Genomic DNA, 288,358 nt, shown 5'->3' with positions numbered 1-288,358 from the left:
CTTACTGTTTCGAATCTAAATTCTTGTCCTTATTGCGTTAGTAGTTACTTCCTATTTTCTTGTTATTGGCATTTTTAGGAAAAACTGAAAAAATAAAAAAGCAAATACGCATTTATATACCAAGCAAATATAGATGCGTAAATACCCAGTAAACAATTTTTTCCGACTGCTCTGATTTTAGATTTTTTTCCGAAATTTCTGACGTTTTTTTCAGAAATTTCTGATAGAAATTGGTCCGATTTTTTAAACGTTTTTTTTTAGAATTTCTGCACATTTTCCTGTGTTTTTAAGCGAAAAAAAACTCGAAAAATGTACAAACGGAGAGAGTAGATTGTCTATTGCTCTCGCATATTCTCTTCCACATGTAAACGGATGGTGGTGGTTTGACACATTCTCTCCCATAGTAGTTGTTGTTGTGATCATTCATTTCAAGATCTCAACAACAACAAAGCGCAAAGCAAAAATGCTATTTGTTATTGTTATTGTGAACTGTTAGATTTTCCGTTGTAAAAATGTGCGTTTTGTTGTTGTTGTGAATCAGCCTCTTTCTCTTTCGTTCCCAAAAAAATATGATGGAAAAAAATTGCAAAAACAACTACATACATAATATTTATAATGTAAATGTATTATAGATGTAATATTTAAACTACATTTTTACGAAACTCGAAATAAATTGTTTGTTTTTTAAATAAATATGTGTTTTTTTTTTTTTCATTTTTAAGTGGTGTGACGATTTTTTCGATATTTCTTCCGAATTCTGAACGATTTCTTTCAGAAAATCGGAACTTTCTCCCGAATTCTGAGCGTTTTTTTTCAGAAAATCTGAATTTTATTCCGAATTTTCTTTCGAATTCTGACCGATTTCTTTTAGAAAATCTGAATATTCCGCCGAATTATTTGATTTTTAGATATTTAATTCGACCTTTATTATATATTTTTACAAATTCAAATTTAATAAAAAATGAGCTCGAGGTCTTTGTTGTTGTTTAATTATTTATTATTTTCGATATTTCGTCCTCCAACGGAAGACATCATCAGGAACAATACTGTTTAAACATATAACAAAATTTTACAAAATATCGCTGAGCTTCGACGCCGACCTTGTGTTGCTGCCATCTGTTTTGTCACTGCAGCATTCCCTTCTTATTGTATATCTTTGTTTATTTTTCTAATCAGATGTCTGTAACTGTTTGCTAGATTCTCTGTGTCTGTTTTGTAGTTTATTCGTTGTGATGTTGGAGTATTCATTATGTGTAGAGTTTCCAACATAAGTCGCTTTTGGTAGTTGTTCTCGCACTGTAGCACTCTCACTCTCTCTAATTCTGGATGATGTTGTTCGGTGGCACAGTGGGTAGAAAGTGCTGTTTTCTGTGTTGTGATTGATGACCTGTTTTTAATGTCTGATTTGTGTCCGGATAACCGTGTTTTTAATTTGTTTTTTGTTGTCCCGATGTAATATTTTTGACATTTATCATTTTCGTTCCCGTTGCATTTTATTTTGTATATTAAATTTGATTTGTCCATAGTGTCTATTTTTGGTTTTAATTGAGTAAATAGTTTTTGTAACGTATTGTAGGTTTTTGGCGCAATTGAGTAATTGTTGTCTTCATAACATTTGGAGTTTTTAAAGCGTTCGGAAAGTCCGGGTATATAAGTGACCGATTTATAGCATTTATTTTGTTTTTCCGTAGTTTGTCGCTTTTTATTATTTTTATAGTATTGATTTATTAAAATATTTATGGTTTTTAAAGGGAAACTATTTTTAGTCAATATTGAAGTTATTTTCTTTATGTTTTCTGTATGAAATTCTTTGTCGCTAATATTTAACACGCTATTTACTCAATTAAAACCAAAAATAGACACTATGGACAAATCAAATTTAATATACAAAATAAAATGCAACGGGAACGAAAATGATAAATGTCAAAAATATTACATCGGGACAACAAAAAACAAATTAAAAACACGGTTATCCGGACACAAATCCGCCGAATTTCCAGACGAATTCTGCCCGATTTCTTTCAGAAATTCGGAGTTGTCCTCCGAATCTTTTCCGAAAATCTAATTTTTTCTCCTATTTTTTCAAGAATTTTCACCGAATTCGGACCGAATTCGTCCAGAAAATCTAATATTTTTTCAGATTTTTTTCAGAAAATCTTTCCGAATTCGATGACCACGTCCATACAACTTTCGTACCGAAATCGGAAGGAATTCGGAATCAGAATCGGACATTTTTTCAGAGATTCTGACAGAAATCGGACCGAATTCGGCAAAAATTGTTTACTGGGTATGCACACACATCCATGTTGTTGTATTTGAATAGATATTGTTTATGATAGCAACTCAGCTCACAAATATGTTCGTTTGTTTGTTTTCTGATTTGTTTTTTCATAGTCTTAACTATGTGTAAATATTAAATTATTATAATATTATTTAAGCATAACACTACAAATTTATGTTTGTTTGTTTCACTAAAGTATTTTATTATTAAAGGCTTTTTGATCCGCCTGTCTTCCAACACGACAAAATAATTCAATTTTCTCTCTGGATTAGTTTTTGTTTTCTAACATGTGGCCATAATAGTTGAAGTAATTGTCAAAATACTGGTTAAGAGAAGAGAATCGAATATGAAAAATTGCTCGAAAGTAAGTGTCATACAAATTACAAGAGATATTGAATGAGGAATTTATGCACTTTGTTGGATCTAAAATTATTATTTTGATGAGTGAGATTTGGGTGCTTATTTCGCTTCCATGTGGGGGAGGTACCACAAGAAATAGTCCGATCTTTATTAAAATCTCGCGTTGATGGAAATATTGAGATGCACCAAGTCTGAGTGGAATCTGATGTTATTTTCAGGTTTTATGAGCTTCATGGAAGTTCAACATTTTGACCCTTTGTGGAAAGGTAAAATTTAAAATTTCGACATTTTTTTGGTGGATGTACCAGAAGGCGGGGACAGATATATTCCATCTTAACACCAGAAGTTGGGTTAATAAATGTATGAAATTCCGTATGTGTGAAATTTAAAGACAATCGGACTCTTACATCGCATATGATGTATCATAAGAGTTGTAATTATTCAAAATTTTGACCCTTTGTGGGGGAAGTACTTGATGGAGTGGACCGATATTGTACATTTTCGCACCTGGCTTAGCACTGATGCAAATATTAGGATACGCAAAGTTGGAGCAAAATCGGATAATTCTTTCTCTCTCTGTGCAGTAAATTATTTTCTTTGAAAATGTTGAAATTTTCTGGGGAGGTACCAGAAGGTGTGGACCGATATTGCCCTTCTCCGAACTCGATCTAAGTTTGACAATAATATTATAATGTACCCAGTTTGGATCAAATCGGATACTCCCTTCGAGAGTTATCGTGCTCACCAGCCTGACAGACAGACGGACGGGCGGACATCGCTAGATCGACTCCAAATGTCCTGAAACGGATTTGGTCCAAAAAGATCTAGGGTCTAAAACCGTTATTTCTTTGAGGCCCATTTTGGCCGTATCAAAAGATATTTGAGGGTATAATTAACATAGGAAGCTAAAATTGTTCTTCCTCCCCTAAGATATTTTGCCTTCAGGGGGAACTGCACTAAGGCAGGGGAATATATTCTCAAAAAAAATTAACATACGAGCAGCTTTAATTTCAAAAGTATCCCCTTTCAATGAACTATCTTCTGGCATTTCATCTAGCTGTTGATTATACATCAGTCTATCATTCATTCTTCTTCACCACAGCCCATGATAAAACATTGGGCGCCATTGTAATCAGTACTGATATTTCCACAAACCATCAGAAAAACAAAAATAATATTGAATAATGCCACAAATCTCAGTCAATAACTTAAATTACATTTGAAGAAATTCAATATTCTTGTTCTGGCTTTTATTGATGAGTGAATAAATCGTCAGATGAATTGCAAAAGGAAAACGAATGCCAGACTTGATGAATAAATTGCTTGGATGAACTGAGGGATGTTACTAAAGATTCTGGTGTTGATAGGTATTGAATTGGGGCAAATTAATATGAGTTGAATTGTAATTTTTTCGCACAGCTTCGGAGAATGCGTGTAAAGGGAAATCAAATAACAAAAAACAAAAATACACCCATCCACATAGACTCAGAAAACAAATAACACAAAGGGAATATGGGCCACAATTCAAATAAATATCAGGAATTTAATATTAAGCTCAAACTGAATGAGATATATGAGAGTGTAGGAAACATACAAAAACAAACAGTGTGGAGTGGAAAAAGCATATTACGTATAGGCTGCACTTAATAACAAAGCGAAACATTGTTTGGATATCATCTATAAAAAATAATATGCCTTAAAATATGCCTCAATTTTCGCCCGCAAAATACCCTGTTGCATTCATGACTCCTATTGTCTGTAAGCAATATTCTTGGAAACCCCACTTCAAACACAATCACCTCATCACCTACAGGATTCTACAACTAATCCGTGGAAAATGTGGCAAAAATATCGGGAGGTACCGTTACCGGTAGGTACCATTACCGGGCTATACGAAAACGTAGACATATACATACATTGTTTCGTCACACGAGTTAGAACCCATTATTTAAATAACCGAACACTGAGGGCTGACTGATACCTTTTATTTCGTTGATTTATTTATTTCTTTTTTATACCCTAAACCACATAGTGGTAAGGGCATTATGTCTTTGTGTATTTGTTTGTTACATGCAGAAGGAAGCGAGATAGACCCATAGTTACTTTTGAGGATCTCCATAGAATCACTTTCTGAGTTGATTTATGCATGTCAGTCCGTCTGTCTATGTATTCTTGTGAACAAAATGCAGGTCGCATTTATTATCCGATTGAGATGAAATTTTCAAAACAACATTTGGCAAAAGGACGAACCCTATTGAAATTGGATATAATCGGTAAAAAATTAGATATAGCTCCCATATATATCTTCATCCGATTTGCTTTTTATTGTGCACCAAACGTGTAATATCACCCCGAATAGTATGGAATTTTGCACATACAACCAAATTAGGCCAGAAAATAAGTATGCCAAATTTGATCGAAATCGGTTCAGATATAGCTATAGCTCCCATATATATTGTTCATCCGATTTATTATTTTTGTCCTCCGCAGCCGTAATATGCACTCTGTAACAACAATATTTGGGGAAATATATCAAATGCAGCTCAGAAATACCTTTGCTAAATTTTATAGAGATCGGTTCAGATTTGGATATAGCTCTCATATATAACTTCGTCCGATTTACCTTTTATTGTACACTAAACGTCTAGTATTTGGGATGAAATTCGGCACATGCTGCCGAATTGAGTCTAGAAGCTAGTATGTCAAATTTAGTGAAGATCGGTTCAGATATAGCTGTAGGTCCCATCTATATTGTTCATCCGATTTGTTGTATTTGTTACCCACAGCCGTAATATGCACTCCGTAACAACGATATTCAGGGAAATATATGAAATACAGCTCAGAAATATCTTTGCCAAATTTTATCGAGATTGGCTCAGATTTGGATATAGCTCCCATATATATATTTATCTGATATCAAATTAATTTTGCACCAAATGGGCAATACAAATCCGAATTTAAAAGATACAAATGCTTTGGCATATTTAGTCCTTTGAACTTTAAATTACAATTATAATCATAGCGCGTATGATTAAATTCTCCCATAAAATCTTTTAATTGTTATGTGGAGCTCTACTAAATTAGCAAAGTGGTGTAGGGTATCATAAAGTCGGCCCAGCCCGACTGTAGGACTTTCTTTACTGTTTTTTTTTTTTTTGTCCCGGGATTCAAATAACCGCCATTGCACTTCCCTCTTAGATCTTGGTAATGGTTATTTTATGGGGTTACCTCTTCTCAATTTTTTGGCAGTATGGAAATTGTGTTTTTTTGTTTGGGAACCTACAGAAAAATCCCAATAAAAACATCAACACAAATTTTCCCAGAACATACTTTAAATTCTTGCTCCGTTAACTTTTTAAATAAAAAAGGTAAAAAACTTTTTAAGTTAAAAGTATTTATGTTTAAGATAAATGTACCAAAACCCAAAAAATAATAAAAAATAGATACAGTCGTGGGAATGATAAACATATACATAGACTTGACTAATATAAAGCCGTGGGGCACGTCAATTCTCTACAATATGCATATGCAATTGAAGTGCCCCTATGGTTACTTTTGATGATCTTCATAGAATCACTTTCTGAGTCGATGTATACATTGTGAACAAAATGCGGGTCGCATTTATTATCCGATTGAGATGAAATTTTGAAAACAATATTTGTTTGGCCCTAGGACGAACCCTACTGAAATTGGTGATAATCGGATCAGATTTAGATATAGCTCCCATATATCTTCAAACGATTTCGGGTTAATTGCGCACCAAATAGCTAATATAATTCATGATATGTATTTTGGTACATCCCACCGCATTCAGTCAAGAATCCAGTAAATAAAAATCGGTTCAGATATAGTTATAGCTCCAATATATATGTTTTATCCGATTTGGGATTTTAAACCCCTCACATTTGGGGTTTTAAACCCCTCACACTCCAGACGAATGATATTTGTTACCCGACATCAAATTCTGCTAATATCAGCCCAAATTTACTGAATTTTGGCAATTGCGAAATTTGGAAATTTGGCAATTATCAAGATCGGTGCAAATTTGGATATAGCTCCCATATATCTCTTCAACCGATTTCGGGTTAATTGTCCTGAATTTTGGTACATCCGACCGAATACAGTCTAGAAGCAAGTACATCAAACTTGAAGAAAATCGGTTCAAGTATAGCTATCTGATGTGCAAAGAATGGCTAATATCAGCCCAAATGGAGTGAATTTCGGGACGTACGTTGTAGAACTAGGCTCCGATATACATATTTTAAATATAATCCTTCTCGAAGTAATATCCTACACTCCATAGCAATGTTATATGACATAAGATTAAAACGTCTCCGTCAAATTTAGTGAAAATCGATCCAGAATTGGATATGCCTCACCTATACTAGTTCCCTCTGAAACCAAACTATAACTGCTCTAAAGCCAAATGTTAATACATGCTATGATCTACTTCAAAAAAATTCTTTTTTTGCGGGAGCATAGTAGTGTAGGGTATCATATAGTTGGCCCCGCCCTACTTATGACTTTTCCTTGCTGGTTTCATATTACTTATGTAAGGGCCTAAAAATTGTTGAATAAAGAAAATTTAAAGCTTTGATTAATAGTGCAGGCTTACCGTATGCAATAATCGTAAAAGTCTAAAATTAGATTAAGATTGTTAAGCTTCTATGAAATTTATTTTCCTCAGATATTTATAAGCCTTTAAAATTCCTTTTGTCTTATTGCTTTTGCTGCACTTGTTGCGTACATCCTTGTTCTACTCTGTTCCTTTCCGGAACGTCATTTGCGCCACTTCGCCCACTAGTAACTTTCGCCAAAAGTTTTTGGTGAATTTCAGATTTTGTTAACAACTATTTTCCCTTAAAATAGGATATGATGTTACGCTTATTTTGTGCTTGTTTAACCTGCAATCGAATTCACAAACTTTTTTTGGAAATTCCAAAACCTTATCTATTTCTTTATAAGTTTATACAGGCATCACTATATCTGCCAGTGAATTCTTTACATTTTCCTCTTCGATAAACCAATCGTATGTATGTTTATTATTGGTGATAGAAAATTGTATGCTTATTATTTAATTCATTAAGTTTGGGTTTATGAAAAGGTTTGTTGGGTGGCGATTCAGGAACCGTTGTTACACAGACTTAACGCCCCAAAAATAGTAGACAAAATTGGTAACATGGCGACAAATAACCTCATCATTCCCACAGGGAAGTTAAAGAAATCAAAAATATAAATGATTTTTCCAAAGGACGTCAGTAGATGGAAAATTTTCGTAATGAAATTCTTAACAATTTAAACTTAAGCAACACCTCCAGTTTTCTTTTGCGTATTTCACTTTCTGTTCTCAGCATTAAATGTTTTTCTCCCACTCCTTATCTTCCGACAAACCAAAAACTCAATATCGAAAGGTATGTGTACGATGATAAAATAAAAGCATAACATTTGACAGACAGACAACCAGGCAGATGATAGGAAGCTTCTTCAAAAAATAAAGGACTTTCTGTTCATCACTTCATTTTCATATCTTTCTTTTCGAATTCTAGTCGAATCAAAGGTAAACAAAATCCATTGAAGAGGAAAATAATCTGTAAAAATGTATGTTTGTTCGTTTTATCGTATTTCCTATTTAAGGTATCTATTTTCACTGCTGATAGCTATATGAACTTTCAATGTAAAATACCTACAGTTAATAAAACCGATGTGAAAGTGAAAACCTGTCAAAATTTGTGCAGACAGTTAAGGAAACAAAACTTAAACTAATATTCAGACATACAACCTTATTGAATTGGAGCAAATCTACAAATTAATTCAAATACAAGGATGTTTGAAAATATTCATTATAGATTGATATCAGCAATACAAGTTCCTAAGATTTTAAGGTAATCAAATAGATTGGGTTAACAAAGATTCTGTTTCAACGTAGTATATTAAAAATGCAGGAATAAAGGATGGAATAACGCGCTAAATACAAGATGAATTTTTAAAAAAATAATAATATTCAATCCAATAATATAACTGTTCGACCGTTTTTTATGGTTTCTTTATATAATGGACAGCGCATTGAGCCCACAGCTCTTCAAGAGGTTCACTATTTTATTTAGTGAGTTCAGTTACAAAAATCACATTCAAAATTTATATTAAAACTGGATATTGTATGTTTACCTTTTTGACTGTTAATTAAACCCTACAACACTATGTGTTGGGGGTATTATAAGTTTGATTGGGCCAAAATTATGTAACACCTCGAAATATTGGTTTCCCACATAGGAATGAATATATGGATCTTCCTATCTCGCCTAGATGAGTCGATCTAGCTATGTATGTCCGTCCGTCCGTCTGTCCATGTTAATTTGTAATCAAGCTACAAGTCGCAATTATGAACCGATCCTAACGAAATTGAAAATAGAGGTGGAGTTATGGTCAGAATAGAACCCTACTGTTTTCGGAGATGATAGCACGATATTTAGGGGTTGAAATGCACCAAAAACAGAAACATTTCCTCATTTTGCAGTTGCTCTATAGGTCACAATTATGAACCAATCGACGCGAAAATTTATATGGAGTTAGAGTTTAGGAGTGGGCAGAAACCTACCAATTTGGGCGGCCATCGGACAATAATTAGCGGGTAAAATCGACCCTAACTTTTATGTAAGAAAATAGGAAAATTTCCACTAAACCGCTTATAAATCAAGAACCGCTGGGCCGATTTTCACAATTCTCATCAATTTAGAATGGTGTTTTGGCAGAAAAGCAGCAAAGCAAATCTAAGAAAATCGCGGAAAAATATACCAATAAAAAAGTGAATATTTTTTGTTCCATTTTTTTCAATTCTTGTCATATTTTTTATCGCATGCGATTTTTTCAATTTGACTTACAATTTTGAATTGTAAATTTTCTAAATGTTCACACCCTTCAACACTTCGTTTTGAGGGTATTATATACATGTCGCAATTATCGTCCGATCCTCACGAAATTTGGCATGGGAATAGAGTAGGGTCAGAATTAAAGCCTATTGTTCCTAAGATGTACATTTAGAGGTGCAAATAGACTACAAAAATTTAATTTTTTCTATTTTTGTAGTCGCTATATAGGCCACAATTGAAACTAATCGACTCGGAATTTCGCATCGGAAGAAAGTTAAGGACAGGGAAGAAGTCTAGCATTTTGGATTACATTCATCTGTAAAATGGAACACACCTATCACAACTTTTGCCAAATTCTCCGGGCCAAAAAACAAAGGATAACCTCTGGGCGGGGCTCTTTGACATTATTTCAAAAACGAAATCTTCCAAAATGGATTTGGATATAAGGGGACTTCGAACATATTGTAATGTTGTAGGGTATCGCATGGTCGGCCCCGCACGACTATAGCCTTTGCTTACTTGTTTTATACGTTTTTAATCTGAGTCGAAATCTCCCCTCCAATTTCATTATGAGTGTCAATTATTCAGTTCGATCATATATTCAAGTTAAAGTCGCACAATCGATTATGAATAGTAGATTAATCGGTTTTCACCACAGCCCATTGTCGACAACGACTTTCAGAACTTTGAGTACTAAAAGTCGCTTAAGATTAATCGAAAGTAGATTTTCCTATCCCTAGGTCATCAATCTACTACAACCTTATTTCTACTTAGCGTAAATCTTCTTCTAAGCTTTCATATATACTATATATTTAAACGGCATTCCACTATTTTAAAACTTCATTTATACTTATAATTACAACGTTTTCCTAAGACAAGATGTCTAAAACTTTGGAGTCCATTACATTTTATTTTTATACCCTCCACCTTGGAAATGAGGGTATATTAACTTTGTCATTCCGTTTGTAATATCCCTAAATATTCACCGTAGACCCCATAAAGTATATATATTCATAATCAGCATTAAATTCTTTTAATAGTCTCCATATTACGGTATCTCCAAATATTCGGTACTTTTATAATTTTTGCCACATTTTTTCACGGTTTTGTCCAAAAGTTGATATTTGTTGGGTATAATGGGTTATAGCTCGTGTGGCGAAACATTGTATGTATAGGTCCACGATTTTGTATAGCCCCCACACATGCCTCCAGATATTCAATATTTTAATTTGTGCCACATTTCCCCATGGATTTGTCTAAAAATTGGCATTTAAAGTGGGTTCTATCTCCGGTGGCAGAACATTGAAAATGTAGGTCCACGTTTTCCTATAGCGCACATATGACGATACCCACCGAAAACACTCCCGATATTCGGTATTTTGATGATTTGTGACACATTTTATATAAAATATTTTTATATAAAAAAGTTTTCTTTATCCGAGGATGGAGGGTTTTTAAAGCTCGGCCCAGCCGAATTTAATGTTTTTATTAACATTTAATGTTTTATTATCTTAGTCATTCAGTTTGTAACTCCTCGAAATACTCAGGTCAGACCCAACAAAGTATATATATTCTTGATCAGCATAAAATTCTTAGTCGATTAAGCGATGTCCGTCTGTATGTCTGTCCGTCTGTCTGTTCTAATCACGATATCTTTCGAACGAACTGAGATAGAAGGCTAAAATTTTGCACACATGTTTATTTTTCCAGTAGGCTGTAAGGTTGTTAAGGTTGTAAATGGGCCATGTAGGTCCACGTTTTCATATAGCCCCCACCTAACGGTACCTCCCGATATTCGGTATCTTTATGATTTTAGCGCCTTTATTCAACAGAATTGTTTCAAATTACGTATTTAGAGTTCGTAATGGGAACTACAGTCTGTGACAGAAAATTGTATATGCAGGTCCACGTCTTCGTTAGGCCCCATATATCAGTACCTCCCTATATTCCGTATTTTGACGATTTTAGATACAATACTCACCGAAATTGTTTTGAGATATCGTATTTGAAGTTCGTAATGGATCCTACAGCCTGTGACAGAAAATTGTCTATGCCGGCCCAGGTCTTCGCATAGCTCCGATATAACGGAAACTCCCTATATACGATATATTGATGATTTTAGCTGCATTATTGACCGTTAATTTCAAGTTTCGAATTTGAATATGATAATGGCTTATGACAAACAATGCCTATGTAGGTTCACGTCGTATACACCCCAATGTAACTACTATCTTCAGCATTTTTAAAATTGCAACAGAATTTTTTAAGGAAAATTTTTTTGAAAATTTCCAAATTCGTTCCAATGTGTGGAGGGTATTCAAAGTTCGGCCCGGCTTTTTAACTTGTTTTTACTTGCCCTTGAAAGTTATCGCTTCACATTTGTTTACGTTTGAGCGCATTTCCAAGTATGGAAGTATACGGGGAATTTCTTCAAATATTTGACTTCGAACAACACTGCAACACCTTTTTAAACTATGCTGGTGGTTAGACATTCCGAAGCCGCCTGTTTTCGTTTGCAGGAGTAATTTAGTTTTGCACAGCCGTTCGGCGCTAGGTAAATTCTATCGTAGCTTTGATGTTGTTATTAATCACTGTCACTAGGTACCAGTCTGTCCGTTAAATTAAACTACAATAATCCTTATATTCACCGTTTTATAATTACGAAGCCAGTTCGGAAACTTCTTAGCCTATCAATGAAAGAGAATTGTTAGTTTTTCAAAAATTGTTTTTCATTTTTCAATGCAATCTCCTGAAACTTCAATACACTTAGTCTAACAATTCTATCCCTTGATTAAAACAGTTTTCCTCAAGGTCTTCTTTTAGATTTGGGAACAAGTAAAAGTCACTGGGAGGTAAATCAGGAGAATAAGGTGGGTGGTCAAATAACTCGTACTTTAATTCGTTGATTTTAGCCATTGTTTAAACACTTTTGTGCGCTTGTGCGTTGTCTCGATGAAAGATTTTTTTGTGTTGTAAGCCAGGACGTTTTTCCTGAATTTGTAATAGGTAGTATTGTGAATTTATTGTTTTACGTTTTTTTTCGGATAGTCAATCAATAAAATACCTTTGAAGTGCCAAAAACCCGTTGCCATAACCTTACCAGCCGACTGAATTGTTCCTTCATTGTTTGGATTGTTCTCTTGTCTCTGGAGTATAGTGGTGGATTCATGTCTCATCAACAATTATGAAACGACGCTTAAAATTCATTTTATTTCGCCTAGAACGATCCAAAGTAGCTTGAGAAATGTTCATTCTTATGCGTTTTTAATCAACTGTTAACAAATGCGGCCATCTGGCAGAAGGCTTTGTATACCCTCCACCATACATAGTATGGAGGGTATATTAAGTTCGTCATTCCGTTTGTAACTCATTTAATCATTTTAGACCCTATAAAGTATATACATTCTTGATCAGCGTAAAATTCTAGGACGATTTAGCCCTGCCCATCCGTCTGTTGTAATCACGCTACAGTTAAAACGAATAAAGATAGAAAGCTAAAATTTTGCACAGATCAGTCTTTTGTCCGCAGGCAGGTCAAGTTCGAAGATGGGCTATATCGGTCCACGATATCGTATAGCCCCCATATTACCGTACCCCTGATATTCTGTATTTTGATGATTTAGCCACATTACCATATGAAATTTTGGGAAAATCCACACAAGGAGTTCTTTCTGAGTATTTTACCCTCTGGAAGAGAATTGTTTATATAGGTCCACGATATCGTATAGCCCCATACAACGGTACCCCCCCCCCCCCCCCCCCCATTATTCGATATTTTGATAATTTTAGCTACATTTTTAATGGAATTGTCTGAAAATTTACACAAGGAGTTTTTTCTGAGTATTTTACCCTCTGGAAGAGAAGTGTTTATATAGGTCCACGATACCGTATAGCCCCAATACAACGGTATCCCCCCGATATTCGGTATATTGATGATTTTAGCCACATTTTTCAATGGAATTATCTGAAAATTTACACACGGATTTTTTTCGGAGTATTTTACCCTTTGGAAGAAAATTAAATTTCTTAACTTTCTGTCTAATCTAAGAAGTTTTCGAACTCCCCTCGTAATACGTGTAGTTTATTAAATAATCATACATTGACTATTACAAGGGTATCACATAATTGGCCTCGTTCTCCTTTGAACATTTCCTTACAGGTTTTATATTTTATTTCCAGTCTTTTACTATTACTATCTAAATGTTATTATTGTTCATTGTAGAAGACATTAGAAATTCGTTCCGACCTTATATTTTACCTTCTTATTGTTTTTCGAAACATAACCAAAAAGCCCAAAATTTTACCTATTCAAACTATTTGTTTTGATTTCCACACCCTTTTCTTTCCAAGAACTTTTAACCTTTTTTTAAACCCCTAAATAAATACAAAATTCAACAAAGTGTTATTTTGCTAAAAAAAAATGCATATACATACAAACATTTAACAAATGACATTGTGGTCTTAATTTACATACACACAACAGTAGAGCATACATAGATGTATGTATCTTTATCTATGTGTTTTGAGTTTTGTTTTCTTTACGGTCTGAAAACATTTTGACAGGTTTTCTTTTTCGCATCGCTTTCAAGTTCATGGCAATCAACTGCGAACAAAGCTACCTTAAAAAACAAAAAGCCTAAAGCACACACTCACACAGTTATGCATTCTATTTTTACAGCTTGATTATATTACTGGCTGTTTTCCTCTTCAGTGAAATTTGTTTACTTTTGATTTACTAGAATTCGAAAAGGAATATATGAAAAAGGGGCAGAGAAGAAAAAATCCTTTTTTGAGGAGATTTCCTTTTATACGCCTGCAAGTTTGTCGGTTTTTCGATTGTTATGCTAACATTTTATCAACTTACATTTATCTTTGATTTTGGATCTTTTTTCTTGTCAGAAGAAAAGGAATCACACGAAAAAAAACTGGAACTTGTACTACAAAATCAACAAAAAGAAACCAAGGATGCTTAAGGTGTTGCTGATAGTAAAATTGGGCCATAACTTCATCAAGCAAATTTTCCATCAACTGTCATCCTTTGGAAAAAATCCGATATGTTCCTGATTTACCCTAACTTACCACAGCCAATAAGATCCCAAATTTAACACACATTCATGTGTAAACACAATGGCAACAACAGAGGCTCTTTTGTTGTATACAATTTGATGCATACTTTTAGGCAAAGTAAATTTTCCCCGCCATGACGGATATTCAATCAATGTTTCACGAAGGTATTAAGAGTTTGCAGACATTGTGATATATTTCTTTCACTCAACTCTGTATGTATATTTCCCACACACTCACTCGCATCACTCAATTGAAGCTGAATATGAAAATCTTGATGTTTATTTGAATTGTGGAGTGTTTTCCCTTTCTGCTATTTATTTTCTCAGTCTCTGTGGATGGGTGTTTTTTCGTTTTTTTTTTCGTTTCTATTCCCTTTTCTCAAGTATTGTCTTACGCTGTGGAGCAAAAATTTGCAGTTCAACTGATATTAATTTGCCCCAATTCAATACCAATCAGCACCAGAATCCTTAGCAACATCCCACAATTCATCCCAGTAATTTATTCGTCATGTCTGGCGCTCATTCCCCTTTTTTTCAAGCAATCTGACGATATATTCGCTCATCAATAAAAGCCAGAACAAGAATATTAAGTTTCTTCAAACGTAATTTAAGTTATTGACTGGGATTTGTGGCATTATTCAATATTATTTTTGTTTCTGCGAGGGGCTTGAAGAAGTATCAATAATGAATGCAATGGCGCCCAATGTTTTGCCAATGGCAAATTTAAAGAACACTGACTGCTTGACTTTAAAGTTGAGTGTACTTCCAGGGGAAATGGCAGAAGATAAAATATTGAAATATTACAATATTTAAAAATGTTTAGAGAGCCCAATTTTTGTAATCAAAAACCAGTAAGCAAAGCTCAAAAGTCGGGCGGGGCCGACTATATGATACCCTATACCACTATGCATATTTAGTAGAGCTCTCGTAAAAAGGTTTATACAGGGCATTTCAGAGCTCTATGAGATATTTGGTACGAAATCAAAATCTATCTAATTCTATTGTGCATTTTACGAACTATAGCAATCTCTGCACCGGGTTTTTCCAAATTTGACGTATTAGCTTCTAGACTGAATTCGGTCTTATGTACGAAAATTCATGCCATTTGTGCTGATATTGGCCATTTGATGCACAATTAACACGAAATCGGATGAAGATATATATGGGAGCTATAGCTATGTCTGAACCGATTTTTACTAAAATTGGTGTACTTGCTTCTAAGCTGGTTTCGGTCGGATTTGCCAAAATTGATGCTATTACGGCCATTTGGTGGTCAATCACCCGAAATCGGATGAAGATATATATGGGAGCTATATCCAAATCTGAACCGATTTCGGTAAAATTTAAAACAGCTATTCCTGTGCTCCATCTAATACCTGGTACCAAATATCACGGTTGTGGAGTGAATATTACGAATGTAAGGGACTAAAACACTAAATCGGATGAAACATATATATGGTTGCTATATCTATATCTGAACCGATTTTCACTAAATTTGATATACTTGCGTCTAGGCTGAATTTGGTCCGATGTACTAAAATTCAGTCCATTTGGACTTATATCGGCCATTTGGTGCACAATTAACCCGAAATCGGATGAAGATATATATGGGAGCTATATCCAAATCTGAAACGATTTCGATAAAATTACAAACAGCTATTTCTGGGCTGTATCTTTTATCTGGTACCAAATATCATTCTTGTGGAGTGCATATTACGAATGTGAGAGGCTTAAACACCAAATCGGATAAAACATATATATGGGAGCTATAGCTGTTTCTGAACCGATTTTCTGTATCCAAATTTGTTGTATTTGCTTTAAGGCTAATCTCGGTCACATGTGCCAAAATTCGGGCCATTTGGGCTGATATTGGCCATTTGGTGGCCAATATCAGCCGAAATCGGATGAAGATATATATGGAAGCTATATCCAAATCTGAACCGATTTCGATAAAATTTAAAACAGCTATTTCTGTGCTCCATCTAATACCTGGTACCAAATATCACGGTTGTGGAGTGCATAGTAGGAATGTGAGGGACTTAAAGATCAATATGGAAGCTATATCCAAATCTGAACCGATTTCGATAAAATGTAAAACAGCTATTTCTGTGCTCCATCTAATACCTGGTACCAAATATCACGGTTGTGGAGTGCATAGTAGGAATGTGAGGGACTTAAAGATCAAATCGGATGAAAGATATATATGGGAGCTATAGCTATATCTGAACCGATTTTCTCCAAATTTGATATACTTGCTTCTAGGCCGAACTCGGTTGGGTGTGCCAAAATTCAGGTAATTTGGACTGATAGTGGACATTTGGTGCACCCGAAATGGATGATGATATATATGGGAGCTATATCTAAATTTGATCCGATTCTCACCAATTTCAATAGGGTTCGTCCTTGGGCCAAAAAAATATTGTTTGGAAAATTTCATCTCAATCGGATAATAAATGCGACCTGCATTTCGTTCACAAGAATACATGGACAGACGGACGGACAGACGGACGGACAGACGGACGGACAGACGGACTGACATTCATAAATCAACTCAGAAAGTGATTCTATGAAGGTTCTCAAAAGTAACTATGGGTCTATCTCGTTTCTTTCTACATGTTACAAACAAATTCACAAAGACATAATACCCTTACCACTATGTGGTGTAGGTTATAAAAATTGTAATGAAAAAATTACATTATGGCGATAGAAGTCGCAGACTCATTTCCGTATCTGAACAACAAGAAGTTATTCTTTGTGCGACAAAATGTGAGTACAATGTTTTTCCATGAGCTTTATTATTAACGTTATAATAAAATCTGTCAAGTTACAATAGTAGTAGATACCTTTTATTGTATTTATGTAGATAAGTTATTTTAAGTACTAGAATATGCAACCCTTGTAACGACGAGTTTCCTTTGGTCGCTCGGACACACTCGCGGGGGTAGGGTCCGTCACAGAAAATTTATATTGAAGTGACTGAGAGTGAAACAGGTACTTTGTTCGTTTACAAATTCGGTATGTATCGCTGTATTTAAGAGCTATTAATTCATCAGTATTGTACTCATATTGATTGCGGCTATCGGCTGATAGGTCTTTCTGCTTCGGTGGTCGTTATACGAAGGCTGCTTCTTGGATGGAACTTGGGGCTAGGCTTTGGCAAGATTTAACATTTTAGGGGTTTAGATGGGAGGAAGTGTAAGGTCAGCTTCGGGTCCATGACGGCACTTTGATTAGGCTTCAATTTTCCTCACTGCTTATGACGAAGGTCCACGACAGTTCCGATTCTGATTTTAAGCTCTTCGTTTTTTGGTATCCAAGGCCCACGACAGCACTTGGATTACACTTAAATGCTGGTTTTACATCCTTTCAGTATCCAAGGCTCACGACTTTAAAAGACTTTCCTTAAAATTCGGGCTTTTTTCTCTTAATATCCAAAGCTGACGACGGCATTTGGATTATACTTTAAATTCGGGCTTTTATTTTTTAATATACAAGACCCGCGACGGTACTTGATTTTCACTTAAATTCCGGATTTCTTCTTTAAATATCCAAGGCCCACGACGGCACTTGGATTTTGTTTTTAATTCCGGCTTCTTATATTTAAGACCCGCGACTGTACTTGGTTTTCACTTAAATTCCAGGTTTCTTAATAAATTATATCCTAGCCCCACGATGACGCTTGGATTTCACTATAATTCAGGCTTATTTCTTTTTATTATTCAAGGTCCACGACGGCAGTTGGATCTCACTTTAACTCGACTTTTTTTTCTTTTTAATAGCTCATTTCATTTCACTTACCGCACTTGAATTTTCACTTAAATTCCGGGTTTCTTAATTAATTATATCCGAGGCCTACGACGGCACTTGGATCTTACTTGATTTCAAGTTTATTTCTTTTTAATATCCAAGGCACACGACGGCACTCTGAGTTCACTTAAAGTCAGATTTATTTTGAATATCCAAGGCCCATAACAGCACTTGAATTTCACTTCAATTCAGGATTATTTCTGTTGGGTATCGAAGGCCCACGACGGCACTTCAATTTCACGTAAATTCGGATTTATTGCCTTTTAATATCCGAAGCCCACGATGGCACTTAAATTTTAATTTAAGTTCTCGGTTTCTTAATTACTAATATTCGAGGCCCGGCACTTGGATTTCGACGGGAAATTCTCGTTTAATGTTTAAACGCTTTCCTTGGCTTGGATTTTTGTAACACCTCGAAATATACATTTTAGACCCCACAAAGTATATATATTCTTGATCAGCATAAAATTCTATGTCGATTTAGCGATGTCTGCGGAAATCACTCTAGCTTCGGAACGAATTGAAGTAGATTGATAAAATTTTACTCAAATGTATATTATGTCTGTAGAACTTTTGGTTTTGAAAATGGGACATGTAGGTCCACGTTTTAGTATAGCCGTCATAAAACGGTACCTCCCGATATTCTGTATGTTGATGATTTTAGCGACATTATTTACCGGAGTTATTTCAAATTTGGTATTTGAAGTTCGCAATGGATACTACAGTCTGTCCCGTACCCTTCGACCTTGTTTTCGTTCACCAGGAGTCAAAACAAATTACCTTTGCGTATTTTAGATAAAAACTAGTAAAGAAAGGCCAAAGGCGGGCTGGCCCGACTTTATGATATCCTACACCACTCTGCATAGATAGTAGAGCTACATATAACAAATAAACATTTTTATGGGAAATTTATAAGAATTAAATCGTCGAACTTTGACCGTTATTGAATGCTTATTATGGCTTTAAAGCAGTTATAATTTAAAGCCGAAAGGTGCTAATATATGGCAGGCTTCTGTCCTATTATATTTAATTTAACGGAGGCATTTGTGTCTCAATCGATATTCATCAAAATCCATTCCATTTGAGCTGATATTACACGTTTTAGGCACAATAAACGTGAAATCGGATGAAGAGCTATATCGAAATCTGAACCGATCTCTATATAATTTAGCAGAGGTGCTTCTATGCTATATGTGATAGTTGGCACCAAATATCGTAGTTGTGGAGATTATTTTACGGGTGTGAGAGAGTAAAATAGAAAATCGAATGAAACATATATATATGAGACCTGTAGCTATATCAAATTTGCCCTACTTTCTTCCAGGCGAAATTCGTTCGTATGTGCCGAAATCCCATCAAATCGGGCTTATATTAACCATATGGTTCACAATAAACTTGAAATCGAGTAAGGATACTCAAATCTGAACTGATCTCGATAAAAATCGGCAAAAGTATTTCTAAGCTGTATTTTATATATTTCTCAGAATATCGTTTTTAGGCAGTGTATATTACGGCTGTGGAGGAGAAATCTAACAAATTGGATGAAGAATATATATGGGAGATATATCTGAACCAATTTCTACGAAATTTGACACATTTGTTTCCAGGATGAATTTGGTTATATGTTCTAATATTACATATTTGGTGCGGAATATAAGGCAAATCGGGCGAAGATATACAAGGTGAGATGAAAAAATTGCAACCAACTCAGACTGCTGTGACATTAGAATAATTGCCGAATATTATCGCGGAAATATTCTGGAGGGTGTATTAAAACCTTGGGCACTCAAACATTTTGGCCGCAGACCTTGGACATTCCAACAGGAATCAGCACCATCGCACTCAGCACGCGCCACCCAAGAATGGTTACAAAATAAGGATCCTCACTTCATTTCCAGCGCACAAGGGTCACCAAAATCTCCGGATACCAATTCGTTGAACTATTGTGTCTGGTGTATTTTGTAAAGCAAGGTTGGCACTAAAACATACCGCAGAGCAACATTCGGGCAGTGTGTGACGGTTTCATTGACCGTTTGAAGGCCATAATTCGTACCAAAGACGACCAATTCGAACAAATCTAAACTTATTCTTAGATTTGATGCTATTTCCGACATTGTTTGCTTTTATTCAATACAAAATTATCTCGCCCTGCATATCTGATCTTTATTCAAATTTGATCCGATCTCGATAAAATTTGGGAAAAGTATTTCTGAGTTGTATTTTATTTATTTCTCCGAATATCGTTGTTAGGGAGTTCATATTACCGCTGTGGAGGAGAAATATAACAAATTGGATGAAGAATATATATGGGAGTTATATCTGAACCGATTTCCACGAAATTTGACACACTTGTTTCAAGGATGAATTTGGTTATATGTGCCATATTAATTCTAATATTACATATTCGGTGCGCAATATAAGGCAAATCGGGCGAAGATATATACGGGATCTATAGATAAATTTTGACAGATTATCTCCAATTTCAATAGGGTTCGTCCTTGGACCAAACGAATGTTTTGTACAAAGTTTCATCTTGATCGGAAAATAAATGCGACCTGTACTTTGTTTACAAAAATGGGTGGGAAGATGGACGGACATGCGTATATCGACTCAGAATGTGATTCTCTGCAGATGATCAAAAGCTCGCTTCCTTATCAAAATTGTCGATCATATGTTAGCACGAGATTGCCTTGTATAACTTTGCTATATTTTTTTATTAGAGTTTTTCGGTTTCTTTATGTATTTTGCAGTTTATTATTACCAAAGTATCATTCACAACTTATATATATGTAATAAATGTTTATCATTTCAGATTCGAGGGTTTCTACTGAGCCCTTACAACGACGTAGACCACATCTGTTTAATATATTTTTTGAAGAGAACATATGAGAGTATTTCTTTAAATATACCTTCTTTGGTCTATGCGTTTAATGGTAAAAGTATCAGATTCTTATACGTTATGATACATAAATACAGCTCCCATATTCATTCAATTTAAATTTAGAATTGTATTTGTGTAAAATGTTATTTTTATTAAATTCAAATCTCTCCTCACTGGTTTATTCTGTCCTTACATCTTATCGCCCTCTAAAATCGTTTATTGTTTATCCGGAAGACGTGTCATTGTTTAATGATGCCTTCCAAGGGCGAAGTGCATAAAATATACTATGATTTCGGATTCAGAAGATATGTGAAGGGAAAAATGTGTTCATAAAATATGAATAACATAATGCAAATATTTTACGCCTTAACATGTACAAATGATATCTTAAATCTAAAACAAGCTGGATTCCATTAGACTTATTTTATGTTCACATAACGCATTGCTTTAAATCCACAAGAATCTGCAATATAATTTTACGTCATATCATAAAATTTTCTGGTTTGGCTAATGCTTTTCGTTGTAGATGTTTGTTTTGTTGTTGTATTTTGATGTATACCTTTGTGGCTTTAAAGTAGAAGACAGTAAAAAATACATTTACAAAATTTAAAATAACAGTTAATATTTGGAAGAGAATAAATTCAGCATTTTCAGGGCAATTGGACAATTTTGGAATTTGCAATGTGAAAGGACTAATGGAAATGAGATGTTGTAAATATTGTACGTGTAGGATACAATACACTGAAGCTCTGAAAAATTATAATCCTCTCTGGAAATTTAAAAACGAAAGACCTCTCTAATGCGCACTTTTTGTTCGGAGTGCTCAATTAATTGTAGAGGCTATTGAAGTGATGTAATCATAAGTTACCATAAGATACTAAATCTGAAATAGATATTACTACAATACTTTGACTAAATGGGATTCAGGAGATGAAAGGCATGGGACAATTTCTCCTTTTGTAATCGTAAAAAATATATATTTCCTCTCTCTTGAGATAATTCTGAAACCCTATAGGAATCTAAGAAGGACTGACTGGCAAAGGATCGAAAGCCTTACGATATCCCGGTTACACATACCATATATAAGCACTCTCGACGATGTCATTATATCCGTTAGCAACCTAACCAGCTCTCTTCTTTAACTTGCGTTATTCTTATTCCTAATGTTGAGCCTTTGTGGGGGTTGTAAATTCGTCAAATTATTTCCAATTTTATGGCAATACTCGTAATTGTTAATAAATATATGTTGACCTTTTATGAGGAAGTACGGGAAGGCTCAGAGAACTATTTTGATATACCAAGTTTGAAAAGAATCATTGACTTGTTATAAGAAATATAAGTATTGAATATTGTGACCCTTTGTGCGGGACGCCCCAGAATTAGTGGTCCGAAATATTCCATCTTCACATCAGATCCTGCGTTTATAGGAATATTGCCGAGTTTAAGGAAATCGCATGCTTATTTCGCGTTTTATGAGCTTCATGGTTATTCAAAATTTTGACCCGTTGTGGGGGAGGTATCAAAAGGAGTGGTCCAACCTATTCAATCTTCATACCAGAAATTTTAAGACAATTGGACTCTTATTTCAAATTGTAGAAGTGTTGAGATTATTCAACATTTCGAACCTTTCTGAAGGAGGTACTAAAAGGAGTAAGTCTTTACTATCCATTTTCGCTCAGATACAAATATTATGATTTGAATAGTTTAAACAAATTCCGATAATTCTTTCATGTTCTAACAGTTAAATTATTTTCGGTGAAAATTTTGACATTTTGTAGTGGAGGTACCAGAAGGAGTGGACCAATCTAAGTTTGATCTAAGTTTGATAATAATATTACAATGTACCAAGTTTGGATCAAATCGGATACTCCCTTCGAGAGTTATCGAGCGCATCAGCCTGTCAGCCAGACGACAGACGGACGGACATCCCTAGATCGAATCCAAATATTTTGAAGCGGATTTGATCCAAAAACCATTATTTCGATGGGGTACGACTTGTCCGTATCAAATGATAAGTACCCACTACAACCATGTGGCTGAGGGTATAATAAATATAAGTTAATCGCCAATATGTTTCGACTAATGATGCATGTTTGCATGGATGATTCAAGAAAGAATCCAACAGATCCACTTCTAAAAATACACGATGCACAATAAAAGGCAAATCGGACAAAGATATATATGTGGGAGCTATATCCAAATCTGAACTTGAGCTGTATTTGATATATTTCCCCAAATATCGTTGTTGCAGAGTGCATATTACGGCTGCGGACCAATCGGATGACCAATATATATGGAAGGGTGAGATGAAAAAACTGCAACCAACCAACCACTCATCCGATAGCTGTTAAATTTATTTCAGTGACATTATATTATTTACAATCGTACAATGCATTTTGGTGATAGTTCCGTAAGTGGTGAACTGCCGAATTTGTTTTTTTTTCCGATGAGAAAACACTCGTTGTCCAGGAGTTTGTAAACAAACAAAATGATCGTGTTTACCTGCCAAAGAGGTCAGCTGAAAATGTGCACCCTCGGTTGGCCACCAGAACTCAATCGCCGGCCATGGTGATGGTGTGGGCCACCATAACAGCCGATGGTCGCTCTCCGATCGTATTAATCGACCATGGCATCAGAATAAATGCCGAATATTATCGCTTCCTCGCTTCATTTCCAGCTCACGTTGGTCACCAAAATCTCCAGATACCAGTCCGTTTTACTATTGTGTCTGGAGTATTTTGTAAAGCAAGGTTGGCACTAAAAAATACCAAAGTGTGGATCACCTCAAGCAAGCGCTTCGCCAGGAATGGGCCAAAATACCGTAGATTAACATTCGGGGAGCGTGTGATGGTTTCATTGGCCGTTTAAAGGCAATACTTCGTGCCAAACGTGACCAATTCGAAAAAATCTAAACTTATTCTAAGATTTGATGCTATTTCCGAAATTAAAAAAAAAATATGGCGCTTGACTTTGTTGCAGTTTTTATATCTCACCCTGTATATGGGAAATATAGCAATATCTGGGTCGATTTCAATCAAATTTGGTAAACTTATTTTCAGGCCTAATTTGGTCGTATGTGCAGAATTTTACACTATTTGTGCTGATATTACACGTTTGGTACACAATATGCGAGCTATATCTAATTTTTGGCCGATTATCTCCAATTTCTGTAGGGTTCGTCCTTGGGTCAAATATACGAACTGTGCAAAATTTCATCTGGATCGGGCAATAAATGCGACCTGTACTTTGTTTACAAAAATATATGGACAGACGGACGGACATGCATAAATCGACTCAGAATATAATTCTATGCAGATCAGCAAAATGAACTATTGGTCTATCTCGTTTTCTTTTACCTGTTACAAACAAATGCACAAAGACGTAATACCCTGACCACCATGTGGTGTAGGGTATACAAATGGGTATGCAGGTCCACATCTTCGTATAGCCCCCATATACCGATACCTCCTAATAATTTTGAGAACATAATTTAAATTTGTTTCAAATTTCGTTGTTAAGCTTGCAAAGGGTACTACAACCTATGACGGGAAATAGTTTATGTCTTCATGTAGCCCACATATAATGGCACCTTTCTATATTTGTTTATTTGATGATATTAGCGACATCATTCACCACTTTTCCACTTTTTCAAAAGTTATTCGTGGTGGAATTCAAGCTGGATAGTGTGATTTCTTTATATTTGGCTGGAAAACCACAAGTGGTTATCGTTAGAGCACTCCAACATTTAAATGTTAATAAATACCGTGATACTGGTAGCGTAGCCCAACGACAAGGAAGTGGACGGCAGAAAACAGCAACATCAGCAGCAATGGTTCGAAATGTAAGGAAGTGACTTGATCGAAACCCGTGTCGCAGTGGCCGAAAAATGGCTTGTGAGCTGAACATATCGCAATATTCCATTCGGCAAATATTGAAAAATGAGCTCGGGGTAAAACCATTGAAATTCCAAAAAGTGCAAGAACTTACACCGAAACAGAAAGAAAATAGACTCAAAAGAGCTAAAGAGTTGCATTGCTTGGTCGAAAGTGGTGAACTGCCGAATTTGGTATTCTCCGATGAGAAAACATTCGTTGTCCAGCAGTTTGTAAACAAACAAAATTATCGTGTTTACTTGCCAAAGAGGTCAGCTGAAAATGTGCACCTTTGGTTGGCCACCAAAACTCGAGCGCCGGCCATGGTGATGGTGTGGGCCACCATAACAGCCGATTGTCGCTCTCCGTTCGTATTAATCGACCGTGGCATCAGAATAAATGCCGAATATTATCGCGAAAATATTCTGGAGGGTGTATTCAAGCCTTGGGCCGCAAAATTTGGACATTCCAACAGGACTCAGCAGCATCGCACTCAGCGCGCCACCCAAAAATGATTACAAAATTAGGTTCCAAAATCTCCGGATACCAATCCGTTGGACTATGGTGTCTGGAGTATTTTGGAAAGCAAGGTTGGCACTAAAAATACCAATGTGTCGATCACCTCAAGCAAGCGATTCGCCGGGAATGGGCCAAAATACCGCAGAGCAACATTCGGGCAGCGTGTGACGGTTTCATTGGCCGTTTGAAGGCCATAATTCGTGCCAAAGATTACCAATTCGAACAAATCTAAACTAATTCTAAAATTTGATGCTATTTCCGACATTTATTGCTTTCATTCAATAAAATTTAAAAAAATATATATATAAAAATTATGGCCTTTGTCTTTTGCAGTTTTTTTATCTTACCCTGTATTTATCAGATTTACATTGCAATTGTTTATGTAATACTTCTAATTATTTCCACATAGATTTCTTCGTGTCTTCCTTAATCCCAAGTAATTCTTATCGGATTATCGAGCAACATCTGTTGAAATTTCTACACAATTTACAAATACATATACATGTATTCCTGCCAACTAGAATATCTTTTCCGTAATCCAATTACTATGCAACATTTATGCCATCTTTTTGTTCACAAAATTGTTAAGGCTTAAGAACGTATTACGTGAATTTCCCCATAAATTATTACATTGAAAATGAAAACTCTTTTTTTTTCACAAAAAAAATAAACTATGCACACACACACTCACACAGAGAAATTTATTTTTGCACATTCAACTCGAATATGTGAAGGTTTTTCCGACAACGGATATGAGCAATGGGGCGGGGGCATGCGCTTGCAATTGAATTGGTAACTTTTGATTGCAATCCAGATGATGTAACTTTATAACCCAATCTAAATGGGAGTTGTCACTTTGGCGAAAAAGGAGAAAAACTGAAAATCAGTTTTGCAGCCAATGCTTTAGTTGAGTTTTCGATGTTGCTCCTTCTCTTTATATTTCGCTTTACTCTGCAAAAGGTAATCTCACTAGGTTGTGTGACATAGCAACTGAAATGGAGCATACATATATCTTAACTTATATGCTAATAATTTTCTTTTTCGATTTTCCACCATATAAAACATTCTAACGTCAAACACAGGAAGGGTAAGTGTGAGAAAAAAGATTAAAGAGAGAGAGAATACTACATCATATGTGCGGAAATGGTTGGCGTTATCAAATTTAGCTTATTACTTTAATATTAAAAGTAGATGGATTTGGGAGTTTTTTTTTTTTTTCTTATTAACTTTATTTTGGCTTAAGGTCAGTTGAAAAACATCAGTGTTTTATTTTTATAATTTTGATTTTTATTTTCCGATATTTCGACTGTCTTCGACAGTCATCTTCAGGGAAAAAACTACAAAGCTACAAAACAATTAACATTTAGGATAACAATAATAACACACAATTTTACTTTTTATTGAGAAAAGCAACAGCCTTGTTTCACCGTCTATGCTAAACTAAATGTTTGTCTGTCTATGCTTTTGAACTAAGTTCCTATAAATGTGTGCACAGTGGTCAGTATCAGTTTTATAGTTCATTCTAACATCTGTTGGTATGTTTATAATATTTAACATTTCAAGAGTAAAACGTCTTTTATAATTATTTTCTTGTGCCAGTATTTTAACGTCTTTAAAATTTGGTTTATGGCCAGTCATGGTGCAATGTGACGCAAGCGCCGTCTTTTGTTCTAGTGGTTTGTCCGTTTTTTGATCTGACTTGTGTCCAGATAGTCTAGTCTTAAGTTTGTTTTTTGTTGTACCAACATATACCTTCTGGCATATGTTAGTTTCGTCCCCTGCACATTTTATCTTATATACTACATTGCACTTATCTTCTTTTTTTATTTTCGATTTTGTTTTGCTAAATAAAGAGTTGACGTTATTCTTAGATTTAAAGGCTAATTGATACTTGTCCTTATTATAAATGTTGGAGTTGCAGAATCGCTCCGAAAGTCCAGATATGTATGTAACTGGCTTGTATAATTTTTCCATTGTATCCCTCGTTTTGATTTTGTTATTGTTTTTTGCGCCTTTTATAAGATCGTCAATAGTGTTATTCGGGAAGTCGTTGTTTTGAAGGATATTACGCATTCGCTGTTCGTTTTTTTGTTGAAAACGTTCGTCGCTTTTTTTCTAAATGTCTGAAATGGAATAAAAAATAAAAACAAGTAAAAAAGCTGTAAGTTCGGCCGGGCCGAACTTTTAATACCCTCCACCATTTGGTACAAATTTGGCAATTCCCAAAAAAAAAAAATAATAATAAAATCCGTTAAGAATTCTGTTAAAACCTTAAAAATACCGAATGCTTATACGACGACGTGGACCTGCATAGGCAACTTTTTTCATAAGTTATAACAATATTTACATGCGAAACTTGAAGAAAAATCTGTTTATAATGTAGCAAAAATCGTCAAAATTCCGAATATGGGGGGTACCGTTATATGGGGGCTATACGTAGACGTGGACCTGCACAGACAATTTTCTAGTATGGGCTGAAATATCCATTACGAACTTCACATGCGAAATTTGAAACAATCCCGGTAAATAGTGTCGCTAAAATCATCAAAATGCCGAATATTGGGGGGTACGGTATATGGGGGCTATATGAAGACGTGGACCTACATGACCCATTTTCTGTTTTATGCTGCAGTATCTATTACGAACTTCAAATACCAAATTTTGAACAATTCCGCTAAATAATGTCGCTAAAATCATCAAAATACCGAATATCGGGGGATACCATTATATGGGTGCTACACGAAGACGTAGACCTGTACAGATAATTTTCTGTCTTACGCTGTAGTATCCCTTAAGAACTTCAAATGCCAAATTTGAAACAATTCCGGTGAATAATGTCGCTAAAATCATCAAAATACCGAATATCGGGAGGTACCGTTATATGGGGGCTATATGATAACTTGGACCTACATTGCCCATTTACGAACTTAACCTGCCTACTGGCAAAATATACATGTGTGCAAAATTTTAGCCTTCTATCTCAATTTGTTCGAAAGATAGCGTGATTACAACAGACAGACAGACAGACGGACAGACAGACAGACGGACATGGCTAAATCGTCTTAGAATTTTACGCTGATCAAGAATATATATACTTTGTTGGGTCTGACATGAGTATTTCGAGGAGTTACAAACGGAATGACAAAATTAATATACCCTCCATAGTATGGTGGAGGGTATAATAAATTATGGAAAAACCAGTAAGGAAAAGTCAAAAGTCGGGCGGGAGCGACTACATGATACCCTTCATCTCTGTGTATATTTAATAGAGCTCCGTAACAAGAGAATTTATTAGAAGTAGATCATACCACCTCTCAAAATTTGGCTTTAGAGCAGTTATATCTTGGTTTCAGAGGGAACTAATATGCAGGGTGAGATGAAAAAAACTGCAACCAACTTCAGACTGCTGTAATTTCTAAGCCACTCGTCCGACAAAAGCATTTTGGTGAGAATTCTCCAGAAAAAAGTTATTCGTGATGGAATTCAAGGGACATATTGTGATTTCTTTATATTTGGTTGGAAAACACCAAGTGGCTATCGTTAGAGCACTATAGCATTTAAGTGTAAATAAATCTTTTGTGTCTCGTACCATTGCTCGTTACCGTGATACTGATAGCGTAGCCCGACGTTAAGGAAGTGGACGGAAGAAATAGGAACATCCGCAGAAATGGTTCGAAAAGTAAAGAAGCGACTTGAACGAAACCCGCGTAGCAGTGGCCGACAAATGGATCATGAGCTGAACATTACCGCAAAATTCCATTCGGCAAATATTGAAAAATTGGGTAAAGCCATTGAAATTCCAAAAAGTGCAAAAACTTACAGCGCAACAGAAAGAAAATATACTCAAAAGCGCTCAAGAGTTGCTTCACTTGGCCGAAAGTGGTGAACTGCCGAATTTGGTTTTCTTCGATGAGAAAACATTCGTTGTCCAGCAGTTTGTAAACAAACAAAATGATCGTGTTTTCTTGCCAAAGAGGTCAACTGAAAATGTTCACTTTCGGTTGGCCACCAGAACTCAAGCGCCAGCCATGGTGATGGTGTGGCCACCATAACAGCCGATGGTCGCTCTCCGCTCATATTAATCGACCATGGCATCAGAATAAATGCCGAATATTATCGCGAAAATATTATAGATGATGTATTAAAGCCTTGGGCATGCAAAATTTTGGCCGCAGACCTTGGTCATTCCAACAGGACTCAGCACCATCACACTCAGCACGCGCCACCCAAGAATGGTTACAAAATGAGGTTCCTCGCTTCATTTCCAGCGTTTAATGGCCACCAAAATCTCCGGATACCAATCCGTTGGACTGTTCTGTTTGGAGTATTTTGGAAAACAAGGTTGGCACTAAAAATACCAAAGAGTCGATCAACTTAAGCAAGCGCTTCGCCGGGAATGGGCCAAAGTAACGCAGACAACATTCGGGCAGCGTGTGACGGTTTCATTGGCCGTTTGAAGGCCATAATTCGTGCCAAAGGTGACCAATTCGAACAAATCTAAACTTATTCTAAAATTTGATGCTATTTCCGACATTTTTGCTTTCGTTCAATAACATTTAAAAAATGTAAAAATTATAGCGATTGACTTCATTGGAGTTTTTTTATCTCACCGTGAATTTAAGAATTAAAATTACTAATTTTCTTTTTGGGAAGTCGCCAAGTACTGGCGAATGTGTGCATGTACGGTAACCCACACTGAATTTTCTATCCTCTAAATAGGAATATTAATGGGATTTGTCATAAATTTTATGACACATTTAGGCCGACCACACACAAATACCTTAAAAACGCCAACATCCCTTCATTACCAACGAGATTCAAAAGATTTATAACCGTTATAAGTATAAAAGAATACCTGCGGCATGATATCTCCTCTTTCATGTGGGGTTTATTTTGGGGTTAGTATTTGAGCTTTTTTTCTTTGTTACAAAAAATATATTTTAATGCGATTTTAAAAGTAATAAAATATTATCAATGCCTTTGGCGTTCAAAATCATTTTATGAGGCTTTGTCAACGATAATGATAACCCTTATAAAGAAAAACTCAGTTTACGACCAAAAAAAGGGGTTAGAAATTATTATTTATGAATTTAAGGTTATGGTTATGAAGGTCATAGGCATAAAAAGTACACATACGTATTTAAAGAAGTTAAGATAATATATTGATATTTTTTGGCTGGTAGCATTTCTGCATAATAGAACTCAAAATACCTAAATTTGGTGAAATTAAATAGAAAAAATGACTAAAACTTAAAAAATACTTGAAGCCTAGGCTAACCTTTATATGGTGGAATATATATCGAAAAAGTGAACCAAAATGATCCTTTTTTTAAAACTAATTTCGCCTGAAGTAATCCTATGTTCTCTATAAAATTGCAAAGCTCTATATTTTAATGATGTGATATATATTCGAAAATATTGGGGTCCCTCGATCTGTGGTCATGGTTATATTAAGTCTTTAAAACATTTGAGTCTTAGAAACCGAAATCCTTTTTGGGTTTTGAGTTACCGGGTATAAAAGGGTGGTCAATGGCATAATAGTGAGAGTGAGTGCAAGACCTTGAACGTGACAACACCAGCTACGGTAAGTGATATCCTTCCTTAAAGTACTTATACAGGTTTCTAATCCTGGAATCCCGGTAGTACCCTTGAATATCCTTGTAGTGCCTGAGTACATATTAAGGTCTCTTGCGACTGTATCTTGAATATCCTGTAGTGCTTGAGTACTTCTTAAGGTCTCTTGCAACCGTATCCTTAAATATCCTATAGTGCTTGAGTACTTATTTACGTCTCTTGCAACCGTATTCTAGATCCTTGTAGTTTGCTTATTAAGGTCTCTTGCAACCGTATCCTTTAATATTCTGTAGCGTTGAGTACTTCTTAAGGTCTCTCGCAACCGTATCCTAGATCCTTGTAGTCTGCTTGAGTACTTATTAAGGTCTCTTGCAACCGTATCCTTGAATATGCTGTAGCCTGCTTGAGTACTTATCCATGTCTCTCACACTGAATCAATCCCGAATCCTGAGCACCCCAGGTCTCGAGTTGAAGCACGACTTGCAATGCCGGACCGAAGACGATAAGGATCTTTTTTATTTGCAGTATAACATGGTATAAGTTTCTCTCTCGATAAAATCGTAATATCAAACTCAAACTACCGTCTTTCTCTTTCGGTCTCAACAAATAAAATTTCTGTACGAACTCCGGTACCCCGGCTAGCTATTGCAGCCCAAGGTGAGAAATCCTGTCGTTACACGATTGAGATGAAAATTTCCAAACAATATTTGTTTGACCCAAGGACGAACCCTATTGCAATTCGTGGTAATCGGATCAGATATCTTCAACCGATTTCAAATCAATTGTGCACCAAACGATCAATATCAGTCCACATGACCTGAATTTTGGCACATCCGACCAACTTCAGACTAGAAGCAAGTACATCGAATTCGGAAAAAATCAGTTCAGGTATAGCTATAGCTCCCATATATAAGTTTCATCCAAATTGGTGTTTAAGTCTCCCACTTTCGTAATATGCACCCCACAAGAATGATCTTTGGTACCAGATATCAGATACTGCTCGAAAATACCTCTGTTAAATTTTATCGAGATCGGATTAGATTAGGATATAGCTCCCATATATATCGTTGTCCGATATCAGGTTTATTGCCCATCAAATGTCTAATATATACCCAAATGGACTGAATTTTGGCAATTACGAATGAACTCGTCTTAGAAACCAGTACTTCAAATTTGCTGTAAATCGGATTAGATATAGCTATAGCTCCCATATAGTCACGAATTCCCCAAAACTCTTTGGATATACACTTTTGATGTCTTTTGCGAACTATGGTAGAATTTTATGGCAAATGATTTTGTTGAATATATTCACTTGACACGAACCCCTTTTAAATGGAGTTTTTAACCATTTTTTTTTTTTTTTTTGAAAAAAGGTCAAAAAAGCCCCTTTTGATGATTCAATAGAGAGTTCACATTGTCTACCGAAATAATCATTGTATTGCTATCAATGTTATTGCTGTATACCTAAAAAGAAGGGATTCCAAGACATATATACCTAAAAAAAGGGATTCCAATACATTTTAATTCCAATATTTAAAAAAAGTAAAAAAACTGAAAGTTCGGACGGGCCGAACTTTGAATACCCTCCACCATATGGAACGAATTTGGCAATTTTCAAAAAAAAAAAAAAAACCTTAAAAATTCTGTTAAAATCTTAAATAACTGAATTGAACGTGGACCTGCATAGGCAACTTTTGCAATAAACCATTACAATGTTCAAATGCGAAATGTAAAAAAATGTTCTGTCATAGGCTGTAGTATACATTACAAACTTCAAATACCAAACTTAAAACAATCCCGGTGAATAATGTTTCTAAAAAAATACCGAATATCGGGAGATACCGTTATATGGTGGCTATACGAAGACGTGAACCTGCACAGACATTTTTCCGTCTTAAGCTGTAAAATTCATTACGAAATTGAAATACCAGATTTGAAGAAATTCTGGTGTGTAATGTCACTAAAATCATCAAAATACCGAAAATAGGGAGGTACCAATATATGGAGACTAAACGAAGGCGTGGACCTGCACAGACAATTTTCTGTCTTAGGCTGTAGTATTCATTACGAACTTCAAATACCAAATTTGAAACAATTCCGGTGTATAATGTCGTTAAAAACATCAAAATACCGAATATCGGGAGGTACCGTTATATGGGGACTTTACGAAGGCGTGGACCTGCACAGACAATTTTCTGTCATAGACTATAATAACTATTACGAAGTTCAATTACCATATTTAAAAAATTCCGGTAAATAATGTCGCTAAAATCATCAAAATACCGAACATCGGGAGGTACCATTATATGGGGGGCTATACCAAAACGTGTACCTACATGTCCCATTTTCAATACCAACAGTTCTGCAGACATAATATACATTTAAGTAAAATTTTGTCAATCTACTTCATTTCGTTCGGAAGCTACAGTGATTTTCACAGTCGGACAGAAGGATAGACGGACGGACATCGCTAAATCGACATAGAATTTTATGCTTATTTTTGGGGTCTACAATGTATATTTCGAGGTGTTACAAATGGAATGACAAACTTAATATACCCTCCATACAATTTTGAAGAGGGGCGATCTTGCCCCATCTATGTAGGATATTTTCCACGTAAACTTTCAGGAACGCAGGAATTTTTCGTTTAATTATTGCAAAAATTGAATTTAGTCACATAAATACTTACTACACCCTTCGGTAAACAGAAAATGTAAAATTTCCTAAAGTGTATGGTTCTCAAATTTTATTAAAAGTTCAAAGCGCTTGAAACTTCATACAAATTTTATGAATGCATTCTCCGTATATACATACATACGTACGTGTAGAGTTTCCCAAAATCTCAAGTTAACAACAAGTAAAAACTTTCAACACTTGCTATTGTTTATTGTCGAGGACAACCACCTCCTCCTCCCACACACACACACAATCGTACCGCATATTATTAATGTTCCAACTTGTCCACCGACCGACATCTCAAGAAAGGAACCCCGACTGGAATGGCAACACTGCAAGGCCCAAAGAAACTTCATAGAAATCTTGATCCCATTCAAGTTGTTGTTCTCCCTAATGGGAATTGTCGAGGGAGGAGTAGGTATTGTGTTTCGTGAATTGTTTACCTCTTTAGAGAAACTTATTCAACGACGAAATACAATGATTTTGAAGTTTGAAAGTTTCCATTTGTCTGCCACAACCATTTGTCCTCGTCTGCGTCTTTTACGGAATTCGAAAGTTTAAGTGATGGTACTCAAGTACAATCTTCTATTATAAACAGGTATGCTTGGGTGAAGACCGATTTTGGGGGGGGGGAGTGTTGGGTGGGAATACACAATATCCTGACAATATCTTAACTGCAGCTCATATTTGCTTTTATAATCTGACTCAAGTCCTGTTAAATATATTGTGAGAATATTTTCAAAGAGAGAACTGTAAATTTGTCGCCTGAAGTGGATATGGAGTGGCATTTATTTTCTTGTGATTTAGTATATATACCTGCTTCCCTCTCTTCTCCACTGAGAGGGGGAAAACTAATTTAGAAAAGTGTCATTACTTAAATTAATTTTATCCAAATTTACCGATTAAGCTGAATAGATTATGATAAAAGAGCTACAAATAGAAGTCATATGCATCAGCATAGATCACAAGGTAACCTAAATAGAGGGGGACAATTTTCCCTCTTCCACATTTTTTTGACATTTTTGGATTAAGGTTCCTTACAATCCTTACATTTAAGCTATATATTGTCCTCCACAATACTACTGAAAAACTGATTATTTTGCTCGATAATTTTAACTCTCAAGCGAAGCACGAAATAAGTATTTTACTGCTTATTTCAAACTACTAAGCCACTCGTCCGACACCTGTTAAAATTATTCCAGTGACAGCTCATTATATTGTTTACAAGCGTACAAAAGCATTTTGGTGAGAATTTTCCAGAAAAAAAAAAATTATTCGTAATGGGATTCAAGCCTGATATTGTGATTTATTTATATTTGGCGGGAAAACCACAAGTGGATATCGTTAGAGGACTCCAGCATTTAAATGTGAATAAATCTTTAGTGTCTCGTACCACCGCTCGTTACCGTGATACTGGTAGTATAGCTCGTCGTCAAGACGGAAGAAAACAGCAACATCAGCAGAAATGTTAAAGAAGCGACTTGATCGAAACCCGCGTCGCAATGGTCGAAAAATGGCTCGTGAGCTTAACATATCGCAATATTCCATTAGGCAAATATTGAAAAATGAGCTCGGGGTAAAGCCATTGAAATTCCAAAAAGTGCAAGAACTTACACCGCAACAGAAAGCAAATAGACTCAAAAGAGCTAAAGAGTTGGTTCGCTTAGCAGAAAGTGAGAAAACATTCGTTGTCCAGCACAAAATGATCATGTTTACTTGCCAAAGAGGTTAGCTGAAAATGTGCACCTTCGGTTGGCCATCAGAACTCAAGCGCCTGCCATGTTGATGGTGTGGGCCGCCATAACAGCCGATGGTCGCTCTCCGCTTGTATTAATCTACCGTGGCATCAGATTAAATTCCGAATATTATCGCGAAAATATTCTGGAGGTTGTATTAAAGCCTTGGGCACGCAAACATTTTGGCCGCAGACCTTGCACATTCCAACAGGACTCAGCATCATCGCACTCAGCACGCGCCACCCAAGAATGGTTACAAAATTAGGTTGCTCGCTTCATTTCCAGTGCACAATGGCCACCAAAATCTCTGGATATTTGTGTCTGGAGCATTTTGAAAAGCAAGGTTGGCACTAAAAAATACCAAAGCAAGCGTTTCACCGGGAATGGGAAAAAAATACCGCAGAGCAACATTAGGGCAGCGTGTGAGGAATTCGTTGGCCGTTTGAAGGCCATAATTCGTGTGAAAGGTGACAAATTCGAACAAATCTAAGAATATTCTAAAATTTGATGCTATTTCCGACATAAAAAATAAATGAAATTAAAATAAAAATTAAAAAGTATGGCGTTTGATTTTGTTGCAGTTTCTTTATATCACCCTGTACAATAAGATCAACAATACAATTTCACATAGTGGCAAGGGTATAAGTCATGTGCATTTGGTGGTATTAGTCTTGTGCGTGGAGAAAGAAGCGAGATAGACCCATAGTTACTTTTGAGGATCTTCATAGAATCACTTTCTGAGTCGATTTATGCATGTGAACAAAATGCAGGTCGTATTTATTATCCGATTAAGATGAAATTTTCCAAACAACATTTTTTGCTCCAAGGACGAACTCTATTAAAATTGGTGATAATCGGATGAGATTTAGATATATCTTCAACCGATTTCGGCTTGATTGTGCACCAAGTGGCTAATATAAGTCCAAATGATCTGTACTTTTGTACATCCGACCGAATTCAGTCTAGAAGCAAGTACATCTAATTTGGTGAAAATCGGTTCATATATATGTTTTATCCGAACATTCGAAATATGTATTCGATGACAATGATATTTGGTACTAGATATCTTATAAAGCTCGGAAATACGTTTGCCAAACTTAATCGAGAACGGCTAAGATTTGGATATAGCTCCCTTATATATATTTCTTAATCCGATTTCAGGTTTATTGTGCAAATAATGGCTAATATCAGCCTAAATGGAGGGAATTTCGGGACGTACATTTCCATTTTGTGCAACTCGGCTCCGATATATATATTTTTTAATATAATTCTTCCCCAAGTGATATCATGCACTCTATAGCAAACTATAACTGATCTAAAGCCAAATGTTGATAGGTGGTATGATCTACTTGAACTAAATTCTTTTGTTACGGGAGCTCTACTAAAAATGTATAGTGGTGTAGGGTATCATATAGTCGGCCCCGCCCGACTTATGACTTTTCCTTACTAGTTACTTAAAACGAATTAAAACAAGTAAAAAAGCAGTAAGTTCGGCCGGGTTGAACTTTGAATACCCTCCACCATTTGGAACGAATTAGAAATTTTTCAAAAAAATAAAATCCATTAAAAACTCTTTTAAAATCTTTAAAATATCTAATACTAGCTGGCCCGGTCCGCGTTGCCGGCCCGTAGTTTTTGTCTATTATGCATATATTCCCAAGCATAATTATTCACAGATATGACTGATATAAGTGTTCACGTACATGTCGATTTAAAGTGTTTTAAAATACCTGTACCCATTTTTAACCAGTGGGCTTCAATATTTAAACCGTGGGCTTCAACTGTGTGGATGTGCTACAAATCTATTAAAAAGTATATATCAATCTTATCGCCATATAAGGGATCAAATTAATTTTTAATATGGTAAAAATTGTAGCAAAATCTTCCAGTCAAATGAGCAGTAATTTGGAATTTGCTGTATTTTGTATGCTACATAATTGAGGGCTGAATGATTTAAGAATAGCCAACGTTAATTACTTTTTTAAACCCATTAGCAACTTAGATTGTGCATTAGAGTCCTCATAAGTCCCCCTAACCATGTCAGTCTGTTTGTCCGCCAAAAGGTGGACTTGAGAGGGTATTATAACATGGATAAAAATTCTAAAATTTGTAGATATGTTGAAATTTTAGTGTAAGATTTTCACCCCCCTAATACGCATTATTAGACAAATTCTTTGAAATGTGGTTAAATTAGGAGGTACCTTCTTTATATGGGCACTACTCCGAAACATCGACCTACATTGAAAACTTTCTTCTACCCCTTATAATCCAAGATGACAAATAGAGGCCAAATCAAAAATATAGCAGAACAATATAGCATGTCATAGCATTTCGCGTGATTTAAATAAGTAAAAATAGTTTTATCCACCTCATAATTGCGGGCAGAATGATAAGATGGGAATTAATTTTATTTGCCATTTAAATTGTAAGTTGGAGACCCCTTAAAAGTACGTTTATATATATGAGGATTTGGATTTAAATTGTCATATCCATTACTTTTACTTCAAATAAATCCTCTCAAAGTAGGTTAACCCTACAAAAAGTTCTAACGTAAACATGGCATAAAGTCCATATTTTCATCATAGGATAATTCAATGATGATTAAACAAATATTCGGTCCCGTGCTACTTTCTTATATTTGTAATTTGTTCATGTTTCCACAATTTATTTCATATGGATGCGCATCCCAAATCTACGTTCCCAACCAATATTCTCTTGGGGGTTAAAAATTCAATAGAATACAAAATTTTCTTTTCTGACCACACATTAGATGTGAAAGTGGACTTGGGGATACTCCAATGTGGGGACTTTACTTAAATAAATTCCTATGTGGCAATTATCTGTATGATGGTTCCCTACCCCAGGGTGGCATAAATAAAATTTTTTAGCCAAATCAATTGATGAATGTGGTCAATACCAATATGGGCCCTACTCTGAAAATTTCAAATTTTATGCGAAGAGGTTATTTACCCCCTTAGAAACAAAAATGTCAAATAAGGGCCAAAAAATGAAAAAAGTGGCCGGCCAAGACCCCAAAAATAACTTAAATCATAGATGGTTATATAAATATGAAATCGGGTTGTTCCCTTATCCGTGAGTTATGATCGATATAAAGACCTGCAAAAGTGATTTTAGGTATTTTGAATGTTTGGGAAGAATTTCTGGAAGGATATAAAACCTTTTCTTACTAAAAGCCCCATTCGCTCTACTATTTTGCACCTTTTATTTCAATATTGGTATATTACTTATTATTCTCCCAAAGAATTTTGCATTTTGAGCTCTCATTGGACGGATCATTGTCACGCTTTGAAATGAGCCCCATTAAGCTTTTTCGGTCATTTTTGTTTGTTTAAATGTGTTCGCATCTTCCAGCTAACCCACGATGTAGGCCCTGGAGTTGAAAGGTAGATGTCAGTTAACATCCTATTTCGCACTTATTTAATTTTTTTAGTGAAAAATTATTCTTTACTAGCTGGCCCGGTCCGCGTTGCCGGCCAGTAGTTTTTGTCTATTATGCATATTTGTCAAAGCATAATTATTCACAGATATGACTGATATAAGTGTACCCGTACTGTTCAAATTAATTTTTAGTATGATAAAAATCGTAGCAAAATTTTCCAGTCAAATGAGCAGTAATTTGGAATTTGCTGTATTTTGTACACCTCATAATTGAGCGCTGAATGAATTAAGAACAGCCAAAGTTAAATAGAGACCAAATCAAAAAATTAAAAGAACAACATAGCATGTCAAACTGAAAAAAATTTCGAGTGATTTAAATGAGTAAAAATAGTTTTATCCACCATATTATCATATAGATGTATATCCCAAATCTACGTTTCCAACCAATATTCTCTTGAGAGTTACAAATTCAATAGAATACAAAATTTTCTTTTCTGACCACACATTATATGTGAAAGTGGACTTGGGGATACTCCAATGTGGGGACTTTACTTAAATAAATTCCTATGTGGCAATTATCTGTATGATGGTTCCCTAACCCCTTAGAGACAAAGATGCCAAATAAGGGCCAAGCAATGAAAAAAGTGGCCAAGACCCCAAAAATAGCTTAAATCATATGATGATTATATAAATATGAAATCGGGATGTACCCTTATCGTGAGTTATGATCGATATCATGACCTGCAAAAGTGATTTAAGGTATCTTGAATGTTTGTGAAGAATTTCTGGAAGAATAGAAATCCTTTTCTTACTAAGAGTCTCATTCGCTCTACTATTTTCCGTCCTTTATATTTGGTATTTTACTGATTGTACTCCCAAAGAATTTTGCATTTTGAGCTCTCATTGGACGGATTATTGTCACATGAAAGAAGTAGGTCCACGCTTTGAAATGAGCTCCATTAGGCTTTTTCTGTCATTTTTGGTTGTTTAAATGTGTTCGCATCTTCCATCTGAACCACGATGTCGGCCCTACAGTTGAAAGGTAGATGTCAGTTAACATCGTATTTCGCACTTATTTCAGTTTTTTGTTGAAAAATTGTATATAGTGAAAAATTATTCTTTATTTTGTTCACAAAAAAATCCACTGAATTCAATATGATAATACAAATTAAAAAAAAATGCAAAAGAAGAATAACAAATTGAAAAAATCTTCAACTTGTTCGCTGATTTATTACAGCAAATGTTTAAAGACCATTACTATTATTTTAAAATTCGATTCCACTGAAAATCTTTTCGATTTTTTCCCGATTTGAGAATTTTTGCAATGAGATCTCTTTTTCGTGATTTTTTAGCGAATTTGAAAAAGTAATTATCTTTTGATTAATAATTATCTTTCTTTTGGTGTGACCGCGTTAAATCATTTCGATATCATCTATTCCGTTTCGCCACCATATAATTCGGTATTACACTTCCATGTAACCCGCCATAAATTTCTCAAGAAATCAAGTCAATTAAATAAATTGGTTTTATTATTCGAATTCAAAAATAAAATATAAAAAACACTACAAATGTAAATTAGAAAAAAGCCAGTCAAAATAGAAAAAAATCATGCAAAATAAAACATTACTATTGTACATTTGAAAAGTCAAAATGAAAATGTTAATATATCACATTTTTACGCGATTTTTTTGGATATTATCCTTTTCGGAGAGGAGACAACTCCGAATTTGTGTGAATCGTTAAAATCAGTCCAGCGGTTCTTAAGTTATAAGCGTAGTAACTAACACAACTTACATTTATATATATAGATTTTGTTCACATAAAAATCCACTGAATTCAATATGATAATACAAATTGAAAAAAAAAAATTGACAAAAAAAAGAATAACAAATTGAAAAAGTCTTCAACTTTTTCGCTGATTTTTTACAGCAAATGTTTTAAGATTCTTCCTTACAAAGTTTGTCAATAGAATGTACTATTACTTTAAAATTCGATTCCATTGAAAATGTTTTTTTGATTTTTGCAATGAGATCTCTTTTTCATGATTTTTCAGCGATTTAGAAAAAGTAATTATCTTTTAACTTTGGTGTGACCGCGTTAAATTATTTCGATATCATCTATTCCGTTTCGCCACCACATAATTCGCTACTACACTTCCATGTAACCCGCCATCAATTTCAGTTCTCAAGAAATCAAGTCAATTAAATAAATTGGTATAAATATTCGAATACAAAAATCTATATATATAAATGTAAGTTGTGTTAGTTACTACGCTTATAACTTAAGAACCGCTGGATTATTTTTAACGATTCACACAAATTCGGAGTTGTCTACTCTCCGAAAAGGATAATATCCAAAAAAATCGCGTATAAATGTGATATATTAACATTTTCATTTTGACTTTTGAAATGTACAATAGTAATGTTTTATTTTGCATGATTTTTTTCCATTTTGACTTACTTTTTTCTAATGTACATTTGTAGTGTTTTTTATATTTTATTTTTGTATTCGAATATTTATACCAATTTATTTAATTGACTTGATTTCTTGAGAACTGAAATTGATGGCGGGTTACATGGAAGTGTAGTAGCGAATTATGTGGTGGCGAAACGGAATAGATGATATCGAAATAATTTAACGCGGTCACACCAAAGTTAAAAGATAATTACTTTTTCTAAATCGCTGAAAAATCATGAAAAAGAGATCTCATTGCAAAAATCAAAAAAACATTTTCAATGGAATCGAATTTTAAAGTAATAGTACATTCTATTGACAAACTTTGTAAGGAAGAATCTTAAAACATTTGCTGTAAAAAATCAGCGAAAAAGTTGAAGACTTTTTCAATTTGTTATTCTTTTTTTTGTCAATTTTTTTTTTCAATTTGTATTATCATATTGAATTCAGTGGATTTTTATGTGAACAAAATCTATATATATAAATGTAAGTTGTGTTAGTTACTACGCTTATAACTTAAGAACCGCTGGACTGATTTTAACGATTCACACAAATTCGGAGTTGTCTCCTCTCCGAAAAGGATAATATCCAAAAAAATCGCGTAAAAATGTGATATATTAACATTTTCATTTTGACTTTTCAAATGTACAATAGTAATGTTTTATTTTGCATGATTTTTTTCTATTTTGACTGGCTTTTTTCTAATTTACATTTGTAGTGTTTTTTATATTTTATTTTTGAATTCGAATAATAAAACCAATTTATTTAATTGACTTGATTTCTTGAGAAATTTATGGCGGGTTACATGGAAGTGTAATACCGAATTATATGGTGGCGAAACGGAATAGATGATATCGAAATGATTTAACGCGGTCACACCAAAAGAAAGATAATTATTAATCAAAAGATAATTACTTTTTCAAATTCGCTAAAAAATCACGAAAAAGAGATCTCATTGCAAAAATTCTCAAATCGGGAAAAAATCGAAAAGATTTTCAGTGGAATCGAATTTTAAAATAATAGTAATGGTCTTTAAACATTTGCTGTAATAAATCAGCGAACAAGTTGAAGATTTTTTCAATTTGTTATTCTTCTTTTGCATTTTTTTTTAATTTGTATTATCATATTGAATTCAGTGGATTTTTTTGTGAACAAAATAAAGAATAATTTTTCACTATATACAATTTTTCAACAAAAAACTGAAATAAGTGCGAAATACGATGTTAACTGACATCTACCTTTCAACTATAGGGCCGACATCGTGGTTCAGATGGAAGATGCGAACACATTTAAACAACCAAAAATGACAGAAAAAGCCTAATGGAGCTCATTTCAAAGCGTGGACCTACTTCTTTCATGTGACAATAATCCGTCCAATGAGAGCTCAAAATGCAAAATTCTTTGGGAGTACAATCAGTAAAATACCAAATATAAAGGACGGAAAATAGTAGAGCGAATGAGACTCTTAGTAAGAAAAGGATTTCTATTCTTCCAGAAATTCTTCACAAACATTCAAGATACCTTAAATCACTTTTGCAGGTCATGATATCGATCATAACTCACGATAAGGGTACATCCCGATTTCATATTTATATAATCATCATATGATTTAAGCTATTTTTGGGGTCTTGGCCACTTTTTTCATTGCTTGGCCCTTATTTGGCATCTTTGTCTCTAAGGGGTTAGGGAACCATCATACAGATAATTGCCACATAGGAATTTATTTAAGTAAAGTCCCCACATTGGAGTATCCCCAAGTCCACTTTCACATATAATGTGTGGTCAGAAAAGAAAATTTTGTATTCTATTGAATTTGTAACTCTCAAGAGAATATTGGTTGGAAACGTAGATTTGGGATATACATCTATATGATAATATGGTGGATAAAACTATTTTTACTCATTTAAATCACTCGAAATTTTTTTCAGTTTGACATGCTATGTTGTTCTTTTAATTTTTTGATTTGGTCTCTATTTAACTTTGGCTATTCTTAATTCATTCAGCGCTCAATTATGAGGTGTACAAAATACAGCAAATTCCAAATTACTGCTCATTTGACTGGAAAATTTTGCTACGATTTTTATCATACTAAAAATTAATTTGAACAGTACGGGTACACTTATATCAGTCATATCTGTGAATAATTATGCTTTGACAAATATGCATAATAGACAAAAACTACTGGCCGGCAACGCGGACCGGGCCAGCTAGTAAAATATAAAAAACACTACAAATGTACATTAGAAAAAAGTAAGTCAAAATGGAAAAAAATCATGCAAAATAAAACATTACTATTGTACATTTCAAAAGTCAAAATGAAAATGTTAATATATCACATTTATACGCGATTTTTTTGGATATTATCCTTTTCGGAGAGTAGACAACTCCGAATTTGTGTGAATCGTTAAAAATAATCCAGCGGTTCTTAAGTTATAAGCGTAGTAACTAACACAACTTACATTTATATATATAGATAGGAAGGTACCGATATATGGGGGGATATACGATATTGTTGACCTATAAAGACAAATCTATGTCTAGGTGTACAGTACTCACAAGGAACTAATTGTGTGGATTTTCAGATAACTCCATTGGAAAAAGTGGCTAAAATCATCAAAATACCGAATATAGGGGAGTACCGCTATATGGGGGATATACGATATTGTGGACCTATATAGACAATTCCGTTTCAGGGGTAAAGTGCTCACAAAGAACTCCGTGTGTGGATTTTCAGACAAATCGATTGGAAAATGTAGCTAAAATCATCAAAATACCGAATATCTAGGGGTACCGTTATATGGGAGCTATACGTTATCGTTAACCTATACCGAGAATTCTCTGTCGGGGGGTAAAGTGCTTACAAAGAACCCCTTATGTACAAAGAACCCCTTGTGACCATTCCGTTGAGGGATATACGATATCGTGGACCTATATAGATAATTCTCTACCGAGGTATAAAGTACCCACAAGGAACTCCTTGGGCTATACGATATCGTGGACCGATTTACCATCTTAGAACTTGACCTGCCTGCAGACAAAAGAGAGATCTGTGCAAAATTTTAGCTTCCTATCTTAATTCGTTTAGACTGTAGCGTGATTACAACAGACGGACGGACATGGCTAAACCGTCTTAGAATTTTACGCTGATCAAGAATATATATACTTTGTTGGGTCTAAAATGATTATTTCGATAAGTTACAAACGGAATGACGAACTTAATATACCCTCCATACTTTTTTTGGTGGAGGGTATAAAAATACCGAATATAATGCTCCAACACCCTTCATTAGGATGATAGATAATTTCGGGCTTCATATATACCCTTGACTTTTTCGCTTTACGAAATTTCATAATAGCAAAATGCTTCATTTATCTAAATTCGATTTTGAAACAGGTGTAACATAAACGTCTGTCGCAGGCATTGGTAGTTCGAACCATGGTACAATAATTACAAAGTAGGGCAGGATGATTCTGTTTGAAAAACACAACCCTGAAGCTAGAGACTTGTATATTCAAATATACCAATAACAAATGCAAGAAATTATTTTGACACTTTTTTCTCACAATATTATACTTTAAGAGAAAATCTCCAAAAATTAATGGAACAACGAGGATTTTTCACAATATCGTATTCCTAATACGATAACAATTGCATCCAAAAATGCCCTACCTTGTTTTCAGTGTATCATGGTTTGCAGGACCTTACTAACTTTTCAACTGTATAAGTTCTTAGCGTGCCCTTATTACAAATTTATAGTTTTTCTTACTTCACTCATGTTAAGGGAACTCCAAATGTGATAAATTATTAAATCCAAACGATTAACCTATAGCTTAAGCTATTCCAAATTTCTAAAATTCTAACAACTTCATCTAAGTAAGAATTATGTTAAGTATGGGCTTGAGAGCAATTGCCGCACACATAACTGCAGTAAATGTGGCTTCTGGTAATAGCAACACAAATCTACTTCGTCAAAACACATACACAGCCATAAGTATATAATCCACACACAATCGAATCACCATATCCTTCCGATTTTCGATTTACAAAATGATTGCCGCATTATGGTTTGACTTATGCGCTGTTCAATTGCTTTTGGTTGCAACTACACAAACACACTCACATATGTACTTGGTCGCCTTAAAGTACCCCTGTGTACGATGACTGCATATTAACGCTGCCCTAGCCCAACATGAGTTAAGCAGTTAGCTAAAGCTCTCTAGTTGTCTGTTAGTTACGTAATAGAACATTTCCAGTTTTGTGGTTAAATTCGCCGCTGCTGAGTATTACGTTCGAAGTGCACCTAGCAAGAGGTAATTATGTGGGAATTAAATTTCCTCAAACCAGGAGGTAGATTTTAAATGTGTATATGAAGTATTGGAATGTGGCGTTAAAAAGATCTTTGGGTTTCGAGTGAGACCACATAAAGCAAAATATAATTTTTCGAAATAAATGATTGGAAATGTATATCATTATGAAGATAAAGGAATATCATTGGTGTAAGAAAAAGACAAAAGCGGTCGGGGCTGATATCCTAACCACAATCCATGTTTAGCAGTTTTACCCGCAACTTGAACTCGTTTATATTGAAAATTTGTCTCTTGGAGCCTATAATGGCTTTTAAGCAGCTTAGAAGTCAAATGAGTTACAGTAATATTTAAACCGACTATTAAACAAATTTGGCACGCTTTCTTCCAATCTAAAATTCTGTCGTATTTTCCAAAATCCATCCTATATGACAAGATATTACACACTGTGAGCAATAAACTTGAAATCGGCAAAAGATGTATATGGGGGTTAACCCGAAATATGAACCGATTAATTAATTTCAATAGGTTTTGTTCAATTTTTTTATACCCTTCACCATAGTATGGAGGTATATTAAGTTTGTCATTCCGTTTGTAACACCTCGAAATATATATACACATATATAATGGTACCTCCCTTTTGCGGTATTTTGGTGATTTATGCACCGCAAATGTTTCAAATTTGGTATTTGAAGTTCGTAATGGGTACTACAGCCTATGACAGAAAATGGTCTGTGCAGGTCCACATCTTCATATGGCCCCACATAACGGTACCTCCCTATGTTCGGTATTTTGATGATTTCAGCATCATTTTTTAACGGAATTGATTCAAATATGGTATTTGAAGTTCGTAATGGATACTACAGCCTATGACAGAAAATTATCAGTGCAGCTCCTTCGTCGCCTTCGTATAGCCTCCATATAACGGCACCTCCCGATATTCGCTATTTTGATGATTTCAGCAACATTATTTAACGGAATTGATTCAAATATGGTATTTGAAGTTCGTAATGGATACTACATACTATGACAGAAAATTGTCTATGCTGTTTCACGTCTTCGCGTAGGCCCCATACAACGGTACCTCCCGATATTCGGTATTTTCATGATTTTAGCGACATTATTTACCGGATTTATTTCAAGTTTCGCATTTGAAGTACGTAATGGATACTAAATCCTATGACAGAAAATTGTCTGTGCGGGTCCACGTCTTCGTATAGCCCCCATCTAACAGTACCTCAAGATATTGGGTATTTTGATGATTTTAGCGACATTATTTACCGGAACTTTTTTAAATTTAGTATTTGAATTTCGTAATGAACACTACAGCCTATGACGGAAAATTGTCTTTGCAGGTCCACGTCTTCGTATAGCCCCCATCTAACAGTACCTCAAGATATTGGGTATTTTGATGATTTTAGCGACATTATTTACCGGAACTTTTTCAAATTTTGTATTTGAATTTCGTAATGAACACTACAGCCTATGACGGAAAATTGTCTTTGCAGGTCCACGTCTTCGTGGCAGATAATTGTCTGTGCAGGTTCACGATTTATAACCCCCACGGTACCTCCCTACATTCGGTATTTTGATGATTTTAGCTACACTATAAACAGAATTTTTTCAAGTTTCGCATTTGTATATTTTAATAGCTTGTGACATATGTTGCCTATGCAGGTCCACGCTGTCGTATAGACCCTAATATACGGCCACATTCGGCCTTCAAACGGCAATTATACCGTCACACGTTGCCCGAATGTTGCTCTACGGTATTTTGGCCCATTCCCGGCGAAGCGCTTGCTTGAGGTGATCGACACTTTGGTATTTTTTAGCGCCAGCCTTGCTTTCCCAAAATACTCCAGACACAATAGTCCAACGGATTGATATCCGGAGATTTTGGTGGCCATTGTGCATGGGAATTGAAGCGAGGAACCTCATTTTGTAACCATTCTTGGGTGGCGCGTGCTTAGTACGATGGTGCTGAGTCCTGTTGGAATGTCCAAGGTCTTTGGCCAAAATGTCTGATGCCTCGGTCGATTAATCCGAGCGGAGAGCGACCATCGGCTGTTATGGCGACCCATACCATCAAAATGGCCGGCACTTGAGTTCTGGTTGTCAACCGAATGTGCACATTTTCAGCTGACCTCTTTGGCAAGTAAACACGATCTTTTTTTATAAACTGCTGAACAACGAATGTTTTCTCATCGGAGAAAACCAACCAAAGTTCACCACTTTCCGCCAAGCCAAACAACTCTTTAGCTATTTTGAGTCTATTTTTTTTTCAGTTGTGGTGTAAGTCCTGGACTTCTGTGAATTTCAATGGCTTTACCCCGAGCTCATTTTTCAATATTTGTTCAATGGAATATTTCGATATGTTTAGCTCACGAGCTATTTTTCGGCCACTTCGACGCGGATTTCGAACCATTTCTGCTGATGTTGCTGTTTTCTACCATCTACTTCCTTGACGTCGAGCTACACTACCAGTATCACGGCAACTAGCGAAGGTACGAGACACAAAAGATTTATTCACATTGAAATGCTGGAGTGCTCTAACGATAGCTACTTGTGGTTTTCCAGCCAATTATAAAGAAATCACACTATCACGCTTGAATTCCATCACAAATTGTAAACAACATAATGAGATGTTACTGGAAGATATTTTAACAGCTGTCGGATGAGTGGCTTAAAAATGATACAAGTCTGAATGTTGGTTGCAGTTTTTTCATCTCACCATGTATATTCTACGATTGAATAAAAAAATTCCGTGATATCTTGTCACTCCATTTAAGCTATCTTGGCTCTCTGTGCTATCCTAGTGAAGGCATCAAATTATGCAAGGGCCATAACCTTTATTATCTTACACATTATCGTATGCGACCGTGTATACGAGAAACTGACAATTTTGGAATGTTATTTTTATTTTCTAAATATTCTACCATTTGTAAAGATTTGTTAAGGCTTCATATCCCATTTCTTCGTTAATCAAAAATAAACAAAGTTTTCTCACAATAACTTCTTTAAATTTTACTAACGCTCCCAAATTTGCAAAACCACTTACCAAGATATTTAAAAACTCCATAGGTATCCTTAAGATAGCCTATTACAAGTGCTTCATGAACTAAAGCAGATGGAAAATTCTCAAATGTTGTGATGTTTCGAGTGGAGTTATATAGTTTACTTTAACAATACTTTTCCAGAAAAAAAGAGGAAGTAAATAAAGTTTTCATCAACTTTTTATTGTGGTTAATTTAAAGGTTGATGCTGTGGCAAAACCTTGCAGTGCAATCTTCAGTTCTGGCCTGCCGAACTATTAATCGAGAATAGTTTTAAGACTTTCTCCCAGTATCCCACCATATCTTATTTCTCTTTCCCCTTATTCCAATTGTTTTGGCTTTAGTTTATGTTTTCCTACCAATAATAGATACGTACATACTTACGAACAGTTTGAGCAAGAAGTTGCCCAGGAATTAAGTTTTTGTTTTTGTGGAGAAAACTTTGAAATTTCGTAAAGTTTTAAGAAGATTTATTATTACCACCAAAACAAACTGGTTGAGGGAGAAGATGGCGTCAATTATCCAGAGTTTTAATCACTATGTAGGGTAGGTATTGCGGAGACTTAAATTTTTGCTCAACTTTAAAAAATGCATTTGCATTTTGAGAAAAAGATTCAAACTATTTTCCTCAAATTTTGCTATTTAAAAATAAAAAAAATAATGAAACTTAAAAATAGCTCTTTAGCCGATAAATCCAAAAAAAGTTTTTGGAAAATGTCAACTCTTTTATATAAATGCAGTAAAAACATTAAAATACAATACAAAACAAATTAAATAGTATCAGTCGGTTTTGCTGATAGATTTATACCCCCAGTCTTCAGTAATAATTATTGAAACTGTTAACCCTTTATGGGATATGCTGATAAAAATATTACAACGTGCCAGATTTGGACTATATCGACAACTTCCTATACTTTATATGAGATATGTGAAATTTTTTGGAAAATGTGGAAATATGCGTGAGGTAACAGACATAGTCGACCAAAGTATTCCATTTTTATACTTCATCTAATACAGATAAAAATATTGGTATATGCTAAATTTGAAGGGAATCGAGTATTAATGTCTAATTTGATGCAAAATCATAAATTTCGATAAACTACATATTCATATCAGATTTCTGGTTAAGAGAATTATTTAGATATAGAAATTGTAAATTGTGACCCTTTATGGGTGAGGTGACCTTTTGTCGGTGAGGGGTTGACCAGAAGGAGTGGACCGATTTATATCATCTTCACACCAGACCTTGGGATAATAAAAATATTATGATGTGTGTAATTTGAAGACAATCGGACTCTTAAATCACATTTTATAAGAATTGTAATTATTTAAAATTTTGACCCTTTGTGGGAGAGGTACTTGATGGAGTGGACCGATTCTGTCCATTTTCGCGCCTGACCTAGAACTAATGCAAATATTAGGATTCGCAAAATTTAAGCAAAATCGGATTATCCTTTATCTTTCTTTGCAATCAATTATTTTCTTTGAAAATATTGACATTTTGTGTGGAAGGCACCAGAAGAAGTAGACCGATATTTCCCATCTCCGAACTCAATCTAAGTTTGACTATAATATTATGATGTACCAAGTTTGGATCAAATCGGATACTCCCTTCGAGAGTTATCTTGCGCGCCAGTCAATCATACAGACGGACGGACATCGCTAGATCGATGTTCTGAAACGGATTTGGTCCAAAGAGACCTAGGATGATATATACCCTCTGTAGCCAAGGGGCTGAGGGTATAAAAAGAAAAGACGAGCCATAGAGTACGGAAAACATTTATTAAAGTGAGAATTTCGTGTCGAAATCCAAGAGCCGTTGTGGGTCTTGAATATTAAATGACATAAACATAAATTTATAAGCCCGAGTTAAAGTAAAATCCAAGTGCTGTAGTAGGTTTTGGGTATTTTAAAGGAAGAAACTCGGAATTTAAGTAAAAACCAAGTGCCGTAGTGGGTTTTTGATATTTTAAAGTCAAAACCAAGTGCCGTCGTGGGCCTTGGATATAAGCAACGGAAGGAGCTGAAGCCGAATCAAAGTGCCGTCGTGGGTCTTGGATATTAAGAATGAAGAAATCCTGAATGTATGTGGGTCTTGGATATGGTTTGATTGGATGGTAAATTAAAGAAGGCAAATTCATTTCAAACAAACATACCCATCTCTGCATTTTCTGCAATTTACCTTGTCAAATCTCACTTCAAAGAAAACAGATTCCCATTCCTGATTTGTGTGTATACAATGGATTTGTAAATATAAATTTTGACAATGAGATGTTGTCAAATGAATAATTTTGAAAAAAAAATTAATCATATCATTGCTTAGCTTTACCTCTTAATTCGACCATTCTAATTAAACTAAAAAACCTAAAGGTAAGGTCACATTGAGCAAATATTTGGCCCAAAACATGTTTTATCATATTTTCCCAAAAAATGTTGTTTTCATACAGAGTTGATTTTGTGTTCACATTGCTCACATTTATTTGACAAATTTTGTTTGTTCAAACACCCATCAAATAGCGGCAAATAAAACAATGACAAAACAGGTTTGACGTCCGGTCACATTTGAAAAATATATTTGAATTAAAAGCAGTTTGATCAAACTGTCAAAAAAACAAAAAATTGTTTGGTCGAAATATTTAAAAGAAGTTATGCAGCAGGAAGAGACGCTTTTTATTTTATGTTGTGGTGCAGCATCATGTATTGCCGTCAAAGAGGACGAATCCATGAAAAATAGAAAGAAAAGACCATGGGTTCGAGAATGGTTGCGTCAAAGAAAAGAGGAAGGATGTTGCGTAAAATTGCTGACTCAACTGCGGGCTGAAACACCATCGATCTATAAAAGATTTTGACAATTTGGTTCCTTCACTAGAGCAATGAGTTTAAAAATATCTTCCTCTGCCCACTCCTTTGCAACCTTTGGCTTTTATCTGCACAGCTGTTTTACATGTCAATGTCGTATATGAAATAAAAACGCTTTTAGCGACCAACGTCTCTTGGGATTTTAATATACAACTTTTCAGTTGTAAATCGAGTAATTTTGGTTTTAATTGGTAACATTCCATTTGTAATTTGAGAAATACATTTGTAATTCAAATTATTGCGTTTATAATTTGAATATGTCTAGTTGAATTGAATTTCAATCCAGTTGTAAATTGAGAATTCTATTTTTAATTCGAATAATTTCATTTGCAGTTCGAATAAAACTAAATAGAATTGCAATTGGAATTCTCAATTTAAAAAAGAAAATTATTTGAATTACAAACATATTTCTCAAATTACATATAAAATGTTACGAATTAAAACTAAAATAATTCCTTTACAACTGAAAAGGAACAAAAAGATATTTGTATGTTGTTATCTGCAATGCATTTGCGGTATTAATATAATAATATAATGTGTAAATATCAAATTGCTTGAGAAAAGTGATTTTTATATATAAAAAGCTGACAACAGTGATGCAACAGCTGTTATTTCTCACTGTTTTCTCATACAAAACCATTGTAAGGTCAAATAAATGTTTACTCTATATAGAGGAAAATATTTGATTACAGGTGTTCACATTGTGGCCACATTGATCAAAATTTTCTTTGCAGACAAATAACTTTGTTTTCTCGAAATCAGCTGTTTTTGTGTTTGCCCTACAAAAATATTTTGTGGTCAGATTGTGGCAAAGAAATATTTGAACTTTTTCGTCAAATATTTGCTCAATGTGACCTTACCTTAAGCCTAAAGGTGCAAGTACATAACAAGCTTGAAGTCATTAATATCATATTATAATGGAAAACGACGGCAGGATTTTAGTGCGGCTCTGTAATCCCTTTATGAAATGTCACAAAATATGCCTAGCCATGACTTCAAGCTTCTTATGTACTTAGACCCTAAGTCTTATTCAAAGAGCCATTGTGGGTCTTTGACTAACAAGTTTTTACAAATCGAATTGTGGAAAAGCCGTCATGGACCTGGAGCTGCACAAGCTTAACCACCACACCACATTCAACAAGTACCAGCTGTGAAGCAGTCTTCGTACAACTAACACATACAACTATCACCGGAACAACAAGCCGTATCAGCCGACAGCCGCAATCAATATAAGTACCATACTGAAATTTGAAATTTAATATAATAATGCGGTACATAGCAAATTTGTAAACGGACAAACTACCTGTTTCACTCTCAGTTACTTCAATATACATTTTCTGTGGGGGACCCTATTCCGTGAGCGTATCCCCGCGACCGGAGAAAACTCGTCGTTCCAAGATAAAGTTTCGCTAATTTTTGTTTAAATTCAAAATTGCATTTCCAAAAAATGGCAAGAATACGTTCAAGCTTGGCATACGTTCCGACGGCAGAACAATCCTCAGCGCAGTTGAGGAAAACTACACAACGTAAGACAGCCGACGCTCTTCTGCTGCAATGGATAGGCGATGGACCACACTGATGACTACAGCATATGATTATGCTAACGTATGGGAAGAAAGTTCGTCTCTTCATATAAATGATCCACTGGAATTATGAGGAGCAGTTTTCAAAAAGGCATTCTTGCAGATTTAAATACTAGAGCCGCATAGTCAACCTATCGTCTAATTAAAGGTCAACAAGGTATCCTTATACACGCCCTAAATAGTGCTGGCTATCGCCTTGAAAGATTTGTTCCCGCTTTTAATTTATCACAGAGAGCAATACCTTGCACGGACATGTTCTTTAATGTCACCCCAAGGATCTTGGGTTAATGGTCAGAATAAGGTGCCTCTCGTCCCACATATTCATCTGTATTCTCTTCCCCACAGACCATGTGGTAAAGGTTGTGACCGTTAATTTAGTTTCGCATATTTTAATGTCCCTCGCAATCTCAAAACCATTTGAAGGGCCCTGAATTCCAGAAAACTTACGATCCTCCTTGGAAATTTCCTATTTCACTCCACCGGGGTAGGACTTCTTGTTGCGGAGGTCCACGTACGACTAGCGTCCACACTTATAGTTGATTATATAACGTTTCAAACTCAGATGAAGGGTAGTATTCATAAGCTAATCAAACGATGTGGCGTGAATGACAATAAAAAAGGCCTTTCTGGCATCTTTGCCTGACTTCAGTGCATGTCAACCCTGCCCACTTTCCAGGCTTCGGGAATTATGAGGGTGTCTACCGACAGTTTGAAGACTTTAATAAGATACTCGAGTCCCGGTTTATCCAGTTGTTTCAGCATTACCATTGACATTCCGTCCGGGCCCAACCCTTTGGATAGCTTAGCATTTCGGATGACATTCGCGGAATAAGATCTTATAAGACGTGGTACTCTTCGTTTCACCCTATCACTCTCGGGGTGCTCGACAAATTTACGATTAAAGTATAACGTAAATATTTGGATCAGTCGCCCTTACGTCCTTAAACGTGACTGCGGTCCTTTCATCCTTTTCCCAGGGTTCGAGAGTGGTTTAATCGTTACCCACAGTTTACTCATTACGGTTTCGATTTTGCAACACTTCACATGGTGTAGCCACCCCTGCGAGCAATGTGTATTAGCAACCAGATGCAACTCTTCATTACAGTTGGTGGGAAAAAGCTTATATGCCGATTATCCCTTTGCAAGTCAGCGAATGTTTCAAAAATTTAAAATTTAATTAAATAATTTCAAAAATTTATTAAAAACAGCAATAGCTACAAAAACATTTTCTTTTATTGACATCCATTAGCTAAAATTGACACTCAATACTACGCATGACAGGCTCACGACGATAGTAGGATGAAAACTGGCGAGAACTGGCTTCGTCTTGAAGACTCTGTAAAATAAAACAAAAAATCAAAAAAATATATATATTAATTGAAAACTACCTCCAACTCACCAAAGCTTCCTTAAGACTTAAAAAACTCTCGAATCTCAAATGGCAATCCGACCTGATTTTGGCCTCCTCCAACCATTGACTCTTGAATTGAGCATCATCTTTACGAGGAGAGCCATATATATGGATATCCTTTAACCCAATCAATAATTGGGGCAATTTCTCCAACTGATCGTAGTTTAGCAAACGACAATAATGAAATTTCAAGCTGGCCAGATTGGAAAAATGTTCCAAAGTTTGTGAAATTTTTTCAAACACCTCCTCAGACCACTGCCATGCCTGGCCATTGATGCAAACATTCTCACGCATTATGGCATACTTTTCATCCGTCCATTGTTGCAGTGTTTCATCTTCAATATAATACCGATCATTTTCGAATTTCAGACGCGATAAACTCTGGGCTTTATCGGGATTTTGTGCAAGTTCCGTGAAGAAATTTTCCTCAAAATTCAATGGCATGAAATTAATCCAAAAGAATTGTAAACATTTGAGAGCTGGTAAATTTAGAATTGCTTTTAAAAATTTCGGATCCTGGGTAAAGGCGGTCAATCGCAATGTATGTAGATTTGTTAAATTCTTACAAAGATTTTGCATTTTAGGTATATCCTTCAAATGTTCACATTCCACAATATTTAACGATTTAAGGCGTCGCTTTTGTACCAATGCCAACAAATGATTTGGATCCAAATTACGGCAACATTTCAATTCCAAATTTTCAATATTTTCCAAATCAGCCAAATATTCACCCCACAGCCAACGATTATCACCATCCAAGAGACGTATGCTGTGCAACTCTTTACATCTTTTGGCCAACTCCATTATAGTTTGATCTTGTATGAATTTCCCCTGAACTTCCAACTCCTTGAGGGAGGGAAAATATTTGAGATTTTGTTTAAAATTGTCATTTATGAAAAATTTTAAATTTTCCATGGGATTACAACCCATCTTCCATTCGATATGTTTTAGCAAATCCATATTGAAATAGGTTGAGAACCTTAAACGTTCCACAGTTGAGCCACTCAAGTAACACAGTTCCGATATTTCTTGATCATTGAGATTTTGTGTGAATTTAAATGTTAAATAATTATAAATAAAATATCGATATCGTTGTTGTAATATTTGAGATATAACCTGACGAAATTGTCTACAAACTTTAGACAAACTTAATAAATCTTTCAGGTCACATATGTCGAATATTTTATAGAGTATTTCCAAGGGCAGTGAAGAAAATGTGTAGAATGAAAGAGTGTCTAGTGATGATGTTAGGTCCTCACATTCCGCTAAGTTTAATCTGCAACAAAATTAAATGAAAGTTATATTAATTTGAAATATGTAGTGTAGTTTTTCAGAAACGCTACAAAAGAAAGTGGATCGTCACAACAAACTGAACCATATTTCCACCATTCTATTGTCTTTTCTCTCCAGCAAGGTTTGCCATTTTATCATGCAAAGGTACAGTCATCATGCAAAGGTAAAGTTTATCATGCAAAGGTACAATTTTCTGTCACAGGCTGTAATATCCATTACGAACTTCAAATGCGAAATTTGAAACAATTCCGGTAAATAATGTCGCTAAAATCATCAAAATACCGAATATCAGGGGTTACCGTTATATGGGGCTAGACGTGGACCTCAATGGACAATTTTCTGTCATAGGCTGTAGTATTCATTACGAACTTCAAATACTAAATTTAAAATAGTTCCGGTAAATAATGTCACTAAAATCATCAAAATACCGAAAATCGGAAGGCACCGTTATATAGGGGCTGTACGAAGACGTGGACCTACATGGCTCACTTTCAATACCAAAAGTCCTGCAGACATAATACACATTTGAGTAAAATTTTATAAACCTACTTCATTTCGTTCGGAAGCTAGAGTGATTTCCACAGACAGATAGACGGACGGACATTGATAAACCGACATAGAATTTTATGCTGATCAAGAATATATATACTTTGTGGGGTCCAAAATGTATATTTCGAGGTGTTACAAACAGAATGAAAAAATTAATATACCCTCCATACTATGGTGGAGGGTATAAAAAATGATCGTGTTTATTTGACAAAGAGGTCAGCTGAAAATGTGCACCTTCGGTTGGCTGCCAGAACTCAAGCGCCGGCCATGGTGATGGTGTGGGCCGCTATAACAGCCGATGGTCGCTCTCCGCTCTGGTATTTATCGACCCTGGCATCAGAATGAATGCCGAATATTATCGCGAAAATATTCTGGAGGGTGTATTAAAGCCTTGGGCACGCAAAATACCACAGACCAACATTCGGGCAGCGTTTGACGGTTTCATTAGCCGTTTGAGGGCCATAATTCATGCCAAAGGTGACAAATTCGAACAAATCTAAACTTATTCTAAAATTTTATGCTATTTCCGACATTTTTTGCTTCATTCAATAAAATTTAAAAAAAAATAATGTAAAAATTATGGCGTTTGATTTTGTTGCAGTTTATCTCTTCTCATCATGTATTGCAACATTAATATGTCAATATCAGATTTCAACGGATTCGCGCTAAAGCCATTACCTCCCATGTGTAATTATTTAGGTAAATTTTCGTTATCTACTAATTGGAATATCAATAATTTCCCTTTTTATCGGAACGCAATTTCGCCGCATTGACAATTATAACCATTTCGAAATAACTACTTTTCTCAAATAACTCCCTCTATGGCAACCCTGTCTGCATTACAAAAGCACAATACGTTGTTATTTATACTCACTTTTCAATAGCCCACTCTTTAGCCATTGCCAGCTGATGTTTATTAAATGTTTCCATATGACATACAGCAACAACCACTGAATCACAAATTTGTTGCAGCAAAAACACTATTATTTTTATATTTCCTCAAAAATAACACATTCAATACGTTATTGTTTTTATTTATACATATTTTGTTTGTATTTTCGATATTTTTCGTATTTTTTTAACCACAACAAAATACTAAATAGTTTGCAGTGCTCGGCCAACGCACACAGATTTTCCACTCTACCCTTCCTCTTCCAACGAATGCAGGTAGCAAACTAAACAAACGAATGCCAAGCAACAGCTGTTTTCGACCAGTTTTTTAATGGCAAAGCATGGAGAGCAAATGAAAGAAAAACAACAACTATGTTCTCTCTGAAGAGCGAATGCACGCGTTGCAATTGTGACCAGTGTTGCCGTTTTGGGCGTTTCCGTCCAAATTTGGGCGGAAAAAAGATAAATTTTATGGTTTGGGCGGATTTTGGGCGGATATTTTCCATGTTGGGTACAAATTTATTTTTCATTGTTTATTTTTACGTAATTTAATTTTTTTTATTACTAACTGAATTTTATATTTTTTATTGAGATGAATCGTTATTTATTTTATAGATTTTTGTTAAGTTTTTTTTTTAATAATATATAATACATTAGGCTATAGTCGTGCGGGCCGACCATGTGATACTCTACAACACTGCAATATGTTAGAAGCCCCCTTATGTCCAAATCCATATTGGAAGATTTCGTTTTTGAAATTGGGATTTTGACTAGGGACATTTGCCCAAAATTTATGCACTCCGTCGTGCTGTTAGTTGTTGTGGCCCATTTTACAGCTAAATATAATCCAATGGTCATCCAAAATGCTAGAATTCTTCCCTGTCCTTAACTCTCTTCACAGGCGTGTCGATTGGCTTCAATTGTGTGACCGGAAAAACATTTCTGTTTTTGGTTAATTTGAACCCCTAAATATTTTGCAATCATCTCCATAAGCTAGAAGCTTCTCCTTACCTCCAAATTTAGACTCATCTATATGATTTGCTTGTCTCCGATATTTGGCTACATCGTCAACGAAATCAGCATAAAAAAGCCAGAAGTTCACTTTTGTGTATTTCAGATATCGCCTGTAAGTAATACTGGAATTTTTTCACACAAAATTAGTGGTCTATTGTACCCGCTTTCCTAAACTCTAACTTTATGCGAGATTTCGTGTCCTTTGGTTTCTATTTGTGACCTCCATAACGGCTGCAAAATCAGGAACATTTCAACCCCTAAATATATTGCGGACATCTTTGAAAACAATAGGCTAAACTCTTCTGAGCCTAACCCTACCTTTGTGAAAAATTTCGTGAGAATCGAACGATAATTGTAATCTGTATATAAATAATAACGCTAATCTGTGTTGTAAAGTGAAAAAATATTACAAAACAAATACTTCAATAGTATAATTCAATTTGAAAAAATCGCATGCGATAAAAAATATGAAAAAAAATTTCACAAAATATTACAAAATCTATATGAACATCATTATTGTTATCTTTTTATGCGATTTTTTTAGTATTTATACTTTAATGCCACAAGAGCATTCTAAATTGACAAAATTTGTCAAAATCGCTCCAGCCATTCTGAAGATATAAGCATTCTAGCTGACATCCCCTTCCTTTGTACATATACATTGTATATATTACTCTATATATATCCGATATATTTACTATCGACATCTACGTAACGGTCAGAATTGACCTGTTCGTCTATTTGTGATTTCGCCGGCAGTAAAAATATTCGCGGATTAATGGACAAATTGACTTTTATTTATCGCAAATGCTATGGTCTCCTAAACCACCAAATATTACCCGATGATCAAAATTGGAAGGCTTCTGCCCAGTTCAAAGCACTAGCCCCATGCTAAATTTCGCTTCGATTGGTCTATAATTGTGACCTGTAGAGCAACTGCAAAATCAAGAAATTTTTCAGTTTTTGGTCCATTTCAACCCCTAAATATTATGCGATCATCTCCAAAAGAAATATGGTTCTATTCTGACCTTAACCCCAGCTACATTCTAAATTTTGTGAAGATCGGGCCATAATTGCGACCTGTAGAGTGATTACAAATTAACATGGACAGTCGGACGGACGGACATACATAGCTAGATCGACTCAGCTCGGCGAGATAGGAAGATCCATACATTCTTTCCTATGTGGGAAACCAATATTTCGTGGTGTTACAAAATTTTTGGCCCAATCAAAGTTATAATACCCCCAACACATAGTGTTGTAGGGTATAAAAACCTGAATAATAGTAATGACTTTAATGTATTTAATACATTGAATTATTGTATTATGTTACTTTTTCAAATATTTATATAATATATATAAAAAACTTGAAGTAAAATAACATAAAATTTTTATTTGTATTTAATACATTGAATGTAAAAAACTTGAGTACCTTTTTTATGTATAGTGTAAATTTTTCAACAAAAATTTACTTGAATACAAACTACATATAAATTATTCAACTTTTTACAGTTTGGGCGGATATGGTCGATTTTGGGCGGTTTTTAGAAAAAATTTGGACTGAAATAAAAATTTCAAACGGCAACACTGATTGTGACGTATGTGAAAGAACGGCATGCCGTTTGGCGCTCTTTTTTACAGTTGCTGTAAACACAAATAAAAAACAACTCGTTGATGTGACAATGGCAGAAAAAGTTAGGAATTATAAAACTAACAGTGAAATAAATTAGCTAAAATGCCATTAATGTAACTGAAACTTGGAAGTAATATAGAGAAATAGTTTCTTAAACAATCAAAAGGATGACGATTTGCAATGTAGACAGAGGAAATTCATTTCCAATAAAACGACAAAGTGCACATTTCATTCAATGATTTCACAAAAGAAGCGACTTGATCGAAACCCGCGTCGCAGTGGCCGAAAAATGGCTCGTGAACTGAACATACCGCAATATTCCATTCGGCAAATATTGAAAAGTGAACTCGGGGTAAAGCCATTGACATTCCAAAGAGTGCAAGAACTAACACCGCAAGAGAAAGAAAATAGACTCACAAGAGCAAAAGAGTTGCTTCGCTTGGCCGAAAGTGGTGAACTGCCGATGTTGGTTTTCTCCGATGAGAAAACATTCGTTGTCCAGCAGTTTGTAAACAAACAAAATGATCGTGTTTACTTGCCAAAGAGCTCAACTGAAAATGGGCACCTTTGGTTGGCCACCATAACTCAAGCGCCAGCCATGGTGATAGTGATAGTGTGGGTCGCCATAACAGCCGATGGTCGCTCTCCGCTAGTAATAATCGACCGTGGCATCGAAATAAATGCCGAATATTATCGCGAAAATATTCTGGATGCTGTATCAAAACCTTGGGCACGCAAACATTTTGGCCGCATGTCTTGGACATTATACCATCGCACTAAGGACGCGCCACCCAAGACTGGTTACAAAATAAGGTTCCTCATTCATTCATTTCCCCCGCACAATGGCCACCAAAATCTCCGGATACCAATCCGTTGGACTATGGTGTCTGCAGTATTTTGGAGAGCAAAGTTGGTACTAAAAAATGCCAGTGTCGATTACCTCATGCAAGCGCTTCGTCGGGAATGTGCCAAAAAAGGACCGCAGAGCAACATTCGGGCAGCGTGTGACGGTTTCATTGGCCGTTTGAAGGCCATAATTCGTGCCAAAGGTGACCAATTCGAACAAATCTAAACTTATTCTTAAATTTGATGCTATTTTCGACCGATTTTTTGCTTTCATTTAATAAAATTTAAAAAAAAAATAAATGTAAAAATTATAGCGTTTGACTTTTTTGCAGTTTTTTTGTACAATATTTGTGATGAGTTAATATTCAAGGAAATGTTTGCAATGAGTTTTGTACTGTTCAGTTTTCATTATTGCGTCATCCGGCAGAATAGATTTCTCTTTGTTTCCACAAGTCCCGTTATCTTAATATTGGTTAATTTTCGATTCGTATTTCGAGAAAACACAGATTGAAACGATTGCAAATATTTTATTTTTATATTTTAATACTCTGTTTTGACTATAATCTGGCACAAAAATATTAGCTCCATCTACTGGTATTTTTTGGATACAAAATATTATTTCACTGAAAAACCAGGTGGCAGCTCTAATGCTATTGACTAGCAAATACATAAACCAGCAGTATATACCACATTAATGTGGCAACGCACAGTCGATTTTAGACAACAACACATTTATGGCCCATTCTTATGAGATTTCCATGAAAGAAGAATAGAACATTGATATGTCAAATTTTGATACCCTGCACCACATAGTAATAAGGGTATTATGTCTTTGTGTATTCGTTTTTAACATGGAGAAGGAAGCGAGATAGACCCATAGTTATTTTTGAGGATCTTCAAAGAATTACTTTTTAAGTCGATTTATGTATGTCAGTCCGTCCGTGCGTCCATGTATTCTTGTGAACAAATGCAGGTCGCATTTATTATTCGATTGAGATGACGAACCATGGTAGAAGAATATGGGTAGTCGCATCGACACAGCTGTTTGTACAGTGAACTGTCAAACTAATTTTGGAATTGAAAATATTGAATGAAAAAATATTGGAATTTGTAAAAATTGGTGAAATGCATGTAATAACAAACTCTGATTGTCGTCGTGTAAGAAAACATATAAAAATCTTCTTATGTTTGGAAAAACATTTAAAAATTTTTGACATATCAATGTTCCCAAGGGTTGATGCATCTACCTGTGTTCTTCTACCATGGGACGAACCCTATTGAAATTGGTGATAATCGGATCAGATAGATAGATAAAGCTCCAATATATCTTCAAACGATTTCGGTGCACCAAATGGCTAATATAAGTCCAAATGGACTGAATTTTGTCAATTACGACTGAATTCATCCTATAAACTAGTTCTTCAAATTTGGTGTAAATCGGTTAATACATAGCTTCGTATATACAGGATGAGGTAAAAAAACTGCAACAAAGTGAAACTGCATAATTTTAATTTATTTCCACATTTAGGTAACTTTAAGAAATAGCAGATTTTCTATGAATGATTAGCAACATTCTTCTTATTATTATTACTTTTTATGGTTAACCCTCTAAGAGGCGCATCCCACAGAAAGTCAAACGGCAAATGTGCAAATATTCAGTTCAGGTCAGATTGTCCAGGTGTTAAGTCGCATATTCTTTAAATTCGAAATATTGCAATAGATTCGAAAAAAGTACAACTTTCCCAATGAGCAGCATAAGCAATGTCGAAACGCTTTGCAGAGTGGTGAGTGTATGATAATGTCTCTCTGGCTTTCCTTTTCACTTTAAATTTCATATATTTAAGATCGTCTCTAAATTGAAATAATCAAGGAATAGGTTTTTTGTATATTAAATATTATTTGTCGCATGACTTTATACATTTTATAAAAACCAGTATGTATTTATAGTTACTTAAAATTGTAAATATATCAATTTGAATTTGTACAGCATACCAAGATGTGTGAACTCCCCTCATACCTAAACTTCTAACGTAATCGCTTTTATTTATCGATAACATGTAAACAAATGTCATCTCTTATTGGATTTTGATGCGTCTCTCTCTCACTTACTCATTGAGTGTGGAGAGAGAGCACTTCGATAACACTGTTTATGTCAGCACACTCAGTATCGGAGAGTCTGACAAATTCAATTCAAATTTTTTATTTGATGTGAGAACATCTTTCGTACGGCAGAAACGCGTTTCGTTACTACGGGCGTTTTTTTTACAATATTTCTTTTGGAAGAGAAAAAGAAAACAACAAGAATACAAAAAGTTGAAACTGGTAAAAATATTAACAAAATGGCAAAATTGTGTTGTTGAAACAAAAGAAATAAAATTTCTGTGCAAAATATTCGGTTTACGAGGTTTTAAAGCGTTCTGTTAAGTGTTTGTGCAGAGTGAAAAAGGTGAAGAAAAATAAGAAATAATTTTAATCACACACAACGCGAAGAAAATAAAAGCAGGAAAAAAATAAGTAAAATAAGAAACGTCATTAAAGTGTATTACAAAACGTAAGAAAAAAAACCAAGTGCTTAAACCAAAAAATGAAAAGGAAATATTGGTTAAATAATTGATTTGCAAAAATATGTATATATTGTTATTGGTTGTTGTGGCAATTGCATTTGTTGTTGTTTATTTAGAAGAAACAAAAACGTAGCATAAAACAATTCACTTTTTGTGTTGGTCAAATATTAAAGAAAATTATGTGTTTGTTGGATAGATTGCCAATGCGAGAGAGTGAGTGTGAGAGAGTTGCTGTTAACGAGTGTGGGTTTCTGCTAGAAGAAGAATATATGACAGCAAAAATTTGTTGTTTTCATATTACTTGTTTTGTTTTACATTCAAGAAAATATTAAAATTTCACCAAGTTTTATGGTTACCTTGGTTTAACAGAAGCATTCTCGTATTTAAATGTTATTTCCTGTTGGCATATTTCCCTTTCCCATTTGTCCAGCCATCATGTTTCGTGTTTTTCTTTCATTCATAATTTTTGTTCTATGCCTGTACTCCAGCTCGGATTATTATACTCTCTCTCTCACATACACTCAAAGCCTCTCTGTTACTCTTGACATCTTAATGTCGTTCGTTGTTTTTATCTTGACATTTCTCCTTGCCGTATGTCAATTGGTTTGTGTGCACGGCACTGAGAATGAGAGCGAGTGATGCCACCTCTTTGCCATGAGACAAAAACCAACAACCTTCTTCTTGTTGTCAACTACAATAAAGGGGAGTTTTATTTTGGAGAGGTTTTTTCGGATTTTTGGCAAAAAGATTGTATAAATTTTGCAATAATTCCATCATAAATCATTGTTTCATAAATTTCGAAATGTTTTAAGTGTTTTGTGTAGTTGTTGATTGTGAGTGTGCAAACAACAGCAAGAAAGTGAATGTGTTTTGTGGTGATTACATTTCCGTTGGCGGCTTGAAATTGTTGGTAGTCAGCTGTTGTTGGAGAATAATATATTAGAATCCTGAATACTATTTGGAGTTGATTTTCTTTGGATTACGTTGCGCAAAATATTAGAAAAGGTAAGTTTATATTTAATAAGCAATAGCAGAGAAATTAATACATCTTATTATAGGGTATGGACTGCGATCCAATAAGAAAATCTATTACAAAACATGAGCTTAGGGCAATCAAATTTATAAAACTGTCCCAGAGCGATAACTACTGAATGTTATTCAGTTATTTGTAGGATATGGGTAGAAAAGCCGAGACAAAGTTAATAAAATTGCATTGAGTATAAGTACCAGAATCGACGATTTAAACGTACCTCTTCAATGCCAAATGAAATTGGATCTGGTTATTCCCTGGCACTCCTGGCACTTTTAACGTACACTTGTGACAACATGAATCAAAAACAGATCAATAGAATTATATTATATTTTTATTTTTTGTAGTGGCACTTTAATGTACCCAAAGTTACGTCCCTTCAAATCTCTGAAAAAAGAAATGTAAAAGAACCGACAACCCATGCAATCCGTTGAAAAGCATTGAAATGTAATGACAATATCTATAACAAGAGGTAGCAAATCGGTTTATGCCAAAACGACTTAAAATAGTTCACATAACTGCATCGAAGTTGCCAGGCCCCTTCCGAAATGGTACATTTTTAAATATTTTTAAGGTATTTTGGTTGAAAGCCGTAATTTGCCAGTCATACAGCTTAGACATACATCTGCCAAGTTTAGTCAAAAGTAAGTTCAGTTTAATATCTACCACCCATATAAAATTCACTCCGACACAATAAGTTTGCCCAACTGAGATAAACCGTCCATCATGCCTTCAAGTTCCTCCTGGGATAAATAATACGAAATACCTTTCTCAGATTAATGCCTTTGTCAGATTAAATGGAAATCGATTCATTTGGAACGAAGGCCCCCGAAAAAATTGTAGGGTATGGTGTAGGGTATCTTATAGTCAGTATCAAACATCTCAGTTTGGTCTACAATTTAACCATGAGTATTCCAAAATTGAATTAAGAGAATGAACCATTTGAGGTTTAGTCGCGGTCAACTTTTGAAAGAAATATGCCTCAAATATTAAATGATATGGTCCGCACTACCCTACTTTGACAGAAAATTGCCGTAACAGCTCCACGATTTGGTATAGCCCTCATATGACTACACCTCCCGATATTCGGTATTTTCACGATTTCAGCCAAATTTCTCACCGGAGTTGTCAGATTAAATACCTTTGTCAGATTAAATGGAAATCGATTCATTTGGAACGAAGGCTCTCTGAAAAAATTGTAGGGTATGGTGTAGGGTATCTTATAGTCAGTGTCAAACATCTCAGTTTGGTCTACAATTTAACCATGAGTACGCCAAAATTGGACTAAGCAGATAAACCAGTCGTGGTCAACTTTTAAATGAAATATGCCACAAATATTAAATGATATGGTACAAATTGCCCTGCTTTGACAAAAAATTGCCTCAACAGCTCCACGATTTGGTATAGGCCTCATATGACTACACCTCCCGATATTCGGTATTTTCACAATTTTAGACAAATTTCTCACCGGATTTTTTTCTAAAATAATTGGGAGTACGCAGTGGACACTATTTACTATGACAGAAAATTACCTGTACAGATCCACAACTTCGTATATACACCACATAACATTTCCTTCCGATTTTCGATATTTTGATTATTTTAGCTGCACAAAATTACTCGTAATTTAGAATTTAGAGTTCGCACAGGGATTTGGCCTCACGTGGAAACCTTTCTCATAAAGAAATTAAAAATTGTTAAGGGATAGGAGAGAGATAGAATCGAGCAGGAGAAGACAAGATCTGCCTGGCCAGGGAATGCCTTTTTATTTTTGAGAATAACGTTAGTTTGTATCTCCCACCTGCGTCTTGCCTCTTGTTAAATAACGTGGAACATGTCCAAAATAGATGTTCAATTGTCTCTATTTCTTCCTCGTCTTCAGAAGTCAGGAGTATTGCTATCCCATCTTGGGGTTAGATATTTGATACTGCAGTGACCAGTCAGTATTCCCACAACGATTCTTAGATCAGACCTACTAAGTGATAGAAAGAAGCTTGTTCTTCTTGAGATTACCAGCAAGACGACCTAGATCAGCCTTTCTCACCATATCCTTCCAGCTACTTCGATAAACCCCTTTTGAAGCAGCTGGCATAATAGCTTATTGGGATTTAACAGTTTCATCAATTGATAGATCAGTCGACAAGCAACCGCCTCGGGCTACTTTATCAGCCACTTCATTATCCACTTTATTTCTTTGTCCCCGAACCCATGCTGCTTTTTTGCACTCAAGACTGGCTCTCGATTGAATACTTTTACCATTTCGGTTGCCTTCTTGACTGCAAGAATCTGCGCCTGAAAAACGCTGCAATTTGTCACTAAGCTTATATGAGTGTTTAATCATTGGGTTAGGGCAGCACCAATGCCTTCAACCATTTTGCCTGTATGACAGAAAGTGAGGTATGAGGGACCACGTCTTCGCATACCCCAAATATAATGATACCTCTCGATATTCGGTGTTTTTTTCAATCGAATTATCTAAAAGCTGGATTTTGGAGTTTGCAATAGCCCTTCTCTGTTAAGAAAGGCTGGTTAACTTGAAAGAAAGGCTCACGCTTTCCTATATCCCCATATAACTGAACTTACATTTTGCAAGTTCCTTCTAAAGGGCCCATTCGAATCTAGCTGTTTTTTTACCTGATATATCAGCGGCATTCGTCTAAATATTTTCAAGGATAGTCTATGTATTATTGTTAACAGTCAAACATTTTAATAAAATTTTCAGCAGATAAATCGCCGACAATATGTCTATATTGCTGTGCCGGACGATTTTATTTGTTTTCAAAAGCATTCTGTATAGATCCAGATTTGGGAATTCCGCATTATTCACACTTTTCAAGGTGTTTGCCTTTATAGCAGAATTTTTATTTCTGCAAGAAAATAAGATAATCTTCTTTGTAATACTCTATACTTCATTTTTAAATATACATAAACTCTCCTGTTACCAAAACAATTCTGGGTAGTCTTAACCCTCCCACCACTTACAAGCACCGAAATAAGCTCCATTTTGTCATTACATTGACAAACTCTTTAATTTTCCAATATTACTTTTGAGGAATTAATACCAAACACGTGCCGTAATCTGGTTCAGCGCTATGTTATTCCCAAGAATTGTTAACTGGAACAATTAGCTTAGAAAAACCATAACAACCCTTTAATGCCTCTCAATGGATGCATGCTTCTTCGCAATGGTCTGGTTCTGAAAAGAAGAAGGAAACCTAGGGAAAAATCACACCACTCGAACAACCAATCAGCAGCAACATATTTTATGTTTCCTTTTGCCACCACCACCAACGCTAGCAAGCGTAACACCTGCTTCTATTTTTATCCAAATACCTATTTTCCTATCCACTTTTGTTTTCTTACCATGGAATGGAATTTCTTTGGGGTGCTGGGAAGGCTGAAGAGAATTGGCTGCTGGTGGTGGTTGTTGATGTATTTTTACATACACTTACCATCTATTTTTGTTTTGTTAGTTTTTTTCTGTTTACAAATTTATGTTCTCTTCACATAAGACAGACCGCATTAGCGCCGCCGCTCTTTTTTTCCAATGAAGAACGCTCGCCCCCCGTGGATTTCGTTAATAACATTATAATGAGTTTATTAACATATTTATAGGTTATGTTAATATTTTTAGAAATATTGAAATTATTTGGATATTGTGCAGTTGGGGTGGGGGATATTGTTTTTCAGCAGGCATAAGGACATGCTGTTTTCAATTTCAAAATGCTAAGTGTTTCAAAATACAAAACTTATTGGAACAGAAAAAGAAGAGACAATAATTTGGTTTGTGTTCCAAGTTGCAGGAGGATGTAACTTATTTTGAGTGCGTCCAAAGATAAATGACTGGGCCGTGAATTTCCTTTGCTTATCAGGTGAAAGTGTAACCACTGACCACGGTCTTTTTCCTTATTGGTGATAGATTTGAACTTGGGTTGTTGTCAACTTTGTATGAATTTTTCGTTAACGAACAACTATGTCCTAAGGTCCCTTAATAAGAAATGCTGCTGGCCAGTTATTTAAGCACCTTTTACCTGTTTTCAACTCCCATATCCTGTATTATCCAACAAGATACATAGGCTATTTGACAGGTAGGAGATAGAAACTCGATAGTTCTTTTCAGTCATAGATCCCCCTAAGCTGACCATCCTAACTCCGTTTCATAGCCATGGAAATAATGTCAGGTCCAATTGCTTTCGCATTCCTTACCCAAACTAATAGTTTTTATCCGATTTTCTGCAACCTGAAATATTTAATCAAGGCCTCACTAATATGTATCCATGTAGTAGTAGTATCTACTACACATCCTTATTTTTGTCTGAAGTCTTACCCACGCCTACCTTTCTATACGAACTATTATCTACATCCTTATTTTTATCAAAAGTCTTATCCGATATCCAAAGTGGTATCTAAGTGCAATCCTCCATACGTTATCCATGTTTATATTTTTTATCCGAAGTGTTATCCGCGATATCCAAAGTGTTATTATTTTTTATTCAAAATTTTATCCAAAATTTTATATCCAGAGTGGTATTCAAGCACTACCAAATGTAATCCAAGTCTATATTTTCATCCGAAGTGTTATCCGCTATATACAGAGTGGTATCCGAGCCATACCAGTTGTTATCCGTGTCTGCATTTTTACCCCAACTATTATCCGTGTCTGCATTTTTACCCCAACTATTATCCACGTCTATATATTTTATCCGAAGCTATATCCACAATATCCAGAGTTGTATCCAAACCACCCCAAGTGTTATCCACGTCTATGTTTTTTATCCGAAGTGTTATCCACATACTTATTTGTTATACAAGTGTTATGTACGAGTGGTATCCGATACCTACAAGTTTTATCCATATCTATATTTTTATCCGAAGTGTTTTTCGCATCTATATTTGTTAGAAGTGTTATCCACATTCTTATTTTTTATCCGAAGTGTTATCCACGCCAATTTTTCTATGGGCGTTTATCCACGATATCCAGATTGATTTCCGAGCCATAGCAAGTGTTATCCACGCCTATATTTTTTATCCACATCTTTAATTTTTATCCGCGACATCCAGAATGGTTTCCGAGCCATACCAAGTGTTATCCACGTCTATATTTTTTATCCGAAGCGTTATCCACATCATTATTTTTAACCAAAGTCTTATCCGCGATATCCAGAGCAGTATCCGAGCTATACCAAGATTTATTCACGTGTATATTTTTATCTGAAGTGTTATTCCCGATATCCAGAGTCGTAAACAAGCGATACCAAGTTTTATCCAAGTCTAATTTTTTATCCCAAGTTTTATCCACGATATCTGGAGTGGTATCTAAGCCGTATCTAAGCCGTACGAAGGACTATGTTTCTTATCCGATGCATTGTCCATGCTTTACAAAGGGTTAATTCTCTATGCAAAGCAGTTCCTAGGCTTTACTAAGTGTTTCCTAAATCGTTATATTTTATCCAAAGTGTTATCCGTGACTATATTTTTTGTCCAAAGTATTAACCTCGAAATGTTATCTAGTTCTATATTTTTATCCGAAGTATTATCCATGTGTTTCAAAGTGTTATTCACGTTCATATTTTTTTATCCGTAAATTTCGTATCCAAAACGTTATCCACGTTGAAATATTATAGTTATACACACCGATATTTGTTATTAGAAATATTATCTCTGTCACTAAGGGTCATGCTACCCGATATATCTTAGCCAAAATGCTATCCAAGCTTATATTGTATATTCAAAATGTTATCCACGCCAATATCTGTTGTCGTAAGGGTCATGTACTCCAATACTTTTGTGCAAAGTATGAATATATGTTACTTCAAGTGTTATCCACAACCAATATTTTTATCCAAATCCTTTCTGGAGAGGCTTTTTTATTCAAAGTGTTGTCCAAGGCACTTTTCCTTATACCAAATTTAATCTACGGCAATATTTTTTATCTGAGGTAAAAGCAAAATTTAGTTGTCCGCACAAATATCCACTCCAATAATTGTCTATCTCTTATGTTCACCAAGCCATTACTTCTTTTCCGAAATTGTATTTCCTGTTCAGGGTAATACTTTTTTCGACAATTCCTACCCAAACTCTTTCCTATTAGCTCCCGTGTTATCCGAAGTATTATCCATTTGCATTTTCAATCTAAAGATTTACCTAACATAATTGTGTATAATCTCTGGGGTTATCTAAGTCCAGAATACCGTCCCATATCATATTCCACTATTCATATTGATTTTTCATATCAAAAGTGTTGTTTTATTTCCTTTTCTCACAAAATTTTTCAAATTAAAACCGTCTGTAATAAAAAATATGTAAATCTCATTTCCATGGCTCTTTACAAAAATTAAAAAGAGAGATTCAATAGATTTTGGGGATTATAAAGGATTCTTTGCGGGGAATAAAAAGGGAATATTCATTAAAATCGAATTTATTTGCCTCTTTTCTCCGCCGCACACCTCTTATGCCTTCCTTACAAAACAAATTTTTAAATAAAATACCTACATTGCCTTTCATATAATTCATATCTCGAGAAAGAGAGACAAAGACAGACAATAAATCTGAAATTATGCTTGTTGAATGCCGACAGACTGACATCTCATGATGCTTCTCATGTCGACGACGATGATGATGGGCAGTTGCTAAAGTAGGATGTATTCAATTAAATCAGAATTTTTCAATTTTATAACAAATTTCTCTTTGGCTCTTACCCCACTGCTCGCTCGTCTCTGGCCCATTGAAAGAACCTTTGGGTTGCTATTCCGTGTGCACCTCGTGTGGCCAGTTTGGCTCTCGAAAAAAATAATAAATTCAAGCGCCCAAGTGGGTTTGTTTTTTTTTTTTGTCCAATTCCCAGTAATCAAAGCTTCATTCCATAACATTAGTAAATTGTTTTTCATTTCATTTAAATGAACAAAAATGTGGGTGGATGTGAATGAATGAATGCTTGGCTGGCTGGCTGTCTGTCTCACTGTCTATTTGACTTGAATTCTTGCGTTTGTATTTTTTTCATCTATTTCTATTATTATTATTTAAATCACAAAATCTCTTTTCCAGCGTCTTTTTCACGTCTAATGGATTTTTTCTTTTTTTTCGTTTTGTGTGTGCATAATTTTTTCTGTTCATTGCCCCCCGCCAACTGGGGGCTTTGGATTTTAATAGAAACAAATAAGCCAGTAAAACAAACGCTAAGTCAAAATAAATTTAACAAAAACAAAAACCAAAACGAAATACAAGATTGCCCTCTACAAAGAGTCACGCGAGTGTTTTGAAATTAATTAATTTTGAAACAAAATTATAAAACGAAATTATTCAAAGAGTTTGCTATGGTGGAAAGGCAAAATGTGTTTTGGGGATTACAAGTTTCGAAACGAAGGTCTGTGTCCAAGCCGTGTGGGAACTGGCAAGAAGAGGTATATTTTGTTTTATACATTTATTTACATGATTTTATAATGAGAGTATAATTTCAGTTCTCACGGATTCATTTCTGGACCAGGCTTTGTGTCCAACGTTACAAGTCATTCTAGGACTCCGTTCGGACTTTTGTACAATCACTAAATGAAGTATATCGTTACAGCAAGAATCCATAATAGCGGTCAGATTACACCATTCCGTTGGACTCTTTACTATATCTAAGGCATTAACATTGCCGAAAAAGGCATACATTGCCACCTTCCTTCGTACATAGCGCCGTTTCTTTTCATAGAGGATGTGTAGTTAAAATTGAAATTGTTGTTGTTGTTGTAGCAGCTCTTACATCTGTGTTAGTTCGGTTTCCATTTTTCTGACTCCATTCAATCAGGTTCTGCCTCTAAGTCCAGTCTCAAAAAGGATGCAACCTGTATGGATTGTGTCCCTAACGAGTCTGGAGTTAGGTGAGTAGGCTTGGCTGGGCAGCAAAATAGGTGCAGCGTGTCATGTGGGCCTGTGCCACAAGCTGGGCAGATGTTCTGCACGTCGCTGTTAATCCGGGCCCAGTATGAATTTAGGCGGCTGCACCATACGGATCTTAATTGAGTCGAAACTACTCGGGTTTGTCGGGGCAGCTCTCGATTCGATTCAATCAATCCCACGGCGGCCGGTTCTATGTACCGGATTGACTCGGAGGTACAAATCTCCGACCAGGAGCCGCCAACCCAGCAAATACATGTTCGTGTTCGTCCATTGAAATTGTAATTTGCTTACTTAGAGACCTTTCGGCCCATTGTGATCATCCTACGTGAAAACGAGTAAAAAAGCTGTAAGTTCGGCCCGGCCGAATACCCTTCACCATTTAGAACGAATTTGGCAATTTTTAAAAAATAAAATTCCTTTAGAAATTCTGTTGAAATGTTAAAAATTCCGAATGTAGCGTTAAATTTGGGTCTTTACGACGACGTGGACCTGCACATACAATTTTCTGTCATAGGCTGTAGTTCTCATTAGGAACTTCAAATACCAAATTTGAAACAATTCCGGTGAATAATGTCGCTAAAATCATCAAAATACCGAATATCGGGAGGTACTATTATATGGAGGCTATAGCAAAACGTGGACCTGCACAGACAATTTTCTGTCATAGGCTGTAGTATACATTACAAACTTCAAATACCAAATTTGAAACAATTCCGGTGAATAATGTCACTAAAATCACCAAAATACCGAATATAGGGAGATACTGATATATGGGGCCTATACAAAGACTTGAACCTACACAGAAAAATTTCTGTCTTAGGCTGTAGTATCCATTACAAACTTCAAATACCAAATTTGAAACAATTCCGGTGAACAGTGTCGCTAAAATAGTCAAAATACCGAATATCGGAAGGTACCGCTATATGGGGGATATACGAAGACGTGGGCCTGCGCATACAATTTTCTGTCTTAGGCTGTATCATTCATTACGAACATTAAATACAAAATTTGAAACAATTCCCGTGAATAATGTCCCTAAAATCATCAAAATACCGAATATGGGGAGGAACCGTTATATGAGGGCTATAAGAAGACGTGGACAGACACTTTTCTGTCTTAGGCTGTATCATTCATTACGAACTTCAAATACCAAATTTGAAACAATTCCGGTGAATTGCGTCGCTAAAATCATCGAAATACCGAATATCGGGAGGTACCGCTGTATGGGGGTTATACGAAGACATAGACCTGCACAGACAATTTTCTGTCTTAAGCTGTAGTATCCATTAAGAACTTCAAATACCAAATTTGAAACAATTGCGGTGAATAACGTCGCTAAAATCATTAAAATACCCAATATGAGGAGGTACCGTTATATGGGGGCTATACCAAAACGTGGACCTACATGACCCATTTTCAATACCATCCTACAGACATAATATACATTGGAGTAAAATTTCATCAACCTACTCTTGAACTTTAGACCCACCTCTTTATCCCACCTAAGAACACAAAAGCTTTGAAGAACTTATCAAACAAAACAAAAAAACAAATTTTAAATGAAATGGAGTTAATTAAAGTAACCCACTTTTTGAAGTGTTTAATGTTGCCATTGTTTGGAGCAAAGAGTTTACCTTCCATCCTATCCCTTTGGAAACCACGACAGAAAAAACAAATTGAAGTTCCCACTGCTTCAGAAAGAAAAAACTCAGACTCATTAAACACCAGAAAAGTGGCCCCTTAAGCAAAAATCATATAAAACTCAATAATGATTTATCTCTGCCAGAGTTGCTTGGCTACAATGTTGGCCAGCAAATGAACCAAAATAGAAGTCCCCCTCCCCCCAATTTCAAAGCAAAGAAAAAAACACTTCAGAATTCTAGTCCCCCCCAAAGCTTTGTTGTGTCTATGTGAATGGCATTAGCCATTGTTTGTTTTGCTTTCTTTTCGCCGTCGCTGCCAAGAACATTGCTATGGAGACCAGCAGCAGCAGCATCACCATCGACTTCATCCTCAAATTTCCGTAACAAAAATCATTATCTCTCTTTTGTATTGAGCCTCGTGGACTGGTATTGGTGGCCGGCTTTTATTCATTTTTTTTTCTTCTCCTACCCTTGGTTCATTTGTTCGGGTTTTATGATATTTTTACAATTTTGGTTTTTTTGTTCCAAACAAAAAAACAAAACAACAACAACAATAGTAGAATTCAAAACAAAAACTTCTCCATACTCGTTTCGGTTTTGTATACCTCGACGACCACCTTAAAAAACCCAACAGAATGAAGCTCTTTGCCTGGCCAAAAAGTAAAACAAGTTTAACAAGATTTCTTTTTCGTTGATTTGTTGTGGTCTTTGTAGCTATTCCTTTTTTCTTTCCATGCTGTTCTTTTCAGAGACACCCAATACCGTCTGTCCATCATCAGCAACAAATTCAAGTTCAGTTCATTTTTTTTTTTTTGCAAAGACAACTGCGCACGCCAAAAAAGATCGTTTTGCATGCTTTCAAACGCGGCTGCTCATCCCCTTCAAACCTTCCAAAAAAAAAAAAAAATAAGAAACAAAACTCAAACAGGTCCGACAAGACACGACCCACCAACATACAAATCCATCAAAGACAGTGGTTCTATTGGATGAATTCGAAATTCGACAAACCAATCGCAAATTGTTGTTAGAAAAAAGTAATAAAAAATAGCAAAACAAAACACAAATCTTCTTCTCTCACTCTCCTCTTATCAAAATATCGGAAATTAAATTCTTTTATTTTTTTTTCTGTTGGTAATTTAATTTAATTACCACCAAGATTTATGGGCTTGGGAAATAGAACGATTAAGTAGATTAGAGAGTAGGGCAAGCAATTAAGGCAAATATTATCAAGAAATCCGGCCACTTTTGTACCTAATCCAATGAGTTAGCGGCGTGTCGAGTTTTTTTTTTTAAACTTCCCATAAATCCATTGGTGACAGTACTAAATGGGGGCCAACTTCACCCCGGACACTAAACCTTTTGTCGTAAATCCAATTACCATGCAGTAAGGATGTGTGATTTTCTCTCAATTAACCGCTCTACATTAGCCAATTGAAAGACCCTTCTTCAATGAGAACATGGTACAATAAGGAGGTAGGACAGCTTCGCAAATCTACAGAAATACAGCCCGCCTCCTGAAAATTAAATATAACAAGTTTTTTTCATATTTTTTTCTCACTTTTAAAATGAGTTAATCAGCGCGAAAAATTAATGTAATGCCTGGATATTTTCTCAAAAATATGATCCAAACTGCTCAATATTTCAATTTCATGGCTAAACTGGTTAATAGCTATAATGCGCGAGCCGCAATGTATGTGTCTTCCAATCATTGGTTTTGAAAATATTTTGTTTTCATTTTTCAAAACAAAAAATACATACAAAAAATTGGCAGAAGTCGGGCACACTTAGAAAAAAATTGTAATCAGCTGGTAGCTGTAACTTACCTTCTTATTTACCATCAATGAGAGGGACCTTCTGGGTCTATGAAAAATCAAATGAAATGTAGGTCTTTAATTTTTTTTTTCATTTCACATTAATTTTCTTTAAAAAGTTTTCGTTTCACATTTTCAGAGAACAATAATTGAGCAACAGGTTTTGAATTAATATATGTGAGTATATTGAGTATCCGGCACAATCAGATTTTGGAAAATGCTTTCAAAGGATCGCATATTCCTTGGGAACCTAAACCTAGAGACCTTGTGAACATTTTCCAAAATCCAGTTTTAACTTTTCAGCTACAATGTCCACCCATGATTGTCTGAGCTATTAGGAGCCTCTGTTTAGACAGGGTCGGATTATGGTTATCGGGTTTGTGACTAGCTCCCACCGCAGTCAATGATTACCTCTAATTCACAGCCAATATTTGAACTACGGAAGCAGAAGCTGCTGTGGAACAAAAAGTCAATGACTTCTGTGGAACAACGAGCCAAAGACTCCTGAGGAATAAGGAGCTAAAGACTCCTGTGTTTATGAATTACCGACCACTCAACTTAGTGAATGTCAGCAGGCAGGGGGCTTGCTATAAATACCTTTTTGAGCTGGCCCTCACCAAGTTGAGTGAAGGGAACAATGACCTGATACACCGATCCTTTCCAATCGTGACATTATTAATTCTTCTCAGGTAAAACTTTTAGTACAATTAAAGGCTTCATAAATTCTCACGGTTATAATAATAAAGAACTTTCGACCTTCTTGACAGCTATTTCACCAGAACTTCGTTCGGGAAACATTTCGACCGTTTTGATACTTCCATGATTTAAAACTCACTTCTTGGAGACTTTTCTTCTTGAAAGCTAATTCCCTTACATTTATTGGCGGCATTCCTATCGGCACTATCAATGACAAAGTTATTATACCCTCCACCTTGAAAAGGAGGGTATATTAAATTTGTCATTCGGCTTGTAACATACCTTAATATTCGTCGTAGACCCCATAAAGTAACGATGTCCGTCTGTCTATCTGTCCGTCCTTCTGTCTGTTTGATGAAATCACGAGCTTCAAAATTTCGCAGAACAATTTTGGGTTGGGTCTAGGATGGTTGGTATTGAAAACGCCATATAATTCTGGTATTTTTATTTTTGACACATTTTTTTCATGAGTTGGTCTAAAAATTGGTATTAGTAGGTCATAATGGGTTCGTGTGGCGAAACGTTGTAAGTATAGGTCCACGTTTTGGTATAGCCCAAATATAACGGTACCTCTCGATATTCGGTGTTTTGATGATTTTTGCTACATTTTTCCACGAATTTGTCCAAAATTGGTATTGGTAGTTCGTAATGGGTTCTAGCTCTTGTGGCGAAACATAGTATGTATAGGTCCACGTTTTCGTATAGCGCACATATAACGATACCCACCGATATTCGGTATTTTGATAATCTTAGTCACATTTACCCACGAAATTTTTTCAAATTTGGTATTTCAGAATATTTGGTAGATGAGAATCCTTGAATTATAAAATTGCCTAACGTTCATTTACTTCTGATTTTATTTTATAATTATTTTCTTTATGATTTTTCGAAAAGTTTAACAGCATTATCCAAACGGCCGTACGGGTATTTGCAGTTTAAAGTGTAACACGTTTGAATTCAGATACCTTTATATAAAATGTTTTCTGTACCCAATGATGGACGGTATTAAAAGTTCAGCTCGGACGAAAATAATGTTTGTTTACTTGCTTTTAACTTACTTATGGAAAACCTATCGATCATCTTGAGATCTTCTCGAGACTATCGGTAACCAAACTCCGTTTAACTCATTACTTTTGAGAGGCTTTACGGCCTTTTCAATGGCTAAATTATCTTTAGTATGCTTGCGAGAAACCTCTCAGTTCTCTCTGTAGTTAAATTCCCCATAACTCGCTTTGGGGACACAATTCTGTCCTCTCGATTTACCTTTCGCTCAACTTCATAGGTACATTACTTTATTCTTATTCATTCGAGACGTTCGGCCCACTTGGTAGCTCAATTCCTTTAAGCTGACTTCTGGACGCCCCTTCGTTTCTTAATAGCTAAATTATCTTCAAATTCAATCTTTCTCTCTCGATAGCTTTATTTTCTTCAAATCGCTCTCATAAAGATTTTTTGTCTCTCTCTATAAATAAATTACCGTATACTCGTTTACGAGAGAATTAAACTGACTTCAAAAGGGACTTTCGGTGCTATCGATAGCTAAATTGTCATAAAATCATTTATGATTTTACTTTCAAAATGCTCGCTCGAAAAAATGAAACTTGGGTAGGGTATATGGTGAAACTCGCTCGTACTCGAGAGGGATTACTCCTGCAATTAAAAAACAGAACTCAGACATTCTAAATTTTTCTATGGAATGAGAGCGATTCGTCCTTGGTCGTTTTTGAGTGGGGGTAATATTCGCTCGAAATCGAGCCATTCAATTTTACTCTTAGAGTAGACTTTAACTCTGTTTCGAATATTATTTTTAAAAACAGGAGTAAATCTCGAGCCTTCTTACAAAAGAACAAAAGAGTGGAGAGTAAACTTCGTGTAAAATACGTACCCTTGCAGCACTCCCACTCGCGAATAGAAAATTAAGCAAGTCTGAGCTCTGCTCTAGTGCAATTTATATGGCTAGGAGAAACGGACAAGAATAAATGCTCGTGAAGTTAAATTTTAAAATATAATAGCTAGGCACAAACCAATTGATTTTTTTATTGGCTCTTAAGAGGTTAATTGAAAAATAGTTATTTTTTCAATTTTATTGATTTTAACTATTTTTTGAACTCAGAAAATACTTCTTGAGACCTTTCAATTGATCTCAGCCTCAATAACGCAGCTAATATAGTTTTTTGTGCAATTCAGCATTTTCCATGCAGTTTCCCTACCGCCAACCCCACTTGGGTTAAAAAATCGGATGATTCGATATTCAGAAAGTACTGCTCGAGACCTTTCATTTGAGCCCCGCCTCAATAAAAAAGAGGGATTTGCACCAAAAGACTAAGCTTTGTTTTAGATTACCAGTTTTACAATGCTCCGCGATTCAGTACAAAATGACCTCCTACTCACTCGCATTTATAAATCCTTGTCCAAACATGAAGTTTTCGGGAATCAGATATTTCAGATTATTTGAATTTTCCAAGAAATGTCAACCGAGTCCATTCGTCTGAGCACATACATACACACACAAATGAAATAATCCATGTAAACAACAAAGTAAATCGATAATTATAAATACGAGTGAGTGAGAGAGTATAAAGCTAAGTCTGATGTATAAAGAAAGAAGAAAATGTTGAACAGGTAACAACGTTTACGAAATATTTTATTATCTTTTCAAGGAGGAGGTAATATCTTTTACCAAATAATGGATTTTGAATCAAGCCCCTTATTTTATTATGTTTATATGTTACCTATGTGCTTACAAAGAAGCACTTTCATACTATAACAATTCCAATACTGAAATAATTAATTGGTAATTTAATTAGAAGTTACGACTTCCTATTGTCGTCAATATTACGATTATTTGATGCAAAAATCATCATCAAATAATGAGTCTCTAAATCAAACCCTTTATTTGGTAATGATTTTTTCGCTGTTTCCCCCATACCTTTACAGACTGACCTCGAAAAGCTCTCCAATGTTGCCCATGGCAAGAACTTAAGTTGGCTATTCTTTCAGTTGAGTTTCACCTTTCCATTGTTAAGAGTTATTCTTGGCTGTTTTCCTCTTCTTCAAGCTGTTTGTATCCAACTGGCGAAGGTGATGCCATTGACGACGATGATGATGTTGATTACTATGGCATTGTCTTCCATTAAGTTCATGACTTAGTTGGTCTGTGTTGTTGTTATTATTACTATTCTTTTACATGTTTTTTGTTTTCTTTCTTCCTTTCGTTTTTCGGTGCAGGCTATGACCCATTGCTAAGTGTTATAATTCTGGGAAGAGATTCCCATAGTTCTAGTTTTTAGCCACTAATGATGGAGGTAGTTGTACCTAGCTAGCCGTGAGGCCTTAAGTAAAGTAGTTGAGCTTCTGGTATTCTGTCACTCAACCAGGCAGTCATTCACTTCCACACTCATTCGTTCATGCAGTCAGCAGGTCCGCCAGTCAGCCCAGTGAGTGAAAGAGTGTTAACTAAGGTCCCCCTCAGGGGAAATGGCAATGTGTTACAACGGCGGTTCATTGTCGGAAAAGTTCTTGTCTTTCACCGTCATGTTGTAATAGTTTAAACGGAAAGACAAAACATACAGTTAGAGAACTAACTGACTGGCTGACTGACGGAATCACAGACGAAAAAAGAGAATGTGTGTGTGTGAAAAATCCACCGGTTAGTTGATGTTTGAACAACTGTTTTTCCCCGATGCTGCTCGACTTGGAAAAACATTCAAACATTACTCTATCTGTGTTTCGTGTTTTTTTTTTTTTTTTTCAAAATGTTTAATCCCAACCCAAGGCGTTGTTGTTGTTATTACAACATCATTGTAAGCCTTGTATTTAGAACCGTTCGCAGTTGATTTTTTTTCGTTGGCGTTGAGAAATAATTGACAACGCAATCTTGTTGAACCGGTAACAACATTTACGAAGTATCTTTTAATCGTTGCTGTTTTTTTTTTATTAAAAAAAACTCAACACGAAACGTTTATCCAAAATTAAAAATTTTGGTAACAAGTTTAGTATTCATAGCATTGGAGAATTCAGTTAGAATATTGCGTAAATTAATTTTGTAATATTTAAATTTATAATAATGTTCAGGTTCAGGGGAAGAATTGAAGAGAAAAAATTTCAAAATTAACAATTAAAAAAAATAATAGTATTCGTATCGTAGACCCATTATCCACAGTACTTAAATAACCCAAAACCTTTATCCTTATCGTAAACCCATTATCCACAGTATTTGTATAACCTTAACCTTTATCCGTGTCACATAGATAATCTCTGAACCCTTATCTACAACAGCTGGATGTCCTGGAAATATTATCCACATTATCTGCATAAGCTAGAAATATTATCTATGACATCTGGATAAAGTGAAAACATTATGCATCTTTTGGGGATAACCCGAAATCTCTATCTTGTGATCTGGATAACCCGAAATCATCATCCACATCATCTGATTAACCTAAAAACACAATTCACGTCACTTGGATTAACAAAATACATTATCCGTTTCAAATAGATTTCCTTAGAACATTATCCACGCAATGTGGTTAGCATAAATTCAATGCGGATAAACTTCAAATACTATTCACGCTAAGGGGAAAATCAATGCGGATAAACTTAAAATACTATCCTCGTTACTTGTATAAACTATAAACTTTATCCAGGTATTGTGGTTTTCAGAAAAGCCTTATCCACTTTATCCACGTCGTCGGGATAAAGTAATAAAATTTCTTGCATCATCTAAATAACTTTAGAATATTATCTACGTTATGTGGATAAGTTAAAATCAATGTGGATAATCTTAAATATTATCCACGTTATGGGTGTAACCTTAAAACATTATCCATGTTATGTGGATATTAGAAAATTATCCGCATCATCTGGATAACCTTAAAATATTGTTCACGTTATGTGGGCAACATAAAGTCTATGTGGATAAACTTCAAATATTATTCACGTTACGTGTGCAATCCATAAATATTATCCGTCTTTTGTGGATAATATAAATATTTATCCAAATCAAGCAGATACATATTATCCACGTTATTTGAATGTTTCTAAGTTATGTGGATAATCCATGAATATTAATCACTTTATGTGGATAACATTAAAATATTATCCTCGCCATATAGATGGCCTAAAACCATTATACACGTTATCTGAAGAAATTTGAACCTTTATCCACTTTCTATTGATAACCTAGATAAACTTAAAATATTATTTACGTACTGGGGATAAATTAAATACAGCATCCCCATTATTATCCCCAACCTGAAAAAATATCCACGTCAGTTGGATAACCCAAATATATTATCCATGTCCTCCATGTCCACGTTCATGGGATGACATAATGTCTTCTGGATAACCTTAAAATATTATCCACTCCATCTGGATAACCTATAAGCATTATCCACGTCCTCTTTATAATCAAAAAAAAAAAAAACGTTGTACAATTCTTTGTATGATACAAACCCCTTATACGTGTCATCTGGATAACCTTAAAATTGTTTCCACGTCTCCAAAAACAATCTGAAACCCTTATCCTTGTCATTTGGATAATATAAAAATGTTATGCACGTCCTCATGATAACCTAAACACGTTACACACGTTGCCCTTGGATAATTTAGAAACAATATCCACGTCGCCAAAAACAACCTGAAACCATTATCAGCGTCATCTGGATAAAATATTATTATTAAAAATATTATTAGCCTCTTTTTGATTATCTAATCATCTGGATAAAAAATATACGTTATTATTACCATCTAGTGAACCTAAAACATTATTCGTGCCGTCTGGGTAACCTAAAATATTGTTCACGTCTTTTTCATATTCTTAAATCATTATCCGTGCCATTTGGATAACTTCGAACCGTTATACGTATCATCTAGATAGCCTAAAATCATTATCCGTGTTATCTGGATAACCTGAAAAAATTATTTATGTGATCTTGATAACCTTAAAACGTTATCCTCGTCATCTACATACAAAATTGACATTATCCGTTTCATCTAGATAACATAGAACCATTATCCGTGGCATCTTGAAAGCCTACACATTTTATCTGAGTCACTCAGATAACCTAATAAACGTATCCACGTCATCTGGATTACCTACAATTATTATCCGAGTTTTGTCTGTAACTTAAAAATATTATTCGCATCATCTAAGTGATGTAAAGAGATTATCCGTGACATCTGGATAACCTAAAAATACTATCCACTCCATCTGAATAATCAAGAAATTTTATCCGTGTCAACTGTATAGTCTTAACTTATTATCCGTGTCATCATTTTACCCTTGTCGCCTGGGTAAAAAATGAATATTATCCTAAAATAAATCTCCACGTCAACTAAATAACATTTAAACATTATCCGTGCTATCTGGGTAACCTAAAATGTTTATCCGAGTCACCCAGATAATGTAAAAGAATTATCCACATCATCTAGATCACCTTAAAACATTATCCCTGTCGTTTGGTTAACGTAAAAATTATTTTCTGCATCTTCTAATTAACCTATGAATATTATCCGTGTCAGCTGGATAACGTGAAAACGCTATCTGGATAAGAAAAAATATTATCACTATCAAAAAAATAAATATATATAATCACTATCCGCCTTATCCGAATAACCAAAATCGTTATCCACGTTATCCTTGCCGTGTCATTTGGATAATCTAAATATATTATCCACGTCCTCTTAAAAACTTAGAAACATTATCCGCTTCATATAGATGACCTATTATTATTATCCGTGTCATTTGGATAACTTGAACATATTATCCTCGTCCTCTTGATTATCTGCATCATTATAGCGACCTAAAAATATTATCCGCGACATCTGTATAATCAGAAAAAAAAGTTATCCCTTTCATCCGGATGAGAAAAAACATTATCTGTGAAGTCTCAAATATTATCAGCGTCATTACGATAACCAAAATCATTATCCTCGGTATCCCTGTCATCTGGATAATTTTGAAACGTTACCCGCTGTCATTTCGATAATATAAAAATATTATCATCGTCCTCCTAATAACTTAGAATCATTATCCGCTTGATATAGGTTACCTTAAACCATTATGCGTGTCATCTGGTTAATCTTAAGCTATTATCCGTGTCCTTTGGATAACCTACAATTTTTCTGGTTATCCTAAAAATGTTATCCGCATCATATATTATCCGTGTAATCTGTGAAGTCTCAAATCATTATCCGCGTTACCCGGGTAAACAACCTAAAAATATTTGGATAATCTAAAAATATTATCCTTTTCCTCTTAATAGCTTAGAAACATTATCCGCTTCATATAGGTGTCCTAAAACCATTATCCGTGTCATCTCGTTAATCTAAAACCATTATCCGTAGATAAATGAATTATTTACGTCAACTAGTTAAACCTAAAACTTTATCCGTATCATCTGGATGACATTAAATTATTATCCGCATCATCTATGACACCTATAAAGATAATCTATGTCATTTGGATAACATAAAAACGTTATCCGCTTCACCTGGATAAACAAAAACATTCACGTTATGTGTATAACACAAAAACTATCTCCAGACTTTGTGGAAAACATAAATTATGCACAATACCTTTATAACCTAGACCGAATAATTTCAGAAGCTTATCCGAATAATAAAAAAATTGTATTTTATTCAAAATAAATTTAGCTTTCGTCACAGAATTGTTGCTAATTTTCTTTCAAAACAGCAGCAGCAACAACAACAATGGCCAGTGAAGAATGATAACCCTTTATCGCTGAAATTCAACAGCTACCACCACCACCACCAGCTGAGAACTTAAATATTTACCCGAGAAATAGGATGTTTTCAATGTTGAAACGAAAACTTGGTAAAAAAAAGTTTTTAAGATATGGACGTTCAAACCGACCGGAATGATAGGGAAGAAGAACAAATGTGGAATAAGTTTTTGGTTTTTGTTATTTTTTTTTTTCGGGAATAGCAGATAAGAAATGAAAGCAACATGAAAACCATACACCACACACAGTTCCGGTAACAAGCTCAAAAAAAAAAAAAAAAAAACAATGAAAAAAATATAAAAATTTTTGTTGACAAAACACAAAAAAAAAAACTAAAACTGGAATATGAGAGGGAATTTGGTTTGATATTAAACCCACAAAAAACAACGAATTTGAAAAGAAAGAAGCTGATCAAATAAACACAAAATTCCATGACCTTGACTCAAATATTTGCTGCTGCTAATAGTGGACCGTGGTGGATACTGTTGTAATACCCGAATGGAATTGAGACGTTTTGGAAATTTTGGGATTGATTTCTTAATTGGGCTAAATATTTAATGGAGATATTATGTGGATTATAAAATATAATAAAGTGGAGAGAGACGGAAGGAATGGGAAATAAAATAAGACTGAAATCTATTCCAATTACTTTCTGCATCCATTAGTAGTTCCCCAAATAAAACTTTGATTATATTTGGCCATTGAGCTAAGTTTTATGCATTCGTCTGTGTCTGACTCCCTTTAATTGCTCCATGTTTTCCCCAATGGTGCAATAAAAACGCAAAGTAATCTCCAAGATAGAACACGACAGCAGCAAAAGCCTTGGCGGCGGGTTCACTTGAACTCACATTCATTAACTAAAGTTATGGTTTTAGGCAGTGGATTAAAAACCACCACCAACAACAACACCATTCGACAGCAGCAGCGGCAGAGACGCCGGCAGCAAAATTATTATCAAGCTACTGAACATAATATAGCTCCCCTGTCTCTCTGCTCCCCCAAACCCTCCTTTGAACTTCTTCACCCCGCTGTTTGAAAACAAAAAACCACATTTTATTCAAGTACCCAATGCCCACCTCCCCAAAAACAGAAATACAAATTCCAAAACTGATAGGAATTCCTAATGAATAGAGTCACTGAAAGACATCATCATCATCATCGCCAGCGTCTTCGATGTTATTTCATTTTATTGTCATTGTCGTCGTTGTCGTTAGAGCCGGCATTGGTGTTTGTCGTCATCGCTATGTCGAGTGTCGCTATGGTCGCCGCTGTCTTCGTCGTCGTCATCGTCATCATCATCATCATCGCCATCTTCATTATCATAGCCATGGATGGATGTGGTATGGCAACACAATTTGTGGGTCTGTTAGAGTTGTCTATACAACTGAATGGCTGGACAGACAAATTTTACGTGTCCCCCTCCATCCCTTTCCCCCCATATGCGATCAAGTAAATCGTATGTTATACATACATTTTGAAATTGCCGCTCTGCCGTTACGAGTAGCCAGCCGCCAGTCAGACAGACAAACTCAGAGACTTGAAATTGGTGTGGTCATAAATATGGATGAGAAAACCGAGAAGAGTTTTGTGTTTTTTTTTTTTTTTCTGCTACTCTTCTTCATGTCGTTATTTTGGATTGGGGCACTTCTGTTTCTGTCATTATTTGCTGCCGTTGTTGTCTTTCTCTGCTGCGCTGCAATGATGACACCAACCCCCAGTAGTGGTGACAGTTATAAACATAGCAATGACGAAATAGGCAGATGAAACAAAATACCAATGCAAAAAAGGTCGGTTGGTTGGATTGGTCGTTTGGTCAGCCAGTCAGTCAGTCATCATCATCATCATAACAATGCCAATGTAGAGGAATGCCTGCCATACCTAGCGCCCAAATGGCAATTACGTATACTCAAAGGATAAGTAAAAAGATGACAAAGGCAGATAAGAGCGAAGAGGGTTAAAGTGTTAATTTTAGAAGGTCCTGGCTTTGGAGAAGGTCGTAGAAAAGCGGTGTGGTTTTTGTGTTATTCGCATAAGGTGGATAATGTTTTTACATAACGTGGATAAGGTTTTTGTGTTATCCACATTTAGTGGATACGGTTTATATCTTATCCACATAAGTTGGATAAAGTTTTTATGTTATCCACATCTCGTGGATAATGTTTTTATGTTATCCGCATCTCATGGATGATGTTCTTATGTTTTCCAAATCTCGTGGATAACGTTTTTAACGATAATGTTTTTATGTTATCCGCATCTCATGGATGATGTTCTTATGTTTTCCAAATCTCGTGGATAACGTTTTTATGTTATCCACATCTCTTGGAAAATGTTATGTTATGCGCGTCTCGCGGATAATGTTCTTATGTTATCCACTTCTCGTGGATAATAATTTTGCGTTATCCACACATCGTGGATAATGTTTTTATGTTATCCACATGTGATGGATAATGTTTTTGGATCATTTAAATGAGGTGGATAGTGTTTTTATGTTATCCACATGTTTTGGATAAGGTTTGTGTTATTCACATCTCATGGATAAGGTTTCTATATTATCATATAGAATCCACATCTCGTTGATAATATTTTTGTGTTATCCACATATGTTGCACAAAGTTTTTGGGTTATTTACGTAACGTGGATTAGGTTTCTAAATTATCCGCATCACGTGGATAATGTTATTATGTTATCCACATCGCGTGCATGATGTTTTTATGTTATCCACATATGTTGGACAAAATGTTTGGTTTATTTACGTAGCGCGAATATGGTTTCTAAAATATCCACATCTCGTAGATAATGTTCTTATTTTATCCACATGGCGTGGATAATGTTTTTATATTATCCAAGTGTCGCGGATAATGTTTTTATGTTATACACATATGCTGGATAAAGTTTCTATGTTATCCACATGTTTTGGATAAGGTTCTTATGTTATCCACATCTCGTGGATAATGTTTTCATATTATCCACATGTGTTAGATGTAGTTTTTTGGTTATTTATATAACGTGGATAATACACTTCGGATAATTTAGGTTATTCCCATAACGTGGGGATGGTTTTTATATGATCCAAATATCTTGGATAAAGTTTTGAAGTTTTCCACACATTTTGGATAACTTTTTTAGGTTATCGGATAATAATTTAAGTCATCCGCATAACGTGGATAACATTTTTACGTTATAATGCTTTCAATTCATTCAGGTAACACGGATTATTGTTTGACGTTATCCAGATGACGAGAATCATGTTTTTATCAGCGTGGATAATATTTTATTTTAATATTGTGCGGAAGTTTTTATGTTATCCAGATAACAAATATTTATTTTATTTTATCCATATGAAAACAATACTGATTTTATGTTATCCAGAGGACATGGTTAATATTTTTAGACTATCACGATGGTGCGGATAATGGATTTCAGTTATCTGGATGGCTTGGATAATATTTTTAGGTTACATAGCTGACGCAGATGAAGATTTCAAGTTATCTACATTACGCGGATAGGCTATTTTAGTTTTTTCGATTGACACAGATACCAATTCTATGTTATCCAGACGACATGAATAATATTTAATATATAGCTGGATAACTAGGATAAGGATTATCAGTTATCCAAATGACGTGGAGAAATGTTTAATGTTTTCGAGACGAGGTGGATAACAAGCTTATATTATCCAAATAACGTAGATAACATTTTTAAGATCTAATTTCGTTTCAAGTTGTCAGGATTACACGGATATGGATTTGAAGTTATTCAGGACACGTGGATAATATTTTGAGGTAATAATATTATAATGTCATCCACGTTACATTGGTACTTTTTCAAATTATCCAGATAACGCGGATAATTATATCCATTTATCCATGTGACGTTTTATATGTTTTTGGGCTGTCAAGATGTCATGGATAATGATTTCAGGTTATTCAAATGACGTCGATAATGTATTTAGTTGATTGAACATATATAAGGGTTATTCTCTTGGCGCGAGGACAGTTTATAGGTTTTCTTTGGGATATAACCTCACTTCGAGGGCTTGTTTTATATATTCTACAGGATAAAATGCCTTTTTGAGTTGCTCTCTTGGATAAGAGACCTTTAGAAGGTTTTCTCTTGGGTTGGAAATCGTTCAGAGATCTACTCCAGATGGAAGAGCTTTGATAGATTATCTTTAGAATGAAATTTCTTTAAGAGGTCTTCTATAGATGGAGTACATTAAAGAGGTTTAAAAAAACATCTTCCAAAAAGCTTTTATGGACCTTCAAGGGTTACTTCTTTTATGGGACCATCAATAGATCATCCGTTAATATAAACAACTCGAAAGGACGAAAGATATATAGCAGATCTTCTATAGAAATAATTCGAACTAAAAATGGGTTTCTCGAATTACAAAATGTTACGAATTAAATAAAAAAAATAAATTCCTACTGAAAAAGGTGTAGTTTAGTAAAAATTTTCAGATTTTTTTAAGAGATAGGTACCCTTATCCATAGAGATGAAATTTCTTTTGGACGGATATAATTAAATCGAAATAGGAATTTTTATTAGCTTTCAAATGATACACATATTGTTTATATCGGTTTCATAGAGCCGGATCTGGCCCAGCTCTTGAACTCGTACTTTCGGTGAGAATATCTGTATTTCCGGCTCTGTCCCCAAGCAAAATACTATCCCGCAAACAGAATACAAATATTAACTCTGGAAAACAACTCGAAAAAAACCGAGAGTTTTTGCCAAACTAGAGTTAAGCCCTTAAGATGTACGCAGAAGACCTTGACAGGAAATGCCATTTGAAAGGACTTCAATAGCTAGAAATCCTTTAAATATACTCTGTACATAGGATGCCTATAAGCTTAATCGTGTAGATGGAAGTCATTAACAGGTCAAGTCATAGTCAAAAGTCTTCTTAGAGAGAAGGCAATTTGAGAGGTCTCTTTCAGATGTCTGATGACCTTCCACAGAATTTTTTACGATTCATTTTCGTTTCAATTATTATACCTTCTCTTTTTCTTCAAGAACTTTTAAACGTTTAACCGTTTCCATTGCATTCTTTGGTCGATGATAAATATTAAAACGACTTCCTATTTCCGTTCTGGAATTTAAACATTTATGTACGCCCTCTCCCGCCTTCTCACTTTCGTTGGTTAGTTCATTCTTTCATTCTTTTTTAACCTCTTTTGTGGAAAAGAAAGAAGAATACATTGAAAAAATCTCCAAAGTACTTGAAATCATCCACATTTGTTGGGTGTTTCGAAATGTATATATTTTTGTTGTTGTCGGTCATGCATAATGTATATTAGGGTGGGTACACAAATTTGGAAGTGGGTGAATTTGTGAGTGTGTGGGAACTAATGGAAATAGAATTTGGAGCAAAAAGATAATAGCACATATTGTAGCATTTTGGAAAGGTTATGGTGTCAACTATAATTTGACATATGTACTGCGGACTTCCATAATAAGGACATTTTCGAATTATGGGAGATTTTGTAAAAACTCTGTTCAAAAAATCGATAATTTTAATGTAACGCCCGACCAGTTCGAATAAACATCATGTAACCTCTTGTTATATAGGTACTTTCATTAACCTTCAAATGATACCTATATCGGTCTAGTAGATCCAGGTCTAAACCGGGATCCTGTCTATCGTGTCAAAAATATAGATATCTGAGCCCTATGGGAAAATTTTCAAAAAAATAATAATAAAAAAAAAAAACAATAGAAACTTTTTTCTAATCCTTCTATACTACGGAGGGTAAATTAAGTTTGTCATTCCAGAATATACATTTTAGACCCCACAAAGTATATATATTTTTGGTCAGCATAAAATTCTATGCCGATTTATCAATGTCCGTCCGTCTGTCCGTCTGTGGAAATCACTCTAGCTTCCGAACGAAATGAAGTAGCTTAATAAAATTTTACTCAAATGTGTATTATGTCTGCAGGACTTTTGGTATTGAAAACGGGTCATGTAGGTCCACGTTTTGGTATAGGCGCCATATAATGGTACCTCCCTATTTTCGGTATTTTGATGATTTAAGCGACATTATTCACCGAAATTGTTTGAAATTTCGTATTTGAAGTTCGTAATGGATACTACAGCCTATGACAGAAAATTGTCTATGCAGGTCCAGGTCTTCGTATAGCCCCCATATATAAGTACCTCCCGATATTCGGTATTTTGATGATTTTAGGTATAATATTCACCGAAAGTGTTTGAAATTTCGTATTTGAAGTTCCTAATAGGTAGTACAGCCTGTGACAGAAAATTGTCTATGCAGGTCCAGGTTGTCATATAGCCCCTATATATCAGTACCTCCCGATATTCGGTATATTGATGATTTTAGCGACATTATTCACCGGAGTTGTTTCAACTTTCGTATTTAGAATTCATAATGGGTACTACAGCCTTATGATTTTAGCGACATTATTCACCGAAAATGTTTTAAATTTGGTATTTAAAGTTCGTAATGGATACTACAGCCTCTGACAGAAAATTGTACGTGCAGGTCCACACCTTCGTATAGCCACCATATAACTGCATATCCCTGTTTTCGGTATTTTGGTAATTTTAGCGAGATTATTCACCGGAATCGTTTCAAATTTTGTGTTTAGAGTTTGTAATGGGAACTACAGTCTATGACAAGAAAATTGTCTGTGCAGGTCGACGTCTTCGTATAGCCCCCATATAACGGTACCTCCCGATATTCGGTATTTTGATGATTTTAGCGACATTCTTCACCGAAATTGTTTGATATTTCGTATTAAGAGTTCGAAATAGGTACCACAACCTATGACAAAAAATTGCGTATGCAGGCCCTCGACTTCGTATAGCCCCCATATAATAGTACTTCCCTATATTCGGCATTTTGCTGATTTTAGCTACGTTTTTCACCGGATTTTTTCCATGTTTCGTATTTAAATATTGTACTTGCATATGACAAAGGTTGCCTATGCAGGACCACGACTTCGTATAGACTCCACTTCAACGGCTATCGGCATTTTTAAGATTTTAACAAAATTTTTAACGGATTTTATTTTTTTGAAAATTTCCAAATTTGTTCCAAATGGTTGAGGGTATTCAAAATTCTGTTCGGCTGAACTTACTGCTTTTCTACTTGTTGTGTTTCGAATTTGACAATTTTTTTTTTTTTATTTTGAAATATTGATTCCAGGAGATTTTTTTCTTGATCTTCTGACCCCCATTAATGTATATCTGGCCACATATTTGTGTTTGATCGCCATTGGGTGCTACTCTTGCTCCTGGCATTGCTGCCGCCTCTGCCACCAACTGGAACCTGCAATGCAACTCATTAATATTCATGTTGCAACCATAATCAACATGCCACACATTTTTCATATTAACCTCCCTCTCCCATACCTCTCTGCCTTCTCGTTGCACAAAACAAAAGAAAATCATGTAAAGAACATAACTTTTTGTTGTAGCCATCGACATGGTTCTTATTGTTGTTGTTGTTATGATATGTAACATATTATTACACCCCCACTTGGTGTGCAACACGCACGCACACGTTCACTTCACACAGACACACTTTGGGTGGTGTGATTTTAATTTTTTTTTTTTTGTTTAAAGTGAGGTTATCGCCACAAATTTACTCTTTCATGTGGTTGTTGGTTTTTTTGTGGGGGTGAGCATATTTCGTTTACAATTTGGTTTGAGCTGAGTTCAATTGTGTCGGGCTCTCTCTCTTTCTCTCCATCCGACAATTTGTGTTGCTTGATAATTGTTCACTGGCATATTCAAGCATTTTTGTATTGATTTTTCAGCTCCCCTTTTGTCATTTGCCACCCTCCCATCTTTCTCCCATTCTGGGTTTCTGTTGCAACCATTGTTCTCCGACATGTCATCCCCCCACTCGGCATTGCAGCAGAGCAGCAGGCCATGGTTTTCCAGCATTTGATTGAGGGTCGTCGTTTATTTCTGTTGCTTCTTCAGTTGCTGGCGGCCACTGTTTGTCGTGCCTTGTGGCGGCCCACGGCAGCTTTGCCACTTTGGAAATGGGCGTTCAAACAATGTTGTAGCCGCGTCTACGGTTGTTTTTTTCTGATTTCAGAAAATGTGCAACAAATTCCAAACATCATTTTTTTCACCTCCATCGCTTTGTGTGCGACATTTAGTGGCCATATATATTTGCTTTGCTGCCCAATATTGCACTATTTGTCGATTGGTCGGACGGTCGGTTGGTCTGTCGTTCACAAACAACTTTCCATATACATCATCGTCATACCTAAAAACAGAAATAAACTCAACAACTGAACCACTGGCATGCTGGCTTGCATGCCAATGTGAGTTATCAACCTTGTAATGATCTCGGAAAAAGGGTTATTTTGAGAAGGGTTATTTTGTGGGGAAAATTGGTTTTGTCATGCAAGTCAGTGGGAATTTTCTGGGGAAATTTTTTCGAAGGCTAAACATGCCCACCATCGAATTAACCTTTGCCACAAAGGTCAAGTTCTGATTGGACATGATTTTAAGAGTTAACACTACTTTCCAAATGGAATGTGCGACGAACCTCTCTTCCAAAAGCTTTTTAAGTTCTACCTTAATTACACTGTGCGACAGCATTAATTTTTTTTAATTACCGGAAAATTTCAGATTATGTAAATAGAGCTACAAAATAGAAGTTAAAAAAAAGAAGTTAAATTACTTAAAAAGAAGGTTGCATGTTCCACCCACTTTTGGAAATTTTCGAATTAAAAATCGTTGCAATCCGTTGAATTATGGTATATAGTGTCTTTGGCAATATCACAAATAACAATATCACGATTATTTTGATCACAAATGTTAACCCACAAGCGAGTCAACAAATGTGTTTTTTTGGACCTATTTCCAGAGTTATGGTTAAAAACTCCCTTGGCTCATGTGGTCTTTGCATAGAAGGTCTTTCGTGGGGAGTTTTTATAGGAAAATAAACCAATGAGCCATTATTTGACATAGAATAGAATATAAAAGTTATTTTCACATAGAATGTCTTTAGATGGATCATCTCCACTAAAAACTCTCAGATTTTTATTTGATACCCAAATCCGGGAATGTACTTTTTGTGGGGTTCGGACAGGAAACCCGGATATTTGACCCAAAACATACATTTTCATTAGCTTTCAAATGATAACCATATTGTCTACATCTGTTTAGTAGATTTCGGTCTGACCCAGGTCTTGAACTCGTACTTTTGGTGCAAATGTGTGGGTTTCGGATCAGTCCGAAAAAGTCCGTCAAGAAAAAATACTTCCCGGAATCAGGGTACAAATACCTACCTACCTACGGTACAAATACCTACCTATACCTATCTTACTAAACTATAGTCAACCCTTTAAGATCAACTGTACACAGAAGACCGTTGAAACGAAAGGGCATTTGAAAGGACTTCTATAGTTAGAGATCCTTACAATATCCTCTGTATATAGAAGACCTTTAAGCTGTATTATGTAGTTGAAAGTCATTGAAAGGCTCTACAGGGTGAGATAAAAACTACAACAAAGTCAAACGCCATAATTTTTACATTTTTTTAATTTTATTGAATGAAAGCAAAAAATGTCGGTAATAGCATCAAATTTCAGAATAAGTTTAGATTTGTTTGAATTGGTCACCTTTTTTGCTGTCAGAATGGCCATAGTGCTGTTGGAAAACAGAATCAATGAACGGGATGGACCGGTGACTATATATGTCGATAGTCAAGCGGCCGTAAAAGCTCTAAATTCTGTTATAATCAAATCTATGGCTGTTCTGGAGTGCAAGACTGCCCTGGAAAAGGTAACGTCGTTTGTCAAGCTCTGTTGGGTTCCTGGACACTGCAACATATCTGGCAATGAATCTGCCGATGAATTGGCCAGACGAGGATCTGAGTCAGTAGATCTAGAGATTGAGACCTCAGTGAAGCCACCTTTATGCCACTTCTTTCAAGTACTTCATAATCACTATCTTGGGAGATTTCAACAGAACTGGCTATCTGGAAGGGGATGTAACATCTCCAAAAAGATTTGGCCAGTGAACTCAAAAAAAAAAAAGATCACGGTCACTCACATCCATGACGAAGTTGGACCTGATGCTTGTGGTGGGTCTAATTACAGGTCATTGCAACATAAAGGCCATGACTTCAAAATGGGGAGGTGACGACACTGAATACTGCAGGCTTTGCCAAGATGAGGAAGAAACAGAAACGGTGGAACACTTACTCTGTCACTGCCCTACCCTGATCGGAGTAAGACATAGGCTTCTAGGTAAGCAAATTCTGCCCGATTTGTCATGCCTGTCCGAAACCGAGCCAATAGTTATTCTTCAGTTAGCCAGAAGACTAAAATGGCTAAGGACGACACGCTGACTACACCGTGGATGCAAACCCACTAACTCTTTTATTTCCTATCTATTCTACTCTAAACTCCTAACCTTTTCACTTTCATTTTTCTAAATTAGGATGATCACAATGGGCCAATAGGTCTCCGAGTGGAGTGGTTGTTTTTACACAACCACACATCCTTTACCCTAACCTAACCTATTGGTTACCTTTGGCCTTCAAACGCCAACGAAACCGTCACACGCTGCCCGAATGTTGCTCTGCGGTATTTTTGAGCCGTTCCCGGCGAAGCGCTTGCTTGAGGTGATCGGCACTTTGGTATTTTTACTGCCAACCTTGCTTTCCAAACTACTCCAGAGAAAATGTGTCCAACGGATTGGTATCCGTACATTTTTGGTGGCCATTGTGCGCTTAAATGAAGCAAGGAACCTCATTTTGTAGACATTCTTGGGTGGCGCGTGCTGAGTGCGATGGTGCTGAGTCCTGTTGAAATGGCCAAGGTCTGCGGCCAAAATGTTTTTGTGCCCAAAGCTTTAATACACCCTCCAGAATATTTCAGCGATGCCACGGTCGATTAATACGAGCGGAGAGCGACCATCGGCTGTTATGGCGGCCCACACCATCACCATGGCCGGCACTTGAGTTCTGGTGGCCAACCGAAGGTTCACATTTTCAGCTGATCTCTTTGGCAAGTAAACACGATCATTTTGTTTGTCTGCAAACTTCTGGACAACGAATGTTTTCTCATCGGAGAAATGGTAATTCGGCAGTTCAACACTTTCAACACTTTCGGTGTAAGTTCTTACACTTTTTGGAATTTCAATGGCTTTACCCCGAGCTCATTTTTCAATATTTGCCGAATATTGAATATTGCGATTTTTCGGCCACTGGGACGCGGATTTCGATCAAGTCGTTTCGCTTACTTTTCGAACCTTTTCTTCTGATGTTGCTTTTTTCTTCCGACCACTTCCTTGACGTCGGGATACGCTACCAATATCACGGTAACAAGCGATGGTACGAGACAAAAAAGATTTATTCACATTTAAATGCTGGAGTGCTCTAACGATAGCCACTTGTGGTTTTCCAGCCAAATATAAAGAAATCTCACTATCACGCTTGAATTCCATCGCGAATAACTTTTTTTCTGAAAAATTCCCACCAAAATGGTTTTGTACACTTGTAAACAATATAATGAGCTGTCACTGGAATAATTTTAATAGCTGTCGGATGTGTTGCTTGGAAATGACAGCAGTCTAAAGTTAGCCGTTGAAAACTCATTTTTGGGTTAAATTCGTACTTTATGTGATTCTATGCAAATTACTCCAACAAGGCATTATTATAGATGGATGACTCTAAAGACAAAATTATTCTAAATCAAATTTCACTATAAGTCTCCAAAGAAAGGAAAATTCTATATCCATTATATATTAAGAAAATATTAGCATCAATATTGCCAAAAATTAACTCAAAAATATTTCATAATTTTTTTGATGAATTTTTCTTCGGTCTGAAAATAACACACAATTTAATTTTAGACAAAAATTGCCAGAAGAAGAAATATTCTAGACAAAATTTCATTATGAATTTCAGAATAAACATTGTGTCTAGGTTAAATAGTTTTTAAGAAAAATACATTCAAAATTTGAATATTACAAGTGAAAATTATGTGTTTACGTTTTTTTACTGTTAATTAAAGACGTTTCCATTTTGAGTCAAAATCTCCTTGAAGACTCAATGTTTTGGGAAAAGTGTTAGAGGGGGAAATACTCTAGATTAAATTTCATTATGAGTCTCTGAACAAAAGAAATTGGTATACTTAATATGTACCATAGAAACATTCCATCAATTTTAGCTTATCAAAAATACTTTTTTATTAACGGCAAATGCAGCACTTTTTCCGAATTCCTCGAAATCTTTCCTCTAATTTCGCTGTACAATAGCCACTCTAGACTTTGGAAAATGCCAAGCGGATTTGATAGCACTCGGTTTGTAATTCGAAACCCCCAAAAGAGTGTTCTTAATAAAAAGTTTTATAAGGCCTTGATCATATACAAAAGGGAGAGAATAACTGGTTATTATCTGTCACATCATCTCCTTTAAATAATGGGCTAGTAATACAATTTGTAATGAGTTCACTTTTTGATGGCTTTTGTGGTTTTGTATCTAAATTTCTTGATTTCTCTCTCTCTCTCTCTCTCTCTCTCTCTCGTGCTTCAGTTGACTCCAACTAAAAATAAAATTCAAACTTTATTTTCAATATAAAACCATAATGTTGAGGTTGATTTTCAAACCCAGCTGAAAAAAAAAATATGAAATAATATTATTAATAACCTTAACCGACAAAACTGACTGACTGGCGGGGCATGTCTATCTCTGAGCACCTTCGCAAAAGGGAAGGGGTAACAAATATGAATTCAAAAGTGACATAGACCCAACGTTGGCTTTGTTTGAGTTCATCATTAAAAACCGCAAAGCTTGTAGTGTATGGTGATGCAGTCGCCATAAACTCACCACAATGCTGCTGATAACCCACCTCAAGCTCGTCTTGCAGTTGAGTTTGGTTCTCGCCAAAGGATGGTTTGTTAGCTGCGATTTGGAATTGTGTTTACCATGTTACAAGGCCATCACTTATGGCTTATGGTTGGCTGGTTGGATGGTCGGTTGGTTAGTTGGTGGCTTATCAAAGATGGCATTGTTATGCGTGTGCCGGGCTTTCGATTCCTTTATGGCATGCTGGCAGCAGACCACCGCCACTAACATGTACTCTGGTTCCCTCTCTATTTAGAAAGGGAATGAAATATATCTTGGAATTATGCCACCCCTCCAAATGAGCGTAGGGGAGATGAACGAGCATTTGTTTGCTCCTCCGCACTCATGCTGCAAATGCATTTTGAGTAGATACAATTACATGGTCTTACAAAGCTCCTTCAATATATTGTTGCCTCTCCACAACATGCAACGCGCCATGTCTTGTAAAGTTGTGTTTTTGTTTTCTGGGCCTTTGGTTTTATGTTATCGGTAGGGCCCGCCACATAATGTGATTAAATTACACTTCTTCGGCAGGCGAACCCAGCCAACTAACCATGGCTTGAAATTAAAAGAGTCGTCGTCGTCTCATGGCACTTAACAAGACCCGCGTAATGGTGGTGCTGCCTGCTTGAATTCTTCTTCGTCTTTGGTTGAAGGTAAAATGGAAAAATTTGGTTTGAAAAAGAAGCAACAACTGGAGCAAATGCATCCTCATCATCGTGGTGTCAGCCAAAAAGTAAGCGGAAAAGATATTAAATGTTTGCCTGAATGTGTGCAACATTGTCTGACTTCTACTTCGAGGTCTTCTCGATGATTTTCCACGCACATGAACGTAACATGAACAGCAGCAACAGGTTTTTCGTTTTTTTTTTCTGCTGTTGAATTGTTTACCAACACAGAGCGTTAAATAAACGAAACTGGCTTTTAAGACGAATTATAAACGCTTCTTTGCCTTCTCTTTTTTTTCCTTCTTGGTCTTCTGTAATGCCAAACAGTCATTAGCAATGAGATTGGTTTCAACGTCCTTGAATTTAAGACCTGTGGGGAAGCGACATCTTAAATTTTATCTTTATGTCAGATGGGAATTTTGATAAATTTTCATGGAGATTTTGGAGACACGAAGGCTAGGGAAAGACACGACAAACTTCTCCTGTATACGGGGAAGATTTTCTTTATCGGAAGTTCTATGGCTTTTCTTTATAAAAAATTAAGTTTCTCACAAAATTTCCAATTGAAAAGTGGTCTATAGAGCTGGATATTCCAGTTACTCCTTATCGAAAGACTCCGACTAATAGGCCTATCTTTTTTAAAGGAAAATGGATTTCTATACAAAAATCCTAAGTTCTTCACAAAATTTCCAATCGAAAAGTGGTGAAAGAAGTGGAAGTTCCAGTTCCGCATAATTGAAAAACTACAGATAGAGGATCCTTCCTTCTATTCTTTTAAAAAGCTATGGTTTTCTCTACAGAAAACCGAGTTGCTCACAAAACGTCCCGTCGAAAATTGCCCGACGAAACCTGAAAACTAAAAGACCATTACCGAAAGACTTATTTTCCTCTCTTATTATCTTGAGAAAGCAATAGAAAGGTTACTGGAACGAAAAAGTCTGTGATAATTAATTAAATGTGTATTTATCCAGAAGATGCAATTCAAGTAATTGCCAAATGTCTATACAGGCTGAGATAAAAAAAACTTCAACAAAGTCAAACGCCATAATTTTTAATTCCTTTTTTAATTTTATAGAATAAAATCAAAAAATGTCGGAAATAGCATCCAATTTTAGAATAAGTTTAGATTTGTTCGAATTGGTCACCTTTGGCACGAATTATGGCCTTCAAACGGCCAATGAAACCGTCACACGCTACCCGAATGTTGCTCTGCGGTATTTTGGCCCATTTCCAGCGAAGCGCTTGCTTGAGGTGATCGACACTTGGGTATTTTTTAGTGCCAACCTTGCTTTCCAAAATACTTCAGAAACAATAGTCCAACGGATTGGTATCCGGAGATTTGGAGGAACCTCATTTTCTAACCATTCTTGGGTTGCGCATGCTGAGTGCGATGGTGCTGAGTCCTGTTGGAATGTCCAAGGTCTGCGGCCAAAATGTTTGTGTGCTCAAGGCTTTAATATACCCTCCAGAATATTTTCGCGATAATATTCGCCATTCATTCTTATGTCACGGACGATTAATTCGAGCAGAGAGCGACCATCGGCTGTTATGGCGGCCCACACCATCACCATGGCCGGCGCTGGAGTTCTGGTGGCCAACCGAAGGTGCACATCTTCAGCTGACCTCCTTGGCAAGTAAACACGATCATTTTGTTTGTTTACAAACTGCTGGAGGTGGACAACGAATGTTTTCTCATTGGAGAAAACCAAATTCGGCCATTCACCACTTTCGGCCAAGCGAAGCAACTCTTTAGCTCTTTTGAGTCTATTTTCTTTCTGTTGCGGTGTAAGTTCTTGCACTTTTTGGAATTTCAATGGTTGTACCCCGAGCTCATTTTTCAATATTTGCCGAATGGGATATTGCGATATGTTCAGCTCACGAAGCATTTTCTTCGTTTACTTCGGGCTACACTACCAGTATCACGGTAACGAGCGATAGTACAAAACAAAAAAGATTTATTCACATTTAAATGCTGGAGTACTCTAACGACAGTTACTAGGGGTTTTTTAGCCAAATATAAAGAAATCACAATATCACGCTTGAATTCCGTCACGAATTACTTTTTTTCTGGAAAATTCTCATCAAAATGCCTTTGTACGCTTGTAGACAATATAATGAGCTGTTATTGGAATAATTTTATCAGCTGTCGGACGAGTGGCTTAGAAATGGCAGCAGTCTGAAGTTGGTTGTAGTTTTTTCATCTCTCATCTCTTGTAATTTTTTTTATTAGCCTGCGGGTAATGAAGAGGGTATGTAATTGGACATTATTTTATGGTAATGCATAGGGTATATAGTTGGACATTATATTGTGACCTACTGGTCAAAAAGAAGCTATGTAGTTGGCATTATTTTTGGACTTACTGGTAATGCAGGGTGCGTGTAGTTATCACTATTTTTTGGCCTACTGGCAATACAGAGGGTATGTAGTTGCCATTATTTTTTGGGCCTGTTGTTAATGCAGTGGGTATATAGTTGTCATTATTTATTGGTCTACTTGTAATGTAGAGGGTATGTAGTTGTCTTTATCTGTTTGTCTACTGGTAATGCAGAGGGTATGTAGTTGCCATTTTTGCCCTACTACTAATGGGGTTCTCATTATTTTTCCGCCGACCCGGTAATAAATAGGGTGTGGAGTAGCCATTATATTTGTCCTAATGAAAATGCAGAGGATATATAGTTGTCATTATTTTTCGGCCTAATTGTAATGTAGGTGGTATGTAGTTGCCATTATTAGTTGCTGGTAATACTATTTGTACTGGTAATATGGAGGTTATATAGTTGTTAAATAATTTTTGGTCTACTGGTAATGCAGAAGGTATGTAGTTGTCATTAATTTTTCGCCCACTCGTAATAAAGAGGGTGTGGGGTAGGCATTATTTTTGGTCTACTAGTAATGCAGAGGATATATAGTTCTCCTTTTATTTTGGCTTACTAGTAATGCAGAGCGTATGTAGTTGTTATTATATTTTGGCCTACTGGAAATCCCAAGGGTAGTAGTAGTCAATATTTTTGGCCTACTGGTAATGTAGGAGGTATGCAGGTGCCATTATTTTTTGGCATACTGGTAGAGTAGATATGTTATATTTTTTAACAATTTAAACAATTTTTAGGATCTCCATTTTTTGTTAGAAAATCGTGCATTGCATTTTTATGTGACCCAAATGTTTTTATTTTTGTTTGTCACCACTCCACGACAATAAATTCCATGTTTGGGGGTGATGTTGTTATAGTTGGCTGGTGTTAGTTTGTGCCAAATTTAAATTGTAACCAAACGAAACATTGACCGAATAATAACAACAAAATCAAAATAAAAAAATCGGGCCAAAATGGCAAATCAAAATAACAATATAACCTAAAAAACGTTAACAATAAAACCAATGTATTTTAACACCAGCCACCCGAATAGCCAGACGAGTAGCAGAAAATCGCTCACTCATCATGTTTGGTTTTGGTTTGATGTAATGATGAAATTGTAAACCAAAAAAAAAAAAAAAATGAAAACAAAACGGCCAACCGCACGACCCACAGTAAAGCCGAAAACAAACAGTGGCAACATCTTTCAGTTACTGCTGCTTCTGCTGCTGCTGTTGTTTTGGACTGCTATTTTAAATCAAATCACGACCATAATGACGTTCGAGTCAACGGCACGATGGAAGAGGATAATCACAGTGATGACATTGCGGTGGTATAGTTACACGACTCAACGTTGACGCAACTAGAATATTTGATTTGGTTTCAGATTTAATAAAATATTCAATACTACTTTGAATAACCGAAGAAGCGCCCCTCTTGCCCTCGCCTGGCAGGCATTCCAATGCAATCCCCTCATCCCCCGTTAATTGTGACTCTGTGTGTGACCAGACCTTGTGCGTACCCTAGCCTTGAGTTTGGGTTCCTCCACTCACGCACACACTCGTCCCACCAAGAGGGGGGTTTGTTTGGCTGTTGCATCGAAACCGAATAGCAGAACTTCATTCATGGAAAAATGGAAAAACATTCTCCAACGTCAACGCAAGTAAACGAACTATGACAGCAACAAGTAGCTGTCACTTCTGTTTGTTATCGCCCCGTTTGTTAGATAGCTAGCTGAGTATGTTTTTGTTTTTCTCCCTTCAAATATCCACGGCGACAAACGCTTCCAAGAATTGTTTTTGTTTTGTTTTTGTAGCTGTTGTTTTGTTCTGGCCTTCCCCAATGCTCATATTTTTTGTATTTATGGTTTATGGCCAAGCAGCGTATAACTCAATAAATATTATGCGCATAAACAACAAATCCTTGAATGTGGCTAGGGATTATTTGTGTAGAATATCAATGGAAATAGGGAGAACGAAAGGAAATGGAAATGTTAGGAGGATTGTATGCAGAACGGCATGTTCAAAAAGTAGCGGCAATGCAGTCATAGAGAATTTTCTTGGGGAGATAGGGAACTGCTCTTAAAATTTAATGAGCAGCAGAGATTTAAAATCTTTAGATAAAATCTTGTGAAAAATAATCTATTATTTTCACCAAATAAAAATTATGCGCTTAGTCCCCTATGACTACAGGGGATGTATAATCTCGTTGAAAAACCTCGATTTTAGGTCCCACATCTCTTATGACATATATCGCTTCAGGCCATATAGAATCGATCAGCCATATCCGTCCGCATGACTGCCTGGTGTTCACACCCAGATATAATATGGTATTGCCGCATTTGGCATTACAAGTAAGAATTTTTTCATTATTCTCCGCATTACAAGGAAGCCAAAAAATAATGACAACTACATACCATATGCATTACCAGTAAGCTAAAACATAATGAGTTAAACCTGTAAAAATTGAAAAATAAAAAACTTGCTTTTTTACCTTACCAAGTAATGAGTAAATGCTGCACAGAGTCAGACGTCCGATGGTCCAACTCCCCAAAGCAAACAAAAGACGAAAATGAAACTTTAGTTTTCTAACAATAGAACGACTTCTTTTTATAATCTCCACCATAATATGCAGGGTACATTATTATTGTCATTTCGTTTGTAACACCCCGAAATTCAGACCCCACAATATTATATATATTCTTGATCAGCATAAAATTCTATGTCGATTCAGCGACGTCCGTCCGTCTGTGGAAATCAATCTAGCTTCTGAACAAAATGAAGTAGGTTGATAAAATTTTACTCAAATCTATAGTATGTTTGCAGGAATTTTGGTATTGGAAATGGGTCATGTAGGTCCACGTTTTGGTATAGCCCCCATATAACGGTACCTCCCAATATTCGGTATTTTGATGATTTTAGCGACATTATTCACCGGAATTGTTACAAATTTGGTATTTAAAGTTCGTACTGGATACTACAGCCTATGGCAGAAAATTGTCGGTGCAGGTCCACATCTTCGTGTAGCCCCCATATTATTGTACCTCCCAATTTTCGGTATTTTGGTGATTTCAGCTAAATTATATTTCACTGGAATTGTTTCAAATTTGGTATTTGAAGTTCGTAATGGATACTACAGCCTATGACAAAAAAAAAATACTTCTGCAGGTCCATGTCTTCGTATATCCTCCGTATAAAGGTATAACGGTATTTTATATATTTTTTTTTTAAATTTTCGAGTTTTTTCGAAATGGTTTAGGGTTTTAAAATTTCGGTCAGGTCAAACTTAGCTGCTTTTATACCCTACACCACAAGGTGGTCAGTGTATTATGTCTTTGTGCATTTGTTTGTAACAGGCAAAAGGAAATGAGATAGACCCATAATTCCTTTTGATGATCTGCATAGGATCATTTTCTGAGTTGATTTATGCATGTCAGTCCGTCTGTTTGTCCGTCCGCCTGTCCATGTATTCTTGTGAACAAAATACAGGTCGCATTTATTATCCGATTGAGGTGAAATTTTCCAAACAACATTTGTTTGGCCCAAGGACGAACCCTATTGAAATTGGAGATAATCGGTAAAAATTTAGATATAGCTCCTATATATATCTTCGTCCGATTTGCCATTTATTGTGCACCAAACGTGTAATATCAGCCCGAATAGTATGGAATTTTGCACATACAACTAAATTAGGCCTGAAAATAAGTATGCCAAATTTGATCGAAATCGGTTCCGATATAGCTATAGCTCCCATATATATTGTTCATCCGATTTGTTACTTTTGTAATCCGCAGCCGTAATATGCACTCTTTAACAACAATATTTGGGGAAATATATCAAATGCAGCTCAGATATACCTTTGCTAAATTTTATCGAAATCGGTTCAGATTTGGATATAGCTCCCATATATAACTTCGTCCGATTTCCTTTTATTGTGCACCAAACGTCTAATATTTGTCCAAATGGAATGGAATTTGGCACATACGAATGGAATTTGGCACATGAGTCTAGAAGGTAGTATGCCAAATCTGGTGAAGATCGGTTCAGATATAGCTATAGCTCCCATATATATTGTTCATCCGATTTGTTGTATTTGTTACCCACAGCCGTAATATGCACTCCGTAACAGCGATATTCAGGGAAATATATCAAATACAGCTTTGAAATATCTTTGCCAAATTTTATCGAGATCGGTTCAGATTTGGATATAGCTCCCATATATATCTTTATCTGTTTTCAAATTAATTTTGCACCAAATGGGCAATACAAGTCCGAATTTAAAAGATACAAATGCTTCGGCATATTTAGTCTTTTGCATTTAAAATTATTCTCCAATAAAATTAGCAAAGTGGTGTAGGGTATCATAAAATCGGCCCCGACCGACTTTAGGACTTTCTTTACTGGTTACTTGTAATTTTTTAAATTTTTGTGCGAGAGGTACGAGATCGATCTGAATACGCAAATATTTTAAAGTTTTTGGAGTTTGAAGAGCATTTGTGAATTATTTCTCCTTTAAAGAAGAAGCCATTTTTAATCCTGAATTTTTAAAATATTTTTTGATTAATTTCTTCTTGCATGGTGTCGTTATATCGGTACATATTTTGAAAGCCAACTATCGAAAATGTCGAATTTTGTACCGTCGATATTTTCCCGCCACATTTTAAGGACTAGAGTACAAAAAAGAAAAACACTTGTGGATTAGAGGATTTTTTTTATATCGAGTTTTTTAAAAGATTTCGATCAATCCAATTTTCCATTGAAAACTAACCAGTATTTTTTTTATTTTCCTTGAATATTCAGTGGGGGGAAGTATATTTTACAATACCCCGTTTCACGAACTTGGTTTTGTTTGTGTTTTTGTTTTTTCCTCTCTCTCTTTGTTTTTGTCGGAAGTTCATTACTTTTTTTTACACATTACGTGACTATCGGCAGTCACGTAAACCTAAAACAGCAGAATATTGTATTTTATTTTTTCTTCATATAGTTTTACAAAAGTATCAAATTATCCACACACTCTGTATTAAAAGAAGAAATAAAAAAAAAATAAATAAAAATAAACTGCCAAGTCAGGCATTCTGTTAGAAAATCGAAAAACAAAAAAGAAATACTTGAATGAATGAACGACGGATTTACTACCAGTAATGTTATATTTTTTGTATTTGTTTTTTTTTTTTTTTTATAAAAAAATATTGAATGAATGTCTCTAATATTTTTATTCCACATTTGTTTCTTTGTAGGTAAAACTTTTGGTTCCGTTTCCTTGGCCATTATCATGTTTGTGTTGTGTGTGCCATAAAACATTGCATTGGGGGTAAGTAGTACTTGTTTTGATCCAACTCAAACCACCTGTTGTGCCTCAACTTGACAAAGTCATAAAAATTATTGACAATTTTATTAATGACTCTCTGCTGCTGAAATAGAAATTTTGAGCTTGGCCTGGCCAGCCACTGTAATAAACTTGAGGATTTTATGAACGAGGAAGATTGTAAATTGGAATTAGAATTGAGTGATGTCTTTTCTACATCTTCTTCCTAGACGACATCATTTGATTTTGTGTTTTTTTCTAGATCCCCTAACACCTGTCTCGCCATCTTCAATATTTTGTGTGACCATTTTTTTTTTATTTTTTTTACACGGAAGTTTGTTTTTCTTTGCTATGTTTGTTTTTCTTTTATATTTTGTCTACATATTTGCTTTTGTAAAATAGAGAGAGGCAGGAGAATTGGGGTAGCCTATCCGCCATTTTTTTCTATTTATTTTCAATGGCATTCATGGCATATTTCTCGACATTTGTGTGTTACGCTAATATTATTGTTAATTTATTTTTAAAAACCCACAACGTCATCCACTAATTAAAAGCGTGCATTTTTCGATAATATTTTCATTTTAGGTGTAGGTAGGGGTACTAAAAATACTAAAAGGTACTAAAAACAAGTAAAATAGCATCAGTCGGTTTTGCCGACAGTTTTATAACCCCCAACCTTGAGTTATGATTATTCAAACTGTTGACCTCTTATGGGGGAGGCTCCGAATCAATTGGTCAATATTGATTCATTCGTGGCTGACCTACCTCCATACTTTATATGCGATACGAGCAAAATTTTTGGAAAATGTGGAGATATGCGTGAGGTAACAGATACAGCGGACCGAAATATTCCATTTTTATACCTCCACCATTCTATGGAGGGTATATTAACTTTGTCATTCTGTTTGTAACTCCTCGAAATATTCGTAATGGACCGTACAAAGTATATATATTCTGGATCAGGGTAAAATTCGAAGACGATCTAGATGCCCGTCTGCCTGTCCATCAGTGGGTTGTAATCACGCTATCTTTCGAACGAATTGAGATAGAAGGCTAACATTATGCATACATGCATAGTTTACCAGTAGGCAGGTTAAGTTCGTAAATTGGTCATGTCGGTCCAGGTTTTTGTATAGCCCCCACATAATGGTATCTCCCGATATTTGGTATTCTCATGATTTTGGCGACATTATTTACCGGAATTATTAAAAATTTCGTATTTGAATTTCGTAATGGGTACTACAACCTACGACAAAAAATGTGTATGTAGGTTCAGTTCTTCGTATAGCCCTCATAAACGGTACTTCCCTATATTCGGTATTTTGTTGCTTTCAGCAACATTATTCACCGGAATCGTTTCAAATTTCGTACTGGAAGATCCTAATGGGTACTACAACCTATTGCAAAAACATTTGTATGTACGTTCAGATCTTCGTATAGCCCTCATATAACGGTACCTCCCGATTGTCGGCTTTTTCATGATTTTAACGACATTATTTACCGGAATTATTTCAAATTTCGTATTTGGAGTTCGTAATGGGTAGTACAGCCTATGAAAAAAATTTTTGTATGCAGGTCCAAGTCTTCGTATAGCCCCCATATAACGGTACCTCCCGATATTCGGCATTTTGATGTCTTCAGCAACATTATTCACGGGAATCGTTTCAAATTTCGCATTGAAAGATCTTAATGGGTACTACAACTTATGGCAAAAAAATCGTATGCAGGTCCACGTCTTCATATAGCCTCCATATGTTGGTACCTCCCGATACTCCGTGTTTCCATGATTTTTGCGACATTATTTACCGGGTTTATTTCTAAATTTGTATTTATAGTTCTAATGAGAGAGAGAGAGTGAGTTGGATGCTTATTTCGCTTTCTTTGAGCGTTTGCTTTTTCAAAATGTTGGACCCTATGTGGGGGAGGTACCAAAAGAAATGGTTCGATCTGTACCATTTTTATAACAGATCTTGTGTTGATGAAAATATTGAAATGTACCAAGTCTGAATGGAATCGGATGTTAAGTTCGCGTTTTATGAGTTTCATGGTTAACCAAAATGTTGACCCTTTGTGGGGGACCCATAAGGAGTTGGCCGAAATATTCCATCTTCACACCAGACCTTGGCTTAATAAAAATATTGTGATGTGTGTAATTTGAAGAGAACTGGATGCTTATTTCGGATTTTATGATCGTTTTGGTTATTCAAAACCTTGACCCTTTGTGGGGGAGGTACCAGAAGGAATGGTCCGACCTCTACAATCTTTATAACAGATCTTGTGTTGATGGAAATATTGAGATGTACCAAGTCTGAATAGAATCGGATGTTAATTTCGTGTTTTATGAGCTTCATGCATACTCAAAATTTTTATCTATTGTGGGGGAGGTACCAGAAGGAGTGGACAGATATATTCCAATTTCACACCAGACCTTGGATTAATAAAAACATTGTGATATATGTAATTTGAAGCCGATCGGGCTCTTACATAACATTTTATAAGAGTTATAATAATTCAAAATTTTGACCCTTTGTAGGGGAGGAACTTTATGGAGTCGGATGTATATTGTCCATTTTCGCACCTGAGCTAGCACTGACGCAAATATTAAGACTTGCAAAGTTTGAGCAAAATCGGAATATTCTTTCTCTTCCTGTGCAGTAAATTATTTTCTTTGAAATTGTTGACATTTTGTGGGGGAGTTACCAGAAGGAATGGACCGATATTGTCTATTTCCGAAATCGCTTTAAGTTTGATAATAATATGACGATGTACCAAGTTTGGATCAAATAGAATATTCCCTTCGAAATTTATGGTGCACACCAACCCGACAGACGGACGGACATCGTCAAATCGATTCCAAATGTCCTGAAACAGATTTGCTACGAAGAGACGTAGACCGTTATTTCGATGAGGTACATTTTGACCGTTTCAAATTAATTAAAATTAATTAGTAAACAAGTAAAAATGCAGATAAGTTCGGTCAGGCCGAACTTTTAATACCCTCCACCATCTGGACATCGCTAGATCGTCTTAGAATTTTACGCTGATCCAGAATATATATACTTTGTAGGGTCTATTATAAATATTTCGAGGAGTTAAAAACGGAATGACAAAGTTAATATATATAGAATGGTGGATGGTATAAAAAGCATTTTCATTGGACGGCACTAGAGTATCCCTTCTCTGGCAGTTTTCTTAAATTCAAAATGTTCATAGAAAAAACCCAAAATTCCCTATTGGGTTGTAGGGTTTCCCAGTTTTGGAATGTCTTTTCACCTTGGGCGCCACATATATGTCCTTCCATATGTGTATTGTTAGAGTTACACTTCTCTGGTAGTCTGTAAAAAATTCAAAATTTCCATGGAAAACCCGGCCTTCCCCATCAAACATCCCAATTGGGTGACAGACTGCCACCAACTTTCAGCCGCACACACTTTCCCAATCATTTTTATTTTCTAAAACACTTTAAGGGTTTCAAATTTCAGATAATATTCGGTTATGGTCCACTAGTAGCAGCTGATAACATTTTCATTTGATTGAATTTCTTTCGAAGAAAGGAAAGCCAAAGAAGTGTCTCAGATATCCATCCCTCACAACATTGTCGTAGCTCTCATTACACTTTCCATTTTTGAAATTTTAATGTCGGATGGCTGATGAATGTGTCTTTGTCCGGCAGCAGTTGATTATTTTAGAACTGAACTGCTTTCTTTTCTTGTTTCTTTCGTCGTCTTTGTTGCTGTTGTTGTTTTTGTGTAGAGATATTAACCAAAAAGACAAAGAAACTAAATTAAAAATTTGCCACCTCCCCCCTCTCTCTCTTACTCTTTTAACGCATGATAAGCTCTAAGTGTTGTAGATTTAATCAGCTCTAGATTCGGTGTTAATGACACTCTTTTTTCTGCGTTTTTTTTTTTTGCTGTCAAAGAAAATAAATTAACAAAAGCGAAACTTTGTGTGGCGGACTGACTGAATGGATGGATGGCTCGCTGGATGGCTGGATAGCTGGTTGGTTGACTGAGTGCCTCTTGAAAAATGAAAATTGCCAATCTCTACCTTCCAATAAAATTTCGATGATGATGGCGTGGTCATAACCATGAATGGCAAAGCCGGGACGACCGGGACATACTTGCGAAACGGTCTGATTTATTTTGCCTTTGGCTTTCTAAACCGCATCATCGAAAAGGCAACAAAATCTGCTTTCCAGGTGTCATGTGCCACTTTTTTCTAGAAAAAAAAAAAAAAAAAAAAAAAAATCAGCGACGACAGACAACGCTCCATAAAACTTGTTCTTCAACAAGAAATTCCACCGGCAAGCAAGAATTCTGCCACAAAAGGGGTTATAAAACTTTTCTAATTTAAAATAACAACAACAAATAGACGTTAATGAAATTGAAATTCTTTTAAACGAGCTGCAGGGGACGAAGAGATTTCTTGTCATTTATTTTAATGATGGACGACAGAAATGCGAGAAATAACAATAGATTATTAAAAGAAAATTATTGGAGACTTGAAATTTTAGGGAATAAAAAGGGATAGTGAGGTTATTTTCGCAGGAAAAATGTTAATATTTTAAGAGGCAAGCTTCATAACTTGGATCTACAAGAATTTAAAAAAAATCTTAAAATCAAATAGATTTTCTAAGTAACTTCTTAAGACTCCTAAATATATTCGGAATAGAACAACCGTCATACTTCGTATTGGACTTGGAATAATTATAACAGGTTGCGACAAAATATTTTTTTTTTCTTTAATAAATTCAGGAAAAATCCTACAGATTATGGAAGTAGAGCTAGAAATAGAAGACACCTGTATCGGCGTTTTGAAAGTTTAGATCGCAAAGTAACCTAAATAGAGGGGGTAAGTTCACCCTTTATTCCACGCTTTTGAAAAATTTCGGATTAGCATTCCTCGAAATCTATTCATTTTGGGTATAAAGTGTCTTTGGCAATATTACAGATAACTATACGGGGATTATTTGGGCCAGAAAATTTTAACTGCAAGCGAGCCAACGAAGGGGTCGTTTTGGTCCTTTTTTTAAAATATGATTAAAAACTCCCTTTGAACGGGATTGTAGCATACCAAAATACTCTACCAACTTAATTTTCATACAATTCTACATTAGGTCCTAGAAGAATTCAAGAGTCTAAATCTTACCTAAATGCCAGAAATTCATATACCGGATGAGTTAAAAAAAACTGCAACAAAGTCAAAACGCCATAATTTTTACTATTTTTAAATTTTATTGAAAGAAAGCAAAAAATGTTGGAAATAGCATCAAATTTTAGAATAAATTTAGATTTGTTGGAATTGGTCACCTTTGGCAGAAATGATGGCCTTCAAACGGTCAATGAAACCGTTAAATGCTATCTGAATGTTGTTCTATGGTATTTTGGCACATTGCCGGCGAAGCGCTTGCTTGAGGTGATCGACACTTTGGTATTTTTTAGAGCCAACCTTGCTTTCCAAAATACTCCAGACACAATAGTCCAACGGACTGGTATCCGGAGATTTTGGTGGCCATTGTGCGCTGGAAATGAAGCGAGGAACCTCATTTTGTAATCATTCTTGGGTGGCGCGTGCTGAGTGCGATGGGTCCTGGAGTCCTCTTGGAATGTTCAAGGTCTGCGTCCAAAATGTTTGCGTGCCCAAGGCTTTAATACACCCACCAGAATATTTTCGCGACATTTATTCTGATGTCACGGTCGATTAATACGAGCGGGGAGCGACCACCGGCTGTGTTATATCGGCCCTCACCATCACCATGGCCGGCGCTTGAGTTCTGGTGGCCAACCGAATGTGCACATTTTCAGCTGACCTCTGGCTGGCCAGTAAACACGATAATTTTGTTTGTTTACAAACTGCTGGGCAACGAATGTTTTCTCATCGGAGAAAACCAAATTCGGCAGTTCACCACTTTCGGCCAAGCAAAGCAACCCTTTAGCTCTTTTGATACTATTTTCTTCCTGTTGTGGTGTAAGTTCTTGCACTTTTTGGAATTTCAATAGCTTTACCCCGAACTCCTTGTTTTTGAATATTTGCCGAAGGGAATGTTGCGATATGTTCAGCTCTCCAGCCATTTTTCGGCCACTGCGACGCGGGTTTCGATCAAGTCGCTTCTTTACTTTTCGAACCATTTCTGCTGTTGTTGCCGTTTTCTTCCGTCCACTTCCTTCGTCGGGTTACGCTACCAGTATCACGGTAACGAGTGATGGTACGAGACACAAAAGATTTATTCACATTTAAATGCTGGAGTGCTCTAACGATAGCCACTTGTGGTTTTCCAGCCAAATATAAAGAAATCACACTACTACGCCTGAATTCCATCACGAATAACTTTTTTTCTGGAATATTCTCATCAAAATGCTTTTGTACGCTTGTAAACAATATAATGATCTGTCATTGGAATAATTTTAATAGCTATCGGACGAGTGGCTTAGAAATGACAGCAGTCTGAAGTTGGTAGCAGTTTTTTCATCTCACCCTGTATATCCCTCTATATATTTATTTAGGTCCGATACGAAATGAACCTTCGTATAAATAATATATAAATATATTTAAATAATCGGTCATTGGCTGAGGGTATACATCTGTCGTCAAAACCGACCGATACTTTTTTAGTTGTTTTAAATCAACGTCCATATATAAACCACCCTTTACAAGAAGTGACCCTGATATCAAATTCCAAATCCGCAGCCTTTACCAAATTTCCGATTTCCAGATGTATACCTTCCTCAAATATCAAGTGTAATACCATATTGTATTTTTGGTACGTTTTTCAAAATCCACCTCCATATATCAATCCCACCTCACAAAGTGTCCCTAATACCAAATTTCCATCCAGCTCTATCCCTTTCTTCATTTTACCAATCTTGTATCATTTAGTACTTTTCGTACTTTTTTTAGTACATATTTCCAGAACCATCTTCAAATTTCAATAATCCACTACAACCATGACACAAATATCAATATTTTTAAAATTTTCAACTCTATCCATTCAAAATCCACCTCCATATATCAATCTCACCTCACAAAGTGTCCCTAACACTCCATCCAACTCTATCCCTTTTCATAAACAAAATTTAGTACCATTTAGTACATTTTACAATCATCTTAAAATTTCAACCCTGCACTCTACCCATGATCCAAATAACAATATTACAAATTTCCAACTCCCTCCGATCACCCACATCCAAATTGTACCAAATTTAGTACAACTTAGTAGAGTTCTTACCACGACCTCCCACCACCTTCCACCTTCTTAGGTCAAACCTAGTTCCCCCACTTATTTCTTATACCAAATTCACATTTTAGGTCTATCCCTTCACTATATAACATAAGGTACCACATATAGTGCCTTTAAAAAACCTGTATTACATTTATCCTACACCCCAGCTGCGACCTTCATCCCAAATTTCAGAATTCTACTTATAACCGTTTGAGTAGAATACAATGGACTTAGTGTTTAGTACCTTTTAGAACACTTATGGAATGAATGGTATACAGAATACAATAGATTTAATTTTTAGTACCTTTTAGTACTTTTTGTACACTTATGGAATAAATAGTATCCTAGGAGCGTCTCCTGACTCTACGCTGTTGCAGTTCCCCAAGGGAAATTTCCTCTGGGGAATTCAGTCACCTCAATGGCTTAGATGAAAGAAAGGTCATCATCTTAATACCCACTTGCATTTGGAGAAGTCATTACTAAAGAATGACGAAGAATTGACCTGTATCTTTCTTTCTGTCGACTCAATAAAAATATTTTCCATTCCTTACTATGCCAATACAAAATTCAATAATAATTACCCTCTCAGCACTCTACGCATTTTTCTTTCGCAACATTTCAAAGAGGAAGTCATCAAGTCAACAAAAAAAAAACAATAATCAGTTGAATGACCGACCTACTCTGCCACTTGAAGAGCTGGCCGAAATCGAATCACCTTCCCCTTAGGGTTTTATGAACTTTGGCTAAAATATTAACAAGATTGGAAATTGTTTATAAAGCATAATTGTTTAATGAATAATATTTTTTGCCTACACTTTTGCCATAAATCAATAAATTTCTGGGCCAATTTTTTAAGATCAAGAATTTCAGGAAATCATCAGCAAAAAAATTAAGATTTTATAAACAAACAAAGAACCAAGTAGGAAAAGAATTTGCATTATTGGCAGTGGTGTTGCTGGTATTTTCTTGGCAATCTGGTAATTTCTTTTGCCTTGTTAGCATTCTGGAATTTTTATTTAATTCTCGCATTTCTTTCGCCTTTCAATCAAATTTGCAATATTCTGTTTATTTTTGTTCTTCGATTAAAGTGAAAAATGTATAAATTTTTTTGCATTATTTTTCAAGATTTCTCCATTAATAAAATACAAAAAAATTGGCAGATGGTTTTCCTCAAATTGAACATTGATATTGACATTGCTTTTCAAATCAATTTTGAAAAATAACCTATTTTTTCATTGATCATAACCTTGGGATTCCTTAGAGTAAATATCAACGGTCAAAGACTTTTGCTTTACATAAAATATATGACCTCAACACTCAGCCATAATAAGACCGATTCAGAGAGAAGATGTGGAACTGGGGAAATTATATGAAATTTTATTATTTTCCGTGATAAGATTTCCTGTAACTATTGGAAATTCAATAGAAGAACTTTTGTATTTAATCTTTCGATGCAAAAGTTTACATTTCTACCTCAGAAGAGAGAAATATTGCCTTGCTATGCTTGTATGTAGCTTTAAACATTGCAAATGTTGTCTCAACATTGTGAAATGTTGCTGCAACATATAAAAATATTGCTTCAACTTGAAAAAAATCTTGCGAGAAGGCATTCATTGTTGAAATATGAGTTTATGTTCGAAATTCTCATATTTTGCTAAATTTAGTTAGAAATAGTCCGCAAAATATATGCAGTCTACCAAAATGTAATCTCCCTCATGTTGCTGCAACACTCTGATTCATTTCAATCCAGTTTTACTACACAAAAGCTGTAAAGTTGTTATCTCAGTACTGAGAAATATTGACTTGATATCCGTATATGTTGCTTTAAACTTTGAATATGATATCTCAACATTGTGAAATGTTGCTGCAACATATACAAATATTGATTTAGCTTGGAAAAATCTTGCTGAAATAAGAGTTCATGCCCAGATTTCTCATCTTTTATTGAATTTAGTTGGAAATAGTCCTCATTAGTCGCTCCGTACACGAAAATGTAACTCCAATATGGAAAAATGTTGCTGCAACACTCTGAAATGTTGCTACAAAACTTGATTTAAATATGGGCATTTGGCTTTAGTCTCAACACTACAAAATATCGACTTGACATCCGTCTTGTTACGGAGGCATTGTCAATGTCAAACAAAGGTCAATGTTCTAAATTTTCGTGTTTTATTGCATTTAGTAGTAAATAGTTCTCATTATTCATACAGTATACAAAAATGTAATTTCAAAATGGTAAAATGTTGCTGCAACACTCAGAAATGTTGCTACAAATCTTGTTTAAATATGAACATTTAGATTTAGTATCGACGCTCAGAAATAGTGACTTGATACCCGTATATTGTACTATTAACTTTGATAATGTTGTCTCAACATTGTAAAATGTTGCTTCAGCATAAAACTCAGAAATGTTGCTACAAATCTTGTTTTAAGTATGAACATTTAGTTTTAGTCTCGACACTGAGAAATACTGACTTGATAACCGAATATGTGCTATAAACTTTGAAAATGTTGTATCAGCATTGTGAAATGTTGCTTCAGCATATAAAAATATTGCCGCAACATTAAAAATAAAATGTTGCGGATGCATTCTATGTCAAAGGTTAATGTTCAAGATTTTCATGTTTAATAGAATTTAATTAGAAATAGTCCCAGTAATTTATTCAATATACGAAAATGAAGCATCAACTTGGAAAAAATGTTACTACAAATATTGTTGTAAATATTTTAATGTCACTGCAGTAATTTTATATCTCAACACTGAGAAAAATTTATTGGACACCCGTAGATTTAAACTTTGAAAATGTTATATCAACATTAACAAAATATCAACATTGCAAAAACTTGTTTGGTCAGAACTCTTACGTTCAATTGGATTTAGATAGAAATAGACCTCATATTTCAAAGATTGAAAATATTATCCCACCTTTTAGAAATGTTGCAGCAACATAGAAAATATAAAATGTTGGCCCAATACACTGAAATGTTGCTAAGATTAATATTCTGAAAACACCGAAAAACTTTAAACTCTGAAAATATTATCTCAACATTGACAAATGTTGCTGCAACAGGAGAAATTGTTGCTCCAAACAGACAGAGATGTTGCTAAGATGAATATTTATTTTTTTCTTTACCCCGAAGTTTCAATTTATTATTTCAATACTAAAAAATATTGACTTAATATTCCTCTATGTAGCTTTAGGCTTAAAAATATTATCTTAACATCAAAAATGTTGCTACAAATCCTGTTCTAAAGATAAAAACTCAAAGAACGTTTTACTTCCTCATAATTGTACCCTCATAAGGGTTCGATAATTTACCGTTAACGTAGCAACATGTTGCTGCAATTTTATGAAAGGTTGTTAAACAACTTCTATTCGACCGGTAAATCTTTCTCCAGAGGTGTTGGTCTAAGCCAAAGAACATTGAAAGTCTGAAAGCTATAAAATCGCCTTTACAAATGTTGCTGAAACATAAACATGTATCTCTACCATAGAAAATTTTGCCTCAAAATTCAGAATTGTTTTTTTTTTAAGATTGAGAAATAGGATAATCTCCATAATATACATATTTTGTTGGTCGAGGTAAAAAAAAAAATATTAAATCTCTTGCAATGACAAAAAAACTGCTAAACCTAACAACGCCATTAAAAATGTTGCTGAAACATTAACATGTATTCACAGAAAAGATAAAATTTCTGCATCATGCATCAAAAAACCTTCGATTGTAAGCTTTAAATATTTGTCTGATAAATAATATTGGAACGTCTGAATCTATAATCCCACCACTACGCCTAATGCAGCATTAAGCATTTTTCATTTTTTTTGGTATTCTTATAAAATAGATTGAACCCTTTGGTTTCGGCATTATAAAGAACTTCAGCAACACTAGAGGCCGCAACTACGGAAATGTAAATAAATTTTGGAAAATGTTGCTTCTACATTCCATAGTGTTTTAGGAAACACTAAACTTCAAACTTGGACAATGTTTATTGCGCCTTAAAATGTTGCTTTGGCATTAAATAATGTTGCTTCAACATTTGGAAATGTTGGCTCAACATTTGGCATTCAGTTTGTTTTTTAAACATCTTCAGTATTTCTTTGTCTTGTTATAAATTCAGATAAATACAAATCAATTGTTGCATCGGTATTCAATAATATTTCTTCAACTTTGTAACATACATAATCATTAGAGTTTTGAGGTTTAAATTTCCCAAAGCTTGAAATATTGCTTGGATGATAGGAATTATGCCATCCTTATATAAACTATATTAACTGTTTCTCATCTTACAGGTTACATGATATATTTCTTGTTGTGACAAAGCAAAGCAACATTTTCAAATGTTGTAGCAGCATTATTTAATGTTGTAGCAACATTATAGTGTTGACTAAATATAATATATAAAAAACTGAGTAATCATAAATCAATATTAAAGATCGAAAAATTATTTTCAATTGATGTTTTCACTTCGAATCTCTAGTCATTTGAAAGAGTTGGTTCGATATGTTGCTTCAACATTGAGTTTTTAAAAATTTCGAAATGTTGCTGAAATAATGTTCCATTATCTGAGGAGGCAAAGAATTTTCGTCAGCTTGTTGTTGTTTGATCATTTGAAGAAAGGTTGTTTTAAAATTTAAAAAAAAATATAATAGACGACTCTCGAAATGTTTCTTTGACATTTGAATATGTTGGCCCTACATTTTTTAATTTTGGTCAACACTTAAAGATGTTAATGTTGTTACATTAAATTTTTATTCAACTTGAAATATTATTGCTTTAACATTAAACATTATTGACTTATTTAAAAATATTGATTCTACATCAAACATTTCTTTAAAAAATGTTTCTCAGTTTGATCAATGTTGATTCGACATTAACTTATGTTGATTCAACATCGAGTAGCATTGATCCATTGATAATGTGGATTTAACGTAGATTACATTTTCTTTAATATATCGTATAGATTTTCTTCATAGTTTTGATTCAACACTAAAAAAAAATGTTGCTTCAATATATAATGATGTTGCTTCAACAAAAATTATGTTGATTCAACCTCAAATAATGTTGCTTCTATATCAAACTATATTGACTCAACATTGAAAATATTGAATTATGTTGCTTCAACATTTAAGAAAATGACTGCACCGACAGATGTTTTTTTTTCAGTGAATTCAAGATGTTGTTTCAACATTTAATTTTGTTTCAACTTTAACATTAAACATTAAATTATGTTGATTCATCATTAAGTTAAATTTATTCGATAAATGTATTCCGTATTAACTTAAGGATTTAACATTAAATAATATTGATTTAATCAAAATAGAATAAATTCAAAATATTGCTTCAATATTAAATGAGTTTGGTTCAATATTTAAATTTGAATCATGTTGCCTTAACATCAAATAATGTTGCTTCAACATCAAATAATTTTCCTCCACCGGCGTTCTATAAAAAAATATTTTTGCAGGACAATTTTTGGTCATTTGTATGAGGTCCATTTCGTAATCTATTGGAGGACCTTTTAATCCCTAAAAGAAGTTTTTTTCAGGCCTCTCATTTACCTTCTATAAAACATATTGGTTTTTTCAAAATAAAACTTGGTATAGCATTTATCTACACAAGAACTTCTGTCATTTTTGTTAAAAATTACATTTTTTTCTTTTTATTTCATTTTACTCTGCATTAAAATGGGAGAAGAGTGGTGGGGAAGGGTATTTTGTGTATTTTTGCGGTTGATATCATTTCTAAACTTTGTTTTACATTTTATTTTAAATTAATGAAACACATTGTGGGGCTGTTGGAATGTGAATGAATGCGTTTGCGATGATAATGCTGATGACATGCTGGGTGTTTGTTTCTTTTTTGCGGCGCTGGTGGTTCTCCACGCTATGTGGTTTGGGGGTTTTTCTGTTTATCTTTGGTGAATTAATTTATTTATTTCGCTATTTGCAATTGTTCGGGGGAGGTTAAAAAGTAAGCAAAAAATATATATACACAAAATTTTTCAAGTGCATTTTGCAATTCTATGTTTTTTTTATTTTATTAATGACTTTCATGAATATTTCCCAAAACGTATTTAGCAATTAATATTATTTGTGCCTGTTGTTTCAGGGAATCATAAATATTTATTTCAAAATTTCCATAAAATATTGCTTGGTAATTTATGGCAAACGTCTATTTTAAGTACAGACAACAACACCTTGATTTGATTATTTCCTAACAAGGTGGGTGGGCTGCTGCATTAATGAATTGTGTTGTCCCAAATTTGGTTCCTGATCATCATCATAACACCTACTATCTGAAAATTATTAATGTTCTAACGCTTTGCAACTGCATTTTGAAATTGTTTTTGCGGTGGCAAGCAAGTTGGAGTGGAGGGAAAAATCGAGAACAGCAAATTTCCATTGTTGTCTCCAATGACTTCGTCATCATCAACAGCATCATCCCACCCAATAGCCGGCCACGCAGTATTTTATGTTTTTTTTTTATTTTTTATTTCAAAGTCTGTTTTCCTTTCACTACTTCGCCACACATATCGCGCCAACAATAGTATCAGGTCTGAATGTACGTACATTTGCCAAGCACTTGGTTGTCTTATTGTTCTTATTTCTCCTTTGTTGTCTTTCATAAACAAAGAAGGAATTATGATTCCATTATTGAAAATAAAGTAAAGCAAAACATACCACAATAAATAGTCATAATAAATATGGATGCATAAGTCGGATATTTTTTGTTATTATTTTATGCCACATATCGGACGTGTTGACAGGTATTCAACATAGACGTCCAGACACCATGCCATTTAGGCGGAGAAATAAATAAAAATCGGATGATCTTTTGTGGTATAAACATTCTGGAATCAGAATTGTATTGAAATTATTGTATAAAAAAAGAATATGTCTATTAAAAAAAAAGAATATGCAATATTTTTAAATGATGAACAAGTTAGATGTTGAGCAACATTTTTAAATGTGTAACAAAAGATTCAGGTGTTGAGCAACATTTTTAGATGCGGAACAAGATATTAAGATGTTGAGCAACATTTTTAAATGTTGTACAACACTCGTTAAGTTTGAGGCAACATTTTACAATGTTGTACCAACATTATGCAATGTTGAAGCAACATTTTTTAAAGAACATTTCTCACTGCCTGGGTAATATTTGTCAATATTTAAAACAAGCGTTAACGAATTCAGAATTAGAACTCCGACACGAGTTTAACTTAAAAGAGCAAACTGAATTAAACTCGTGTCGGAGTTCTAGTTCTGGATTCGTTAACGCTTGTTTTAGATATTGACAAATATTACCCAGGCAATGAGAAATTTTGGTTCGACATTATCAATTAAATATCGGAAGTTTATAAGTTGCTTACAACTTTGTTTCTTCATTAATATCTTAAGGAGATTTCAACGCCGTAGAACTCGTTCTCAATATTTAACCAAATATTCAATATTGGCAATCTCAATTTATTATCTGATATCTTTTATAATGTTGCAGAAACCCTCTGTAATGTTGCAGTCACGTTACTAGTGTTGCAGAAAATTTTTGAAATGTTTCAGCTCCGTATTAGTACTGTAGTGACATTCTAAATTGTTGTAATAACTTATTACTTTTATTACTAGTGTTGCTGCAACATTTTTCAATGTTTCTGCAGTGCAAAGTATAAAAATACTTTGAAGTTATATTTAAGTATCCAATAGTGGCAATTCCGATTCAATATATAAAGCATGCATCTAATGTTGACGATCTGAATTCCATATCAGGCAGGAATTCAGAATACAGACAGACTTTTTTAGATCTAGATTTTTAAGGATGTGGTAACTTGTTACAATGTTGCTGCAATATCTTTAATGTTTCAGCTACATTTTATAACTTTTCAGACATATTATTTGTATTAAGCAACATTTTAGAATGTTGCAATAATATTACAAGTGTTGCTTCAACATTTCTCAATGTTTACACTTACAATGTTTTTAACACTTTGAAGTTATATCATGTGTCCAATATTAGCATTCACAATATCTGTTAAGAATTTTGGATGCAGACTGTCTCTGTAACAATTGCACGTTTTAGAGCTATAGTTAGAAGGTTGCGGAAACCTTTTATATACCTGCAGTAACATCTTCAATGTTTCAGCAACATTTTAATAATGATGCAACTGCATATTTGTGTTGCTGCAACATTTTAAAATGTTGCAATAATACTACTAGGGTTGATGCAACATTTTTCAAAGTTTCAGCTGCATTTAGTCGCTCTGTAACTACAGGGTGTGATAAAAAACTGCAACAAAGCCAAACCCATTAATTTTTAAATTTTTTTTACTTTGAAGGTTGCGGAAACTTTTTATATACCTGCAGTAACATCTTCAATGTTTCAGCAACATTTTAATAATGATGCAACTGCAAATTTGTGTTGCTGCAACATTTTTCAAAGTTTCAGCTGCATTTAGAGACTCTGTAACTACAGGACGAGATAAAAAAAAACTGCAACAAAGCCAAACCCCTTAATTTTTACATTTTTTTTTTAATTTTATTGAATGAAAGCAAAAGAATGTCGGAAATAGCATCAAATTTTAGAATAAGTTTAGATTTGTTCGAATTGGTTACCTTTGGCACGAATTATGGCCTTCAACCGGCCAATGAAATTATCACACGCGGCCCGAATGTTGCTCTGCGGTATTTTAGCCCATTTCCAGCGAAGCGCTTGCTTGAGGTGATCGACACTTTGGTATTTTTTAGTGCCAATCTTGCTTTCCAAAATACCCCAGACACAATAGTCCAACGAATTGGTATCCGGAGATTTTGGTGGCCATTATGCGCTGGAAATGAAGCGAGGAACCTCATTTTGTAACCATTCTTGGGTGGCGCGTGCTGAGTGCGATGGTGCTGAGTCCTGTTGGAATGTCCAAGGTCTGCTGCCAAAATGTTTGTGTGCCCAAGGCTTTAATACACCCACCAGAATATTTTCGCCGGCGCTTGAGTTCTGGTGGCCAACCGAAGGTGCACATTTTCAGCTGACCTCTTTGGCAAGTCCACACGATCATTTTGTTTGTTTACAAACTGCTGGACAACAAATGTATTCTCATAGGAGAAAACAAATTCGGCAGTTCACCACTTTCGGCCAAGAGAAGCAACTCTTAAGTCTATTTTCTTTCTGCTGCGGTGTAAGTTCTTCCACTTTTTGGAATTTCAATGGCTTTACCCCGAGCTCATTTTTCAATATTTGCCGAATGGAATATAGACACTGCGACGCGGGTTTCGATCAAGTCGCGTCTTTACTTTTCGAACCATTTCTGAACCATGTTGCTCCTTTCTTCCCTGGTGCTAGACACAAAAGATTTATTCACACTTAAATCAATCAATCCAGCCTTGATTATTGGCAATATCTTAAGAGCTATATTTTGAAGAATGCGGCAACCTTTTGTATACCTTTTGTATGCAGCAACATTTTGTAATTTTGCAGTACATTATTAGTGTTGCAGCGAAATGTTATAGTGTTGCAATAATAAAACTAGTGTTGCTGCAACATTTTTTCAAAGTTCCAGCAGCATTTTCAACCTCTAAGACGATATTCAATCAAAAATCCAATATTGGCAATCACAATGTCGTTTAGAAATCTGAATTCAGACAGTTTTCGTAACATTTACACTTAAGAGCTATATTTTGAAGTGTTGCAGGGGCACTCTACAATCTTGTAGTTACGTTATTTACGTTGCAGCAACATTATTCCCGTTGCAGCAATATTTTTCAATGTTTCAGGAGTATTTTCAAGGCTATATTTAAGCTTTTTAGAACTATATTATGATGGTTACGGCAATAATTAATAATGTTGCAGCAACATTGTTTGTGCTGCATGTTGCAGCTACATTATTTTTGTCTCAAAAAATTTTAAAATGTTGCAGCAACAATATTAGTGTTGACGAAGAATTTTTTAACATTTCAGTAAGGTTTTCACGCATTAAATTGGTATTTGTAATGTTGCAGCAAAATTCTAGATGTTTGTGTAACTTCTAACAACTGTGCCAGCATACACCGATGTTGAGTCTATATTTCCCATCATTTTAAAACATAAAATGATCGGATATCAGAGAAGAGTTATTGAAATTTAAATGTAATATGCATGCAATCTTGCTTTTGTTGCTCTGCCTACCCTCTTTTCATTATCGTTTCCTAGTACCTCCCCACACAAATATTAACATATCAGCATTTCCGAATGTTCCATTTTTCAAATGGAGTTCCGTAAATGACAAAAAATAACAGCTCATTAAAAGTCATCAGCGCTAATTATGCCAACTGTTATTTTTTTGCTAGAGGCAAATAAGCAATGCGGACATTCAAACTTTACCAATACTGTGATGACCTGAAAGCAAGACAAAAAATATACACAAATTAGTTCAAAATATTACAGTAACCCAAACGGACCAGCTATAGGTGATTAATTATAGAGCACCAATTTTGCTGACTCAATTGAAAATTTGGACTATGTTTTGCCTACTAGTCGTCATCAACGCCATCGCCATCATCTTCGACAAGCAATTCCAAACATTAAGACATAAAAATCATTTAACAAAAAAAACTCATAAAATAAACGTTATTTGTTGTTAGCCAATAAAGCAATTGGTCAAACTTTTGGCCAACAATTAGGTAAATAGTTACAGTGTGTGCGTATGTGTGTTTGAGGAACTCAACGTGGCTGTAATGACCGGGGTTTTGTTGGAATCATGTTCGAATGCGTTCGAAGACTACTTAAACCAAAACAAATACAAAATGTAACCCACAAAACATGAACGTCATTACTTGTTGTAATACATGGCATTTTTGTTTTTGTTGGCCAAACAACAAGAAATTACATCGAAAAACCTAACCAACCTGAACTCTTTATTTTGGCCAAAATTCAAACGAAAATTCAACGGCTTTCGAGGGGAAAGAAACTGGAGCGTAACTCAGTTAAAGGTGGCGTTTTTTGGTTTAGTTTTTTTACGCAATTCAAAAAAAAAACAACTTAACTGCAAAATCAAAACGCATTTCCAAATTATTGGCAATATTTAGTTTTGATTGAATGTTGATGAAATATACTGCAATTAAATTATCTATTAAAAAATATAAAAAGAGATATATATATATATATTTTTTTCGTTTTATTGGAGGTTTTTTTCCAAATTTTCTTTGTTTCTTCGGAAAAAAAGACATCTTAAGTAGGAATCTCTAAAGAAGACATTGCTGCGGGCACGAATTCAAATTTCAAAAATTCAAAAAAAAAAAAAACCGAAAGACACTTCTCTTTGGGAGAACCCTGTAATTTTAAAAGTCAATTTGCCCACGACTGTACTTTGCGACCAAATTCAATTTTTTAATAATTACGAGGAAATCCTCTAGATTATGAAAGAAGATCTAAAAAAGAATACATGTGTATTGGCATTTTAAAAGTTTACATCGCAAAGTAATCTGAATCTAATAGACGGCGGGCAAGCTCCGTCCGTTTTCTTAGGTATATAGTGTCTTTAGCAATATTACTGAATACAATATGAGGATTATTTTGGTCAAAGCCTCAAGTGAGTTAACAAATGGGTCTTTTTGGTCCTTTTTGCAAAATATGGTTAAAAAGTCAAAATATTCTACAAAATCGTTTTTCATAAAATTCTACTTCTAGAAGACGTCAAAAATCTAAATCTAATATATATATATATATATATATATATATATATATATATATATATACAGAAAGGGCCGGCAAGTTCCCCCCCCCTCTTCCACAAATTTTGGAAAATTTTCGGGTTAAGATTTCTCGGAAACCGAGCATTTAAGTATATAGTGTCTTTAGAAATATTACTTATTACAATATGAGGATTATTTTGGTCGAACATTTTAACCCTCAAGCGAGTCAAAATATGGTTAAAAACTCCCTTTAAACGCGATCATAGCAAGTCAAAATATTTGATAAAATTATTTGTCATAAAATTCTACTGTCAGTTCTAGAAGACGTCAGGAGTGTAAAAAAAAACTGCAACAAAGTCAAACGCCATAATTTTTACATTTTTTTAATTTTATTGAATCAAAGCAACAAATGTCGGAAATAGCATCAAACTTTAGAATAAGTTTAGATTTGTTCGAATTGGTCACCATTGGCACGAATTATGGCCTTCAAACGACCAATGAAACCATCATACGCTGCCCGAAAATTATTCTGCGGTATTTTGGCCCATTCCCGACGAATCGCTTGCTTTAGGGGATCGACACTTTGCTATTTTTTAGTGCCAACCTTGCTTTACAAAATACTCCAGACACAATAGTCCAATGGATTGGTATCCGGAGATTTTAGTTGCCATTGTGCGCTGGAAATGAAGCGAGGAACCTCATTTTGTAACCAATCTTGGGTGGCGCGTGCTGAGCGCAATGGTGCTGAGTCCTGTTGGAATGTCCAAGGTCTGCGGGTAAAATGTTTGCGTGCCCAAGGCTTTAATACACCTTCCAGAATATTTTCGCGATAATATACGGCATTTATTCTGATGCCATATACGATTAATACGAGCGGAGAGAGACCATCGGCTGTTAAGGGAGCCCTAACCATTACCATGGCCGGCACTTGAGTTCTGGTGGCCAACCGAAGGTGCACATTTTCAGCTGACATCTAAGGCAAGTAAACACGATCATTTTGTTTGTTTATAAACTGCTGGACAATGAATGTTTTCTCTCACCGAAACCAATTTTGGCAGTTCACCACTTTCGGCCAAGCGAAACAACTCTTTAGCTCTTTTGAGTCTATTTTCTTTCCGTTGCGGTGTAAGTTCTTGCACTTTTTGGAATTTCAATTGCTTTACCTCGAACTCATTTTGCAATATTTGCCAAATGGAATATTGCAATATGTTTAGACAACGTGCCCATTTTTCGGCCACAGCGACGCGGGTTCCGATCAAGTAGCTTCTTTATTTTTTGAACCATTTCTGCTGATGTTGCTGTTTTCTTCCGTCCACTTCCTTGACGTCAAGCTACGCTACCAGTATCACGGTAACAAGCGATGGTACGAGACGCAAAAGATTTATTCACATTTAAATGCTGGAGTGCATTAACGATAGCCACTTGTAGTTTTCCACCCAAATATAAATAAATCACGCTTGAATTCCATAACGAAAAACTTTTTTTCTGGAAAATTCTCACCAGAATTCTTTTGCACGCTTGTAAACAATACAATGACCTGTCACTGGAATAATTTTAACCAGTGTCGGACGAGTGGCTTAGAAATGTCAGCAGTCTGAAGTTGGTTGTAGTTTTTTCATCTCAACCTGCAGTTAATTCTGAGATTTACAGTGAAATATGTGCAGACTATTTCTTCTTTTAGGACCTTCCGCCTAAAATGAGACTGTATGTTACTTTCAGGCGTCAACTCGAAAAAGAGCCAAGGAAAAATTCGTCAAAAATTTAGGGTATATTTTCGGTTGTTTTTTTTTTTTTTTTTTCTGGAACATTGATGAAAATATTTTTTGGATATCCAATGGAAATAGAGATTTCTTTTCTTTGGTGACTTGCAGTGAAATTTAATGAAGAACATTATTGTCTTTGACGTCATCCTTCCAAAACGAAGCATTGTAGGAGATTTTTGCGCGAACTCATACAAGGTATGACTTTAACCCTAAAATGAGTTTTTATTACTTATTAATTCCTGGCGTTTGGGTAAGGTATAGACTTTTGAACATGGCTTATTTCTTTAGTTGTACTCTCATAGCCCGCTGGATTTTCCTCGTACCAATAAAAAATTAATTTTCAAGCACAGTGTAAACAAATTTCTCTTCTAAATTCCACTAGAATAACACTGAAAATCAAATGAATTATTTCAAAACTGCTCCATATTGCAAAAACGTTCCACGCCTGAATGCTATTAATACCAATTATTGTAATTATTCGGAATGACAACTGCACATATCCAGATTAGCTGGCAGAGGCCGTTCGCGAACCCAAGTTTATTTATCTGTCAATAAATAAATATTTCAATTAAAATATGACAACTAAATTGCCATCGAACCCCAGTCATCATCTCTGGAAATCGAAACCAAATGCAATACACAATGGAGAAAAAAAAATATTATATCAGAGAATTGTTATGACTGTTGTCATTACCATAAATGGGGGGAAAATAATATTTAGATTTGAGGAGGACGTTAGATATAAATAGTGTTTAGAATAAATCTCTGCGCCAAAATGGGGGAGACTAACACAAAACTTTCCTAATATGCAAAGATTTTAATGTAGATTGAAATTTTGGATTCTTGGAGCAATTTATTTTAATTTAAATTTAATTTAATTTTAAAAAAATATTTCTCCTTCTTATTTTAAGAAATTTTTAAGAGAATATTTCAATGTCACATTGGTGGATTTTTAGGGAATATTTAATGGCATAGAATCCTGAAATTTGAGGAGAACAGTCAAGGGGTCCCAAAAGTGTATTGGTTTGGAATTATTTGAAAGATCATAGTGCAAGGGGAGATCCCATGCGGAAAATATTTTTCCTTTTCATGGGATTTTATTTTAGGACTGAATGAGCCGAAGCAAGAATGATTCCTTTTTAAGGTTTGCTTGCTTATGTAACTTTAAGACTTCCAACATCTTAGCGAATGAAAGAGGGGATTAAGGACAAAGTATTTTCTTTTTACTTGCATTGCGCATAGCTGCATTGTGGCTGTTACTGACCAAAAACATTTTATGTAAAATATTTGGCAGAAAGTTTTGAGGGCCTCTAAATTTCATTAACAACAAGTTAAGAAGTAACAGTCGGTTTGTCCGACAGATGTATACCCTCTTGTATACCCCTTGACTTCTGTTATAATTATCAAATTGTTGACCCTCCGTGGAGTAAGTTCAGAAGGAATGGACATTTCGTATCGGACTTAAATAAATATGATATAAATATGATATTGAGTGCCAGGTTTCGACTACAATGGTTATGTGGGGGAGGCATCAGAAGGAATGGTCCGATCTTTACCATGTTCATAACAGGTCTTGTCTTGATAAAAATTTTAAGATGTGTCAAGTCTGAATGAAGTTGGATGTTAATTTCGCGTTTTATGAGCTTCATGGATATTCAAAATTTTAACCCTTTGTGGGTGAGGACCAGAAGAAGTGGACCGATTTATCCCATCTTCACTCCAGTCCTTGGTTATTCAAAAACGTTGACCCGGTGTTGGGTAATTACCAGAAGAAATCGTCCGAGCTGTGCCATCTTTAAAACAGATCTTGTGTTGATGGAAATATTGAGATGTGTCAAGTCTGAATGGAATCGGATGTTAATTTCACATTTGATGAGCTTCATTAATGTTCAAAATGTTTAACCTTCATGGGGTAGGTACCAGAAGGAGTGTGTCGATATATTCCATCTTCACAGCAGATTTTGTGTTAGTAAAAATAATGGGATGTGCGAAATATGAAGACAACCGGATGCTTATTTTGGTTTTTATAAACGTTTTGGTTTTTCTTAACTTTGACCCTTTGTGGGGGAGGTACCAGAAGGAATGGTCCGATATGTACCATCTTCATAGCATATCTTGTGTTGATGGAAATATTGAGATGTGTCAAGTTTGAATGGAATCGGATGTTCATTTCGCGTTTTATGAACTTCGTGGATATTCAAAATTTTGATTTTTTTTGGGAGGTACCAGAAGAGTGGACCGATATATCCCATCTTCAAAGAAGAACTTTTGTTTCTAAAAATAATGGGATGTGGGAAATGTGAAGGGAACTGGATGCTTATTTCGTATTTTATAATCTTTTTGGTTATCCAAAACTTTGACCCTTTGTGGGGGAGGTACCAGAAGTAATGGTCCGATTTCTACCATCTTTAAAACAGATCTTGTGGTGATGGAAATATTGAAATACATCAAGTCTGAATGGAATCGGATATTTATATCGCGTTTTATGAGCTTCGTCGATGTTCAAAATCTTTGTGGGGGAGGCACCAGAAGGAGTGGACCGATGTATTCCTTTTTCACACCAGACCTTGGGCTACAAAAAATATTTTGATGTGTTGAATAAAAATTATAATTATTCAAAATTTTGAACCTTTGTGTGGGGGAGTTGACCGATTGATGGGGTTGACCGATATTATTGTTCATTTTAGCTAATGCAAATATTAGAATTTGCAAAGTTGGAGCAAAATAAAGTTATTTTTTTCTCTTTCTGTGCAGTAAAATACTTCTTTGCAAATTTCGATCTTTTTTTGCCGAAGGTACAAGTTGTAGTGGACCCATTTTCCAACTCGATCTATGTTTGATAATAATATTACGATGTACCAAGTTTTGACTAAATCGGATACTACTTTCGAGAGTTATCCTGCGCAACAGGCAGTCAAATAGACAGACAGACGGACGGACATCGCTAGATCGTCTTCAAATGTCCTGCAACGGATTTGGTCCAAAGAGACCTACGGTCTAAAACCATTATTTCGATGAGGCACGTTTTGGCCGTATCAAATGATATATATATACCCTCTCTAGCCATTTGAACTAGGGTTTTTTTTTTGTAAACAAAATACAATCAACCTATATTTTAGCTCATCTCGTAAAACTATGACAATAATTGTACCAAACCAAACGTTAAGTGAGAAAAATATCAGGTTTTTCAGTTTTTTTTTCGGAAAAAGTCGTTACGTTAGCATTGCAATTTGAAAAAAAAAAATAATAACGCTAGGCAATTGAATGTTATTTAACCCAAGCTGAGTTGCGCTGCATGTGGCATTCTCACTCTCAAATATTGTTATTATTATTTTTTTTTATTATGTATTTCACCAATAAAAATATATCTTATGTCATTACGTATAGAATTTAATATATACGTATGTATATAATTTCGAGGAATAGTCCGAAACACACACATCAATCACTACTAAGTTATTGTAGAGCAAGAAGCAAATGTTTGTAGCGGGGTCTTGATAGCAAATTAATGGCATGGGACGAGCGACAAAAACAAGCTACAGCTTTTTTTCCTGGCTAAGTTTATTTTTTCGCGCGTCGGTCGGTCGGTGCTTGATAAGTTGTAAATAGTTGTTGCGGCAATTTGGTGAGCTAGAGAGAACATGTGTTGTTGCCAAGTTGATATGGCAATTGTTTTGTTGTTGGATTTTGTAACGGATATTTGAGATAATTTATAAGGGGGGTGGTGTTGTCTCTGTCTCAATAGAAATAAATGAACTGCAAAGCTAATAATTTTTGCGATGGGGGAATTGAGACTTTGGAGGATGACCTCAAGTTCCAATGTTTGTTTTTTGTTTTGAAAATAATTTATTTCAATCCCCCTCTAGTTTGGGAAATAATTTCATTCAAATGCGTCATTACCCAACTAATTAATCATTTCAATATTTATCTATATTATTCCGTTTCCCCCCGGTTTTTTCCTCGTTGTGCGTAATAAAATTCCGACTAACGTAAATACCTGTTTTGTTTATCATTTCATTATTCAAAATCTCTTGAGATTTGTTTATAAATTAGGGTGAAAAAATTGAAAATTTTTAAGAAAAATTCATTTTTGAATATTAAGACAGCAAAATCTGTCTTGTTGTCAGTCATATGTTTAATGGCAAGTTTGCTGGGGTTTAAAAGTTTAAAAAAAACACACACACACACAAACGGAAGATAAACAAACCGAAGTTTATTTAACAAAATTAGTTTTTTGGAACTGCCAACTTAACTGACACTTGGTTTTCGAAAAAAAACTTGTCATTTTTTGGGAAGGGGTGATAGGTTAACAGTTTTGTTTACCGAAAGAAAAAAAAATAGAAATTATTACAAAGTAAATATTATTTATTTCAATGTTAAACAGCAATGTTTCCTGCCGAAACACATGTTTCCGTTAACTGGCAATATGCTGTCAAGACCTAGCAGAAGCATAATCGTTTAACTCTAAATATCTTTTTTTCAATAACTACAGGGCTTACAGACTATAAAAGTAGAGCTAAAAAAGGAGGCACATGTATCGTTGTTTTAAAAGTTTACATCGCATGGTAACCTTAACAGAGGAGGAAAGTTTCTCCCCTCATCTAGGGTAAGTGTGCCTAAGTTCGGCATGTCCCAGTAGTCGGCACTTTTCATTTTTAAGCCGAAATATTTGAAACTATTGTAACTAAATGTATTTTATTTACTTCAAATATATTGTCAGCTATCTTTGTGCACAATTTCGCTAAGAAAAGATGAATTATTCTAATAAAAATTAAATGTTTGTCTGTGAAGGTCCTCGACAATTCATATTCTTAAGAAAAGTACAATAAAGACGTCGAATCAGTTTAACTAAACAAAGATATTATATTTTAATGAATTAATTTATTATTATTATTAATTATACTTACAAAAAAATTGGTATGCCGACTGTTGGAAAATGCCATACCGACAATTGGCAAGTGGTGCCGACTACTGGCAAAAAAACATTGCTTTAATAAAACAACAAATTTATGAAATTTAATAAAAAGTTATTAAAACTTTATTTATTATTGCAAAAACTATTCAACATTTCGAATCTGAATAAATTAACTTTGTAATAATTGAAATGTTCCACTCAGAATGGTGAGCGATTAAAAACGCGAAAATCCTAAAAGTGCCGACTACTGGTACACTTACCCTATATCCTTTTGAAATTTTCCGTTTAAGATTCCGTGCACTTCAGGTAACATTAGATATAACATTAGATATAACAACACAAGGATTACTTTGTTTTCATATTTTAACCCTCAAACGAGTCAACAAATTGGTCTTTTTGGTCCTTTTTTCAATATGTGAGTGAAACCCGCCCTTAAAGGGGATTCCAATAAGTCAAAATATTCTACAAAATTGATTGTCATAAAATTCTGCTATAGGTCCTTCAAGACATCGAATGACTATACCTTACCCAAACGACAGGAATTCATAAGTATTAAAAACTCATTTTAGGGTTAAAGCCGTAACTTGTATGAGTTTGAGCATACATCTCCTTCAAAGCTTCGTTTTGGAAGGATGACGTCAAACACAACAATATTCTTCATCAAATTTCACTGTAAGTCACCAAAGAAAGGAAATCTCTATTCCCATTGGATATCCAAAAAAAATATTTTCAACCGAAAATATACCCCAATTTTTTGACGAATTTTTCCTTGGCCCTTTTTCGAGTTGACGCCCAAAAGTAACATAAAATCTCATTTTAGGGCGAAGGTCCCGAAATAAGAAATAGTCTGCCCACATTTCAATATAAATCTCAAAATGAAGTACAGGGTGAGATGAAATAACTGCAACTGTTGAGAATTTTCCAGAAAAAAAGTTATTTGTGATGGAATTCAATGTAGTGTAGTGGTAGTGTGATTTCTTTATATTTGGCTGGAAAACTACAAGTGGCTATCGTTAGAGCACTTCAGCATGGCTCGTGAGCTGAATATATCGCAATATTCTATTCGGCAAATATTGAAAAATGAGGTCGGGGTAAAACCATTGAAATTCCAATAAGTGCAAGAACTTACACCGCAACAGAAAGAAAATAGACTCAAAAGAGCTAAAGAGTTGCTTCGCTTGGCCGAAAGTGGTGAACTGCCGATCTTGGTTTTATTCGATGAGAAAACATTCGTCCTCCAGCAGTTTGTAAACAACCAAAATGATCGTATTTACTTTCCAAAGAGATCAGCACCTTCGGTTGGCCACCAGAACTCAAGCGCCGGTCATGGTGATGGTGTGGGCCGCATCAGCCAAAGGTCGCTCTCCGCTCGTATTAATCGACCGTGGCATCGGAATAAATGTCGAATATTACCGCGAAAATATTTCACCGCAGACCTTTGACATTCCAACAGGACTCAGCGCACCATCGCACTCAGCACGCGCCACCCAAGAATGATTACAAAATGAGGTTCTTCGCTTTATTTCCAGCGCACGATGGCCACCAAAATCTCCGGATACCAATCCATTGGACTATTGAGTTGGGAGTATTTTGGAAAGCAAGTTTCGAACTAAAAAATATCAAAGTGTCGAGCACCTCAAGCAAGCGTTTCGCCGGGAATGGGCCAAAATACCGCAGAGTATCATTCGGGCAGCGTGTGACGGTTTCATTGACCATAATTCGTGCCAAAGGTTAAAAATTTCGACAAATCTAAACTTATTCTAAAGTTTGATGCTATTTCCGACATTTGTTGCTTTCATTCAACAACATTAAAAAAATATATACAAATTATGGCTTTTGACTTTGTTGAAGTTTTTTTTATCTCACCCTGTATGAAAATGGAATACTTCGGTCGAATGTATCCGAAAACCCAGACACGTTTTAACATTTTCTAAAATTTATTGCATATTTTATATAAAGTGAAGGAAGTAACCAATATTGTCCAAACCTGGCACGTCGCCATATTTGTATCATATCTCTTTAGATCCGATACGAAATGGATAATGTTGGTGCTTTCCTTCCGAACTTACTGCATAGAGGGTCAACAATTTGAATTATCATAACACAAGTCAAAATATATTTAAATAACCGAGTATTGGCTGACGGTATACATCTGACGGCTAAATCGGCTGACACTTTCTAACTTGTTCAGCTCTATTTTCATAATTTGCCGGACTTAATTATTGAAAAAAAAATTTGTCGCACGGTGTTATGAACTAGAATGAGAATACGCAAGTCCACCTTGTACCGATCGGCTTTTAGTTAGATTTTTATTTTTTAGAATTATTTTAATTCTTTGGAAATATCGTAAGCGATTCTAGATAATTTTTAAAGATATCTTCAAGGATATAAAGAGGCTTATACTCACGAGTTCTTAAAAAAAAATTAAGGCTCATATTCTGGAACTTTTTATAGAATTTTTACAGGGTACTATTAGAATTTTTTAGGGTGTATTTTTAAAGGGTATTTCTGATATATTTATATGGTATACTTCTGGATTCCTTAGGGTCTACTTCAAGGCCCTCAGTTGCGGATTTTTTTATTGAATAATTCAAGTTTCTCACTCGTTTTTTTTTCTATTTTTTCCAAATATCCATAAAAACCTTATGCATCAATATTTTGCATTTCAATGAAATAATTTCATTGCACATCGCACATCTCTTGGCATATTGCCAAACATCTGACCTGCTTATCGATTCACTTCCTTACATCAAGAAAAAAAAATGTATATAACATTAACATATCCAATGCACCAAAAACACACACACCTAAATCACCGTCAACGCCGATTCATGTCATTGATGATGCCCAACTGTCAAACCCATAGATATTGAATCTATGCCGATTTGTATCAAATCAGCTGTCGCAAAAAAACCGCCATTCAAAAGCAACACAATCATTTAAATTGTCACACAATCGAAATCAACAAACGACGCTTTTGTTTGTGTGTCTGTCTGTTTGTCTGTCAATCTAATCGTTGAGGAATTTAAATTTTGAATCGAATCAATGTTAATGATGCTGGCGCGGGAACAATATCACCACCACCACAACCCAGCAGCACAATGAATTGAGGCATAGACAATGGGTCCGTGATCTGATATTGCAAATTTGATCATAGATTTGAATTCAAAATAGATTTGGACAATTGGCAATTTTTTTCTTTAGAAATGAAAAACGGGTCAAGTTTTTTGTTTAGGATTAAAAAAAAAAAAAATACTTTTTTATTTATTTTAATAACAATATAATAATAACTATACCTGAAAACCAATTTAAAACCATAAAAAATTTAATAATAATTTTTTTTTATTTTCTGTTTACTTTTAGGTAAGGATTTTTGAAATACCCGCCACAATGAAAACAATTTTGTCAAACGTTTTCACAACTCTTCCTATGATTTTTTGTTAAGTAAGTAACCAACTTTGGGAAATTCATTTCAAAACCACATCTCGTACTTTTTTTTTCAAACTTCACCACAAATGACTTCCAAGCTTTTCCTCATATTTTTATGTAATATTAGGAAGGTTAAGGCTAAGGTCAATCAAGGCCGTTGATAATTGAATTTCATTATGCGCTTGTTTTTGCAACCCGTTGGTTTTTTGGTCATAACTCCAGTAATAATATATTTTCCTAAGAAATACCTTTGCTTGCCCATTGAGTTAGAGCGCCCCCCAACCGGCACGATGATGATAATAATAACAATATATTTTGTTTTCAATGAAATTACATTCGCCATTTGTTTATTTTCAGTTTAATATCTGCCAAAATGAGATACACGAATACAATTTCATTGAAGAGTGAGAGGGAGACAGAGGGGTGGTATTTGGCATTTCCTGGAAATACCGCAAAAATTTGTGTGTACACAAACCATCAAGTGATGTTTATGCGAAATCTTCAAACGAGGGTTGGGAAAATAAGGTGGTGAAAAATGTTTGGGGGATTTTTTTTCAAAAATATTTTGGAATCGTATATTGTTCAAAATATTTCTAAATTCCTATATATTTGTGAATATAAAAAAAAATATTTTTCAATAATTACAGGGAATCCCCAACAGATTATGAAGTAGAACTAGAACTACACACGTGCATCGGCGTGTGGCAAGTTTACAGCGCAAAGTAACCTAACCACCTTGAATATTAACTTTGTCATTCCGTTTGTAACATCCTTTAATATTCGCAGTAGACCCCACACGGTATATACAGAGTGGGATAAAAAAAACTGCAACAAAATTAAACAGCATAATTTTTACAATTTTTTTTTTTAATTTATTGAGTAAAAGCAACAAATGTCGAAAATAGCATCAACTTTTAGAATAAGTTTAGATTTGTTCGAATTGGTCACCTTTGGCACGAATTATGGCCTTCAAACGGTCAATGGAACCGTCACACGCTACCCGAATGTTGCTCTGCGGTCCTTGCCAAAGCGCAGCGCTTGTTTGAGGTGATCGACACTTTGGTGTTTTTTAGTGCCAACCTTGCTTTCCAAATTACTCCAGACACAATAGGCCAACGGATTGGTATCCGGAGATTTTGGTGGCCATTGTGCGATGGCAATGAAGCGAGGAATATTATTTTGTAACCATTCTTGGGTGGCGCGTGCTGAGTGCGATGGTGCGCTGAGTCCTCTTGGTATGTCCAAGGTCTGCGGCCAAAATGTTTGCGTGCCCAAGGCTTTAATACACCCTCCGGAGCGGAGAGCGACCATCGGCTGTTATGGCGAACATCGGCTGCTATAGCCAAATTCGGCAATTCACCACTTTCGGCCTAGCTAAGCAACTCTTTAGCTCTTTTGAGTCTATTTTCTTTCGGTGTAAGTTCTTGCACTTTTTAGAATTTCAATGGCTTTACCCCGAGCTTATTTTTCAATATTTGTCGAATGGAATATTGCGATATGTTAAGCTCACGAGCCATTTTTCGGCCACTGAGACGCGGGATTCGATCAAGTCGCTTCTTTACTTTTCGAACCATTTCCGCTGATGTTGCTTTTTTCTTCCGTCCACTTCCTTGACAGACCGAGCTACGCTACTAGCATCACGGTAACGTGCGATGGTAGGAGACACAAAAGATTTATTCACATTTAAATGCTGGAGTGCTCTAACGATAGCCACCTGTGGTTTTCCAGCCAAATAAAAAGAAATCACACCATCACGCTTGAATTCCATCAGGAATAACTTTTTTCTGGAAAATTCTCACCCAAATTCTTTTGTACGCTTGTAAACAATATAATGAGCTGTCAGTGGAATAATTTTGACAGCTGTCGGACGAGTGGCTTAGAAATGACAGTAGTCTGAAGTTGGTTGCTGTTTTTTCATCTCACCCTGTATTTGAATTACGTCCAGAATCATTGGTACAGAAAATGGGTCATTTCATTCTTTATTGTTTGTACTCTTCATCGCAATAAATGTAAATGTAGGTCCATGTTTCGGTGTAGCATTGATATATAGGATGACCCATATTGACCTATTTTTCACGATTCATTAAATCTCAAATTTCAGAAAAAAGTGTAACTTGTCCTCTTGTTTCAAATTAATGTCCGTGGAGTTTTATCATCAAGATTTCTATATTCTTGGGTAATATTTGAGGATGTCTTGAGAATTTAGTGTTACTCTCGAAATACCACTTTTTTACACAACCTCTAACACATTTTGTATTTTACATCCTCATTCTGCTGGAACCATCCTGATATACTTAGGTCTTTTCATTTTCCTGTTCCCTTAAAAACACGGAAATAAACCATTTTATCCCTGCTATACATAGATCCCATGTTTTCCTAAGATATTTATGAGTAGTTCATTTAAGCAATGAACTTCTGCATAAATATTTGTTCATAAGTTTTTCGAGATGAACTTAATGATCAGATATTTGCAGTGATAATTTTATGTACAAATTTGAATATTCCCTCTTAACCTGCTCAATAAAAAACAAGAATATTAAAATTACTTCTCTTTATATTCTCTTGACTCTTGAAAGACTACTTAGCCCCCTAAAGACCAACAAATCTCATGAGAGACCTCTATGGCATCTGGTTAGCCTCCTCCTTAGGTAGCCTCCTCAAAGACAATGTGGGTTTTTCAGGACCATTTTTTTCTCCTAAAAAACTGGGAGTTGTGAATCTTTAAATAAGTCCCATCAAACGATTGCCGATTATTGGTTTCATAAAAATCTGTAAAATAAGAAATAGTTCATTAAAGTTATGAATAATAAATGAATATGAAAAACATTGGTACCTCCCTGAAAACTAAAAGAAGAAAATTTTCAATAATAGGGATATTTTATAAATGCTTTGAATGTTATATACTTTGATTCTTCGTCAAACATTGCTGAAGAAAAGAAATAGAAATAACTAATACAAACTATGCACGAAAAAGTATATAAACCTGGATATTTTCTTGGATTTGGATTCAAAATATGTAAACAGTTCGAGAAGTTATGAACATAAACACAAAAATTATGAACTTTGGTGCTACTCTTTATATTTTGAGCAAAAAATATATTTAGAAAATTTCTGAACATAAAAATATCCTTAAAACAAGGAATTGTGTATAAATGCTATGAACTTATACTAAATATTATGAAGTCTGTTCTTTGTTATGAAGGCAGTTCATGGAAATAATGACCTTGTACATAAATATTGGAAACTATGGCATTACTTTTCACATTTTAAGAAAAACCCTGGAAACAGCGAGAATTTTATAAAAACAACGCTTTTATAGAAATTACCTAAAAAATATATATCCTTAAAACAAGGAATTGTGAATTAAAGCTATGAACTTGTACATAAATATTATGAACTCGGTTCATTTTCGTCCAGGAAAGGTTTAAATCGAACATTGTGAATTTGTGTTAATTTAATTTTATAGTTTTATTTCAAATTATGAAATTTTTAAAGCTTGATATTAAAAATTAAAACAAAAATAGCAGTGAAGACCGTTCCTAGGAATTATGAACACGAACATAAATACTATGGACTTTGAAAATTCTCTAAGTACTTTAAGAAATATTATTTAAAAAAGCAATAGTTTATAAAAGTTAAGAATTAATAGCATAATATTAAGAATATTTTTAATTTTCTGAATAAAGTATCCTTAAAACTAGGAATTGTTCATAAAAGCTATGCACTTGTTCACAAATATTATGTACTTTATTCATATTCGTCTAAAATAGCCTTTTTAAAAAAAAAAAAGTTTTGAACTTTTCCGTGATTTATAAATGATATAAATAGCAAATATGATTTCTAATTCTACAATAATTCCTTGATATTAAGAATTGCTCATAAAAGTTATGAACTTATTCACAAATATTATGAACTTTGTAAACTATCGTCTGATACGGTCAAAGTTTTAAAGTTTTCCAGGATTTATAAATTATATGAATATCAAATACGATTTCTATTTCTATACATAAATTCATTAGTATGAAAAACTGTTCATAAAAGACATGAACTTGTTCACAAATATTATGAACTTTTTTAATTATCGTCTGATACTGGCATTTTTTTTTAAAAATTTGAACTTTTCCTGGATTAATAGATGATATGAATATATCAATATGATTTATAGGTACACAATAATTTATTAATATTATGAATTGTTCATTAAAGCTATGAACTTGTTCATAAACATTATGGACTTTGTTCATTTTCGACTAAAAGAGACATTTTTTTAAAGTATTTAACTTTTCCGGTATTTATAAATGATATGAATAACAAATATGATTTCTAGGTATACAATAATTCATTATTATGAACAATTGTTCATAAAAGGTATGAACTTGTTCATAAATATTATCAACTTTGTCAATTATCGCCTAAAACAAGCATTTTTTAAAAACGTTTTGAACTTTTCCGGGATTTATGAATGATATGAATAGCAAATATGGTTTTTAAGTCTAAAATAATTCATTAGTATTAAGAATTGCTCATAGAAGCTATGAACTTCTTCATAAATATTATGAACTTTGTAAATTATCGTCTGATACAGTAATTTTTTAAAATAGTTTTAAACTTTTCCGGGATTTATAAATGATATGAATAGCAAATATGATTTCTAGGTCTACAATAATTCATTAGTATTAAGAATTGTTCATAAAATTTATGAACTTATTCATAAATATTATGTACTTTGTTCATTTTTGTTTTAAAAAAGACATTTTTTAAGAAGTTTTGAATTTTTAGAACAGTATTGGCTTTGTTTTTTCGGGATACTGAATTTTTCCAATATCTTTTCATTTGAGTGCCCCTTTCCACAAATTTCTCTGCTCTCACTCGCCCTCTCCTCGTTCTCAAGCCTTGGGGCTTTGAATTTCACATTAAAACGCTGTTTTCGAAATATAACTACCCAGCAAATTATCCACCGGCTATTTTAGTCCCATGCTCATCTCATTAATTATATTTTTAGTCAAAGGCGATTAAACAAAACAACAACTGAAAATTAACAGTTTTCAATGGTTTGTTCTTTGTGTTGATGTGGTTGTTTTTGTTGTTTCGGGAAAAAATTATAATATATCTGATAAACTCAGCTTCTCCGCCTCCATTGTGTTGGCTGCTCGTTTTTGCCATTTTTATCTGCCACAAAATATAATTAACAAATATTAAAAAGTAACGTTCATTTTTTTGTTGTATATCTGTTCTTGTCAAACAATAACGCGAAAAATAAAAAAAAAACATAAAAAATATAAAAACAAAGTTGTTGGCTGACTCATTCATTTCTCCAGCTGAGTACGAGCAGAGCTTCTTCAGTTTTATTTTTAAACAATTAAATGAGTAATTGTTGTTGACGACTTGACTACTACCGCCGCTGCTGCTAATTAAAAATTGTTAGAAAACAATTCAATTCGATTTTCCCTTTCGAACAGAATGTCTATGTAGTTTTTAGAATATTGATGGAAAGCGAGCAAGGGAGGAAGAGGCGAGAGAGGGGGCAATTGGAATTAAATTAAATAATTAGCTAATCAATTATTAGATAAACACTAAAACGTGAGGGCACCATGGGGAGAAATGATGTAATTTCCTCGATGGAGAGGAAGGCCTTGTAACTATTTTCTATGGAGGGAGGATTTAACCCCAGCTGGGGGATAGATGGATCTTCAATAGATATTACCTGGATTTTACATAGGTTTGATACCGTAGATAAGTGCTTCATAAAATTTAAAAATCTTGAATTATTTTAGGATTTCGTCGTCTTTATACAGGGTGAGTTAAAAAAAAACTGCAAAAAAAGTCAAACGCAAAAAATTTCAGAAATAGCATCAAAATTCAGAATAAGTTTAGATTTGTTCGAATTGGTCACATTTGGCACGAATTATGGCCTTCAAACGGCCAATGAAACCGTCACACGCTGCCCGAATGTTGCTCTTATCGTAACTTTGGTATTTGTTAGTGCCAACCTTGCTTACCACAATACTCCAGACACAATAGTCCAACGGATTGGTATCCGGAGATTTTGTTGGTCATTGTGCGCTGGAAATGAAGCGAGAAACCTCATTTTGTAACCATTCTTGGGTGAGGCTTGCTGAGTGCGACGGTGCTGAGTCCTGTTGAAATGTCCAATGTCTGCGGCCAAAATGTTGACGTGCCCAAGTCTTTAATACACCCTCCAGGATATTTTCGCGATAAAATTTGGCATTTATAATAATGCCACGGACGATTAATACGAGCGGAGAGCGACCATCGGCTGTTATGGCGGCCCACACCATCGCCATGGCCGGCGCTTGAGTTTTGGTGGCCAACCGAAGGTGCACATTCTCACCTGACCTCTTTGGCAGTTAAACACGATAATTTTGAATGTTTTCTCATCGGAGAAAACCAAATTCGGCATTTCACCACTTTCGGCCAAGCGAAGAAACTCTTTAGCTCTTTTAAGTCTATTTTCTTTTGGTTGCGTTGTAAGTTCTAGCACTTTTTGGAATTTCAATGGTTTTACCCCGAGCTCATTTTCCAATATTTGCCGAATGGAATATTGCGATATGCTATTTATCGGCCATTGCGGCGCGGGTTTCGATCAAGTAGCTTCTTTACTTTTCGAACCATTTCTGCTGATGTTGCTGTTTTCTTACGTCTACTTCCTTGAAGTCGGGCTACGCTACCAGTATCACGGTAACGAGAAATGGTACGAGACACAAAAGATTTATTCACATTTCAATGCTGGAGTGCTCTAACCATAGCCACTTGTGGTTTTCCAGCCAAATATAAAGAAATCACACTATCACGATTAAATTCCATCACGAATAATTTTTTTTCTGGAAAATTCTCACCAAAATGCTTTTGTACGCTTGTAAGCAATATAATGAGCTGTCACTGGAATAATTTTAACACCTGTCGGACGAGTGGCTTAGAAATGACAGCAGTCTGAAGTTGGTTGCAGTTTTTTCATCTTATCCTGTATATTACCTGGATTTTACATAGGTTGGGTACCAAAGATAAGTGCTTCAAAAAATTTGAAAATCTTGAGTTTTGTTAAGATGTTGTCCGACCCAGTATCTTTTACCATACCTCTGTCCCATATATAACATATGATTCTCCCCTCTTTTTAAGGCCATATTTGTCCACTCCCCAATATCTCTGGTCAATATCTTGCCAAACCTAACAATCTTTTACTTTGTTTACGCGAGATTATGGTTTCCAATGAAAAGAATGCGGAAAATATTTTCAATATTCTCGGGTGGGCAATTTAAAACAAAAAAAAAACATGCTTGGGCGAGAAATTAGCGCGTGCATGAATGAATGTGAATGCTGACAGAATTCATTTGATATAAATATTTTTGCACTTGTTACAAGAAGTCGAAGAAGAAGACGACGAAGATGGGGAGATGAGAACTACGACGTTAATGGATATGAGGCAGTATGTTTTTGGTAAAGACTGGGCAACAGAGGGTCATTAAATGAAAAACAAAAATATTGCATTGGCGTGGAATGTTGTAAACACAGGCCACCATCCAAAAAAAGGAAAGAGGGGGAGGGGGGTCCAGAATAAGCACAACAAATTTTGGAACATCTGGGAACATTTTTATACCCTCAGCCATATGGCTAGAGAGGGTAAAACGTGTCTCATCTAAAAAACGGTTTTAGACCCTAGGTCTCTTTAGACAGAATCCGTTTCAGGACATTTGGAGCCACTCTGTCTGTCTGGCTAGTGCGCACGATAACTCTCGTAGGGAGTATCCGATTTGGTCCAAACTTGGTACATCGTAATATTATTATCAAACTTAGTTCGAGTTCGATATTGCGGTCCACTCCTTCTTGTACCTCCCTCACAAAAGTTCGAAATTTTCAAAAAATATTTTACTGCAAACAAAGAGAAAGGATAACCCTAGTTTGCTCCAATTTCGCAAATCCTTCTATTTCTATTAGTTCTAGGCCAGGTGCGAAAATAGACAATATCGGTCCTCACCATTAAGTACCTCCCCCACAAAGGGTCAAAATTTTGAATAATTATAACTCTCATAAAATGTTATGTAAGAGTACGATTGTCTTCGCACTACACACATCACAAATATTTTCACTAGCCCAAGGTCTGGTGTAAAGATGGAAAATGTCGGTCCACTTCTTCCAGTACCTCCCCCACAAAAGGGTCAAAATTTTGAATATTCATGAAGCTCATTTAATACGAAATTAAAATCCCTTCCCATTCAGACTTGGCACATCTCAATATTCCTCTCAACACCAGATCTGTTAGAAAGTTGGTAGAGATCGGCCCATTCCTTCTGATACCTCCCCCACATAGGGTTAAAATTTTGAATATCTATGAAGCCAATAAAACATCCGATTCCATTCAGCCTTGCCACATCTCAATATTTCGATCAACACAAGATCGGCTATAAAGATGGTAGAGATCGGACCATTCCTTCTGGTACCTGCCCCACAAAGGGTCAAAGTTTTGGAGAACCAAAACGATTATAAATTCGGAAATAAGCATCCGGTTCTCTTCATATTTCATACATCCCATTATTTGTACTAAGACAAGATCTATTGTGAAGATGGAATGTATCGGTCCACTCCTTCTGGTACCTCCCCACAAAGGGTCAAATTTTTGAATATCCATGAAGCTCATAAAACGCGAAATTAACATCCGATTCCACTCAGACTTGGCAAATCTCAAAATTTCCATAACATATCTTTTCCATATAACATATCTTTATAAAGATGGTAGAGATCGGACCATTTCTTCTGGTGCCTCCCCCACCAAGGGTCAAAGTTTTGAATAACCAAAAAGATTATAAAGTCCGAAATAATCATCCGGTTCTCTTCATATTTAACACATGCCATTTTTTCTGCTAGCACAAGATCCGCTGTGAATATGGGAGATATCGATCCCTCCAAAAAAGGGATAAAAATTTTGAATATTCATGAAGCTCATAAAACGCGAAATTAACATCCGATTCCATTCAGACTCAATATTTTCATCTAAAGAAGATCTTTTATAAATATGGTATATTGAACATTGGCTTAGGGTATACACCTGTCGGAAAACCGACTGATACTTTTTAACTTGTTATTTCAACACCTTTGTGGATTTTTAATTTTGTGGCTGCCTCATTTTTTTGATGAAAACTTCTCCCCACATATTTCCAATATTGATGAGCAAATTTCAATTTACATTTCAAATATCCCACATCTCATTATCCCAGTAATTTGCTGGGTGTTTCCAATAAAATCCATTCCTTATCCCTTAATTCCAATTTATGCAGATGATATGGAAATCTTTTAAAGGCAAGCAATGAAGGCATGCCAGTAATATCCTGCCCAGATCCTTTTATACATTCTTCCTTCCCTCCTCTCGTCCTAATATGCGCATTGAGCTCCATAACATTCATTTGCCATGATGGCTCAATACAGGAATTCAAAATGAGTGGCCTTGAGCAGCTCACACACACCCACACACACATATGCAAATTTACTTCCATATCATTTTCAATAGCTATGCACACGCACACACGTGTAAGCACGTGCCAAATACCTTTATCAAGTTTATGTTTTTTTGCACTCTTTTTTTCCCGGGGAACATTAAAACAATCATCGCACCAAACGTGCACCTCTTCCCCCTCCCTCCACTTAAGTCACCAATTCGAACACACAAACCACGACCGCGACCACCATTTTCATTCACTTCATTTATAATTCATATTGGTTCTTTTCTTTTCTCTCTCCCTCTTCGGTATTTATTGTTTGTCTTTGGAATTGTTTAAATTATGAACAAACAAATTGAAATAAATATTTGCCGAACACTTGTTTTTGTTCAAACATTCATGTATTGTTTAATATTTGTATTGCAGAAATAAATTTTAATGTTGCACAGATATGAAATGAATTTAAATAAATAAATAAATGAATGAAGGAGGGTAATTTATTGATAAATAAATTCGATAAAAGAAAAATATTTAAACATTTTGTAGAAAGAAGGGGGGTTAAAATAAAAATTGGTCGACAAGTACGGAATTTATGAGGAAAATTTACCGAATTTTCTTGCGCAATAACTTATCGATACTTTTTCTAAAGAATAACTAATCGATAACCAGTTTTTCTACAGAATAAATGATCGATAATAAGTTTTTTGATAAATAACACAATATTCTTTAGAATAATGTGTCAATAACAATTTTCCTATTGAAAAACTTGTCGATAACGAATGTTTTCTATAGAATAACAAGTTTTTCAATTGAAAAACTTGTCGATAACAAGTTTTTCTATTGAAAAACTTGTCGATAACAAGTTTTTCTATTGAAAAACTTGTCGATAACAAATTTTTCTATAAAATTGCTTGTCGATAACAGGTTCTTCTATAGAATAACTTGTCGATAACAAGTTTTACTACAAAATGACTTGTCGATGACATGTTTTTCTCCAGAATAACTTTTCGATGACATGTTTTTCTATAGAATAACTTGTCGATAACAAGTTTTTCTATGAAATAACTAACCAATAACAAATTTTTCTATAGAATAACTAGTTGAAAACATGTTTTTCTATAGAATCACCTTACTATAACAAGCTTTTCTACGGAAATACTTATCCATAACAAGTTTTCTTATCGAAAAACTAATCGATAACACTATTTTTAAAGTATATGTTCTCGATAACAAGTGTTTTCTATAGAATACCCTGTCGATAACAAGTTTTTCTACGGATAAACTTATCGATAACAAGTTTTTCTACAGAATAACTGGTCGATTTTCTACGATATTTTATTATCGATAACAGGTATTACTACGCAAAAACTTATCGATAACAATTTTTTTATTAAAAAACTTGTCGATAAAAAGTTATTTCTATATATTAACTTGTCGATAACAAGTTTTTCCTATGTAATAACTAATCGATAACAAATTTTTCTATAGAAAAATTAACCGACAATAAGGTTTTCTATAGAAAAATGTACCGATGACAAGCCTAGAAAAACTAATAGAATTACTTGTCGATTACGAGCTTTTCTATAAAATAACTTGTCGATAACAAGATTAACTTATCATCAACTTCTTTTTCATAGAATAATTTGTCGATAACACGTTTTTCTATAGACTAACTTATCGATATTAGGTTTTTCTAAAGAATAACTAATCGAAACACGATTTTCTACAGAATAACTTGCCGACAACATGTTTTTCTATAGAATAACTTTTCGATAACAACTTTTTCGTTAGAACAGCTGATCCATAACAAGTTATGTTATGTTATGGAATAAGTTATCGACAAAAACATTTTCTGTAGAATATCTTGTCGATAAAAAATTTTGCATTGAACTAATTGTCGATAACTCTTTAATAAATGGGATATCTATAATTTTCATTGAATTCAATTTCAAAACACTGTACGTCTTTTCAATTGATCTTTATCAGAAACCACGACATCGCCAATATTAACGAAACGCAACGAATCGAATTGAAACGCTGCTGCCTTTGTTGTTGTTGTTGTTAATTCCAATTTGGGTTTGAAATGTATTTTTTGTTTTCTCAACCCCCTTATGGCTGCTCTCGTACTTTAGTTCCCCTAACCTCCGTCGTTCGTTATTTTCATTTAATTTGTTCAGCTGTTGTACGGATTTGTTTGTCAATTTCCGTTTGCCAGCCAGTCACAGCAACGAAACGGAATAAACATTAAAACCGTTAAAATTTTGAAAACTGCTGCACACTACCAACACTAATCATATTCAAGTGTGCTTTTTCTTCATGACAATCTTTTTTCGATATTTTATGTTTTGTTTATGGATCCAAGATTCCCCTTCCCCATGTGGCTCGCAGAGTGTGTTGTAATAGCACAAAAACAAAAAAAAAAGATGGATTCAATTCTTGGCGCTGCGATAAACATGCACATATGTACATACATATATTTAAGTGTAAGTGAGTGGGGGCAATTTACTCTTCAAAAATTTGGTTGTTGCCACCGTCTCCGTCATAGGCAAATATCCACCTCCACAAATGAGGTGAAGAAGAAACTCAAGTGAGAGGGTGGCGCTTTATTTTTATTTTTTACTTGTTTTTCTTCTTCTTCTTCTTCTTTTAATTTTAAAACGTGACTTGGAATTGAAACTGTATTATTAAATACCCAGGTTTTAAGTACAATTGCCCTGGCTTAGAAATGTAGAACCATTTTGACAATAAAAAGCAGCAACAGCAGCAACAACAACTATCTGCTTATGGCGGAATATCATCTCGTGGGAGCTGATTTGGAATGTGTCTTCTTTTGTGAAATATTATCAAATCAGTCATCTGTATGGAGATCACGTACCGCGAGGCGATAAAGTTTAAAATAATGCTTAAGATTTTTTTTCAACTCCCTTGGCAACACTAAATCAAAAGGGGAGAATGTGCAGATTTTTGTTTAATCTAAAAAACGTGTTATCGACAGGTTTTTCTCAAAAAAAAATTTTTACTAGCGGTTAGATATTCTATTGAAAAGCTTGTTGTCGATAGGTAATTCTATAGGATTTTTTTCGAATGGTTCATTTATAGGAATCCCTGCTATCGATAGTTTATTTTATTTAAAACAACTTGTTATCGTTATGATATTAACTAAAAAATCGTTTTATCGACAAGATATTAACTAAGAAAACTTGTTATCGAAGTTCTGCTTTTTATAAAAAAAACTATTTTCGACCATTTAATGTAAAGGAAAACTAGTTGTCGGCTATTTTATATCTGAGGAATCCTTGTTATCGACGTAATATTCCGAGGAAAAAAGCTAGCTTTCAACGACTCGGTTTGAAACTGGGTATGGACCAAATATTCTCCACAAAAAAAAGAAATATTTTAGTTTTATATTTCCCAGAAAAGCTTCTCATCGACTAGTGATTCTAAAACAGCACATTATAAACATATTAATATAAAGTAAAACTTGTTATCGAATAGTTTACACTTATTATCGACAAACATTTCTTCAAAAAACCTTTATCGAAATTGCTATCGACACAATATTCCCAAAATAAAGTCGCTTCCTACACGTAACTTAATGGAAAACTTGTTATCGAAATGGTATCGACTAAACTATGGTTGCTTTTCCTATGGATGCTTATTATCTCTTTACTGAAATTCTTTGGTGAAATTTGCTACGAAGAAATATTTTCTACAAAAAAGGGTTGTCTCTCAAAAAACTTGTCATCAATAAATCATTAGCAAGAAAATTTTGAAGAAAAAAAACTTGTTATCGTGATACTCCTGAAAAACTTTTTATCGACAAGAAAATTTATTTTTTAGAAAATCTTGTTATCGACATGTTATTACACAGCAAGACATGTTATCGACCAGTTGTTATAAAGGAAATATTGTTATCAGAAAATGTTTCTTTAAAAAACTGTTATCGAAATTGCTATCGACACATTGTTCCCAAGATATACTTGCTTCCTACATTGATCTCCATAGAAAACTTGTTATCGAAATGGTATCGACTAAACTATCGAAGCTTTTTCTAGCAGAAAACTTATCATCGTAAATTACTCTTTGGTAAAACTTTTTATCGAAAAAACATTCTATAAAAAAAAATAATAATAATAAATTAAAAACGATTTTCTTTAGTTAAAATTGTTACCAAAAAATTATTATCCAGAATATTTTGTAATCGATAAAAAAAATTCGATTGAAATACTTGTTTTTGTCAATCTTTTAATCGACAAGATATTCCCAAGAAAAACTTGCTTTCGACAAATAATTCTATAGAAAACATGTTATCGACTTGATATAAACTAGAAAGATTTGTTATCGATGATTAATGATTAAAGAAAATTTGTTATCGAAAAGTCATTCAATATAAAACTTGTTATAACAATGATATTAAATGGATAGACTTCATATCGATAAGTTATTTTCTACTAAAATATGTTATCGGTAATGTATTCTTAAGAAAAACGTATTTTTAACATTTTAGCTTACAAAAAAGAAATGTGCTCGACTATGTCTCAACAAAAAAAGTAGTTATCGACGTTTTATATAACATAAATATTTTTTATCGAAGTTGAAAAACTTGTTATCTACAAGAATTTCAATGAAAACGAGTGTCATCGATAAGCTATTTTGTAGAAAAAAAACTGGTTATCGGGGCATTACTCTTTAGAATAGGGTGTTATCGAACAGCTATTCCCAAGAAAGGCTCGTTTTTGACATTCTATTTTATAGATAAACTTTTTGTTTGGGCATTCCATAAATTAAGTTATAAATTAAATAAGTTAAGTTAAATTAAGTTATTATTACCGACAAACTTATTATCGATAATTGATTCTAGTGAAAAACTTGTTATCGACAATTTTTTTAATAAAAAACGTGTTACCTTCCTTATTTCTATAGAAATACTAGTTATCGATTAGTTATATTATCGAATATTTTTTTATATAGAAAAACTAGTTTTAGATAAGTTATGTTATCGAAAAAATTTTTATCGATAATTGATTCTACTAAAAATCTTGTTATCTACAATTTTTTATAGAAAAGCTTGTTAATCATCGTTCCTTCTATAAAAAATCTTTTTGATTTGTTATCGATTAAAACACACACTTTTTTCCCAAAACAATTTTTATATTTTCTATACATTTCAATCTCTAAATCTCTTTATAAGGTCATTCAAACCCAGACCCTACTTTTTTTGACCAAATAATTTATAAACAAATTTTATCGACTAGTAATTTTATATGAATGTTTGTTACCGATGAGTTATTCTTTACAATAACATATTATCAACAAGGTATTAACCAAAAAGAACTTGTTATCTAAAAATTATACCTTGGTAAAGCGTGTTATCTACAATATCTATCTATCTTTATTATTCAAATATCTGCTATCGATAATGTATATTCACGAAAGTATATTATCGGATTGCTATTAACCACAAACATTGTGTTATCGACAAGTTCTTTTTTTTTAGAATACTTGTCATCAATAAGTTCGCATATATAAAAACATGCTCGACTTGTTATCGAAATATAATATCTCAGAAAAAATTGTTATCGACGAGATATTTACTAGTAAAATTTATGAGAGTTATTTTATCTTTTTGAAAAAAGTGTCATCTATGAGTCATTCTCTGAAAATACCTATTATCGACAAATTATTTATTTTAGAATACCCCTTTACATGTATTTTATCTAATGGCAGAAGTTGTTATGAATATATTGAGAAGTTTTTAGGTGGAATTAAGTTATTAGATAAAATAAATTGTTGATGATAAATTATCTTTGAAAACAACCTATTATCGATAAGTTAGGTTTCGTATGTAATTTATTAAATAGATCCAAAATAAAATGGTTGAATATATCTTCTAATCATTGTTTTTTATTTAATTTCAGGTATATAATTTAATGCAACTTGGCAGAATTAAATTGCTGATGAATTCTTGGCATATCTGGTAGTGTATATTCGTCCATATCATGTTGTAGAAAATTTCCATTTAATTTAAGCATTTGTTTTTCTAAACTTTCATATAAACATTTTTCAAATTACCCATATTCCTGGAAAAATTCCTTGCATAAACCAACACATACATGCACACATTCACACACATATGATCCCACCATGTAAAGCTAACAAATCATTAAACATTTAGCAAATACTAACAACCCATCCAGCAGCCCCCCGGGGACATGGAAAATAGCCGGCCAACAAGTTAACAACATTGGCATTGGCATGACAAGTGTTTTCATTTGATTAATATTTAATGAAGTTCCGAGGACCAATGGCAAACGGAAAATGAAATCCCAAAAAAAGACAAAAAAAAATGGACAGCAAAAACCTTCGCACAGTTAGAAGAGAGAGTGGAAGCGAAGGCTATGTAGGACGACCTTGATGAAAATGAAATGGAAAACATTAAATAAATATTAGGATTCGACAAATGCAACAGCATACCCAGGAGAACAGACCATTTTTTAAATGTTCTAGGAATTTTTTAACTCCCACCTCTGCTCCCCGAATTTGATTCTCAGCAATGCCATTAAAAGCTACACTCGAGAAAAAAACTTGTGTTGTACGGCATTAAATTCTCAAGGATTGGAATGTTTATGACATTGGCTATTAATTGTATCCGAGTTAAATGTGTTAAACTTATTTAATTGCCTTTCACACTGCTAATTGCCACACTTGAATGGAAGCGCTACTAATGACGGGTAATTAAACTTAAGTCATATTATTTTTAATGACAGACAGACAACCGCCCTGACTGACTGACGAGGCATAAATAGGCTTTAATGCTGCTGCGCGTGAGAAGATGCTAATTCAGGTAATTAGTTGAAAGAAGAGACAACCAAAAAAAATTCATAGAGAGGGGGAAATTTTTCCCACAAATTTTAGGAGGAAATGTTTGTTATCGAAGGGAATTCCATCTAGCGATAAGTTATACAAAAGAAAACATTATTATCGATAAGTTATACAGAAACTGTTTTAACGACAAGTTATTCTTTAGAAAAACTTGTTATCGGTAATTATTCTATAGAAAAATTTGTTATCAAGGAGTTATTCTATAGAAAACCTTGTCATCGATAAGTTAATCTATAGAAAAACTTGTTATCGACAAGTATTTCCATAGAAAAACATAGACAGGTATTTCTATAGAAAAACTTGTTATCGACAAGTATTTCTATAGAAAAACTTATTATCGACAAGTATTTCTATAGAAAAACTTATTATCGACAAATATTTCTATAGAATAACTTGTCATCGAAATGTGTTTCTATAAAAAAACTTGTTATCGACAAGGATTTCTGTAGAAAAACTTGTAATCGACAAGTATTTCTCTGGAAAAACTTGTTATCGACAAGTTTTTTTTGTAGAAAAACTTGTTATCGACAAGTATTTCTATAGAAAAACTTGTTATCGACAAGTGTCTCTATAGAAAAACTTGTTATCGACAAGTATTTCTATAGAAAAACTTGTTATCGACAAATATTTCTACAGAAAAACTTGTTATCGACAAGTTATTCTATAGAAAAACTTGTTATCGACAAGTTATTCTATAGAAAAACTTGTTATCGACAAGTATTTCTATAGAAAAATTTGTTATCGACAAGTATTTCTATAGAAAAATTTGTTATCGACAAGTATTTCTATAGAAAAACTTGTTATCGACAAGTATTTCTATAGAAAAAATTGTTATCGACAAGTATTTCTATAGAAAAACTTGTTATCGACAAGTATTTCTATAGAAAAACTTGTTGTCGGTAAGTATTTCTATAGAAAAACTTGTTGTCGGTAAGTATTTCTATAGAAAAACTTGTTGTCGGTAAGTATTTCTTTAGAAAAACTTGTTGTCGGTAAGTATTTCTATAGAAAAACTTGTTGTCGGTAAGTATTTCTATAGAAAAACTTGTTATCGACAAGTATTTCTCTGGAAAAGCTTGTTATCGACAAGTTTTTTTTTTTGTAGAAAAACTTGTTATCGACAAGTTGTTCTATAGAAAAACTTGTTATCGACAAGTGTCTCTATAGAAAAACTTGTTATCGACAAGTATTTCTATAGAAAAACTTGTTATCGACAAGTTATTCTATAGAAGAACTTGTTATCGACAAGTATTTATGTAGAAAAGCTTGTTATCGACAAGTTATTCTATAGAAAAACTTGTTATCGACAAGTAGTTCTATGGTTGAAACTTGTCATAGTTAAACTATTCCCATATTTCCGACTCCATTTCAATTCCTAAATCTCAATATTAAGTTATCCAACAAAACCAACCGTTTCCCTTTCACCTTCTGAAAAGCTCACTTGGCCCTTGTTGGTCCTAATATCCTTGTCAACATAAATAATTTGATTTAACAAATCTTTCTATATAAATGAGATTTTCAGTGGGCATGTGTGTGTGTGTTTATGTTCTCCTTTACAACGCCTAAAGATATGCCATAATTTGTTTTCTCCATTCATTTTCTTCTTGTGCTTTGGCTTTTATGGCCAAAACCACACACACAGACAACAGGCAAACCTGAATGAATTGTAAACGAGGTCACGTTTTGTGAGTGGGTGATGATGATGCCGCCACAATCTTGAGAAGGATGGTGATGCAGGCGATGACGATGTTGTAGGTGTAGTGGTGACATGTAAACGATATTTGGGATTTTATGGTATTTTTAATATGGTATGGTATTCTGCTATGGAAGATCCTCTCCCCCCCATGTGTAGACCTTTTTAATGAACAGCGTTTGAATGCTTTTTCCGTATTAGGATTTGCGTATTGTTTTCCATTTTAGCCTAAAAGTATGCAATGTTTTTTTTTTAATTTAATTGAGAACTATTCAATTATTTCCTTACAAATGCTTTTTGACTTCCTGAAAGTATGCTTTACATTTCAACATTTTTTCTTCTCTTCTTTACGACACGCCAAACAAAATTTCTTTACAGCTGTTGCATTACTTTTTAATGGGGTCACACCATTGCACCCTATATTCCCCAGAAACATTTCGACATATATTTCTCTTCATTTTTATGTATTGTTTATGTTCTCCATCCACCTCGTTTATATGTTCGCTCTACATTAAATAACGACTCCCTGTTGTATGTTATGAAAAATAAATTTTATATATTTCATTTTATTTTTCTTGTTTGCTTTCCAACTATCCTGAAAAACTTTCAAAATGGGCTTACATCATGTTGAACTTGGTTTTGTAGAATTTTCCAGAGCTAACAAAAAATAAACACACACACACAAACAACGAGAAACGTCAGCATATTTTTCAAATTATGATGTCGTCTCAACCTCTTTGCTGCTGCCGTAATACATTTATAGCATACTTTAAGGAGTGGTGTAATGCCATGAACATTTGTTAAGCTGGTCAGTGATTTACATTTTGTGCCACATCAGAGAGTTATAATTTGCTCTATTTTCTTTCGTTTTTGGAAAATATACGACTTGCTTTGTAGAGGCATGGAGTGGGAGAGAGGGTACCTTAAAGGAACTTGTTAGTCTGGCATATCCTGCACACAAAGCCCACACACACACACACTCAACGAGAATTTGTCTTGTTAACAATACCCAAAGGATACCAAGAGAAATATTTCTTATTCCTCTCTTTTGTTTGATGATAGTAAATGTGGGAATTCCTCTGAGGGGTCTAGGGAGGTAGTTGTGTGAGTTTGGTACCCTCCCCCGCCGTCCATTATTTAAACGAATTGCACATATTTTCCTCCACGTAGGCGTTTTTCTTTTCTTTCCCTGTGACTAAGGCGCGTTTTTAATGTGCGGCATACTTACCGGGGATTTATGTGGCCATGTCATGTGCATGGCATTCACATACATACATCGCTTGTTTGGTGGATACCCAGCGAAGTGTAGGCGGCGTATTAGTCAGGTAATGGTGTTCACCCACTCACATAATGGGCTTGGTTGGGAATCATTGCATAGCAGCATAACCTACCTTGGTTATGGAAACTATATTATTTTTCTTTGCATAACTTGGTGAATATGAACAATTCAAATTTCAACCTAAAAGTATGCAATGATATGTAAACTACATTTTGCTACAAAAATTCAATTTTTTCAAAAAAAAAAAAAAAAAAATTCTGGGAAACTCCAGTAGATAATGAAAGTAGAACTAAAAATAGAAGACACGTGTATCGGGGTTTTGAAAGTTTACATCAAAAAGTAACCTAAAGAGAGGAGTAAGGATCCGCCCTCTTCCTTAGTTTTGGAAGTACTCGGATGAAGATTCCTTGGAATCCGTACATTTTAGGTATATGGTGTCTTCGGCAATATTACTCATAACAATACGGGGTTATTTTTGGTGGAACATTTTAACCCTCAAGTGAGTCATAAAAGGATCTTTTTGGCACTTTTCTGAAAATATGATTAGCAATTTAACCTTTAACGAGATCGAAGCAGGTCAAAATATTCTGGAAAATTATTTATCAATAAATTCTACTATAGTTCCTAGAAGAAGTCAAAAAGCTATAGCTCGCCCAAACGCCAGGAATTTATATTGCTGCCGGGTGAGATGAAATAACTGCAACCAACTTCAGTCATTTCTAAGCCAATTGTCCGACATCTGTTAAAATTATTCCAGTGACAGCTCATTATATTGTTTACAAGCGTACGAAAGCATTTTGGTGAGAATTTTCCTAATAAAAATTATTCGTGAGGGAATTCAAGCGTGATAGTGCGATTTTCTTATATTTGGTTGGAAAACCACAAGTGGCTATCGTTAGAGCACTCCAGCATTTAAATGTGAATAAATCTTTTGTGTCTCGTACCATCTCCCGTTACCGTGATACTGGTAGCGTAGCCCGACGTCAAGGAAGTGGACGAAAGAAAACAGCAACATCAGCGGAAATGGTTCGAAAAGTAAAGAAGAAGCGACTTGACTGAAACCCGTGTTGCAGTGGCCGAAAAATGGCTCGTGATCGGAACATATTACAATATTCCATTCAGCAAATATTGAAAAATTACCTCGGGGGCCATTGAAATTCCAAAAATTGCAAGAACTTACACCGCAACAGAAAGAAAATAGACTCAAAAGAGCTAAAGAGTTGCTTCGCTTGGCCGAAAGCGGTGAACTGCCGAATTTAGTTTTCTCCGATGAGAAAACATTCGTTGTCCAGCAGTTTGTGAACAAACAAAATGACCGTGTTTACTTGCCAAAGAGGTCAGCTGAAAATGTGCAACTACGGTTGGCCACCAGAACTTAAGCGCCGGCCATGGTGATGGTGTGGGCCGCCATAACAGCCGATGGTCGCTCTCCGCTTGTATTAATCGACCGTGGCATCGGAATAAATGTCAAATATTATCGCGAAAATATTCTGGATGTTTTATTAAAGCCTTGGGCACGCAAAAATTTTGGTCGCAGACCTTGGGCATTCTATCAGGACTTATCTTATCTTATCTCCATATACCAATTCGTTGGACTATTGTGTCTGGAAAATACCAAAGTGTCGATCACCTCAAACAAGCGCTTCGCCGGGAATAGGCCAAAATACCGCAGAGCAACATTCGGGCAGCCTGTGACGGTTTCATTGCTCTTTGAAGGCCATAATTCGTGCCAAAGGTGATCAATTCGATATTTTTTCTTTCATTCAATAAAATTTAAAAAAAGAAATGTAAAAATTATGGCGTTTGACTCTCTTGCAGTTTTTTTATCTCACCCTGTACCCATAACAATACGGAAATTATTTTAGTAGAACATTTTAACCCTCTAGCGTGTCACCAGAAGGGTCTTTTTGGTACTTTTTTGTAAATATAATTAAAAACTCCCTTTAAACGGGATCAAAAAATGTCGAAATATTTTAGAAAATTATTATTTATTATTTATTATTATTTGTAATAAAATGCTACTATGGGTCCTAGAAGATGGCAAAAGTCTTAATGTTAAATAAAAAAAGGAATTCATAAATGTTAAAAATACATTTTAGGGCAAAAGTCGCACTTAATGTGAGTTTATGAAAAAATCTCCAACAAAGCATCACTTGAGAAGGATATGCTAGGATTTATAATAATTACATTTCAAATTGTAATATTAAAAGTGAAAATTATATGTTTACTTTTTTTTACTTAACACGTTTCCAATCTAATCCAAAATCTTCCATTATTATTTAGTTTTCGGAAAAGGTTTTAAAGGAAGAACTACTCTAGATCAAATTACATTGTGAGTCTAAGAGAGAGACTTTAAAAAAATTAAATATCTACGTTTCTGGACAAAATTTACAAAAGTATATTGTAAAAAATCGACAAAAAAAATCGAAAGATGTGATTTTTTTTTAAGTTTATTGTTTTTCTATAAAATTAAAATTATTTAAAACAAAATCCAATACTAATAAAAATATTATATCTTGCACAAACAACCCCTAATTTCTCCACAATCATTTTGTCCTTCGGAAATTAAAACCCCTTTGCAATATTTGTCCTTGCTGCCGTCATAATTTGATAAAAAGTCATTAAACAAAACTTTTTTGTTCGGGGTAATAATTTTAAAATCTCTTTGCCATAATTTCACGGCAATAACCATAAAACAGATACATTATAAAAAGGAAAATCGTAAATTGTTGGGGTATACTTTTAGGTGGCAACCACAAATGGGAGGAAATATCACACTGATTTAATGTGTTGTACAAGATTTGATTTAAGAAACATTATGTATTCAGCTTCAAGATATGGATAGTGGCTAGTTGGAAGAAATTACAATCAATTTTTAAGGCATACTTTTAGGCACGATGCAATGTAGCTCTGAAGAAAGAAAATGGAAAATTTTACAAATATATTGCATACAATTTTTCATATCGGTTGCAAAAAATGTTGGACAAAGGATACACGATGATTATACGATATGGATTTGGGCTAGTTGTACGAAAAATCAATTAATTTTCAAGGCATACTTTTGGGCATTAAATGTTGCAATATTGCTATGAAGAAATAATTACAAAAAAACTAATTTGTATTTTATGCCATTTCTTTATTATTTATATACACATTACTAGAAGGGCATTATAAAAAAGTGACATTATAAAACGAAAATCTTAAATTGTTGGGGTATACTTTTATGCGATCACAAATAGGAAAATGTACTAATATGTTTCAGACAATTTTATTCATATTTGTTTGCACGAAAAATTGGCTCATTCTGCCTCACGATGTTGAATTTGACTGGTTGCACAAAAAAATCAATGAATTTTTGAGGCATACTTTTAGGCTGTGAATGAAGGAGAAAATATTGATGATTTAAGTTTTAATTTCAAAAATCAAAACAAAAATAATTGGAATAAGTTAATTTCGAACATCAAACGACCTGATCCTGAATTTTTAGTCTGTGTGATCCTTTGAGTCTATATCATTTTCATACCCTACTCCACATTGTGTTATAGGGTATTATGAGTATGTGCATTTGTTTGTAACTTGGAGAAGATAACGAGGTAGACCCATAGTACCTTTTGATGATCACCCTAGAATAACATTCTGAGTCGATTTATGCCTGTCCGTCCGCTTGTCCGTCAGTCCAAGAATTTTTGTAAACAAAGTACATTTCGTACTTATTGCCCGATTACGATGAAATTTTCCATAAATCATTTGTTTGATATTAGATCTTATGTTAGATTGCTTATTTCCGATTTTATAATCGTTTTGGATATTCAAAACTTTGACCCGTTGCGGGGGATGTACCAGAAGGAATGGTCCGATCTCTACCATCCTTATAACAGATCTTTTGTTGTTAGAAATATTGAGATGTGCAAGTCCGAATGGAATCGAATGTTAATTTCCCGTTTATGGGGAAGGTACTTGATGGAGTGGACCAATATATTCCATTTTCGCACCAGACCTGTTGCAAATATTAGGATTTGCAAAGTTCGAGCAAAATCGGATTATGTTTTCTTTTTCTGTACCAGAAGGAGTAGACCGATATTGCCCATAACCGAACTCGATTTAAGTTTAATAATAATATTGCGCTGTACCAAGTTCGGACCAAATCGGATACTCCCTACGAGAGTTATGTGTGCACCAGCCAGACAGGCAGACATACAGACGGGCAGACAGACATCGCTAGATGGACACCAAGTGTCCTGAAACGGATTTGCTCAAAAGAGACCTAGGGTCTAAAACCGTTATTTCGATGAGGCAATTCTTTGCCGCATCATATGATTTATACCCTCTGTAGCCATATGGCTGAGGGTATTAAAAACGCTCCAGATAAGGCTATAGATCCCAAATATTTCTATATATCTTTATCCGATTTGGGGTTAACGTACGTCATATTTCTTATATGCCCTCTACAACAATGATATTTGGTACCAGATATCAGATACAGTTCAGAAATTGTATCGAGATCGATAACTACGGTAAAACCACATTATTCAACGGAATTGTTTCAAATTTGTTATTTGAAGCTCGTAATGGATACTACAGCTTATGACAGAAAATTGTCTGTGCAGGTCCACGTTTTGGTATAGCCCCCATATAATGGTACCTCCCTATATTTGCATTTGAATATTTTAATTAATTTTAATAATTTTAATATTATAATTTATTTAAATTAATTTTAATGACTTATTACAAAAGTTGCCTATGCAGGTCCACGTCGTCGTATAAACCCTAATATAACGGCTACACTCGGTGTGTTTAAGATTTTAACGGATTTTATTTTTTGAAAATTTCCAAATTCATTCCAAATATTCGGCCCGGCCGAACTTACAGCTTTTTCACTTGTTTGAAATTAAAAATATATTTTTTTCTTTTGTAACAGTTTCCTATGGAACAAGAATTCAGAGTCTGATATTTGTTTTCCGGATATCTAAACTTAAAATGAAATCAGTTGGCCATTTTTGAGTCTGGACTTTGGCTGTCCAACAGAATTTATATTTCTGCTGAAATAATTAATTTCATATTTTTTGCAAAAATCCTAATAAAATCTTATCTCTTTGACCAGCTAAACAGAGCTTTTATGACTTGGGTGTTTTCACATTTTTATAACCAACCAACCAAGCACCCATCAACCACCCACCCACCTCTGACAGTATTCAAAACACTTCATCATAAGTGATTAGATGACAGAAAAAAATTAAATAATAAATTGTATCACCTTTTAGTTAAAAACGTTTTCCCCCATCCCTGGTGGCACTACTTTACTCTATTCGGTGCTTTCGCTCGCTCAATCTTATTCAAACATAATCTGATGAACCTTTTTGGCCCTGATAATGAAACGACCAGCAAAAAAAAAAAAAAAACACGCTAATCACAGAACATTAACAACAAAATCTGCTGCTGCTGTTGGCCAAAGAGACTTAAATGAACGCTGAACCTTAGACGATAGACAAAGGAAGTGACTGACTGACTGCCAGCTAGCCAACCAAGCCAGCAAGTCAGTCACCCATACCCACAAGCTTATCTCTCTACTGATGATGGCAGAGGGCAGCTGCCGGCGGCGTCTCGTTTTGAGGGCAAAAATGTCAGTCAATTGTTTAACGTGAAAAACCTACAACAAATAATTGATGTTAATAAACTTGAACTTAACCGATATTGTTTGTTGTGTTGGGATGTCGTTCGTTCGTTGCTGGTTAACCGCACATACACCCCGCGCAACTACCACAACCTCCACCATTATCAATAACAATGACAACTATTGCCATTAGCGGCCGGGCAATGCCAGGGTCGGGCCTTAGGATTTGATAAGAAATGCCACACTTTTGTTATTGTTGCTATGTTTCTCATTTACAACACCTACTAAAATGTAATGACAAGAATGAATCCAAATAAAAATTTACTGCCAACCTTTTGTTGGTGGCCGTATTATCAGTAAAATCGATTTTTTCCAACTAAATGTTGTTGTTAGACCACACACCAAAATTGTGTGTTTTATATTTGTCATTAATATTTATTTGTTGATAAAGAAAAATTAAAAAAAAATAATATTTGGTCTTTATTAGAAGTCCATTTTTTGTGCGAAATTTAATGCATTTAATTGTTACACTCCCTGTCCCCTCCTAGAATTTTAGTAGGTATTTGTTACAAAAAGTGTTATCATTTTTTAATTGTTTTTCCTTTTTTTGCACTCAAAAAATATTGTCTTTTCAACGAAATACTTGTGGGAGATTAATTTCATACACCAATTCCGATAAATGTTTATGATAACGACCCAAATTATTTTGGAAAACATAGGGCCTTTCCATTGTTTACTTATCTAAGGTGGTATTTTATTTTATATTTTTTTTTTTTGTTCTCCGGTGAAGTGGCACTTTTAATAATGGGACAGCTATCGGTGGTATCACTCAAGTCCCCTCCCCACAGCTATCAATAATTTATTATTGATTATTGTTTAAAAAGTAATTTCTAAGAACAACATTTTTGTGGTTTACATTTTGGCAATTAAATGACGTTTTTAGGGAAACCTAAAAGTATGCCCTCCCTGATCCTTAAAGTATGCTATTTTTATTTCTTAATTTTTTTTGTCAGACTTTCACTTTTCGCGTGGATTTTTAAGAAATATTTTTACAAATCCCTTCCCAAACTTGGATTTTTTAAAAATATTTTTAAAGTCCTTCTACGAACGTAGACTTTTTAAAAATATTTTTTAGGGTTCTTCCACAAACGTGAGTTTTTTATAAAATATTTCTTAAGGTTTATTTACAAACGTGGATTTTTTAAAAATATTTTTCTAAAGTCCTTCCACAGACGGGTATTATTTAAAAATATTTCTTTAAACTCCTTCCACAAACGTGGATATTTAAAAAAAAAATTTCAAAGTTTTTTCAAAAACGTGTATTTTTTTTTAAATATTTTTTTTAACTCTTTCCACAAACGTGGATTTTTTTAAAAATATTTTTTTTAACTCTTTCCACAAACGTGGATTTTTTAAAGACCTTCCACGAACGTGGATATTTAAAAAAAATTTCAAAGTTTTTTCACAAACGAGAATTTTTTAAAAAATATTTTTCAAATTCCTTCGAAATATATTTAAAAAAAAATCAAAGTTTTTTCACAATCGTGAATTTTTGTAAAAATATTTTTTTACATCTTTCCGCAAACGTGGATTTTTTTAAAAATATTTTTTTAACTCTTTCAACAAACGTGGATTTTTTAAAGTCCTTCCACGAACGTGTATATTTAAAAAAAATTTCAAAGTTTTTTTTCACAAACGAGGATTTTTTAAAAAATATTTTTCAAATTCCTTTTAAAAATATTTTTTCATAGTCTTTCGAAATACAGGGTAAGAAAAAAACTGCAACAAAGTCAAACGACATAATTTTTAAATTGTTTCTTTAAATTTTATTGAATGCGAGCAAAAAATATCGGAAATTGCATAACATTTTAGAATAAGTTTAGATTTGTTCGAATTGGTCACCTTTGGCATGAATTATGGCGAAGCGCCTGCTTGGCATTTTTTATTGCCAACCTTGCTTTCCAAAATACTCCAGACACAAAAATCCAACGGATCGGTATCCGGACATATTAGTGGCCATAGTGCGCTGGAAATGAAGTGGGGAACCTCATTTTGTAACCATTCTTGGGTGGCGCGTGCTGAGTGCGATGGTTCAGAGTCCTCTTGGAATGTCCAAGGTCTGCGGCCAAAATGTTTGCATGCCCAAGGCTTTAATTCACCCTCCAGAATAATTTCGCGATAATATTCGGCATTTATTTTGATGCCACTGTCGATTAATATGAGCGTAGAGCGATCATCGGCTGTTATGACGGCCCCCACCATCACCATGGCTTGAGTTGGAAGGTGCACATTTTCAGCTGACCTCTTTGGCAAGTAAACACGATCATTTTATTTGTTAACAAACTGCTAGACAACGAATGTTTTCTCAACGGAGAAAACCAAATTCTGCAGTTCACCACTTTCGGCCAAGTTGTTGCGGTGTATGTTCTTCAATTTTTTGGAATTTCAAGGGCCTTACCCCGAGCTCATTTTTTAATATTTGCCGAATGGAATATTGCGATAAGTTCAGCTCAGGAGTCATTTTTAGGCCACTGCGACGCGGGTTTCGATCAAGTCGCTTCTTTAGTTTTCGAACCATTTCTGCTGTTGTTGCTGTTTTCTTCCGTCCACTTCCTTGACGTCGGGCTACGCTACCAGGATCACGGCAACGAGCGATGGTACGAGACACTAAAGATTTATTCACATTTAAATGCTGGAGTGATCTAACGATAGCCACTTGTGGTTTTCCAGCCAATATATAAATAAATCACACTATCACGCTTGAATTCCATCACGAATAACTTCATTTCTGGAAAATTCTCACCAAAATGCTTTGGTACGCTTGTAAACAATATAATGAGCTGTTACTGGAATAGTTTTAAAAGCTGTCGGACGAGTGGCTTAGAAATAACAGCAGTCTGAAGTTGGTTTGCAGTTTTTTCATCTCACCCTGTATTTATCTCAAACTCATGTCAAAAATTTACAATATTGGGCCACTTCTCCGAAACCTCCCTCCCAAGCAAGTCGAACATATTTAAATCAGCGAACCTCTGTCGACAAAACTGACCAATATGTTTTAACTTGTTTAGCTATATTTAAGGTCATTCCCTTGAATGTATGAATCACCGTTGAGGGGACTTTTGCTTGCGTTACTTATACCGTTCCAAGGCTTTGCAAATTAGGTTCATTAAACTTCCGAAAGACATTGCAATTTATTGTTATTTTCCCTACCACAACCCAGAAAACAAAACAAAAAAGTACCTCATTTGCCAAAATAATTGTCTGAAATGATCGACGTGGAAAGGTACAAAATTTATAAAACTGTGTCACTGCCATTCATTTCCACACAAGAAAACAATAAAAAGTATGACCACAAAAAACTGAAACAAATATTTGCCAAATTGAAAATTAATATCCTTTCAACATTTTCTTCGTTCCGCAGAAAATTCCCATTTCTAAAATACGCAAAATAAATTTTTAAAGAAATATTTTGTTTATGTTCGGTGTTGCTGTTCTTGTTGTCGGAAAAAGAAAAATATTTCTTTGTGATTTTTGCGAATAAGAATTTTTGCTGCTGTTGTTGTTGTTTTCCTATCGTTGGTATTCCAACTAGCTAGGGGTATCATTATAACATTTGGCTTTTAGCCAGGTGACATAGAGACCAATATTGTAGCCAAGAAACCGAAAAACAATAATCAAAACAGATACACAAATAAAGTTCAGGAAGAAGAAACGAAGAACAACAACAAAAATATTGTCACATTTCGCATTTCAGTGCAAACAACAAAAACAAAGAATGACATTAACAAAGAAATTCAGAAAAATAATAAGAATTTTATTTCTAGCCGGTTTGCCATCATTTGTCGTCATCATCACACCTCCTCTTTAGCTTCTTTTATTCTCCCCCTACCCCACCAATCCCCTCATCCATTTAAAGCTAATTTTTTACGTCATTATTTCTCTGATTAAGATCTGGCAAAAGTTCTTCGTCTCTCCTTCTCTTTTTCACACCTACTCTTTTGGCAATAGCTCTTTGTGTGTGAATAAAGATATTAAAAATAGAATTGAATTTTAATTATTATATTTGCTTGCTAAATGATTAAACGCTAATTTATGCCATCATCGGGGTTTATGAGTACAAAAGAAAAATGAAACAAAAGCAAATCAAATGATAACTGTGAATTGCTGAAGGGGGTTTCACCCGATACGGCCGGTACATACGAACTTGTATTTATCTCGATGAAAATGTTGTTTTTAATCTTTCTCAAGCAGTTTTTTATCTGTAAAAAGCAGAATTGGTCTCAATCCGACTAAAATAAATAAAAAACAATGGGTCAATCTCAAACTACACGGGCTATATACAAGGTCAAAACTGAATAAAGGACTCAGCAAAATTTGACCTAAGAACCCGAAACTCTTTTGGGATTTTGATCTACAAACGAGTATTGTCAAATCCACTTGGAATTTTTCAAATCCCAGACTTGCTGTTCAGCAGTGAAATTATAATAAAATTTGAGACGAATTGGAAAATAGGTGCTAAATGTTCAAAAAATAAACAGGGTTTTTTATTAACAAAAATTGATGATATTTTTTCATGGTACATATAAAATATACAGATTTCTTTCGTTCAGAGACTCCCAATGAAATTGAATCTAGAATAATTCTTACTTTGACACTATCCCTGAAAAATAAATTATAAAGGGAGATTTTGACACTGATTGGATACGTATTAAATTAGCAATAAAAAAGTAAGCACATACATTTCACTTGTAATGTAACAATTTCAAAATTAATTTTCTTAAAAACTATTGCACCTAGACATATGATTTATTCTGAGATTTATAGTGAAATTTTATGCAGAATATTTCTTTAATTGTCACTTTTTGCTTAAAACGAAATTTTATGTCAATCAGTCAGTCGTCAAATTGAAAAAAGTCCGAGGAATAGTTGATCAAAAAATTAGGGAATATTATGTTTTTTTTTTTTATTTTTATTTATTTATTTTTTTTTTTTTTTTTTTTGTGGGGGAGTTTTGATCTTTACCATCTTTATAACAGATCTTGTGTTAATGGAATGTTGAACGGATGTTAATTTCGTGTTTTTTGAGCTTCACGTGAGGGAGGTACCAGAAGGAGTGGCTAGATATATCACATCTTCACTGCAGATCTTGTTTTAGTAGAAATAATGGGATGTGTGTAATATGAAGAAAACACGATTCTTATTTAGGATTTCGGGTGATGCAAATATTAGGATTTCCAAAGTTGGAGTAAAATCGGATTATCATTTCTCTGTTTCTGTGCAGTAACATATTTTTTGAAAATTTCGTCCTTTTGTTCCCGAACTCGAACTCGATCTATGTTTGATAATAATATTATGATGTACCAAATGTGGAGCAAATCTGATTCTCCCTTCGAGAGTTATCGTGAACACCAGCCAGCCAGACAGACAGAAAGTTCTGAAAGTCTTTGAAAAAATCATAATAAATCCAAAAACTAAAAAAAAAATACATGAGAAAGGAAGGTCCTAAAAAGCCATGAGAAATCCTAAAAATCAAGGCTCGAATCTCTGATAATCCCTGGAAAGATCAAAGTATGACAAAAACCTGAAAAAAAATAAAACAAATTCAGAGCTATTTTAAAATAAACAAGTAAAAAATCTGTAAGTTCGGCGGGCCGAACTTTTAATACCCTCCCCAATTTGGTACAAATTTGGCAATTTTCAAAAAAAAAAAAATCTTAAAAATACCGATTGTAGCCGTCTATTAGGGGTATACGAGGGGCGACGTGGATCTGCGTAGACAACTTATGTCATAATTATATACAATATTCAAATGCGAAACTTGAAAAAAAAATCTGTTTAGAATGTAGCTCATCAAAATACCGAATGTAGGGAAGTACCATGGGGGTTATAAAACGTGGACCTGCACAGACAATTTTCTGGCAGAGGCTGTGGTATTCATTACGAACTTCAAATGCCAAATTTGGAATAGTTCCGGTAAATAATGTCGCTAAAATCATCAAACTACCGAATATCGGGGGGTACCGATATATTGGGGCTATTCGAAAACGTGGACCTGCACAGACAATTTTCTGTCATAGACTGTAGTATTCATTACCAACATCAAATACCAAATTTGAAATAGTTCCGGTAAATAATGTATCTAAAATCATCAAAATACCAAATATCGGTTATATGGGGGCTATACGAAGACGTAGTAGTATCCTGTAGTATCCATTGCGAACTTCAAATAACAAATTTGAAACAATTCCCGTAAATAATGTTGCTTAAATCATCGAAATACCGAATATCGGGGGGTACAGTTATATGGGGGCTATACGAAGACGTGGACGTACATGACCCATTTTCAATACCAAAAGGCCTGCATACATAACACACATTTGAGTAAAATTGTATCAACCTACTTCTTTTCGTTCGGAAGCTAGAGTGATTTCCACAGACGGACGGACATTGCTAAATCGACATAGAATTTTATGCTGATCAAGAATTTTGTGGGTTCTAAAATGTATATTTCGATGTGTTACAAACGGAATGACAAACTTAATATACCCTCCAAATTATGGTGGATGCTATAAAAACGTCCAAAAAGAAGGACCTTATGAAAATCAGAATTGTACCTACAATGTCCTTTAAATTGTGTCAAAGTTTAAATAGGACCTCCGCCAGTCCCTGACAAAAAAAGAAATATATTAAAAATCCAAATTTATAGTCCTCAGAGTCCATGAAAAGATTAAAAAAAGATAAAAATCGAAATTGTAGATCCCACAAAGCAAAATATGGTATTCAAAAAATCCTTGAAAAAATCTCTAAGAATTAAATATTGAAGTTCGTCTTTAGAATCGTAGTAAAAATCCTTAAAAATACAAGATGTAGAAGTGTTAAGTTCCCCCATCTTCCCCACTTTTGGAATTTTCCTGATTAAGATTCCTTCGAATCCATTGACTTTTGGTATAAAGTGTCTTCGACAATATTACTGATGACAATAGGAGAATTATCTGGTAAAACATTTTAACCCTTTTCAAAACATGCTTAAAATCTTACTTTAAACGGGATCGTAGCAAGTCAAAATATTCTACAAAATTGTTTGTCATAAAATTCTGAGACTTACCTAAACGCCAGGAATTCATATATAATAAAAACACATTTTAGGAATAAAGCCGTACTTTATGTGAATTTATGCAAAAATCTCCTAAAACAAAATAGGGCCTTGACAACATTTGGCCTGAGAGCTCGAAACGCCTTAGGGATTTTTATCTACCAACCTAGTATTATAGAAGTCTTATTTTCAGATTTCAGGATTCCAAATCTACCGGTACACTCAAAATTAAAATTGTGCCAAAATTTAGTAACATTTAGTATTTTTCGTGCACCTAAGTACAAATTTCGAAAACCTCCTCTATATCCTATATAATCTTTCACTCTTCCAGTAATGTTAATTTCACATTTCAGAATTCCCGCTCCATCCGTTCCTGCAAATTCAACTTGTACTAAATCTAGTACCGTTTAGTACTTTTCGTATACATGAGTACACATTTCCAAAACTACCTACTTACATCGATTCTACTCTTCAACTTTGATTCCCATTCCAAATTTCAAGTTTTTAGCTCTAACCGTTCACATAATACAAACTGGTACCAAATGTTGTACGTATTAGTACTTTTCGTACACTTATAGTGCGAATTTCAAAAAACCCTGTGGTACTTCTACCATACACTCCATCATTGACGCTCAATTTAAGAGTTCTAGCTCTACTGCTTCTTCAAATACAAAGGGCATCATATTTAGTACCCTTTAATACTTTACGTACTGTTCTAGTACGAATATCCAAAACCCAGCCATATGTGACCCATTCGGACCAAGAGTAACCCTCACCCAAATTTCAAGATTCTATCTTTATCCGTTACGTCTGGGCGTTGATGAATTTTTAAGTCGGTCTGTGTTGATGGGGAGCTTGCCCCTCCCTACATTGTCCCAGTATTTTTTTCTTCTGCTGCACAGTGGAATCCATGGTTATATATATATATTTTTTTAAATCCACGTTTGTGGAAAATCTTAAAAATTTTTTTTTTTTTAAAAATCCATATTTAAAAGGTTTGAATATTTCTTGCTTTTACTATTTCTGTACTATTTTTTCTCCGGAAAAGTTGATAAAAATCGAACAATAAACAACAATCGATGACAACACAAGTATACAATTAAATAATTTATTTACAGATGTAAAGAACAGAAAATAAAAGTCAGGGAAATGCCCATCCTTCTCCGCCTCGTTTCGAGCCATGTCATAACCATATTTTTAGAATTATATTTCTTGGCAATAAATTATGGATCTCGCAACTAGGGCGGCATAACTTCAACTCGTGTTGAAGATTGTGTTTTGCTTTTTGTTTTTATCGCTAACATCATGTTTTGTTAATATTTTGAATTTTGTACGGGATGGTGAGGCGGGAAAAGAAAACATAAATGGCTCCAACGAGGAGAAACATTTTTTTATTTATATTTTTTTATTTTTTTTTTTAATTCTTTTGTCTTCTTGGAAATTGTCATTTCACATGTCGTCTATCTGCCTGCCTGCCTGTCACTCTATGATGGGAGTAGGCTATGCTTCATTTCATTTCAATTTTTTTTTTCATTTTTTTATCACCCTCCCTCCCTTCCTCTGGAGTGTGTCGTATCATTAGATGAGCATAGGCCAGTGCTGCTGAACTTCTTCACAGAGAAATATGGCTTTTTAATCACTTAAAATATTGGGGTCTGGGTTAAAAAGCAATAACAATTTTTATGAGACACTTTCGAATATTCATTCATTCAAGTTCCGTATAGAATTTGGGTTAATTACTGAAATTAAAAAAAAAATAACAAAATCTCTGTTTTGAAAAGTGAAAATCTCGCAGAAAAATTAGGTGATTTGGTGACTATATTGAAGAAGATCCCACTCACATTTTGGGGGATCTTCTTCATTATAGTCACGAAATCACCTAATTTTTCTGCGAGATCTTAACTTTTCAAAACAGAGATTTTTTTTATTCCAGTAATTAACCCAAATTCAATTCTGTAATCCATTAAAGAATGAAGACATTTGGTGACATAGTTGAAGAAGATCGAAGTAATGTAGGTGGTAATCAGTTCTCATTTTTCTGTAAGCCATTAGGTAATGGCTTGTGGTGTTTGAGCCTTTGCAAATTTGATATATTTCTATCATTTTTTCAATAACAATATACTTTCTTTTTTTTTTGCTTCATGTCAAACCCTATGTTATTTGCATGTTTTCCTTTGTTTATCACTTATTTTCCCCATCATATCTAACAAATTGAGGAAATTTGTAACAGAAGCAACAACAACATGGGCATTATTAATGAAGCTCTCATCTTTTTCTCATTTATTTTCAGGCGCGTGGCGGACGCAAAAAATTGGCTGTTTAGTAACACATAAAATGGTAAGTTCGAAAGTGTGGGGTATGTTTTTAAAGCCCACATATTTTTTATTTGAATGATAACCGAGTTTTTTAAGCTATCGAGGCGTGGGAAGAAGACAGGAGCACGATGAGAATTAGGTAGTCAAAATGGCAATACCAAATATTATAAATTTTAAGAATTTTATGAGACAGGCGTGTTGAGAATTATATAATAATATTCAGACATAATCCTGCAAGCCTAAAAAATTTTTATCGTGAATTACTTTTTAACCTTGATTTTTCTTAAACTAGCCACAAAACATGATTTTTTAGAAAAAAAAAAAAACAATTATCCTCAAACATGGATTTTTAAAAAATATTTTCAGAGACTTTAAAAAAAATTTGAATTTTTATACTCTCATCCATATGCCCGTGAAGATAAATTTTAAAATATAAATGCAGAGACACAAGTCACATGTATTTTGTGTTGGTGCGCAAGGGGTTAATTGAAAAATAGTTTTTTTTTAATATTAATGATTTTTACCATTTTTTTTTTTGGATAAATCAACGTATTTTTAAATTAATTTAAATTAAATTAATTTAACAGCTGAATTGCACAAAAACTATGCTAGCTGCGTCATTGAGGCGGGTCTTTAATGAAAGGTCTCGAGGAGTACTTTCTGGCTATATATGCCATATATTCCCAACAGATTTCAGATAATCGATTTTTTTTACGATGTAATGTATTTTTGCAAAAATTGAAAATAGCCAAATTTGTTTCTTCATTTTTTTAACCAATCAATTTCACCAAATTAACTCCTTCAACGGCCTATGTGCGACTTCACAAACTAAAATTTGAGTGATGTGTTTCTCTTCAAAAAAAAAACAATGAAACGTTATTCGTAATAGTGGGATTTCTTTATATTTGGCTGGAAAACCAGAAGTGGCTATCGTTAGAGCACTCCAGCATTTAAATGTGAATAAATCTTTTGTGTCTCGTACCATCACTTGTTACCGTCATACTGGTAGCGTATCCCGACGTGAAGGAAGTGGACGGAAGAAAACAGCAACATCAGCAAAAATGGTTCGAAAAGTAAAAAAGCGGCTTGATCGAAACCCGCGTAGCTGTGGCCGAAAAATGGCTCGTGAGCTGAAAATATAGCCATATTCCATTCGGCAAATATTGAAAAATGAACTCGGGGTAAAGCAATTGAAATTTCAAAAAGCTCAAGAACTTACACCGCAACAGAAAGAAAATAGGCTCAAAAGAGCTAAAGAGTTGCTTCGCTTAGCCGAAAGTGGTGAACTGCCGAATTTGGTTTTCTTCGATGAGAAAACATTCGTTGTCCAGCAGTTTGTAAACAAACAAAATGATCGTGTTTACTTGCCAAAGAGGCCAGCTGAAAATGTGCACCTTCGGTTGGCCACCAGAACTCAAGCGCCGGCCATAACAGCTAATGGTCGCTCTCCGCTTGTATTAATCAGAATTAATATTCGGCATTAATATACTGGAGAAAATATTCTGGAGGGAGTATTAGAGCCTTGGACACCCAAACATTTTGGCTGCAGACCTTGGACATTCCAACAGGACTTAGCACCATCGCACTCAGCACGCGCCACCCAAGAATGGTTACAAAATGAGCTTTTGTTCTAAAATTAAATGCTATTTCCGATAATTTTTGTTTTCATTCAATACTATTTAAAAAAAATTCAAAATTATGGCGTTTTACTATGTTGCCGTTTTTTATCTCACCCTGTACTTCCAGGAATTTCTAACAGTAAAGCGGGCTGGGAGAGTATCCAGAGAGATGTGTAAAGAAATGACTTGAAAAAGCTGTCTACGGTATGGACTGTGCGAACGTAGTGCCAAAGGAGAGTTGTAGCGAAAATCTTCAGTTTAGAAGAGCTTTTTCCCTACGGTCCGAGCCAAGCTAAAGTAGGCTCAAAGGGCAGTTTTAGGCCACATTTTTGGTCCAAGAACACATCTCTCTTGGTCCGTATTAAGGGAATGTAGGCTCTCTGGATCATTTGGCAATATTCAATTCTAACTTAAACAATGCCTTATAGAAATAATAGTTTTAGACCCAAGGACACTTCCAACCAAATCCATTTCAGGACATTTGGTCAATCTAGCGATTCCCGTCCGTCTGTCCAGCTAGGTGGTGTGCACAATAAATCTCGAACGGACTATGCGACGTGGCCCAAAATTGGGCCATCGTAGTATTATTATCACCTCTCGATCGATTAAGAAGATGGGTAATATCGGTCCACTCCTTCTGGTACCTCTCCCACAAAAGGTCAACATTTTCAAAGAAAAAATTTGAACGGCACAGAAAGAGAAAGGATAATTCATTTATTCGCAAACTTTGCAAATCCTAATATTTGTACCAGTGCTAGGTCAGGTGCGAAAATGAACAAAATCGGTCCACCCTATGAAGTACCTCCCCCACAAATTATCAACATTTTGAATAATTATAACACTTTTAAAATGTGATGTAAAGTCTGATCGTCTTCAAAGCTCGCACATCTCAATATTTCTATTGACACAGGGTCTGGTATGAAGAACTGATAGAAGAGACCCATCCTTCTGGTACCTCCCCCACAATGTGGTCCAAACTTTGAATAAACATGAAAAAACTGACAAACCGATTCCTTTCATACTCGACATATCCCAATATTTCTAACAACACAAGATTAGATGCGAAGATGAAATATATCGGACCTCTCCTTCTGGTACCTCCCCTCAAATGGGTCAAAATTTTGAATAGCCAAAATTCGAAATAAACATCTGATACTCATTCAAATATTTCTATCAACACAAGATCGGTCGTGAAGATGGTATATATCGGCCCAATCCTTCTGGTACCTCCCCCACAAAGGGTCTTCGAAGTTGTCACATCTCAAAATGTCTACCCACACAAGATCTGGTGTGAAGAACGAACGGATAGAAAGGCACCACTCCTTCTGGTACCTCCCCCACATAGGGGTCAAAATTTTGAATAACCATGAAGCTCATAATACGTGAAATTAGCATCCGTTTCTTTCCGAGTTTCACACATGTCAATATTTCTAATAACACAAGATCTGGTGTGAAGATGGAATATATCGGACTACACCTTCTAGTACCTCCTCCACAACGGGTCAAAATTTTAAATAATTGCATCTCTCATAAAATGCGAAATTAACATCCGATTCTCTACAGTTTTCACACGTCCTTATATTTCTACTTAAATAACAATAGGAATGAAGATAGAACATATCGGATAATTTCTTCTGGGGCCTCATTCACAAGGGCGTTAAAATCTCGAATAACCATGAAGCTCATAAGACGCGAAATAAGCATTTAATTACTTTCATATTTCCCCATATTTCTATCAACACAAGATCTGGTGTGAAGATGATAGATATCGGTTCATTCTTTCTGGTACCTCCCCCACAAAAAAAACTTCAGTATAAAGAAAAATAAGTTTTCAATATTTCTTCCAACAAACGATAAGGTTTGAAAATGGGCAATTCCGGACCCCTCCTTCTGATACTTGATTCACGAAGGGGTCAAAATTTTGAATAACTAAAACGCTCACAAAATGCAGAGTAAGCATCCAATTCATACTAAGCTTCGAAGGTTCCAATATTTCTACTAAGACTAGATCTGCCCACTTCTTTTGGCACCTCCCCCACAAAGGGTTACAATTTTCAAAATTATATTTCTCAAAGCTTGCGACACTAGTCTGTGATTTTATTTTTACAATTGGTATATCTAAATATTTCTCTTAACCCGATATCTGATGTGAGTGTGGAATTTATCTTCCATTTCCTTCCCCCAAAGTTTTGTAACAAATACTCCCAAAACCGCTTAGCTTGTGTTTAATTTTTGAGGTCAAAAAAAAAAATTTTCCCACAGAATAAAATGAATTTTGAAAAAAAGGAGAACACATGTTGGCCATATGTTGATTGTTTTCGTTTGAACAATTTTTAACCCAGCTTTATTGAGTCTATTTTATATTTTTTGCAATTTGATACACCACACAAGTTAAACTTTGGAAAATTATATTCACCCCTTTGAATGGCTCCCTTCGTCGACCCATGTGTTTCGGAAATTGAGTCAAGTGTTTGGATATGACAATCCATTTACATACATTCACACACAAAAAAAAAAACATGAAAACTGATATCTGGCCAGCAACAAATAAAAAAATGAAGAAAAAAATGTATTCTGGAAATTATCATCCTCAATATACGACAATAGCAATAACAACAACATAAACACCAGTAAACATGTGGAGAATAAATCGACCCTCGTTCCAATATTGATTTACTGTCTAAAACATATGAGGCGAACATTTTTGTGGAACTCAGTGGTCGTCGACGTTGCCATCGTATGCAGACGATTAATGGGAATTTATAATGAAATGTGTACCCAAAAATAACAGCAACAACAACACCAACAAAGTGGAGAACATATGCTAAATTTATTGCACTTACGTACCAAGCTGGGGGAAGCTTTATTTCCTCCCACTTCAGCCTTGCCCCTCAACCACCACCCAATAACCCCAATATTGGGTTAATGGAGCTCTCGCATATGCCGCCGCAAATGAAGTGCAAACAACAAAAATGTAATTGCCATTGAGGCAGATAATAATGAAAGATACATATTTGTTGTCTCTCCATATGGCAAACATACATCCATACATTCCAGCCATCCATGGAAAAGCTATATATATGAACTTCTCGCATCATGGAACTTCAGATTTCAGCTGCCATTTGAGAATAAGAAAATCTATTTACCAGCACTAACTTGAGGTATAATTAGCCAAGATCAAAGGGAGAAGCAGGAGCAGAAGATGAGGCAGAGAACGATAAGAACCGAAACCAAATATTAATGTCATTAAGCATAAAATATAAAATTTAATGGCCTCCAAGATAACTTTTACCAAGCAAAGGAAGGAAGCTGATATAAATGGGAATATGAATTAAAACATAAGCCAAGAAAATCTCATGCAGGGATTATGAAAATACAAAAATTTCAAATTTTGTTGCCTAGTTTTAGGCAAATTTGTGGAAAATCTTTAGTAACAAACCACATGTGTGCGAAGGAAGCTCGATAGAAATCGGAGCAATGTTTTAATTAAACAACAACACTAGTAAAGGAAGTCTTTAAGTCGAATACCCTACTATATAATACCCTACACCACTTTGCATATTTAGTAGGCCTTCACGTAACAAATAAAAGTTTGTATAGGGAACTAATATAAGAGAGGAATATCCTCCTCTGAATCGATTTCTACTAAATTTGCCGAGACATTTGTGCCTTTTCATTTCGGGCTTGTATTACCCATTTGGTGCACAATTATCTTGAAATCGGATAAAGATGTATATGGGAACTATATCCAAATCTGAACCGATCATGATAAAATATGGCAATGGTATTTCTGAGCTGTATTTTATATATCTCCCCTAATAACGTTGTTACGGAGTGCATATTACGACTGCGGACGACAAAAATAACAAATCGGATGAACAATAAATATGGGAGCTATGGCTATATCTGAACCTATCTTCATCAATTTGATGATATACTTGTTTCTAGACTCAATTTGGCCATAAGTGCCAAATTCCATCTCACGAGCCATTTTTCGGCCACTGCGACGCGGGTTTCGATCAAGTCGATTCTTTACTTTTCGAACCATTCCTGCTGATGTTGCTGTTTTCTTCTGTCCACTTCTTTAACATCGGACTACGCTACCAGTATCACGGTAACGAGCGATGGTACGAGACACAAATAGATGTATTCACATTTAAATAATGGAGTGCTCTAACGACAGCCACCAGTGGTTTTCCAGCCAAATATAAAGAAATCACACTATTAAGCTTGAATTCTATCACGAATAACTTTTTTTCTGAAAAATTATCACCAAAATGCTTTTGTACGCTTGTAAACAATACAACGAGCTGTCAATGGAATAATTGTAACCGCTGTCGGACGAATGGCTTAGATATGACAGCAGTCTGAATTTGGTTGCAGTTTTTTCATCTCAACCTGTATACCTAAGATTTAAAACTTCCAAGGAATCTTGATCCGTAAATTTAAAAAAAAAAAGTAAAAAAGCAGCTAAGTTCATCCGGGCCGAACTTCTTATACCCTCCTGCAATTGAAAGAAGTTTGAAAAATTTAAAAAAAAGTTGTCGAAAAATACCGCTCAAATGAAAACCGTTATATGGGGTCTATACGAAGACGTGGTCCTGCATACGAAATACATAGGAATAGGTTGTAGTACCCATTACGAACTTCGAATACGAAATATTGATACAATTCCGGTGAATAATGTCGCTAATCGGCAGGTATTATTTGAAGGAACTCCGTGTGTAAAATTTCAAACAATTCCATTGAAAAATGTAGCTTCAATCATCAAAATACCGAATATGGAGGCTGTACGATGTCGTGTACCGATATTGCCCATCTTTGAACTTCACCTGCCTTCAGACAAAAGACTGATCTGAGCAAAATTATTGTTTCCTGTCTTAATTCGGTTTGACTTTAGATGTTATAGCTCTTCTTTCATAATCTGCTGCATTTTTTTTTTGTTGCACAGTGTTATTTTCATTTTACAATCCAACTTTACATTGACGCAAAAACACATTTTAATTTGTATTCTTTTAAAATAAAGCTTTTCATTTCATATTGTCATTCAAAAACTTTATAAAATAAAATTAAAAAATTAAGCAAAGCAATATCCTTAAATTTCTGTCAAATAACCTTCTTCTGTTCATGATTTTCAACCATTTTTAAATACAAGTGTCTACTTTAAGGCGCTAAATGAAAGATTTCTCTCCTTTACACTTAACTTCACTGCAATTCATCTAATTATTCATTTAAATTTTAATTTGAAAAATTATATTTCACAGCCTACTTCTAGGCCCAGCCTTGAAATGTAAATCAGCTGATTATTTACATTTAACAATCCAACTTTGCATTCACGCAAAAAAACACTTAATTTATTTTTTATTTTGGTACAAAACTTTTCATTTCACATTTTCATTTAATAATTGAGTTGGAAAAATAGCAAAAAAAGCAAAACAGAAATTAAACAAAACAATAACCCAAATTGTGAAATGCATGAAGGAAAATGAAAGTGTTTCATTACCACCATCACACAGACCACCTCCCTCCTCCTCATCCTCCCACATTTGCCTCCTTCATGACAAGACAAACACAGAATAGCTAAAATAAAACGCCCCAACTGCAGACACAAAGACACGTGAATCATATCGCCCAACAAGGAGGGGTTCTCTGGCTGGTGGGTGGGCGGATTGGATTGAAATTTGAAGACCTTTGAAATAATAACACGGCTGGTTGTTGCTGTTTTGGCATTCAAGTGTGGGAGAGTTATTGCCATGACGGTACCACACCGATGATGACTGGCTGGCGGGCTGGCTGCTGCATTTCGCAAAGTAACACAAAAATCTTGCTGAGCTCAGCAGCAAATTGCTGCAATTGCATGTGAATGCATGCGAACGAATCTTTTTAAGTGTCTGAGAACGAACGACAAATTTGACGTAAAAAAGAAGAAGACGAAGAAACAAAAACACAAAACGCTTTAGGATTTCTATGCTGTTAAGTTCCTCGCCTTCTTCGTCGTCGTCTTCTTTTCGTTTTCCCCAGCTAACCAACTGTAATAATGAGTAACAATGCCAAGCGATTATTTGTTGTCTTTGGCCCTGGGCATGATGTAATTCTCCACTTCTGCTGGAATTGTTTTATTTCGTATTCTTATTCTTCAGCTCGAAGAATTCATAATTGAAAATTTGAAATTATGTATAATGTTTATATTAAGAGTTCTGAAAAGGATTGTTAATTTTAATATTTATGGAATTTGTTTTAATTAAAATGAGCTGGGATTAAGCACAGTATATAGTAGAGATAAACATATATAGGCGCGCAAGCCTAAAAGTAGGCAATATATACCAAAAGTAATTGCTTTAAGAATATTCTTATACCCTCCACCATAGTATGAAGGGTATAATACTAAGTTTGTCATTGCGATTGTAACAACTCGAAATATACATTTTAGACCCCAAAAAGTACATATATTCTTGATTAGCATAAAATTCTATGTCGATTTAGCGATGCCCGTCCGTCTGTCCGTCTGTGGAAATCACTCTAGCTTCCGAACGAAATAAAGTAGATTGATAAAATTTTACTAATTTAATTATGTCGGCAGGACTTTTGGTATTGAAAATGGACCATGTGGGTCCACGTTTTGGTATAGCCCCTAAATAACGGTACCTCTCGATATTTGACATTTTAATGATTTTAGCGACATTATTCAACGGAATTGTTTCAAATTTGGTATTTGGTGTTCGTAATGGATGCTACAGCCTATGACAGGAGATTGTCTGTGCAGGTCTACGTCTTCGTATAGCCCCCATATAACGGTAACTCCCGATATTTGGTATTTTGGTGATTTAAGCGACATTATTCACCGGAATTGTTTCAAATTTGGTATTTGAAGTTTGTAACGAATTTTACAGCCTATGACAGAAAATTGTCTTTGCAGGTCTACGTCTTCGTAGAGCCCCCTTATAACGGTACCCCCCGATATTCGGTATTTTGATGATTTTAGCGACATTTTTCACCGGAATTGTTTCATATTTGGTATTTAGAGTTCGTAATGGGAACTACAGTCTATGACAGAAAATTGTCTGTGCAGGTCTACGTCTTCGTATAGCCCCTATATAACGGTACCACCCAATATTCGGCATTTTGATGATTTTAGCGACATTATTCACCGGAATTGTTTCATATTTGGTATTTGAAGTTCGTTATGGATACTACATTCCAAGACAGAAAATTGTCTGTGCAGGTCTACGTCTTCGTATAGCCCCCACATAACGGTTACTCCCGATATTCGGTATTTTGATGATTTTAGCGACATTTTTCACCGGAATTGTTTCTAGTTTGGTATTTGAAGTTGCCTATGCAAGTCCACGTCTTCATTTGGAATTCAATATAACGGCTATATTCGGTATTTTTAGGGTTTTAACAGAATTTTTAACAGATTTTATTTTATTTTTATTTATTTACTTATTTTTAATTTTTTACTTTTTTTGAAAATTTCCAATACTGGTTGAAATGGTTGAAACTTCCCTTTAAACGGGATCGTAGCAAATCAAAATATTCTACAAAATTATTTGTCATACAATTCTACCATAGGTCATAGAAGACGTTAGGAGTCTAAATCATACCTAAATGCCAGGAATTCATCTTTATTAAAGAGACAATTTTAGGTCAAAGCCATACTTTGTGTGAGTTTGTACAAAAATCTCCTACAAAACATAATTTTAGAAGGTTGCTGTTGAAGCCAAAAGTATTCCTCATAAAATTTTACTATAAGTCACAGAAGAAAAGGAATCTTTATTGTCACTACATATCAAAAAATATTAGCTTTAAAGTGCCAAAAAATCGAAAATATACAGTAATTTTTTGATCAATTTTTACTCTGACTTTTTTCGAGTTGACGCCTGGAAATAACATGAAAATTAATTTTAAACGGAAAGTGTCAAAAGTAGAAATATTCTACACAAAATTTCACAATAGATCTCGCAATAAACCATACATCTTGGTACAATAGATTTTTTTTTTGAAATTACATTCATTACATGTATATTATGTTAAAATTATGTCTTTGCTTTTTTACTGTTAATTTAAAACGTTTCCAGTACGAGTCAAAATCTCTCTTTACACTTGATTTTTTGGGATATTTCTTCCTTTAACACCTTCCATCTAAAGCGAAATTTTATGTTACTTTTAGGCGTCAAATCAAAACAAGACCGAAGAACAAATAAAATAAAAACATGTCTTTCCTTTAGGAAATATATTTTTAAATAATTCCCAATAAAGACACATTACTAAATAATGGGTATATCATGCAGGTTTGAGAGTCTCACTACTTACTATTGCATTACTTTTCCCCTAATTTCCTTTTTTTCAGTTTTTTTTTTAAATATTGAAAAAATCATATCTACAAAAATAACTCCCTTAAAACAGTAGTTTTCCGCAAAATAAAAATAACTCATTACCAAATAATGGGACTCTCACGCAATTTTTAGCAGTCATAAATACTTAAAAATCACTTAAGTAATGTATTACATTTTCTGTGACATGTGACCTTTGTGGGGTCTAAAATTTATATTTCGGGGTGTTACAAACGGAATGACAAACTTAATATACCCTAAATACTATGGTGAAGAGTATAAAAAATTATAACGGCATATTTCCTACATTACCAGTAGGCGTAAATGTAAGGAGTATTTGAAATAAACAGATTTCAACAAGTCCTTCTCAGTCGAAATTAGTTATTATTCCTTGGCCACAAATTAGCAGTCGACAAATTACTCTGTGTCGTAGCCAACCAAAAATAACCTCTTACCTCGAAGTACTTATATAAACGTTTACCGGAATCATAAATTACCAACTATTTTACCAATCCACAGTCGACTTAACCTGACCAAAAGTTTGCCAGCTACATGTAGTGCAGACGGCATTTCCTCTGTATTACCAGTAGGCCAAAAAATAATGACAGCGGCCTATCTTTTACATTACCAGTAGATCTATATGTAATGAGAGTTCAAATAATGCATTACTAACTTCGTATTTTACGAAATGAGTAAGTATTCCTTGGCCGCAAATTAGCAGTCGATATATAAGTGGTTACACCAAGTAGTAGCCAAGCAAAAATAACCTCTTTCCACTATGTAACCGCTTACCAGTACAATAAATCACCAACTATTTTGCCAACCCACAGTCGACTTTACCTGACAGGAAGTTTGCCAACTACATGAGCCACATTCCGCGTTACAAGTAGTGCCGACGGCATGTCCTATGTATTACCAGTAAGCCAAAAAATAATTACAAGGGCATATCTTCTACATTACCAGTAGGCGCAAATGTAATTACTATTCGAAAAAAACTCATTAGTTTTTTTTATTTGAATAGATACCGATGAATAGAAACCTTATCATTTTGTCGCTTTTTCCTACAATATTGTGGGAGGGAGAGTTAAAACATCACCCTAAAAGTATGCAACATAATAACTTAGTTTCTCCCCCATAAACTTCTACTAAAACATTTTTCACTTTTTGTCAATTGTGTTTATATTTTCTTCTTACACAAAAAGTTTCATCTCATATGTGAAAAGTTTTTCGTATACTTATCATGAACTTGTTCAGCATGAACTTAAAATGAAAGTGACAATGTGAGGATTCTCCCCCTCGTGTAAAGAAGAAATTAAATATAAATTCTTATTTGTCTCCCCTTTTTATTTTTTCTTTTCTTCATCAACTTTGCACTACTTAAGGCTAGTAAACTTAACTGACTCTGAAGTCATGTACTAGACAAGGTCGTAAACATGTTAAGCCACACCTTTTGGATGTTTAAGCAAAAAAATTTAGCTGCAATGGGGGTCAGTGGCATACACACAGTTCGGCATTAGGTGGTGTAGAACATATTATAGGTCACAAGGCCACCGGGAATATGGTTTATTGTTAAATCACGTAAATCGGTTGCTTATTTTTCTTTTCTCTCAATTCAAAGGTAGGTGTATGATGGGGATGCAAGAATGTAATTTGGTGTGGGACTTTGCTGAGTCGCTGTTTCATTTTTGAGGCAACAGATGGCGCTTGTCTTACAATCCACATGGTTTTCATCTCATCTCATATGTGAAAATTGTTTCTTATATTTATCATGAACTTAAAATGAAAGTGACAATGTGAGGATTCTCCCCCTCGTGTAAAGAAGATATTAAATATAAATTCTTATTTGTCTCCCCTTTTTTCTTTCAACTTTGCTCTACTTAAAGCCATTAAACTTAACTGACTCTGAAGTCATGTACTAAATAAGGTCGTAAACATGTAAAGCCACACCTTTTGGATGTTTAAGCAAAAAATCTTGCCCCAAAAGGGGGTAAGCGACATACACACAGTTCGGCATTGGGTGGTGTAGGATATATTATGGGTCACAAGGCCACAGGGAATATGGTTTATTGCTAAATCACGTAAAATTGTTGTGTTTTTCTATTACCTCAATGTATAGGTAGGTGTATAATCGGGATGCAAAAATGTAATTTGGTGTGTGTCTTTGCTGAAGCGCTGTCTCATTTTTGAGGCAACAGATGGCGCTTGTCCTACAATCTACATGGTTTTTGGCTGCAGGTGTTATTTTTTCTCAGCAGAAATTTTTATTAGAATATTTATCTGATCATAAATAAGTATAGGATCCAGTTATAGAAATTGTTAAATGTATAATTTATTTCACACCAATAGATGGCGCTCATTCTACTTTTCATGTATGCTTGTGAATGCATTACACGAAACATTTTTTAATCCAAAAGGAACCCCATAAGCTCTTACCTAAGAAAAAATCTTTTCTTTTCGTTTGCCCAGTTAGGGAAATTCAAGTTTCATTGTGACTTATTGTTTCATTCAATGTCATGATAGATGTATAATGGGGGTGCAAGTATATTGGTGTATGTCTTTGATAAATCTAATTTCGTTTTTCGGCATGCAGATGGCGCTAATCTACAATCTGCATGATGTTGGTTTTGGTAATAAATTTTCACTGCAGGAATTTATATTAAAATAGTATCTTATCATAAATGAGTTTCATGCATGCCTTTGGATGTATTATACGAAACCAATTTTTATGCGCCCAGCCATATGGCTAGAGAGGGTATGTATATCATTTGATACGGCCAAAACGTGACTTATCGAAATAAATAACTCAAGGTATGATGTGAAAATGGACTATATCGCTCCACTCCTTCTGTTACCTCCCCCATATAGGGCCAAAATTTTGAATATTCATGAAGCTCATGAAATACGAAATTAACATCCGATTCCATTCAGACTTGATGCATCTAAATATTTCCATCAAAACAAGATCTTTTATAAATCGGACTATTTCTTCTGGTACCTCCCCCACAAAGGGTCAACGTTTTGAATATCCAAAACAACCACAATATCCGAAAAAAGCATCTGGTTCTCTTCAAAATACACACATCACAGTATTTTTTACTAACCCAAGATCTGGTATGAATATGGGATATATCGGTCCAGTCCTTCTGGTACCTCCCGATACCATTCAGACTTGGCACATCTCAATACTTACATCAACACAAGATCTATTAAAAATATGCAAGAGATCGGACCATTTATTCTGGTACCTCTCCCTCATAGGGTTCAAGATTTTGAAAAACGAAACCCTCAAAGAAAGCGTAATGTGCATCCCCCTCTCTTTTCAAATTTCACACATCCAAAAATGTTTTCTAAGACAAGATCTCTTTTGAAAATGATAGATATCTACAAACCCCTTCTAATACCTCACCCACAAAGGGTCACAGTTTCCAATACTTATATCTGTCGTAACTTACGAATCAAGTTAGCTATTCTTTACAATTTATTATATCTAAATATTTCTCTCAACCAGAAACCTGAGATTAATATGGAATTTATGATTTCACACAAAAATTGAATATAAATGTTCGATTTTCTTGTAATTTTGTCCATACCAATATTTTTATCAGTATTAGATGAAGTATGAAAATGAAATTCTTCGGTCCGCTATATCTGGCACCTTTAGGCAAATTTCAATATTTTCCAAAAATTATCAGATATCTTATACAAAGTTAAGGAAGTAGCCTATATAGTCCAAAGTTGACACGTCACAATATTTATACCATATTTATGTCCGATGCGTAATGGTTCTTTCGGGACCAACTCCATAGAGAGTGAACAATTTGAATATTCAAACAGAAGTCAAAATATATATGGCTAAGGGTATAAATCTGTCGGCACAACCGACTGATATATATTAAGTTGTTTACCCAAATTTATCCCGCCGCCCCTTATTTTTTTATCGAAAAAGAAAAAAATATTTTTTCAAGTTGTTTTGCAATAGTTGTTGTTTCACAAAATATGTTTGTGTTTCTTGTGGATATAGATATATGATGGGGGTACAAATATATTTTTGTGTGTGTCTATGCTAAATCTCAAGTTTTTTTCTTTTTGGGCGACAGATGGCGCTCACCTTACAATCCACATGGTGTTGACTTTTTGGGTTACTTTTTTATTATTTTTTTATAAAAGTTTATTAATATATTACCTAATAATAATAGAGTAATATATGTAGTCGGAGTCATTGCCAAATAAAATATAAGTTCCCACCAATAGATGGCGTCTTTTCTAATTTCCATGTATATTTTTGGGATACAGTAGACTTCCATCAATTTTATGTTCAATCGTCCATTTTTTTTATCCAAAACTTACCCAGCCTCCTATTCGGTTTTTTTTCTTTTCTAAGAAAAATATTTCTTTTGTCAAGGTAAAGGTCAAGTTGTTTTGACATAACATAAAGTTTCGCCACATTTGTTTGTGTGTCTTGTGTGTGTTTCATTCATTTCATTTATCTAACCCCGGCAATCCTCTTCACCTGCTGCTTAGCAGCTAGCCATTAAATAAAGTCTTGGGGTACTTGGAATTTATTTTACGATTATCAACACTTACATTGCAGTTTTTATCTACAACATGGTCTCGTATCTTTTTCAAGCAACACTTCTCACCTCTCCCTCCGCTCCAACCAAGTTTGCCGTTCGCCTGACTGACGTGTTGTATATATTTTTTTCGTTTGTTTCTTGCTTTGTTTCTTCAATGGAAATAATTTATCTTCTGGGGCATAACATCATCAACATCATCAGCTGATGTTATTGCCTCTAACCGACCGACCGACCTGCTGTCTGTCTGTCTGTCTGTCTGTCGATCTAACGTTCATTGTACCCCACCTAACAGACATTTCAGTAATTTAATTTTGAAGTACAAAAAACAAAACAAAAACATGGACAAGAAATTCCATCGCCGATGTTGATGTTGATGATGAGTTCATTTGCCGCTTGATGATGATGAGGGATTAGGACAGATCTTGGGCCGAAATAATTGAACGAACTATTTATTGATGGAGTGCTTGTAGTTTGTGTTTTTTTTTTTTTGTTTTTTTTTTTTTTTTTTTTGCTGGCTGTCAATATCTTTGTAAAAACGCATTTAACACGTCAATTATGTAGAATATCTCATCGGCATCTTTTTGAAGGGAATTTTTATAAAAAAACTTAATACGAAATTAACAAACTTGTATTGAGAGAGCTAAGTTCATGGGAGGTCACAGCGCCAAGACAGGCGGAAAACAGGAAATTGAAAATTAATTAGGAAGAAAAATGTATCATTGTTTAAGGTTTTGAAATGTTTTTTGAACATTCCACGGCTTAAAATCGACCATAGACAAGTGAATATTTGTTCTCTATCATAGAGGAGACGAGCCTTTACAGAGTCTTTGTACCCTTAAAGAATCATAGAGCGAAAACCTTGTGAAGCTTCTTCTTGCACCATAGGGGAAAAGCCCGTGCTTTTAGCACCGAGAAAAGGAAGTCTTAAGGCGTATTCTGTAGCATGGAGAAGAGGACCCATTAAGGCCTCTTCGGTACCATAGAGGAGAGGACTTGTAAGGCGCCTTCGGTACCATATAGGAGAACACCTCTTAAGGTATCTTCTGTGCCATACAAGAGAGTGCTATCTTAGAACGTCTTCTGCACTTCCATAGAGCAGGAAACCTCATAAAGCCTTTTCTGTACCAGGAAACCTCATGAAGACTCTTCTGTACAATAGTGGATAGACCCGTCTTTTGTAGCACCGAGAAAAGGAAGTCTTAAGACGTATTCTGTAGCATGGAGAAGAGGACCCCTTAAGGCCTCTTCGGCACCATAGAGGAGATGACTTTTAAGGCGCCTTCGATACCATAGAAGAGAAACCCCCTTAAGACCTCTTCTGTATCGCAGAGAAGAGGAAGTCTTAAGGCGTTTTCTTTACCATATAAATGGGAAGAGGAGAACATCACTTAAGCCCTCTTCTGTACCATAGAGGAGAGGCCGTGATATGTGCTGTACAACTAGAGCGGGGGACCCCTTAAGACGTCTTCTGTACCATACAAGTGAGTGCTCCCTTAGAACGTCTTCTGCACTTTCATAGAGCAGGAAACCTCATGAAGCCTCTTCTGAACATAGAGGTGATGAATATCTTTTGTAGAGCCGGAAAAGGAAGTCTTAAGGCGTATTATCTAGCATAGATAAGGGGAGTAGAGAACACCCCTTAAGGCCTCTTCTTTACCATAGAGAAGAAGGACCGAAGTTCTGTACTGTACAACAGAGAAGAGGTAGTCTTTAGCAGACCCCCCTTCTAATTTGTACAAAGAGTGAAACTCACTCGATTTAGAGAGAGTGCGCTCCTAGGAGCGGAATCGATCGAACTCAATTTTTCGATGTCGCTCGAATATATTTTTCTAGTTTTTGAGTGGGAAAAAAATTTGTAAAATTCCTTCATCGAGGAGAAGGCTTTTAAGGCCCCTTCGGTAACATAAAAGAGAATACCCTTTAAGGTATCTTCTGTATCGCAGAGAAAAGGAAGTGTTAAGGCGTCTTCTGTGCCATAAAGGAGTAGAAAACACCCATTAAGGTCTATTCTATACCATAGAGAAGAGGACCGTATTCTGTGCAATAGAGAAGACGGAGTCTTAAGTAAACCTCCGAAAAACTCGCTCAAATTCATAAAAAAAATGAAACTCACTCAAATTCGAGCAAGTGCGCTCTTGGGGCGGAAGAAAAAATAGAGCAAACTTAATTTCGATGTCGCAAAATTCGTTCGAAATCGAGCAGATTCTACTTTTGCCGAGCACTCTTTTAGGTTTTGTCATACAATTCTTTTTCACTCTTAGAGCAAACTCTTACTCTATTTTGAGTAATTCTGCTTCCACTCTAATTTTTCGAACGACAAAAAACGAAAGAGTGAAGAGTAGACGTCGCAAAAAATTCACACTTTATGAGCAATCCTGTTCGCGAGCTACTATCGGGAGATATAAGAGATACTTCTGATTCGGCTCGAAATTTGAAAAAAAAAATCAAAATCCATTTAGAAATATAACTATTACAAGTCCGGGAGTTTGTCTCCACAATCCTTCAAAAATATTTTTAAAAATTTCCTCCCTAGCAACTCTGAATTGATTCTACAATTGTAGCTCTGATAATTCTTTAAACTATTTTGTTTAAAAATTTAAACGGAGGTCCTTAAAACATTTTTTAAAAGCATTATTAAAATTTAAATATTTCTTTTAAACCATCCTCAAGAATATAACTCCGACTATAAGTCTTTAATATAAATAAACTTTTTTTAAAAATCCGTGATTGCGGCTCTAAAAGTCCTTCAAAACTTTTTTTTTTAAATATCCAAGACTTTGGCTCTGAAAATCCTTCAAAAAACATTATCGCTCAAATTTATAAAAAATCCTCGCAAATACCTATAACATTGGCAACTTTTCCATTCCTTAAAAATGCATTGCTTTCAACGCCAGACATCGCTTCAACATTTGTCACTACTGACAATCAGCTGATTTGCGGGCATTGCAAACTTTTTTGCCTCCATTCTCAACACCCAGCCCAGGCAATGTCGTCTACAATGTGCATTTTTTTTGTGCGGCCTGTAATTGCTTGAAAATTTGTTGTATTGCCATTTTTATTTTTAAAATATTTTTTTTTCATACATTGGGAAAAATAAATATAAAATAAATGCAAATTTACTTATTGTGTCGCCATTTGTTTGCTGTTGTGATGACGTTTTTGTTGTTACTTTATTTGTAATAATAATTTTGTTGTGTTGAGGAAAAAAATGATTGTCAAGTTTACACATTTCAGTGTGGCAGACAAAAAGATATGTAGATGTGTAAGAAAAACAAAAATCCCCAAAAGACATTTGCGGTGAGGACTGTTTGACTGGCAGGGTGGCTGGTTGGTTGCTTGGTTGGCTGACTGTCAACTTTTTGCATTGTTGCCAAGTTGTGTGTCATAAATTTTTTACCACAAGAAAAATAATCCAAACCGAAGAGTGAAGAATCTTTAGATTGTAAATAAAATTTCTTTAAGAGTGTTGTTTATGTCTCGCATTACACTCAATTGGTTGGGCGCCATCTATTAAAGACTGAGAATAACGCTATTTATTGATAATGGTTAGTGTCTATACTAAGCTATTTTCCCCATTATTTACCTACCTATCTACATGGTTTATAATACACAATACAACACATTATACATCTTAGTCAAGCGTAGAAGACATTGGTAAATTTCAAAATTGAAGGAAATCGAGAGACCCAGAATAATATTTAGGCCATTGAAAGTCCTTTTTTGTTTAGAGTGCTAAGGATCTATGTTAAGTGATTTTCCCCATTATGTACCTATCTATGTGCGTCACAATACATAATAAAATATAATAAAACTTAGTCATGCAAGGAAGACGTTGGAAAAATTTCTTTACCGAAACCGATGGAAAACGACGAGACTCTAAAGAATATTCAGTTGATTATAAATACAAAAATCTCACACTGCTCCACATCGGTTGGGCGCCATCTATGGAAGCATGAAAACAACGTTACTTATTGCTAGTTCTTTTATCGAAACTGAAGAAAATCGAGAGACCCTGAATAATATTTAGACTGTGAAACCCCTTGTTTTGTAGTACTAAGGATCTATGCTAAGCGATTTTTCCCATTACCCATCTATATACTTCTTAACACATGATATAACACATAATACATCTTAATCATGCAGGGAAGACATTGGTACTATTCTTTACTGAATCTGAAGGAAATGGAGAAACTCTAAAGAATATTTACTTGATAATGAATACAAAATCTTACACTACACTTAATCGTTTGAACGCCATCTTTGCTAGACTGATAATAACGCAATTTATAACTAGTGGTTAGGTTCTATGCTAAGCGATTTTTCCCATTCCCATCCTATGTCCTTCATGATACATAATATACAACACATAACACATCTTGGCCATGCGGAGCTGATTTTGATAAATTTATTTACCGAAACTGTAGGAAATCATGAGACCCTGAAAAACATTCAGTTGATTATAAATACAAATACACTAAATCGATAGGGCGCCATCTATGGTAGTCTGAGAATAACGTGTTTTATTGGTAGTGGTTAGGATCCGTGATAAGTGATTTTCCTCGTTATTTATCTATCTATACGCTTAATAATGCATTATTTATGTTATGCGTTATTAAGCCTATAGATAGATTTGGTCATCCATAAAAGAGAGTCCCTTCTCAGCTCGTGGAAAAACAGACTTCAATCTCAGCTCGTTTAAAGATAAAATTTCTTCTAAGCTCCTCCTTGGCTTATCTAAAAAATAAAACAGCTTGCCTTTAAAAAATAAACTCTCATCTCAAAAAAGTCCCATTTCAACTCGCCAAAATTAGTCTCGCTACACAGTTTGTTTAAAAATTATAATCCCCTCTAAACTAATCCTTAACTCGTTCATAAAATAGAGTTCCAGCTCATCTCACCGAGAAACACACTTTATACTCAGCTTGTCTAAAAACTAAACCAACCTCAGCTCGTCGAAAAACAGACGTTAAAATCAGCTTGTCTAAAAAAACTTCCTTCGAAGCTACTGTACAAACTAGACTCTCTGCTTAGCTCGTCGAAATTCCTCTCATATATAAAAAAATATACTCCCATTTCTAAGAAAGATATACTTCCATCTGAGCTCGTCTAAAACATAATCTCCTATCACAGTCTGCGTAATCTATTCCAAGCTCGTTTAAAAATTATACATTTTCCTTAATTGGTCTAAAGAAATTTACTACCTTCTCAGTTCGTCTAAAAATGGCAGCAGTGCATTTGTTTTATAATTGATTGATGACTCGACATGTTCCATTGATTCAATATCAAAAGCTTTTAGTCTGATTTGCTGTTTAGCTTAGATATTGTTGTTGTTATCGTTTTTGTTGTTCCATCTAATATTTGTGTAAAGGTCATTTCGTTTCTTACTTGGTTTAACATTCAAACTGGCTATTTGATATAATTCCCTTTTTTGTAATAAAAAAATGCTACTAGTTTTTTTGTTTTGTTTTATGGGCACACAAACATACATACATACAGGCATGAACATACATTTATAAATAACTTATTTTTTTGAAAATTTGTTCATGGCATTGAACTTTGCATTGGTGTTTCGTGTGCTGTTAATAAATTGCATGTTTGTGTGTCTGGTTTAACAGCAGCACACGTCAATAATTAACTAATTAAATATTTTGAATATACAACTCCAAGGGGTAGGGGGGAGGTTTGTAGGGAGTTGCATTTTTTATTAATGCTAATTAAGGCGGAGATGGATTACTCAAATTTTATAAAAGGATGGAGGTTAAAATCCTTGGCCGTAAAAAAATTGATTTTTTAATGTAACTAGATGAAGAATTCCAAATATATACAGGGTTAGATGAAAAAACTGCAAGCAAATTCAGACTGCTGTCATTTCTAAGCCACTCTACCGACAGCTGTTAAAATTTTTCCAGTGACTGCTCATTATATTGTTTACAAGCGTACAAAAGCATTCTGGTGAGAATTTTCCAGAAAAAAAGTTATTCGTTATGGAATTCAATCGTGATAGTTTAATTTCTTTATATTTGGCTGGAAAACCACAAGTGGCTATCGTTAGAGCACTCCAGCATTTAAATGTAAATAAATCTTTTGTGTCTCGTACCATCGCTCGTTACCGTGATACTGGTAGCGTATCCCGACGTCAAGGAAGTGGACGGAAGAAAACAGCAACATCAGCAGAAATGGTTCGAAAAGTAAAGAAGCGACTTGATCGAAACCCGCGTCGCAGTGGCTGAAAAATGGCTTGTTCAGCTCACGAGCCATTTTTCGCAATATTCCATTCGGCAAATATTGAACAATGAGCTAGGGGTAAAACCATTGAAATTCCAAAAAGTGCAAAAATTTACACCGCAACAGAAAGAAAATAGACTCAAAAGACCTAAATAGTTGCTTCGCATGGCCAAAAGTGGTGAACTGCCAAATTTGGTTTTCTCCGATGTCCTGCAGTTTACAAACAAACAAAATAATCGTGTTTACTTGCCAAAGAGGTCAGCTGAAAATGTGCACCTTCGGTTGGCCACCAGAACTCAAGCGCCAGCCGTGGTGATGGTGTGGGCTGCCATAACAGCCGATGGTCGCTCTCCGCTCGTATTAATCGACCGTGGCATCAGAATAAATTCCGAATATTACCGCGAAAATATTCTGGGCACGCAAACATTTTGACCGCAGACCTTGGACCTTCCAACAGGACTCAGCACGCGCCACCCAAGAATGTTTACAAAATGAGGTTCCTCGCTTCATTTCCAGCGCACAATGGCCACCAAAATCTCCCAATACCAATCCGTTGGACTATTGTGTCTGGAGTATTTTGGAAGGAAATGTTGGCACTAAAAAATACCAAAGTGTCGATCACCTCAAGCAAGCGCTTCGCCGGGAATGGTCCAAAATACCGCAGAGTAACATTCGACTGTTTTTATTGACTGTTTGAAGGCCATAATTCGTGCCAAAGGTAACCAATTCGAACAAATCTAAACTTATTCTAAAATTTGATGCTATTTCCGACATTTTTTGCTTTCATTCGATAAAATTAAACAAAAATGTTAAAATTATGGCGTTTGACTTTGTTGCAGTTTTTTTATCTGACCTTCTTTTTCGTGGTTTTTAATTTGTTTTTTGTACTTAAATATTAAAACTTTATAAATTGCAAATTCCCAACCCTGGCTTATAAGAAATTTCCCATTAAAATTCATATTGAAATCCACAACTTCTTAGGACTTCTAGAAATGGACTCCTAAATGTCAATGACGAGAACAACTTCCCAACCCTGGCACAAAAGAAATTCACCATTGAGACGTTTATTTATATCTACAAATTCTTAGGTCTTCTAGAAATGGACTCAAAAATGTCAATGTCAAGAGAAACCGTCAATCATTAACCACGTACCCTTCCCTCCCCTCCTCCTCTTCACCATCAACCACAAATCAAAATACCTTGCATTGTTTCATTTGTTTGTAATTGAAATTAATTGAATAATTTTTGTTTTCATGTTTTTATTCTTCAAAATTTGACCATGAAAATTCATTGAAAATAACTGCTGTTGAAATGGTTATTGTTTCTGGTTGGTTGGTAATTTACAGTTTAAATTGTCATAAAACTGTCATTGTGATTATCCAGCAGCACCCCATTGCACCAAGTCAATCGTTCACCCAGTAGGGGGGTGTGCTGGGTGATCGTCGCCACTTAATAAACATGGGATAGTTGGTCTTGATTACAAAGCTAATCGTTGACAGTCATCGTAAAATAAAAAAGCTGTTATGTGTGTCTACTTGACAGCAACAGCAATAGCAACAACAATAATAACTGTTATACTGAACTTGCCTGGATTATGAAATAGTTGGACCAAAAAAAAAATACTGCACCGTGGTTTTTTTTTATTGTCTCATCATCACCGCCGCTTGTCATCACCGCGTTTCTTCTGACATTTTATTGTCGTTGACATTCATTCTTAAGTAAACTATACTCCAGTTATTGGCTTTAGATAATGGGTTATCAATATCGAGATAATTTTTATAGGGGAATTTTTAGGGGACGTCCCATAGTCACAATGGGAAAAAGAGCAATTATATCAACCAATAGTAAGTGATGGCAGTATGTCAGAAGATCAAAGTTTCGAGTGTTTCAGACACACTCGGACCTTGAAATTTTAGATGAGGATCACAAAAATAGTTGGTTCTTTTCAGGAATCTGCTCCTGGAAACAAAGAAATTTTAAGACGAATCCTTGTAATACATATTACGTTGGGCGCCATCTATTGATTTTGGGCAATAACAAATGGAGAAAAACTTCAATTGATTGGGATACTTCTAGGAAGAAAAGAGGTATGATGAGCAATTTATATGGACGTATAAACCAGTGATTGAGACAGAATATCAAAACCCTCGATGTATATCTGAATTTTGGCTCTTACGACTTTCGCACCTGACCTAGCACGGATTCAAATATTAGGATTTGCAAAGTTGGAGCAAAATCGGATTATTCTTTATCTTTCTGTGCAGTAAAATATTTTTTTTTTTTTAATTTCAAACTTTTTGGGGGGAGGTACCAGAGGGAATGGACCGATATTGCCAATTTGCGAACTCACTCAAAGTTTGATAATAATATTACGATGTACCGAGTTTGGTTCAAATCGAATACTACCTTCGAGAGTTATCGTGCGCACCAGCCAGACGGACGGGCGTACTGAGGGATAGACGGACATCGCTAGATCGACGCCAAATGTACTGAAACAGATTTGGTCCAAAAAAGGCCAAGGGTCTAAAACTGTTATTTCGATGCGGCACGTTTTGGCCGCATCAAATGATATATACCCTCTCTAGCCAGACGGCTGAGGGTTTAAAAACACTAGAAGTGATAATCTATGCTGCGGGGAACAGGCTCCGCTGCCTACGTCCCTGTTTGTCGTTCAATTTTACAGTAGTATTTGTAGTACGTGTCTCCTACTTCATTTTCTGCCTCTTTCCTAGGAAACTATGGTCTGGTCAGTTTTACCCCTCACGTCCTGAGGTGAAATCAAGGTCAACTGTTCTGGGACCGTACTCTGCCTAAAGGTTTGCCTAAAGTTTAACCTATATAGCAGAGCGAGAGAGAGAGAGAGTGTTTATTTGTTTTTCTACCAGAGCTGGGCTTTCAACTACCAAAAAAGTAACCATTTCGAAGAGCACGTGTTACAAGGCCCCTGTGTAGTTCTCTGCCTTTCATCCATTTGAAAAATGATCTTGTTAGTATTGTTCCTTTCCCACATCGACTACGTCTTACAGAAGAAGTGATGGCCTATCGGTTTTTTCTTTCATGTTCTAAGGTCGAGAGGTCGAGATCAAGAATTTCTCTGGGTCCAGGATCCGCCTAGAGAGGGTAATTCTCTTCTGACGATCACTGGGTCTAGCTTCCGCCTAGAGAGGGTGATTCTCTTGCCCTGGCCCAAATCTGGGCTCTCGACTACCAAACATTTAATTTTGCGAAGGGAACGTGCCCCATTTTGTCTCTCATCCATATAAGCAATGGTGTTCTGATTAATGTTCCTTTTCTACATCGAGTTCCTCTTGACGAAAAAGCGATAATCTCTCAGGTTTTCTCTCACGTCTTAAGGTGAGGTCCAGGGCAAAAATTCCTCGTACCCAAAGGCCCCTTAATATTGGTCTTTTCGAACATGGACTACATCTTACCGAAGAAGTGATGGTGTATCGATTTTCTCTATCATGTCCTAAGGTGAGGTGGAGATCAAGCAATTCCTCTGACGATCTCTGGGTCCAAGCTCCTCCTAGAGAGAGTGATTCTCTTGCTCTGGCCCAAAACTGTGCTTTCAACTACCAACAATTTAATTTTACGGAGGGACCGTACCCAATTTCGTCTCACATTCATTTTAGCAACGGCCGTGTTATTGGCCCTTTTCTATATCGAAGAGGCGATGATCTCTCAGGTTTTCTCTCACATCTCCAGGGCGACAATTCCTCTCATGACCTCTGGGAACAGAGTTCCACAAACTGAAGAGACTGAAATCACAGTACTGCCCAGGATATAGCCATCGTTGGAAAAAAATAGGAGAGATTTATCAGATAGGTCAGAGGTGCCATTTCTCTCGGTCTGCCTCATAGCCCAGCTCTCAACTACCAAAATATAAATATTCCATGTAAGATGAAGGAGGGTTGTACCCCTTGTCCATCTGTATACACCTCTCGCTGTTATCCATTTCAACAATAGTCTTGTAATTATTGAGCATCTTCTCCATCAAGTACGTCTTACTAAAAAACCGATGGTCTAGGTGATATCTGGTTCCCAATACTTTCCAGGATATTGTGAACACCTGACAAAGACAGATGATCCTGTATATATCCTATAGAGACGTTTCTCAGGGGTCTCTCTCAAACATGTACTCTCTCGAATCGTGTTTTAATGAACTCAATTATCTCTCGGGTTTCTCTCTCTCTCTCACGTCCTCAGGTGATGTCCCAGGACAACAATTCCTTTGACGACCTCTGGGAACGGGGTTCCACAAACTGAAGGGACTTGAATCACTGTACTGCCCAGGATATCGTTATGAAGTGGGTCAGAGATGCCATTTCTTTTGGTCTGTCTTAAATCTCAGTCTCAGTCTAAACATTTCATATAAAACTACTTTGGGGAGGCTTGTGCCCCTTGCTCCAACTGCATACACTTCTCACTGTAATCAATTTCAACAGTGGTCTTATCATTTGATTCTCTTCTCCATCAAGTACCTCTAACCGAAAAAACGATGGTCTATTGGTTTCACGCTACACGTCATGACTCCACGTCCGCTACTTTCCTGGACAGCGTGAACATCTGTCAAAGGCAGTTAATCCTATAAATCAGAGAGAACGTTTCTCAGGGTCAGTCTCCAACATGTACTCTCTCAGATGGTGTTTTTACTGAACTCCGTCTCGGAATATCGTTCCCTGGCCACACTAATAATGTGTGACTTAGATAATCTCCCATAAAAATTATAATCCATGGGATAAATCACATGCTTTAAATCAACCGTTCAACCAACCATGACTCAGCTCCATCGAAAAAATCCATTTCTGAATTTTAATAATTTTTATGCAAATAAACTAAAATAAATTAATTAAATACATTTTTTTTATTTTTGCATTCAACCACAAAATAAATATAACAAAAAAATTGTTGTTTTATCATTGACATTGAAAGTGAATGTCTCCGAGTACGCGCAGCGATGGCGATGACGTGTGAGTGCGTCGTGCTGTCGGTGAGTTCATTTGTGTGTATGTGTATTTTTTTACCGTAACGATGATATGTTAATGTCAACAGCAACAATTTAATATTCATAAATTATTATTAAGAGCAAACAAATTACATAGAGACCACCTCCCTACATGGTCCCCTTCCTGTGGCCCCTTCCTCTACATTGCCCCCAAAAACATTTTTGTGACAATCAACATTGCGTTCATAATTTTATGTGGTGACATACGTACGCACTGTCAAATGTGTGCCAAAATAAAGTACAACATATGAATTTTATATATATTTTTGTTAGATGTATCTCTCTCCCTCTCTCTCTCTCTCTCTCTCTCTCCCACTCTCTCCCTCTCTCTCTCTCTCTGTATCAAAGCAATGTCTCCGTGCGTCCAATGTGTGTAGTGTTGCTTTGTTCTTGAACTTGAACTAACATTTTGCTGTGAGTGTCGATCGAATGGCAAAAGAAACGACGACCTTTCTGCCAAAAACGCTTTGTAAATCATTTATATGTAAATTTCTTTGCTGCCTCTCATCGTCTCAGATTCTTTTGAAGATTTCACGTTTTCGGTAATGAAAAGGAAAAACCAAAAACAAGAAATTGGACAAGTGTTTTCAATGCTCTTCCTTTCCCCCTTTTGGAACTTGAACAATAAGTGAGGGTCTTTGTGTGTATGTCGATTTTTCTGTGTGTGTGTGTCTAGTCAATTAATTGAAAATTTCATCATTAATTAAATTCAATTTAGCATTTGTGTAGATTTTTTTGGTGCAATTGTGAGCTATGTTGGGCGATTTTTTTCTGTCTGTGTGTGTTCTGTTCTTCACGGATTGATAATATGAAGATGGATGAAAATTGACAAATAAATTGAAAATAATATTTGTTTTAATTTCATTTTTGCACATGTGTAGCACCTTTTTTTGTGTGGATGACCTCATTTGCTGGAAAATTTGAGGGAACTGTCCATAAAAAATAATACTTGGAATTTCAGTTGCTTGTCACTCCCAATTAAGGTGTTTAGAGAAAGCATTATTTCCATTCTAATAGAGGTCTTTTTAATAAAACAGATTGATTTTTGGAGAAATGGGTGCGTATAAGTTTTATAATATTAAGACTTGGGTGCGTATGAGTTTCATTAACTATTTTAGACTCTAGAGCGTATGAGCATTATTAATAATATTTCATATATGGGTGCGTATGAGTGTTGAAATTTTTTTGAAAGTTAAAGAAGGCTAATTTATCGCAATTCAAAATCACATTCTAAATCAAACACGAAATTAAAGACATAATTTATTTAAATTAAATTATGACTTATTTGTGTCTGAGTGTCTAATAATTCCAATACTAATAGAGAATTAAGGGTTATGATTTTGTTGGTATAAAAATGTTATAACCATCTTTCAGCTTTTATTAAATAATTAAAAATTGTTCATAAACCTTGACATTTCACCCCATTTTTCAGAAACTTTTCTTGGTGATAATTTAAAAATTAATAATACAAATAGTCATACGCCTAAATAAAGCAGCCTATTTTTTGAAGAAATAACTGCGCATAAGTTTTATAATTTTAAGACTTGGGTGCGTATGAGTTTCATTAATTATTATAGACCCGAGTGCGTATGAGCATTACTAATAATATTTCAGGTATGTGTGCGTATGAGTGTTGGAAATTATTTTAAAAGGAAGGGATACTTCATATTGCTATTTAAAATTCCATTCAAAACGAAATTGAAAGACAACAATTATTGAAATAAAATTATAATTTATTTTTTTCGGAAATTGTCTCATAATCCCAGTTCTAAGAGAGACTTAGGGGTCACTACTTTTCTTTGGTTATAATTTATCAATTACTTCTCAGAATAATTATACGCCCTGAGGTTCACATAGTATTTATACCCTCAGCCATATGGCTACGGAAGGTATACAGGGTGAAATAAAAAAAACTGCAACGAAGTCAATTTTTACATTTGTTTTTTAATTTTATTGAATGAAAGCAAAAAAATGTCGGAAATAGCATCAACATTTAGAATAAGTTTAGATTTGTTCGAATTTGCCACCTTTGGCACGAATTATGGCCTTCAAACGGCCAATGAAACCGTCACACGGTGCCCGAATGTTGCTCTGCGGTATTTTGACCTATTCCCGGCGAAGCGCTTGCTTGATGTGATCGAAACTTTGGTATTTTTTAGTGCCATCCTTGCTTGCCAATTTGGTCCGACGGATTGGTATCCGGATATTTTGGTGACCATTGTGCCTTGGAAATGAAGTGAGGAACCTCATTTTTTAACCACTCATGTGTGGTGGGTGGCGTGCTGAGTGCGATGGTGCTGAGTCCTGTTGGAATGTCCAAGGTCTGTGGGCAAAATGTTTGTGTGCCCAAGGCTTTAATACATCTTCCAGATTATTTTCGCGACCGTCCATAAGTCCGCCCGTCTTCGGCTAACCTTGCTTTCCAAATTACTCCAGATACAATAGTCCAACGGATCGGTCATTTTGCGTTAGAAATGGAGCGAGAAACCAAATTTTGTAACCATTCTTGGTTACATATTTTCGAATATTTTCGCGATAATATTCGGCATTTATTCTGACACCACGGTCGATTAATACCAGCGGAAAGCGACAAATCCGTTTCGGGACATTGGAGTTGATCTAGTGATGTTCGTCCGTCCGCCCGTCTTTCTGTTAGGCTGGTGCGCACGAGAACTTCCGAATAGAGTTTTCGATTTGGTACATCGTAATATTGTTGTCAAACTTAGATCGAGTTCGGAGATGGGCAATATCGGTTCACTCCTTCGGGTACCTCCCACACAAAAGTCAAAATTTTCAAAGAAAATAATTTATTGCACTGAAAGAGAAGGGATAATCCGGCTTTGCTCCAATTTTGCTCATCCTAATATTTGCATCAGTGCTGGTCAGATGCGAAAATGGACAATATCGGCCCACTCCATCAAGTATCTCCCCCACAAAGGGTCAACATTTTGAATTATTATAACTCTTATAAAATGTGATATAAGAATCCGATTGTCTTCAAATTACACACATCACAATATTTTTATTAACACAAGGACTCGGGTGAAAATGAAATATATAGGAACATTTCTTCTAGTACCTCCCTGACAAAGCCTCAACATTTTGAATATTTATGAAGCTCATAAAACGCGAAATTATCATCTGATTCCATTCAGACTTGGTACATATCAATATTTCCATCAACACAAGATCTGTTATAAAGGTGGTAGGGATCGAACCACTCCTTCTGGTACCTCCCCCACAAAGCGTCACAGTTTTGAATAACCAAATCGATAATAAAATCCGAAATAAGCATCCGGTTCTCTTCATATTTCATATGTGAGAATGGAATTTATCGGTCCACTCCTTCTGGTACCTCCCCCACAATGGGTCAAAATTTTGAATAATTATAACTCTTATAAAATGTGATGTAAGAGTCCGATTTTCTTCAAAATAAAAACATCCCAATATTTTTATTAACTGAAGGTTGGCTGTGAAGATGAGATGTATCGGTCCACTCCTTCACACAAAATTCGATAGAAATGTTCGATTTTCTTGTAATTTTTTCCACACCAATACTTTTATCTGTATTAGATTAAGTATGAAAATGGAATACTTCGGTCGACTACATCTGCTACCTCATCCACATTTTAATATTTTCTAACAATTTATCACATATGTATGTCATTTAAAGTGAAGGTAGTAGCTTATATAATCCGAACCTGGCACGTTGCAATATTTATATCAGATTTAATAAGGTCCGATACGAAATTGGAAACATTGGTTCATTCCTTTGGAACCTACCACATAGAGGGTCAACAGTTTGATGACATTTTTGACATTTAGCCCCATTTTGTAGAATTTTTTTTTTGGTTATAACTTTGTAATTACTAATGAAAAATAATCATACGCCCTGATGTTCCCATAGTATTTTTATTTATTATTAATCATACGCTCCAATGTTCGCCAGGCTTTGTATCTTTCGATTATCCTGTCATTCAGTGCCCGTCATAAATGCAATTAATTTTCAAAGTTACTTTATTACAAATGATACGTTTATTTACAATAATTGTCGATTTATTATTTTGGCTGGTACGACATGAACATGGCCCAACATTTTTTACTTAAATGCCCTCCCAAAAAATTATTAATAATCTCTGTCTGGTTACCCTTTTTTGAGACTTATACTGCATTAAACATTTTTCCCGTTTATTTTTATGATATGAACAAATTTTCCATTAAATATAATTACAATATTATTTTTATATGTAATTTATTGTTTATTTTCACAGGCAAGTCAGTCTGTGTTGAATATTCGAGATAAAAAAGTACACCACCCACTACGATTAGTTAGTAGAAAACAGAAATAAAACATTTCGTGACAATATTTCTCTTTTTTAGCTTTTATCAAACCTAGACCAACCGAAAAACAAATTATGGAAATTAATATGAAATGGGGGAGAGATGTATTTTATATTCATTTCCATTAAACCCCTCATCAGAGATTTGAATGTAAATGACAAATTGTCATTTTGCTTGTGTTTTCATTTATTGGAAATGTTCTTTTTATCGGTTTGGGAATATGGCGTATGCTTTAGCTAGCTGGCAGTCTGGGGAAATCCAAATAATGTGAATGTTTTTATATATAATTTTTGTAAAAATAAATGTATAACCTAAATATGCGCTGAGGAAATGGTTGTGTCTTGTTTGCTTCATTTTATATCCCATGACTGATATTTAGGTGGTATGTGTTGGAATGAAAAAATTCTGTGTTAAAAATAAAACATAATACAATTTTTTCCAGAATTTTATCTCCAAAAATGTGGAAGTTATGACATCTTTTATAAAATTTCAAATAATTAATAATAGTCATACGCACCCCGGTACGCAATAAACTATTTGAGATAGAAGGTTGTCTAAAGGAAACTAAGCGTTCTTTTTTGAAGAATCTTAAAAATCCAAAGAAATCTGAACGACTATAACGTGTGTTTCGTTATTCGGTAAAATGTTCCTGTCTATATAGGTCCACGATATATCCCCGATATAACCTTAACTCCCTATATTCGATATTTTCATGATTTTAGCTACATTTTTCAATAGAATTGTCTAAAAATCCATACCAGAAGATCTTTCTTAGCACTTTATCCCCTGAAAGAGAAACGTCTATACAGGGTGTGATGAAAAAACTGCAATCAACTTCAGACTGCTGTCATTTCTAAGCCACTCGTCCTACAACTGTTAAAATTATTCCAGTGACAGCTCATTATATTGTTTACAAGCGTACAAAAGCAGTTTGATGAGAATTTTCCAGAAAAAAAGTTATTCGTGATGGAATTCAAGCGCGATAGTATGATTTCCTTATATTTGGCTGGAAAACCATATCGTTAGAACACTCAAGCATTTAAATGTGAATAAATTGCTTGTGTCTCGTACCATCACTCGTTACCGTGATACTGGTAGCGTAGCCCACCGTCAAGGGAGTGGACGAAAGAAAACAGCAACATCAGCAGAATTGATTTGAAAAGTAAAGAAACGACTTGATCGAAACCCGCGTCGCAGTAGCCGAAAAAATGGCTCGTGAGCTGAACATATCGCAACATTCCATTCGGCAAATATTGAAAAATGAGCTCGGAGTAAAGGCATTGAAATTCCAAAAAGTTCAAGAACTTACACCGCAACAGAAAGAAAATAGACTCAAAAGAGCTAAAGAGTTGCTTCGCTTGGCCGAAAGTGGTGAACTGCCAAATTTGGTTTTCTCCGATAAGAAAACATTCGCTTTCCAGCATTTTGTGAACAAACAAAATGATCGTGTTCACTTGCCAAAGAGGTCAGCTGAAAATGTGCACCTTCGGTTGGCCACCAGAACTCAAGCGCCGGCCATGGTGGTGACTAGCCGATGGTCGCTCTCCGCTCGTATTAATTGACCGTGGCATCAAAATAAATGCCGAATATTATCGCAAAAATATTCTGGAGGGAGTATTAAAGACTTGGGCACACAAACATTTTGGCTGCAGACCTTGGACATTCCTACAGGACTCAGCACTACCGCCGTCAGCACGCGCTACCCAAGAATGGTTACAAAATTAGGTTCCTCGCTTCATTTCCAGCGCACAATGGCCACCAAAATCTCCGGATTTTGGAAAGCAAGGTTGGCACTAAAAATACCAAAGTGTCGATCACCTCAAACAAGCGCTTCGCCAGGAATGGGTCAAAAAAAAATAAAGAGCAACATTCGGGCAGCGTGTGACGGTTTCATTGGCCCTTTGAATGCCATAATTCATGCCAAAGATACCCAATTCGAACGAATCCAAACTTATTCTAAAATTTGATGGTATTTCCGACATTTTTTGTTTTCATTCAAAAAAATTGAAAAAAAAAAATGTTAAAATTGTGGGTTTTGACTTTGTTGCAGTTTTCTTTAACTCATCCTGTATAGGTCGGTTAGCCCACATGTAACGGTACCGCCGATATTCGATATTTTGTCGATATCAAAGACATCATTCACCGGAGTTGTTTCAAGTTTCGTATTTAGAGTTCGTAATGGGAACTACAGTCTATGACGGAAAATTGTCTATGCAGATGGTCCAGGTCTTCGTATAGGTCCCATATATGAGTACCTCCTTATATTCGTTATTTTGACGATTTTAGGTACAATTTGAAATGTTTGTATTTGAAGTTCCTAATTGGTACTACAACCTGTGACAGAAAATTGTCTATGCAGGTCTAGGTCTTCGTATAGGCCCGATATAACGGTACCTTCCTATATTCGGTATTTTGATGATTTTAGCTAAATTATTCACCGGATTTTGTTTAAGTTTCGTGTTTAAATATTTTAGAGTTTTATGACAAAAGTTGCCTATGTATGTCCACTTCTTTGTATACACCCCAATATAAAGGCTATATCCGATATTTTTTAAGATTTGAACAGAATTTTTAATGGATTTTATTATTATTATTATTATTTTTTTTTTTTGAAAATTTCCAAATTCATTCCGAATGGTGTAGGGTATTCAAAGTTCGGCCTCTGTTTTTTTATATGTTTTAAATTCTTTTTAAACCGGATCCTAGCAGGTCAAAGTCAAGACTCTTAACCTTAAATAAACATATTTTAAGAATATTTTTAAAGATCTTCAATCCCTCCAAAATATGTCCTTTTTAACGTCTTAAAGACAACTTCCTTATCTGTCCTTTAAAGTCTATAAATTAAATTCCTTTTACATTTCTTTGGTCATTTCCTTTTTTCCACTGAAGAAAAAAGAAAGGAAACCTGACCCAAATACAAACTTTATTTCTGTGCTCTCCCTACCCAGAAAAAAACGCCCGTCTTTGTCTAGCTAGACTACGAAACGAAGTTGAAACTACGTCAACCAAAATATGGTTGACGTTTCTTTTTAGCTTGTGCTTGTCTTTTTTTTCTGTTAAAAATCTAACATGTCTAGTCAAAATTTATTAACATTGTTATTTTTAGCGCAACATTTCCGCCATTATCTCTTCACACAAATCAGGACAAACGTTGGACGTAGCTTTTCGTTTTCAACTTTATTTCTTCCATTGAAATTAGAGGTGTTCACCGTTTTCCCATTTGTGTGTGCGTTGCCTTTTATCCTTTCGTTTTAATCATTCCATTTCCATTGACGTTGATTAATGTGCGTCCTTGTTTAGACCAAAGGGGGTTGACATTTTTTATTCGCTATCCGGCTTTTAGGTTAAGTATATATTTACTTAATTATTTTCCAAGGGAATATACTGTCATCATCATCACAATCGTGTTCAATATCATCAAAGGCAGTAGCGCTCCCATTTAGTTGGAAAAGTTTCTTTGTTTTGTTTTTAATTCAAATTCGTAGTAGACCGGTAAATGGATTATTAAGAACGGAAAAATATGAATTCACACAACAAAAGTTACTCCCATTTTGTGATACTTTGTAAGACAAAAAGAAATGAAAAACAACGAAACGCCTAAATATATGCCACATGCTTGTGTGGTTTATAGTTAACGCCTAAAAGCATACTTTGAATACTGTAATGTGGTTTATTATGGAAATAAGGTCTTTCATTCATAAAATACTTAGCTAACAAAGTAAATATTTACACTAGGTACACATGAACTTTTAGCTACAGTTTTTCACCTTTGTGCCACCAAACAGATATGAGACATTGCAGGCCAAATAACTTGAGAAGAAGAATTTTAATTTTTTTTAAATAAGCGAAATCTGTTTACTTTGGTTTGTTTTCTTGTAAAAATAATTTATTTGGTGGTTTTATCTCAAGTCGTTTAGAAGATATAGGTATTTTATGGAAATATCACATGAATTAATGTAAATCATACGCACTATTGTACGAAATTCAAAATTGTGGAAATCGTTGATATTCAAAGGATTTTCGAAAGAAATTTGAGATAAGCCATTGAAATTCCAAAAATTGCAAGAACTTACACCGCAACAGAAAGAAAATAGACTCAAAAGAGCTAAAGAGTTGCTCCGCTTGGCCAAAAGTGGTGAACTGCCGAATTTGGTTTTCTCCGATGAGAAAACATTCTTTGTCCTGCAGTTCCTAAACAAACAAAATGATCGTGTTTACTTGCCAAAGAGGTCAGCTGAAAATGTGCATCTTCGGTTGGCCACCAGAACTCAAGCACCGGCCATGGTGTTGGTGTGGTCCATAACAGCCAATGGTCGCTCTCCGCTCGTATAAATCGACCGTGGTCTCAGAATAAATGCCGAATATTGTCGCGAATATATTCTGGAAGGTGTATTAAAGCCATGTGCCGCAGACCTTGGACATTCCAACAGGACTCAGCACCATCGCACTCAGCACGCGACACCCAGAATGGTTGCAAAATGAGGTTCCTCGCTTCATTTCCAGGGCACAATGGCTTTTTTTGTGGAAAAATATTTAAAAAAACACGTCTTGGGATTGCAAAAGGAAAATATTAAAAAAAATCCGCGTTTGTTGATGACCTAAGGAAAATATGAAAAAAATCCGCCTTTAGGGACGCCCTTAGGAGAAATATTTTTGAAAAATCCACGTTTGGGTGTGACCTTAAGACAAATATTTTTAAAAAATCCGCGTTTGGGTATGATCTTAGGATCCACGTTTATGGAAATATTTAATTTTTTTTAATCTTCAAAAATCCACGTTATGGAAATCTTAATTTTTTTTTAATTTTCAAAAATCCACTTTTATGAAAATCCTTAAAAAATATTTTAAGAAAATCCAGGTTCATAAAAATTTTTGAAAAATATTTTTTTAAAAAATCCAGGTCTAACAAATAAAAAAAAAATTAAAAAATCCACGTTTATGGAAATCTTTGAGAAAATTATTTTTAAAAAATCCAAGTTTATGGAATTTAAAAAAAAAATTAAAAAAATCAACTTTTATGGAATTTAATTTTTTTTTAATCCACGTATATGAAATTATTTTATTTTTTTTTAATCCACGTATATGGAATTATTTTAATTTTTTAAATCCACGTTTATAGAAATCTTTGAAAAAAAAATATTTTTAAAAATTCACGTTAATGAAAATCTTTGAAAAAAAATATTTTTAAAATTTCACGTTAATGAAAATCTTTGAAAAAAAATATTTTTAAAATTTCACGTTAATGAAAATCTTTGAAAAAAAAATATTTTTAAAAATTCACGTTAATGAAAATCTTTGAAAAAAAATATTTTTTAAATTTCACGTTAATGAAAATCTTTGAAAAAAAAAAATATTTTTAAAAATTCACGTTAATGAAAATCATTGAAAAAATATTTTTAAAAATCCACGTTAATGGAAATCTTTGAAAAAATTATTTTTAAAAATTCACGTTAATGGAAATCTTTGAAAAAAAATATCTTTAAAAATTCACGTTTATATGGAAATCTTTGAAAAAAATATTTTTAAAAATTAACGTTTATGGAAATCATTGAAAAAAATATTTTTAAAAATCCACGTTTATGGAAATCTTTGAAAAAAATATTTTTAAAAATCCACGTTTATGGAAATCTTTGAAAAAAATATTTTTAAAAATCCACGTTTATGGAAATCTTTGAGAAAAAAATGTTTTTTTAAAAATTCACGTTTGTGGAAATCTTTGAAAAAAAATATTTTTAAATATCCACGTTTTTGGAAATCTTTGAAAAAAAAATATTTTTAAAAATCCACGTTTATGGAAATCTTTGAAAAGAAATATTTTTAAAAATCCACTTTTATGGAAATCTTTGAAAAAAATATTTTTAAAAATTCACGTTTATAGAAATCTTTGAAAAAAATTTTTTAAAAATCCATGTTTATGGAAATCTTTGAAAAAACAATACTATTCAAAATCCACGTTTCTAAAAATCCTAAAAAAATATTTTAAAAATATCCTCGTACTTAAAGCCAATGGTATGTCTCATACATCTATCTTTAAGCTCTTTTTCTATATGTATCAAAAAGCATGGCGTAAATTTTTAAGTGTTAACCACACGCAAAGGTTAACTGGGCTATTGAAATAAAAATAAAAAACAAAAAAATAATATAATATGTCTCACATACACAACGACAACACCCAACCAACAAGTCTGTCGGTTTCGTTATCCATCACATTAGAGCGCCTAAAGCTATGCAATATATAGTAGACGTGAAAAACAAAAGCATTTGACACAGCCATATAAATTGTTTATGCCTGTATCTTGATTTTATATTTCCCTCTTTTTTGTTTCTGTTTTTGTTAGTTAAACAAAGAATTTATGGTGGATCAAATAAAAGGGGATTATTTTAGTTATTTATTTATGCATACTTTTAGGCGCCGCATTAAATGGATTTTACTGCCACGCTTTTTTTTCTGGTGTTCAATTGGATGGAATATGAAATTATAAATGATTTCATTTCTATTCCTTAACCTTAATTAAACTGCTTTCCGGAGGAGACCGAAACAGTTATCCTTCAACCTGCCATTTGACCCCATTGCGTGTCCATCAAAGCCCTGTATTTCACTGGAAATCCCCTGCCATAGAAGATTTTCGTCTTTTCTCTACAGACATTCATTAAAAACTTCAACACTCTTAATGAGTTTTTGTTTTAAACAAAACCCATAAAAAAGCACTGATTACTTCTTTGCCAAACCAAGCAGGCAGCTAGGTAGTGGTAGGAGAAATTTCCCTTTCCTGACATGGCTCCTCAAGGCAAATAAATATTTATTGATAAGGGTGCGGTTGTTTTTCCTCCATTCCAAAAAGCATTTACCAAACTACTTCAAACGGAAGTTCTCGGATGATGGAATTTTGTGCAAAACAAAGTTTGTTTTTTTACCCAGAAATTGCGGTTTAACTCATTTGAAATGTTTGACAAGTCAGCAGGCTGGCAAATGGGTGGATGGGCTGGCATGGAAGGTCTACGAATTATGGTAATGAACTGTAGACTCTTTTTCTAAATTGGAATACAGAAAGGAGAAGAACTAAAAACACCAACAACAACGTCATGAAGAGAGTTTTATGGAAATGAAAATTCAGGGGAATTCATATGTGAATAAAACCATTAGCTAGGAAAAAACGAGTTGAGCAGGCAATTTAAAAATATTTCAAGTAAATGGCCAAGGGACTCTTTTTTGATAAAAAAAAATGTTTAAAAAATTGACAGTTTTTAAGGACATGATTTTAAGAAGATCGCTACTTATAGTTTTGAATGTCCTTTGAAAAATTCTCAAACCTCCTTAGGAAATTGACTATGGCTCTGAAAGCACTTTAGGACAAAATTCAATTTTTTTCAATAATTGTGGGGGAAGTCTAGCAGATTATGAAAGTATAGCTAAAAATCGGTGTTTCTAGAAAAAAATATGTTTAAAAATTCCACGCCTATGGCTTTGAAAGTCCTTGAAAGAATATGTTTAAATACAGAGTGAGATAAAAAACAGCCGCAAAGTCAAACGCCATAATTTTTACATTTTTTTTTTTAAATTTTATTGAATAAAAGCAAAGAATATCGGAAATAGCATCAAATTTTAGAATAAGTTTAGATCTGTTCGAATTGGTCACCTTTGGCACGAATTATGGCCTTCAAACTGCCAATGAAACCGTCACACGCTACCCGAATGTTGCCCTGCGGTATTTCGGCCCATTCCCGGCGAAGCGCTTGCTTGAGGTGATCAACACTTTGGTATACACTATTTATCTTTAGTGCCAACCTTGTTTCCAAAAAACTCCAGACACAATTTGGTCCTAATATATAATATTCGGCATTTATTCTGATGTCACGGTCGATTAATACGAGTGGAGAGCGACCATCGGCTGTTATGGCGGCCCACACCATCACCATGGCGGGCGCTTGAGTTCTTCTGGTAACCAACTGAAGGTGCACATTTTCAGCTGACCTCTTTGGCAAGTGAACACGATCATTTTGTTTGTTTACAAACTGTTGGGCAACGAATGTTTTCTCATCGGAGAAAACTAAATTCGGCAGTTCACACTCTCGGCCAAGCGAAGCAATTCTTTAGCTCTTTTGAGTTTTTTTCTTTCTGTTGCGGTGTAAGTTCTTGTACTTTTTGGAATTTCAATGGCTTTACCCCAAGCTCATTTTTCAATATGTGCCGAATGGAATCTTGCGATATGTTCAGCTCACGAGCAATTTTTCGGCCACTGCGACGCGGGTTTCGATCAAGTCGTTTCGAACCGTTTACTTTTCGAACTATTTCTGCTGATGTTGCTGTTTTCTTGCGTCCATTTCCTTGACGTCGGGCTACGCTACCAGTATCACGGTAACGAGCGATGGTATGAGACACAAGAGATTTATTACATTTAAATGCTGGAGTGCTCTAACGATAGCCACTTTCGGTTTTCCAGCGAAATATAAAGAAATCACACTATCACGCTTGAATTCCATCACGAATATCTTTTTTCTGGAAAATTCTCACCAAATTGCTTTTGTACGCTTGTTAACAATATAATGAGCTGTCACTGGAATAATTTTCACAGCTGTCGGACGATTGGCTTAGAAATGACAGCAGTCTGAATTTGGTTGCAGTTTTTTCATCTCACCCTGTATGTTTAAAAAATCCACGTTTCTAGCTCTGATAGTCCTTCAGAGAATATGTTTAAAAAATCCACGTTTCTAGCTCTGATAGTCCTTCAGAGAATATGTTTAAAAAATCCACGTTTCTAGCTCTGATAGTCCTTCAGAGAATATGTTTAAAAAATCCACGTTTCTAGCTCTGATAGTCCTTCAGAGAATATGTTTAAAAAATCCACGTTTCTAGCTTTGATAGTCCTTCAGAGAATATGTTTAAAAAATCCACGTTTCTAGCTCTGATAGTCCTTCAGAGAATATGTTTAAAAAATCCACGTTTCTAGCTCTGATAGTCCTTGAGAAAAAAATGTTTAAAATATCTACGTTTCTAGCTCTGATAGTCCTTGAGAAAATATGTTTAAAAAATCCACGTTTCTAGCTCTGCCCATCCTTGAAAAAATATGTTTAAAAAATCCACGTTTCTAGCTCTGATAGTCCTTGAGAAAATATGTTTAAGAAATCCACGTTTCTAACTCCGATAGTCTATGAGAAAATATATTTAAGAAATCTACGTTTCTAGCTCTTATAGCCCTTGAGAAAATATGTTTATAAAATCCACGTTCCAGAAAATATATTTAAAAAAATCAACGTTTGTAGCTCCGATAGTTCTTGAGAAAATATGTTTAAAAATCTAGGCCTATGGATCTTAAAAAATCCCCGTTTCCAGCTCTAATAGTCCTTGAGAAAATATGTTTAAAAATCCAGGCCTACGTATTTGCTAGTCCAATCCACGCCTATAACTCTGATAGTCCTTTAAAAATGTGTTTCAAAAGTCTACGCCTACGCCTCTGATAGTTTTCGAAAATATGTTTAAAAATCACGTTTCTAGCTCTGATAGTCCTTGAGACTAAAAATCACGTTTCTAGCACTGGTAGTCCTTAGGAAAATCGTTTTTAAAATCCACGCCAATAGCTGGCTCAGATTTTCACAACCAATACAATTTTTATTTTTTAAGGTTTAAATTAAAAGGATATCCAAAAGGACTTGACTCCGTTGATTCAATTAAAACTCCTTATTTGATAACATTTCTGTGTCCTCGTCCTCCTTTTTCTATTGAATTTTAATTAACACTCTTGTCTTTTTCTCCTTCTCTTCCTTTTTTCAATAGATTTAATGCCACATAGTGTCATGTGAAAGACATGTCCTGTCTGCCAACCACAAGGATATAGGAAAAACATCAAGTGAAGGAAAATCCAATTCAATGACCATCAATGCTCCATGACAACAACAACAACGAAACATCGTATAATGGCAACAATGTTGTGGTGGTGTCTGCCAACATAATATCCAAGGATAAGCCAGCAGAAAAAGAAACTTCATACAACTCCTTGTCATTCAATTGGAAGATCGCCTAACACTCGTCTATCCTTTTCACAATAACAACAACGACAACGAACAACAAAATTCATATCATCCAACCCATTCAAGTTTTCCAAAGCGTTGTGCAAACTTATCCTCGAAGTTTTTTTTTTCCTTTTAACAAAAACGACAGCAACAAAATTGTTTTTAAACAAAAATATTCAATTAATTTTTTAATGTTTTTTCATTTAAGTGAACATTTTTTTAAAAAACAAAACAACAACGATTTTAATTAGTGGAAGAAGAATTTTAAAATAAAATTATTATCAGATCCCCCGTCTCTTCCCCAACCCAAAAACCAAGCACCAACCAAAAGTGTTGGCATCTCTTTTTAACCCAGTGTTTTTAACAAATTTAATCTATCAACAACAAGTCTACGTCAAGCAAGTTTCTTTTGTGTGGAAGGGCCTAAGTGCCCTCGGCTATGGCCTTTATGATGAAAAAGAAAAAGTATCGTTTCAATGTCGAAGTACAATTACAAGAACTAGAAAATGTAACGCTTGTCAATGAGGTGCTATTTGCCAAAATCCGTTTGCTGGATGGTGGTTCATTTCAAGAATACAGTAGCAGGTAAGTTCCTGAAAATACTCCCTTTGAAACTGAATTTTCTTATCCTTTCATACCTGTTCTTGTTTACAGGGAGGAAGTACGCAACCATCGCGTAGAATGGAATCGCAGTTTCGAATTTCCCTGCAAAATGTCAGCAAATGCCTCAACGGGGGTCCTCGACCCCTGTTATCTGCGCATTTCCATACGCAAAGAGATGAAGGGTGGCCGTAGTTATTATAAGTTAGGTTTTATTGATTTAAATCTTGCCGAATATGCTGGCGCTGGTTTAACCTCGCGACGATTTCTACTCGAAGGTTACGATTCGAGGCATCGTTTAGATAATTCCATGTTAACTGTATCCATAAAAATGTTAATGTTAAGTGGTGACATATTATTTAAGGCGTGAGTATCAAATACTTTTTCTAAATTCCTAAAAAATATATTTTCCTTATCGTTTTTTGTTTTTGATTCCAGTCCTACACCAAATTTAAAAAATAAACAAAAAACACCCACAGATGATTTGGTCACCGGATCGACGGGTGTTGGTCTGCAATCGCCCACATGTTTAACACCCACATTACCCATTGGGGTAACAACACGTCCTGTATCTGGTATAAGAGATGATGGTAAGTAGAATAATAAAACTAGTACTAGAATATAAAAAAGTAAAACGCATTAAGTTCGACCCTCCACCATAAGGAAAAGAAACCCTTTAAAAATAAAGTTATCGATATTGAATCTTCGTTCCATTTCTGCCCGTGAATTCGGTTGGTAAGATGTCTTCAAAATACCGTAAAGTGGATGATAGCGGGTTTCTGCTGAGTTAAATACCAAATTTGCAAAAAAAAAAAAATAATAAAGACACCTGAATACCAAATATTCGGATGTATCGCCTTATGGGTAATTAAAGAAACTCTACTACCGAATCGTAAACGATTTCCCTGGCTAGAATCATCAATGACGTTCCAATACCGAATGTCGGGAAATATTTTATAATAATACGTGAACCATATGCATGAGATAAAGAAACTGCAACAACGTCAAAAACCATAATTTTTACATTTTTTTTAATTTTATTTAATGAAAGCAGAAAATGTCTGCAATAGCATCAAATTTGAAAACAAGTTTAGATTTGTTCGAATTGGTCACTTTTGGCACGAATTATGGCCTTCAAACGGCCAATGAAACCGTCACACGCTGCCCGAAAGTTGCTCTGCTGTATTTTGGCCTATTCCCGGCGAAGCGCCTGCTTGAGGTGATTGACACATTGGTATTTTTAGTGCCAACCTTGCTTTCCAAAACACTCCGGAGATTTTGATGGCCATTGTGCGCTGGAAATGAAGCGAGGAACCTCATTTTGCACCCATTCTTGGGTGGGCCACGTTTTCATATAGCCCCCATATATAGGTACCTCCCGATATTCGGTATTTTGATGATTTTAGCGACATTATTCACCGGAATTGTTTCAACTTTGCTATTTGAAGTTCGAAATGGATACTACAGTCTATGACAGAAAATTATCTGTGCAGGTCCACGTCTTCGTATAGCCCCCATACAACGGTACCTCCCGATATTCGGTATTTTGATAATTTTAGCGACATTATTCACCGGAATTTTTTCAAATTTGGTATTTGAAGTATGAATAGGATACTACAGCCTATGACCAAAAATTTTCTGTGCAGGTCCACGTCTTCGTATAGCCCCATATGACGGTACCTCCCAAAATTCGGTATTTTGATGATTTTAGCGTCATTATTTACGGATTTGGTTCAAATTACGTATTTAGAGTTCGTAATGGAAACTACAGTCTGTGATAGAAAATTGTCTATGTAGGTACAGGTCTTCGTATAGGCCCCATATATCAGTACCTCCCTATATTCGGTAGGTACAATACCAACCAAAATTTTTTGAGATGTCGTATTTGACGTTCGTAATGGATGCTATAGCCTGTCACAGAAAATTGTCTATGCTGGTCCAGGTCTTCGCACAGCTCCGATATTTTGCTGTTCCTATATACGATATTTTGATGATTTTAGCTACATTATTCACCGTCTATTTTAAGTTTCGAATTTCAATATGGTAATGGCTTATGACAAACAAGGTCTATGTAGGTCCATGCCGTATAGACCCCAATATAACGGCTATATTCGATATTTTTAAAATTTTAACAGAATTTTTTAAGGACTTTATTTTTTGAAAATTTCCAAATTCCTTCCAAATGGTGGGGGGTATTCAAAGTTCGGCCGGGCTTTTTAACTTGTTTCTTTTTGTGTAAGTTCTGGCACTTTTGGGAATTTCAATGGCTTTATTTTTCAATATTTCCCGAATGGAATATTGCGATATGTTCAGCTCACGAGCCATTTTTCGGCCACTGCGACGCGGGTTTCGATCAAGTCGCTTCTTTACTTTTCGAACCATTTCTGCTGATGTTGCTGTTTTCTTCCGTTCACTTTCTTGACGTCGGGCTACGCTACCAGTATCACGGTAACGAGCGATGTTACGAGACACAAAAGATTTATTCACATTTAAATGCTGGAGTCCTCTAACGATAGCCACTTGTGGTTTTCCAGCCAAATATAAAAAAATCACAATATCACGCTTGAATTCCATCACGAATAAATTTTTTTCTGGAAAATTCTCACTTTTTTCTGGAAAATCCTCAATTCTGTACGCTTGTAAATAATATAATGAGCTGTCACTGGAATAATTTTAACAGCTGTCGGACGAGTGGCTTAGAATTGACAGCAGTCTGAAGTTTTTTCATCTCACCCTGTACTTCTTTTCGATTTATGAATAGATTCAACTTACCCATTTTGAAAGCTTCTTCCCTATATAGCGGCTAGTTTGAAGTTTTGATATTACTCTGTGTAAAATCTTAAACTTCATATATTTTTCCTTTCCAGAGGCCTGTTGGGCGTTTCTGACCAAATTACACTATTAGACCTAATTAATATCCTAGCATTTTGATTAGGGGAAAATAAATAATACTCGTCAACTCACCATAGACCAAAAATATACAACCAATTATGGGTGTAGACCTCAGCTTCTATTTCCACAATAGTTTTCGTTGATGAATAAAGGATGATGCAAATTTTTATAGCAGCTCCTAGAAGTAGGCCTCACAAATTTTAAAAATTGTTATTTTTGAATAGATTAACAAAATTGTTTGCATAAGGCCCATTTCCACATCATGGTGGAGTCATATGTAAAGTGATTTTTTCACATTTGTAGCAGACTTGAAATTTAATCGACATTATATTTTATATGTATATTACACCTATACAACGGATATTTAAATATTTTATACACTACAAAGCATCTCCTTTAGGATAATACATTGGTGAAGCGCCTAAAAGTATGTTCCAAAAATGCCTTTATATATGACTAAAAGTGACTTTATATATGACTAACATTATGTGTATAATTGCCTTTATTTTCCCTTACATTTCCATCCATTTTGATCTTCTTTCTTTTCTTACAGATTCAGATCCCCAACATGTAATAGCTTCCATTGTTACCGATTCTGGACATTCTGAATCATCAGAATCTGCCATTACACTAACATCCGATGCGTTATTCATGCAACAGCAGCAATTACAACAGCAGCAGCAGCAGTTGCAACTGCAGCAACAACAACAGTCGCAGCAGCAGCAACAACAAAACAATCAACAGCATTTGCCATCATCTTCCTACCCACCACCACCATCATCATCATCATCTGTTGCAACTCTAGTTCCAGGTGTTTCACTAACGAATGCACAACAAACCTATGGTGGCATTGGTGGTACGGGTGGCAGTGGTGGTGGTGGTGGCGGCGTTGGTAGTGGTGGTGGTCTTTCGGGCAGTATTGGTGGTGGTGGCAGCATTGGTGTTGGTATTATTGGCAGCAATAATTGTGGCACCACCACAACAACATCATCGATTGGCGGGGTAGGAGGTTTAACGACATCGGGTGCCACAGTTCCAGGCCTAGAAATGGGTCATTCAAGAAATTCCAGTAATACTAGTCAAGTAAGTTGGTCAAAGGATATTTACGAACGTTTTAGTATGAATCAAAGGGTTTGGAGGGAGTTCTAACCTACTTCTTCTAAGCAATGGTTTGGTAGTAAGTCCCAATTTACACGTTGAAAGTTTATCACAATTAAAAGTGTGTGTTGCTGGAAAAAGGTAAATATCTGGTCTGTTCCAAAACTGCAAGAATTTAAAAGTTTTCACTACGATAACCGATTTTCCCTTTATGATATCGAGAAAAAATGAAAAACTAGTAGATGGTTAGGTTAGGTTAAAGGATGCGCGATTGTATAAACCATTACTCAGATCCGCGTCTGGCCAAATCATCAGCCGGTTCATGCCCACCAACAGAGTTTGACAAACGATTTAACCTTTTCCAGAGCATTCCTGCATTCCAGAACTGCCATAGATTTAATTGTAAATGAATTTAGAGCCTTCAGGGCCGCTTGACTATTGACATATATAGTCACCAGTTCATTGATTCTATTTGCCTGCAGCTTTATGGCCTTCCTGACAGCAAAAATTTCTGCCTGAAAAACGCTACAGTCGTTGTTTAGTTTGAAGGATCGTTGGATACTTTCACTGTAGACTCCAGCTCCCGTTCCACTTTCCATCTTTGACTGATCAGTATAGACAGCTATACCGTTAAAAGGTGGAGTGTCGCGGGTCCAGATGTCTCTGTTGGGTATATGGATATCAAGTAATTCAAAGCTGTGCCTAGGTGATATATAATCGCTAGCTATAGCATAATTTCCTATGCTTTCCACATACTTGAGAATGACGTAGTGTCCAAAGGGCTGACTCCGCCATTGTCGCAGGGCACACCCAGCAGCTTGTTCCTCTACAAATAAACCTAACGGTTTGAGATGTTGTAGGGTGTCTAGTGCGGATTGGGGTGTGCTCCTAAACGCGCCTGTAATTAGTAGCGATGCAACTCTTTGGACTTTATCAATGCTTTTACTGAAGATTGTGTTCCCTAAGGAGTGCCACCAAACAAGCCTCCCATGGGTTAGAATTGGTCGGACAGTCGTTCTCATATAACCATTTGATTATGTGAAGCTTGAGTCCCCAGCTTTTTCCTATGGAGTTTTTTCAGGAATAAAGTGCAATAAAGCCCTTCTTCGCTCGCTCCTCGATGTTCCTCTTCCAGCTCAGTTTCTGGTCTATGATGGTACCGAGATATTTGGCTTCCGAAACTTAGTCTTAGCATAACACCATCAAGTCTGGAATTTCCACTTCCTTGTAAAGAGTACGAGCTCAGTTTTTGATGGGTTCACGCCAGTCCATTGCAGCGTGCCCATCTGGAGAGTTTAACTAGAGCTCCCTGCATAAGATCTGAAACAGTTAGCGGGAATTTCCCAGCAATCAGCAAGACGACATCATCGGCGAAACCACGACCTTTGTTCCACCGTGTTCCAGTTCGATTAGAAAGTCATTTATCACCAAAAGCCAGAGTAGTGGTTACAGAACCCCTCCTTGCGGGGTGCCCCTAGTGACCGTTTTCCTAACAGAACACTCCCCGATGCTTGAGTTGATGATTCTGCTGCTGAGCATAACATCAATCCAGTCAACTAGGAGTAGTGAAAAAAACTACTAAATTTTTGCAGGTTCTGGAACCGACCAATAACTTTTCCTTTTTTATACGATCCACCATACTATATTAACTTTGTGGTTCCGTTTATAACTCTTCGAAATACTTATACCAGACCCAACAAATTGTATATATTCTTGATCAGCGTAAAATTCTAAGTCGATTTAGCGATGTTCGTCTGCCTGTCTCTTGTAATTATACTATCTTTCGAACGGATTGAGATAGAAGGCTAAAATTTTGCACACGTATTTATTTTGCCAGCAGGCAGGTTAAATTCGTAAATGGGCCATGTAGTAGTCCCCATATAACAGACAGAAAATTGTCTGTGCAGATCCACGTCTTTATATAGGCCCCATATAACGGTACCTCCCAATATTCGGTATTTTGACGATTTTAGCGTCATTATTCACCGGAGTAGTTTCAAGTTACGTATATAGAGTTCGTAATGGATACTACAGCCTATGATAGAAAATTGTCTGTGCAGATCCACGTCTTCATATAACCCCCACATAACGGTACCTCCCAATATTCGGTATTTTGACGTCATTATGCACCGGAGTAGTTTCAAATTGCATATTTAGAGTTCATAATGGAAACTACAGTCTGTGACAGATAATTGAGTATACAGGTCGACGTCTTCGTATAGGACCCATATATCAGTACCTACCTATATTCGGTATTTTCACGATTTTAGGTACAATACTCACCGAAATTGTTTGAGATGTCGTATTTGAAGTTCGTAATGGATGCTACAGCCTATGACAGAAAATTGTCCGTACAGGTCCCCGTTTTGGTATAGCCCCCATATAACGGTACCTCCCTATATTCGGTATTTGGATAATTTTAACTACATTACCACCGTTTATTTCAAGTTTCGAATTTGAATATGGTAATGGCTTATGACAAACAAAACCTATGTAGGTTCACGTCGTAGAAACCCCAATATAACGGCTATATTCGGTATTTTTAAGATTTTAACAGAATTTTTACCTTTTTTATTTTTTTTTTTAATTTCCAAAGTCGGTCCAAATAGTGGAGGGTATTCGAAGTTCGGCCCGGTCGAACTTACTGCTTATTAATTTGTCCTTTTTCCTCTTTTTCCAAGACTCAATTTTCTCTAATCCAAATTTTCTTTGTGTAAATTTTGGCTAACACACAAATAGTTTTCATTTTGGAATGTTTTAAAGTCGTTTTAATATTCTTAGTCCTGCCTTTTTAATAAACATTTCTAATTCTTTTTTTCTCCCACCCATTATAGATGTCAAAAGGTTCCGGTTACAGTAGTTTTTCGCACAGTCAGCATTCTCGTCAAAGTTCTGAGGGTGACTCAGGGCATGCAAGGTAAGCATTGGAAGTTCCATTCCATTATAGCTAAAAAAAAACTATTCCCCACTTAAGTTATATGATTTATTTTTGAAACAAATAGATTATTTAGTATTTTATGTTTCTTTATAGTCATATTTTTCTTTAGTTTTCTGTAGACTATTTTCTTATATAGACAAAACGTTTTACTTTCTTTCCAATTTTTTTTTGCTATGCTTTGGAAGCAAAAAAGCAATAAAAAAAAGAAAACTACAAATCCAAAGAAAGCTAAAAGGGAAACAGGCTCTGTTTCCCCCAACCAAATAAATTTTGTTTAGTTTCTATTTTCTTTTTTCTGTTTCTTCTACTTAAATTCGAAAATCATTCGCAAAACAATAATACAAAACAGCCGACTCTTTACCCCACACTTTTGTACATAAATTACAAAACAGAAACCTAACAGCATAAACAGGAATGTACTAAAACCAAATATTAACCTGATGTGTACTAAAAAGACAACAACTACACAGTCATAAGTTTCTAGACTTTTTGGACACAAGACACACTGCCTTCTAAACATTTTACTAACGAGAATTTTTAAACTCTATCATCAACAACATCAACATATGTCTTCTCTTAATGCCTCTTTTTAACAAAAACTTAAACAAATTAGTTGCCGTAAATAAACATTGAATGTTTATTAAAAAAATATATATTTATATATGTGAATTTTTTGTAAAAGTAAATTAACTTGTTGTAAGACTACTATTTTTTGCTCTAGGTTATATAAATATATTCCTATATTTTAGTAGAAATCCTTAAACAAATTAACAAAATGTTTTAAAAAACTGTTTCTTTGTGCAAGGTTCGTGTTTTTACATTTAGAATTGAAAATTTTTGCTAAATTAAATTTTTGGTTGTAACGAAATTTTTAAAAAGTTAATAAATGATGGATATTTTTGTTATTTTTAGAAGTTTTCTCCAGAAGAACATTAAGGATTGTTTAAAAAGTTTTACACTGCCACCTATTTGTGATGGGTTTAAAGAAAGCGAAATAAGTCTCTCTCCAATACTTAGTATTTACTTTTGAAAGAATTTCTGTATTTTCATAAAATGATTTCAGAAATTTGTATCTAGATCCTGTTAAATATCGACCAAAACAAGGGTTCTTTTAAAATGGAATTTTAAAATAATTCCCTCTCTAATGCTTAACTGTAGAAGGCTTCTTCTTTGGATTGGAAAGAAATGTCTGTATTTTAACGCAATGGTATCACAAATCTGTGCCTAGGCCCTGTTAAATACCGACCTAACGATAAAAAATCCAGTTGTGTCTACTTGTAATGGGTTGTTTTAAAATGGAATTTCAAAATAATTCCCTCTCCAATGTTTAAATTTTCTTTGTGACACCAAATCATGTCTAATAGAACCGGCATTGGCATTTCCCTTGCATTTCTCTAGAAGAAATAAAATTCTAAGCTAAAGGTCGTGGTTGTTTTAGCAACCAGAATTCCACATTCCTTTCGATTTGCCAAGACCTCTCCACATGTTTTCTCCTTTTCCCATTTTGTATCACTGTTGGGTGTTACTGACCAAATTTCACTTTTAGACCTATGATCAATAGGATCAATGGGTGTGTATGTGGGTTTGGCATATTTGCAAAAAACCTGACTCTACAAGGTGTCTGTTCAACTCATTTTGGAATTCTGTATCTATAACAGAGGGCATTGTCTCTCCCTCTTGTAAATGGACTGCTTAACTGTGATTATTAATTTGATTCTGCTTTTTATTCAAAACGGTCAAAAACGATATTCTGTTGCCCCTCAGGGCGCGGTCTCTAAGGATTGACCGTGCGCTGGGCAGACGTTCCGCACACCATCTTGAGCGTAGTTGAGCCAAAAATACCCTGGTTCGTCTAGACAGACGAGGTCCTTCGGCTGCAATGATTTGGGGGTGAGGATGACATTCATACTGAAATGGTAACTACATCTTCGAATGCATCAGTATGAATGCTACTCAGACCTGCCTGGTAGTCTTCATGATCTAAAGTCTCCCTCTTGTATCGTTAGCACGCCTGACTGTCCACCATTTGTGGTTAGGGTGACTCACACATCTTAATCTTGAGGGTACTTTATGATTATTGATGCCCCTCAACCTGGACATTCTCTTTATCCCGCGTGTGCTAAGGATCAATTGCCACGATATGGTGATGGATATTTTTCTCCAGGGATTATATAACGTTTTAAACGTGACCAGAGCGTAGTTTTCTCTACATCCTCAAATGTCAAACGTTGGACTTACAAAAGTATAGAATTTAGAAGACTTTGGTTTCGGTTAGCCGGTTTGGGACATACCCAGAGGAGAAAATCTCAAGCCTCGGTCGAGGGCCGCCTACTCACAAAAAGTATCAAATTTAGAAAACTTTGGTTCGCGTTAGCCGTTGTGGGACACATCGAGAGAAGAAAATCTCAAGACCCGGCCGGAGGCCGTCTTCTTACGAAAAGTGTAAAAATTTAGAAAACTTTGGTTCGCATTAGCCGTTGTACCCCTCGTACCCAGAGGAGAAAATCTCAAGACCCGGCCGAAGGCCTGCTACTTGTTAAACAACAAACAATTGTTAAATTTAGAAAAACTTTAGTTTGTGCAGCCGATTGAACATACACAGAGGAGAATATGTCTGGACCCGAAAAAGGTATTAGCACAAATTGTAGCATTTTGGAAAGGTAAGAGTGCCAGCTATAATTTGGCATAAACTTTGTTGACTCCCATAATGGGCCCTTTTTCGACTTTCTGGGGGTTTCCCAAAAAATCGATAATTTGGCTATAACTTCCGGACGGCTTAAAAGAATCCCATGATGTGACCACTTGCTGGATAGGTATTTTCATAAGCTTTCAAGTGATATTGTATGGGGTAAGTTGGTCCGGGTCCTGAGCCCGGACTCTCGGATCAAAAATCTTGGATCAGGGGTCCCAGGTCCGTCCCCCAAGAAAAAATAGTTTCCCGGAATCCGGGTAAAAATACCTACCTCTGGAAAATTTTTCGAAAAAATCTGAGAGCTTTTACTAAACTGGGGTTGTTCCAAAATCGATATCGACTTTGATTTTAAAGACCAGAATCGAATTCCATTTTTAACAGATTGACTATAAGACTTGCCCAAAAGAGCGACCGTCAGAATTTCTATAATCAAATAATCTATTTATGGAGACAATTTTAGAAAAAAGGTTTTTATGCAAGAGAAATGGCGGGTTTCCAAGTAGTGTCATTTACCACAACTGGTGACAATATAAAAAATATCCATAATTTATTATTAATTAATATTTTTATTTATATTGGCTTTTTTGAATAATTGTTATTTTTTATTGGCTAGATTCTTGTTTTTTTATTGGCTAAAATTCTTTCTTCTATATTCAAACTATTCCGTCTTTTCCTAGTTTTTTCATTTCCGAAAGTTTAAGGTCGCATATTTGCTCCAATTATTATTATTTTTTTCCGAAGCTTCTGCTTGTAATCTGATAATGATGATATTGTAATACGTTGCAGTTTTTCTCAAATTCACTTGATTTTCTGTATTATGCTTTGGCAACCAGTCAAAAATGTAAATTACAAAGTATTTGATGGTGTTCGATTCAATAAGAATGCTGCCTTCCTTTTCTCGCGTCTTTTCCCCCTTTCGTCGTCTTGTTGCCGATAGAAAATGTTGTAAAAGAAAATGTAAATTCTGCGGGTTATTAAAATTTGTTTATGTGCCCCAGTATTTTGTGCTTTGCTTATTATGCGTTTTCTCTAGCACAAGTTTACAGAATCGAATAGAAACGAAAATCCACAAAAATGTTTTTTGAATAATGTGAAAAATATTCAGCAAATTGGCGCCCGAAATTTCTTGGTCTCGGTCTAAGTAAATTCAAAACAAAAAAATAAAATAATAAGATATTGATGATGGTTATGGTTATGGTTTTCATATGTTTAGCAGATTATGATTTATTTTTGTTTGAAAACAAAATTTCAATTGATAGCCAACCATACATTCTTTAAAAAAAAGACAGGAAGAGTGGGTAAGGGGGGAAAACAAATATTCTGACAAAACAACTCAAAATGCTGAAACAAGTGAAATTTTTCTTTTGAAAACAATCATTAACCTCGAATGATGCTCTCACTTGTTTCACACAGCAAATTTATTATTTTAATTTTCAAATATCTTTATCTCCTTACAGGGATTCAAAAACAAAATAAATAAAAGAAGACCTGTTCTTTATAATCTTGAGATTAAATATTAATAAGGTTTTCCTTTTTAGGTTCTTTTTTTAAATTTATTCAAAGAAAATAAAATAATATTTGTGACCTTGAACCAAAACACTCTTTTGCTGGAGGTCTTTGTCAGTATCTTTATTTTTCATATTCTTAATTGAATTCAATCCTAATTGAATAATAAAAACGACCTTGAACCACATGTATTTGCATATTTTCAATGAACAAGCAGTGGAAAGTTTCGTAGGTTTTAGATGTTTTAAAAAGAAATGAGAAAAATTGAAGTTAAGGAATTTGACTACTTGACCCCAAACCTGTAGACGAGCAGAAAAATTGGGGGTTTTCACAAATTGCTTTCAAGGCAGTCATCATCTCAAGTAATAAAGGGTGTCTTTTTAAAAACATAGACTACACCTTCATAGACTATGTTTTATAAAGGACAATTTTCTAAAAAAGATGAAGGTAGTCCTCTTTTATATAAAACATAGTCTTTGAAATCTTTAAATGAATAGATATCAAGGTCGATCAAATTAAATTTTACTAAAATGCCTCTATGGTAACCTTTTCGACTCCGAGTAGGTCTTCATAAAAAATTGTCTCTATGTCCGGATATCTTCAGAATATTGCTTTAAGGCTGTCCTTCTCCTACAGAATTAGATTTAGTCCTTTTTTTTCTAGAAAAGGTTGTGAAATTATATTTAATCCCAACAACTGTTAAGTTGCCAAAGACTAAACTCTAAAATAGTTAAAGACAACTATATACAGCAGAAAGGTCATATTCTTTGGTAAAATGATTTTCCTCCCTTTAATTGGAGTCCCTTCTCTTGGAAGGAACCTGGGTTTTTCTCAAAGAAGTTCGTGCTATCTTCGTAAAAAAGTTTTCTTATTGAAGGGCTGTAGGTGTTCTCAGAGAAGATTTGTAGGACTTCTCATTTAAGAGCTGCAGGTCTTCTCAAAGAAGAGTTGTTGGTCTTCCCATTTAAAATCTGTAGGACTTCTCAGGGAAGAGTTATACGTCTTCTCAGAGAAGAGTTGTAGGTCTTCTCAGAAAAGAGCTGTAGGTCTTCTCAGAGAAGAGTTATAGGTCTTCTCAGAAAAGAGCTATAGGTCTTCTCATAGAAGAATTGTAGGTCTTCTCAGAAAAGAGTTAAACGTTTTCTCAGAAAAGAGATGTAGGCCATCTCAGAAAAGAGCTGTAAGGCTTCTCAGGGAAGAGCTAGCGATCTTCTCAGGGATGAGCTGGAGATCTTCTCAGAGAAGATCAGGAGATCTTCATATTTTTTTCATCAAATGATTTGCCTCCCTTTCATTGAAGTGCTCTTGATCTTCTCACAGAATTGCTGTAGGTCTTCTCTTGGAAGAAACCTGGGTTTCTTCTTATAGAAGTTCGTGCGGTCTTAAAAAGTTTTCTCAGAGAAGGCCTTCTCAGAGAAGAGCTGTAGGTCTTCCCAGAAAAGAGTTGTAGGTCTTCTCATTTAAGAGTTGTAGGTCCTCTCATTTAAGAGCTGAAGTTCGTCTCAGAGAAGAGTTGAAGGTCTTTTCAGAAAAGAAGAGCTGGAGATCCTCTTAGAGAAGAGCTGTAGATCTTCTCAGAGAAGAGTTGTAGATCTTCTCAGAGAAGAGTTGTAGGTCTTCTCAGAGAAGAGTTGTAGGTCTTCTCAGAAAAGAGTTGTAGGTCTTCTAAGAGAAGAACTGGAGCAAGAGCAAGATCTTCTCAAAGAAGAGCCTGAGATCTTTTCAGAGAAGAGCTGGAGATCTTCTCAAAGAAGAGCCTGAGATCTTCTCAGAGAAGAGCTGGAGATTTTCTCAGAGAAAAGCTAAAGATCTCCTCAGAGAAAAGCTATAGATCTTCTCAGAGAAGAGCTGGAGATCTGGATGATTTCTCGCAGAAGACTTGGAGCTCGTCTTCTAAAGGAAGACTTGGTCGTAGCCTTTTAATACAAAACTTCAAGGCTTCGAATCAAGTAGATGACCCCGATTGTTCTCTGCTCTACAGTAAATTAGCTCGAATATGACATTCTCACTACAGATAACCTCAGTTGGCCTCTACTGTAGAGTCTATCTACTGTAAAGTTGATGACCGCTGGTGACATCTACTGTAGAGTATATGACCTCCGAGGACATCTACTGTAAAGTTGATGACCTGCAGTAGATTAGATGACCTCCGTTGACATCTACTGTAGATTAGATGACCTCCGTTGACATCTACTGTAGAGTAGATGATCTCCGGTGACATCTACTGTAGAATAGATGGCCACAGGAGACATCTACTGTAGAATAGATGACCACAGGAGACATCTACTGTAGAGTAGTTGACTTCCGGTGACATCTACTGTAGAGCAGGTGTCCACCGGTGACATCTATTGTAGAGTAGATGACCTCCGGTGACAAATACTGTAGAGTAGATGACCACCGGTGACACCTACTGTAGAGTAGATGATCACCGGTGACACCTACTGTAGAGTAGATGACCTCCGGTGACCTCCACTTAAGAGTATATGGCCTCAGCTGGCATCTACTGTAGAATAGATGATCTCAGGTGACATCTTACTGTCCTCGAATATCAACTTCTCTATAGTAGTTGTCAGCAGATATCATTCACTCTATAATAAAAGATTTGGAGTGACCTCGACTAAACGATGTAATCTTTTAAGAACCTGACATTCTTTATGTACAACTTTTATGGATTTCTCTCATAAACATTTTCTTGAAAATTGAGACGAGGCTACCTCGTACCCTACATAAATCAATTATTTTTTATATGGTGGTAGTGTGAATATTTTTTAATTGTTTTTTAAATAATTTTTAACCTTTTCCCCTTCTCTTGTATTGTTTATATATCTCCCCTCTTGGTGGTTTTTTGGATAGCTGAACAAAAAACTTTTTTATATAGTAATCCTTTGTTTATAGTGTTTATATTTTCCTTTTAATTTTTATTATTTCTTAGATTTTAATTTAATTGTTTTATATATTTTTTATTTTATTTTTATTTTTTTACAAATTATTTGTGTTAACAAATAAAAAAACAAAAACAACACCCAAAAAATCCAAACCTTCACTGCACCCAAAAAAAAAAAACAAATAAAAAAATGGTAAATGGTACAAAATCCTCCTTTCCCATATCAAAATCAAACCAAACCATCAATATTCTCTGAACAAATCCGAACAACAACACACTTAGATTCAGCAAATCCGTTTCTCTTCTGAATAGACTTAATCAGAGAGCTATGAATGCTATGCGCTTGCATATATCCACTTTAAAATATCACAATGCCCCGCCAACTATATTGGACACTGGAAGTGGTGGATTGACAACTACGGGTGTTGGAACTGCTGGCGGTGGTGGTTTAATGGGCATTGCTGTGATAAATATCGACGAAAACGATGAATTGGCCTTCCAGACACCCAACTGTTCCGGACGCGAAGATTTCGGAGTGGAAGATTTCCGAACACCTTTGAATGAAATGCCCTCACCACCACCCTTATCGGCCAATTCGGTGTATAGTATGAACTATTTAAACACACCCTCGCCCACATATCGTAGCGTTAATAGCAATAGCCAATATGGCTCACGCGATTCAGATCTCAATCAACGTGGAACCGGTGACAGTGAAAGTGAAACTGCCGATGATTCGGGATTGGATGAGAATTTCCATACACCTCGGGTGGCAAAAATCAAGTCAATGGAGAATCTTTCCATTTTGGAAATGGAATTCCACAAGGCTTCCCAGGAATTGGATCGTAATTCACCGCGACGTCTGAAGCTGCTGGCCGAGAGGGAACGCATGCAAATGCCAAAGATGAAGTCGCTGAACAATCTCTGTTTCGATGATTACTCGGAGGAACAAGTGAGGGCTGAATTCCAGCAGATACGGGAACAACGGTTGGAAGAGAAATATCGCTTCAATTTACAACATCGCAAGAGTTCGACGTCGTCGACAAATTCCGGCAAACTGTTTGTCAAACATACCAAAGTGGGCAATGCCAAGTTCATTGGCAACGAGTACGACTCACCCCAACCGCAACCCCAACCTCCCCCAACCATTGTACATTTTCCCATACAGAAAATGCGCTCAATGGGCACGATACCGGATGTGGTAACGGAACGCATTGAACCGGATCCATTTTTAACACCAACCTCCGGCCGGAGACCGAATTTCCCCCTGGAGACCCAATCGGCCGAGAAAGCTGCTGTGCCAACCTATGCCATGACTCGTCTACTCAACTATGATTGTGTAGATGGAGCCCATACACCACAAAATCATCAATCGCATAGCTCTCTCAATGAGCTATGTCCGCAGGATCGTATGGGTAAATTTATGCTAACCCAACCGGCGGCGGATGCTTCGTTTATGTCACGCACCCCCTTCGAACGGGCCTATCGCCGCACTCTCATGAAAAGTTCAACACCCTTTCGCCAGTCGTTTGGTTTGGCCCAATACAACAGTGAGCTGGTCGGCGCCGAAAATTGTGTTGCAGCGACCAGACATTCCAATCACAATGCCGGCGTTTATGAGTTAATGAGGTTCGTAAATGCTAGAAAAGTCCATACGTTTTTATCCGTATTCTTCTTCATGGTAGTGTTTCAAAACGTTTTGCCTCACGAAAAATTGATTTTTCTTGAAAAATAGATTTTTACGAGTAGTATCAAAATAAGAGAGAGACACGACAGCACACACATTTTCAAATACTCTTAATAATAACACTTAGTTTTATGTATCTCTTTAAGACAAACTTTTGTCATTCTCTTGAACAAATTAGATCAGTGTTTGTTTTTGGGAGAGAGAGAGAGAGAGAGAGAGAGAGAGAGAGAAAGAGAAAGAGAGAGAGAGGGAATTCTTGGTGGCTTTGAATGAAAAGAAAGGCATCACTCAATTAAAAATGAATGATAGCGTGAAGAGAATAAAGAGCTCCATCAGCACCGTTCACAGAGAAAATGGTAAAGGGGGAGAGAAAAAGCCATAGATGGTCAAATTTGCACGCTAGCGTTTGTGTCTCTTTTTCTCTGTTGCAATTGAAACATCAATAAACAGACATAATCGCATTTCCAATAATTGTTTGAAAATCATTAAAAAAGTTAAAATTCGGCACCGGAAAATAATTTTAAAATTCTCTTAGAATTTCGCCCATCTATGATAAAGGATATGCGTTAATTTTAGGTACTTATTTCTGAGCTGGTACCAAAGATCATTGTTGTGGAGTGTATACTACGCATATGAGGGACTTAAAAGCCAAATCGGATAAAACATATATATGAGGGATATAGCTATTCCGATTTTCACAAAATTCGAAGTACTTGTTTCCAGTCGGAATTGTCAAGCCTCAGTTCATTTGGGCTTATACTATATATTTGGTGAACAATAAACCCGATATCGGATATATATGGGAGCTATATCGAAATCTGACCCGATCTCGATAAAATTTGGTAGAGGTATTTTTGATCTAATGCCCGGTATCTAATATCATTTTGTGGAGTGCATATTTCGCATGTGAGAGACTTAAAACCCCAAATCGGATGAAAAATATATATTATATATAATCTGTACTGATTTTCACCAAATTATCTCTGAACCGATTTTCACCAAAGTTGATGAACTTACTTCTAGACAGAATCCGGTGCATTTGGTGCACAGTTAACCCGAAATCGGTTGAAGATTTATGGGAGCTATATCTAAATTTGAATCGATTTTCATCAATGTCAATAGGGTTCGACCGTGGGCCAAACAAATAGTGTTCGGAAATTTTCATCTCAATCGGATAATAATTGCGACCTGCATTTTGTTCCCAAAAATACATGGACAGACGGACGGACCGACGGACAGTGATTCTGTGAAGATCCTCAAAAGTAACTATGGGTCTATCTCGCTTCCTTCTCCATATTACAAACAAATGCACAAAGACATAATACCCTTACTGAAGCTGCTGGCCGAAAGGGAACGCATGCAAATGCCAAAGATGAAGTCGCTGAACAATCTCTTTTTCGATGAAGCGATATTTCTTTTACCACTATGCTGTGTAGGGTATAAAAAGAAGTTTCTCTCATGGAAATTTTATGTAAAGTTATACACTCCCGCAAAAGCACCCCTCTATTGTCAATATATGTCAATGAATTCCAAATGATTTCAAAATGCACCCCTTATTCTCTTAAATCATTTCAATTTCAAACGAATTCAAGATCTCTCCCACTTTTCTTTGAAACACTGTTAAAGATTTCTTTCATTATAAAAGTGTTATAAGCGCCCTCCCTCTTTCTCCCTCTCTCTTTTCTTCTTTTTCATAATATCGTAGATAATAACTAAATTGGCTTATATGGTGTTGGGAGCTTTCGCAATTGTTCTCTCTCTTTGTCTCCTCCTTACTTTCATGTAATTTTAAGGCTTGTATTGGTTAGAAAATATTGTAGCATACTTTTAGGCTAAATATAATACCTAGAAGTCTAATTAATATCCTTGGCTTAGTAACAGCACCTACTAGAACATTCTTTATGGATACAGCACTGACATATATCAATTTACTAACACTGTTTTGAAAGTTGAGTTGTGTTCTTACATCGTTTTTTGATTAACACAGAAAAACGGGTCCTTAAGGTGTTCCACATTTTTTGACCATTGGAGATGATATGATGGTTTAAGTAAAAAATCATTAATGGATTTCCAAATATCTCACTCCTAGAATATTGGCAGAAGTTTTGAAATACGCTAAAAATTACTTCACTTTGTAATGATATCTGAAAAGGCGCCATCTATTTGTATGATAAACAATCATAAGAATTTTGAGGTTTTTATTAAATTTTTGATTAGGGCCCCTATTGAAACAAAGACTTAAGATGTAATGAGACATTTTTAAACCCGTAGCCATATGGCTAAAGACGGTAAATATAATTTGATGTGGCTAAAACGTGCCTCATCTAAATAAAGGTTTTAGACCCTAGGTCTCTTTGGACGATGTCCGTCCGTCTGTCTGGCTGATGTGCACGATAACTCTTGAAGAGAGTATTTGATTTCATCCGAACTTGTTACATCGTAATATTATTGTCAAACTTATATCAAGCTCGAAGATGGGCAATATCGGTTCACTTCTTTTGATACCTCCCCCCAAAAATATCAAGATTTTCGAAGACAATAATTAACTGCACAGTAAGATGAAGGATAGTCCGATTTTGCTCCAACTTTGCAAATCCTAATATTTGCATCAGTACTAGGTCATGTGGAGAATATCGATCCACTCGATCAAGTACCTCTCCCACAAAAGGCCAAAATTTTGAATAATTATAACTCTCATGAAATGTGATGTAAGTGTCCCCCACAAAGGGTCAAAATTTTGAAAATCCGTGAACTCATAAAACACGATCTTAACATACGATTCCATTCAGACATCTCAATATGTCTATCAACACAAGATATGTTATAAAGATGGTAGATATCGGAACATTCCTTCTGGTATCTCCCCCACAAAGGGTTGAAATTTTGAATAAACAAAATGATCATAAAATCCGTAATAAGCATCTGGTTCTCTTCAAATTACCCACATCACAATATTTTTATTAACCCAAGGTCTGGTGTAAAGATGGAATATATCGGATCACTCCTTCTGGTACCTCCCCCACAAAGGGTCAAAATGTTGAGAATCCATGAAGCTCATAAAACGCGAAATTAACATCCGATTCCATTCAGTCTTGGTACATCTCAATATTAGTTAAGATGGTACAGATCGGGCTATTTTTTCTGGTACCTCCCCCACATAGCGTTCAAGTTTTTTAAAAACAAAACGCTGAAAAAAGCGACATTAACATCCCACTCTCTCTAAATTTCACACATCCAAAAATGTTTGCTAAAGCAAGATCTGTTGTGAAGGTGATATATATCTGCCAACCCCTTCTGGTACCTCACGCACAAAGGGTCACAACTTCCAATACTTATATCTGTCATAGCTTGCGAAAGAAATCGGTGATTCTTTACATTGCTATATATAAATACTTCTATCAACCAGAAACCTGAGATGAATATGGAATTCATGATTTCGCATAAAATTGGAAATAAATGTTAGATTTTCTTGTAATTTTACCCATACTAATATTTTTATCTCACGCAAATTTTAACATTATCTAAAAATTATCACATATTTCATCTAAAGTGAAGCAAGTAACCAATACAGTCCAAACCTGGCACGTCGCCAAATTTATTTAGTTCCGATACGAAATGGACAATATTGGTCCATTTCTTCGGAACCTAATCCATAGAAGGTCAACAATTTAAATAATCATAACAGAAGTCAAAATATAATTGAACATTGGCAGAGGGTCGGAAAAAACCGACTGACACTTTTTAACTTGTTTGTTGAAGAAATAAACTAAGCTTATGTTGAAAATTATACGTTGGTACAAGGTACTAATTCCCAAATATTGAATAGGAAAAAAATGGCGTCATCTCTTGAGCAAATATTAAAAGGTACATTAAGATTGGCATACTTGTAGGAAGCTATTAAAATTTTTGGATTGGGTTCACTACTGGAGGAAAGAAGAAACACGTAGTAAGGATATGGAATTTTTTTTTTTTTTTTTTTTTTGAAAAGCACCATATATGAGGAGTTATAAAAATATAAATTAATTGTTTGCTGATTACACAAAATCAATGGACCGAAAAATTGATTTTTTATTATGGGATACATTTCAAAACTATGCTACGTGTATCGGTCGATTTTTAAAATCCACCTCTCCATTTTAAAATACTAAAAAATGTCTTCAGTTTTTTATTCACATTGTTTGTTTTGTCTTGAGTTATAAATTGTTATTTTTGTTATTGTTGAAATTAAAATTTACTTTAATTCTTTGTTGGGTTCATGGTTATTTGTTTATTTTTATTAATTTCTAAAAATAGAAACTCACCACTCAGCTATTGGCTTTTTTATTATTTTATTTCTTTTTTCATTGTTTGATTTTTTTTCACCCCTTAACCAGTATTCTCTATGCCTTTAAACCAGATTTTTGTTCCTGTATTTTCCATTTCGTACCTTGACACACTGCACCATACTCACTATAACAACACCATCTATCGTTCATTGTTCACCAACGAGTGTCCTTCTAATGTCACACTGTATATTGTTTAAAAATATCGAATACCTTGACAATAGTATCTGTCAGCTGTATCTGGTTTTTTGCGTTTATCTGGCAATGGCTGGAGGAAAAAATTGAATTTTTTGGGTTGGGATTTCTTAAAGGATGTTGCAAATAAAAAAAAAACGGAATGGAATGGCTTCATTAAATCATTTTACAGACAAAACATGTGTTGAAAATTATCCTCTGGGAAAGCATAACTGATATACTAAATGAAGAAGTGCAATTTTAAAGGATATTTTCAAAAAGGGGAAATAATTCCAATGATATTACAGAGGCAGAAGCAGAAAATTACCATTTCTGTATTTTTTTTTAATATTTTTCCTAAAGGATAATAAAATATTGTGGACTTTTCTCAGACCTTTGTTGCGCAATCTGCATAAGGATATTTTGAAATACGCTTAAGAAAGAAATATTCCTCTTGACCTCTTTGGATACTCAATTGCTGACATAATCGTATATTTACCTTCATATCGATATTTTTCATATCGATATTTTTAACACCAACTATGGAAATTACCGAGGCGGAAAGCATGAGAGTCTCTCTAAAAGAAAAACTACATGAACCTAAATGTGAGAACACATAGAACAAGTTTTTTTACTAGCTTAAGTCGTCGACTGGCCTCTTTGTAAAAGAACAAAGGAGCTTAGGTAGAACAAGTATAAATTATGGACCGAAATTGAACTATGTCATCTTAAAACTTTTTATACCTTCAGCCATATGGCTACAGAGGGTATATATCATTTGATTTGGCCAAAACGTGCCTCATCGAAATAAGGGTTTTAGACCCTAGGTCTCTTTGGACCAAATCCGTTTCAGGACATTTGGAATCTGGATGGTGCGCACGATAACTCTCGAAGGGAGTATTCGATTTGATCCAAACTTGATGCATCGTAATATTATTGTTAAACTTAGATCGAGTTCAGAGATGGGCAATATCGGTACACTCCTTCTGGTACCTCCGTCACAAAAGATCGAAATTTTCAAACAAAAAAAATATATTTTATTGCACAGAAGGAGAAACGATAATCCGATTTTGCTTCAAGTTTGCAAATCCTAATATTTGCATCAGTTCCAGGTCAGGTGCGAAAATGGACGATGTCGATGTACTACATTAAATACCTTCCCCACTCTTATAAAATGTGATGTGAGAGTCCGATTGTCTTCAAATTAAACACATCACAATATTTTTATTAGTGAGGCGTGAGGATGGACAATATCGGTTCACTTCTTCTGGTACCTCCCCACAAAGGGTCAATATTTTAAATAGCCATGAAGCTCCTAAAAAGATAAATTAACATCCGATTCCATTCAGACTTGGCAAATCTCAATATTTGTATCAACTCAAGATCTGTTATGAAGATGATAGAGATCGGACCATTTCTTTTGGTACCTCCCCCACAGAGGGTCAAAAGTTTGAATAGCCATGAAGTTTTTAAAACGCGAAATTAACACCCGATTACATTCAGACTTGATACATCTCAGTATTTCCATCAGCACAAAATCTGTTATAGATATGGTAGAGATCACACCATTTCTTCTGGTACCTCCCCCACAAGGGGTCAATTTTTTTGAATAGCCATGAAGCTCATAAAACGCGAAATTAACATTCGATTCCCTTCAAATTTCACACATCCCAATATTTTTATAAATCCAAGATCTGGCGCTAAAATAGAATATATCGGTCCACTCCTTCTGTTACCTCCCCCTACAAAGGGTCAAAATTTTAAATAATCATGAAGCTCGTAAAACACGTAATTAACATTCGATTCCCTTCAAATTTCACACATCCCAATATTTTTATAAATCCAAGATCTGGCGCTAAAATAGAATATATCGGTCCACTCCTTCTGTTACCTCCCCCTACAAAGGGTCAAAATTTTAAATAATCATGAAGCTCGTAAAACACGTAATTAACATCCGATTCCATTCAGACTTGGCACATCTCAATATTTCTATCAACACAAGATCTGTTATAAATATGGTAGAGATCGGACCATTTCTTCTGGTACCTCCCACACAAAGGGTCAACATTTTGAACAACCAAAACGATCATAAAATCCGAAAAAAACATCTGGGTCTCTCTAAATTACACGTGTCACAATATTTTTATTAACCCAAGGTCTGTTGTGAAATGGGATATATCGGCGCACTCCTTCTGGTCCCTCCCCCACAAAGGGTTCAAAATTATGAAATACAAAACGCTCATAAAACTCGAAATAAACATCCAACTGTCTTCAAATTTCACACAACCTGTTGTGAAGAAGATATATATCTCGAACCCTTTCTGATACCTCACTTTATAAAGGGTCAGCAGTTTAAATAATCATAACTCAAAGCTAGGGGTATATATCTGACGGCAAAACCGACTGATACTATTTAACTTGTTTTAAATCTCAGTAAAAATATTTCGAAAAATATTTCGAAAAATATTTCGAGAAATAAACCCTTCACATTATATTAAAGAAAATGAAAAAATATCCAAACATATTTGGGTCAAAGTAAATTTTTTCACAGCCAATAACGATGCAAGAAAATTACTTTGTTGCTTCTTCAAAATCGACCCCCTACCACCCCTTGAACATGCCTCTTAACTTTGTTCTTTTCAATGTTGCGCATCAATGGCACGATACAACACATATGCTTCCATTGAAGCACTTCAGTGTCTGTGTGTGTGTGTGTGTAATTCAAAAATCCATTGTCTCATCTGTCTCCCAAGAATCATCATTCAACCATGTTGGACAGTAGTATATGGTGCTATCATACTGTGTGTCCTTCCGGTGTATAACACAAAGGAACAAGTTCATGCTCTTAGACATGTTTCTATTGTTCGCCATTTTTTCGCATCGACAAAAAAAAGAAAAGGAATGCAGCAACAAAAAATAGATTTATTGTTCAACTTTTTGCCATAGCTATGCGACTGGCAAATGTCCTTAAACATTGTCAAACACACACACACACCCAGATACAAGTGAGCCATCCACACATTCGCATAGCAGTAATTCATGTTCTCACTGCACTTGATTTAAAAACATTCGAAATGGTCGTCGTTGTTTTGTTATTGTGACCCAGATTGTGGTGGATCACACACACACACATATTGGCACACAACAACCACGACGACGCCAGGATGTCTCCTTTCATTCTCCCCGTTTTTATTGTTGTTGAAAATATTCCATTTATAAATTTTGGTTTAGCGATTCCACGTTGAGCCATGCTGACGACGACACAGAGTATTGTCGTTCCTTTTCTCCCCCCAAAAGATATGAAATTAATATTCTTTTTTTTATTCTTTGAAAATTTGATTTCTTTTTTAAGGATAGCTTGCGAATTCAATTTCAGTTTTACTCAATTTAATTGTAAATCCTGGGATAATATTTAAGTTTTAAGGCAGAGCTTCCTGAGAGGAGGAAAGCCTTTTGGGGTGATGACAAGGGCTAAAACTTACACTGTGCGATAATATTCGATTTTCTCAATTATTACAAGGCAAATGTAGAAGTTTTTGAAAGTGCGACTAAAAAAAAGTTACATGTAAGTTTACATCGCAGAGTAACCTAAATAGAGGGGGCAAATGCGCCCTCTTCCACACTCTTTGAAATCTTCATTTATTTTACGTATATAGTGTCTTTGGCAATGTTACGGATAACAATACGAGGATTAGTTTGGTCAACATTTTTAACCCTCAAGCGAGTCACTTTTTGTACTTTTTTGAAAATATAGTTAAAAATTTCCATTGAACGTAATCGTAGCAAGTCAAAACATACTACAAATTTAATTGTCATAAAATTCTACTATAGGTCCCGGAAGATTTCGAAAGTCCAAATCTTACCTAAATGCCAGAAATTCACATACACAGGGTGAGATGAAAAAACTGCAACTAACTTCAGACTACTGTCATTTATAAGCCACTCGTCCGACTGCTGTTAAAATTATTTCAGTGACAGCTCATTATACTGTTTACAAGCATACAAAAGCATTTTGGTGAGAATTTTCCAGAAAATAAGTTATTCGTGACGGAATTCAAGCGAGATTTTTTTATATTTGGCTGTAAAACCACAAGTGGCTATCGTTAGAGCACTCCAGCATTTAAATGTGCATAAATCTTTTGTGTCTCGTTACGGATGGAAGAAAACAGCAACATCAGCAGAAATGGTTCGAAAAGTAAAAAAGCGACTTGATCGAAACCCGCGTCGCAGTGGCCGAAAAAAATGCTCGTGAGCTGAACACATCGCAATATTCCATTCGGCAAATATTGAAAAATGAGGTCGGGGTAAAGCAACTGACATTTCAAAAAGTGCAAGAACTTACACCGCAACAGAAAGAAAAATGGCTAAAGAGTTGCTTCGCTTGGCCGAAAATGGTGAACTGCCGAATTCGGTTTTCTCTTCGGTTTTCGGTTTTCTTAATCGACCTTGGCATCAGAATAAATGCCGAATATTATCGCGAAAATATTCTGGAGCGTGTATTAAAGCATTTGAGACGCAGACCTTGGACATTCCAACAGGACTCAGCACCATCACACTCAGCACGCGCCACCCGAGAATGGTTATAAAATTAGGTTCCTCGCTTCATTTCCAGCGCACAATGGCCACCAAAATCTCCGGATACCAATCCGTTGGACTATTGTGTCTGAAGTATTTTGGAAAGCAAGGTTGGCACTAAAAAATACCAAAGTGTCGATCACCTCAAGCAATCGCTTCGCCGGGAATGGCCAAAATACCGTAGAGCAACATTCGGGCAGCGTGTGATGGTTTCACCGTTGGCCGTTTGAAGGCCATAATTAGTACCAAAGGTGAACAATACGTTAACTCAAAAAAGTTGATAAACAATTTTAAAATATTTTTGAATTTTTGTCGCAAAATTGAAACAATTATTTTCTGAATATATAATGGTAGTAGGAATTTCTTTTCTTTGGTGACTTATAGTGAAATTTTGTGCAGAATAATTTTGTCTTTGCCATCATCCTTATAAAATGATGCTTTCTTGGAGATTTTTGCCCATATGTACACAAAGGACGACTTTAACCCTAAAATGTGTTTTTATTATATATGAATTCCTGCCGCTTAGGTATGGTATGGACTCTTGGTGTCTTCTAAGACCTATAGTAGAATTTGATGGTTAGTAATTTTGTGGAATATTTTGTCCTGCTAAGTTCCCGTTTAAAGGGAGTTGTTAACCATATTTTGGAAAAAGGACCAAAAAGACCCCATTGTTGACTTGCTTGAGGGTTAAAATTTCCGACCAAGATAGTCCTCATATTGTCATAAGCAGGAATACAACTCTGAGGCTATGCCAGCTTCCTGTCAGAATTATTAAAATTATATCCAACAAGTTGTTTTCATTTATTTGATATTTTTTGTTAATATCGCGAAAGATGAATGAAATGTCTGGATGTTCTCTCAAAAATATGAGCCAAGTGTTCAATCTTTAAATTTCATGGCAAATATGGTTAATATTATTAATGCGCGTACCGCAACAATAATATTTTGTTTTTATTTTTCAAGACAACAAATACATACACAAAATTGGTTGAAGTCGGGGACACTTAAAAAAATTGTAATCAGCTGGAAGCTCTACCTTACTTTTTATTGTACCATGGTCATAAGAAATATTGCCAAACGCACCATATATGAAAATATCTAAAAGTGTTGAAGAGGAGGGACCTTGTTCCCTCTATTAGCGTTACTTTACGATGTAAACTTTTAAAACGCCGATATACGTCTCTCCTTTTTATCTCCACTTTAATAATCTGCTTGAATTTCCCCGTAATTGTTGAAAAAAATTGAATTTTGTTGCTCAATGTTATAGAGAAAAAACGATCTCCCTCCAATAGGGAAATATGTTTTTGCCACAGACAGATGGAGTCCTTAAGGACTTGGTTAAGAAGTTTTAACCTAAGTAACATTTCAGCCATTAGAATTCTTCATATTGAAAATTATTACATTCATTAAATAATATATTAAAAAAATTATTTCTATTCTCGAAAATATTGTCCGTTTTTTCCTCAATTATATAAAAGTACACACACACACACAAAAGATATACCACCCTAGAGACTCTACACACGAAACGCACAACGAACACACTAAATGTTACAAAACACCACCAAAATTTAGCTTTTCTCAATGTGAAAATATGTGTCTATATAAAATTTAAACAATTGTTTGCTTCATTTGTATTATCCTTAAAATTATTTATCTTTTTGAAAGGTCTGTGTTTATATTTCATTTCATTTGTTTCGTTTTTTTTGTTGCTTTAGCTTTTCTTATATTCGTATCCAACTCGTTTCGTTTTCATTTTTTGATGAATCTTTTTTACGTCTCTTCCCTCTTGAAATAAAAAAAATATCCAACTTAAAAATGCTTTTTCATATATTTATTTTCTTAAAAACCAAAAATCTAAATATTTGCTTCTCCAAATGGATTGAAATGAATGAACGAAAAAATGTAAATGTTACTCTTTTTGTGGGATATCCATCCTATCCGTTAAGCAGCCGTAATTTCAGTGGTGTACCTCGTCGCCTTTTGGATGGCAGTAATCGTCAGATTTCCTCAATTGCTGTCAATGCTGCTGCAAACTCGGCAAACAATGCCGCAGCAGCCGGCAATAATAATGTCCATTTATCTTCTTCCAACTCACCCTATGGCACATTGTCCAGCATTAAGTCGAACCATTCGTCGTCCTCATCATCGAATGGTAGTCAGAGTAGCAGTAGCAGCAGTAGCAATAATGTCATAACATTACAATGTGCTTCGGCGGTGGATACGGTTGATGGCGTTGCCACATCGTCATCATCATTGTCATTGGCCCAGCAGCAGCAACAACAACAACAACAGCAGCACCAGCAACATTTCACCCAACATTATCATCATCAGCAACAACAACAACAGCCCCAAGCGTTAGTAGGTTCACCTGCTGGTGGTGCAGGTGTTGGTTTTGGTTACAACACCGCTGCCGCCGCTGCTGCCATTACCAGTGGCAGCTGTGGTGGTGGTGGTATGCCGAACATCTTTAATACGAACAGCGGCGGCAATAGCCCACGTCTGGGCGATGCAGCTTTAAGTTCATTGGCTGCCAGCCCCACCGATGCCTGCAGTATGCGTTCAAATCCCTCGGCTGCCTCCTTAATGCAGGCTGCCGGCGAATTGACATCGTCAACTGCACCCACCACTGCCGGCATACCCGGTGGGGTTATGGGCAATAGCTCGGCCACGCTTTCGCCACTTTCCTCTGCTGGTTCGGCAACGACATCGCATCTAATACGACGTCCCAGCATTACTATGTGCGTTAATCGGTTTCATTCCATGGCTAATGTCATATATTTTGAGTTACATTTTTTCTTCTTCAGTTTTTCATTTTTCGTTTTCTCTCTAGAGTAGAAAATTTTTTCTTTATCCTTTTTTGTTTGGTGATTTGAGAGAAAAAAGTATGCGTTTTTTTCGATGTTGGTTCACTCTTTTCGGGAATAAAGCAAATCAATTTCACTGAATATACTCTCAACAATAGTTGCAAGATTTTTCTTCTACTTTCCAATAGAAATGTTATTTTCCTTATTAGTTTAGAGATGTTTTTCTTTCTTCGCATTATTTGCTAGTTACCCTGGAGCATGATATCATTGTTGGGATTTTTGTTGAGTTTTTCATTTTATATGATTTGATTTTTTTTTCTCTCTTTTTGTAGCATTTTAATGAACTGGGGTTTGAAAAATTCCAATCTGATTGTAGAATTTACAAAAAAATATTCTAAAAATCATGTTCCTTTGGAAAATATAAAAAAGAGTCCCTTAAAAACATTATTATAAAAGCTTTCAGACCGGATAGTCCTTAAAAATAATATTAAAAAAAGGCATCCTTTAAAAAGTAATATTGAAAACAAAAAAAAACTCAAAAAAATAAAATAAAATTTTTAAGAACTTCAAAGACAACCCCTTTAAGGATACCCTCTTTAATATCCTCATTTAAACCTGATAGCATCATTTAAAAAATAATACCAAAAAAACCAAAAAAAAACAAATTCTCAAAAAAAATAAATACTCAAAAAAATAAAATTTTTAAGAACTTCAAAGTCATCCCCTTTAAAGAAACCTTCTTTAATATCCTCATTTATACCCGATAGCCTTTGAAAAAATCTTTGCAAAAAAAATATTTTTATTTCTTTGCAATTTAAATACTATGTTTTTTTTGAGCATCCTTTCGTGTTTTTGTTTATGTTTTCTGAATGTCGTTGTTGTTGTTTGTTTGTTTTATAACCAAACTAACCTCTTATTTTTCTCTTCACAACTTATTTGTGTGCTGTATGTATAATGTTTGAAATTTAAAATCATATTCAATTATCAAATATGTTTTCTATATATATACTATACTGTTTGTTTGTATATATTACCCTACACTTCTCGAAATACCACACACAACACCACTTCTATCAAAACTTCATTCATTTTACAGCAAACCACAAGCACAAATATACATTAAAATCAAGGATTGAATTGGTATTGTAATCGTAGTTTTGAAATATCGTGAAATTGAAACCCCATGTATGGCAAGAAATTGTAATTTAAAAAAAATCTACCTCAGTAGTGCTATTCAAGGCCTATGTAAGATCGGCAAAGAAGACAATTTTTGACAAAAAATTAGAAGTTTTCGAACTATTGTGATCTGACTCTCTTTGAATTTTAAATCACAATTATGTCATTCGACAGCAAACTTAGTTGTCACATAACTGGCCAAAAAGCCGTTATTTTAGGGTCTATACGACGACATGGACCTGCATACACAACTTTTGTCATAAGCCATTACAATATTCAAATGCGAAACTTAAAAAAAATCGGTGAATTATGTAGCTAAAATCATTGAAATACCGAATATCGGGAGGTACCGTTATATGGGTGCTATACGAAGACGTGGACCTGCACGGACAACTTTTTGTCAAAGGCTGTAGTATCCGTTACGAATTTCAAATACCAAATTTGAAACAATTCCGGTGAATAATGTCGCTAAAATTGTGAAAACACTAAATATCGGGAGGTACCGTTATATGAGGGCCATACAAAGACGTGAAACTGCTCAGACAATTTTCTGTCATAGGCTGTAGTATCCATTACGGACTTTAAATACCAAATTCGATACAATTCTGATGAATATTGTCGCTAAAATCATCAAAATACCGAATATCGTGAGGTGGGGGCAAAACGAAGGCGAGGATCTGCACAGACAATTCTCTGTCATAGTCTGTAGTTTCCATTACGAACTTCAAATACCAAATTTGAAACAATTCAGGTGATTAATGTCGCTAAAATCATTCAAATTCCCAATATCGCGAGGCGCCGTTATTTGGGGGCTCTACGAAGACGTGGACCTGCACGGACAATGGGCTGTAGTATCCACTACGAACTTCAAATACTAAATTTGAAACAATTCCTGTGAATAATGTCGCAAAAATCTTTGAAATACCGAATATCGGGAGGTGCCATTATATGGAGCCATACCAAAACGTGGACCTACATGACCCATTTTCAATACCAAAAGTCCTGCAGACATAAAATACATTTGAGTGAAATTTTATCAACCTACTTCTATTCGTTCGGAAGCTAGAGTTATTTCCACAGACGGACCGACATCGCTAAATCGACATAGAATTTTGTGCTAATCAAGAATATATATACTTTGTGGGGTCTAAAATGTATATTTCGAGGTGTTACAAACGGAAAGACAAACTTAATATACCCTCCATACTATTGTGTAGAAGATTAAAATGCAAAAAAAGAATCAAAAATCCACTTTGGGTGCAAAGGGGTTACCTCCAATCAAGTCAAAAATCCACTTTGGGTATAAAGGTATGGCACCGATTTAGTCGGGGTTACCTCAATATTACTTTTTTGAATATATTTTGGCATATTTTAATTGAAATTGTTTCAATTATTATTCTCAAACAAATAAAATTGTATAAAAATGTGATATATTATGAAAATTCAATTATTGTTAATAATAAAATGTCCAAATTCATCCTTGATTTTATCATACACGTAAATTTTACTCTCTGTGCCTTCCATCCACACTTTCCATTACTGTCGCTTTCTCGCTCTCTTTCACTCTCTCTCTCGTTTTCTATCTCAGCAAATAGTTAAAGCTTTGAGTTTAGTTTATAAAAATTTATTTCTTCGACTATTTTACAATGAAAATTGTCCATTTGTTGTTTATTCTTATTTTTATTTATTAATTGTGTTTGGTGATTGTGTGCAATCATCTTTGTTTTACCAAAAAGAAATTGACTTTGGAAAAATTTTTACTAATTTGTTTTTTTCTCTCTTAATTTTCTTCAATTTTTATCTTCTTCCCCTACGTTGCGAATTTTGGTTACCAAAAAACAACAAAAATAACTGCTGTTGATTTCCCTCATAACGCTTTTAAATTATGCCGCTACCACCCAACAAACAACAAAAACAATTGAAACACACAAAAACAAAACTGGATCTTTAAACAACTCTGCTAAATTTGTCTTAGGAATCCCAGTTCTGGCTCCTTAGTTATAAGTGAAACTGGTTCATTGGATCGCATGAAGAATACGGTGAAAAGCAAAAAAGGTCCCCTTGATGATGGTCCACGGGTCTCCGATCGTGTGGAGGAGACCAGGGTAAATCCCAATTCATTGATTGATGAGATTTTGAAGGATACAAAATTGGATCAATTAGAGGAGTCGGCGGAAAGTAAGTCCAATGAATGCAATTAACAAATCTATAGAAAAAATTAATAATTGCTTTTTTTTCTTTTTTTCTAAGCATCCGGTCTACAATTGTTCATAGCTAAGGATGGCACCACCACATTTGGCACCCAAGAGGTCAAGTCCCGTGTCTCTGCAGGGGCATTCAAACAGGTTGTTATGGAAAATCCAAGATAGTAGCATAAATTCCATATATTTACATGCAAATATATATATTTGTTGGACACAAGACTTTTCTTTATTTGAAAACAAAACAACAACAACAAAACAAAACCAACCACAACAACTACTATTAATATTACAACAACAAAGAATACCTACTATAATAATATAAATATAAAATAATATATATGATAAACTATAAAAGAAGAGAAACAAAAAATAATACAAAACACTACTATTACAACAACAACAAAATTTGCTATAAAAGAAAATAAAATCAATCCAAAACTCAAATCAATGTTGAACAAAACCAGATGCAAAAGCAAAAAAAGGAAAACAACAGAAAATAGTAAATCAACAATTTTTTTGAAATTCAAGAGAGAAAAAAATCGTAAACGTTTTTAAAATGGGAGGTTTACAAAAAATAGAAACAGAGATGTCATTCAAAACCCAATATTACACAGTAAGAGCCCATCAGCATCCAGAGCTAGCACATGAACTGAAAGATCCCATAAAATGTCATAAGAAGCGGCCAATTAATTTCGAATATCCTTTTTTCTGTCAAAATTTTTGCTTTCGACAAAGAAATTTAGTTACAACGCTCGAAGAGCTTCCGATCTATTATAATCTGCCTGATAAAAATTTGTTTTGAAAAGACGTTTGTTGAATCGTTGTTCAGAAGAATTCAAAGTATTGTTCCCTTAAAGTAGTTAGTTTAGCCCCTTACAACAAACATGTTTGAATAATCAATGAGATTCAGAAAGGCTCTTTTTTGTAGAATTTGAAACGAAATAAATTAACAGTGAGAGCCACCAGCATCCAGAGCTAACACATAAACTGTAGGGTCCCACAGAATATAATGGAGAAGTTGGTATTTCTATCTGAATTGTTGTCAAAACTCGTGCTTAGGGGTTCAGAAGAAATTAAAATATTATTCCTATGACATAGTCAATTTAGCGCCTTAGGTTAGGCTGGGTTACAGTATGCGCAGCTAAACTAAATTCGATACCATTCTGTTCATCCTCGGAGACCATTCTGTTCATCCTAGAGGGATTAGTTATGAAAGGAATGATACAAGAAGAGATAATGCACAAAATAGTACGTTTGCGTAGATCTCAGTCGTTGATGAGACTTCAATGAATGTAGATATGCGTTGGAGATGCATGCATTGTTGTTCCGTTCACATTAAGAAAACAAATGATAGAGAGCTTTTGTAGACAAATATGAATATATTGGGCTTATATCTAATGTTTTATTATCCCACAACACTATGTGTTGGAGGTATTATAAGTTTGATTGTCCCAAAAATTATGTAACACCTCGAAATAATGGCCCCGGACATACGAAACTATATATGGATCTTCCTATCTCGCCGAGCTGAATCGATCTAGCTATGTATGCCCGTCCGTCCGTCTGTCCATTTTAATTTGTAATAACTATACAGGTCGCAATTATGGCCCGATCTTTACAAAATTTAGCATGGGGTCAAGTTCAGAATTATGCGATATTATGCGATCATCTTCAAAAACAATAGGCTTCTGTTTTTGAAAATGTTCGTATAATATTTAGGATTTAACATGGACCAAACAGATTTTTTTTTCCTGATTTTGCAGTTGCTCTACAGGTCGCAATTATAGACCATTATTGGGTGTATTATATTCAAGTCGCATTTAATGTCCGATTTTCCACAAATTTTACATGGGGATGGAGTTAGGATCAGAATTAAAGCCTATTGTTATTCAAGATGTATTATTAGGTATTCAAATGGACCAAAAATTAAAACTTTTCGCTGAAATTGCAGTGGCTCTACAGGTCATAGTTAAAAAGCAATCGACACGGAGTTTTGCAGGGTTAGGGTTACGGACAGCGCAGATGTCTAGCATTATGGACAAACTTTGATATGTTCTGATTTACCATGATATGTTTTTAGAGAACCTTTTGGATGTTGGGATCTATATCTGAGAAGAACGTTAGTGTTCCGTGTGGCGTTTGCATAGTAGGTGTTCAAACATCTCGAAATCTTTTTGTCTTTAAATTGTTGCTGATATTGCAATGGCCAATCAATAGCCCACCACGATTCTTAGATCGGAGCTACTAATTGAAATTTTTTATAATTTGTGAAAATTATTAACAGTGGTGCACTTTATTTAACATGATCTGAAACAAAATAACGATGAATGCAACTATTTTATGGTTTAAAATCGAAGTAGGATTAATGTTGAACTAGATGTCTATTTCACAAGTCCATTGAAGGAACCTCTTATTTTGTCAGGCTATTAATGCTCTTGCTGTTTCCAGTGATTTCGCAAGAAAGTGGTCCTGGATTGTTATTGAAAACGCTGACAGTCTACCAGAATCACTTCGACATTACAGCGCCAGATTCACAGTCTGCCTAAAATCATTCAATGTTTAATTGTCAATGCAATTGAAAACAAAACCCTGATGCGTTATTTGAGCCCATACTAGCTGTACTGTAGTTCACATTTGTAAGATTTGTCAGTCAATAAGTTACTATTTTTCTGCATAGCATTTTTTCACAAAAAAAACTGGAATTTTTAATCAAATATAGAATCAAAGGTTTGAAAATTAACCACTCTATTCTAATTATTACAGGTACCAGCTGATTTAGCTCTATAGTAATACTAATGTCAAATCCGATATAAATTTTTGTGATTTAATTCCATTCCTCGATACATAATAGGTATGTGGTTTTTATATTTATTGTACAACAACATCCAATTCGTTTTCCATCTTAGAACCACCAGATTGTCATACCATCCCGAGAATGGAAATCACTCACTATCTTTTGATTTATCTTATCACATTTGGCTATTTCTAGTAACTGAGGCCCGTTTTATTAAATTTGTTGTTTTGATCTCCGGATTTTCAGTTCATGTGTTGTGCAACATGTCAATCCCCTTTCTCCTCCCCCCACTTTTAACCATAACTCTACATCTAAAGCCAGAGCTATACTGCTAGTGAGAAATTAAAAACTCTACGCAGTCCTCCAGAAATTGAAAAAACACAAAAAAAAAACAAGAAAAAATATACCAAAAATTAATAGAAATACATCTTTGAAAAGAAAACCTTAAGAACTTACAAAAAAATATTATAAAAAAAAATCTTTACAAAATATTGGAAGAATATTGTCAGAAAAATAGAAACAAACGAAAAAATAAATAAATCAAATAATTACCATTTTACTCTATATATTTGAATGTAGAACTACAATCTATATACAATAACAATAATAACTAAAACATAAAAACAAAACTATATACTACTCCCTTTTACCAACCAAACCTAACTAACTAACTAACCAACCAACCTACCTACCGTTTGCAAAAACAATAATATGCAACTTTTTAACTGAAAGAAGAATACGAAAATCCCCAAATCCTTTTGTTTTGGAATAAAGGACAATTACCATCCATATAGCAGCAAATATCATCTTCATTTTTAAACAGTGTACACCTTTATTTGCAGCCCATTCACCCGGCAGAGCATTTTACTTTATATTAAGCCAAGAAATGGAAGGTTCCGTGATTAAAGTGTCTGTTAAAATGCAAAAGATTTCCTCTGACAAAGAAGTTTTTCAATTTGGTTTTTCAATTTCGCCCTCTTTGAAACAATAGATTTATGTAAAATTTGATTTTTTTAACGAAAAATTGACCGACAAACATTTTCCAAAATCAGTTAAAAATTTGAAAAATTTTAAAAGTCCTGCGGCTGGATTCTTTTTCTACGAATTTTTGTGAAATTAAAAATTTTATAAAGGAAAGAAATGTCAAATGAAAAATTTTATAAAGGAAATATTTCTCATTTCATATTTTCATAGAACAAGAATCCAGCCCCTGGGCCTCAATTCTCGTTCTATGAAAATATGAAATGAAAAATATTTTCTTCATAAAATTTTTCATGTGACATTTCTTTCATTTATAAAAGTTTCATTTCTCATTTTCATAGAACCAGAATTGACCCCCTGGTCCCCTTTTATTATTTGTTTGTTTTGTTATTATTGAAGATCCAATCAGTTCATTGCTTAAGTCTGGCGTATTTCCCCAATTGGCTTAACTTCACAGTACTCACTATTATAGAGAGTAATGTTATTTAAAAGGAAAGTGGGTCTATATAATACTTGCTGAACGCTACCAATATCGTGATTTTACCCCTGCGAAGGAAATATGATCTTAGCATTTTCAGCTTTTGGATATGACGACTTTGTTGAAAAGCCAGCTAGCTCTATAGGTGTCGAGCATACTCGAATGTCCTCAAGCATTCTACTGGTCACATTCTTCAGGCGGTATTTTTCGTTAGCATTTCCTATCGTATCGTCCTACAGTAACTGGCCCTCTAATTTTCCCCCAAGTCTATGAACTATATCAACAAATTTTAAATGAAATCATGATACAAAACTTCTAAATTTTAAGCCTATATATCTGTGAGATATGGAATTGATTTGTGAACCGCCATGACAAACAAAATTGTTGTGATATTCAAACAAAGTTTTTTTCTCTTGTTAATATCTGATATTTTTTGGACCTTTGTTTTCTATTAAACCGAGAGGATTTGTTCTCAAAGATTAATTGAAATTAAATTCTATTGAAGAAATTTTTAAAAAATACTGCTTTTTGGATCTATCTAAACATAAATTTCAAAATTAAACTGACATGTTATCGTAACTATTTGTTATATGGTCTGTTCCAAAACCCGCAAGAATCTTCTGGTTTAGCAATTTTTTCGATATCATGAAGAAAAATTTTGTTATCTTAGAAAAAACTTTTACATTCTTGCTGTTCTGGAACCAAACAATAATAAACTGTACGATTGAGGACACTTTCTTTCTACTTAAACTAATCTTGAAAAGAAAACATAATATCCATTTAAAATCAAACAATGTGATGGAAAAGCCCATGTAAACCCCTGTACAGATGGATATAACCCTGGCCATGCCACATAGAAAATGTAAAAAACCATTTTTAGATATTATTTTTATTCATTTCTTTTTTTATAACTAACCAAAATACCAAAATTAAGAGGGTATAATAAAATAATTATTTTTTAGTTGCAAACCACAACCTGTCTACCAAAACTAAAAACTAAGGCTGAAAACCAACCTATCCTCTTAAAACCATTTTTAATCTAATTATCTTCCATTATGATTTTACCAGTAAAATTGAAAACAAAACAAAAAAAAAGAATCCCAAAATTTCCCAGAAAAAATATGCCTATTTGTATATTATATTTTTTATATTTCCCCACCTAATTAATAGTTATTTGTTATTAAAAAATTTAAATATATATGATTTATTTATGTAATTTATCAAGTCTTCATTTCTGTTTAGTTTTTAAAACCGAGAAACGAAAACTATTTTTTGTTTAATTTTAAGTTCAAGGTAAAAAAAAAAAACAATATGTTGATAGCCATTATCGTAGATAGGATGACGACAAGTATTACAACTCCAACTCCCAACAGAGAGTACCATCCAATTTTATGCCAACTGGCCTTCCTTTTCACTACACATGCATAGCCTTCCACATTTTGCTTTTAAAATCAGTTAAATCAAATAAAATATAATAAAAATCTCCACCCAACCCGCCAGCAATTTAATAACAGAAAAATAAATATGTCAACATTTTGCTAATCAACAATTACAGCAACAAAAATTGGCTAAACATTGATAACTATATGCATAATAAAATAACACAAAACAAGTTGTATCATGTATGAAAAATAATAATTAAAAATAAATAAATAAAATAATGTTTATTTTGTGAAATATTATATAAGTTTAAAATATAAATATACCTATATATAACTATATAAATAAATAAAACAAAAACTGCTTAGTAAGTAACTATGTATTTGTGAAAAGTAAAATATATATAATATAAACTATATATAAAATAAAAACAATTTTTGTCGTGTAAAGAAAAACTATAATAAAAATAAAATGAAAAATTAAATAAAATACAAATATTTTTTTGAAGTTTTTGGTACCGAAAAACATTTGGGATGTAAAATACATAAGAGTATTGAGCTTTAAAAAATTTAAAAGCATTTAAAATCGACCATCGGAAATTGGATACAAGAACGGCAAATTTTTGGGAGATGATGCCAATAAATAGTACGGTCCATATATAGGCAAATATTGAAAAATGAGCTCGGGGTAAAGCCATTACAATTCCAAAAAGTGCAAGAACTTACACCACAACAGAAAGAAATTGACTCTAAGAGCTAAAGAATTGTTTCGCTTGGCCGAAAGTAATGAACTGCCGAATTTGGGTTTCTCCGATGAGAAAACATTCGTTGTCCAGCAGTTTGTAAACAAACAAATTTATCAAAATTATCATGTTACTTGCCAAAGATGTCAGGTTAAAATGTGCACCTTCTGTTGGCCACCAGAACTGAAGCGCTGGTCATGGTGATGGTGTGGGCCACCATAACAGTCGATGGTCGCTCTCCGCTTGTATTATAATCGACCGTGGCATCAGAATAAATGTCGAATATTATCGCGAAAATATTCTTGAGGGTGTAGAAAAGCCTTAGACACGCAAACATTTTTGCCGCAGACCTTGGACATTCCCACAGGACTCAGCATCATCGCACTCAGCACGTGCCACCCAAGAATGGTTACAAAATAAGGTTGCTCGCTTCATTTCCAGCGCACAATGGCCACCAAAATCTCCGGATACCAATCCGTTGGACCAAAGTGTCGTTGAAAAAAATACCAAAGTGTCGATTACCTCACGCAAGCGCTTCACCAGGAATGGGCCAAAATACCGCAGAGTAACATTCGGACAGAGTGTGACGGTTTCATTGACCGTTTGAAGGCCATAATTCGTGACAAAGTTGACCAATTCGAACAAATCTAAAGTTATTCTAAAATTTGATGCTATTTCCGACATTTTTTGCTTTCATTCAATAGAATTGAAAAAAAAAAATTTTAAAAATATTTTGAATGATTATAACTCTCATAAAATCTATATATATAAATGTAAGTTGTGTTAGTTACTACGCTTATAACTTAAGAACCGCTGGATTAATTTTAACGATTCACACAAATTCGGAGTTGTCTACTCTCCGAAAAGGATAATATCCAAAAAAATCGCGTAAAAATGTGATATATTAACATTTTCATTTTGACTTTTCAAATGTACAATAGTAATGTTTTATTTTGCATGATTTTGTTTCCATTTTGACTTACTTTTTTCTAATGTACATTTGTAGTGTTTTTTATATTTTATTTTTGAATTCGAATATTTATACCAATTTATTTAATTGACTTGATTTCTTGAGAACTGAAATTGATGGCGGGTTACATGGAAGTGTAGTAGCGAATTATGTGGTGGCGAAACGGAATAGATGATATCGAAATAATTTAACGCGGTCACACCAAAGTTAAAAGATAATTACTTTTTCTAAATCGCTGAAAAATCATGAAAAAGAGATCTCATTGCAAAAATCAAAAAAACATTTTCAATGGAATCGAATTTTAAAGTAATAGTACATTCTATTGACAAACTTTGTAAGGAAGGATCTTAAAACATTTGCTGTAAAAAATCAGCGAAAAAGTTGAAGACTTTTTCAATCTGTTATTCTTTTTTTTGTCAATTTTTTTTTTCAATTTGTATTATCATATTGAATTCAGTGGATTTTTTGTGAACAAAATAAAGAATAATTTTTCACTAAAAAAATTAAATAAGTGCGAAATAGGATGTTAACTGACATCTACCTTTCAACTCCAGGGCCTACATCGTGGGTTAGCTGGAAGATGCGAACACATTTAAACAAACAAAAATTACCGAAAAAGCTTAATGGGGCTCATTTCAAAGCGTGGCAATGATCCGTCCAATGAGAGCTCAAAATGCAAAATTCTTTGGGAGAATAATAAGTAATATACCAATATTGAAATAAAAGGTGCAAAATAGTAGAGCGAATGGGACTTTTAGTAAGAAAAGATTTTATATCCTTCCAGAAATTCTTCCCAAACATTCAAAATACCTAAAATCACTTTTGCAGGTCTTTATATCGATCATAACTCACGGATAAGGGAACAACCCGATTTCATATTTATATAACCATCTATGATTTAAGTTATTTTTGGGGTCTTGGCCGGCCACTTTTTTCATTTTTTGGCCCTTATTTGACATTTTTGTTTCTAAGGGGGTAGATAACCTCTTCGCATAAAATTTGAAATTTTCAGAGTAGGGCCCATATTGGTATTGACCACATTCTTCAATTGATTTGGCTAAAAAATTGTATTTATGCCACCCTGGGGTAGGGAACCATCATACAGATAATTGCCACATAGGAATTTATTTAAGTAAAGTCCCCACATTGGAGTATCCCCAAGTCCACTTTCACATCTAATGTGTATTCAGAAAAGAAAATTTTGTATTCTATTGAATTTTTAACCCCCAAGAGAATATTGGTTGGGAACGTAGATTTGGGATGTGCATCCATATGAAATAAATTGTGGAAACATGAAGAAATTACAAATATAAGAAAGTAGCACGGGACCGAATATTTGTTTAATCATCATTGAATTATCCTATAATGAAAATATGGACTTTAAGGGGTCTCCAACTTACAATTTAAATGGCAAATAAAATTAATTCCCATCTTATCATTCTGCCCTCAATTATGAGGTGGATAAAACTATTTTTACTTATTTAAATCGCGCGAAATGCTATGACATGCTATATTGTTCTGCTATATTTTTGATTTGGCCTCTATTTGTCATCTTGGATTATAAGGGGTAGAAGAAAGTTTTCAATGTAGGTCGATGTTTCGGAGTAGTGCCCATATAAAGAAGGTACCTCCTAATTTAACCACATTTCAAAGAATTTGGCTAATAATGCGTATTAGGGGGGTGAAAATCTTACACTAAAATTTCAACATATCTACAAATTTTAGAATTTTTATCCATGTTATAATACCCTCTCAAGTCCACCTTTTGGCAGACAAACAGACTGACATGGTTAGGGGGACTTATGAGGACTCTAATGCACAATCTAAGTTGCTAATGGGTTTAAAAAAGTAATTAACTTTGGCTATTCTTAAATCATTCAGCCCTCAATTATGTAGTATACAAAATACAGCAAATTCCAAATTACTGCTCATTTGACTGGAAGATTTTGCTACGATTTTTACCATATTAAAAATTAATTTGATCCCTTATATGGCGATAAGATTGATATATACTTTTTAATAGATTTGTATAGCACATCCACACAGTTGAAGCCCACGGTTTAAATATTGAAGCCCACTGGTTAAAAATGGGTACAGGTATTTTAAAACACTTTAAATCGACCTATACGTGAACACTTATATCAGTCATATCTGTGAATAATTATGCTTGGGAATATATGCATAATAGACAAAAACTACGGGCCGGCACCGCGGACCGGGCCAGCTAGTATAAAATAATTTACCAATATTTTTTACTTTGCTATTTTCGTTTACTTTCCCCTACATTAGAGTGTGAATATTATATTCAAAAAGAAAAGATACCTTAAAAAAATAACCCCTTCTGAGGTGTTTCAGAATTGGTGAAGATTGGAATATAGCTTTGCTACAACATCAAGTTAATGCGAGATCCCCTCTAGAAATTGTCTATACTGACTATAAAGAGTATATCTAAACTTTACATTTTATATCTTAAGTTTGACATACTTCCTCTTCATATTCTTCTTATTTAAATATCAAATTTAAACCTCAAAACTACCTCCACGAAACAACTAAAACACACATTGCACTCAAACCTTTTAAACGTAGTCAAATCTTTTGAAATTTGAGTAGAAATGTAGGTGCAAGTGAAGCCTTATAATTGCCGGTAAAATCAATTAGCCAAACATTGACCACCACACAAATAGCAACGGTAGAAGTTCTTTAGACAATTTACTCTCAACATGGAACGTTGGCACAATAAATTGGCAATTGTAACAGGAGCCAGTGGAGGTATAGGTGCGGCTTGTGCACGGGCTTTAGTTGGAGCTGGTCTGCGTGTTGTGGGTTTGGCCAGAAGGGAAGCCAAACTGAGGGAATTACAAAATAATTTACCCGAAGGGCAAAAATCCCTGTTTATTCCACGAAAATGTGATGTTTCCAAGGAGGATGAGATTATCAGAACTTTTGAATGGACCGAACAGCAATTGGGTGGCGCTGATGTACTGCTGAATAATGCAGGGTAAATTTGATGTTTTTATGAATATATTATATTAATGCGTTTTTTACAGCATAACCCGTGAAACGGAATTGGTTGCCCCCGGAAATACCGAGAAAATTCGTCAAGTAATCGACACAAATGTCATGGGTGTTCTTTGGTGTACCCGCGAAGCTTTTCAGCGCATGCATAAACGAGGCAATGAGGCTCATATTTTAATAATCAATAGCATTGCGGGTCAACAAGTGTTAAATTTTATTGATGTCCTGCCATCATTTAATATATATCCTGCAACAAAATTTGCCATCACCGCAATGACGGAAACCTATCGTCAAGAGTTTCAATTGTATAAGAGTAAGGTTAGAGTTACTGGCATTTGTCCAGGAGCTGTAAACACCAATATATTTCCGGAGGAGATACATTTTTATGTAAAGGATATGCCACGGCTGGATCCGGAAAATATTGCCCATGCAGTTTTGTTTGCACTCAGATCGCCACCAAATGTTCAGGTAAAGCAGAAAAAATTATGAATGAAGGAAGAAATTAGTTTTCCATTTATTTTTCAGGTGCATGAGATTACCCTAAAGCCGATGGGAGAAATGTTTTGAAGTAATGGAAGCATACGAATTTAAAGCATGTAAAGTTACTAAAATGTCTTTAATATTAAAACTCTGAAATCTTTTGGCGTTTGAAAAATTAAATTCCAAGTAATGGAACTTAAAAATGGATGTATTTTTTGTTTTTTATTGGTGATAATGAATTACATCTTTGTGTGACTCTCACAACTAATACAATGGCTCAGCAACTTGTTCATGTTTGGCAAATCAATGTCAATGATTTCTTTACACGACATGGACTGCCCGTCCCTGCACTATACGTGGACTATCAATTTACATACCATCCTGTTATTCTCATAGTCAATAAAGTTTGTTTTGCTATTTCTAGGTCAACAACGCAATAGCATCGCTAATTTTTCATTTATTTGGAGATAGAATTGATTATTGTGCACAAAACGACTTCGTTTTTTATTTATTGAATTTGCTTCCTCTTCTTCAACATATCCAACTTTTGTCTTAAAACTCTAGCATTCAAACGATGCATACAAAGAAATTGACCATTCAAATAAAGAACAGGTATATCATGGCGATATAAACGTAAGAAACGTACATTCTCCTTCTTATCTATGTACACCTTCTCCAATTCATATTCACCGAGAAAATTCATTTCTAAATCTACTACCAGCATTTCACACAAATGACACGGGTCCTTGGTGAATAATGTTAGGCGGGGTAGTGTGCCCTGGGCATTTGGAAAATGTCTAAAAGTAAGAGAAAACATATTATTAAAACAGTATAACATTAGATATGCCCGGAACTTACAATTTCTCCATTAGAGCAATTAAAGCATCATTGTCGTTTGAATGAATTAAACCTCCCAAATTATACGGCTGAAGACTGTGGCTCATGTGTGTCAGCATGCGATACAACGAAGCCGCTGAAGAGTTAGTTAAATAACTACAACCATAAGGATTAATGTATTCTGGTATATTAAATTTGTCCTGAATTGTATTCAGGGCATTGTTATTAATTTCCCAATGCATAATTTGACTAATATCAACATTTGATCTCTCCACTATGTGCCGCACCTCCAGTGGCATTTTCTCAATGTCTGCATTTTCCACAATATTGTAATCTTTTAGCTTAGCCAAAGGTTTTATATTATATTCCAATGCCTTGGCCATGGTGGTAAGTACCAATGCCGCCGCACCATGATATGTGGAACTGTTTTCTTCATTAACTTCATCTTGTTCAATTTCTATTTGAAATCTTCTTTGATTTGGCAATTGTTGCAATATTCTCAAAGGGACTAGTTCAACATCGTATAATCCTTGAAAAGTAGCTCTATGATGTAATGATTTGTAATAATCTCCATTGTTTATAACTCCCTGGTTATGAGGTATTTCCGATGCGGTTTCTACCCCACCAACTACAACAAATTCGGAACTACCAGCCATTAGTTCTCCAATGCTTTTCACCAGGGATGAATAAGCACTATGTTTCTGCTCTACCTCATTTTCAATTTGAATGTTAGCTTTCTTTAAATAGCCATTACATATTTCATCCAAATTCAACTGCAACTCTCCACAAGATTTCTGAACTACAGAAATATGTTTTATTTTCTCTAATGGGGCTCCTGCTTGTTTGATGGCAGCCTCTAAAGCCACCGTGATCAGTGCAGTTGGTCGTACCAAAGATATTTCACCCAATGGATAGCCCCATGGCGTACGAACTGCTGATGCTACAACAATGGCATCTCGTTCCGAGTGTATGTGACGACATGATCGAAAGAGAATTGTTCGAAGTTTCGGATATACTCTGAAACGGAACGAAAAAAAATATATTGTAATTTTATATAAATAATTAATTAGTTCGATGTTACGATTTTATACCCTCTACAATGAGGACAACTTAAATTATAGCAAAGTACGATGGTAAATCTAGCTGAGGCCTTAAAAAATATCTACAACTAACGTAAGGCTAAGGCCCTTGCGAGCACGAAATAAAGTCGCATTAGGTTGGAAAGGTGGCTTTGACCTTAAATATTCAAATAGGGGGAACGGCGCTGTATAGGGCTTACCCAAGTCATATTGGACCTAACCATATCAAAATAAGAACTCAATTGGGTTTCTATGACTGAATCCTCAACGACGAATGGAAATAGGAATTTTTCTACTCCTGAGTGATCTGAGGGGGGGAATTATTAATGATTCCAAAATTCAATAGGTTAAGTCAAGTGTATGTTGGAAATCTTACCACAATCTGTCCTCGGTATTAAACTAATATTTCTGTGTCTATAGCGCAAACCGCCCGAGATTTGGACCCACAAAGTTTTCTATATTGCTTGCAGTACCTCTCCACTTGACGAAAGTCTCCAATTTTAAAATTTGAGACATTGCATTGAAAATATCCATATGTGTCCAATTCCCTACCAAAGAATTGCAAAGCAGAAATACCTCACTTCTTAAGATTAGATTCTCGACATAGTTCAGAACTTTTAAAACGGTCCTTCCTAAACAATTGGCAGACTCCTTACATCACAGATTCAAGTTAAATGATGTCCTTTAAACAAAAGAATTTATAACGCTGTTAGCAAATTATTATCTTAAACGCATACAACTAACTTACATATGTTTATTTTATTTAGAATTTATTACATTTTTTGCAAAAGCTGCATTTTCAATAAATAAAAAAAATACTTGGTGCTGTCTCGCAGAAAACCCGAAACTAACAAATTAAAAAAACGTTCCAAACTATGCAAACAAGGGGGAGATTGCTACTGCTCACCAGATAAATTTAGCACAAACTTGTTGGCCAGGGCACAGCGACCACCAGGCAGGTGGTTGATAACATTTGGTAAAGAATTTCCACCAATTTTCCATGAAAATGTATTATTAAATTTTCACATTTGTATTGACTTTCTTCTCTCCTTTGCCTAACAATGCTTTCCAAACAGATGGTAAAAACAGCTGATTTTTAACCGGCTCATAAGTAATAGCATGTTCCCACGAATGCGCCAGTTCACACGATATATCTGCGATTAAATAAATTGTAAATCTGTCTTTCAATTTGTAACATTTCCAAATATTCGTCGGAGACCCCACATCAGCATACAATTCTAAGCCAATTTTACGATGTCCCTCTGTCTGTACCTCCCCAAATTTGGTATTTCTATGATTTTAACCACATTGTTTCCAAGGAATTTGTCTAAATATGGTATTCCACTTTGTAACGAATTCGCAAAGAACATTATTGAAATTCAAATTGTTGAATTAAAAATTATTCAAATAGTTTGAAATTGTTGACAACACAAAAATAATAAGCTCCAAATTAACGCCCTGGATGTTTCACAACATCGAATTCCTAACACTATTTAAATTCTTCATTCCAATACGGATTTTTTCTCCACAAAAGTAATATGAATTTAAATTTCAATTGAAAATTGTTTATATTATTTTGTTTATTATACAAAACAATACATACACACACAAAAACTGTATAAATTTTCGCGTGTGATATGTGGAAGACATAGCTTTGTTATACCTTTTGTAATTGTGCCATGCATGTTATGACCATGTCAGAATTAAGAAGGTAAAGTCATGCAATCATATATGTATTTTTTTTCAAAATTATTTATTTGACAACATCTCATTGTCAGAATGTATATTCATAAATCCATTGTGCATACAGAAATCAGAGATGGTAACCTGCTTTCTATGCAGTGAAATTTGACAAGGTAAATTACAGAAAATGCAAAGATGGAAAAAGTTATTTGAAATGATTTTACCTTCTTATATTTTCATCGTTATCACAAAGAATTTAACCTGATTGGTCATGAAATCCATAGGGAAAACACCTGTTGCATGTCATTTCAAATAATTCTGACAGAAAGCGGGCATGCCATCAGGATTACAACGTATATATGATCAAAAATTGCACTTTTTGTACCGAAATAAATCTTAAGAGAAATATAGAACATAGTTTTGAACATGGTACAATGAATTCAAGGTAGGGCAGAACTACCATATGATTTAATTTTTTTTTATTTTTCTGGCTTAATATGTCAACTTCATTTGCTTATGTGTGTATCTTCTTTTCAATAATAAAAAATTGTTCAGAAAATATTCAAATTCGGGTGTTTTCAAAATGCTTATTGCAACGAATGCATCGACAAAATCTACAGTTGTTTGCTTTTTTATTGTTTTGATAGTAATTCTGACATTACAAGCCAAGCAGGTAGACCTCTATACTTGCAATTTTTTCAAAGTTGACCTAGCTTCTCTTCATTGTACCATGGTTCTGAAAAGAAATGTAGAAATTTCATTCAATTTTCGTTTTTTTTTTTTTTTTTCAAAGAGGTCAGATGAAAATGTGCACCTTGGGTTGGCCACCAGAACTCAAGCGCCAGCCATGGTGATGGTGTGAGCAGCCGCAACAGCCGATGGTCTCTCTCCGCTCGTATTAATCGACCGTGGCATCAGAATAAATCCCGAATATTATCACGAAAATGTTGTGGAGGGTGTATTAAAGCCTTGGGCACAAAACACTTTGGCCGTCGACCTTGGACATTCCAACAGGACTCAGCACCATCGCACTTAACACGCGCCACCAAAGAATGGTTTCAAAATGTGGATCCTCGCTTCATTTCCAGCGCACAATGGCCACCAAAATCTCCAGATACCAATCCGTTGGACTATTGTGTGTGGAGTATTTTGAAAAGCAAGGTTGGCACTAAAAAATACCAAAGTGTCGATCACCTCGCCGGGAATGGGGAAAAATGCCGCAGAGTAACATTCGGGCAGCGTGTGACGGTTTCATTGGCCGTTTGAAGGCCATAATTCGTGCCAAAGGTGACCAATTCGAACAAATCTAAACTTATTCTAAAATTTGATGTTATTTCCGAAATTTCTTGCTTTCTTGCTCTTCCTGTATATCCTATTGCTTTGAATAATAGAGTAAACCATTTGAATGATTGCATATTTAGTTGTAACAAAAGTGCAAATTATCGTCGTTAATGAGGAATAAACTTCAAAAAGTTGGGACAAAGCTAAATTGTCCTTCCTCCTTGGATACGTTTTTATGAATCAACTCTGTCATCGCATTCATGTTTTCTGGTAAAAACAAGTAAAAATGCAACTAAATACCCTCCCCCATATGGAAGAAACTTAAAATATTTCAAAAAAAAAAATCCGTTGATAAATACCGCTTAAGTTGTTTTGTCATAGGCTGTAGTACCGATTTTGAATTTAAAATATAAAATTTGAAACAGTTCCGGTGAATAATGTCGCCAATATAGGTTGCAGTTTCTATTATGAACTTCAAATAAAAACATTTGAAGCAATTCCGGCCTAGGTACGGCGGTGAGGTACGTATAGAGACTATATGAAAACGTAGACCGAAATGGCCCATTTATGAACTTAAAATGACTACTGGAAAAATACATATGTGTGGAGAATTTGGGTTTTTTTTCTCAATTAGTTTCAAAGATAACGTGATTACAACAGACTGAGAGACGGACATCGCTAAATCGATTTAGAATCGATATACTTTTCATAGAATGGTGGAAGGTAAAAAAAAAAACAAATTATTCCATATGGCATGGTAGAATCAAGAAGGTAATATCATGAAAACATATGTTTACAATATTTTCAAAATTATTCATTTAACAACATCGCATTGTCAAAATAAAGATTTACAAATCTTTTATAAATACATAAATCAGGTATGGAAACCTAGTTTTTATGCAGTGAAATTTCCTCGCAACAAACAAATAAGTTATCATTTCCCTATAAAAATAGTTTATTCTCATGGGTTTGACAACTAAAATGAAGTCAATCTATTATGCGATTTGTGCAACTTCTACATATGAAAATTATGGCATTAACAGTGCGCCTAATAGAGCCTTGCTTCGAAGTAAAGGTTTAATATCCTTCCGATTAGCACTTAAAAACGATGAAATATAAACAAATTTGAATATTTAGTTTGATATCTAAAAGTTGCTGGAACGTCTTTGAATGCGTCATGTTTCTAATGTAATTCGCTTTGCTATATTTCCGTTGGGGATATTAACTTCTGATGAGTTGTACATAACGTCTTTGCGCCATCTAACGGGCAATAGTACGGAAGTGAATAGTGTTTGCTGTAAAATACTATCCAATGCTTTTCAAACTGTTAACAAATAAAACAACGGGTTTAAATCCAATGAAATTATATGTTAACTAAATGATTTGTTCCCTTGCCTTTAAAATGGCAAATGTTGCAAAAATAATTAAATATACACTTAATCATGCTTTAGGTTTACTTGTCATTTTATTGCAGACTCTTTCAGGATATATTACTCTAAAAAAACGTTGTTTACATTAATACTGTACAATTCCTGTGTAATGCAATTGATCCAAAATTGCTGTCTTTAATGGACCAAATATTTCTTATCTTCATCGGGACTATTGTGAAAACGAACGGTTTCAAAGCCATCAACCAATATTTGACGATCCTCATCATTGCTTGCATCTCGGCGTAACGACTGTAAATTCGTATGGACCGGCAAATATCTTCGCAGCTGTGGTAATTTTCTCCAATATTTTCGTTTGTAACATACCCACAAAACTGTTCCTCCTGCGCCCAGTATAAAGAATATTAAAAATATATTCCAACTATGCGAACCACGGCCAGCCAATTTAGTTTTGGTATACACCTGGACACCACTACAGATTGTAATCTCGACCCAATCGGTAAAGGTGTGATGACCTAATGATTCCACCCTTACAGCCGCCTGGTTGAATGTGGAATTCAGATAACCTTGATAGAGGAAATTGTTACGCTGATGTTCGCGACGTGTCAGACAATGCACATGACCCTGATAGGGTCCATTGGAGGAGGAATTAAAGTATCTAAAATGCAGGGCATATAATGTTATGTAGCCATTGGGTTTCTCCGGTTCCTTAAAGTGAACGCGATACTCATTATTGTGTGACATTTTACAAGCTGTCAAATCGTAGATTTTGTCAGCAGCCAAAGAATAATTTGTCCTTTCGTTGATGATGCGAAACGAACCACAGTCGGCACGATTGCAGGCTTGCACCTGTATGGCATAGAGTTGATAACGCTCCAAAGAACGTATGGTATAATTTGTTTCACTGTGCTCCAGGCGTTTGGTCAAAATGGCATTGGCATTGTTTGTATAGTTATCCTCCAGTGGATTAATTTCACAATATTTTTTATTATCCAAGGAACAGGAGAACTCCTTTTCCAGTTGTCTTTGAAACATATCATCTTCAGCTTCTTCCAAACGTCGACTGCAACAATCATCAAAATCTTCATTGTGATAATCCGGAAACGGTTTCATTGGATCCTCACAGTAATCCCGTTGATCCAACACCATGGGATTTTCGGGAATTTCATAGACCTCCAACATATAGAAATCAATCAACTGATCTTCACGATTCGCATAGGACAGCTGTAGAGTTAAGGAGTTGAATGATTTCTTTGTGATTTGGATCTGGGGTGGCGGTGGTATATCCATTTGGGTGGTAAAGAATTTGATTTCACTTCGTGCTTCCTGATTATCATCCTCACCGAAAGACTTGACCAAGCAGGCATATTTGGTGTGAGGCGTTAACGTTTGAATTTTATAGAAATAATGAGTATTATTTTGCTCCAAATCCTGGGGAAATTTCAACTCTCTCTCCCAGTAGACTCGTTCACACACATTCGTGTCTAATTCACTATGCTCCACGAATGGTTTGTTGGGATCAGTGGGACGATATAATATTTCCACTTGCTCGAATGTTTCATCTTTGGCCCAGCTTAATTTTATGGAGCGATAGGAGAGGACCTGTAAGAGAAGATGAAAAATGTAGTGAGTTTGTAGTACATATATTTAGTTCAAGTACGGATTCTACTTCCTTGAAAATTAGTTCCAGATGGAGTGGAGGGTATTCAATGTTCGGCCAGACCGAACTTAAGGTGGAAATACATAAAGCGCTTATTTGTCTGGCTTCTTCGGAAATGTACAAAGGAGCCTATGGCCAAAATCGAACTAAGTCAACCTAAAACTCCTTTGTTCGTCTACGAAGAATCCACCCGATGACTTAAGCCAGCCATATAAGCGCTTTATGTATTCCTACCTTTGTTGCTTTTTTACTTGTTAATAATTCATTTGGAATTTCGTACAAGCCCTTCTACACTTACTTCCACGAACAAATTCAATTTCGCCGGTGCACACAAGACCTCCTGATCACTAGTCTGTATTGAGTCCAAACTGTGGTCATGTTTAACGGTATTCTTAAAATTTCGTATAACCCTATTACACAGTCTATCATTGGCCTGTATAGAAATTCCGCCGTTGGCCAATTCAAGGCCCTCCCTAACTGGCCAAAGTTCACGTAGGTTTTGATTATCATACAAAATCAAAGAATAATGATGCAGCTCCAATGGTTTGCCGTGGATTTTACGAAGATTTCGGAAAAACTTTAATGATGTCAAATATGGAGATCTGGAAAGAAGAACACATAAATATTATTTCATTTGGCAACTTTGTAATATTTCCAACACATACTTGAACACCTTTAAGTGACCCACAATTTCCTCAATATCACTGAGATGTTGCACGAATTCCGATTCAATAAATCGATTAGTTAAACTTATGACAACACTACCATTGCAAATCTGGCAACCTTTGAGATGTTCAATATCAGCCAAAGTTTGAATGAGAATGGCACCGCCCTCTTTGATAGGATTACAAACTTTGGTACAACTATTTACGCCGCCACAAGAGTCACATTCATGAGTGACATTCTGGAAAGAATAAAAAATGTAAAGAATTTCCATTCATTAGAGGTGAGAATACATAAAACTTTTTTTTTTGACTGGTTGAAGACATCGGCTGGTTTCTTCGGAAAAGAACAAAGGAATGTGAGGCCAAAATCGAACTAAGTCAACCTAAAGGTGAGAATATAAACAAAGGTGCGTAGCAAGACCCATTAAATAGGTCGTCCGATTAGCCCAGCTGATTTCACCCATTCTGTCAAAATACATTTGTTTATATTTGGAATTCGAATAATGACAAGCTGTCATTATACAATAGGCCTGTCTGGTTATTTTTCTGAAATAATTGTCTAGTAGTTTCTTTCTGAGAGTTTTATTCTAAGCTGATTTATGAAAATCGAAGGAATAAAAAGAAATGAAGTACACACATATTTAAAATAAGCCGTAAGACTATACAATTAGGCTTTTGATTACTAAAATAAATATGTTTTAAATGTGCATCGGAAGGAGAAGAATAGCAAATGATTGCAAGAAGAAATTTGTCTAGGAAGAATTTGCAAACTCACAGTGAAAGAATTCCTCTCTCGAGTGAGTAACTCTCTTTTGCAGATCTTTTGTGTTAAAAGTAACAGTTGTTAAAAATTTTAGGGTAACCAGACACACCTAATTCTATTCTGGCTGCTTGACTGCAAATGCGAAGGTCAAAAAGGAGCACAAATTGCCAAAATATGTTCATTGAAACGTCTTGCCTTCTGTTTAATTTTAATACTATGCTCGTGTGCTTTGTTTCGTATGCTTTACTTTGTTTTTTTCTCGTAGATGTTTATAAATTCGCCACAAAAAAGATAAATAAAGGCGAATTATTATTCGCTTCAGAAGAAATTTTGACAGTTCGAAGAAGTAAAATAGCTGTTTTTAAGACAATTCGCCCTTTACACGACCTAATAAATGGGCCTCGTAGCACCAAAATCGAACTAAGTCAACCTAAAGTTTTTTTGTTCCTCTACGAAGAAGCCAGCCGATGATTTAAACCATTCAGAAAAGCGTTTTGTGTATTCTCACCTTAAGACTCCTTCGTCACTCTACGAAGAAGTCAGACGATGATTTAAGACGGTCAGAAAAGCGTTTTATGTATTCTCACCTTAAAGGTATTTGGTACTCACATTGACATTATATCCCGCCGGGCACGATGTAACGCAGGTATTTTTATAGATTGCCAATTTCTTTTCCACACACTCTTCCCGCGTGTAGCAACGTAAATAATCGGCTGAAATGTATTTATCGGGGGGACACTCCTCAACACATTCACCATGATCGGTCCAGGAGCGACATACGGCACATCCACGATTACTGCACCCACCAAGGCATTGTTCATCACAGTGTTGTATTCGTCTAGATGTGTGAAATTTGAAAATGTGTTATCAGTATCAGTCATGAAACAATAAATAGGTACTCCATTTTTCAACAGCATATAAAAATGCACTTATTAAAAAAACATTAAAGCTCACATACTTTCACTGCGTATAAGTCAAATAAAATCCAGTGGACCTCACAGTCGATTTTATTTGACGTACAGGGTGAGATGAAAAAACTGCAATCAACTTCAGACTGCTGTCATTTCCAAACCACTCGTCCGACAGCTGTTAAAATTATGACAGTGACAACTCATTATATTGTTTACAAGCGTACAACAGCATGTTGGACAGAATTTTCAGAAAAAAAATTTATTCGTGATGGAATTCAATCGTGATAGTGTGATTTCTTTAAGCTGGAAATACATAAAGCGCTTATCTGGCTGGCTTAAGTCATCGGCTGGCTTCTTCGGAAATGAACAAAGGAGCCTAGGGCTAAAATCGAACTAGGTCAACCTAAAACTCCTTTGTTCATTTACGAAGAAGCCAGCCGATGACTTAAGCCAGCCAAATATGCGCTTTATGTATTTCCAGCCTTATTTTTGGCTGGAAAACCACAAGTGGCTATCGTTAGAGCACTTCAGCAGTTAAATGTGAATAAATCTTTTGTGTTTCGTACCATTTCCCGTTACCGTGATACTGGTAGAGTAGTCCGACGTCAAGGAAATGGACGGAAGAAAACAGCAACATCAGCAGAAATGGTTCGAAAAGTAAAGAAGCGACTTGATCGACACCCTCGTCGCAGAGGCCGAAAAATAACTCTTTAGCTGAAAATATCGCAATATTCCATTCAGAAAATATTGAAAAATGAGCTCGGGGTAAACCCATTGAAATTCCAAACAGTGCAAGAACTTACACCGCGACGGAAAAAAAATAGACTCAAAAGAGCTAAAGAGTTGCTTCGCTTGACCGAAAGTGGCGGAGTGCCGATCTAGGTTTTCTCCGACGAGACAACATTCGTTGTCCAGCAATATGTGAACAAACAAAACGATCGTGTTTACTTGCCAAAGAGGTCAGCTGAAAATGTGCACCTTCGGCTGGCCACCAGAACTCAAGCGCCTGCCATGGTGATGGTGTGGGCCGCAATAACAGCCGATGGTCGCTCTCCGATCGTATTAATCGATCGTTGCATCAGAATAAGTGCCGAATATTATCGCTAAAATTTTAAAGTCTTGGGCTCGCAAACATTTTGGCCGCAGAACTTGGACATTCAAACAGGACTCAGCACCATCGCACTCAGCACGCGTCACCCAAGAATGGTTACAAAATGAGGTTCCTTGCTTCATTTCCAGCGCCGTTGGACTTGCCGGGAATGGGCCATAATACCGCAGAGCAACATTCGGGCAACGTGTGACGGTTTCATCGCCCGTTCGAAGGCCATAATTCGTGTCAAATCTAAACTTGTTCTAAAATTTGATGCTACTTCCGACATTTTTTGGTTTCATTCAATAAAATTAAAAAAAAAAAAATGTAAAAATTATGGCGTTTGACTTTTTTGCAGTTGTTTTATCTCACTCTGTATACTGTGGATTTATGAATGTGCGATTTATGATTTTATAAAATGTGTAAACATTTGATTGCACAATGTTACCTTCTTAATTCTACCATGCTTCAAAGCTCACATACTACACACACATAGAGATGAGAATACATAACAAGTTTTTTTTGTGTGGGTTAAGTCATCAGCTGGCTTCTTCGTAAAAGACCAAAGAGTTTTAGGTTGACATAGTTCGATTTTGATCCAACGATTCTTTGTTATTTTACGAAAAAGCCACCCTATGACTTAAGTCAGTCAAAAAATCGTTTTATGTATTCTCACCTTAACAGAGAAAATCCACTGGATTTGAGAGTCGATTTTATTTGACGTATACACAATGGAATTGAAACCTACCATTATTCTTCCCTACTTACTCTTGCATTTTGATGACATTATCATTTTCAAATTTCTGACACACTTTATTCGACCAACAGTAGCCCGAATTACAGCCCGAACATTGATCTATGGTTGCCGGGCAATTGGCATCCTTAACGGGATATATGTAATTGTCACCCGGTGCTAACGTTAAACGATCGAAATTTATCTTAAATAGAAATGCAATTTAAAAAAATACCTCTTTTTATATTTAAATGCAATTGAAATTTGAATACTTACTCTGTTTAAGTAGCATAGTTTTGGATTGTCACCAATATAAACATGACCACGTTGAATTGCAACCAAATTGGGGAATTCCAGCTGGAATAAAGATTACATACATAAGTAACTAATAAGTGACCTCTTGGAAAGTTTAGAATATTCCTAGTTGAGTTTTTTGAACAACATAAAATGTTGAAATTCTCTTTTTATACCCTCCACCATGAACAGGATGGTATATCAACTTTGTCATTCCGTTTGTAACAACCCTAAATATTCGCCGTAGACCCCATAAAGTATATATATGTTCGTGATCAGCATAAAATGTCCGATGTAATGATGTCCGTCTGTCTGTCTGTTAAAATCACTATACAGTCCACATTATTCGACGTAGAGCTTCAAAATTTGGCATAACAATTTGTATTGTGTCTAGGATGGTTGGTATTGAAAATCGGTCCACGTTTTGCTATAGCCGTCATATAACGGTACCTTCCAACATACGGTATTTTGATGATTTTCGCTCGATCCAGATCAGCAGAATCAAAACTCTTCATTTAAATACTACTGCTACAACAACAACAACAAAGGAGTTCAAGGTTGACTTAGTTATATTTCGTCCCAAGCATTTATCGTTGACTTTTTAACGCCAGAATTCCACCGACAACATAAAAGGCTTTTTTGACTGACTTAAGTCATCTGCTGGCTTCTTCGTAGAGGAACAAAGTATTTTGTTGTTGCAAAATGGTCAGGCTTAATCCCTTTATTGATGTTTTTAAAAATAAATAAACGTTGTTTTTAAACGTAGGGGTTTATGTTGTAACAGACAAAACCAACTTACATGGTTATGCTACTTCGTTCAGGTGGAACGAAAGCATAACAAGATGTAAATGTTTATAAGTGCGGTTGTAAGATTTAGAAGATTTTCCAAAAGAATTTTAGTTTTATTTAATTCTTTGGTTCCTCTTCTATTGAGCTTACGAAAGGGATTAAGCCTGACCATTTTGCAACCACAGCCAAAAATAATTTTATGCACTCTCACCTTAAGAAGCCACTGGTTAAATCAGAGGCTCAAATGGATCACTGCCGGAACCGGCCTTGTGCAACATGTTTGTTAGCGACATCTCCGGACCGCCTGAAGAAGGTTTACTGCTAATGTAGAGGTATCTTGCAATAAGCGCTACTTTCAACAAATGGGAGCTTAATCTCAAATTAGAAAATGGGTATATGTGGTTTACAAAGGCAAACCACAATCAAAGAGCTTTCGGAGATACATCTCCGCGATCAATATCGGTAACCAACTAATTGGAATTTCCAATAGAATGTAATACCTGGGAATCATCGCGAAGGACAAATTCGACTTCTGCCTTCACGTGGATTATGTGCTGTAAAAACCACAGAGATGAATTACGCCTAGCAGCGTCTATTAACCGAATGTAAAACTGCTTATCTTGAAACAAATCATCCGAGCCATTGCAGCTTATTCCGTTGTCGCTTGAACAAAGCGAAATAATAAGGATGTGATAAAGGAGGATTTGGTTTGGAAACATGGCCATTAACTGGTGACAATGGCATTTACAGATAACCGCCCATCATGAACATCTATAACTCCATAGAATTCAGCCAGATCAACATATTTTTAATGAGAAATGCGGTCAACTTCCTATAAAGTAGTCAAGCCGTTGAAAATAGGATACTGGAACAATTCCTGGAATACCAAGAAGAACTCCCCAGCACAAACCGAAGGAAGCACCTGCTACCCGTAGCTCTGCTAAAACTAAACGAAGAAGGAATACTTTACGATGATAATAGTTTACTATACTACCATCATATGTAACATCTATGTGACCACTGTAATACAGATCAGAATCTCTAATAGAGTCGGTAATTGAAAGCAAAACTGAAGTTTTATTATGGTTTCTTCGAAAAGCAAACCGAAAGGTAATAAAAAATGAGTTTCGATGATATAGAATCTGTTCCTTCATAACATTTTCAAGGATTTTGGATACCGAAGGTAAAATATAAATCGGTCTATAATTTCTAATACCGTCACGACAATTTTTGGGTATAGGAATGAGTTTTCCAAGTTTTCAGGCATCAGAAAAACTGGAGACTTTAAGAACTTTGTTAAAAATATGTAGCAAACCGGTAAAATAGTATCAGTCGGTTTAGCCGACGGATGTATACCCCCAGCCTTGAGTTATGATTATTCAAATTGTTGACTCTTTATGGGGGAGACACCTAAGCAGTTGGCCAATATTGACCAATTCGTATCTGACCTAATTCTGATATAAATATTACAACGTGCCAGATTTGTACTATATCGACTACTTCCTATACTTTATATGAGATATGTGCAAATGAATACAGATAAAAATATTGGTATGTGCAAAATTTGAAGGAAATCGAACATTTATATCCAATTTTATGCGAAATCATTTAGATATAGCAAATTGTTAAGAATCGCCTTGTATAACTTATTTCGCAAGTTATAACAGATATAAGTCATGGAAATTGTGACCCTTTGTAGGTTAGGTACCAGAAGGGGTTGGGGAGGTACCAGAAGAAATGATCCGATCTCTACCATATTTATAACAGATCTTGTGTTGATGGAAATATTGAGATGTACCAAGTCTGGACGGAATCGATTGTTAATTTCGCGTTTTATGACATTCAAGGATACTCAAAATTTTTGGGGGGAGGAGCGGATCGATATATCCCACATTCACACCAGACCCTGGGTTAATAAACATATTGTGATGAGTGTAATTTGAAGAGAATCGGATTTTATGATCGTTTTGGTTATTCAAATCTTTGACCCTTTGTGGGAAAGGTACCAGAAGGAGTGGTCCGATCTCTACCATCTTTATAACATATCTTGTGTTTATGGGAATATTGAGATGTGCCAAGCCTGAATGGAATCGGATGTTAATTTCGTGTTTTATTTTCTTCATGAATATTCAACATTTTGACCACTTGTGGGGGAGGTACAAAAAAGAATGGACCGATACATTCTATCTTCACACCAGAGCTTGGGTTAATAAAAATAATATTGTGATGTGTGTCATTTGAAGACAATCGGACACTTACTTCACATTTTATAAAAGTTATAATTAATCAAGCAAAATCGGATTATCGTGTCTCTTTCTGTGCAGTAAATTATTTTCTTTGGAAATGTTGACATTTTGTGAGGGAGGTACCAGAAGGAGTGGATAGATATTGCCCATATCCGAACTTGATCTAAGTTTGACATTAATATTACGATGTATCAAGTTAGGATCAAATCGGATACTCTCTTCGAGAGTTATCGTGCGCATCAGCCAGCCAGACAGACAGACGGACATAGCTAGAATGTCCTGAAACAGATTTGGTCCAACCAGACCTAGAATCTAAAACGTTATTTCGATGAGGCATTTTTTGCCCGTATCAAATGAATATACCCTCTCTCTAGCCATATGGCTGAGGTTATAAAAAAATTTCAATTACTAGACGTCCAATACTTACCGTTTGTAGAGAATCCATTGCCGATATGCCCAGGGCATAGTTAAGAAGTAATTTCAAACCACGTATCACAGTTAGATTAGGAAACATATCACGAATTGAGGTTAGATTCTTCACTTCATACATGATCAGGAAATGGGTGATTTCACGCAATTTGGGAAAACGATATTTTGAATAATCGCACGAGTTATTGGCCGGCAGTAGGACAATAATTAAATAGCCCGTTATGACAGTACAATTTTCCAAATGGGCAAAATTTTCACATTGATTGCGTATATCCATGCTGGGGCATTCATATGTTGCTGGAACTGATGCTGCTGTGGAGTTTATTTCCGCTGGCAATGTATCCGGAGAAAGAGTAGAAGACGTTGCCATGCCACAACATGTTGCCAGCAAAAATATGACTAATGTTCGACTAAAGAAAGCTCCAGCCATGGGCAACATGTTGCTGATTTTGTAATAATTTATTGTTTGTCCCATAACAGCTGTCTGGTCAACAGCTGTTAAGTGTGGAAGACTTTAGCTCGCAAACGGAGGGGGGAGTACAGAGACCAATGTATGTTACTGGGAACTGGAGCAACAAGTTTTTTTCCTTCTGCAAGTTTCTTATTTTTTTATTTGCACAAAAGTTTGTGTGGTTTGTCGATACCGGTCCACCACATTAAGGCAAGGCTGGGCGATCGGCCGACCGGCCGGCAAACACGCGGACAGGCAGCACGTGAGCTATCAATTATTTTTGGCGGTCGTTGTTGTGGAATTCGTTCGTCGTTGTACGTTTTGTTTGTTTATTTCTTGTTTATGACTTGAATGTAATTCCTTTGACTTTAATGGGCTTCCTGCTGGTTGGATGGCTAACTTGCTGGCTGGTCGGCCAGCTTAGCTTCAATGTTGTTGTGCTCGTTCAGTTGTTTGTTGTTGCTGTTGTTTTGGATCAAAATATTACGCTACGCATGTGCCTTTATTATGTTCTCTTTGCTGAGGTCCCTTTAGTTGAATCTCTGTAGAAGAAACCCCTTTCGGAGCCGCAACTGTTGCTGACTCTATTCGTTCGTTGCTGCCTCTGTTGGTCCAAAACGACCAGCATACATTGTTACAAAATGGGAATTCCTTTTGTTGTTTTTCTTTCTTTCTTCTGGGCTGTGACAACAATGATTTTTATCTGCTGGAGTATTTTGTTGTTTATGACTTTTTACCACGTAGGTATGAATGGGATTCACGCTTTGCTCGCTCGCCCGCTCGCTCACTGCACTTCGTATGTGTCGCACTTTGTTTCACTTTTGTTTATGTAATTGTTTTTGTTGTTGCTCTTTGAGATTTTCTTTTGGTTTTGTTGTAGTTTGTTCCTTGTTAGCTGCTTTTATGATCTTCATAAACATTGACGGTTTCGTGCCGTTCGGTTATTTAACACGAGATTGTTTTGAAATTGATAATGTTACCATTTTTTTTGTACTGAGATTTTGTGTCTGTTATGGATTAAGAAGATTCCCACACTACTGTTCCGCGAAAGAGGTGTAAAGATTTTAATTGGTAATGACGATTTTATAAATTTTCTTCTTAGACTTAATTAAACATAATGGGAGGAAATAATTATTCAGGAAGTGATTAGGGGAAATATATAGGATACTTTTTTAAGAAACCAATTTCCAAGAAAGTCCTTAATTAAATGTCACAAGAGTGAAAGAGAGGTAGAAAGAACAAGTAACAAAGTTGTAAGTTCGGTCAGGCCGAACTCCACCATTTGGAACGAATTTGGCAATTTTCAAAAGAATACAATCCGATAAAAATTCTGTTAAAATCTTAAAAATACCGAATGTAGCCTTTATATTAGGGTCAATACGACACTCTGCAATCGCCCGGATCTCCGCTTAAAGGATCGTACTAGATCGGGCAAGCGGAAATAGATTACAGTATGTGGTTGTTTAATAAAAAAAAGTTCCAATCCCGCTCACCCCATAGCACTGAGCTGTTTAAAAGTGTTAAAATAAGATTTTTTCACAATCAACGTTTCAGCCAGTTAAAAGCTGGCAACTAAGCAGATATTTTTTACTAGGACTTGTCATTCCGCTTGTAATTCCTCAAAATACTCATGTCAAACTCAAGAGAGTATATATATTCTTTATAAGAGTAAAATTCTAAGTCGATTAAGCGATCTAAGTTGAGCTTGAGGTAGAAGGCTAAAACTTCGCACACATGTGATTTTTGCCAATAGGAAGCTAAGTTCGTAAATAGGCCATGTCGGTCCGCGTTTTCATATAGCCCCCATATAACGGTACCTCCCAATATTCGGTATTTTGGTGATTTAAGTGACATTATTTACCGGAATTGTTTCAAATTTGGCATTTAAAGCTCCTAATGGGTACTATAACCTATAACAATATACGAAATATGCAAGTCCACATCATCGTATAGACCCCATATATCGGCACCTCACATTGATCGGTATTTTGATGATTTTTGCGATATTATCCATTCGTAATGGGTACAACAGCCTGTGACAGAAAAACGTATAGTCCCCATATAACTCTTCCTTCCTATATTCGGTACTTTGATGATGTTAGGTCATTATTCACCGTATTTGAAGTTCGTAATCGGTACTATAGCCAATGACAAAAAAAAAACTTATGCAGGTCCTCGTCTTCGTATTTTCCGCATATAACGGTTTTCATTTAGTCAGTATTTTTCGAAGAATTTTTTTAAAAAGTTCCTTCCAAATGGTGGAACGTATTAAAAACTTGGCTCGGATCGAACTTGGGTTCTTTTTTATTTCTGCTTTTTACTTATTTATTTTAGTTTTACTAGGTTTTCGTGTACGGGAACAGTGTTCAAGTAGAAAATTGCAAAGCTAGAAAAATCTAGTACGATATTACATGTTCTGGAACACTACTTTATGTACAACATTGAAATTCTACACGAAATTCACATTAAGGTGAGAATACATAAAAGGCTTTTTTGACTGGCATAAGTCATCGGCTAGCTTCTTTGCGAAAGAAATTATTGACGAAATTTAACTATGTCAACACTAATCTCATTTCTCCTTTTACGAAGAAACCGGCGGAGGACTTGGACTTAATGTAATGATTTTAAAAGTTTTGAATCGAAAGAGTAGTCCAAATTCGGTACACCGTAATATTGTTTATCAAACATAGATTGACTTCGAATATTGACAACAATATCGAAGTCTTCTTTCACATCCCACATAAAATTTGAAAAAAATTATCCGATAATGCAAAGGGATTATTTAATTATTGATATGTTCTAGAACTGCAAAAATTTTTACAACGATAACCGATTTTCATGACATCGAAAAAAACCGAAGAAAGGGACGTAGGGCGAGCAAGTATAAAAAAATTGCCGGAATTGAACTAGGACAAAGCCAGCCGATTACTGATGCCAGTCAAAAAAGCATTTCATGTATTGTCACCTTTAGTCAGGTAAAAAAAGGTTCGATATACCAATGGAATCCTTGATTTAAAAATCACAACGTTCGGATTACATCTGAAATAGGTATAACCACAGAAAAGCACCATACTATATATATTTGTTTTAGCTGTCGTGTTCGCACTTATCGCCGTTTTAATTTTTAACATGATATTGTTTATTATATTTTCAAAGACACATACATTGTTATTAATTTTATTTAAGTGGCACATTTCTATTTTATTTTTTATCATCATTATTAACATGTTTTCTTATAAATTCAGAATTTTTGGCAACAACAATTTCTTTATTAACACTAATTATTCTGGCATATAAAATTTTAATTTATTCGATGGTATTTTTTCACACACTCAAATATTTCTTAATTAATTTATTTTTGTTTTTTTTTTTTCATATAACGGTTACTACATTTTTCCTTATACTTTCAAAAAAACACATCTCTAAAAATTAACAACGAAAATTGACATTTCTATTCCAATTTTGTTGCTCGTCTGAACCGACCGAATGATTGACCAAAAGTTGTACGACGATTGACTACCGACGACGACCACGTCCGTTGGCAGACTGTCGGCCAAAGTTTTGTTGGTGAATGAGTGAAGACAGACCACAAAACTCGGCGAACAAAGCTAAAACAAATTCTGCCGGTCATTCATATAAATTTACGAAATGCGAGTAGAAAGAATTGCATGGTGGGTACGACGTACGTACAATTGTACGAAAGAACCCAAATGTGTTGGGCATGGAGAACAAAACTAACTACGAAGGCGATACAAATACAGAAAAGAACATTACCAAAATAACCAACACCCATGCAAGTAGATCACCAGCATCATCATCATCATCGTGTTCGGGGGAACAGTGGGGTAATAAAGTGCGAATGATTTGAATGGTTCCGCGTCTTTGATGATATTTATTACATCCAACCATTATAAACTCTGACCGTGCCTACTCGAAAAAGCTTGGCCAGTCCTTTAAAGCTAGGGCTAGCTTTAAAGGTAACGGTGCATAGCAATGTTTGCCCATTTTAAATATAGAATATTTTTAGATAAAGACTTGTTTGCACATAATACCCCCAGTGGATTTCACATGCAAATTACATTGCGTATACAGGGTGAGATAAAAAACTGCAACAAAGTCAAACGCCATAATTTTTACATTTTCTTTTTCAAATTTTATTGAATGAAAGCGAAAACTTTCGTTTAGATATAGATTTGTTCGAATTGGTCATCTTTGCCACGAATTATGGCCTTCAAATGGCCAATCAAACCATCACACTCTGCCCGAATGTTGATCTGCGGTATTTTGGCCCATTCCCGGCGAAGCGCTTGCTTGAGGTGATCGACAATTTGGAATTTTTTAGGGCCAACCTTGCTTTCCCAAATACTCCAGACACAATGGTCCAACGGATTGGTATCTGGAGATTTTGGTGGCCATTGTGCGTTAGAAATGAAGCGAGGAACCTTATTTTGTAACCATTCCTGGGTGGCGCGTGCTGAGTGCGAGGGTGCTGAGTCCTGTTGGAATGTCCAATGTCTGCGGCCTCCAGAACATTTTCGTGATAATATTCGACATTTATTCTGATGCCACTGTTGATTAATACGAGCGGAGAGCGACCATCGGCTGTTATGGCGGCCCACACCATCACCATGGCCGGCGCTTGAGTTCTTCTGGTGGCCAATCGAAGTTGCATATTTTTAGCTGACCTCTTTGACAAGTAAACACTACCATTTTCCTTGTTTACAAACTGCTGGACAATGAATGTTTTCTCATCGGAGAAAACCAAATTCGGCAGTTCACCACTTTCGGCCAAGCGAAGCAACTCCTTAGCTCTTTTGAGTCTATTTTCTTTCTGTTGCGGTGTAAGTTCTTGCACTTTTTGCAATTTCAATGGTTTTACCCCGAGCTCATTTTTCAATATTTGCCGAATGGAATATTGCGACATGTTCAGCTCACAAGTCATTTTTCGGCCACTGCGACGCGGGTTTCGATCAAGTCGCTCCTTTATTTTTCGAACCACTTTCGGCCAAGCGAAGCTACTCTTTAGACCTTTTGATTCTACTTTCTTTCTGTTGCGGTGTAAGCCCTTGCACTTTTTGGCATTTCAATGGCTTTTCCCCGAGCTTATTTTTTTAATTTTTGCCGAATGGAATATTACGATATGTTTAGCGCACGAGCGATTTTTTGACCACTGCGACGCGGGTTTCAATCAAGTCGCTTCTTTACTTTTCGAACTATTTCTGCTGATGTTGCTGTTTTCTTCCGCCCACTTCCTTGAGGTCGAGCTACGCTACCAGTATCACGGTAACGAGCGATGGTATGAGACACAAAAGATTTATTCACATTTAAATGCTGGAGTGCTCTAACGATAGCCACGTTTGGTGGTTTTCCAGCCAAATATAAATAAATCACACTATCACGCTTGAATTCCATCATCACGAATAACTTTTTTTTCTGGAATATTCTCACCAAAATGCTTTTGTACGGTTGTAAACAATATAATGAGCTGTCACTGGCATCATTTTAACAGCTGTCGGACGAGTGGCTTAGAAATGACAGCAGTCTGAAGTTGGATACAGTTTTTTCATCTCATCCTGTAATAACAGCATACACCCCACTGTGCCTTTAAAGAAACTGCGAGCCAAAGTGACGCATACATTTGCAAAAGAAAAAGACTACAAATGACGATGTTATTAAAGGCGATCTGCGTCACTCGGACGTAAATACAAATATAGCTTACGAACATGCTTGTAACCCGGTCAATTTGTAACAGAAAGGTTTGCAGCTCAAAATGGGTGAGCGTGTGTGTGTGCGCGCGCTCGTATCTGCACCCGACTCAAAAAGACTAGCGCGCCCAACAATAAGAAAAAGGTGAATGAAAACCGGGTGAAAATCAAAAGGGAATGAGAATTGATTCAGAATTGACAAATTGATTGCAATTGATAGAAATCGATGAATGAATGGAGCGCACAGTGCCGATCTTTATAAGCGCGCCATAAATGGGAGGCATTTGGCAATTATATTTGCGAAAGCAAATAATTCATTGATTTTATTTGAGGTACGAACAGCTTAATATTCGTGGTGGATACTTGGCGTCGCGTGAACGGCAATGTGTTTTTCAATTACATTGTTGCAGTGGGGCGTTAACGGTGGGAGGTGCGTTTTGATATCGCGGCAATGCTTTAGTTTCATGAAGTTTCAAAGGTGTTTTAGATGACAAATGGCCACCACATTGAAGTGTGACAGGTTTTTAAATACAACGACAGACAATGAGTATTCTGAAATAGCAAAAACTGAGTTTTTAGGGGTAGCTCAAAGAAGTTGTGGGAAACACTCTTAACAATTTTCTCTGCTAGGGATGGCATTACATTCGAGAGGATATTAGAAATGAATATGATATTAATTTACTTGAATGTTTAACCTTACAATACGTATTGACGGCTAAATCCTCTCGATTTTAAAAATCAATTCCACAGTGTATACGTCCGTAAATCGTACTCATAAATCCAGATAGAGGGGATTTCGTATATCTCAACGTACTTTTAGGTGGGTAATAGCGTCTTTTGATACAAAATTTTATCCGGATGTTTAACCCGTATTTATACAACTAGATTTACTATACAAAAATAGATCTTGCCTGGACCGGATAGACCATTTTTAGCTTGATACACCATTTTTAGCTATTTCTATACCCTCCACCATTGTATGGAGGGTAAATTAACTTTGTCATTACGTTTGTAAAACCTCGAAATATACATTTTAGACCCCACAAAGTACATATTCTTGATCAGCATAAATTTCTATGTCGATTTAGCGATGTCCGTCCGTCTGTGGAAATCACTCTAGCTTCAGAACGAAATAAAGTAGGTTAATTTTTACTCAAATGTATATAATGTCTGAAGGACTTTTGCTATTGAAAATAAGTCATGTAGGTCCACGCCTTCATATAGCCCCCATGCAATGGTACCACCCGATATTCGGTATTTTCATGATTTTAGGGACATTATTCACAGGAATTATTTCAAATTTGGTATTTGGAGTTCGTAATGGATACTACAGAAAATTGTATGACAGAAATTTGACAGAAAATTGTCCGTGCAGGTCTACGTCTTCGTATAGCCCTCATATAACGGTACCTCCCTATATTCGGTATTTCATGGATACTATGGCCTAAGACAGAAAATTGTCTGTGCAGATCCGCGTCTTCGTATAGCCCCCATATAACGTCACTTCCCGATATTCGGTATTTGGTTGATTTTAACGACATTATTCTCCGGAATTGTTTCAAATTTTGTATTGTCTGTGCAGGTTTACGTTTTAGTATAGCCCCGACATTATTCACCGAATTTTTTTCAAGTTTCGCACGTCGTCGTTTAGACTCTGATATGACGGCTACATGATGTATTTTTAAGATGTTAACAGAATTTGTAACGGATTTTATTTTTTGGAAAATTGCCAAATTCGTTCCAAATAGTGGGGTTGGAGGAGTTCAGCCCGCCCGAACTTTATGTATTTTACATGTTGGCATTTTTCTAGTGTATGTATGCGTAAACAAATATCAGCTGAGCGGTATTTATATCCTCCTAAGGGTGTATCAATATTAGCCCACTGGACTTTATAAACCCAGTGGGTTAATCTTGAATAGTATCGTTCGTGGTAGAATTACAAGGTAACCCTTTCAGGCCAGCTGGTATCAATTTGATATGTCAAAAAATTGTTGAATTGTGTTGAATTCGCCTTCATTTACACATAAGAAAATTGTTGCATGATTTCAAACTTTAACAATGCTATTGATAGAAAATAGAGATTTTACGTTTTTATAGAGTATGAGGGAAAAAGTGTATATTCAACATATGGTGGGCAAAGGTAATATGGAGATCTAAAATTCGTGGATATTTGAAATAAGTGAAGCAGGGAATCAATTTCATATAGGAGATAAACCGATACATGGAATTTCATCATCTTATTTGTACGGATTTTCAACTATGTTATACACTATAGGGCTTCAACAGTGAAAGGTGAATGATTCCAAAGCATATTGGATTGGTTTGGGGAACAAAAAATTGGCAATTTTTGGTTTGGTGATTAAATATTGAGATTATTTTTTTATTTCAAATTGTTCGAATGTATTAAAGTTATCTATACATAAAAGACTTCCTGTCTGCTATACATTTCATAGCTAAGCAAATAATATGCGTGGACTCACAGTAGACTCAGTCCCTGTATCTTCTGCAATCTTTGATCGAAATCTTAAGTAAGCCTGAGGAGTAAATATACCCTAAAGTACCTTTTAGGTAGCATGCCACTACAGCGAGAAAGCTGACGATGTTGCAAAAAAAAGGGTACACCCCGGAACCACCACAAAACATAATTTTAAAGCATCAAAACTAATTTTCCGGATATTTACTATATTACTTGTAAAGAACATTATCGCTGTTGAATATGAAATCAACGTTGCCAACGTTATCAAGACTGCATGCTGTGTAAGGATGATGAAGAAATAACAACGATTGGACATCTATTATCGCAAATGTCCTTCGTTAGCGCGCTGGAGACTACGATCACTCCATTTCCAGTCTCTGTGATTTTCAAAAATGTTGTATTGAACGTGCTATAATCAAACCAAGATGCAGAGGCTTCAGCATTACTTTCAATCGATGTCGGAAGTTTTGAACATTTGCTTTTGTAATAGAAAAAACAAAAATTTTGAAAATTTTTAATTTAATATTTTGATTGGAAAAATAATTTGCCCCAAATTTTGTACTTCAAATCAATTCGCCCTGACTACAACTTTGACATATCAAGTTTCCAAAAAAGTTGCTTTGTTGTAATTTTCGCCTATGTTGCTACCTGTTATTTCTACCATGGTATCGTTTCTGTAATTTTGGTTTTTATATTAACATGCCTCTGACATGAGCTGTTACTCTACGTATTGCAGACACAAATCATTGCCTCTAAATGCATTTAGTCTAGTCTTTACCATTTAAGGTCTTTGCTTTGTTCTTTTGCTAATAAGCCAGCCGATGACTTAAGCCAGTAAGAAAAGCGTTTAATGTATTCTCAACTTAACTCTAAAATTTACTCATAAATTCGGCTACCCATTAATTTCTAATAACAATATCACTTTCCCAACGCCCACAATGGGTTAATTTCAATCAACAAATTCAATAAGTATCTTGTTTTCATTCACATCATCAATTACAGACGTAACGTCCACAAGACATCTTATATTGAAACTGAAAAAAAGGTCGTAGAGTTCAATTAATACAATTAAATTATTTCTGAGCTCCACAAAAACAAAAAAGCAATGTTAGTAAAAGAAAAACAATAACAACAAAAACGCACACTTAATATCATGCTCATGCGGTGGTATGTGACAGTTAAAAATATGACAAAATGAGCGGATAGATAACTCTTTTTTATAAGTTAATGAAACACCTATAGAAGAGAAAAATCAAATTATTTTTTTTTTATTATTTCAGGGGAGTTGTGATTGCATTGGCTTGACTCCGCTAAAAGAATGAAAAGAAAGAGAGCAATTGTTGGTAGAACAAATTATTCAACTCTTTTTGTATCAATTAGGATTAAAGAATATGGTGGTGATTTGTCAATAAAATGGACAAACTATGAAGATAGAAGAAAATGAATATTCTTGTTTAATGTTTCGATCAAACAATAGATGGCCGACGACATGACAAATACATCAAAGATGTATGTCAGAAAATTTTTGTGTACATCGAATCTATAGAAATCTGAGAAGCTCTATAAAAACGTAAAGTCTATTAGATTATATCATAATGCTATGTCATGACATAGGTTATATAACATATTTTCCTACTAACATCTATTGATTCAAAGGAACAATTAAATGTCCCATCTTCATGGTAGAAGAATTGGAATTTCGGATCCCTACGCTATTTTTCCTTTTACAAATAAGCTAGTTGATAACTTAAGCCAGTCAAAGAAGCGTTTTACGTTTTCTCACCTCTATTTGTATATAACCTCAGGAGGATATAAATGTTGGTCGACTGATGTCGGTCTGTGATCTTTTAACCAACAGAGAACGCAAACAGAATTAACCAAAAAGGTAATAAAGGTTAAAAAGTAAGTGTCACATTGAAAAAAAAAATTATGTTTTCTAAAGTATTAGCATGGTAACTTCAATAAATTAAAGTCATTTTAAATATACATATCCGTTTCTGCATTTTCTGTAATTTACCTTGTCAAATTTTACTGTGAAGAAAGCAGGTTCCCATCTCTGATATGTGTATGTACAATTAATTCATAAGTACACATTTTGACAATTAGATGTCAAATGAATAATTTTAAAACAATTATATATGATGGCTTTACCTTCTTAATTCTACTATGAGTATTCAAGCTAATACAATTCTGGTTTCATTCGATATTAACCCACTGGATTTATTAGATCAGTTGTGTTTACATACACCCTTAGGAAGATATAAATGAATCTCAGCTGATGTTTGTTTACGTTACATACACAACTAAATAGCCAAAAATGATGTATCAAAAACCCTAATATATGGGCAATTGATGTTAGAAAATAAGTTTTTATTCACATTGGAACTCCCACAAGGAAAATAATGCATATTCCAATATATTATAGTAAGCAAAATCAATTTTAAGTTTTTTGTTTGTTATTGTTCAAATGCAAAATGTAAAAAACGTCTTTGCGGAAACAATTGAGACTTTGGAGTGTATCGCGGTACTAAAGCTGAGAATACATAAAACGCTTATTTCAGTGGCTTAAGTCATCGGCTGGCTTCTTTGGAAAAGAAAAAAGGAGCATAAGTCCAAAATCGATCTATGTCAACCTAAAACTTTTTTGTTCCTCTGTGAAGAAGCAAATCAAAAACCCGTTTTATGTATTTTTTTTTTCTTTTTTGTACCGGATTTGAAATAACTCCGGTCATTAGAAGATTTACTTTTGTGCGGTAAATATTGTTGAATAAATATGGACTAAGCAATAAATTCTGGTGATGTGGGTTATTCTGGATAAAATGTTGTATCTCGCTGTAACTTCTGATAATGAGGATTTTTCTGGTTAAAAATCTGTATGTAAATGTGCTATAAGATGTCATTTTTACGGCTATTAGACGTTATGAAATTAAAGGAAGAATATATTCTAGAAAAAAAGATTAAAATATTAGCCTCATAAGTCAAGTAAGGTTTGATTATGGAATGGTTGGATTTTGTTTCAAAGTATAATTTTTCCGGCATCTATAACAAGCATGAAGATCAACAATATGGCGGCTTATAGAAGAATGTCATGCCGAATTCATTCATTACATAAAACTGTCAGCGAAAGACGTCGTTTATACAGCATCAGACGAGCCTGCTCCAATTGAGATATTTGGAAGAAAAGGTTGAATCATCTATGCCAGCCAAAATTGGAATAAACGGATGGACCATTTGAGGCGCAGTCATGGTCGTATGGACCGTACTATAAATTCAAATAAAGATTTCATGCACTTGCCTGAATTGCATGTGTTTTCTTAACTTCACATATCTCTTAAAAATCATCCTTATATGCGCCTCAATATCCTGCAAGGTTCATTGCGTTGAACTGTCCATATTTGGACGTTTATGCGAAGCCAGATAAATAATAAAAGTATATACAGCTGCGATCAAAATAATAGCAGCGCATTGCATTGAATTTTTCCTACTGAAGAAATCCAATTTTTTTCCTTCAAAATAGTGTAATCTCTGTCTTCCCCTAAACGAAATGCTTTGTATTTTGAAAATATTGTGTTAAATTACGTTTACTTCCGAAAAGAGGTGGGTAAAAAGTAGCAGCTGTAACAAAAACATAACATAAATTAATTTAATGTCCTATATTTGGCATCTTTCCCATGGAATATTTATCTAGACTCCTTCTTGTTGGCTTCTTTGTAGAGAAACAAAGGAATTTTAGGTTGACTTAGTTCGATTTTGGCCTTTCGCTCCCTTGTCATTTTCCGAAAAAGCCAGTTGATGACTTACACCATTCGGAAGATGGAAAAACTGCAACTAACTTCAGACTGCTGTCATTTCTAAGCCACTCGCCCGACAGCTGTTACAATTATTCCAGTGACAGCTCATTTTATTGTTTACAAGCGTACAAAAGCATTTTGGTGAGAATTTTCCAGAAAAAGAGTTATTCGTGATGGAATTTAAGTGTGATAGTGTGATTTCTTTTTATTTGGCTAAAAAACGGCAAGTGGGTATCGTTAGAGTATTCCAGCATTTATATGTGAATAAATCTTTTGTGTCTCGTACCATCGCTCGTTACCGTGATACTGGTAGCGTAGCCCGACATCAAGAAAGCGGACGGAGAAAACAGCAACATCAGCAGAAATTGTTCGCAAAGTAAAGAAGCGGCTTGATTGAAACCCGCGTCGCAGTGGCCGAAAAATGGCTCGTGAGCTGAACATGTCGCAATATTCCATTCGACAAATATTGAAAAATGAGCTCGGGGTAAAGCCATTGAAATTCCAAAAATTGCAAGAACTTACACTGCAACAGAAAGAAAATAGACTCAAAAGAGCTAAAGAGTTATTTCGCTTGGCCGAAAGTGGTGAACTGCCGAATTTGGTTTTCTCCGATGAGAAAACATTCGTTGTCCAGCAGTTTGTAATCAAATAAATTGATTGTCTGGGGTATTTTGGAAAGCCAGGTTGGCACTAAAAGATACCAAAGTATTGATCGCCTCAAGCAAGCGCTTCGGTGGGAATACCGCAGAGCAACATTCGGGCAGCGTGTGACGGTTTCGTTGGCCGTTTTAAGGCCATAATTCGTGCCAAAGGTGACCAATTCGGACAAATCTAAACTTATTCTAAAATTTGATGCTATTTCCGATATTATTTTGCTTTCGTTTAATAAAATTTAAAAAACAGTGTTGGCTTTAAAAAAAAATTAAAAATTATATCGTTTGACTTTGTTGCAGTTTTTTTTTATCTCACGCTGTATATACTAAGGGTCTACGACGAATATTTAGAGGTGTTACAAACGGAATGACAAATTTAGGATACCAACCTTTTCATGGGGTGGGGGGGTTATAAAAAGGTATCTAATTCGGGTCTTCTGGGGAAAAGATCTTGAAAAAGAATTAATTGTTCTGCATCTACACTTGCGTTTAATGGAAACTGAGAATTTAAGAAATGATATTATAAAAATGTAGATACCAATAAAAATTCCTCTTTACTATATATTAATTGTTATTAGTTGCTTTAATTTTTAACCTTCTAAAAATAAAAATGTTTTGTTATTTTTCCCTCTATAAATTTAAAAGTTTCATTTGATTTGCAAAAGGTTTCTTTACCGCTGCAAAATGTTTCATTGCAGTTGCAAAAGGTTTCATTTAATCTGAAAATAGTATATCTAGAATAACAGCTCATACTTCTATGTCTTTGAACAAAGGATTTTTAGGTTGACTTAGTTCGATTTTGACCCTACGCTTTACTCTTTTCCAAAGAAGCTTAAGCCAGTCGTTTTATGTATTTTCACCTCAAATGAGGTTACCTTAATTGCACCATGCATGAGCTCTATCAATTATATGTTTTAGCATAATTTTTATTTAGAACAGTGTGGCTTGTTTGTTCGGGATACCGTAGTATTTTGTTGTTGCAAAATGGTCAGGCTTATCCCTTTATTGTTGTTTTTATAAAAACAACGTTTGTTTATCAGTGGAGAACGATGGTAATGTTTACCAGGGGGTAAGGCAGGGAATACCTAGGTTTCGGAAAGAGCCACCAATCCTCATCAGTTCCCTTGTTTTTGTCTGGGATATTCTCCCCAGAAGTTATTTTAAAAATAACTTCTAAGACAAAAAACATTTTTTACCCAAGTGACGAGATCGTAAGCTCAATAGAAGAGGAACCAAAGAATTATATAAAACTAAAATTCTTTTGGAAAGTCTTCTAAATCTTACAACCGCACTTATAAACATTTTTCATCTTTCTCCACTTGTTATGCTTTCGTTCAACCTGAACGAAGTAGCATAACCATGTAAGTTGGTTTTGTCTGTTACAACAAAAACCCCTTCGTCGACCGTGCCTTGTCTATAAATAGAACAGTGTGGCTTGTTTGTTCGGGATACCGTAGTATTTTGTTGTTGCAAAATGGTCAGGCTTATCCCTTTATTGTTGTTTTTATAAAAACAACGTTTGTTTATCAGTGGAGAACGATGGTAATGTTTACCAGGGGGTAAGGCAGGGAATACCTAGGTTTCGGAAAGAGCCACCAATCCTCATCAGTTCCCTTGTTTTTGTCTGGGATAATGTTTATAAGTGCGGTTGAAAAATGTTTATAAGTGCGGTTGTAAGATTTAGAAGACTTTCCAAAAGAATTTTAGTTTTATATAATTCTTTGGTTCCTCTTCTATTGAGCTTACGATCTCGTCACTTGGGTAAAAAATGTTTTTTGTCATAGAAGTTATTTTTAAAATAACTTCTGGGGAGAATATCCCAGACAAAAACAAGGGAACTGATGAGGATTGGTGGCTCTTTCCGAAACCTAGGTATTCCCTGCCTTACCCCCTGGTAAACATTACCATCGTTCTCCACTGATAAACAAACGTTGTTTTTATAAAAACAACAATAAAGGGATAAGCCTGACCATTTTGCAACAACATAATTTTTATTTGCAATAAAAACAATATACAAAACGTCTTAATATCTTCAGGTAGTTATTGAAGATAATTGCTTATTTTTGAATTCTGTGAAAAATGGTCCTGCTGCTAAGTAATTTCATATTTTTTGTTAGGATCTACACTTTTATACTTAGTTAATTATGTCTGAGCATTACATGCTCGTTAAATCAGAAAACAATTATGTGGTATAGTAATAATGGATAAAGGCCGGAAAACGAGTGAAACGAAGTGTAAAATGACTCCAATTTCACTTGCACATCTGTTTTTTATGTTAAAACATGTCTTGGTATTGGTACGCATGTTAGCCATAAAACAGCTGTTTCCCACTTAAATTTCCAATAGTTATTTAAATGGGTTTATGCGTATTTGTATTATGTATATTCTCTTCGGGCCTTTCATAATAAGGAGCATCGGAAAAAAAACTTCAACTTCATTTCTACTTTAATTTTATGTTGAAATGTCTTTTTTCGCCCATCTTCTTTATTGGTATTGGTGCGCGTGTTGATCGTAAAACAGCTGTTAACCTGTAAAAATGCCTTTAGTTATTTGAATGAAGTTTGCACATGATTGTGCGTTCCTGTCCTGTTCAGCCCATTGAGAATATCAGCTGGTTGTTGCTATGCCGGTTTCTTAAATCCTAGTCATGATGATTCTTTTTTATGGTCGTATTCAAAGATAATAGGCTCATGTCAAATATGGAACTAAATCGTTTGGGAAGTCTCGGCATGTCTTCAGTTTGAATGGTCAAAACAGTTCACAGGCCACAAGAACAGTGGTTAAAACGTGTAAATATTATTTTGAGAAGTCCGAATGGAATAGGATCTTAATTTCGAGTTTTATGAGCTTTGTTGGTATTCAAAATGTTCACCCTTTGTGGGGGAGGTACCAGAAGGAGCGCACCGATATATTCCATCTTCACAGCAGATCTTGTGTTAGTTAAAATAATGGAATGTGCGAAGTCTGAAAAGAACCGAATGCTTATTTCGGATTTTATAATCGTTTTGGTTATTCAAAACTTCGACCCTTTGTGGAGGAGGTACCAGAAGGAATGGTCCGAACTCTACCATCTTTTGAACAGATCTTGTGTTGATGGATATATTGAGATGTGCCAAGTCTGAATTGACTCGAATGTTAATTTCGCGTTTTATGAGCTTCTTGGATATTCAAAATTTTAGACCCCTTGTGGGGGAGGTACCAGAAGAAGTGGACGGATATATTCCATCTTCACAGCAGATCTTGTGTTAGTAGAAATAATGAGATGTATGAAATAAGAAGAGAACCGGATGCTGTTTTCGGATTTTATACTCGATTTGGTTATTCAAAACATTGACCCTTTGTGGGGGAGGTACCAGAAGAAATGGCCCGATCTCTAACATCGTCATAACAGATCTTGTATTATCAAAAATGTTGAGATGTGTGAAATATGAAGAGAACCGAATGCTTATTTCGAGTTTTATGATCGTTTTGGTTATTCAAAATATTGACCCTTTGTGGGGGAGGTACCAGAAAGAATGGTTCGATCTCTACCATTTTCATAATAGATCTTTTGTTGACGGAAATATTGAGATGTGCCAAGTCTGAATGGAATCGGATTTTAATTTCGCGTTTTATGAGCTTCATGAATATTCGACTCTTTAACCCTTTGTGGGGGAGGTACCAGAAGGAGTGGACCGATATATTCCATCTTCACAGCAGATCTTGTGTTAGCAGAAATAATAGGATGTGTGAAATATGAAGGGAACCTTATGCTTATTTCGGATTTAGTATTCGTTTTGGTCATTCAAAACCTTGACCCTTTGTGGGAAAGGTACCAGAAGGAATGGTCCGAAGTCTACCATCTTTATAACAGATCTTGTGTTAATAGAAATATTGAGCTGTGCCAAGTCTAAATGGAATCGGATGTTAATTTCGCGTTTTATGAGCTTCATGAATATTCAAAAATTTGACCCTTTGTGGGGGAGGTACCAGAAGGAGTGGACCGATATATTTCAACTTCACACCAAACCTACGGTTCATAACAATTTTGTGAAGTGTGTAATTTGAAACAAATCGGACTCTTACATCAAATTTTATAGGTACTTGATGGAGTGGACCGATATTGTCCATTTTCGCACCTGACCTAGCACTGTTGCAAATATTAGGATTTGCAAAGTGGGAGCGAAAAAGATTTATCCTTTCTCTTTCGGTGCAGTAAATTATTTTCTTTGAAAATTTGGACCAAAAGATGTGGACCGATATTGTGCATCTACGAACTCGATCTAAGTTTGACATTATTATTGCGATGTACCAAGTTTGGATCAAATCGGACACTCCCTTCGAGAGTTATCGTGAGCCAGCCCGACACACAGACAGACGGACGGACGGATATCGTTAGATCGACTCCAAATGTCCTGAAACGGATTTAGTCCATAATCATTTGTATGTAAACTTACTTTTCTTCCTAACTACTGTCACAAAATCATTTCGTAACTTTTACGATCGAATCCTCCCTTTTTTGGTCTTTATACACCACAATAACATGTGTGTGGTGGTCTTGGCTCATAAAAATTAAAACTTACAAATGTGAAGAGCGTAGAAGTCAAGAAAGACGAAATGAATGGAAACCGAACCAATTTCACTTCTTCCTGTACCGATTGCACAGACAAAAAAACTGCAACTGCATTCAAACAGCTGTTTGTAATGTTGAATCTTTGGTGTTTCCTTGAACTTGAACATGCACACGATGCGGATAATGATCATTATCGGCAATCGGACTTCACTGTTTGTCGGACATGTGATTGAATATCAGCTGGTTTTTGTTGCCGCATGATTTGTTTCCTTTCTTTTAGTTTCATTTTCGCCCGAGAGACGTAGTTTTATTATCTGCCCAAATAGGCTCAAATGCAAGTTGAACTGATTCGCATTGGTTTCACATTTATGGAGGTTTTCTTTTTAATGTCAGGTCATTAAAATTAAACGTTTTAGGGTTGTCTTCCTTGTGTTTGTATTTTTTGTATTTGCTACAGTGTTTCGAGTTCTGATAAATTGTGTGGAAAATACTCTGTACCTACTTTAATGTGCGGGTGAAGCGCTGGACAGTCAAACGTCTTTTTGGCTGTCTTAAGGTGAGAGCATATAAAAGTTTTTTTTTTTGACTGGCTTATTCGTAAAAAAATAAAGGAGTTTTAAGTTGACCTAGTTCGATTTTGGCCCATAAGCCAGCCGATGACTTAAGTCGGTCAAAAAAGCGTTTTATATGTTCTCATCTTTAAGTCATCGGCTGGCTTCATAAGCTGCTATCAGACGATAATTGTTTTACATAGGTGCTGTCACTTTTATTATCCATGAGTATTTCCGTTTATTGCTAGGAACACAATTGGAGCGAACGACGAATTTCGCCCTACGCGGCGACAAAATGAGCCACGAAAATTCGTCGTATGGAACACAATACCGACGAAATTATAAAACAGCTGATCAAGTTGTTTACTTTTTGCTCATTTGTTGACTACAATGAAAATTATACAAGAACTCATAATTCTTTATTATTTCAGTTATGTCCATCTTCTCTATTATAAATTCACTGATATCCATCTTCACTCAGGCGCAAGTGCACAAATAAATAAACAAATTATTTATGTTTTTTATACGAATAACAGATAGTAGAGTGACCATAACAAATTCTAAAGTAAAAAGTAACTTTATTTACTAAAACACATAAAATTCGTACAAGTATGGCCACCTTGTACTGTTTTGTCGCCGTTCGCCGGCGTATGAAATAGAAATAAAGCTAATTGAGTTCGCGGCGACCGACGAAATTTTCGCCGGCGCCGTGATTGTGTGCACTTCCATATACACATATGTTTTTTATTTTTGACGACGAACATACGCCGCGAAAAAATTCGTCGTTCGCTCCAATTGTGTTTCTAGCATATGTTTGTCAAAATTGAACATATAACCCAAAATACTTGCTATCACACACTTGCATAAGCTTTTTATACCCTCCACCATAGTATGGAGGGTATATTAAGTTTGTCATTCCGTTTGTAAGACCTCGAAATATACATTTTAGACCCGACAAAGTATATATATTCTTGATCAGCATAAATTCAATGCCGATTTATCGATGTCCGTCCGTCTGTGGAAATCACTCTAGCTTCCGAACGAAATTAAGTAGATTGATAAAATTTTACTCAAATATATATTATGCCTGCAGAACTTTTGGTATCGAAAATGGGCCATGTAGACCCACGTTTTAGTATAGCCCCAATATAACGGTACCTCCGGATATTCGGTATGTTGATGAATTTACCGACGTTATTGACCGGAATTGTTTCAAATTTGGCATTTAAAGTTCGTAATGAATACTACAGCCTAAGACAGAAAATTGTCTGTGCAGGTCCACGTCTTCGTATAGCCCCCCCACAACTGTACCTCCCAATATTCGGTAATTTGATGATTTAAGCATCATTATTCACCCGAGTAGTTTCAAATTACGTAGTTAGAGTTCCTAATGGGAACTACAGTCTGTGACAGAAAATTGCCTATGCAGGTCCAGGTCTTCGTATAGGCCCCATATATCAGTACCTCCCTATATTCGGTATTTTCGATTAGAGTACTCCAGCATTTAAATTTGAATAAATCTTTTGTGTCTCATACCATCGCTCGTTACCGTGACACTGGTAGCGTAGCCCAACGTCAAAAAAGTGGAAGGAAGAAAACAGCAACATCAGCAGAAATGATTCGAAATATAAAGAATCGACTTGATCGAATCCCGCGTCGCAGTGGCCGAAATATGGTTCGTGAGCTGAACATATCGCAATATTCCATATGGCAAATACTGAAAAATGAGCTCGGGGTAAAGCCATTGAAATTTCAAAAAGTGCAAGAACTTACACTGCAACAGAAAGGAAATAGAATCAAAAGAGCTAAAGAATTGTTTCGCTTGGCCGAAAGTGGTGAACTGCCGAATTTGGTTTTCTCCGATGATAAAACATTCGTTGTCCAGCAGTTTGTGAAGAAACAAAATGACCGTGTTTACTTGCCAAAGAGGTCAGCTGAAAATGTGCACCTACGGTTGGCCACCAGAACTCAAGCGACGGCCATGGTGATGGTGTGGGCCGCCATAACAGCCGATGGTCGCTCTCCGCTCGTATTAATCAGCATTAGAAAAAATGCCGAATAATATTGCGAAAATATTCTGGAGGGTGTATTAAAGCCTTGGGCACGCAAACATTTTGGCCGCAGACCTTGGACATTCCAACAGGACTCGGCAACATCGCACTCAGCACGCGCCACCCAAAAATGATTATAAAATGAGGTTCCTGGCTTAATTTCCAGCGCATAATGGCCACCAAAATCTCCGGATACCAATCTGTTGGATTGGAGTGTTGTGGAAAGCAAGGTTGGCAATAAAAAATTCCAAAGTGTGGATCACCTCAAGCTAGCGCTTCGCCGGGAATTCACCAAAATTCCACAGAGCAACATTCGGACAGCGTGTGACGGTTTCATTGGCCATTTGAAGGCTATAAATCGTGCCAAAGTTGACCAATTCGAACAAATCTAAACTTATTCTAAAATTTGATGCTATATCAGACATTTTTTGCTTTCATTCAATGACATTTAAAAAAATGTAAAAATTATGGCGTTTTACTTTGTTGCAGTTTTTTTATCTCACCCTGTATTATCACCTTATAGCCAAATTGTAAAGGGCAGCGACGTCAGAATTCCAGAGCAACTCTGACATCCCTTTAAAAATTAAGCTACGCGCTGACTGTGGTCAGATATTTGGCCTTAAAGGTGAGAATACATAAAACGCTTTTTGCCTGGCTTCTTCGTAGATGAACAAATGAGTTTTAGGTTGACTTAGTTCGATTTAAACCCACCGCCCTTTGTTTTTTTTTCGAAAAAGCCAACCGATGAATTCAGCCAGTAAGCGTTTTATGTATTCTCACCTTAAGAGTCTCACTGGAATTCCCAATACTAAAAGTTACATCGAAATGGCTAGAATCAAATATTCGATTGATATTCGGTTAGCAGAAGGTTGTTTCCGAGAAGGTTGCCGCCGCTGACTGAATACCTTTTGTAAGAATGCCTGGGATAAAGGTGGGAATACATAAAGCGCTTATCTTGCTGGCTTAAGTCTTCGGCTGGCTTCTTCGGAAATGAACAAAGGAGCCTAGGGCCAA

The 288,358-nt window shown here is 35.1% G+C and overlaps 5 protein-coding genes across 10 annotated transcripts; 2 read left to right on the top strand and 3 right to left on the bottom strand.

Moving 5' to 3' along the window:
- Positions 1-54,506: 54,506 nt before the first annotated feature.
- Positions 54,507-57,713, bottom strand: LOC101896757 (uncharacterized). The gene is made up of 3 exons (XM_005181785.4): positions 57,419-57,713; positions 54,691-55,978; positions 54,507-54,627 (listed from the first exon to the last, which is right to left on the bottom strand). Exons 1-3 carry the CDS (start codon positions 57,472-57,474, stop codon positions 54,541-54,543), a joined length of 1,431 nt encoding a protein of 476 aa, XP_005181842.1. The 5' UTR covers positions 57,475-57,713; the 3' UTR covers positions 54,507-54,540.
- A 5,393-nt stretch (positions 57,714-63,106) lies between these two features.
- Positions 63,107-245,585, top strand: LOC101897284 (probable serine/threonine-protein kinase DDB_G0267686). 5 transcript variants are annotated; one of them, XM_059130134.1, is made up of 9 exons: positions 63,107-63,479; positions 209,083-209,459; positions 209,529-209,840; positions 209,913-210,064; positions 212,920-213,449; positions 216,299-216,381; positions 236,192-236,980; positions 240,207-240,400; positions 240,473-245,585. In XM_059130134.1, exons 2-9 carry the CDS (start codon positions 209,314-209,316, stop codon positions 240,589-240,591), a joined length of 2,325 nt encoding a protein of 774 aa, XP_058986117.1. In that variant the 5' UTR covers positions 63,107-63,479; positions 209,083-209,313; the 3' UTR covers positions 240,592-245,585. The 5 variants fall into 5 exon arrangements, with proteins under 5 accessions (XP_058986117.1, XP_058986114.1, XP_058986116.1 ...); XM_059130131.1 differs by lacking the exon at positions 236,192-236,980 and adding an exon at positions 223,767-225,110 and having other exon boundaries at positions 63,109-63,374; positions 240,198-240,400; XM_059130133.1 differs by lacking the exon at positions 236,192-236,980 and adding an exon at positions 223,797-225,110 and having other exon boundaries at positions 63,109-63,479; positions 240,198-240,400.
- Positions 245,586-250,476: 4,891 nt separating this feature from the next.
- On the top strand, positions 250,477-251,473 carry LOC101896457 (farnesol dehydrogenase). Its single transcript, XM_005181784.4, has 3 exons — positions 250,477-250,769; positions 250,819-251,254; positions 251,312-251,473. The coding sequence occupies exons 1-3, from the start codon at positions 250,492-250,494 to the stop codon at positions 251,351-251,353; spliced, it is 756 nt and encodes a 251-aa protein (XP_005181841.1). The 5' UTR covers positions 250,477-250,491; the 3' UTR covers positions 251,354-251,473.
- A 128-nt stretch (positions 251,474-251,601) lies between these two features.
- Positions 251,602-254,081, bottom strand: LOC101896285 (acetyl-CoA acetyltransferase, mitochondrial). The gene is made up of 3 exons (XM_011293487.3): positions 253,960-254,081; positions 252,125-253,120; positions 251,602-252,063 (listed from the first exon to the last, which is right to left on the bottom strand). The coding sequence occupies exons 1-3, from the start codon at positions 253,977-253,979 to the stop codon at positions 251,775-251,777; spliced, it is 1,305 nt and encodes a 434-aa protein (XP_011291789.1). The 5' UTR covers positions 253,980-254,081; the 3' UTR covers positions 251,602-251,774.
- A 3,511-nt stretch (positions 254,082-257,592) lies between these two features.
- LOC101897102 (insulin receptor) lies at positions 257,593-270,728 on the bottom strand. 2 transcript variants are annotated; one of them, XM_011293485.3, is made up of 8 exons: positions 270,562-270,728; positions 267,113-268,602; positions 263,633-263,713; positions 263,392-263,561; positions 261,232-261,460; positions 259,860-260,098; positions 259,493-259,796; positions 257,593-259,136 (listed from the first exon to the last, which is right to left on the bottom strand). In XM_011293485.3, the coding sequence occupies exons 2-8, from the start codon at positions 267,587-267,589 to the stop codon at positions 257,712-257,714; spliced, it is 2,925 nt and encodes a 974-aa protein (XP_011291787.1). In that variant the 5' UTR covers positions 267,590-268,602; positions 270,562-270,728; the 3' UTR covers positions 257,593-257,711. The 2 variants fall into 2 exon arrangements, with proteins under 2 accessions (XP_011291787.1, XP_011291788.1); XM_011293486.3 differs by having other exon boundaries at positions 270,639-270,655.
- Positions 270,729-288,358: the final 17,630 nt, after the last annotated feature.

The sequence above is a fragment of the Musca domestica genome, unplaced genomic scaffold (genome assembly GCF_030504385.1).
Source record: "Musca domestica strain aabys unplaced genomic scaffold, Musca_domestica.polishedcontigs.V.1.1 7, whole genome shotgun sequence".
NCBI classification, from domain to species: Eukaryota; Metazoa; Arthropoda; class Insecta; order Diptera; family Muscidae; genus Musca; species Musca domestica.
This window is presented reverse-complemented; position numbering and strand designations above follow the sequence as displayed.

Coding starts and splice junctions, on each gene's coding strand:
- LOC101896757 (XM_005181785.4), bottom strand. CDS start 57,474: ATGGAAACATTTAATAAACATCAGCTGGCAATGGCTAAAGAGTGGGCT. Junction 55,979..57,418: donor AAAGAGTGGGCTATTGAAAA/GTGAGTATAAAT, acceptor ATTTTGTTGCAG/ATTAAACTTAGCGGAATGTG. Junction 54,628..54,690: donor TAAGTCTTAAGGAAGCTTTG/GTGAGTTGGAGG, acceptor TTTATTTTACAG/AGTCTTCAAGACGAAGCCAG.
- LOC101897284 (XM_059130131.1), top strand. CDS start 209,314: ATGGCCTTTATGATGAAAAAGAAAAAGTATCGTTTCAATGTCGAAGTA. Junction 209,460..209,528: donor TTTCAAGAATACAGTAGCAG/GTAAGTTCCTGA, acceptor TCTTGTTTACAG/GGAGGAAGTACGCAACCATC. Junction 209,841..209,912: donor GGTGACATATTATTTAAGGC/GTGAGTATCAAA, acceptor TTTTGATTCCAG/TCCTACACCAAATTTAAAAA.
- LOC101896285 (XM_011293487.3), bottom strand. CDS start 253,979: ATGCAGCTTTTGCAAAAAAT. Junction 253,121..253,959: donor ATGCAGCTTTTGCAAAAAAT/GTAATAAATTCT, acceptor GTTCCGTTTCAG/AGTATATCCGAAACTTCGAA. Junction 252,064..252,124: donor ATTGCTCTAATGGAGAAATT/GTAAGTTCCGGG, acceptor TCTTACTTTTAG/ACATTTTCCAAATGCCCAGG.
- LOC101896457 (XM_005181784.4), top strand. CDS start 250,492: ATGGAACGTTGGCACAATAAATTGGCAATTGTAACAGGAGCCAGTGGA. Junction 250,770..250,818: donor GTACTGCTGAATAATGCAGG/GTAAATTTGATG, acceptor CGTTTTTTACAG/CATAACCCGTGAAACGGAAT. Junction 251,255..251,311: donor GATCGCCACCAAATGTTCAG/GTAAAGCAGAAA, acceptor TTTATTTTTCAG/GTGCATGAGATTACCCTAAA.
- LOC101897102 (XM_011293485.3), bottom strand. CDS start 267,589: ATGGGACAAACAATAAATTATTACAAAATCAGCAACATGTTGCCCATG. Junction 263,714..267,112: donor CAATGGATTCTCTACAAACG/GTAAGTATTGGA, acceptor TCTTTATTCCAG/CTGGAATTCCCCAATTTGGT. Junction 259,797..259,859: donor GGTCACTTAAAGGTGTTCAA/GTATGTGTTGGA, acceptor TCTTCTTTCCAG/ATCTCCATATTTGACATCAT.